Source organism: Xenopus tropicalis, chromosome 9 (assembly GCF_000004195.4).
Source record: "Xenopus tropicalis strain Nigerian chromosome 9, UCB_Xtro_10.0, whole genome shotgun sequence".
NCBI lineage: Eukaryota > Metazoa > Chordata > Amphibia > Anura > Pipidae > Xenopus > Xenopus tropicalis.
The window spans coordinates 49,101,569-49,335,031 of NC_030685.2; the positions used below are offsets into that span (position 1 = coordinate 49,101,569).

The 233,463-nt window shown below is 38.3% G+C and overlaps 4 protein-coding genes and 1 pseudogene across 5 annotated transcripts; 2 read left to right on the top strand and 3 right to left on the bottom strand.

Moving 5' to 3' along the window:
• Nucleotides 1–19,475: 19,475 nt before the first annotated feature.
• pikfyve (phosphoinositide kinase, FYVE finger containing) lies at nt 19,476–144,327 on the bottom strand (the record flags this gene model as incomplete). The annotated part of the gene is given in 42 exon segments (NM_001375305.1): nt 19,476–20,073; nt 25,221–25,295; nt 27,136–27,397; nt 27,970–28,098; nt 28,644–28,747; nt 30,023–30,199; nt 36,902–36,961; nt 42,882–43,046; nt 45,840–45,934; nt 47,915–47,998; nt 48,169–48,264; nt 48,672–48,792; nt 51,025–51,177; nt 59,348–59,405; nt 62,856–62,946; nt 72,520–72,674; nt 73,813–73,921; nt 77,154–77,267; nt 78,528–78,706; nt 78,989–79,160; nt 80,151–80,222; nt 82,920–83,020; nt 83,260–84,410; nt 87,600–87,726; nt 88,340–88,480; nt 91,866–91,973; nt 93,109–93,183; nt 93,924–94,101; nt 97,191–97,320; nt 98,412–98,474; nt 103,695–103,862; nt 108,896–109,043; nt 109,913–110,024; nt 110,526–110,683; nt 114,960–115,098; nt 119,701–119,790; nt 120,810–121,017; nt 121,838–122,009; nt 122,170–122,285; nt 128,211–128,381; nt 130,161–130,342; nt 144,193–144,327. Coding segments are annotated over 41 exon segments (6,315 nt in total). The 5' UTR covers nt 130,333–130,342; nt 144,193–144,327.
• A 30,244-nt stretch (nt 144,328–174,571) lies between these two features.
• idh1 (isocitrate dehydrogenase 1 (NADP+)) lies at nt 174,572–187,152 on the top strand. 2 transcript variants are annotated; one of them, XM_012970293.3, is made up of 9 exons: nt 174,577–174,688; nt 176,743–176,865; nt 181,578–181,869; nt 182,582–182,687; nt 183,790–183,967; nt 184,264–184,415; nt 185,077–185,217; nt 185,490–185,652; nt 185,748–187,152. In XM_012970293.3, exons 2-9 carry the CDS (start codon nt 176,744–176,746, stop codon nt 185,839–185,841), a joined length of 1,248 nt encoding a protein of 415 aa, XP_012825747.1. In that variant the 5' UTR covers nt 174,577–174,688; nt 176,743; the 3' UTR covers nt 185,842–187,152.
• An 8,868-nt stretch (nt 187,153–196,020) lies between these two features.
• LOC105948349 lies at nt 196,021–200,435 on the bottom strand (annotated as a pseudogene).
• A 1,037-nt stretch (nt 200,436–201,472) lies between these two features.
• Nucleotides 201,473–232,294, top strand: c2orf80 (Chromosome 2 Open Reading Frame 80). Its single transcript, XM_018097637.2, has 9 exons — nt 201,473–201,579; nt 205,557–205,637; nt 207,682–207,763; nt 209,172–209,254; nt 211,317–211,401; nt 213,969–214,046; nt 225,486–225,573; nt 229,504–229,637; nt 232,199–232,294. Exons 2-9 carry the CDS (start codon nt 205,597–205,599, stop codon nt 232,238–232,240), a joined length of 633 nt encoding a protein of 210 aa, XP_017953126.1. The 5' UTR covers nt 201,473–201,579; nt 205,557–205,596; the 3' UTR covers nt 232,241–232,294.
• Nucleotides 216,863–222,381, bottom strand: cryga.1 (crystallin gamma a gene 1). The gene is made up of 3 exons (XM_002937110.3): nt 222,341–222,381; nt 218,396–218,638; nt 216,863–217,217 (listed from the first exon to the last, which is right to left on the bottom strand). The coding sequence occupies exons 1-3, from the start codon at nt 222,347–222,349 to the stop codon at nt 216,942–216,944; spliced, it is 528 nt and encodes a 175-aa protein (XP_002937156.1). The 5' UTR covers nt 222,350–222,381; the 3' UTR covers nt 216,863–216,941.
• Nucleotides 232,295–233,463: the final 1,169 nt, after the last annotated feature.

Sequence of the window (233,463 nt, forward strand, 5' to 3'; positions counted from 1 at the left end):
TAGTATTAGTCCATTCTGCTTTGCATTGTTTCATACATCTTTTTTCACACCTCTTTTATGTGTATTCTATGTCTTCGGGGTTTTTTTTCCAGCAGCATTTAAGCAGTTGAGAGGAGCTCATGTTGAGGTGCTTTTGGCATATGCTTGAGGGGGCTCATTTTTAAAAACTATGTAAATTTGCACCTGGGTATACAGTATCTATTCTCTGGAAAAACTCAGTCAGTTGTTCCCATACAATTGAATTGGGGAAAACGCTCTAGAGAATTTACACCATAAAAAAATGATTTATGTGGGATATTAGCACAGAGGAGGTGACATAGATAATGGGATGTAATTGTGGCTGCTCTGTATTTATAATGGCAGTTAGCCAGCCTGTACCTGGTGAATTTTCTCTTCATGATAATTAATTTTGTGCTCTTGCTAAATCAGCAAATTTTCATAATTTCCTAGTGAGTGGAGAAATTCCTCCTGGTAAAAAGAAGCCAATGTGAAGTTTATTTGTCAAAATTTAGAATTAAGGGTCCTGCATAGTTTTGTGTCATTGGCGAACAAGGGTATACTGCTTAAAATGCCCTCCCTCACGTTACTAATGAACAAATGTAATAAAACAAGACCCAATACAAAACTATGTGGTATCCCACATCTCTATGCAGAGAATGAACTACATCAAGGTTTTGGCAAAAATCCAAATAGATTACAATACATCTACTGCAACCCAAACCCCACTGTCCATGTTCCTGCATACTTCTTTATAATAAGCAATTTCATGTCTGACATGACCTCTGCTTTATAAAGTCATGTTGATTTCTACTTATAATACCATGCTTACAGTATAAGATATTTTTTTAGAAAATTAGTTGGTGAATATTGAAAGCTCAAGACCAGTTACTGTATTATTATCAATACACTGCACTGATATGTTTATTGCTTTCAGACTGATGCTTATTTATGAAGCCATCTAAATTGACTTGTGATATAATAATTATGGAAACAGGCATCTTAGCCAATGACTCATTGTTAGAGCTAGGAAATAATCACCTGACACTAAACATCAAGAATGCAGCCACAAGAGACTCAGAGCTGACCTTTGCCAAGCTACACGTTGCTGTGTAGAAAGCCAGCTCTGCAAAGAACTCATTATCATTGAGATTATGTCACTGTGAGACAGCACTTGCCCTAAAGTCTGATTGTGCTATTCAAGTCACCTTTTTCTAATAAACTCTAAACTGCCACTATGCTGTCTTGTATATATATTTCATGCTATACATGTGAATTACTGAATTCCTATTTGAGATCGCATCTTCTTGTACAGTGTATGCTGGGAAGAAAATATTGACATGTATTGTTCTGAACAAATGCACACTTTTAGGAATATCAAAATCTATTACACAACTATTATGACATTATATAATTGTAATAGTTAGGTTACAAACAGGTCAGAATTGCATTTAATTTAATTGCAGGTAAACAACAAAAAACGATCTTTTGAATAGACAAAATATATCATATTTACAATATAACAAAAATGTGTATTCTAACACGCTACCCCCTAATAGCTAGTGTTGCCCCCTTTGGCTGAAATAACTGCAGTGAGATGCTCTTTGTAGCTATCTACCAGTCTCTGACATTAGTTTGAGATAAGTTTGCCCCACTCCTCAATGCATTCTTTCAGCTGTGAGATGTTTGAGGGGTTTCTTGCATGTACAGCCCGTTTCAAGTCACGCCACAGTATCTCAATTGGATTAAGTCCTTGGTGGATGTTTTGGGTCGTATTGTCATGTTGCAGGGTCCAGTTCCTCTTCAGCTTTAATTTTTTTACAGATGGTCTCACATGTTCTTCAAGCACCCTCTGATACACAGTAGAATTCATGTTGGATTCTATGATGGTGAGCTGGGTAGGTCCTGCTGCATCAAAGCATCCTCAAACCATGACACTTCCACCTCCATGCTTCACAGTTGGTATTAGGTTTTTGTGCTCTGTTTTGGTGTCCAAATGATTCAATTGTAGACTCATCTGTCCAAAGAACATTATTCCAGAGGAAGTCCTGGTGTTTGTCTATGCTCTATCTGGCAAACCTCAGTCTGGCCTTGATGTTTCTCTTAGAAAACAAAGGTTTCCTCTTTGCACACCTCCCATGCAAGTTAAAGTTGTGCAGTCTCTTTCACATGCACTTTCACTTCAACAGTAGCATGAGCCTGCTGTAGGTCCTGCGATGACTTTTTAGGGTTTTTGGAGACTTTTTTAGCATCTTGTGCTCTGCTCTGGGGGTGAACTTGCTTGAACAGCCAGACCTGGGCATGTTGGCAATTGTTTTAAAAGTCCAGACAGTGGAACGGCTGATTTCAAATTCTTTTGAGCTCTTTTTTTAATCCCTTACTGTCACAGACTGCAAGAGACAGAGCTTTCCCCTGTCCCCATATCCCAGGGGAGGGAGAGAGAGAGGGAGAGAGAGAGAGAGAGCTCACCCAAAAAAGGCAAGAAAGGCCCAGGTGTTGCTGCAAAAAATATCAGCATGTAAAACGGAGCACTCATGGGACGATGTTTCGGTCCTACACAGAGGACAGAGGTGATGTCTAGATAAAGGACCTCTGTGTAGGACCGAAGCATCGACTTACACCATTACATTTTTGCACATAATTGAAGCCCCATGAGAGCTCTGTGTTCTACATATAGGGATATGCAGTAAAAGATACTATGTTTGCCCAGGAGCAATAACCCATAACAAACAATAAGGTTTTTTAAAACAGGTGACTAGTTAATACTTCCTGCTGATTGGTTGCTATGGGTTACTGCTCCTGGGCAACTTATTTATTATGTGTAAAATGAAATTTGCAGAAAAAAACTGTGTAAAATGAATGGTGAATTTCTCCATCCGAAGAACAGATATTATGCCGTTATTTTACTGATGTAACAAAAATGTGTAAAAAAATATGTGTATATATGTGTAGTGAATTGTGTCGCCACTTACTCTGTTTCTTCCATTTGTAATGGTAAATGCATTACATTTCATATTACAGTGTGTTACAGAGGGACCCTAATAGTGATGTGCAGGCCAGTTCAGGTCAACCTCTGCGCAACATTTGCGCATTGTGGGTGGGTTCAGGTTTAGATCTTCCCCGTCTGCATTCTTATACTGCCAGCTTCCGGCACCTGCCCAGCCCCTTTTGTGACATCATCAACGGGTGGGTTGGGTCTATAAATAGGGGGGGGCTAACCACATTGGGTAGGGTTCAGCCTGGGAATAGGCAGGTTATGGCCGGGTGGGGGTTGAGCTTTAGTTGTGCCACATATTACTAGACCCCAATGGGATGATTTATTAATACACGAGGTTCCGGATCTGGTCTATCAATGTTAAAAACATATTACATTTTTTAAAGAATGTGAAAAAAGACCCTATCAGAGAGAAAGAACTGACATGGTTATTTTCATCTATGTAAAATATTTACCAAATGTGTAGCACGGTGGTAAAGTGTTTAACACTGCTGCCATGCAGCTCTGGGTCCGGATACAGTCCCGGCAAGGGCACATATGAATAAGGTTTGAAAGAGTAGCCTATAACCACAACTGTAGTGTGCAAAGTGCAATTTCAGACACAAATGGCTATGTTTTTATGCTCATTCAACAAATATTTTTTCAGTGCTAATTCCCTAGATAGATTCCCTAGGTATATAATAAGAACTGTAGTTTTAGCTCTGGAAAATGTTTAAACAACCACAGTAACAGCTAGTTCTTTTTTTTTCCTCCTATCACTGAACCCTTAACAAGAATTAGAATCAAATGGTTATGTCTCAAAGAAGAATTTGATGTAAGGCTAAGAAGAGAAAATGCCAAGTGCTACATTAGCTCAAGATTTTTGTAGATAGTGGTTGTGTACTTAAAAGTGTAAGATTTCTAGCAGGTGGTTAATTAACCAATATCACAACAGGCTAAGGGAAGCAAAAAAAAATCACGTTATAATGACTGCAAATGTAAAAGTCTCACAACACATTTACCAAATATTTATGTTCAAACAGCCTGAAATTACCCAATATTTTTTAAATGGGTAATCTGCCAATTACAGATCTCCGTTACACAGAAACAGATGGTGGCATATCTCTAATTAGTGATTCAGATAAGACTTAAGCTCAAACAGACTACCTTTATTGGTTCAAAAACAGAATCATAACAGCAGACAAGGAAAAGTATGAAGAACAGTTATGCTCATTTAGTATCTCATTGCCACTAGAGAACATAGAAAAATAACATGATAGAAGCAGATGAAAAATCTGGAATACAGACGGATGATCTGCATTGCCAACTGAAAAAGAATTATCAAAAAGAGAGGCACAGAGGTAAAAGTTACACAGATTCTGTTTATTCTGAAAGTCTCCATAAAATATTATGTCCAGTGCCAGCTGTAACACAGGTCTTTACTTGGAACTCTGCCTCATCTTTCTTCTTTTGTGCTTCAGCCTGAATAAAATTAAACTGTTTAAATAGAATCCTATTATTTGTATCATCATTTTTACTGCTACTTGCATTGTACCACCTACAATAATAACACAGATATCAGTGAGATTAAGGGGAAAGTAACCATGATTAGTTTTATATTGAAAAAAATCTTTAGAGTTGCAGACAGTTGGTGTTAAATGAAAACCATACTGGTACTGTGCAATAAGTAATTTAGGCCCACTAACTATCTTATATAATGTGATGCTAAAGTTGCTTGCATACCATTATTACAGGGAATTTAGCAATACTTATTAGTCACTATACAAATAAACTGTTTAATGGCGTAAGAACAGTAGTAATGTATTGCAGCAGGGGATTACATAAGTGCATTCTAAATAGCTAGTGGACAAAGGAGGTTACTGAATTAAAGCAAGTTCATTTTCTCTTGTTAATAGTACTATACTTTATTGAATCAAGGCTTATTCAATTGTGTTTGAAATACCAGCTTCCTACACAGAACAAGTTAATACACCAGCCTTTTCAATTTCATATAACAAAGCTCACTGACACGGAGAATACATGAAAGCAGCCAATTAAATTCTGCAAATGACATCAGCAGTTCAGTTGTGCTGCTGGCATATGACACTAGCCAAGATTTTTTTTTTTAAATACATGATGGCAAAACCACACTGTTAGCATTAAGCTAAATGAAACAACATAATGCCAGCAGCTGGTTCTGTTTGACCCCTTTCTAAACAACAGAAAATGAACAGACCCCGTCATTGGCAGTGCACAGGGTCTTACAGAAGAGCATGTACGCTGTACTGCTTCATTTAGATCCCAATCAATCTATTACTGAGCCAACATATTATGGTTTACTCACAATGTGGCAAACAGAATGCAAAGTGCAAATAAGGTGTGGAATTGGCTACTTTTGTTTTGCACCCTGCCTGCCACACTCTCTGAACTGCCCCTAAAGGAGTGTTGAGCAACACAAGGCTATAGCAGGCAGCAAAGAAAGGACCCTAACGTTTATCTGGCACACGATTCACAGCACAGCACAGCACAGCCAGACCTAGAAGGTAAAAACTAAGTAAGTTTTATCAGAAAGGTCTATGTAAATACAGCCATAAACACTCACAGAAAAGCTACAATGAGTTGTCTTCTTTTTTGTAACAATGTTCTTCGGTATCAGACTTCCTCTCCTTTAGTGCTCCTTCAGGTTTGGGGCACGAGTCTGCTAAGTTTGCTCCTCTCTCCCTCCCTTAGGAATGTGTGATCTGAGCTACCAATGGCTAGAGCTGCAGCAGGAAGCTATGAAGACAAAGCTAAATATATAGTGTTCTAGGTGGCACTAATGTGGCTTATCTATTGACAGTAAAATGATAAAATGTCTTTCCTTCTCCTTCAAAGATAAAAATCACTGGGGGCTGGGGGGTGCCAAATGTTAGGCACCCTCCCCCCCAGTAACTTTAATTGCTTACCTTTTACCCCGGCTGGTGCTCCTGTTATTTTGTATCTATAGATCAGCTTTGCAGAGATGCTTTTTATTGAAATATAGGTCAGCTTTACAAATAGAGCCAGTCCACAGCATGAGAGAATATTTTATAGTGAAGGGGGTTCTCTCTCATGTATCACATTTGCCCTGCCACAATAAAAGTAAATCCTTATGCCCACTACCTACCTCTAGAGTCTGTTTTATTTGCCAAAAACACTTGACTTGGCAGTGACCAAACTGGGGCATGATAAAGTCTACATGCAGTGTGTGCTGAGCCTTTAGGTTCATTTTCTATATGCTACTTTTCTTTGAGGATAAAGTCTCTTGTTTTTTTTTTTTTTTTTAAGACTTGCAAACTCAGGAGGGTACATTATCCGCTATATATATATGCCCCCCCATTTTCACTATTATTTTAAACAAAAATTATTGGCACACTTGACAGATCAGTATCACATAGTTACCTGCGCATACGCTTCTTACGCCAATGGAATAAAAAAAATATCAGAAACACTATTTAATATATAAGATAATTCACTATTTGTTAACACTTTTGAGTGCATATTTATAAAAGGAGTGTTCACAAGTTTTGTTAATTAAAAACTGTCACTTCAACACGATGATACATTGTATATCATTATGTGTATTTATAAAGAAGGTAATAATTCTATATGAATGGGTAACAAAGAGCAAACTTGGAAAAACAACAAAATAAATTAACAACCTTAATGCCACTGTCCTTTTTACATAGCATTTTATGCACTTTTCACCCTACTAATTTGCCATCTGAATCAATGTCTCCAATTGATTTTGATGGTTTCTCCAGGTCTGGAGCTGTGTAAAGTAATGGTGTAAATTTCAGTGTTAGCCTAGAAAAGGCTTTCTTAATATTAAGATTTGCCTTGTAATTGACTATTTCTGTGATCTCCCCTTTAGCCTTGGAAAACACAGTCAAGCTCATAATCTTCTGGAAGTGACGTCACGTGCATGTGCAACCGCTTCTGATGAAGCCACTGAATGCTTACTGGGCATGGGCACCTGAAATTTAGCAAGGAATATGCCAGATTCGGCAAATTGGACTGGATCAGTCCAAATGCAATGCATTATTCAGTTTACTGTTAAACAACATAAATATAAGAGAGACGTCTTGCTTTTGCCTAATGTACCATTTTGTAAATATTTGCTTCTTCTGCTTTGTTTGCACGCACCTTGGCCTACAGTTGCCAAGCCTTGAATGCCTGTTCTTGACCCATCTGTTCTGTATAAGGCAGGGATCCCCAACCTTTTTTACTTGTGAGTAGACATTCAGAAGTTTCATGAACCATGGGAACTGCTGAATTACTGTAGTTTGATGCTATTAACACAGAATATCATAACATCTGCAAACCTGTTTAACCCTTTAAGTGCCAGCCAAATTCGTCATTTCAGTTCCCCCCAGTGCCAGACGTTTTTTAAGCATTTTGTACTCATTCACTTTAACAATGTTTTTTGGTAGGAAAACCTCCATGAAACTAGGGAAATTATATATCGTTTTTTTCGTCACTAATTGGGCTTCGACATACGTACCAAATTTTACAACTTTTCTGGAGATATGATGTGTATTTTGGGTGAAATATGTAAAAAAAATAAAATTATGTATATATAACTATATATATATATATATATATATATATATTTTTTTTTTTTTTTTTTTTTTCCATAGAAAAGTTAATTTTACACACTTTTTTTGGTTGTTTGTAAAAGCCCTGATACTCCCAAGTCAAACAATACCAAATATGTGGTGGTACCCCACAGTTCCTGTCCAGAAGTAACCCCCCAAACTAAAGCAATACTTAGTACAATATCACACCAGAAGAGAGCGGAAAAGCGCTTGTAACAGTTGATGCAGCATAACTTGTATGTAAATCTAAAATATCCCCTCATGTTTGGTATCTTTAGAAACTACAGACCTTCAGGTTTCTAGGTGCAATGTAGTTTTCACTCAAAAGCCAAATACCTTTAGTCAGTGCATTGTGAAATTTGGAGCTTTTTTTGACATTTTTTTTTTTCTAAAACGTAAACTTGGACGCATGATCTCATAAAAATTTTCTAACAATGGCAAATTTGAAAGACAAACTTCTCCTGAATAAAATGATACCCCATATGTATGGGTGCACATAAAGACATGGGCACCAAACACTCCAAAGCAGGGGCAATGCATAAGGGCAATTACAGCTAAAAATGTGGGTGCTATGCTCTATGTGCACTACCTGCAGATATATTTCTGAAAAGTGCACATCTTCAGCTATTCAGAGACACCACTCTTCTCTTTCTACATGGTAAATTGTGGCCGCAGTCCCTTGCAGAAGTCAGCACTTTGGTCAGAAATCAAGGAAAAAACAGATACAAACCTAGATTTCTCCCCAAAATCTCCATGGCAACTACCAAAAACTTCCTAACCATCAATCTGCAAGTTCCCCTGAATAAAACGATACCCCATATGTATGGGTGCACATAAAGACGTGGCCACCAAATGCCCCAAAACAGGGGCAATGCATAATAATGGGGCTGCAATTTATGTGCACATCTCAAAGCTTTTCAGACAAAATTGCCCCTTACCGGTGAAAAAACCCATATAAACTATACATTGATTAAAAATATACAACTTCAGCTATTTAGAGACACCATTCTTGGTTTTCTACAGGCCTGAAAATCAAATGAAGTTAAAATGGAATAAAACCACTAAAAGCAATCAAAGAACAATAATTGCAATGAAATCGGTGGTCAGAGCCCTGGATCCACCAATGTCACTGCAAAAGCAACCTTCAGAGCATGGCTCGAGTCTGCTCAGTTTGCTCCTCTGCCCCCCTCTCTTCTGTTCTTCCCCCTCCCAAATCTGCTGTGTAATCTCAGCTGAAAGCTGTTCCATGCCTGTAAGCTGCTGCCTGCTAAAGCTAAAATGGCGCCTGCTAAAGCTAAAATGGTGCCTGCTAAAGCTAAAATGGCACCTGCTATCTTAAACAGAGGAAGATTTTATGGCTTTTTATTCAGGCATGGTAAAGCTTTCTGCAGCATAAATATAAAGTTCTAGCTTGCACTATTGTGACTGATCTATTGGCAATACGATGCCAAAATGCCTTCTCCTTTTAGGCATAACAATAGAGCAAAGTGATTTATAACTGTATTTGTCTCTGAAATGTATTTAATATGCAACAAGAACAGGACTCATGTGACAAAAATAATAAAATATAGAGAGGTAAGCAAGTTGAATGCAAAATAGTTTAGAAAGATTAACCCTTTTAGTGCCATAGGACGTAGATTCTACGTCCTGGGTAGCAAAGTACCTAAGTGCCACAGGACGTAGAATCTACGTCCTACAGCACTATCGGGTTTACAAGCCCTTAAAGCAGCGCAGCACTTGTAAACCCTTCACAACCCCCTAGGCAACGAGCAGAGACAGTCATACTCACCGATCCGGTGCAACGATGACAGCAGTGGGCACGTGGTGATGACGTGTCCACTGCTGTCCCTTTAAATGTTGCCGCCTACTGTCGGCTCCTCACTCCTGCTGCGCACTTTGGACCTGCTGGACCTCCCCTGCTGCCTTCCTGCTAGATTGGTCACCCCTGATCGCCTTTTTTTTAGCATTTTCATAATTGATTTTTTTTTTAATTTTATTGTAACTTTTTTTTTTTTAACTTTGTTTTTATTGGTTGTTTTACAGCAAGGTAAAGTACATATACAATATATAGAACAAAAGGAAAGAAAGAAGAAGAGGGGGGGTTAGATAGGGGGTTGAGGGTATGGGGTAGGGAGGGGGGTTGGGCTCTCGCTTAGCCGTTTTATTTGTGTAGTCCTTTCTTGTATTTTGGGCTTTAGGTTGGCTTCTGGGGTTTTTCCTTGATTTTATCTGTGTTTAAGTTTAGTTCGATGATTGGTTGTTTTGGTTATCGGTCCATGTGATCCAGGGTGCCCAAGTTTTTTCGTATGTGTCTATTTTGTGGTGGATGAGTGCAGTCAGTTTTTCCATTGTAGATGTCCACCAGATTTTTGTTATAATTTCAGAGAATGGTGGTGGTTTTGCTATTCCGCATCTGGTTGCTAGGCATATTTGGGAGCATAGTTTAAATTCGGTCCTGGTCAGATGGTGTGGTTTGTTAAGTAGAAGGGCTAGTTGGGGGTCCGGTTGGATTTCCTTCTGTAGTAGTTGGCTTATGAAGCTGAAGACTTCTTTCCAGAGTGTTGTAATTTGAGGGCATGTCCACCAGATGTGTAGCTCATCTCCTATTTCACCGCATCCTCTGTAGCAGGTGGGGTCTGACTTGTATATTTTATGCAGCTTCTGTGGCGTGAGGTACCAGTCATATAGTATTTTGTAGGCGTTTTCTTTGATTATGGTGTTGATGGAGGCTTTTTTGATATTCTCTAGGATTGACTGCCATTGGTCGTCGTCTATGGTCACCTTAAGTCGTTGTTCCCATCATATCATGTGTTTTGTTTTGTTCGGTGTTTTATGGGTATTGAGTTCATTGTAGAGCCATGTTATTTGTTGTTTGTGGTGTGGGTGGTAACTTAGCCGTTCAAAGGTTGTTTTTTGTCTGTTCGACCGTCCCAGTTTTGATTGGATGAAATGTTTGATTTGTGCGTATCGGAAAAATTCTCTGTTGGGGATTGCTTTTTTTTGTTTTAGGTCATCCCATGTCAGAAGATTGCCTAGTGGGGTGAGGCTGCCAATATCTGTGTATTGGTTTGTTGTCCACCATTGGAATGCTTGGGAATCTGTACCTGGAGGGAATTCAGGGTTGTTTACAATTGGGGTAAAGGGAGAGGGGTCTGAGCTGATCCAAGGTTTGTGCTTTACTAATAGTTTATCCCAGAGTCTCATTGTGTGTCTGAGTATTGGATTGGTCAAGGTAATTTGTGGTCTATGGTTTCGTGTGATCCAGAGTATGGATCTTGGTGATTGGGGGGCTAGTAATTGCGTTTCTAGGGCGACCCATCTGACAGCTGCGGGTGAACAATGCATTTTAACCATTTGGGCTAATTGTGCTGCTTTCCAATAATTAAGTAGATTTGGGAAATTCAGTCCCCCTTGTAGTGTTGGTCTCATAATAACTCTTTTGTTTATTCTATGGGGTTTGTTGTTCCAGAGAAAGGTAAGCATCCTTTTCTGTAATTTTTCTAGATCTGTTATATTAATTGGGATGGGGAGGGTGCGGAAAAGGTACAGTATTTTGGGGACAATCATCATTTTCAGGGTGTGCAATCTTCCTAGCCAGGAGATGTGTTGTTTTTCCCATGAGTTTATTAATGAGATCAATTTTTGGATCATTGGGGGGTAATTTTTGTTGTACAGCTCTTTATGCTTTGGGGTTAAGTTAATTCCTAAGTATTTCATAGTATCTTTCCTCCATTTAAATTCAAAGTTCATCTCCAAGATTTTTTGGTGATGATGTTGGAGAGATATTGCTATGGCTTCTGATTTTGAGTTGTTAACTCTGAATCCGGATAGTTTGGCGTAGTTAGTTATTTCATTAAATAAGTTTGGTAGGGATGTCTGCGGGTGTGTGAGGGTGAGGAGAGTGTCGTCTGCAAATAGTGCTATTTTGAATGTGTCTTTCCCAATGTTTATGCCTGTGATGTCTGGGTTCAGTCCGACTCTTTGTGCTAGGGGTTCGATACACAATGCAAACAGCAGGGGAGACATGGGGCATCCCTGTCTTGTCCCATTATAGATGCAGAATGGGTCTGAATAGTAGCCTGATGAGTGGCTGTTGGGTGGTTGTAAAGGGCCATGATTGCATTGCTAAAGTTGAGGTGACATCCTGTATTTTCTAGTACAGCTTTTAGGAATTGCCAATCCACCATGTCGAAGGCCTTTTCAGCGTCCAGTGATAGAAATATGCTAGGTATGGAGAGGTCTTCGACATGGTGGAGTAAATGTGTAATTCGTCTAATGTTGTCGGTAGCGTCTCTGCCTATGATGAATCCTACTTGATCTGGGTGTATGAGTTGTGGCATAATTTTGGCTAGTCTATCTGCTAAAATTTTGGCATAAATCTTGACATCGTTATTGATTAGTGATATAGGGCGGTAATTTTGGCAGTACAAGGGGTCTTTTGGTGGTTTAGGGATAACAGTTATGTTCGCTCGCAACATATCTGGGGGTATCTTACATTTGTTTTGGAGGAGGTTGTTGAATAAGGATTGCATATGTGGGAGTAGTTCTTTAATGAATTTCTTTTAATATAGCATAGAGAATCCTTCTGGACCCGGGGCTTTTTTTGGTTTTAAGTTTTTAATGACTGCTGTTATTTCGTCTCCTGTGATTTCTGTTTGTAGTTTTTGGGAGTCGGCTGGTGAGATTTTAGGTAGATTGCGGTTTCTAAAAATTCTTTCAGTTTTGGTGGTGTTGTTAGGGTTGGGGATGTTCTGTTTCTGCTGTATAAGTTCGCGTAGTATTGTGCGAATTGGTTTAATATATTTTTAGGTTTGTATGTTGTAGTGCCTGTGGGCGTTTTGATTGCTTGGATCATTTGGGGACGGTTTTTGTTTGTCAATAGTTTAGCTAGTAAGGTGTCTGCCTTGTTACCTTTTTCATAAAAGAGTCTATTGCTATTTCGTAGGGATTTTTCTGCTTTTTCTATTAAAATTTGTTTTAATTCTCCCTTTTTGTTTATTAGGGAGGTCAGGGTGTTTGGGTCGTGGTTGAGTTTATGTGATGTCTCTAGTGACAAGATTTCAGCAGATAGGTTCTTAATTTTACTAAGTTGTTGTTTGCGGATATGTGCGGCATGTTTAATCAATATGCCCCTAATAACTGGTTTGTGGGCAGCCCATACTATTTCTTCTGATACCTCCCCCTTCTGGTTTTCTAAGAAATACTGGGGGATGCTTTGAGTCACTTCCTGGGTCACTGGGTTAAAGTTTAGTAGCCATTCATTCAGTTTCCATTCTCCTCTAGGCCTAATGGTGTTTAGCGTGAAAGTGGACAACATTATTTCATGGTCCGACCAGGAGCATGGAATAATTTTAGTGTCGGTCAGGAGTTCTATTAAAGAACTAGATGTTAGGATAAGGTCAATCCTGCTGTATGAGTCGTGGGGGGTGGGAGTAGTATGTGTAGTCCTTACTATCCGGATTCAGAGCTCTCCAAGTGTCTATGAGACTTTGGGATTTGATCAGTGACCGCAGGCTTTTGGTCGCCGTTGGTATGGTGGATGATCTGTATTTGGATTTGTCTAAGCTTGGGATCAGCACAGAATTGAAATCTCCAGCCACAATGAGTTCACCGCTCCTATATTGTGTAATGAATTTGTCTACTTGGCGGAAAAATTCTGGTTGTTTTTCATTTGGGGCGTATATTGCCACTAGGGTTATTTCTGTATTTGGCAATGAGCCATTAATAAGCAGAATGCGTCCATCCGCGTCTGTCTGGTGTCTTGTGATTTGTAATGGGCAGTTTCTATGGACAAGAACACCTACTCCTTTGGTTTTTTTGTCTTTAGTTGAGGAGAAGAATTTTCTGTCTATATTTTTATGCCAGTATTTTGGTTCTTTTTGACGGATTAGGTGGGTTTCTGTAAGGATTAGAATTTGTGCTCCAGTTGCCAAGAGGTCGTGACACGCTAGGCGTCTTTTTACTGGAGTATTTAGGCCTTTACAATTTAGCGTGGCAATTTTGAGGGTTGTTGACGGTTCATTTTTGTTATTGGGGTTTGTTATCGGGTCAGGTGAGCTGTGGCTGGAGAATTGGGATGGCGAGAGTCCAGGGGAAGGGGTGTGGGATGGGGGTATTGGTGTGGTCATTGGTGGCTGATAGAGACAGAAAGGGTAATAGAGTAAATGGGGAGAAGAAAGAAAAGAAAAAGAACAATATAAGATTAACTTTGGTAATAACAGTTAAGTAATAACGAATAACAAATATGTTACTTGGTGACTCCCTCAGGTGTCAGTTCGTCTAGAGGTGAGTCAAGGGTGGTATGTGGAGTCACTACTGCGTGACCGATATTATACCACATTCAGGGGGGAGATGGTATCACGGAGACTTTCTGGACAAGTGGCATTGGAGCACCGTTGTTGTAATAACTGGGGAACTGGTCTCTCTGTTTGCCGTTGCTGATTCATGTGTCTTCTCTGCGGTTGTTTGGCGGTTTCAGGCGGCTTGTGCTTGGTTCCGCTGGTGTGTCAATTGGGAGACGGAGGCTGCGGAGGAATCTCTCTCGATCCTTTAGGTTCCGTATGGTGATCGTGCGGTTTTGGTGTGAGACTTGGAGTGAGAATGGGTATCCCCATCTATATGTGATCTTGTGCTGGCGTAGAAGTTCTGTAAGTGGCTTGAACTCTCTGCGGCGTGCCAGGGTGGATGGTGCGATGTCTGGATACAGTGCGATTTTGTGGCCTTCTACTTCCACCTCTCCTGTAGGCCTAACTGCTTCTAGAATTGCCGCTTTTACTCTGTAGAAGTGCATACGTACGATCACATCCCTCGGTCTTTCCTCCGGGCTAGGTTTGGGTCTTAAGGCTCTGTCCATTTCTAGCCTCTCTGGAGGTGTATCTGGTAGCAGTCCTTGGAACATATCCGTCAGTAGGGGCTCTAAGTCGGTGGCTGTTTCCGGGATGCCGCGTAGCCTGATGTTGTTTCTACGGGACCGGTTTTCAGCGTCTTCCTGAGCGTATTGGATCTGTTCCATTTGTGCATAGAGGGTCGTGATGTCTTTATCTACCTGGTGTGTGTAGTCGGTAATATCATCCAGGCGTTTCTCGAGGTCTCCGACTCTCGTACCCAGTGAGGTGATTTCTGTGGTTAGTTCTTTAGTTGTTTTAGTATGTTCCGCTTTTACCATTTTCTCGATATTGGAGAATAGCAGCTGGAGATCTTGTTTTGTAATAGGGTCGACTTCTTCGCCGTCTATTTGTTCCTCGGATTGGCCGCCATCTTGGTCTTTCTGGCTGTGCTGAAATATGTGGCGGAGGTCCGCCGAGGTGGATTTCTTTGGTTTTGGAGGCATTGTTGTTGCCTTAGTGTCCACTTATGGCGGTAGTGTTTGTTTCTCGCGGTAATATCGCGGCGTAGCGTATTCAAGGGTTAGTTTGTTCCCCGTTTATGTCTGAGCTTTTTCACTTCGCGGCCATCTTGGTTCGCGGTCAGCTCCGCCCCCCTCGTATTGTAACTTTTTTATTGCTATTGGGTGCTGAATTTGCAGTGACGTTGGTGTATCCAGGGCTCTGGCCACTGATTTCTTTGCAATAATTGTTCTTCTGTTGGTTTGGGTGGTTTTATTGGATTTTACTGAATTTATTGTGTTTTATCTTTGCATTGTTCTTTATTGTGTATTTAGTGCCCCAAAAAAGGTTGCTTTTGCAGTGACATTGGTGGATCCAGGGCTCTGACCACCGATTTCATTGCAATTATTGTTCTTCTGTTGGTTTAAGTGGTTTTATTGGATTTTACTGATTTTATTGTGTTTTATCTTTGCATTGTTCTTTATTGTGTGTTTAGTGCCCCAAAAAAGGATTTCTCTGAAAGGAGAGAAGTCTGACACAGAAGATCATGTATACAGAATAAAAGGAAAGAAATGTGGTGTTTCTTTTCACTGAGGACTCAGAGCAGCAGTTCTATAAGTATGGCTACATTTCCATAGACCTTTCTGATAAATCTTACTTAGTTTTTACCTTTCCTTCTCCTTTAAATGTCACAGTAAACACCCTGACCATACACACTAGAAACATCAGATGTATGGATATAATTGCAGGTGTCTGCAAACAAAGAAATTTTTTATGCTTATGGCCCTCCAACTTAGCTATACAAGCATGGGTCATAAGCCATTCCAGTTTAGACAAGGTGGATACTGGCATTTTAGAGTCAAGAAGTGGCAAATTGTAGGAGCCTACTTGGGCCTTAAAAACATGCATGTTTAATGAATTGCACACTACTCATCTTTAAGGTTAGAATGTACTAGTTTATTGTTATTACTGTTATAAATACTACAATGCTTTCAATGTCATTAACTTATTAAAGTCTTTTGCAAGTAGGAGTAATATAAAATAGAAATTGGACAACTGCTTGAAGTCAAACATATTTACACTGAAACTTTACAAACACTTAAAATGTTCCTATATAACATCCACAGGTAAATGTTTCCATGGCCCCCTAAAATTAACTTAAACACATTTTAGTTAAATGACATGGACCACTAACTCTATAGTGGAATGTCGGCAAGGTAGCCACATGGAATGAAAGATGCCGTTCATTTTAATCATGTTTCAGAGCTTTAGTGGCAATGATCCTTAGATACTGGCAAATTAAGGGGACTGGTAAAAGCAAAAAAATAATAAATACACTGACAAATCAATCATTTCTGTCCTGTCTAAGTAAAATTGTTTTTTATGACGCAGAATGGCTGATTTTATTGCAGTATGATTGCTGCAGGCATGTGTTACCACTTCTAAACAAAGCCCTGCCCAATCTGCAGCATATAAGTAAACTTTAGATCATACCTAGCGATGAGCTACCACCAAGTGAAAAAAAGCATATCTACAAAAAAATGCCAGTCATTGCAGAATAAGTGACCATTGTATGTAAATGCAGATAAGGCATTTCAATTCCTGATATTACTGGCCACTTAATTTTAACAGTAGCATGAGGCCCATGTAGTCTAGACATCTCTCCACTCAAACATTTTCATATGATCTATTACTTATACCTAACTATGCTTTCATTTATTTTAAAAGCAAAGATTTATTTATCGTAACAGTATAGTAAAAGTACTGTAACAAAGAAATTAAGGAGCTTCCACATATATAAATTGGTTATTGGAGACATGTTTTGCAATAACTATACTTACAGTCTACAGTTTTTTTGGGTTAGAAGCAAGAAGCTTATCTGTCTACAATAGCTATTTCATTCAGAACACTGCTATCTGTTTAGTAGGCCTGGGGCAAAAAGCTGAAAATGTAAGCAACACACTTTCATTGCAGCATATATGGATGGAAGCCTGGCTATCTGGGGACACACTTTATCACACACTGCTTTTGGATACTGTTATGGGTATGGAACATAAGCGTTTTCTCTATTAATAAATTAAATAAGCAGGTGTTGCTGTATTTTGACCAATAAACCTTTACATTGTAATGAGATCCATGGAAAATGAGAAAAATAAAAGCTAGAACCACTTGATACATGGAGTGTTTGTTTCTTTTTATGGTTTGAGTAATGCAAAATCCTAATAATCAGCTAATCGGATTCCTTTACAGGCAAGGACAAACAATCTAAAGGTCGTACCCAACAACTGACTAAGAAATTATGGAATTTTAGGTTGTGGTCAGAGCTCATGGATCACAGTGCAGATGGACAGATTTTTAGAGGCAACATTAATACATTAATGAGAATAAATGAAACATATGACATCGGATAACATCCTATACAAGTATGCATTTTTGATTAATTTATATATGGGATTAAAAAACAGCCAAATATAGTTTCTAGCAATTTGAATTAAAGAGGAGGTCACAATATATTTTTATAAATTTAAACAACCAAATTTTCACACATAAATACATTTATTGGATACAAGCATCTCCAAATAGAGTTTTACATTATATAAAATTCATATCACAAACAAACAACAGGAGTGCATCCTAATGCTACCTGGTGTCCAAGATCCTCCCTCCTCACATGGCATTAGGATACACAGCGTACTAGGTGCAGCTACTTTTTCATGGCTACTAAACTCCAGAAAATACCCTGCCATAAACAATACTGAGAATTGCCTCTGCTAAAACTAATGTAGAGACTATTATCAGTAAATGATCAGCATTGTCTATTTTAGCAGCTGTGACAACTAGCTGCTACTAGTAGCTCCGTGTGTCTTCTCTATTTGGAGATGCTTGTATCCAATAAATGTATGTATGTGTGAAAATGCTAGATTTGGTTATTTAACGGTTGTATTAAGGACCTTGGCAATGACTTGCACAGATGATAGATGGTTTTTTTCCATTATCATTAATGTTTTAGGTATGTTATAAATTATGCTCTTTTTATGCTTTGCTGTGCTTTTCTGAACCAAAACTAAACACAAATCATAACTATAACTTAAAAACTGTGAAGGGTGCAACAGCAATACAGAAACATAAAACAGAAACAAAGTGTGCAAAATGTACAAGAAAATGCAGTCCAACATACATGGCAGGATTTTCTATCTTATTAAGAATATCTAATGGAGTTGTTTTTACAATTTTTACAATACAATAGAGCATTTTTTTCAGATATAAAACTAATAACGTTAAAGGTCAGTTTTAATGCACCCTTAATCCAAAGGGCACCTGGCATCCTATTTGTCACATATTCAATATCTACTGGAAATTCTATAAAAATCATAGACATGCACATATTCTCTCTCACTCTTTTTTGTGTTTTAACTTTTTATACAGATCAGCATTTCAGTAAAGAGATGCACCTGGTGCCTCACAACCCCACCTCTTGGGTTTCACACAGTGAACCAACCAATAGCTCATCTTGTTCCCTTGTGAAGTGATTGATTCTGGGACTTGATGTCCCTTGTTAATTCCAGAGAAACAGTGCACCACCCACTTTGGAAGGCAAGAGAATCCATCACTTGGAACAAGGTAAGGAAGGGGTTTCATGACACCTTCAGCCTAAGGCAGGGTTTAGAAATATAGTCTGTATATAAATAGTCTGTAAGAGTAACATGGCTTTCATTTCAGTTTGTGTAAAATAATTACATTTATATCTGGAAATTCATATAGTGTTTATGCACCTTTTTTGAGCACAACTGAATGAGCTCATGTTAAAAAAAAAAGGGGGGTTCCATTACCTTGCAGAGATTGTAAGTTTTCCATTGGGTGGAAGTAAATGCAGACATATTGGTTTTCACTTTACTGTACCTACTCTTGAAATCAACAGCCATTGATAACTATACACTTTTACACAAAATGTTGAAATAATTGAGCGGAGTCACTGTTAATGACAGTAGCTGCACATAAGGAACCCAGCTATATCTGAGCTCACATACTACATGCAAGAGGCAACAAAATTTCCTTAAAACAAAAAAAGGAGGGGGCAGGGGTAGTACATCTACATTTAAAGCAGCTTGTGAAAAAATGCATTTGTCACTACTACATATTTACATTATGGAATTAAAGTTTATGTCCTAATGGTATACAATAAACTACACTTCCTACTGTAAGTAATGGAAACCTGCAAGATGCTGTGCTAATAAGAGTATAGGAATGCTATGCCCTCAACCTAAAAAAGGAAATAACTATAGTAACTACAGAATATTCAAAATTGTTACTTTCTGACAAATACCAGAGTATCAATTCACATGTACTGAGCAGATGTTAACTCATTGAATAAGGTATATTATTTATAATTTGGATAATACATGAGGTAACCAGGTATTTAAAGTGCTGCCTTGGCATTGTTTTTGAAGTGGTAAAAAGATTTTCTGTAATAATTAGGTATAGCACAATAGTTGTCTGTTTAGTGCACTAATAAATGAACAAATACTTGGTGTGCTTTTTTTAATTAAAAAGAAAAAAAAAAGAGTTCACTTATTATATCCACTTGTGCTCATAAAAGGTGGAAAAAGACCACAGAGAAACACATATTTCAATGCCCTTACTAGAGAATATTGCAAAATCTGCAAGTTTGAACACGCAAGATAAACTAAAATGTAAATAGGGAATTGGCTGCACAGCAGTCACACACAATTGCTTGTGTCTGGCATTTCATGAACATAAAAAACGTTAAGAGTTTCAGTGCACAGACATCTAAAATAGAGAAATAAGTATATTCAACTGAATACATTTATCTATGTTTTAAATATATACATTATATACAATCTCCATCTTACAGTACATCAATATTCTGGTTTAGATAATTATGGTATTTAGGTTAAGCAAGAGGAGGATTTGAACTTCATGTCTAAGGTCTTCCTCACTTGTCTTGCTGAGGAACGGGTGCTTGTTTGAATTGGTTTATTGTGCCTTAAGAACAGATTTCATTGTTAGGTTTTCTTATTGGTGCATCAGCAGTTTCCACCCAAGCCTGTCCAGTGATCTGGAACCATCAGGAAATACTTATCCATTGCTTCACAGAACCGAGTTCTATAGAGTTCTGGTGATACTACTGTTGGCATTTTTCCTGTTTAGAAATAAAAGAAACATTAAAGTACATTTTCATATTTTATATCCATAAATTAAATTATCCATAATATGTCAACTTCACATCTTTCCTAGTTCGTTAATAAATATATTCCTAAATATCTTTACTCTCTTTTGAATACTCTATTGTAGCATCATCTGTAGCAAAAAGAAAAAAAACTTACAGGAGCATATTATTAAAGACCAGTCTGGGGAATCTAGAAGGATTCCCAGCTGTACATGCAACTTCTTATTTCACAACATTTTCCTAGCAGGGAATATCCTCATAATAAGCATTAATGGAATGAAACATTTATCCAAGCAGCAACTTATTCCACCTTTATTGCAAAATTGCAATCTAAACAAATAAGCGGAAAGAAAATCAGAAACAGTTTAGTGAAAAAAAGAAATCATACAAGAACCTGGTTGCATTAGTGTGCACACACGCTAAACTAATACTTGGTTGGCGCACCTTTTGATTTTATTTCAGCATTTATTACATTTATTTATTACAGTCTTTTTGGGCAACAATCTACCAGTTTGGGACATCTGTACTTTGCAATTTTTGCCCTCTCCTCTTAAAAAAAAATTTTTCTGTGCACAGCTCACAGATCAGGTCACCCCACAGATTTTCAATAAGATTAAGGTTGGGCTCTGGCTGAGCCATTTCAGAACATTGAGTCCCTTTTGGCGAAGCCATTGTTTTGTTGATTTAGAGGTATGTTTGTCATCATACTGAAAGGCGAATTTCCTCTTTAACTTCAGCTTCCTAGTAGATGCTTAAAGGTTTTGTGACTGGTTCTTGCAGTTATTCATGATACCATCCACTAGCACTAGTTCCAACACATGATGCTGCCACCATCATGCTTCACTGTAGGTATGGTGTTCTTGTGATAATATGCTATTATTTTGTGCCAAACATACCTTTTAGAAATATGACCAAATAGTTCAAACTTGGTCTCATCACACCATAGTACAATTTTCCACATAGTTGTGGGAGACTGGATATACGTTTTTGCAAAGTTTAGCCAGGCTTGTATGTTTTTCTATGCAAGTAAAGTTCTTGCTTGCCTACCCCACAACCCAGACGTATGAAGACGACATGTAGGGAACAACCCTGACCAGTTTTCTACTTGTCTTCTTACCATCCTTGGAGGGACCTCCTGCTGATGACCATCTTCACCGTGCTCCATAGACTGTTTAATTATGTGGATACATTTTTGTCCCCCTGTCCTGATTGATAACTTTTTAAATAATAAAATCTCTTTCAAGTTTTAAAAGTCCTTTGTGGACCACGGCTTTTGGAATATGAGACAGAATAGTCATATACAGGAACAGCCAACTTTATTTGACCTCAATCAGAGTCACTTTACTTGTCAGGTATATACTAACTACTATTTGAGATGAGACTGAATGTGTTAATTGATTCTATATACAAACACATCCTTGGCTATTAAATGGTGTTCACAGCAATGCAACCAGGTTTTTGTATGATTTTTGTTTTTTCTTCTTTCATTATATTGTTTTAAAATTCTTTGTAAAGATGGCAATTTTGCAGTAAAGGGTGAATATGTACTGTCAGGATTTAGCTGGGTTTCTTTTTTTTTTTTTTATCAAAGAACACCTACCAATTTACAGGGGTAGTCTATTTTTCAGAATGTGTCAGACAGCTTTAAGCATTCGAACACATGAATTTTCAGTTGGTTTCAGTACTCGCCAGTGCTCAGTAGCATCAATGAGAACTAACGCCTCAATGTTTCCCCTACTGGCAGTGCTAACAGAGTCTGGGCTCTATTAGCCAGCACCTCCAGTGGGGAAAAGAACATTTTTCTATGATAGGTGCCCTTAAATTCAGATCTTTCAATAGCAGAATAGCACAGCTAGCAGTACTAAATGTAATAAAGCTGAAGTGAGATGTGGCACCTGAAAAGCATTATTATGGTTAACCACTCTAATCTGGAGAGGCAGTAAACTGTGTGGCACAATAAAATAAAAAGAAATATATTTGTAGCTAATTTGTTCAAAGGAACAAGGGTCTAGAAAATCACAAGTGGGAGTAAAATAGTGGATACATTTCCTACCTGGGCTACATGCTCCGTTATATATACAGTATAATACACAGAAAAGAATTAACAGGTCTTTGTTGGAAATTTATTTGAAGTTAATTCCAAACAAAAACACAGCATGCAACTAACACAACAGATAAAACTTGTGTAATCCTCATCCCAATTCACCTGAAACGCACAGCTATTATCTAAGCTAAAAAGCCTGTTTTATTAACAAGGACAAATATAATGTGACTTTTTAAATGACCTATGCATCATTATTTGTTTGTAGTTTATCATACAGTAATACGGTGAACGAGATAATAATAGCACTCCAAGATTATTCATATATAGCTTTTGAGATATATTTGAAATTAAAGCTTTAATAAAATCACTAACGTAATACATCAAACTGTTTACGTCAAAGCTTAACTGCTTGATATGGCATTTCTAAATATATCAGCATTTATTTATCTCCATATTCACTAGCATATAGCCAGTGTATCCTTAATAGACAATATTTAAAAGGCATATGCTTTAAGTAGAAATGGTTTCATACAAGCTTTTCATGTTTTGCGTTAAGATTTCCTCTTATAGCCAGCTGCTGCTGTGATAAGGACATTACAAGTAAACCAAAATTGCTGTCAATTGATGCTCTCTGCTAATTTGCCATTATAACTGCTTCAAAGCATACAGAAGGAATTCTTTTCATTCTATATTGTTTTTAAACAAGAGCATTTCCTAAATTACTGGCAGTTGTATCCTAGTTACCATTTATCACTGTAAAATTCATACAGATAGGTTAAAATTAGATGTGGAACCTTGATTATAACATTTTGCTACAGTTTCAAAACTAAATGTGTTTTCCTCTTAATTGCAATTCTTGGCAAATGTCACACTAAGCAAAATCCCAGAGGCGATTAAATGCAAAAGAAAGTCACCAAATATATAATGTAACATGCCAGATTTTGTATAAAACCCTATATTTTGTTATATACAGTGGTGTGAAAAACTATTTGCCCCCTTCCTGATATCTTATTCTTTTGCATGTTTGTCACACTTAAATGTTTCTGATCATCAAAAACCGTTAACTATTAGTCAAAGATAACATAATTGAACACAAAATGCAGTTTTTAAATGAAGGTTTACGTTATTAAGGGAGAAAAAAAAACTCCAAATCTACAAGGCCCTGTGTGAAAAAGTGATTGCCCCCCTTGTTAAAAAATAACTTAACTGTGGTTTATCATACCCGAGTTCAATTTCTGTAGTCACCCCCAGGCCTGATTACTGCCACACCTGTTTCAATCAAGAAATCACTTAAATAGGAGCTACCTGACACAGAGAAGTAGACCAAAAGCACCTCAAAAGCTAGACATCATGCCAAGATCCAAATAAATTGAGGAACAAATGAGAACAAAAGTAATTGAGATCTATCAGTCTGGTAAAGGTTATAAAGCCATTTCTAAAGCTTTGGGACTCCAGCGAACCACAGTGAGAGCCATTATCCACAAATGGCAAAAACATGGAACAGTGGTGAACCTTCCCAGGAGTGGCCGGCCGACCAAAATTACCCCAAGAGCGCAGAGACAACTCATCCGAGAGGCCACAAAAGACCCCAGGACAACATCTAAAGAACTGCAGGCCTCACTTGCCTCAATTAAGGTCAGTGTTCACGACTCCACCATAAGAAAGAGACTGGGCAAAAACGGCCTGCATGGCAGATTTCCAAGGCGCAAACCACTTTTAAGCAAAAAGAACATTAAGGCTCGTCTCAATTTTGCTAAAAAACATCTCAATGATTGCCAAGACTTTTGGGAAAATACCTTGTGGACCTACGAGACAAAAGTTGAACTTTTTGGAAGGTGCGTGTCCCGTTACATCTGGCGTAAAAGTAACACAGCATTTCAGAAAAAGAACATCATACCAACAGTAAAATATGGTGGTGGTAGTGTGATGGTCTGGGGTTGTTTTGCTGCTTCAGGACCTGGAAGGCTTGCTGTCTACCAAAAAATCCTGAAGGAGAATGTCCGGCCATCTGTTCGTCAACTCAAGCTGAAGCGATCTTGGGTGCTGCAGCAGGACAATGACCCAAAACACACCAGCAAATCCACCTCTGAATGGCTGAAGAAAAACAAAATGAAGACTTTGGAGTGGCCTAGTCAAAGTCCTGACTTGAATCCTATTAAGATGTTGTGGCATGACCTTAAAAAGGCGGTTCATGCTAGAAAACCCTCAAATAAAGCTGAATTACAACAATTCTGCAAAGATGAGTGGGCCAAAATTCCTCCAGAGCGCTGTAAAAGACTCGTTGCAAGTTATCGCAAACGCTTGATTGCAATTATTGCTGCTAAGGGTGGCCCAACCAGTTATTAGGTTCAGGGGGCAATTACTTTTTCACACAGGGCCATGTAGGTTTGGGTTTTTTTCTCCCTAAATAATAAAAACCCTCATTTAAAAACTGCATTTTGTGTAAAATAGTTAAATGTGTTTGATGATCAGAAACATTTTGTGTGACAAACATGCAAAAGAATAAGAAATCAGGAAGGGGGCATAGTTTTTCACACCACTGTATATGCATTCAATTCAACATTCCTATTGATCCTGGCTGATCCTTGCCAGTGACAGATTCCAAACTGATACAATAACAAATCATAACACTGTGAGCAGAACAAAACAGCCCCTCTTTGTGCACCTCTTTTCTCCACCATGTACAGCTTTCTATGTACGCCAGCAGAAATTGATCACCTTTTTAGTCCACCACTTATATACTTATACATCTCTTATATACTCTATATATATATAAGAATTTCCATCTAGCTTTAGCTTAAAACAACAACCTCCAAACAGGAATAAGCATTATTAGGTTAAGAAGAAAGGTGCTAAGTGCCTTCCCCTCTGATGTTTTAGTTATAGATCAGAAAAGCTACACAAGGCTGCAGGTTCCTATTTACAACTAAATGTATAAGCTAGTGTGCATGTTCAATATGGCATCATCACCAAATAAAAACAGAAAATACTATGTACTACTACTACTACTACACATGTACTATTTCCCTCAAAATTTCATTTATAAATAAAACAAGTCCAGTGGCATTGGGCTTACCCTGGCCGCCTAAAATCCCAGTCGACTTAACTACCATTTCAAGCTTTTTGTCCCATGTAAAGGTCCGTATGTAATCTGGAAAAAAAAAAAACAAAAACAATTAGAAAACCACCAGTTTTCCACCAGTGAAATGCTGAAAAGGCTCTTGGAAAATAATGACTGCTACTTCTCCCAGCACCACAAGCAACTTTGTTAGAATAAACAAGCATTAACTTCCTCCATAAATTAATAAAAATATGAATAATAAAAAGTTGTTTACAATATAATTTAAGTTTGTAGTAGGATAAACATTAGCTGGATTTAAAAGCAGATCCAGTACCGTTTCTCTATATTAAGGGATTATGCCAAAATAAGTTCTAGAAGAGCCCCAAATTTGAATGATGCATTGTTAAGGAGGCATTTGGGGTTTAGAGGGGGAAGGTCAATTCAATGGAAGGAGGGTACCTCCATCTGTGGGAAAAAAATGTGTCTCCAACATCAAGTAGCTACATAGGATTAAAAATAGATTTTGTAAAATACATCATATTTAGCACTTCAATTGCAATACTAAAAGTATTATATCTCACTAAATGCACCCTGCCATATACTCAATGTGGCAAGATAATAAAGATATTCAGTGGATATTGGAGCATATCTAGAATATTAACAATGATGCAGCAGATATAGAGGCTAACAATGTCACAGAGGCTGTTTTGCAGGCTTACTTGCTAAGGGATTATCTCATATACGAGTATACGTGGGAGCCATATTGATCGAGCCCTACTGAGGAAAGAATGAGAATGGATTCTTGTCATTTTTTGCAATATTAATCACATTCTGTCAAGATCCATTTTTAAAAATATTGCTTTCCCTGGTATATGGCTGCAACTGCAACAGTTTTAACAATACCTATGGGAACTTTTTAATATATGGTTATAATGCACCCTCTTGAGCAAAAGGTAGAGCTTACAAACAAAGAGTATCTAAGTTTATATAATACAATCTAAATGTATATTATAATGTATATAATGAAAAAATGAAGACCTGGCCATTGTACACTGTGTGTGCACATATTTGTATGTATATGTCTTGGAAGTGACTTGCTGTATTTGGCTCCCATCAGTCTATATGTCTCAGTCAGGGAGGAGTTAATGACTCATGGCAGGAGTCTCAAAAATCAGGCAGTCAACTGGGATTCCAGTCAGGTACACATTGTATGCTCTTAATATTCAAGTGGAAAGGAACACTATAAGCCTTGGTTTTCATCAGAGCAATAATAAAATCTGAATAATCTTGAATAATTAATTCACATTACTGTGATTACCAGTGTGTGTTCAACATATAAATATTTATAGTGCTTAGAGCGGACAGAGTGAGGGGTTTCTGTGATAGCAACATTAAAGCCTTTGGGGATTTTTTTTTTTTTAATTACTGCTTTTCAGAAAAATAGAGGACTGCATTTATTTATTACCCAAAGATCGGACATGCCTACTTCTTTATTGTTTTCTGTGTATTGAGCATAGTTGCAGTTGACAGATTTACATTTATTCAGATTTTAATGGACAGTTACGTCAAATACTTTGGTGTGCTTTCCCTTTTTCTAGACAATGTATTACAGCTAACTACTTGAAAATACACACCTGTGTGCACAAGGACACATTTTTAGCTGCATTTTAGTTTGACTTTAGTTCTTCTTTTAAATATCTATCTGGTATCAAGGGTCAGTGACTCTATTCAATTACACCAGTTGCATTATTTTCTGTTTACTTGAGTCATTGAATTCCCCTTGCTGGGTAGTTCAATCCTTTCCTTTATTTGTGTAGAATATCTGAATGATCAATAGTAAAATACTAAGAAACACTTGATTTCGCCACATCTAAGTGAAATTCTACTTTTTTTATGAAATAAAAATAAAAAAAAGTAATGTGGAACTCACCAATAATTCCAACTACAAGTTCATCTGTTGTGTCATCACGACCCACTAGTAGAGAATAATCTATTATAAGGTGGCTTGAGAGAAAGTGAGAGTCACTGTGTATGGAAGCTCTCAGGACAGATTTACAGTGTGACCTTATATACAATGGATTGTCCCGCACCATTTTCAATAAATTTTCATCCAACAAGACCACATCACAGCTCTCTTTTCCGGTGTCTGTTTTAACATTCCGATTTCTTAAAGATCCCTTTAGGTCAAATACCTAGAGGAGAATAACAGACAGCACACATGAACCTAGAAGCTGAACTAAGTTGTTAAATTATTGCTTGTTATGTAGTAGGCCTTTAATAAAAATAAATGTTCTAAAATACATAAAACCATATACACACTGAAGCTGGAAAAAGAAAGAGTTTTTGTTTTATCATTTATTTGTGCTTATAGCCTTTGAAAGTTCAAATTATTAAAAAAAAATTATATTAAAAAAAAAAAAGGTCATAATATGTTTATGGTGCCAAAAGTGAATCAAATTTATAGCTGTATCTTTAAAATAGTGTATTAAAAGTACTAATGTTTCAGCCCTGTGTATATATAAATCATTGACACAAAGTTCATTTAAATATCTAATAACACATCCTAGGGGGCAAATTGTCCACAGCTATAGTTTGAGAGACTTTTCTGTGGGTCTGCGGACCCCTTGCGCCCTTAGTGGGATATTCCATATATTTGTATTTTCCCTTCCATAACTGACCTACACAGCACATCGGTTTGATGACATCATCAGAACATTACATTTAATTTTACATTTTTAGTATTTGCAATACCATTTTTTTTTACCTGAGCCATTTTTCTGCCATAAAAAAGATTTTCCATGACCAGAAGATCCAACTTTTTCTCAGTGTTGTTTTGAGAATTCTTGTAACCAATTCGATACACTCCTAGAATCTTAGCTAAGGCTGTAGGTCTCTGAAACACATTTAAAAGAAAATACAGTTCAATACACAGAAAAAATGTTTTTAAAATGGCATGCTGCAAACACTTTATTTTAATACATTTCTATACTCTACAAATGTTATATATTTGCATTTCAGCATTTCAAAGAATTTAAAAAAAATATGATTTGTTATTTAGTTGAATGTAAACTGGTAAAAAGTCTGAATATATTTTTGCTAGAGACTTATGATAACTGAATCATACATGTTACGTATATACATATAATCTCCAGCTTAACAATAATTGTACACATCCTCTATAGAAAAAAACTCCTTGCTAGCTTAAAAAGCCTCCATAGGGCTCTGGCACACAGGGAGATTAGTCGCCCGCGAAAAATCTCCCTGTTTGCGGGCGACTAATCTCCCCGAAATGCCATCCCACCAGTGAAAATGTAAATCGCCGATGGGATGGCGTACGCGGTGGCTAATTTCCCCGTGCCAGAGCCCATATGCAACACCACCTGATTTATAAACATAATGTTTTGGATCAGAAGAGATAAAAATCACATATTCTCATACCTTCATTTGAACAGCATTTATAATGTACGTGAAGTAGTGTGGGGCAAAATCAAGGAAAGACTGCACTTCCAGACGAGGCATCTGTTTTAAAATAAACCGGTCATCTGTAGAAAAGATCAAATGTCAGTGACTAAACTCTACATAAACATGCTCTGTCACTAAATACTGATACTGTATGTTTCTGCATTTGAATAGAAAAAAAAACTGCTCTGAAGCTGTTTAGTAAATGAAAATGCATTCTCTCTACTTTTGAATAAAAATGCCCCCTTCTACTTATAAGAGCTTGACTTTACTGAGCAGAGATGGAAAATGTATTTTTACTTCATTTATTAAAAATGTACACAATGCATCAAACCAGTGGCTTGATACAGTGTGCCAAACAGGTTATTGCATGGGATTACACACAAGGGAGCGATGTCTAGCTAATCACTGAGGTGTACATGCCTCAGTATTAACTATGTTGGTGGTCATTCTGTCATGTTCTGTGTTTGTAAATCTTAATACCCAAAGCTCTCCCCTATAATATATCATATTAAAATATGATGTCTCTTATCCTTTTTCCTGCCAGTCAATTGGATACAAATGTTTGTGTTAATTGACACTGAAGGGATCCATTACAGTATGACTGCAAATGCGATTGCAATCCTGCAAATTTCCCCAATTTTCTCCATTTATATAAGGCACTTGTGTCAAAATGCATTATGTCCACTTTCGTATAGTTACACTTGGCACAGCTTAGTGCTTCCTGCCTTGCATTCCAAATTGAGCACAGTTGCATTTATTGATGTAAGGATCCCTGGAGCTACATTCGACTCCAGTCCCTCAGCACCCTGTGCCGATGGATGCAGTGCACTTTTTATAGAATAGAGAGCATGCATCACTTACAGGCCAAACACTAGAAATGATGTCAACCAGACTTATTAGGATTGATTGTGTTGGTTTTGCGACAAAGTGCTAAACAACAGTATTCATTTTGAAACACTGGCCACAATCACATCAGGTGCAATGTCTCCTTGTCAACACAACAATGCTGGAATTCTGGGAAAACTGCTGCATTCTGTGGGGAAAAAACTTTGCATACTTTGCTCACTGCAGTTGCAGGCGTAAATGATCCCTTTATTGTATTTCACTCTTTTTTACAGTTATTCTTGAGTTCATAAACTCAAATAAACCAATGACCTCTAGTAGCCAAATCAAAATGTTATTTTTGGGAGTTATTACTAGCCCAAGACCAACCCTTTACCAGTGAAGATCTGTGCCTTTGAAGATGACCCCCAGTAAATTATTTTTACAGATTCACAGCACAAGCTTTTGTTAATGTTTGGGGGAAAAAAACAAAAACATAATTTTCAGCAGTTGGTAAACAATTTGTGTCTCACCTTCTGTTGCATAGAAAGCTGCACCAGACTTTCCACCCCTAGCTTGCCATGGAACACAGTGTGCAAGGGAGCGTATAAAATCATCCTCACTGCTTCCCAAAATTACTTTGCGCATCCTGTGAAATTCTCCAGCATAATAAATCCGGCAGTAGAATTTTGCATTTGCATCTGAGAATTCTGTAGAAATGAATGAAACAACACCATCTAAGTGTCAAACTACCTGCTATGCTATTTTGAAGTTCTAATTCCTAAATCCCATTATAATAATCTGGACTAATGATAGCGAAGAAAACAGAGCACGAGTGTGTGTAAAGAGCTTGTTTGTTTGCGGCTTTGTTCATTATGCACTGGGACATGATAGATTGAACTTTAATCCAGGAAGGTCAACTACTTTTTGCACACCAAAAAAAAAAAAAAAAAAATTATATATATATATATATATATATATATATATATATATATATATGTAGCAGATTTGTAGAAAGCACTCACAGCATGGATAAAGTAAAAAGTTTTCTTTATGTTTATTTAGAACATCGCATCTACGCTTTTCGATCCTCGTGGGATCGTCATCAGGATGGGGAAGGGAAGTGAGGTGCAACCATAAATACAAAATTCGACCAATCAAAAAATCCCAACAAATTTACATACTCAATCACAATGTGTATGTGAGTCATATCAATTTAAATGCCTAATTAATAAGTGTGTCACATGAGTTTAGAATCTCTGGTGATAAAAGCAATTTCATTAAAAGTGTACATCATATTGCTAATGTGAATTAATCTTTTGTATCATAATACCAATAGCCTAAATAAACACAGAGGCTAGCTAAACCTAAGTATGATTGAAAGTGAAGCAAAAAATATCATACCCAAAAAGGAGACGTGATAAATATTCAAATATCATAAACTCAATGGAGCTAGCTTGCTGGCAGCATAGCCCACTCCAGAGAGTCAGATAAATAAAGTGAGTAAGTGCATAAATACAAATAAATATAGGGAGACTTAAAAAGATTAAAACCATAAGCCCTGTCCATAGCATACCAAACAACACAGAAGGATCTCAAATAGGAGGAATAAATCTCAATAGCAACAAACGGTATAACGATAATCAAAAATTAGTTATAAATAGTGTATTGCACTCCATCGAGAGTCATTCAGCTGAATTCATAAAAAACACGAAAGTGAGAACATTTCATTGAGGCCACGCGGGGCAATAGTGTCCAATCTCCGGATCCACCGGGCCTCCCTTTGTAGAAGTAGTTTGGACCGATCTCCACCCCGTGCCGGGAGAGGAATGTGGTCAATTAAAATAGCCCTCAACATGGGCAGTGAATGTTTTTGTTGTACAAAATGTCTCGCTAAAGGAGTGTCAGACTCGCCAGAGGCCAAAGCAGCACGGATCACGGACCTATGATTATTCATCCGTATCCGGAAGGATGTAACACATTTACCTATATAATATAGGCCACACGGGCACATGATACAATAAATTACATGGTCCGATATACAGGTCAATCTATATCGGATCAAATACTTTCTCCCGGTGTGGGGGTGAGCAAATTTGTTGCCCGTAATTAAACATCCACATGTTATACATCCACCACATTTGAAACATCCTGTTTTGCCGGGTTTCAGCCATGTTCCACTTGATTCAGACTTGAGATCAGTCACCATCAATATGTCCCTAAGTGAGCGACCCCGGCGATATGCACATATTGGAGGGGGCATCTGGGTAAAGGGTAAGCCAGAATCCAATTGTAGGATAGGCCAGTGTTTTTTAAGTGCATTGTTGACATCATGACTCACCGGCGTATAGTTAGTGACAAAAACCATCCGTTCAGACTGTGTTTTGTTTGGCCGAGCCTCAGATGAGCTCCCCCGTGTTCTCTTAATCGCCTTTTCCATTTCACTGTGAAGAAAGTCCGCTGTATATCCCCTTTCAATAAAACGATTACACATCTCCAAGGCTTGTTGTGAGGCAATTGCAAAATCAGTATTTATTCTAAACACTCTTAGAAACTGTGTGTAGGGGATTGATTTAATCACAGATGGTGGGTGAAAGCTATGAGCATGGAGCAAAGTATTGCGATCCGTTTCTTTACGATATAAGGTGGTACCAACACCCATAGGTGTTCGAAAAATCCTCACATCCAGGAAATCAATTATATCTTTAGCATAGTTTAAGGTAAATTTGACAGGAGTAGGAAGAGCATTAAGACTGGCCACGAACAATGTTGCTCCAATGTGGTCCCCATGCCACAAAATGAAAATATCATCGATATATCTACAATATAACAAGATCTGATCCATATAAACAGGATAGATAAACTCAGTTTCAAAAGAATTCATATATAAATTGGCATATGAGGGGGCCACATTTGAGCCCATCGCTGTGCCAGTCTTTTGCAAATAGAATGTCCGTTCGAACCTGAAGTAATTACACGTCAATGCTAACCGCAATAAAGAAATGTTCTCACTTTCGTGTTTTTTATGAATTCAGCTGAATGACTCTCGATGGAGTGCAATACACTATTTATAACTAATTTTTGATTATCGTTATACTGTTTGTTGCTATTGAGATTTATTCCTCCTATTTGAGATCCTTCGGTGTTGTTTGGTATGCTATGGACAGGGCTTATGGTTTTAATCTTTTTAAGTCTCCCTATATTTATTTGTATTTATGCACTTACTCACTTTATTTATCTGACTCTCTGGAGTGGGCTATGCTGCCAGCAAGCTAGCTCCATTGAGTTTATGATATTTGAATATTTATCACGTCTCCTTTTTGGGTATGATATTTTTTGCTTCACTTTCAATCATACTTAGGTTTAGCTAGCCTCTGTGTTTATTTAGGCTATTGGTATTATGATACAAAAGATTAATTCACATTAGCAATATTATGTACACTTTTAATGAAATTGCTTTTATCACCAGAGATTTTAAACTCATGTGACACACTTATTAATTAGGCATTTAAATTGATATGACTCACATACACATTGTGATTGAGTATGTAAATTTGTTGGGATTTTTTGATTGGTCGAATTTTGTATTTATGGTTGCACCTCACTTCCCTTCCCCATCCTGATGACGATCCCACGAGGATCGAAACGCGTAGATGCGATGTTCTAAATAAACATAAAGAAAACTTTTTACTTTATCCATGCTGTGAGTGCTTTCTACAAATCTGCTGTCTACCCTTTGGTCAGCACCCGGCGAATGCTTTTGGAGCGGTGAGTGCCGATTCAATGTGGACTATATATATATGTATGTATTATTAAAAAAAACAAAACAATAAACTGGATAAACAAATGTATAAACTTGGCCCCATAACTACTTGTCGGAGTTGCATCGTAGACTTTCCCACTATGAGAATACTTATTCCTCACAGACTTACAGCACAGCTCACTGCTATAAGGTCAGGGGCACACTGTGCGTTCTCTCTGCTGGCGAAGATGCACTCTATTCGTCCCCATGTCTGCAAATGCACTGACAGGCACGGTATTGCACACACCAGGAGAATTTTGGTGACCAAATTAATAATTTTGCATTTCAAAAGACGAGAGGGGGTATTGCATTTTATCTGCTAGGGAAAACACATCATGTGGCCCTAGCCTTAACCTGCCAGAAGGCATCACTAATATAAGCAATATCTGCAGAGGAAATGGAGCAGACCAATAATGCACCTGCTGTGCTCTCTAAGAGGACCTGTTTATAGCATAATGTAAATATTGCTGAAAATTAAAATACCTGTATAGGACAAAACTTCTGTTAATGGGTGAGTCTCATGATTCCCTTTAATAATATGAACTTGCATAACTGGGTCATGCAATTCCAAATATTGGATCATAAAACAAATTTACTAACTTAATTTCGGCCCCCTAAAAAAAACATTAAGGAATGCTGCTGTAGATCAAAGAAGAAATTATCTTTTGCCCTTTCTTTACATACTAACAATGAATGAAATGCATGAGTTGTTTTGTATTCCCAAATCATTCAACTGGACAATTAACCTTTAGTGCATTCACACATGTGTTAAGATATGCAAGGCTATTGTGATACTAATATCTACAGTTAGTATTACTGGTTGTATATATAGTTTATCTATGTGAGTGTATAGATTGGTTAGTATAGGTTGTGTGCTGGGTTTACTCGGATGGGTTGAACTTGATGGACAATGGTCTTTTTTCAACCCTATGTAACTATGTAACTTTGTAAGATAAACAGGGAAAAAACTGTAAACCAACGACTGTAGAAAAGCATGTGCTATCTCTCCTCAACCTGCATTAGGGGGGATTTTGTTGAAATGTTGCTTCAGCAAATGTTTGAGCAAATCTTAAGACTGTTGTAAAAGCTTTAAATGGGTTGTTCCCCTTGAAATTAACTTTTCCCGAATGGGAAAAATTCGGATTGGAAACGAAAATTTCTGAAGATCGCAAATATCACGAAAATGCTTACAAAAAAAATCGTATTAGTCACAATAATATCATATTGGTGATTCGAAAGTCACAAAATTTTCATACCGAACGATTGTAAACAGCGGCAAAATCGATCCGATTTTTTCCCGCAAAAAATACGGAAAAGTCGGGCAAGCGTCAAAAAAGTCGCGAAAGGTACGAAAAAGTCGCGGAAAATACGATTGGACCGATTGAATGAACGCTCAGAGCGTTCGTGGATAAGTAAATGTGCCCCTTAGTATGATGTAGACCTTATTTGATATTTTGAGGCAACTGCTATTTAGCTTTTAGATTAGCAGCTCTCAAGTTTGGAATTTCAGCAGCTATCTGGTTGCTAGGGTCTTGTTTACCTTAGCAATCAGGCAGTGGTGTGAATGAGAGACTGGAATATAAATAATAAATAAAAAGATAAGGAATAAAAAGTAACCATAAAAATAAAATTGTAGCCTTAAAAAAAAAAAAAAAAAAAATTGTAATTTTGCTAGCGGGGTCAGTAACCCCCCCCCCCATGTGAAAACTGGAAAGATGTAGACAACGAATGCAAATAATTTAAAAACTATGAAAAAAATAAATAATGAAGACAAACTGCAAAGTATCTATGAATAGTATATTCCTAGCAACTTTGCAATTTGTCTTCATTATTTAGTGCTTCAGATGTCAGCACTCACTGTCTCTCACTATATATATCTGTGTGTTAGCACTCAATGCCTAATGCTGTACATTATTTACCTAGGGTGTCAGCTGCCACTACCTCTCACTAAATTAATATGTATGTGATGTCTGTATCCACTTCCCCTCACTATGTAATATACTTAGGGTGCCATTAGCCATTGCCTCTCACTGTATAACATACTTGTGTTGCCAGTATCCTGTGCCCTTTGCATATGGTGTTTTTGTAATGCTGTTAACCACTACGTCCCACTATATTATGTGGTTAGAGTGTCATGACTGGTTGCTTCTCACAGTATAATTTACTAAGGCCCCCAGTGCCAGGCTTTGAGTAGCAATCTAAATATTCTGGTACACCAGAGGGTCTGGTGCTAGCTGCCAAGGACCTAGGATTTATTTTGGGCCTAGAGGGGCTCTGGGCTTCAGTGTAACTGAAATGCCAGGGCATATGTTAAATTTCAGTTTGTATATTGCTAGTGTCCACTGCTATCATCTATATCAGTGATCCCCAACCAGTGGCTCAGGAACAACATGTTGCTCTCCATCCCCTTTAATGTTGCTCCCAGTGACCTAAAAGTAGGTGCCCATTTTTAAATTTCTGGCTTTAAGGCAAGTTTTAGAAGCACAAAAACATAGTTTTACTTCCAGCAGAGCCTCCTGCAGGGCAGTGATTAACTTGGGGCCACCAAATAGTCAATAACAGCCCTTATTTGGCATCCCCAAAGACATTTTTTCATGCTTGTGTGGCTCACTTTATAATAGGCTTGGGGTGCTGGACTATTTATTCTCATCATGCCATGACCCCTTTTTCTAACAGTATAACGTCCGTCTGCCAATGAGTGCTATGTGTGTGTGTATGCTGGCCTGCTGATCCTGACCAATATGGCTAATGCCACAGATTCTTGGCCTGTGTATAAAAGCAAGCTGAAAATCAGCTCCTTCTCTTGGATCAGACTATTACTGTGACTGCACCCGGAGCCATTGTGTTGGCCTGGGTGCAGGCACACAGATTGTATTTCGACACTGAAATGCGCAAGTATGCATTTCAAAAACTGCTCCCAGGCTGACACAGTGGGTTCCGGTTGCACATGGGTAGGCTGAGGGGCTGATTCTCAGCCTGTGTTTATCTGCAGGCTGAAAATAAGCCTGGTGTGAAACTATTGATATCAGCTTGTTAAGGCTAATGCTAGACGTGGCGTTTGGCGTATATTTTCGGCCAGCCAAAAATCGCGCTATACGTCTCCTTCCTGTGCCTGCACCCGCATAAATGAAATACGCTAGGGTGCAGGCACATGTAGCCGATATCCACCAAAGATATGAAGTCTCACGTTTTTTGGCGGATATCGGCTACATGTGCCTGCACCCAAGCTTATTTCATTCATGCGGGTGCAGGCCCAGGAAGGAGGTGTATAGCATATATTTTCAGCTTTCTGAAAATATACACCAAACGCCTGTGCAGGCACAGGTAGGAGGCGTATGGTGCTATTCTTGGCAAGAAATTTTCGGCTTGCCGAAAATATACGCCAAACACCACGTCTGGCATTAGCCTTAAGGATCAGAAAAAAAAAAAACTGATAACACTGGAGGTCTTGTGCATGAAGAGCTAGTAAAACTTTTATAAACAGGATAATGTTTATACCTGGCAAATGCAAATAAATGTGAAAATAGTGATTTAGAATACTTTTAAGTGGAAATTTGATGTTTTCAAAAAATTCTCTAAAGATCAGAAACTGTTACAAAATCATACTCACGTAGCTCCACATGGGGATTGCCAAACGCCTTCTTCTGCTTATCTACTCCATCAACGTCATCTTAAGGAAGAATATAGGACAAAAGTTTAATAATGTGCAACGCTATTTTTACCCAACCCCCTTTTCTGCTTTTTTTGTCAGCAAATAGTTAGGAACGGCCCAGTTCTCTATTGGAGCATTTAACACTATAATGCTATTTACTGTCCTGTCATAAGCACCACCTGTGATAAGGTTTCACAATGTTGTGTGTATGTAAGTGCCCATGTATAATCTGCATAAGGCCACAATCTGTGATCACAGATAATATTTCAACTTGTTTTCTGCCTTAGTTGATGTGATACTGGCATTTAATGATTTTTATTAAAAAACAAAAAACCTGTTGCTGTGTTGTGTGAAAATAGAGTTCAACACAGTTCACCAAATGTGAACTCTTCAGCTCTTTATATACTTATCTAGGATTTTTATAGTAGTATTTCTTCAGGGCATAGATTGGGGCATTATGTTTTCTGATAAAAACACAGAGCAGAAATGGTTGTCATTTAAAATGATATTAAATCATTACTGTTCTCAATTTATTCCAATAATAAGAAAAAGTAGAAGTGTTAAGAATCACCCTATGTGGCTTAACTCTGAGGTAAAGAAGTTAAAGGAAAAGTAACGCTAAAATTTTTTAACTAAAAAATCTATTCTACCCTCCCCCAATAATTGCCCTATCCTGAAAACTATTTGTTATTTATAATACTTTAGAAGAAAATACCTGTAAAAAACTTGGCTTTCGGTCATTTCACAAAGCATATGGCCATGCAGGAGAAAGTATCGGGTGAAGTTTAACTATGCGGTGATCGATTGATCGAGTCTAGCCTGACTCCTTCCTATACAGAAGGAAGGCTAGACTCGATCAGTCGATCGCCACATAGTGAACGATTCCCCTGAAACTTTCCCTGTGTCGCCATATCGCGACCGGAAGCCAAGTTTTTTACAGGTATTTTCTTCTAAAGCATTATAAATAACAAATAGTTTTTAGGATAGGGCAATTATTGGGGGAGGGTAGAATAGATTTTTTAGTTAAAAATTTTTAGCGTTACTTTTCCTTTAATAGGGAAAAAAAGGAAAGCTTTTAAGAAATATAAGTCAGAGGAGACAGTAGCTGCATTTAATGAATATAAACACTATAACAAGCGTTGTAAAACAGCAATCCGGAAGGCAAAGATAGAAAATGAGGAGCGCATCGCGGCCGAGGCCAAGACTAACCCCAAAAAGTTTTTTAAGTATATTAATAGTAAAAAGATGCAGGTTGAGGGTGTGGCCCCATTGAGTTATAGTAATAATATGGTTACAGCGGATACAGAAAAGGCAGATGTGCTTAACCAGTTCTTTTCTTCTGTGTATACAATAGAGGGAGCCAGTGGGACCCAATAGCTGCACTGTTACCTCAGCTCCAACTACACAGTGGTTGGCACAGGATATGGTGCTTAAAGGGTTACACACGATAAATGCAAACAAGGCACCTGGGCCAGATGGAATACACCCTCGGGTACTGAGAGAGCTAGGGGCAGAATTACAGTGGCCCTTGTTTCTGATATTCTCAGACTCGCTTTCATCAGGTATGGTACCTAGGGATTGGAAGAAGGTGAATGTCATTCCTATATTTAAAAAGGGAGCAAGATCTCAGCCTGGCAATTATAGGCCTGTAAGTTTGACATCCGTGGTGGGCAAGTTATTTGAAAGCTTGTTAAGGAATCACATACAAAATTATGTACTGGAGAATGCCATTATGAGCAGTAATCAGCAAGGCTTTATGAAGGACAGGTCATGTCAGACCAATTTAATTGCTTTTTATGATGAGGTAAGTAAGAAGTTGGACAGTGGGGATACAGTTGATATAATCTATTTGGATTTTGCCAAAGCATTTGATACCGTTCCCCACAAACGACTGATTTCTAAGGTAAGGTCTATTGGTCTTAGTGAAGTCATTTGCACATGGATAGAAAACTGGCTACAGGATCGGGTACAGAGGGTGGTTGTTAATGGTACATTCTCTACTTGGAATAAGGTTCTCAGTGGGGTCCCTCAGGGTTCTGTACTGGGTCCAATTTTGTTTAATTTGTTCATAAATGACCTAGGGGAGGGTATTATGAGTAATGTATCAGTGTTTGCAGATGACACAAAACTCTGCAGACCAGTCAATTCTATCCAGGATGTGACATCCTTGCAGCAGGATCTTGACCAACTGGCAATCTGGGCAGCTAAGTGGCAGATGAGATTTAATGTGGATAAATGTAAGGTCATGCACCTGGGATGTAAAAATATGCAAGCCACTTATACCCTTAATGGGACTGCACTAGGCAAATCCATAATGGAGAAGGACCTTGGAGTCCTTGTAGATAATAAACTTGGCTGTAGCAAGCAATGCCAGACAGCAGCTGCATGGGCAAACAAGGTTTTGAGCTGTATTAAAAGGGGTATAGATTCACGGGAGGAGGGGGTTATTCTTCCCCTTTACAGAGTGCTGGTAAGGCCCCATCTAGAATATGCTGTTCAGTTTTGGTCTCCAGTGCTCAAATGGGACATTATTGAGTTAGAGAGGGTCCAAAAGAAGGGCAACTAAGTTGGTAAAGGGTATGGAAAGTCTCAGTTATGAAGAAAGACTGGCCAAGTTGGGTCTGTTTACACTGGAGAAGAGGCGCTTAAGAGGTGACATGATAACTATGTATAAATATTTAAGGGGATCATATAATAACCTTTCTAATGTTTTATTTACCAGTAGGTCCTTCCAACGGACACGTGGGCACCCACTCCGTTTAGAAGAAGGGAGGTTCCATTTAAATATTCAGAAAGGATTTTTTACTGTGAGAGCTGTGAAGTTGTGGAATTCCCTCCCTGAATCAGTTGTACTGGCTGATACATTATATAGCTTTAAGAAGGGGCTGGATGGATTCTTAGCAAGTGAGGGAATACAGGGTTATGGGAGATAGCTCTTAGTACAAGTTAATCCAGGGACTGGTCCGACTGCCATCTTGGATTCAGGAAGGAATTTTTTCCCCTCTGCGGCAAATTAGAGAGGCTTCAGATGGGGGTTTTTGCCTTCCTCTGGATCAACTAGTAGTTAGGCAGGTTAGATATAGGCATTATGGTTGAACGTGATGGACGTATGTCTTTTTTCAACCCAACTTACTATGTTACTATGTATTTAGCAAAACATGAACATGAGTTCACCCCTTATGTCCCTTAAGTCCTATACATAAGCAACTAGGAAGCTGTGAATTTTCTCCTCTGATGAACTGTGACTCTACTTCACCAAACATTTACACCCATAAGAGTATTGTTTTTGCAGATGCCAACTGGGAACTGTCTTAAGCCAATATTAACCAAAAACTGTTTCATGTGGGGGATTCAGTGCATTGTGTATAAAAGGTTAAAATATTCTGTGATTTAGATTTAGATGCAAGCTTGCAATTGGCCTTAGCTGCACCAGAAAGCTTGTTACAATGTCCAACAGCAAAACAGCACAAAGGCACACCAGTTCAAATGCATGAGGGTTATGATAAGTGTATATAATATTACATACAGGACCAATGAAATAGGAAACATTTCAGACATCACTTGACCCGATCTGGTGTGAAGAAATAAACCCGTAAAAAGTAGTTGTGCAGCTAAATATCCAATTGTACTGTACTGCGGCATGTGTGTTTTTTTTATGCTATGCATGGCATTTGTTCTTGTTCTGACCAAAAGGCCCTTACTCCACTGTAATTACTAGTATCATTAATCAAAACTTAGGCATGTGAGCAAGAAAAATCTATCAAAGCCAAATTGATTTTCTAAATCGAAAACAAGCAGATAGAACAAGTATATACTACTGCAATGTAACAAAGGAAAAAGAGCAATTCCTGCAATGAACTATATGTCAGTTGTTTTGCATGATATGAGTTATGGGCTATCTGGTAAAGAGCAAAAGGCTGCTTGAGCTTCAGTGCTGAAATTTTGTAGCACTTTATTTCAAGTAAAAGGGACATCAGTAAAATGAAACTTAAGCCTTATTAGGTGTATGGTATCATTGTCATATCATTTATATGCATACAGTGGCTTGCAAAAGTATTCGGCCCCCTTGAACTTTTCCACATTTTGTCACATTACAGCCACAAACATGAATCAATTTTATTGGAATTCCACGTGAAAGACCAATACAAAGTGGTGTACACGTGAGAAGTGGAACGAAAATCAAACATTTTCAAACATTTTTTACAAATAAATAACTGCAAAGTGGGGTGTAAGTAATTATTCAGCCCCCTGAGCCAATACTTTGTAGAACCACCTTTTGCTGCAATTACAGCTGCCAGTCTTTTAGGGTATGTCTCTACCAGCTTTGCACATCTAGAGACTGAAATCCTTGCCCATTCTTCTTTGCAAAACAGCTCCAGCTCAGTCAGATTAGATGGACAGCGTTTGTGAACAGCAGTTTTCAGATCTTGCCACAGATCACATGCATATGTTTTGTTTTAAACCACACATTGTTGCTCTGGCTTTATGTTTAGGGTCGTTGTCCTGCTGGAAGGTGAACCTCCACCCCAGTCTCAAGTCTTTTGCAGACTCCAAGAGGTTTTCTTCCAAGATTGCCCTGTATTTGGCTCCATCCATCTTCCCATCAACTCTGACCAGCTTCCCTGTCCCTGCTAAAGAGAAGCACCCCCAGAGCATGATGCTGCCACCACCATTTTTGACAGTGGGGATGGTGTGTTCAGAGTGATGTGCAGTGTTAGTTTTCCGCAACACATAGCGTTTTGCATTTTGGCCAAAAAGTTCCATTTTGGTCTCATCGGACCAGAGCACCTTCTTCCACATGTTTGCCGTGTCCCCCACATGGCTTGTGGCAAACTGCAAACGGGACTTCTTATGGTTTTCTTTTAACAATGGTTTTCTTCTTGCCACTCTTCCATAAAGACCAACTTTGTGCAGTGCACGACTAATAGTTGTCCTAAGGACAGATTCCCCCACCTGAGCTGTAGATCTCTGAAGCTCGTCCAGAGTCACCATGGGCCTCTTGGCTGCATTTCTGATCAGCGCTCTCCTTGTTCGGCCTGTGAGTTTAGGTGGACGGCCTTGTCTTGGTAGGTTTACAGTTGTGCCATACTCCTTCCATTTCTGAATGATCGCTTGAACAGTGCTCTGTGGGATGTTCAAGGCTTTGGAAATCTTTTTGTAGCCTAAGCCTGCTTTAAATTTCTCAATAACTTTATCCCTGACATGTCTGGTGTGTTCTTTGGACTTCATGCTGTTGTTGCTCCCAATATTCTCTGAGGCCGTCACAGAGCAGCTGTATTTGTACTGACATTAGATTACACACAGGTGCACTCTATTTAGTCATTAGCACTCATCAGGCAATGTCTATGGGCAACTGACTGCACTCAGACCAAAGGGGGCTGAATAATTACGCACACCCCACTTTGCAGTTATTTATTTGTAAAAAATGTTTGGAATCATGTATGATTTTCATTCCATTTCTCACGTGTACACCACTTTGTATTGGTCTTTCATGTGGAATTCCAATAAAATTGATTCATGTTTGTGGCTGTAATGTGACAAAATGTGGAAAAGTTCAAGGGGGCCGAATACTTTTGCAAGCCACTGTATATCATTGCAATAGAGAACTTTTATTGATTTGTACTGGGAGAGAGACTGTATTGCATGACTAAAATGTAACTTTTTTTATTTATTTAAAAATGTATGCCATTCTATAGTGATGTGCAGGTTGACTATTTTTTAACCAACACCCAGTCAAACTTCAGCAGCCCAATTAAGAAATGCAAGTACAAGTATACCTGGTCTGGCCAAGGTAACCAATTTAGTCGTTTTATCTGCAGTCATACAAGTAAGCACATAGTACAGCATGAAAAAACTCCTGATACAGGAGCAGCTCTTGATTATGAGATCTTTCTATTCTTGATTATTTCATAAGTGGAAGATGTTTTTGATACAATACCTTGTGGTTCTGTTGCTTGGCTTTCTGCACCCTCTTTGCCAGTCTGGCCTACTTGGTAATAAGCACTATCTGCGCCTCGCAATGTTTCTTTTCTCTGTGCAGACAAGTCTGGGCTTTTCCCTCCAGTACCACGGAAGAAGGATAGAACCCCTGAAGGCTTTTTGCCTAAAATGAATAAATTAAAACATACATGTAGGAATTGTTAAAGTGCTGTTCAAAATAGTTTACAACCATGCATGAGCAACATACACATTAGACAGTTTCTGTTCTAGTATTTTAATTGGACTAAGAGAGAGTTTAAAGAAAAGAAAAAAAAAGGTTTTCCAGCAGTTCAAATTCTACCACATTTATTGGTAAATGTTCATGACAGTAATAAAAGGGCTTTTAACAAACTGACATCTTTATCACATAAGATCGATGTGTCAAAATGTGTTTAACTGTTTTGATAAGAGTTAACAGCGAAATCCGTAAGCCCCAGTAAATTATGAGTAATGTTTTAAAATAAATTGCAAGTTAATGAATAGCTTCGACACTGGAAAAGAGACTCTTAAAGGGGGAGTAAATTATTGCTTCTTCACCTAAGAAGCATATTTACAACACACTTCAGTTAGAAAATCTTTACCATTCCTTTAAAATAAGCGATTTTCTGCAATTCAATTCACCGTTCATCTCCCCTCCCTCTGGAAGCTGATTGCAGAAATCCTTTTGACAGCTGTCCAGCTAGAGCAGAGAGAAATGACCAGCGCTGCTTTGCATTCCAAAGGGCAAAGAAGTAGAGTGGGTTTGTTTCTCACAGAGTTTAGCCTCAATGATAAACAAACATAAAAATCTGAAAATTGCTTATTTTAAAGAAACTATACTTTCTGATGGAAGTATATTGCAAATATGCTTCTTTTTTAAGTGAAGAAGAGGTAGATGCAATATATTTTTTTGCCTTTGAGGGTTTATAAATCACCCCACTAAGGCTAAGTGATACAATTGCACGGTGCCAGGTGTAAAAACTTAGGGGTTGTTGTAAATTATCAAGCAGGAAATGAAGTTCACTCGTCACAGAAGCTGATGCTATGGGGCTTATTATTAAATTTAGATACAAACTGCAATGACTGCAAGGTAAATCTGAAGTACTTGCATCATGACTTTATTATTCTATATATACAGTATATTGTAAGTTAATCGCTATGCTCAGGCAACTGACAGTACCACAGAGCATGTGTTGTGAATTAGCAGAAACGTTGGTGAGCTACAGGGGGCATACTTGGTGTTAGAGATTTTCACTGCTAAAGGGCTGTGGTTGCCTTAGGCTAGTAAGAACCCCAAACCATAAGGAGCGTAATTTCTTAGTCATTTTTAGTCACAAAGTGTTGCAACAAGTACTGGTCTTGTGATGCCCCCAAATTATGCTGTGTAGGCAGATTAATAATAGTGCTTGCACAAGCAGAAACTCTCACTATAAAGGGAACTATACGACCTCCTATATACTTCAGTTCAGAATGCAAAGGGTTCAAGCAAAATGCAAGCAAAAAGTCATCATATGGTTAGGAATTGATAATTTATTAGGATCAGCACATTTTACATACACAGGTGGAACATATTATTGCAAATGATTTTCTGTGAGTTTTACATGAGTGTACGACCTGATAGCCATTAACATTCTTATGAAAAAAAACGCTATAAAGCAGAAAATCAAAGTGTGGCCCCCTGAAGTAAAATAGATAGCCCCCTTTCACAGTGACTTAATTTTCTGTTATTTGAGCTTCAATGGTAAAATTAGTGCTACAGTAAATTTACACAGCCATTTTTTCATAAGCACTCACCAAGCTCATGTACCTCCCCTTTTCTTGCTTTGTTAGTTACTTTTGACATAATATTAGCATCTCACCTGTTATATATGGTATAAAAATTAAAGTACAGGTATGAGATTCATTATACAGAAACCAGTTATGCTGAAAGCTCAGAATTGCAAAATGGGCATTTTCCATATAGCTTATTCATTTTTAAAAATGATTTGCCTTAAATCCTACCTAACCCATTATCCAGAAAGCTCTGAATAATGGAGCGGCCATCTCCCAAAGCAAATAATTCTAATTTTTAATGATTAAATGATTTCTTTTTTCTCTATAGTAATAAAACAGTAGCTTGTACTTGATCCAAACTAAAATATAATGAATCGTGATTGGAGGCAAAGCAATCCAACTGGGTTTATTTAATGGTTGAACAATGTTTAGTAGGCCTTAAGGTATGAAGATCCAAATTAGGCAAAGATCACTTATCTGGAAAACCCTAGATCCCAAGCATTCTGGATAATAGGTCCAATACCATTATCTTGTACTTGATCCTAACCAAGCTGCATGAATTCATACTGGTAGAAAAACAAGCGGATTGTTTATTTCATGTTTAAAGATTTTAAGCTGACCTATAGTATGATTATCAAAATTATGGAAAATCCCTTATTGGAAAATCCCAGGTCCTGAACATTCTGGATAATAAACCTTATACTTGTATTTAAAACCCTGGATTCTTTGTTTACACACAGTTTGTATTCACTTGATGTGCAACACCTCTGCTAGTGCCACAATTGGTAATATCCTATAGAGGATTTTAGCTGTTCCACTACAAAACCCTTACAGCAAAATATTACCATATATTTCAATTTCTGAGAAAAAATAGTAAATGCAATTCAGTTATAAAAAGGCTCTCAAATGGAGGAGCCTGGGCAAGATGTGGCATTTCTGGAGATTTGTATTACTTCCAGCATGCACAAAACCTACTTTAAGTACTAAATAGCAGATATTTTTCCTAAGGCATATACAGTACTGAGTTAAAAGCAGATGTTGTACATGTAGAAAATTGTCTTCAATATCTTTTTATTTATTTATTTTATTTTCTTCAAGCCCATGCAAATCACCCATATTTAAACTGGCCTATGCACTCCCATTCTAAGGGCTGCAGGAGACTTACTCTGAGATTCTGGTTCCGTAGGACGGTTTGACTGGACAGAGGAAGCATCTGATGCTCTTGAAGGGCTGCTAGTTTTTGGTCTACTGTCAACCAAGCTGCAAACATAAAAAAACAAAGTTAATCTGCAAAATATATATCTTATAGCAGTTCTCGATAACAATGTATCTTATAAAGAAACATCTTATGTGAGAAACACTTTTTTATTTTTTAAGCTTTTTAATGAAAAATATTATTTTCTAGTAGAATGTAGCACTGGATAATCTCAAAGGAAAACTGCTATTTTTAGCAGTAAAGCCTGCCTTTTGCAGTATAAGGCACTAAACGCACAAAAACCAGGGGTACATATGTGCTGTTATATCAGCCAATAAATGTTATAAATATCTGTCTTTTACTTTCACATTTCTTCCTGTAGTAGTAAGAACCTGCATTATATCCAGTCAAGTGATCAGCCAGAAACCCAAATAACATTACAAAATGGTAGCTCAAGGTAAAACATATAAATGGACAATGTTTACTGACATTGATATAACATATAATTTTCGCTAGGCTACTTATTTAAGTGTAAAACCGATTCAAACAGTGAGCCAGAAAAAAGTCAATCAGATACCCTGAAGACAGACTGTCAAATCCAAAATATGTAGAATGCCACTGGAGTGCAGAAGGTCTAGCATGTTATCTGAGAACACCTTCTCTTATATCAGCTGATACGATTGTTCAGTTTGAGATTTGAATATACTGTCTGGAAGCGTGAGTGGCAAACATTAAAGGGATCATTTACTAAGTGCAGGTCAGGGTGCGCAGTGAAACAAAATGCGCACAAACTGTATTTTTTTTTGTTTTGCACTTTGTGCCATGCCCTGCACTTTTTTTTGATTTGCCACACATATCTGCACTCCAAAACACAAAAACACAGTACAATGACCTGTGTTTTTCTCATGAATACAGTGCAGCCTGAGTTCAGCAGGGTTGCATTTCTAAAGGGTGAGTGGGAGGATAAACATAGGCTGGCAGAAGCAGGCTACAATAGAGGCCTGTGCTTATCACATGGAAGAACAGGGCTCCTTTGCCCTGTTTTTCCTTTTGGTAGTAAATCTTGTTTTTTACTAAACCAAAACATGTCACTAAGTCAGGAATTAGAAAAAAAATTACCTGGTTTGGGGGGCACTGAGAGCAACATCCAAGGGGTTGGTGAGCAACATGTTGCTCAAGAGCCACTGTTTGGGGATCACTGGCCAAAGGCATCAGGAAATATATCAGGAAAGGTTTTAGGGTACAGAAGTGGAAAAATATCCCATAGAAGATTTGGGGAAAGTAGTGGTAGAAGAGTGGAGTAAATAAAGCTCTATAGTATAGCTGAATAGTTAGGACAAAGACGAGAGGCTAAGCTAACTAGTGCATATATGTAATGCAAAAGAGGTAGATAAGAGTCAAGTCACCCTAATTTTGGTTAGAACCTAACCCATCCTATGAATTGAACTCTCTCTCCGAAGTGCTCCAGCACGTCCCAAAGAGAGTCCTTCTCCGTAGAACTGAAAAATTTTGCCAAGGCAACAACATGCTATTTCATAAGCTTCATCTATTGTCTACTTACAAGCCAATAATAGCATCTTGTGAGCAAGCTTAGACAGTCATCTACCAGTAGGTTATAGTGGAGCCTAATTTGATAGGGATTTAGGTAAAAGTGGAGCCTCATCTATTAGGGATTGAGGTAAAGACCTCTATTTGTTCCACATAGGGCAGGATATCTGATACGGCCAAAGGCAAATCTATTCTTAAGATGGCTGAACAGATACGGGACCCCTTTTCTGGAACCCCTTAACCATAAAGTCCTGAATTACAGAAAGGTCGTCTTCTGCAGATAATAGATCCTATACCTGTATATGGTAGAGAACAGCATGAGAAAGTTTGTTGGGTGGCTGTTTCTAATGCCACACATCTGTCCACAAAGCGACCACAGGTTTGTGGAACTATTGTGGGTAGAGTTTAATTTGTCTACAGACAGACAGGCAGTTTACATCAACAGCTGATGACAGTTTGCTCTAAGAAAAGATAATGGAAATATCTGCTATACATACTTAACAGGCAGAGCACATTCTTCTGAACAGCTCTTTGATGCTGTTTTTGATAACTCATCCAAAGCATTTTTGTATTCTTTACAGCTAAATGAAAAAGAAAAAAAAAAGTAAAAAACAATGATATATTTCAAAATGTAAATCTAAGCTTGAGAAAAATCAAGTAATATTGTCACATTATTTGAAATGCATAAGAGGTAATGGTGTTCAGCCCTCTTCCTAATTTACAACAGGCTTAAAAAAAAACTTGTATATACCTGAGAGCAAATGCTATGATGGAACTGGGCTCTTTCTCACATACAGCAATAGGAACTCGTTCATGTTCATACATCAGGTAGTGTTTATCTGGATCACTGAGTTGTTAAATTTAAAAGAAGATAAAAGAAAAGAAAATTCAGAAATGATTTAAACAGAACAGACAGTTCACAGGTCTATAAAAATTGAGCCCCAATGTAACATACAGGTTACCTTCTTAGCGCCAAGATCAGTACTTTTATAGAGGAAACTGTTATTTACAAACAAAATGCAATGTTTTTGGACACATATCACCTCAAATGTACTGTTTTTTCTACAATTCTACAATGTTCCATTGCATGCAGTGGGTCAAGTGGGGTTTCTTAAGGCAACCGACAAAAATATTGCTGCAAATATAGAAATTTGGATTCCAATAATCATTTTCTTTGGTGTGACTGGTTTTATAACTACGTTCCATAAATAAAAAAAAAGAGGGCCATGTATGACCTGACACAGCAGTACTTACAAAGGGGGTAAAATTGGGTTGTAGCTGTTTCCTGGGAGAAGATTTGCAAATATTGTTTTCATGGTGGATTTCTCCTTAACCTGGCTGTCTGTAGATCCCAATAAGTGACCATCAAACACATCTAAATGAAAATAAGAAAACTGTAAACCAGGGTACAATTTACAATTGTAGATATATCCAAATCCACATTTTCTGGGTAAACATGCATTTTTATCTATCGAAGCTTGAGTGTCTCTTGATTTATCACCAATGGCTATTGTGACATCCATTTTTATGTAATAAGTGCAATTGCTATCTCGAGAGAATGTTAACTCCATGAAATAAAACTTCAGTTGGTACTAAGTGGTGCAAAGTGCAAAAAAAAACCAAAAAAACAAAACAGGTGAAAATCAGCAGCAACAGTTGTACCTGACAGTCAATGGTATGCTGGCAAATTATAACTTATTATGCAGTCCATCTCAGTATAGGGTGATCAGATCGCTTGAAAATTCAGGGACACACCTAGAAATTCCAGCCAGCGGGACTGAACCGATCTCAGCATGCCTCTAACGTATAAGTTATTCAAAAGGCACAAACATGATTGCCTGTGGATGCAAGGTTCATCCAAAGCTGTGTACTTAATGCAAGCCTATATAGCACACATATAGTACACGACTATTTTGAGCTGAGGGGAAGATTTTTTGTCACCACCAGACTAGCACCTGGGTTACTCTTCTCAGATCACTCAACCCTCATGCTGAAATAAAATGCCTGGGGACTAGGCAGATCATTTAATTGACAGCAATTTAAATCTCCTAGCTTGTCCCATACAGCTCCCTTCTTTTTATAAATAGGGTCCATTTGAAAGGTCTTTATGTAATACAGCCATAAGCACTCAAAGAAAAGCTGCACTGAGTCCTCTATCAAAAGAAGCATAATTTTTTGTCTACTTTTTTGTAAACATGTTCTTCAGTACCTGACTTCCTCTCTCAGAAAAATCCTTAATTCCTGGGACCAGAGTCTGCGCAGCTCTCCTCTCTCCCTTCTCCTGCTCCCCGCTCCCATAAGAATGAATAAACCACACTCCCCACTCCCTTAGAAATTTGTAATCTGAGCTACCAATGGCTAGAGCTACAGCACGAAGCTACCAAACTAAAATGGCAGCTGCAATCTTAAACAGAGGGAGCTTCTAGGGTTCTTTACTCAGGTATGGTAAAGTTTTCTGCAAAAATAAATATAGCATTCTAGGTAGCACTAATGTGGCGAATCTATTGGCAGTAAAATGTCAAAATGATTTTCCTCCTTTAAGGCAATAAATAAAAATAAAAATAGTAATTATACTGCAACAAAAAATTAAGATTCAAACAAATAAAATTATTATTGGTGTGACTTGCCCTTGCCATTAAGCACAATACCTACTCTTACATATATATGTAATATGTATATATATAAATATGTACAAACACTACACTCTGTACACACTTTAAGTTATGCTCATGTATTAACATTTTTTATTTAAATACAAAATCGTGGAAGATTAAAACTAATTAAGACAGAATATCATTTTTTATTTTTAGAAAAGGACCAACAGGCTTGCTGGGATGACGTAGTGCTAACGTAATGCTAACAAAAAATCTTTAGTGTTTAAAAGCAGTACTTATAGATACTATTCTTATCTGACATTTTTATTTCTTTCAAACATGACTATCCATATACATCCAGAGATGTTCTTTGCTAAAGAGGCTTTAAAATAATCAAAATGTGTACAGATCAATAGGACACATTGCTTGATAGCACTTAAAGACTGAATTCTTGACAGCAAGACATTAAAAAATGTCATGCATTAATTCAAAAGCAGCATACTGTGTTTAGAATGTGATTAATATGTTGTAGTAAAACTGCCCAGCAGAAAGTTTCTATAATTAAAACCATTGTGTTTTCACTGTAAGATGAAAGTAGCATCAGGTAATATTAAGAATTTTCTTTCCTAAAGGCACACTAAAACTATATTATGTTATATATATATATATATATATATATATATATATATATATATATATATATATATATATATATACACACACACAGTGGTACTGTTTATAGGTCACATTAGGTGGAAAAATGGAAATGCAAAAAGTACTGAAATTATTTATCTTTGTCTCATTTTTGTACAGCACAGGAACCTGACATTTTTCCAGGGGTGTGTAGACTTTTTATATCCACTGTATGATATATATATTATGCATATATTCTCCTTTGATGCAATTTACAGAAAACCCCAGTGCTTAGTGTTTAATGCATGCACTGTATGTGTGTATACATAGATAGATATCAGCCAAACTCTTAGATGAAGAAACAACTGAAAAATAGAAACCTTCACAGCTGCTGGTGGTGTCCATCTCGGTGGCACTTAGTGCTGTAAAGGTACCAGCAAACGACTGATCAGAAGCAAGATCAGGAGGGCTTGGTATCTGGAGATGGGAGGAGCCTGTGGAGCTCTGAGATAAGGTTGTCATAAAGCGATCTTCTGTCAAACACAAAAAACTGCATTACATTCAGTAAATGGATCTTTCTACTGATAACAGGTTTATTTCCCAAACTAAACAATTTGGACAATTACTATGAAACAAGGGAAAACACAAGTAGCTCTAATTTGAAACACACACATAAATGAACAGGTCATAAACCTCATACTTACGGCTGAATTATTTTCAAAATGCCTGGGTCAATATGAAAATACAAGAAAGCCTGTACTATTACTTATAACCCCCGTGGCACCTCCCAAATGCTGAAATACAAATGTCTCACCTATTTTTTATCATATGCTCTTTTACACATTATTTTGTTTGTATTATTATATACATTATTTTATTTTAGTCTGTAGGATAACCTATTTAAGATTAATATAACATGAAGGGATGAACTCAATGGCAGATTGTGTGTCCCACCAAATTAATTTCCTATACTTATAAACACTGAGTAGCTGTCATCAAACCATCTTCTTCAAGTAACAGTAGATATTCAGCATCAATTTTACCGAAGATCAGTCTGTCAAATATTATTATTATTATTTAATTCCACACAGGTGAAGCTAAACCTGAAGGAGCATAAAAGCTTTCCAGCTGGCATAAATAAAGATCCCTTTGTAAAGAATAAGTGAACAATTCAAGGATTTTTAAATGCATCACATAATTTAGTATACAAATAATCTAATGCAGTACTTAGGCACATGGGGGGGTTTAATATGGCGTGTAAAAATAAATTTTTTGGCTAAGTGTGGTATATTTACACAGCTTGAATTTTAAGACTAGAGATTTTTTTTTACCTATATAGAAATAATAATTGTACATTGCTTTGCTGCTCAAGTTTAGAAGGCAGGTAAGATTGAACACTAGCATTCTATTGTTGCCAGCTCCTGGTCAACTTGGTTTAAACCAATAGCTGGCAATTAACTTTTATTGCAGCACCTTATATGAGCCTAACCAACAAAAAGCCTGGGCCAATCAGATCACATCAATGGGGATACAGGCTGCCATGGAGAGGTCCACATCAATGAGTCAATATGGTCAATATGGAATTTTCAGTTGGGTAGGCCTGTTGGAAGGCCCATACAATTCGTCTGAACGGGCTGAATCAGCAGCTTACATCTGTCTACGTATGGTTACCTTTACAGCACTGTAGATTTACAGCACTGTGAATTTGGACAAGGTTTGGCCTTTTTCAGCAGGATTTGGTTAAATCCATGTGGCTGGCCGAACCATATCCTTAAAATCACATGACTTTCATGTCATCGTGCACAAAGCACCCGGTTCTCTTTTTCCATAGCTTTATTTACATATGCAATTTAGGATTCAGTTCGGTATTCACCCAAATCTTTCATAAAGTATTCAGGGTTCAGTTAAATCCCAAAACAGAGGATTTAAAAAAAGAGGCAAAAAAAATTTGTTTTCTTAATTCCCTTTTTACATTAACATTAAATCTAAAAGCTTCTTGAAATAGTATACCATAAATCATGTACAGGTGTAGGACCCATTATCCAGAATGCTTGGGATCAAGGGTATTCTGGATTCCATAATTTGGATCTCCATACCTTAAGTCTACTAAAAAATCAATAAAACATTAATTATACCCAACAGGACTGTTTTGTATCCAATAAGGTTTATTTATATCTTAGTTGGGATCAATTACAAGGTACTGTTTTATTACTACAGAGAAAAAGGAAATCATTTTTAAAATTCTGAATTATTTGATTAAAATGGTGTCTATGGGAGACTGGCTTTCCGGAGCTTTCTGGATAACTGGTTTCCAGATAAGGGATCCCCTACCTGTACTATAATCTATAACCTATGACATAGCATATACTTTACTAGTACAGTATAATTACAACAACAACAACAACAACTACAAACATTTGTAAAGCGCTTTTCTCCCGTAGGACCCAAAGCGCAATTACTATCATAACATGGAAATATGTAAACACCATATTATATTTCTACAAATATATGGCATTCATCACATTTAACAATGTGCACTTCTACTCTTTACTCCCATAAAATTAAATTTCACTGTTTCATTCATTTATAGTGATTTAGTTTATTGTGAGTTGTAAGCCAAAGCAGGGTCTGTTCTAGCACATATATACACTTCAAGTGTATCTAGCATTGAAACATTCTGGCATATCCATGAAGGGATCAAATGCATTTTTAAATCCTGAAAACTATTAAGTAGCAGCTATAATCATCCTGTTGTGACTGACACTTTATTTTGAGCTTTTATGTTACTATTGCATTTTTGTGTGTCTTACTTTTAAAGAGAAAATAAGAATGCTATTAAATGTGACAACCTTGTTACATGTCAGAAAATGTAACCAGGTTCTGGCTAAAGTATGTCAGGACTGCTATTGTGCAAAATGTCCTTTATGTTAGCGATCTGCAAGATTCTGCTGGGGCAGAAAATGATAGAAGTGATCTGACAAGGTAAGTATCTTTATATTGTTGGTACTTTGGCTTATCAATACTCCCAGCACGTTATACAGGACTGAACATAATGCCAAGAGTATGCTGAAACTAATATCAATAAGGGCAGACTTGAAACCATTCTATTTACTAAGGAAATTCAAGAATGTAATAAGATCTGTCTGCATAGGCCAGTAATATACTGCAATGCGCTCCAGGGTCCACGCCAATTAAACCGTTAACTGTTTCACTGCTTAAGCAAGTAGCCGTTTACTAAATAGATCACCCTGATATAAATCATAGACAATATTATATAGGAAATGTGTATTTAAATATGGAAAACTGTGGGAAAAAAAATCCAAGCAAGTAATGGCAATAATAAACAGAACATAGATTCTAAGAAAATAAATGATGATCAAGTAAGGAAACAGATGACATAAATATAAAGAAAAATGTGAGTAGAGAAGCTTCTTGGGAATATGTTGTTCCAAGGACAGTAAAACAATGAAAGGATATTTTCTATGCTGAGAATTAACCACTTAACTGTAACTGGGATTTCATACCCAGTTGCTAAGCTTGCTTCACTCCTGCTCACATTTATACATTAATGCACACACCTTCCTTAACTGCACATACTTAACAGTAATTTTGTGGTCACAACCCTAGCATGTTTATTAAGGTATAAAAATATTTGAAGTGACACTTTTCTGCTTGACTTTTGTGCCATGTAAGTACTGCTCTAGAAGGGGGTAATAATGTGACTTGAGAGGCAAATGACCCGTTATTACCAATAATTATAGTAGTAACAAAGCATTTATCTTTCAGCTCACCTTCTCAAAGGCTTACAGGTTATAAGCAGCCACAATAACAGATTTCTACATTTAAAGGTAGTGATTATTGGGATAATTGAGGGTGTTCTGTGTTATGTCACCTGCCAAGCTGGAAATTGCTTGAGAGACACACTACTCTAAATTCCTTAGTCTTCTGTTGCTCTGAGGGGAGAGGTTTATTCTCAAATTGACTTGGATAGCTGCTTTGTAAGTAGGTGCTCTTTAAAGAAAAAAGTTTGTTACAATCACTGGGGGTGCCAAATATTAGACACCCCCCCACCAGTGATTGTATTGACTTACCTTATATGCCGGACTGGTGCTCCTGTTAGCAGAAAACCACACAGGCCCGGGATTCATGGGACTGAGCGATCCTCTTCCTTCTCCTGTCTATCTTTGAAATCCTGGGGCCGAGTGAAAAAGCCGACTTTCTTGTTTAAAGGACTTGTACGGGCCAAACAAATTACTATGTCTAAATTCAAGGCTACCAAAAAAATCACCCTTTAGAGTGCCTTAAATACCTTAAATCGCATGTATGTAGGAGCTGTAAATCTGCATATCCGCAAACACTGCAAGATTACTTCTAAAGAAATTTCCCAGAGTGCCCTAGTCTTTCTCAAGACCAAGACAGTGATTCTGTGCAGTTGCGCTGTGCAGGAAACTGGAGCATGCGCATATTGTACCATCTTTCCCATTGCTGACCTCTTTAATGACAGCCCTTTAAACTACAGGCACCAATAAAATGCATAGTGATGCATGGCCATAGCAACGTGTGGTTTCAAACTAAAGTACATTCAATGTCATAGTGACATTACAGCATGCAAGAGAAATTATGTTGCCAGTCAGCGGGCAGGACTAGTGGCATCCGCCATATTAATGATGCACATAAAAAATGCCTGCAGATATTTCAGCGCTACAGAAATGAGCAGAATGAGCAAAGGAGGCACATTTCAGGGGAGTCATGGTAGCGATTAAGTAGAGAAAATGGGTAGGTTTCCTAAGTTGGATTTCAGCAAACCAAACTTTACATGTCCTTTAAGTTCAGCTTTTCACTCTACTGTACATGCACAAGTGGTGCAAAGGCAGAAGAAGGAAGAGGATTAGAACTCATTCTAATTTTTTTCCCTGTTCCTGTCTTTTAGCACTTTTACTAGAATAATAATACCTAGCAAAATTAAAAATCTGATGTCAATTTGACAGTCTGCCATATGCATGAAGATTTGGAACAAGAGTTCCAAAGTGCTTACCTTTCTGCCACATTAAAAGTTCAAATTAGAGATCTAATACAGTTGATTGCAACGCTGAGGTTGATTAACAATCTTTAAATAAGTCTTTTGATCAATGAGAAAACTCTAGCTAGGTCAGACAGTATTTGGGGAGAAAAACAGGAGCAGGATTATGAAACAGTCAGTTGGGTAGCCCTTAAAAGAAGTGGGTTATAGGGGATTATTAAGAAAGGTAAACTGTTTTCTTGATCGCTACAAGTAAACAGTTTCCTGCCTCTGGTGCCAGGGTCTGGCATGTGGTTAAACAGGTAGACAAAACATTGGGTAGAGCTGAACATGACCCAGCTGTCTTGGTACATATAGGTACTAATGATCTGTTCCATGTGCAACTTTAGTAAGCGAACGGGAACTAAATGTGTGACTAAAGTCAGCTTGAGCAATCATGAAAAAAACCCTGCGTGAGTTCCTTAACTCACGTGGGGATTCGGGGGCAAAAACCCTTGTTAAGGTGACGACACACTGTAAGATCCCCTCACTTGGTGAAGAACCGTTATTGGCAGCTGAAATTGTGTTGTGTATGGCTACTTTTAGTTGATGTATTTTTTACCATGGGGGCTTTCTCAAATAAAGAACCTAGAAGCTATTGATTTTTTTTTTTTATTTAATAAAGAGCTCTCTGGGAAAAATACCTCAACTAATAAAATTCTGCCCTTTGGTGCAAGAAACAAGAGTTTAAGTTTCTAGAATCAAAAAGTAAAAATGAATCAAACAGCTCCAGGCAGCATTTGAAAACTGCAGTGAATTTAAATGGCAGTCAGCACACTACATGTTAAATATAACCCAAAAATTTCTTTAAGTTTCTAGAACACTGGACTAATTTTTCCTTGGGGTACAATCTACAGTATATAACCACAATAGATTGCACCTTAAAGGACAATGAAAGGTAAATATAAATTAAAAGTAAGTCTAAAGGCATTCTTTTTAAGTACTTACTGCATATCTAAATTCCCAGATCCCTGCTTGCTTCTCTGAGATATGGTGCTGGCAGCCTACAGCAGTGTGAAGACTACAGTGACATCACTGAAATCTCTCTGCCCTTCCTATTCTCTGAGCATGTGTTGATCCTGTCTCCTGTTCTGAGCTACACATACCCACCAGCCAATCAGAAGCGGATCTGGCAGAGGGGGGGAGGGAATGAAACATGTGCAGTATGAAGCAAGGAGGGAAAAGAAGGGAGAATACCTTTTTAGAGATGGCTGCCTGTTCTAAAAAAATGTGAAGTAAGTGTGACTGAGTAAATATTTGATTAGGTGAGCCAAAAGTGTGGCGTTTTTACTAAACAATAGGAGGACTATTGGGCAGTATGCTTTTTAAATTTTGACTTGCATTCTGCTTTAATGGAAGGAGGTTTGCTGTGCTAGAAGAAACAAAGGCTAAAAGTCTAGAGGAATGTATAAAATAGGCCAGTATTGTCCAACTTCTGTGGTACAGAGGGCTGAAATTTTTCTGGCCTGCATGGTGGAGGGCCAATAATGGAAGCCAGTTTTTACCACTCCCATTTTTTAAACCGCACCCACTTCAAACCACACCCATGTTATCACAAGAGGTTTTAAGACCATACCCACATTAATGGTGGTAGCACAGCAATAACCCAAATGGTTGGTGTAGAGATAATATAAAGAATTATATTATGTCATATTAAAGGAGATGGAAAGGATAAGTCACTTGGGGGTGCCAAAATGTTAGGCACCCCCAAGTGACTTAGATCGCTTACCTTGTACCCTGGGCTGGTGCCCCTGTTAGGAGAAAAAAGCACCAGCCCAGGGTACCTGTAGGAACCGCTTCCTCCTTCCTCTCTATTCTCCCGGCGAAATCCGTCAGATGGCGCATGCGCAGTAGAGTAAAAAGCCGACTTTGTTTTTTAAGTTCGGCTTTTCACTGCGCATGCGCGCGCGCGGCGCTACAGGAAGGAGGGAGCAATCGGTGCTACCCCGGGCTGGTGCTGTTCTCTCCGTACAGGGGCACCAGCCCGGGTTAGAGGTGAGCGATCTAAATCACTTGGGGGTGCCTAACATTTTGGCACCCCCAAGTGACTTAGCCTTTCCTTCTCCTTTAAGACACAGCTTTAAATCCATATGCCTTCTCCTGTGGATAGCACAGCAACCCCCGGCATATCATTACAAAGTACTGCCTATGTGTGCCATACTCTGCCTGCCCTATGCAGCCTGTATGTATGGCACACATAGGCAGCATAGGGCAGGCAGAGTATGGCACACACAGGCAGCATAGGGCAGGCAGAGTATGGCACACACAGGCAGCATACAGTGACACAATGCTGGCACTGTTCCTACTGTCTGTCTGAGGTGTGAACATGAGAACAATGTGTGTGAGCCTGAGGTGTAAACAATGCAGGGATTAAAAGGTAACAATTCAGGGGATTACAGGTTTACAGCCTGAATCTGGGCCTAAATCTGATCCCACTGTTACACAGAATACTAACTATAGATATAACTGTAAAAAAAAAAAAAAAAAAAGATTTTGTGTACTCCTTTTCTCTTAAGATGTCTAAGGGACACAGGGACAATGAGGTATAGCATCTACTAGCAGGAGGCAGGACACTTGAAGAGGACCAAACCCCTTCTCCCTGTGGCTATACCCCCCCTCATTTCCTGTTCCTGACAGTTTTGTCAACAAGATAACAGAGAACTATAAGGGAACCATGTACAAAAGGCAGAAAGAAATCCAGAAACCCTGCTCCCGGTGTGAGTGTATAGATAGGTCTGTATATGTGAATTTATATGCAATGGAGTGGATGGACAGGTTTCCTTTAAAATACCTTTATTTAGCTGCCAAGGGTAGAAACCCTAGCGACAACAATTTTCTATTCTGCTGGATTTTGTTAGGTTTTTTTTTTTTATTATTACTTAACTTTCAGTCCATTTCCTATGCATCTCCCAGTTATGCCATTGTTTTTTGGGGGTTTTTTTGTTACAAAAACAAACCACATTGTTCTGTGGCTTTTCCTCTGCCACCACTGGGCATTACATTGCTTACCTTGGTAAAGCCAAAGCTAGGCAAACTGTTAATGACCCTTCTAGTCTCTAACAAAAAAGATTCCCCTAAGCCTCGGAGATCAACATATTATCACCCACAGCATTTACATCACTAAGATATTATACACCCTTAAACTTCCTCTACACATATGGAGCTCATTTACTAACCATCAACCAGAAGTCTGGCACAGAGACATAGTTTTTGTGAAGTGCCTCTGCAGCAATATTCTACAAAGGATTTCTTATTTCCAACATATAAATTGGAAATATAATGGAATTGTTACTTTCTTTCACATAGACCAAATTTTACAGTGTGAGCAAACTTTTTCATTGCATATCTATATACAAAGGGTAAAACCAGTACGGCTTGACTTTGTGATCAAAAACAGATTCTATTATCACGATCTTCCTTTATCGGTATCATGTCTGTGGTACATACCTCTCAGAGGCCTGTTCCAACTACAGAAAATGGAAAGTTCTTTTCATACAATGGGCCAAGCCGAAATTACATCAGAAAGAATAAATAGACAGTAAACCGTACCAATACATTAGAGGTATTTTGACTTTAAACAAACATTTTCAAGAACTGCCTTTCATACATTTCTATGTGCATTTAAAAGCTTTAATTTTACAAACCTCTCTCCCCATTTTGTGCAGGAGATGAGTTGCGTGGGGATGCATCCGAAGCACAACCCTGAAGATAAAAGAAAAAAAAAAAAGAACATTTCTATTACACTCTGCAAGACTATGGTGTATAAAGAGAAACGCGCCTATTACATTGTGTGACTGACCTAGGCATCTCTGAAAGTAGATTCAGAATAGAAAATAAATGCCATTTTAAAGATATGAAATATCTTTTCTGACGTGAGAATGATTGCCTTTGACACTGCTTGAGGCTCAGAACTTTCAGAAAAGATGCCCAGGTGTGAACAGATAATACTACCACATTGAAATTTCAAAGGCATAATGAGGCTGAAGGAATACACTTTGTGTTGGTTCTTAGCTGTGGGGGATCTACTTCAACCAATACTCAGTTGGGTGGTTAGATCACTTTGTATAAAACCTAAAGCCCTGGATACAACCAATTTAATACAATTACATTTTCAACAGGTATAAAGAGAAAAGATGTTTTTTTAAAGGAACATAATTCTGAAAATAATCTGCAGTGTTGAAAAGAAAAAAAAAAAAAAAGTTACACTAGTCAATTTGGTGTGCTTAAATGTAGGGCTAGAACACTATGGATAACATAAAGTATTCATTAACCAGTATGAGATAAACAACTCACTAAATATAACATTGTGCATGGCAGTCTGCATGGCCTAGATTATCAACAAATGGAATATATCTTCAACATCCAACTATAAAATAGACAGGCACATAGCTACCGATCCACTGTGCAGATGTTCACATAAAATATAAAAAAACATATAAAATGTTATGGTAAGAACACCCCCCCCCAATAAGAAAAACATTAAAAAAGAGAACACACTTAATAGTAGGCTATGATCATATGCCCTTTCAATCTGCACATCTATGCAGTAGCTTTTTGCTTGACAAGTTTTCTGTTTGATAACCAACATTATGGGGCATATAAAAGCAAAGTTTATTTTACTCCAAAAACCATGAAAGCTGTTGGTGATAAAACTATACATATATTTATATTATACAGGTATGGTTACCTCGAAAGCTACTATCCAGAAAGCTCTGAATTATTGGAAAACAATCTCTCATAGACAACATTTTAATCAGTTCAAATTTTTACAACAGATTTCCTCTGTAATAATAAATCAGTGCCTTGTACTTGATCTTAACTTCAATATAATTAATCCATATTGGAGGCAAAACAAACCTATTGAGTTTAATTATTGCTGAGTTTTTTTGGTAGATTTAAGGTATAGAGATCCATTTTGTAAAGATCAATACCCAGGTCCCGAAGTGTGCCACACCTGCCACAATGGAATTTGTACCAAACATATTATACATATATATCTTGGGTGTTAACATTTTAACAAGCTATCCAAATTTTTATACAAATGTACCATACTTGTACCATGTTATAAGCAGTTGTTTTGCTTGCTGCTTTAAAGCTCTTTAACGTCATATTAAATACACAATGTTTTACAATAAAGTTTTCTGTACAGGTATGAGATCCCTTATCTGAAAACCCATTCTCCAGAAAGTTGTGAATTACGGAAAGGCCATCTCCCATAGACTCCATTATAAGCAAATATTTCTAATTTTTTAAAATGATTTCCCTTTTTTTCTGAAATTATAAAACAGTACCTTGTACTTGATCCCAACTAAGATATAATTAATCCTTATTGGGGGCAAAACAACCCTACTGGGTTTATTCAATATTTGAATGATTTTTAACAGACTTAAGTTATGGAGATCCAAATTACAGAACGATTCCTTATCTGGAAAACCCCAGGTCCCGAGCATTCTGGATAACAGGTCCCATACCTGTACCACTTTTTACATAGCTTTATGGATATTCCATAATGTGTTTATAATTAGCTGTTTAGTTCCATTTTTGAATACCTATTTGAACCCTTTTCAGGTGACAACTATGTATTTTGTAATATGGCTTACTAAATAGGTAAGTGTTAGAGTTAATGAGATTATGCCCAAAAATTATGTTTTTATTATGATGTTTATGGGAATGGTATTGTCAAAATCATGGGTGCTTTCTATTTTTAAGAAAACCTGATTTTTTTGGACAAAATGTAATACAGCATATATTGTGTAAAAATATCCAATGCGACTGTATGAAAAAAAGGAAAACAATAAAAGACATTTAGCTAAAATCCTACACAGAAACAAAGCTAAAGCCTGTATGGCTGTTTTTAAAATGGTTTCAGTTGCAGAGAAAGGGTTATTAAATGTACTGCATAACCTCCATTACCAGAGTGATTTGAACATTCATAAATATTGAAGTTTTTAAGGAAAGCCGCTGGAGGGCGGGGTGCCTAATTTGCTAAGTTTTCCCCCTGCTGAAGCATGAAACACATCCATAAAAGGCTGATTTAGTAATTCAGTGCTGTGAGCAAAGCACAAATATTCAGAGAAATTAGCCATATCTTTTTATTCACAATTTTATCAGCATTCCAGGATCACTGCACAAAAAATTAAACAGAACCGCTTTTATGCAAGATCTTGCAAAGTGAACACAAAGCACGCGGTTGTTTAATGTGGCACTAGTTACAGAAACATGAATGTGAGCATACCGGCGCATGCCATGCTTGAGCTTAATTCAACTGCCACAAGTAAAACACAAGGGATAGGGATAAAAGAACCTGCAGCCTCCCAGCACCTTCCAGTGGCAGAAGGTTTTAGCTGATATGGCTTGTAGGTAACAGTTGGAGAGACAACTGTTTTCCAGTTTATTTCTTTCATTATTATTCCACTTCTTATGATATTTCAAAACAAGACCAGATGTGCTAGAGCTGCCAGTAGCAAATACACCTGCCACAGAGATTTTATACAAATAAACTGTTCAGCAACAGCACTGTGCTGCATCAGCAGGAACTGTACATTAGAACCAAGAAGTAACAGGAACATTTGCAGAAACACATGGATTTTTTTTCCTGTCATTTGAAATACCTAGAGACAAACAATGTCAGCTTTCTGATGAGCATGGATAACTAGATTTCATGCAGCTACCAAGTTAATCAGTTAATGTTTTCCCTTGAGTAGGTCTAACAAACCCAAAATCACAAAATCCAAGAGGAAACTTCGTCAGAAGCAAGTCTTACACTTAAAAGCTTGGAAACAGCCCAAACTAATAAAATTGTTGGACTGAGGATACACTGTTATTACAAGCTGAGGTTGGAACTAAACATTACCTTTATTTATTTCCTAGTACTTACACAGAAACAAACACATTCTAAGCAGCACTTTACAGAGATTGTGCATATATATGCACAAGTCCCCTACCCCAGTGAAGCTTACAATCTATCATATTTATACACAATGGGGTCGATTTTATTACAACCTCCATGCATGCTTTTGGGGGGTTGGAAGAAGCTGGAGCACCCAGAAGAAATACACACAGACACAGGGAGAACATACAAGCTCTTTGCATATAGTGCCAAGTTGGAAATCGAGCTCAGGACCCCAGAAGTGCTACCCACTGAGGCTTTACCTTATTTTCTTCCCCCTGTCTCATTCTTCCAGGACTAGCAGGCACTGAAGGGCGTTTACGGCCTTTTTCTTGCTGAAATAGATCTTGCAACCTGCAGATAAAAGTTTGATCTTAGAATAGATATAAAAAGTGATATCTGCAATGTATAAAATGCAATGGAACACATTAATTTAGACATATCTTGAAATGCAGGTCAGCAATATTTAATATCAAATTGTCTTTGCAATAAAGATTAGAAACTTCTTCAAAAAATGCTTCATTCTGAGGCTGAATATTTTTTTTAAAAGGCAATATACATCTGTAATCAACAAGTCCAAAACACAGATTATCTATTAACAATATATTTTGGCAGTTTATTTTAGGAACAGTATACTCCATTTTAAACGATTGTTTAATGACATTTGTTTTCAGAAATAGCTCTATTTTTTGTTATTTCTTCAAACAACAGAACAAGACCTACTCTGAAAGGTCTCCACCTAATTTGTTCTTATGAGATGATTAAAAAAAAATCTTTGGACTGGAAATTTGTTTTTGAAAGAACCAGGAAGTTGCATGTTACTTCAAAATTTCATTAATTTCAAAATTCTGTTTAGTTATAAAACACTTACAAATCATGTGTTTTAATACCAACTGCTTTGCCCTTAATGAATCTGTAAATTATGCAAATTATCCAGAAATTCTATTTTCCTATAGACATTTTAGCATATAATTCAAATTTTCAAAAATGAATTCATTTTTCTTTTTAATAAAACAATATCTTGTACTTGATTCTAACTAAAATATAATTAGCCCCTTACTTAAATGGGTAGTTCACTTTCAATGTGCAAAAAACCACTAAAAATGCTCTCCATAAAAAAAAAGCAAAAGGTTCACCTGTCTCTCTAGTCAGTTAGTGGCCTATTTTGAAGCTGACACACTGACAACTTCGTATATGCTTTGTATATACTTCACTACTCTCTTAATTCATTGGGTGCTTGTGCACTTTAACTGCATAAGTCAATAGTCATTCAGAATTCAGATTATCTTTTTACTTTCCATTTTCTTTAAACTTTTTTTTATATATACAAACCGGATTCCAAAAAAGTTGGGACAATAAACAAATTGTGAATAAAAACTGAATGCAATGATGTGGAGGTGCCAACTTCTAATATTTTATTCAGAATAGAACATAAATCACGGAATAAAAGTTTAAACTGAGAAAATGTACCATTTTAAGGGAACAAATCCCAAAAAAGTTGGGACAAGGCCATTTTCACCACTGTGTGGCATCTCCCCTTCTTCTTACAACACTCAACAGACGTCTGGGGACCGAGGAGACCAGTTTAGGAATAGGAATGCTCTCCCATTCTTGTCTAATACAGGCCTCTAACTGTTCAATCGTCTTGGGCCTTCTTTGTCGCACCTTCCTTTATGATGCGCCAAATGTTCTCTATAGGTGAAAGATCTGGACTGCAGACTGGCCATTTCAGTACCTGGATCCTTCTCCTACGCAGCCATGATGTTGTGATTGATGCAGAGTGTGGTCTGGCATTATCTTGTTGAAAAATGCAGGGTCTTCCCTGAAAGAGATGACGTCTGGATGGGAGCATATGTTGTTCTAGAACCTGAATATATATTTTTCTGCATTGATGCTGCCTTTCCAGACATGCAAGCTGCCCATGCCACACGAACTCATGCAACCCCATACCATCAGAGATGCAGGCTTCTGAACTGAGCGTTGATAACAACTTGGGTTGTCCTTGTCCTCTTTGGTCCGGATGACATGGCGTCCCAGATTTCCAAAAAGAACTTCGAATCGTGACTCGTCTGACCACAGAACAGTCTTCCATTTTGCCACACTCCATTTTAAATGATCCTTGGCCCAGTGAAAACGCCTGAGCTTGTGGATCTTGCTTAGAAATGGCTTCTTCTTTGCACTGTAGAGTTTCAGCTGGCAACGGCGGATGGCACGGTGGATTGTGTTCACTGACAATGGTTTCTGGAAGTATTCCTGAGCCCATTCTGTGATTTCCTTTACAGTAGCATTCCTGTTTGTGGTGCAGTGTCGTTTAAGGGCCCGGAGATCACGGGCATCTAGTATGGTTTTACGGCCTTGACCCTTACGCACAGAGATTGTTCCAGATTCCCTGAATCTTCGGATGATGTTATACACAGTTGATGATGATAGATGCAAAATCTTTCCAATTTTTCGCTGGGTAACACCTTTCTGATATTGCTCCACTATCTTTCTGTGCAACATTGTGGGAATTGGTGATCCTCAATCCATCTTGGCTTCTGAGAGACACTGCAACTCTAAGAAGCTCTTTTTATACCCAATCATGTTGCCAATTGACCTAATTAGTGTTATTTGGTCTTCCAGCTCTTCGTTATGCTCAAATTTACTTTTTCCAGCCTCTTATTGCTACTTGTCCCAACTTTTTTGGGATTTGTTTACACCATGAAATTCTGAATCAACATATTTTTCCCTTAAAATGGTACATTTTCTCAGTTTAAACTTTTGTTCCGTGATTTATGTTCTATTTTGAATAAAATATTAGAAGTTGGCACCTCCACATCATTGCGTTCAGTTTTTATTCACAATTTGTTTAGTGTCCCAACTTTTTTGGAATCCGGTTTGTACAAATATGCAACTTTCTAAATGCATGACCCCATGACAAGCCAGCAACCACCACACACCCTTCCCTAAAGTGACTGACTTTTCCCTGTGAATAACACCATTTACCTCCACCCCTATGCCAAAAAATTACAGTCCTGAAAGCTGTGTGTATGCAAACTGTGACTTTTCAAATTATGAATCTACATACATATAGGTCATGTTGATCTTTTTTCACTGTTAGGGCTGGTTTTGTAAGTAATTGTTACTTGAAGTCCCTAAACCTGACTGTTTTGCCAACCTGACTGTCCCTTTTCAGCCTGTCAGTTACAGCTTCCAATGCTAACGGCCTCCTGCTGCAGAAATATGGCTGCCCCCTCATAGAGGAACATGGGGGATCAGATAAGGAATGGAAAAGCATCAGCAAATACTTTTATGGTATAATGATAAAGCTCATGCAAAGACAATGTTATGATAGATGTAAAAAAGGTTTCATTTCTGGTGTCAGTATCTCTTTAAGCCAATGCAGTCAATCAGTGAAGCTATGGAAATAACTGCACATGCGCACCTGATCTTAACGCCGTTTCTGCCAGAACTATAGGTAACATCAAACAAGGAAGTACAGCGGTGACTGTAGCATTTTTGGGGGTCAGTGAACCCCTCCCCCCCAGCAGAGGGCCTATGATGAAGTGAAGGCTCAGCAAAGGGATCCATTCTGAGGTGAATATCTGCTAAACTCCACATTTCTGTAAACCACTTTTATGGCAAATATTTTTTTTTTTTTTGATGAACTGTTACATTTCTGACTGTATTACAAAGGTGAACAGCCCCTTTGAGTCAAAACAACCTACTGAATTTATTTAATGTTTAAAGGACAATGAAAGGTTAATATAAATTAAAAGTAAGTCTAAAGGCATTCTTATTAAGTACTTACTGCATATCTAAATTCCCAGATCCCTGCTTGCTTCTCTGAGATATGGTGCTGGCAGCCTACAGCAGTGTGAAGACTACAGTGACATCACTGAAATGTCTCTTCCCTTCCTGTAGGCTGCCAGCGGCAGCCTTCCTATTCTCTGAGCATGTGTGTAACTTGATCCTGTCTCAGTCTGATCCTGTCCAGTATGAAGCAAGGAGGGAAAGGAAGGGAGAATACCTTTTTAGAGATGGCTGCCTGTTCTAGAAAATGTGAAGTAAGTGTGACTGAGTAAATATTTGATTAGGTGAGCCAAAAGTGTGGCGTTTTTACTAAACAATAGGAGGACTATTGGGCAGTATGCTTTTTAAATTTTGACTTGCATTCTCCTCCAAATGTTTTTTGGTGGAGGCATGGAAATCCAAATTACAGAAACATTCCTTATCAGGAGCATTCTGGATAACAGGTCCAATACCTGTATTAACAAAGCCCCTTTCTTCCCCAGTTGTTTTATTTCAGTTCTCCAACACCCACAATTGTTTTGATGGACTTAAAAGATGAAATAAAGTATGGGTACTTAATTTCACTGTTCTGCGCTGGCCACTGCAAAAACATTATATTTCCTTTTTAAAATGACATGCTGATCTTAGGTTCAACATAAGCTATCTCCACTAAATGCATGTTTAGTGATGTATATTGCCCTTTTAAAATGACATGTAGCAAGTGTGTAGCATGCCCACTGAAAAGGTGATCTTCCATGGCTATCTGCATATTCTACTACAAAGCTAAAAAAATAAAACACAGAGGCTGGACACAACTTTCTAGGAATATAAACAGGTTAAATAAATTTTAACTTATTTATTATAAACAAGGCAAAGGTATTTGTCAGGCAGCTTCTAAATAAATGATGATGGATAAATGAAACACATGAGCTGTTATCAAATATGTATTTGTTTTGTCCTTGGCTCGTGTTTAAGGACAATGTGTTTTGTTACAGAAGGCCAAAAATATCTTGTCATAGGGCATACTGAAAATTGCCTTAGCTGAAAAATTCATCATATAATTGCTTAAAAATGAGTGTGAATGTATTTTCTTGCATTTTGTGGCCAAGACAAAATGCACAGATATCATTGTTGCACATCTTTTTTGCTGTAATAAGAGTGTATTACGCATCTCCCTATAAACAATTGTGGCTAAGAAAAAAAATTGAAAAGATTACGTGAAGGAGAAATCAGACAATGAGATGGCACCATTTGGGCACTGAAAGTTTATTTACTTTTCAATATGCTAACCAGCCCATCTGATATATATCAATACAGTCAGGCTAACAACAAAGTGTATGGTGCAATAGATTTGCAGAAGGATCTCTGCCTCTTATCAAGTATTGAAGATTTCTTGCACAGCATGTTAGAACACAAATAATGGGGTTGTTAGTAGCCACTTTTTAGCTGGAGGACTTTACTTTCTTCAAAGGTGTGATTAAATAAAATATTTAATTTATTTTGCAGTATAAATTCAAAATGATTAAAATTAAGAACCTTGGGGTTTGTTAATGTCCTACTGCCCTAAGGGTAGCAAAAGTGCAGGATACCAAATAATAATGAAGCTAATGTGTACAAAATCAAAGAAAAATACATTTTGCTGAGGTCTCACTGGTATTAATAATTTACTGTACAATTAACTTTTTGTAAGGTTAATTCTACACAGGGTTGTGAATCAGCCCTTTTACTGGCATCAGCCTCCTACCTTGCTTGCACCAGTTAACATCGTTAACAAAAATTTCAGTTGTGGGGCAGAAAGAGGCAGAATACAAAGGCTAATTATCTTAAAACCGTAAATAATAAAAATGACCAACTGAAAAGTGTTTTGGTACAGTTCCATCTATAATTTACAAAAAGTCTGTTCAAAGGAAAAACTTCCTCTTCAACTATTGACTATGATTATCTCATAAAGAAAGGTCTGTAAATCTGAAAACCTTTAAAGAGCAAGTAAAGTCGATTACCATTGCACAACTTAGCAAAACTTAGTTTACATCCTGTGCATTCTAACACTGCAATGTTCTAATTTAAGTCCCCTGTAAGGAAATATCTACTTTAAAATCAACCATGTACCTCCGCTTCTTTGTATGGCACTGCTCTCCCAGCCTCCTCCCAAGCATCGCTGTCCTGGACAGTGTCTGAAACGAAGCATGCGCAGTATGCGCTCCTGCACACAGCATGAAGGGTCACGGGTCATGATCACGGGGTCAGTGGGTGGATGCGATTCTGGAGCATGCGCATTTTGACACTCGTCGTGAAGCCAGAAGCAGGGGGAATTAAAGATGGCGGCGCGTACCAGCAGAGCGAGTGAGGATGCATAAAAGCGATTTTACAACAAACGGTACATATTTTGCTGGTTTTGATTTAGCGTCCTACTCTGTCTGGGGTCTGTATAAGTGCACAATAAAGGATTTTAATCTGCTTGCCTTGCTCTTTAAAATTTTAGAGAAAATGTATTTTAACCTTTTTACTGCCAACGACGTACAAGATACGTTGTGGCAGAAAAAGGCTTTAACTGCCAACGACGTGTCTCATACGTCATTGGCAGATAAAGGCTACTCTCTGCAGCGGCGGCATATGCTTCTAGCGATGACAGCCCCCTGGGCATCGTGTCTGCTGCTTTGCCCCACTTCCTGCTTTCCATAAATGCGCCGGCCCCCTGACTCCAGGACGCAGCAGGTGGACCAGAACTGCGATTAGTGCTTCAGGACAGGTAAGGGTGTTTTTATTTTTGCACTTACACACACACTTACATACACTTACAGCACATAATTTAGCAGTTTTTCTTTTTTTTTTTTTCACACTTATATACACTTATAGACACTCATATACACACTTACACACTGTCACACAACTTTAACATTTGTTCACACACATGTATACACAAACACTTTTTTTTTTTTTCATTTATTGTTCATTTCATTTACCACTTTGTTTTTAGTTTATTTTCCCTAACTGTTTATTTTGACAGCGTTACTATTGGATCAGATATTCTGTCATGTGACTTATTTTGTTGTTTCACTGATTTGCACAATTTTTGTGGTTTTATTGCATTTTTATCCCTGTGTAAGTGTTCCTAATCTGTTTTTAGCATAGCTTTGCCATGTGTAACTTTGGTGTACAAAAATAACTTTACCTATTTTGAATTCATCAGAATGTGTACTTTACAAAAAGATATGGTTTTCTGGGGGTCTCTGTATAGTTTGGGGGTCTTACAGCACATAATACACTGACAGGGGCTCTGTGTGCAAAAGCTGAGTTGGCAGGCGAGAAATCCATATTGCACTGGGTTCAGTAAATACCACAGACTTTGGTATATCTATGCATATGGGACATCAAACTGTTCAGTAGACCTTAGGTGTTCCTATTTGGGTGATTTGCCTTTATCTGATCTTTATCAAGAAATTGTGAGAGATAAATGCGGCAAATTGCAACATTTTTATGCGATTTTCTGAAATGTCATACAAATCTGCAAACTTAGGAAAGCTTTACGGCTTGGTACTTTAGAGCAAAAAGATCCGGGGGAATGTGTAATTTCTACTTTCTGGGGTGAGTGTACTTTTTTGTAGCATTATCCCACATAAACGATGTAAATGTGTTGATTTTGCAGGAGCTGAAATGATAGATCATATGGGGGTATGTTCACATTGGGGCCCCTACATGCCACATACTTAGGTAAACCTATACATATTAGGCATCAAACTGTTCAGTGGATCCCTGGCGTTCAAATTTTATGTTGTGTTTTATCTTGGTACCTAACACTATGTGGGAGATAAAATACTGCAAAGTGGAAGCTTTGAGGGGATTTTTGGAAATGTCATCAAAATTGCTAACTTTAGAAAAGCTGTGCAGCTTGGTACTTTTGAGTAGAAAGACACGGGTACCTATTTTAGATTCGGGGGAATGTGTACTTTCCAAAAATATATGACTTCTGGGGTGAGCGTGCTTTTTACTAGCTTTATCCCATATATAATTATGTAAATGTGTTGATTTTGCAGAAGCTGGAATGACAGAAATGATAGATCATATGGGGGTATGTTCACAATGGGGCCCCTACATGCCACATACTTAGGTAAACCTACACATATTGGGCATCAAACTGTTCAGTGGACCCCTGGCATTCATATTTAGGGTGTGTTATTTGGTTACTTTATGACCTGTAGGAGATAAGATACTATAGACTGGAAGCTTTGAAGTGATTTTTTAAAAATTTCAAAAATGTTGATAAAAACCAATAACTTAAAGTGATACTGACACTAAAAAATGACTCCTCAAAATATGAATGTACATAAAAAGTTGCCTATAGGTCATATTGAGAAGGGACAGTCAGGTTGGCAAAACAGTCAGGTTTAGGAACTTCAAGTAACATTATTTACAAAAGCAAATCTCTCAGCGAAAATCATCAGTTATATTTTCTAATGCTAATGGCCTCCTGCTGGACAAATATGGCACCCCCCTTATAGGGGAACATGGGGGATCAGACAGGTAATATAAAAGCATTGGGCAAATACTTTTATGGCAAAAATGAAGGTCATGCAAAGACAGTGTTATGATAGATGTAAAAAAAGGTTTAATTTCTGGTGTCAGTATCTCTTTAAGGAAAGCACTGCGACTTGATAGTTTGGAGTAGACAGACAGTTGTGCCAATTCTGGATTCCCTGGATTCCTATTCTTTCCAAAAATGTACAATTTTCTGGGATAAACCTTATGTTAGTGGAAGTTTTGGCCTTGAAATCTAAAGTATGCAGCTTTCTGAATCAGTGCTTTGGAAATTTAGTAGTGTACTGCTGGGAGTCTTTGACCTATACAAGTGAGAAATCTCCATAAAACCATATATATTTCATATTGGCATGTTCAGGAGACATGGGACTTTCCAAATCAGTTGTATATTCGTGCATAAAATAATTTCTGTTTCTAGTATGTATGTTTATATTATGGAATTTTTTTTTTTTTTTTCATTTTTAGAAATTTAGAAGCCTATATCTTGTTACAGAATTTCTATCCTATCAAATTCTACCATATTTTGAAAGCTTAGGTTGTTCTGAAAAAAATGATATATTGTTTTCCTGGGTAAACTAAAAGTTTACCCAGTTTACCTAAAGTGAAAAAATGTTAAAAAACTGTCTGGCAATACAAGTTCTGCTTTGACCAAAACAGCTGGCAGTGCAAGGGTTAAATATCTTTAAATTGTGTAGATCCTTCTAAAGTTAGCATTTATTTATATTTTATTACTGATCTTGCAGAATATTTTGCAAATAAGCATAAGATACTGTAGAACAATATAAAAAGAATTTTGATTCATTAAGGTAATAAGCATGCACAGCTTTAGAATATCACATACATATAAGCAATCAAGTAGAATTAATCAAGAGTTCGTGGATTTAGAGGACTCAGTATGTTTTGTTTCAGCCTGCTGTGATATTTGTGACTGCTGTCACTGTAATTTTGCAACCACATCATGCTGCACAGCATTACAGGATATCCTGGCATTTATGAATTAAAGATTAGAAGCATAAGGAGAGATGGATGGCTAGAAAAATAAAGTGGGGGAGTTATTAAAACTCAGCAGCAGAAAAGGAAAAAGAGAATGTGACAGCAAGAATGGGAGCTGCAAAAAATGATAACGGGCAAGAAGATTCAAAACTTTTTTATCCATGTCTGTATTAGCAGACCAACAGAGAAGTCATTATAGTGTTCTGATTGAATGCTACTAGTTATTGCTCAGCAACCTAGTATAATAAATCAAACCCAGAGACATTACACTGCACAGTTGCAGGTAATAATGTTTAATTACTCTTGGGTTTAACCTTACACCTGACAATGGGGACTGACTGACAGACTAAAAACTGTTTCACATGATTACTAAAACCTAACATATTTTTCAGATTTGTACTACTGTGAACAGAAACCTTAAAAGAATTGACCTTTCCCCTGCTTTAAAAGGATTTCCCCTGAGCATGAGTGAATGCTGGCGCTGTTTGTTCTCAACTGGACAGTTCATTCACACAATGGATTAGACGCAAGGGCAATTTAGCCTCTACGTCTACTGTTTCACACCCTACAGAGACCTCTCAGTAGATAAAAGCTCAAATGCATGCTTCATAATAGGATTAAAATAACCTGTTGTTCCATGCTTGAAGCATTTCACACAGAGACTGTTTCTTGGCAATCATTGACTCAAAGATGGACTGTAGCTGCTGTTCTGTGTCCATATTAGAGGAAAGCAATCTTGCCTGTAGCTTCTCAATCCAGTTTCGGAATTCTACCTCCTCCATCTGTGAGAGTAAAACAATACAAAAATTTGGTCTAAGAACCTGTGTTTTTTAATCTATAGCTGTACATAAATAAAGAATACAATTTAAAATGCCACCGTTCCTTTAAAATTGTACCTGATTTGTACAGGTAAATACTTATGCTAGCTAAAATAGACTTAGCATTTATATATTATGTGCAGTTGTTCAAATTAACCCAGCTGATCAGTCTAAATTGGTTATTTTGCATATTCATATGTACTTATGACATTTGGATTGGACAAAATGATCACTTATACTACACAACTACACATAGGTTACGACCTTTAATTTCCACTTTAATTTTAAATTATTGTAGCACTGTGTCTAGTACCGCACAGCTTTTGAATGAGGAGAATAAAAACAGGCAATAAACACAGACATCTGAAATAAAAAATGAAAGTAAAATGCACTTTAATTATATATTTGATCTATATTGCCACTTTAAATGAATCATGAAAGGCACTATGCAGTAATATTATAGACAGCAACAATGCATGAGCAGTGTAAAACATGTATGCATTTGACAGAATATCTAAGAATAGGAAGAAATAATGGAAAGTAGTTGACGTCAGCCAACACTTTACACTTAATTATAATGAAAATATGACATCAGGGAAAAGAGAAAGGAGACAAGCTTAAGTGTGGAAATATAATTGCATTATACACATACAGGGAAGCAGGTTACTATTGCTATTTAGCAATAAAATATGATTTTAGTGGCCATCAGAAATTTTTAAATTGCTACTTGCCTGAAGGTAAGAGTCAAGGTTATTGACCTTTTGCTAAATTGATTAAAATGCAGTTTATAGAGGATTTGCTGATTTGAATATGATTTGTTGGGCATTTTATAAACATTTTAAATGAATAAACAGATTTAATAAGCTTTGGAAAAGTATGAAAAAAAATATTGGCCTTATTTATGATGACACAGAATTTGAGGGACTTGGGCACTGGGAAATGTTCACAGAGAGTTTTTTTTTCTTGTGAAATGAAGTGGGAAAAATGCTGTGGTGAACCAAATCAGAGTGTAGAAAGAATCTGCCCTGTTTACATCTGTGGAATTTTCATAGGCCACCACTGCCACAAACACTCAGGCCAGTTAACAAAACAATACATTTACCTCTTTTTGTGCAAAAAGGTCTTCCATCTTTTCTTCTCTTGTCCTGCTAAATGTGTCTGTTTTTAGGGAGGTAAGCCGGTCATCTACGGCAAGATACACCTGGGTAACTCTGATGAGAAATAAGATTTACACAGTGAGAAAAGCTGCCATATCAGATTGAAACTTGAATGCAATGCTAACAAGAAGTCTACAACTGCCCTTTGGCTCTTACACATATACTTCCAACATAAACACACTTGCACATACAGAGCGATGCAATTCCCTGGTAATGTGCCATCCCTCACTTGTGTCTTTTGCGTAATAATTCCCTGTGGAAGGCCATGACATGAGCCAGATTCATTGGTTATATGCCCAAGCTACTATTCTCTAAGAAACCAATTCCATATGGAGAAAATAAGACCTTAAAACAAAACAGATTTTTGAATTCATTTTTAATCCCTAGTGAGAATACAGGAAATATGCACCATAATCTTTTTTTCTTTTACAAACTCCTGCTTGTTTGGCTTACACATTGCTTCAGACATTTTTCCATGTTATGTCATACAGTTTATACTAGGGACGCACCGAATCCAGGATTCGGTTTAGGATTCGGAATCTGATAAATTCAGGCCGAGAATTTTCCCATACACTTAAAAAATTTAATTGTTGTATCTACACCTGGAGCCACTGTGTCAGCCCGGGTTCAGACACACAAAGCAGAATTCATAACTAAACTACTAGTGTATGCAGTTTCATACAGAATTCCACTTAGTGTTAGTGTGCCTGCACTTGGGCCACTTAGAGTTGCCACCTGTCTAGTTTTGACCCGGACAGCCTGGTTTTCGGAAGGGCTGTTTGGGCCGACACCTCCTGCTCGGTTTTCCGGTCATAGCCCCAGCCAGTGACGTTGTGGCCCCACCACGCAACATCACAGCCCCACCTCTTCTCCGCCCCCATGAGGTCACTACCCTCCCCTGCCTGGCAACAAACACCAGTAGAGGTGGCAAGCCTAAGGCTACTGCAATTGCTTCTGGTGCAGGTACAACAATCAGGTTTTTGTAGTGTATGGGTGGATTCTCGGCCTGGAGTTATCAGTGCTTAAAAAGAGCGCTAAATGCTTTATATTTTAAAGAAGGGACAACATGTTGCTTAATAGCATTTACTGTATCATTCAGAAATCTGCTTTGTTCTGTTTCTGCCAGGCTGGTTTAATATGGATATGTTCCACAAAGATATTGTACAACTGGACCTTATGTAGACATCAGTGAGACAAGTTTTTATGTTTTAACAAAATTTTGCTCAAAAACCCTTGACTCTACTATTGCATCAATTTTTTTTGTTATTGGTGTTCAAATGGACATTGTGATAGTGAAGCTTTCTTTTCCCCAAAATAAAACATTAAGTTGTACTGCCCCTCACACATAGCCCTATAACATTTTTTTAATATATAACTTTAAAGTTGAGACATTGGGCAAGCCATTATCTCAGTACCAATGATACTTTTGCCACCTGACATGGGTATTGATAAGCTACAATCACTTTTTACAGCAAACCGGAGTAATAGCAGCCTCCCCTCCACCCAGCCACACACACACCAGCTGATTGTCCACCAATGGACAGGTAACAAGATAAGAGCTCTACATGACAGCTCCTGAACAATTGAGTTGTCTGTCTCTGCTGATACCTAAAAGGAACAGTAACATCAAAAAAATTAAGTTTTTTGAGTAATTAAAATATAATGTGGTGTTGCCCTTCACTGGCATAACTGGTCTTGCTTCAGAAACACTACTATAGTTTGTATAAAAAAAAGCTGCTATGTGGCTGCCCTCAAGGCTAAACAGCAGCTTATTTATAAAAAGCCTTTTACAGACCAGTTTTATCAGGGCAACAGAACATTATAATGTGATTACTGTAAAACACTTTTATTTGCTGGGTTACTTTACCTTTAAGAGCCCCAGACTCTCTGAACTGACTTATGGAAAACTGGGTACTGGGTGCGCTGCTGCAGTCTGCCAGAAAACCCCCCTCAGTCCTTCACCTCTCCTGATTTTATCATATACTGTATGAAGTACCTGATGTGATTCATGCAAAGTGTTGATTGGCAGACGCTTATTATCTGATACCATTAGGAGTGGTCAGAGGTGGAGAGGAACATTTTGCCTTTGCTGTGTTCCAGCAGGCGGCATCACTGAACAAAACACCCCTGCTTTACAGATGTAAATATACAAACCCTGTTCCCCCTCTCTGAGCTCCTGTAAAATTGTTTGCTTTCATACCTGAATTCAAGAAGTGTGTTTGCAAGTAGCTGATTCCATCAGTTTATTTTACAGCTCTTCATTATTTATTGAAAGAGCTAGACTTTGCTGTATGGTAGAAGAATGTTTGTGACTTTTTGTTTTGACAACATTGCATTATGGGATTCTTATACTGTCATTCCTTTTCAGATGGCTGCCTGACAAGCTCCTATATATATGGGAACTGTGGAAAGAAGGTGCAAATACTAGATCTCTGCTAGACAAAAGAGGGGCAGAAGACAAGTGGCCTGTCATGGCGCATGCCAACCCCGCTGTGTAACTCTGCATTTTCAATACTAGGAGCTCTGAGGAGTTTCTTTGCTGTGGTTGGGGAAAGGGGCAAGTAATGGTAAATGGAAAATGAAACTTCTGTTGTCTACAAAACTTTTGTTGTTCTTCATGAAATAAAGCATTGATTTTTACTCAGCTTATGTCATAGCAGCACTAAAAGCAGTAGCAATCCAAGGAAATATAGGACTAAGTCCTTTGGTCCTGGTATAAGTAAGCCTTGTGTGAAACCACCAATAGTTATGCAACTGCAACAGTCAGGGATTCTTAAGCCTACAATGGATGTTACCAGTAAACTTGCTGCAAAGATCAAAAACTAACTAAAAAAAGTAAATTATGCATTAGCAGTCTGGTCCCTGATAGCTACTTTGAAATGAGCTAATAAGTTATATACTTCATACTTGGGAGATATTTAGAGTGTTATTTAGCAAAACTACTATATTCTGGATTTCAATATATTATCAGTGCAGTGCCACCAATAAAAGATAAGAAAAGCTACCAAACTAAATCATAATAGGCATTTCTAGGAAACTGACACAGGTCCCAAATGAGTTGGCTTTTTCAAGTGTTAAAACAAATCCCCAAATTAGAGAACAACCTGTGAAAAATTAGAACTGCTGTGTAACAGGTGTTCAACAGCAAGGCCACACAAGTAACCATGTTATGGTATTCAAGAAAGTGGCCAAAATTCAAGACAGAGTGCTCATATGACATATCTACACACATACATACACAAGACATACACATTCACAATAATGGTAACAAGCTGGAAGAACTTACTTTTGGGAGAAATCCTTTAAGTCCTGAAGGATTGAAACTTTTGCTGGGCTATGATGCTTGATGTGAATCTTTGGAGTTGGTACACACACTTCAAGAAGTCTAATTGGGGAGTAACTACAAGAAAAAAAAATGTATTAAAAAAATAAATAAATAAGGAAATGCAAAGGTAATTTAGGTATACAGTGCAGTGTGCTACGTCCACCATGATTTTTGCCCATACTGCAGTGCTTTCCCCCCATAATTCCGGTGTAATTAATTGTGTCACCCTCCAAATTACGTCCACCGCAACTGTGTGCAACAGATACTATTTCCATTTAACATTTTCAGAGTCAGGACTGTGTCACTCCCAGGGCACGTTAAAACTGGCACTACCAGTCTACTGGTCAAAGGTCTCTTGCTTCTAAAATTTCAGGGTTGTGATCTGTGGGGGCCAGTAAAGTTTTTCCACACCCATCTCAGCAAACCAATTCTATATGGACCTCATTTTGTGTACAAAGGGGCATTAGAGACAGAAAAGGATCTTCTCCATACTGTTGCCACAAAGTAGGAACAATAAATTGCAACTGTTATTTTACACTGTAATATGATGGTCTGCTTGTAGCGGCTCTAGACCCACACCATAAAGAACAGCCTCACACCATATACTTTTTCACCAAACTTTTCAGTTGGCATTACACATCCAGCGTGATAGGCTTCTACTGGCATCCGGCAACCCAGATTTGTCAGATGGTGAAGCATGACTCAACATCTCCACAGTTCATTGACTGTGCCCTTTAAATAACCTCAACTGTTGCTCAGCATTCCACATTGCAAGTAAATGACATTATTTACGGTGATTCAGCTTAATTGGCAGGAAATGCGTTCCCTTCACATTTCAAGCTGAATTGCTGCAAATAATTTCATTTCCTTGCAACAATTCAATTAGCGAAGGGGATGGCATTTTCGGGATATCTGTTATCCATGGTAGTGCATTTATTTTGCAGACAGCACATTTTTCTGTGTGCCATTGCATCCAGAAGTAGTTTAAAACTTGGCAGTTAGTGTTCCAGCTGATGATTTTTCTGACATTTTTATGAACTTCATAGATCAATACTACAAATGTTGTTTTTCCTAGACACTTCACTTCACTTACAACTGTCTTTGACTAAAGGTGTTAACTTATGACAGAGCCATGTTGTAAGTGACCAAAGTTCTTTTTTAAGTCCCATTCTACTGTTTGTTACTGTGGATAACATAGCTGTGGGTTTAATTATAAACCTTAAAAACCCATTATTTTGTTTTCTTTTTGAATTCCACTAATTGTCACAAAATCCTTTTGGTCACATAGTCTACCTAACCAATATTCTCTATGCAAATGTGGACGCTGACTCTTACCTGAAGGAAGCAACCATCTGATTGTAGGAAAAATATTGGTGGTAGTTATGGTGAATGGAGTGTCCACAAGGTTCAGCATTAGCTCGTCGGGTGTACTGGTATCCATAGAAACGCAACTCTAAATATTTTGCAAATGACATGGACCAGGAGTCATTGGACAGAGGTACAACAGGAGTTGCCTAAAATGAAGAGGATTAGCCCAAAATAAGTTTGTTTAGACTGGAATTTCTAAAATTCGCTGCAAGTAAAACATATTACTCATGATAACCTGACTTAATCACGGGACATTGTGAAGGGAGGCAATTTACCACAATCAGGCCAGACTGCCACAAGAAATATGTTTTACTTGCAATAATTCTAATGTTAGTCTGTAGTTAAAACTGTCACCAAAAAAATAATGTACAAAAGGATATATATATCATAATGGCAAAAGGCTGCATATTCTAGAACTATAGCACTACCTGCTGACATATTCTGCACCAGGAGTATGTTAGGATAGTGTGTTGGTATCCAGGAACTGGAGAATCCAGTTCCTTAAGCACAATCTGTACACAGCCATTTCCATGTACAAAGCGGCGAATGTGATGCACCATTGGAGTGTCACAGAATACACTTGGGCATTGATACGAAGGCCTATGGAAACAGTAAACAGAATTATTTTTCAATCTACTCCTTATTAAAACCACAACACTCTACATTAACATTATGCTTTGTTTTAGGTTCATAGAAGCCTGCAAGCTTACCAAATGAGGCATAGTTCTATATTATCATGAACTCTACAGCAAATGGGTGCATACATTTAACATAGATTTATATACAAAGCAACCAGTAACTGCTACAAAAGGTAATGAGGGCCCTGATCAAAGGATCTTACGCTCTATAAGGAGAAGTTGTTGAAACACAAAATGTGGGAAACTACAGCTACAGCCTGAACAACCTTCCTGTTCATGCAAGCTATTCTTAGTATAGTCCATGGCAGGGTATTTTCTGGCATTTAGTAGCTGTCACAACTAGCTGCTACTAAGTAGCTCTGTGTGTCTTGACCCTAAAAGGTTAACTAGTCAAAATGCTTACCGTATGTTACAAAGCAGTGCTTGTTTGGCTGTTTGTTCTCTGGCTCTTAAAAAAATGCACCAGGAATCTGTTATATCAGCAGGCCTGCATCATTGTTTGAGTCAGAGCCAGGCATACTAAGAATATAAACAGCTAGCCACATAATGTGTACATTTACAAATAATTTCAAAACAACTGAACAATTTTAATTATGATATACTGGAAAGTTGTGTAGCATTACATTGTCTTTCACAGTTTTTGGTTGGTGATATTTTTCAAATATACTTCCCTCTACTCTCCTTTTTAATATGTTTATTTAATTATGTAATTACAAATATAAATCTAAAATTAAAATAAATAAATAATTTAAAACCAAAGACCTGATTGGTTGCTCTGGGCAACTGTACTAATGCAGGTTAGCACCTATTAGTAAGTAATAGGATTATATGGACTGCTCGGATTATATGTGTTGCTGCAATTTGCAACATCCTAATATCCTAAGTTTTTTTCAATGTAACTCACTTTACTAAAATGCAAATTCAAGTAGTAAAAAAATAAAAGAATGCTCACCTGAAACAGTATCTTTCTAGAAAAACCCCAAGAGTCAGGTCATTTTTCCCATAAAATTCCATTGTTACAATCCTTAAAGACAATAAAAACATGTTAAAAACTACAGATAAATATTTGATTTTGTATATACTGGAGAGTGCTCTCAAGTCACAAAATATAAACAAAATGCATATAATTTTCCATGGAAAATACCGTTAAGGGTTGTATCTGGATACTGCCATCACACATTTATTCAGCTTTTATTATGATAACTTATAGGGCCATATTTATAAAGGCAATGTAAAAAGCAGCAGAATGGTGAAGTCATTAAGCTCCAAAGACCTGGTCTGCTCTTGTATAGAAAACCTGTGTAGAAATGGAGTAATAAGCAAAACATAGTAAAGCACTTAGCAGCTTAGATAGGTTTAGTAATTTTTTCACCTACTTGCTGGGGAAAAGGGGAACTCACCACAGCTTTCAAAAAACTGTAGTTGTTTACAATTTTTGCTTTTTGTTTTGATATACAATGAAAAATACATTTCTATAATTACATCTAGTTTTTTACAAAAATTTAACAATGTTATTATTTTCATCCATATTAGAAACAATTGTGCATTGAGTGTTACATTTTGTAATATTTAAGGTTCATATTTCATACATTTATATTTAAAATTTCAGTGGCAGCTGGTCATCCTGAAGCCCATAGGCTAATGGCAAAGTGTTTTCTCTGCTGCAAGAGAAAATGACAGTGCTGCCCTCTACTGCCCCAAATGTGCAGTAACTAGTACAAAAAATGTCTGCACTTTAGGTGGATTGCTGCCTAAAAATGTAAAACAGAGTGATTTCTGGATGAAATACACATTGTGTGCCATTAGCTTTATTCTCCCTGCTGTCATTACATTCAGTCTGTGAGATATAAGACACAATCATTTCCAGGCTAAACTGTAATTAATAATTATGAGACTTACAGATAAAGAAAATTTGAAACCCCTCCCTTGACTTATCTTTAATTCTAAGAATATACCTAGAGTCATATTTATAGCGGTGGTTTAAAAAGTGGAACTACAAATTCCATGACCACATCTGACAGTGCTGTTCACTGTGTGCAACTTTGCTTCGACTAATTTTGTTAACTTCACCAACGCGGTATAAAATGGAATAAATTGTCAACCACGTAATATACATAGACAAAAATCAAAACTCAGCATTACATCAAATGTTACATCTTTATAAATACAGTTCATTTTACAAAGATTTTTGCATATTTCTGTTTGCATATTCTTATAAAGACAAACCATTTATTTTAATAAAAATATCAGACTATTTCAGAATATCAGTTCTTGCAATTTAATCTACCAAGTCCTCTTCTCCAAAAAAAGAATAGCTGAGGGAAAAAAAGGAACCATAAAGTGATATTACTTGATTTTTTTTATGTACAGAGGAAAATGTTACTTTTATTCACATAAATATTTTAACCCAACCATTATCTTTAAAACATTAATATCCGTAAACAGATTCTGCTTTTAACTTAATAGTTAAGGAACAAAAAGCACCAGACAATGAAACAATGCTTACCAGCATTCTTTTGTCTCCACTTTAGATAAGCAGCTAATAGTTAAAGCAGATAGCATCAATACACTTCAAGCCCATGCCCAACAGGGGTCGTTTTTCTGCCAGCATACTTCAATGCTTTTTCCTCCTTACATTGGTTTAAACCGGAACTGGCAGACATTGCAGCTACTGGTAGTTCTTGAAACACTCTGCTATATGTGTGGCATGCAGCAGTCTTTTCTGTGGGTTCCTAGTATTACTCCTGTGCTTCACAGACAGGCTGCACACTCCTGTATGGAAGGTCACCCTCTGCTCAGTCGGTGTCTTGTATTTATAATGGGAAAAACTGCACTACACTGTTGGCTTAGCCCTCCCAATATAAGGACTTATTTATCCCTTTCTCCTCGCTTAAACAGGGAGGTGAGTCCCTAACTCTCCTGCTCTACACTACAGCTCCAGGATGTAGTGTTTAAACCTGCTGACCTGATTTTACTTCATATTGATCTTTAGCTTTATTTTACTGCTGCTGTCTATCCATCTCTTCAACCCCTCTGTCCTAACTCAGCCAATTTAGTTGTCTAGAAACCACATCCCTCCACTTAACAGAAGACTTATGAAGCAGTTAGTGCGTAACTAGGAAAGGTTAAACTTTTTTTGCAGAGTCTCCAATTGTTTTTTGCCATAAGAACTTACTTTTTACTTTGACTATCTTTTGCATTAGGGATTTCCCCTCAGTGCCAAGGGTATTCTTTGACAGATACCAGATATCATGTGGTCCTAGTATTAGTTTAGTCAATCAGTTTTTATTTCCTAAACAACAGAATGCAGTAGCCCTGATGAGGGTCATTTCCCTGCCAACTGAAATATGCAGATAAAGAATCTGCCCCATGTTACATGAACAATAGTGTAATGTCACATATGGCTTTTTCTCTGCTGACATAAATGCCAATCTGCTGCCAACCAAACTGCATTTTAATCTAAAAGATTAAAAACTTACAGAATTTATATAAAAATGTGTATCTCTTTATTGTTCAGGAACAAGTTATTGTTGTGATAAAAGGTAGGGGCATTACCTCATTGACTAGGGTCCCCCACAGCAAAAACACTTTTTCAGCCCTCACCACTATAAGCATACACTTTAGAGTGGTCAGCGATGTGTGTGCACTCACGATTGTACATTGATTTTATTAACAGTTCTAAAGTTTGTCCCAAGAATTCATAATAGAAAAGATCTCTTACCATGGGCTAACACAATAACTAGGAGCATTGTTGGACTGGGCTGAAGAACTGCTAAATAACACACAAAGGCGTTGATGATTTATAATATTCAAGCAGTCAATCTGGAAATAAAGAAAATAAGCATGTAATAAAATGCATATATATTATATATATATATATATATATATATATATATATATATATATATATATATATATATATATTTATATATATTTATCATGGGCAACTTATCTCCCCATTTGCAAGTACCCTAATGGTTACTGAGAGTCAATTAAGAAAAACAGATTTGCTCAAAATTAATGCTTTTCTTAATTCACTAGTATATATGCTACTACTTTACCTTCGAGTTCCATGACATATCAGTTAGGCTTTTCTCTTCATCTGATTCACTTTTGTTTTCATTTTTAGAAGTAAGCCCATTGGTTACATCCTTCGTGTGAAAAAATGGGTCAGTATCTTTCTGTCGGATCCTTCCTCCTCTAGCCCGATAATCAGCTAGTATTCTGGCTAAATCCTGGCTATCGCCTAAGTGCTCAGAAATTCTCTTGCTAAGGAGTTCATGAGATGGAAAGATTTCAATAGCTTTACTATGTGCGGTTCCGTTAATCCCTTGAATGCTGGAAAGTTCACGTAATAACTGTTTCTTCCTCCTACTCTCCATTTCTTTCACCTCTTTGTTTAATAGTGGAGACATATAAACTTGATCAGGAAAATAATCTCTAGTGGGACATCTCATACCTTTTTCAGAAAGCAGAAAGGGCTCCTTGAATGTAATAATTGGGGAACTGCACAAAATAACATCTTTTAACTCCTGCCTAAAAGACAAAGAATGCACTTTAAGCCTGTCATCTGTGGAAGTGACCTCTTCAGTTATATATAACCCAGTATCATCTTGCAAAGGATCTCTGAAAGGTTTTATGTTGCTTGTTGTTTCTTGTAGAGATTCAGTTTCTTGTTGTGTCACCACTTCATCTTTTGTAATACCAGGTATGTGACATATCTGATTCATTATTTTAGTCTCAACTGACCCCCCAGAAGACTGCACAGATGACGACATCATCACAGAAGGATCCTGATGAGGAACAGAAGAATGTCCTCCAAGACTCTTTGTTTCTAAATCACTTGCCTCATCAAAGTCTATATCATCAGAAGACTTGGATTCTGAAGGCATATGTAATCTTTCTAATGATAGATCAGACTCCCAATGGATAATACTACATTCTTCTCCATTAAATAGATCTGTATGACCATTTTCTTCTCCTTGACCTTCAATCAGTGTATGGAAAGAGCTGCTTTTGGGCAGTGTTGGGGGCATAGCAAATTCATCCATAAGAAATGAAATCTCCAATTGAGAATGATATGCAGCATAAACCAAGAATATGATTATCTCTTTGACACGAGACAGTTCATACTCTGAGGCTCCACGAAGCTGAATGGTGCAGCCCAAATGTTGTGGACAGCCTTCAAAGAACATCAGTGTTTTTGCTTCATCTGTAAAATAAATTAATGAATGCATAACAAATATAAGAAAGTTGCATATATTTTCTTTCATTATGCAACACATAATGGGTTTTGCAGTCTTTTACTTAAAATAAAATGTTTTTTGTTACTACAAAAGAGATTTGTAAAATATGTTCCACCTTTCTTGTCTGTATTCCATGCATTTTCCTTATCAAGTAATAGTAATCCACTGCTAAAATAATTTTTGCCTAATAAAAGAAAACAAGCAACTTTCCAATATGAATTTATTAAAAATTATTAGGGATTTAAAAGTTATAGCAGTTAAAGCAGCATTTGCTGAAGTCCTGGTTGTTACTTTTTAAACAATGTTGCAGAGGCCAGTCTCCTACAGCAAGACAGGTCTGTCAGTTTGCCAGAGCCACCAGGGCAAAGACTAGAAAAGGGCAATCAGACACTGCTTTTAATAGCAATTATATATATAAATAACTCAAAAACATTACAAATATGTAATGAATATATAATGCAAAGTTGCTAAGAATGTTATTTTCTTTATTAGGCAAATATTATATATTTTGGGTTGACTTGTCCTTTAAATTTAAGATATCTTTGATCCGTATTCAGTCTTAGATTCATATTAGATGTTCGTTAAAAAGCCTAAGGGCAAGGGCACATGGGAAGTTTTTACGTTTTACTTTTACAAATGCCAGTTTGACCGCAAATATGCTAAAAAAAAAAAAAAACACGTGGCGGATGATGTGCATTTCTCACAGGTAAGTAAGGTGGACCAGCTTCATACAACTTGCAAGCTGCGCTGCTAATATCTAAGGCACTAGCCATCTCTTGAGAACTTTGCTGGCATTTATTGTAAATACGCAGGATATTTCAACTTAGTATATCTGATACTATGTGGATCCCGTGCTGATATATGGAATGGAGTTTTGCAGGCATATTGGCGTTTTGGCAGAAAAATGCATATGATGGCGTAGCATGGTGGATGTCAGCTTTTAAGTGCTGTGTTGGATTACAATGCTGCCTATTGCATCATTGCATATAGGGCTGCATTTTATATGTATTTACACTTTAATACGCATGTTTAAAAATACAACGTAAAATTGCCCCATGTCCCCTTGCTCCTAAGGTGGACATACACTGGCAGATTTTAAGGAGGAGGGAAGGTAAAAACTACGTAAGCTTTATCAGAATTTATCAGGATAAATGAGGTAAGTACCTTACTTCTATGTAGAATGTATATCTGTGTTCAGTCATACAAAGCTTGATGGTGATTTTACCATCGGATGGACCTCATCAGTTCACTGATGCCATCCTTGCTCTGATGGCTCATAGTCCAATTGTTATTCGATTGGTCGGCCCTACAGCCACCTTAGGTGAGCATATCCCACAAACTAACTGGCCTCCCTAACTCCCATCTCTCTTCACTACAGTCTGTATTTAATACTGCTGCCAGAATTCTCCTCCTCTCATCCAAAAGAGTTCAGGCCCTTCCACTGCTAAAGTCCTTAACATGGCTTCCCATTAAAGAATATCTTGCAAACGCCTTCTCTTAACATTCAAAGCCCTCTGCTCCTCACTATATCTCTTCTCTTGTGTCTCCATTCGTTCCTGGCCGACTCCTCCATTCCTCAACAGAGCAACCCCAACTACTGCTGCTGTTTCCCGCCTTAAACCTTTCTGCCTTGCTGCCCCTTGATTTCCTCTGGAGAGAATCTTCCCTCAGTCTTAAAGACTACCTTTTGGAGAACTCACACAGCACCTGATCTGGGAACTAGCACTTATATTGCAGTGCCATCCCCTGTAACCTACAACACTTATATTTGCCTGTCTGTGTCAGTAAGTTACCCTCCCATCTCGATTGTAAGCTCTACGAGGCAGGGACCTCCATCTTCTTGTCTCTTAACTTATTGCAACTGTTATATCTATTATTATTTTAATACCCCCCTGTTTGTATTAATCTATTTAACTGTACAGCGCTGCGTACATAAGTAATGCTATATAAATAAAGATATACATTCATATATACATACATATCGGGAGAAAAATCTGCTCTTTTGTTGACCTTAGTGGATCTTAGTGTATGGCCAACTTTAAAGGAGATGTCAGATAGGGTGCTTAATCACGGAGCTAAACATCTTCCTTCCCGCAGGCGTCGAAGTACCCAATAATACCTCCCCCTTCACTTTAACATGTAAAATACATTATATGCGGCGATCCTAGGTAAGCACTAAACAACGCCTCCTTCTGCATTTTCAGTGATTACCAGGGGTCGCCTCAAGCAATTGTTTTACATGCAGCAATTCAAATGGAGTGGCAATGAAGCATCTTGCATAAAATTGGCCTAAGACCCCGGCAACATGGGGCGGATTTTGCTTGGAGCTGCCTGTTTGCTTTTTCTGACTGACATTACCTTGTGAATTGATCTCTGAAGCGGATTTCTGCATGTAACTGCTTTGTTATTAAATCTGCTTGTGTGCCTGCACCCGGCGGATGCAATGGCTCTGGGTGCAGGCACAACAAGTTTTTCTAAGCATAGGGGCAGATTCTCAGCCTGTGTTTATCTGATGTTTATTCCTTTCACTTTGCATACGGGACAGATAATCTTTTCCCTGCCTGTGATTTCAAACTGAAATTAGGTGAAACATGAATTTCTTATAGCGCCTAAGGTGTTCATGATCAGACAAAAGTGTCTGGGATAAAAACTTTAGAACATACGAGCACAGAAATTAGTAATTGTGGCATGAGTAAAAGTTTGGATACCCCAAGTTTAAACCAGTGATAATAACTGCCTTTGCAAGGTTCCCAACTCTATTTACCTCATGAGGCCTTTCTAGCCATTAGGAGTTGTCACCTGTTGGCAGCTGCTGGTCTACGAGTTTTAGACCTTGTGTGGGGTCTGAATTATTATTGATCACGCAGGTTATAAAATTTTGGTCGGATAACAATAAAATCTGCACGTGTATTCCATGGATTCTTGCGGTAGTTGTTTACTAATTATCTAAATTGGTTTTGCAAGAATTGCCCAAACTTTTGCTTTCAGTTGTATATGGTGTAACACAGAATTTTAGCACAGACTATATATTTGCTAATTTATTATGCCTAGTCAGGTGTCTTTCTCTGAGTTTTTAAATAATATGTCATTCTATATAAAACTTAAAAAAACATCAAGGCCAAAATATGTATATATATGACATGAGGTTAACTTACTCTTAGGCAGTGGAAAGACTTGCATATAAAACTTTTGACAGGTACCAAGGCGTGGTTTGGTCAGAAGTTGATCCATGGACATCACTAAGTCCCCTTGTGTCATTCGACACACTTGATCTAAAACTTGCTAAAACAATGTAGACATGCCAAAATGAAAATAATATATAAAAATCACTCAATGCTATGCTACTATATAATGATAAAAGAGACTACGGGTATTAGACCTATTATTCAGAATGCTCAGGACCTAGGGTTTTCCAGATAAGGGATCTTTCTGTAATTTGGATCTCCATACCTTAAAAAGTTACAAAAAAATCATTTAAACATTAAGTAAACCCAATAGGATTGTTTTGCGTCCAATAAAATAATCATTATATATTAGATGGGATCAAGTACAAGCTTACTTTTTATCACAGAGAAAAACAAAATAAATTTTAAAAATTATAATTATTTGCTCATTATGGAGTCTATGGAAGATGGCCTTTCCATAATTAGGAACGCTCTGGATACTGGGTTCCTGGATAACAGATCCCATGCCTGTACTATTATGATGACAAAATTCTTTCTTTGTACATTACCAAAGTAAGGAGACAAAGTATTTTTTTTTTTTTATATTTATATATATTTTTTTTAATATACCCTTCTGCAATAACATTACACCTAGGTATTCCCATGTAAACTAGAAAAAGAAACAGAACTAACCCTCTTATGTTGTATACTACATAAAGTGTATTACTTACCGGTTTGACATTAATAACCAACGTTATCCCATGTTCAAGCAGCATGTCTTGAGCAATTCTAGATACGGTTTTCTCAACAAGGACAAGTGTGGGTCGTACATCAACTATCCTTTGAACATAATTCTTGAGAAATTCCCTCTCCTTATAGATTAAAACAAAAATAAAAGTTGTTTGTACTATTGTGAACGAATATTAATGTACATGAATGAATTGAATTACAACTGGATTTATTATTACGAGACAAAGAGGAAAAAAAAGTGGAGAATGGCACATGGGGTGCTTTGTTGTCAAAGAGAAATCACACTTGCTGGTGGGTGACAAAATGCCCGCAAATATCTTTCCACTGGACAGCATTCTAGTTATTGTATCCCTGTAAATTAACACTATGGCAGTAAGGCATAGCAACCAGTGATTACATTAGCTGCAGATAGAACAATAAAAGCAAATATTTAAATGTTTCAGATACTGTCCAGGACAAAATTTGCCCAGAGTTAGTACATATCATACTTATAGAGATACAAATTTTGTTTCAAAGTATGGGGAACAGCTTTCAAGAGCATACAGTATGTTGCAGAAAATATTTTTCCTGTCAAGGTCCCTAAGTACTCTTAATCAGGATATATTTTAAAAAAAAATTTCTCAGTTAAGTATGTCAAACCAGACAGATATAAAACCAATATTTTTAGTCATGAGCTCAGTTCCACGAAGCATACAATCATTTTTAATAGGACATTAACATTAAACAAAGCTGGAGTAAGGCTTGTATATGTCTACAAAAATAAATGTGTGTGATATATAAGTGACTCATTACGGACATGCTGACTTGCTGAATTATTCTCTACTCTGACTTCACTTAATAGTAACAAATGATTCATTAAATGGATGTTTCATTACTGTACACTTGTACTTAGTATTATCATATCACAGTGCCCTGTAGGAGTACTCACTCAAATCTAAATAATGTTAAGCAATAAAATACAAAACAAAGAATATTAAAAACTACAATGGGAAGTTTTAGAACAAACTTCATGTTGGTTTGAAAAACGCGAAGTCACTGAATGAAATCTGATCTGTTGTTGGCTCTGCCCACTTTTTTTAAGCTTGGACCACAGTTATATAGTAAAAAGCACTGTGCAATGTTTGGGGACCCTGGTTTTAATAGTGTCTGAATGGCAGCAAATTAAAATTTCCCCACTGAGAGTCAGCAAGACATCTGATTGGCGGTTGGTGGCTCCGCCCCCTTTTTCTAACCTGGAACTGCAGTTACCCAGTGACTAAATCTGCAAAGTTTAGGGACCCTAGGACTAATAGTTAAAGAATAGCAGCAGTTTTAATTTAAACCAATAAAATTCAATATGTAAATTGTGATTGGTGGATGGTGGGTGTGCCCACTTTTTCTAACCTTGAGTTTAAGTCACCCAGTGACAAACAATAGGCACCCTGGCTTAGAGTGAGAATGGCAGCATTTTAAATTTAAACCAATGAAATTCAATGGATAAAATCTGATTGCCTGTTAGTGGCCCAACCCACTTTTCTGATTTTTTTAACTGTAGTCTCCCAGTGACCAACTTTGCAAAGTTTGTGAGACTTTTTTAAACTTTAAAACTTCTTTAAACTTTTTAAAACTTTAAAACTTTTAAACTTCACCATTGAAAGTAAATAGGTGAAATGTGATTGGTTGTTGGTGGCTCCGCCCACTTTTTTTATAACTTCGAATAGCAAATACCCAGTGACTAACTTTGGAAAGTTTAACAACCCTGGAATTAACACTTAAATACTGGCATCAGTTTAAATATAAACCAATTAAATTTAATGGGTGGAAATGGACTGGCTGTTGGTGGCTCTGCCCACTCATTCTAACTGAATATGTAGTCAGGTTATTTGGGAACCCTGAAATAAATAGTGTGAGAAAGGCAGCATTTTAAATTTAAATAAACAAAAATTCAATAAAGGAGTCTGATTGGCTGTTGGTGGTTCCACCCACATTTTAAAAACTAAAAATGCAGTCCCCTAATGACTCTGGTGTTAATACTGTGAGAATGGCACCAGGTTGAATTTCCCCATTGAAAGTCAATAGGTAAAATCTGATTGGCTGTTGGTGGCTCAGCCCACTTTTTCTAACCTCTAAACCGCAGTTACCTGGTGCCTAACTCTGCAAAGTATGGGGACCCTGGTGTTATTACTGTGGTAAATTTTACAATAGGTAAAATCTCATTGGCTGTTCACAGCTCCGCCCACTTTTCGGCATCCAGCAATCATCATATTTTTATTCAGGCTGACCCCATGACTATGTGATTTTGGTAGTGTGGCCTCAAACCTGTAAGATTGGCAGCAGTTTTAATTTCCCCATAAAAGTCAATGGGTGAAATTTGATTGGCTGTTTTTGGCCCCTCCCACTTTCAGGTCATCCAACAAATGTCACTGTTTCATTCGGGGTGACCCCATGATTATGTTATTCAAGTTTGGGGGGTGTAGCCTCAAAGCTGTAATGTGGAAGCAGTTTGAAAATCTTCCCTGTCAAAGTCAATGGAAATATTGGGGTGTTTGGAGCAGCGCCACAAATAGATGGGGGGCGGGATTGCTTAGAAAAGCTCAAGTAACCTGCTCCGCAATAGGGCAAAGAAGTGTGGAGAGTTTGGGTGTTTTACCCCTAAAACTGTAGCAGGAGTAGCGTTTAGGAAATGGGGGGCGCTAAGAAGAAGTAGAAGAAAAAGCGGAAGAATAAGCTGAAGTTGAAGAACAGTAAGTTGGGTTTTTCAACCCAACATAATAATTAAAATTCAGATGCACAGGGGATCTCCCCACCCAACCGACAGCCAGCTAACCCAGATTTATGATATAAAAGCCACCTAACTGCCATGAGTTGCTAAAGCACCTGTTAAACATACACAGCCCAAATTGCTAATTGTTTTTTTTTTTTTTGCGCAGGTGTAGCTCTGCAACTGACACAAGCTTCACCGTATAAAAAAAAAAAATCAATAGGCTTTTACACTCTGCATCCACATTAAACCAAATAGCTATAACACACAAGGGCTGATTCATCAAAGTACGAGTTCGAATCCCGAAATGGGTAAAATTCGAATTAGATACGAAAAATTGTATTAGTCATGATAATAACATATTGGTGATCCGAAAGTCACAGACTGTTTGTATCCTAACGATCGTAAACTGTGGGAAAACCTTTTTGAATTTGATCCTTCTGTGGAAGCCTCCCACAGGACTAAATGGCACTCTGCAGCTCCAACCTGGCCCAAGGAAAGTCCCGATACCGAAGCTTGAATGAATCCGAAACTTTCGTACTTGGCACGATAAATAAAAATTTTTTGCAAAGTACGAAAAAGTCATGCACATTAACGGAAAAGTACGCACAGTACGAAAACTTTAAAAAAATATGTTTTTTTTGTATTCGGAAGCGATCGTACTTTGATAAATGAGCCCCACAGAGTTCATCACCTGCAAAAAACTATTGCAGAGATTTTGTTCTATAATTAGTATTATTTTTCCATTGCAAAAAAATTGAACTCACCTGAAGGACTATGGGATCAATGCATGTAAACTTGGTTTCCTCCCGATATAAATATTCGATGGAGCACTTCAGCAGCAGTATTTTGGGAGTTTTAATACTTGCATTCATCTGTGTCAAAATATTAGTTGTCAGCAGCACTGCATTTTACAACATCCAAGTAAAAATAAAAACAAGCCTGTAAACTAGCAGTTTTCATGATTTATGGGATGAAGCTCCCTTGATGCTTGAACACTAGGTCAGTGACCCCTTAGCACATAGCAAGGCTACAGAAATATTAAAACATTTTAAATCTATTTAAAGGGCAGTATAGCACTTATTCAACATGAGTTAAATCAATAGAGCTTGTGCTTGCACATACTTGATGCCTATTGTTTGAATTCTGAAAAATGTATGCGCTTTGTTTTTTCTTCAGCTAAACAGGGAAACTGAAGCTGCCCCATGTCTGTTCCTTGCGAGTTAAGTAATTAGACTACCAGGGCACAACAAATGGGAAGGGAGGGTCGTTTATTGGGAATCTAACCATCTATTTGCAGGGAGGGAACATGGAGTAGCTTTAGTTTCCCTGTTTAGCTCAAGAAAAAAACTATAGCATTTTCATTTATTAAAATAAAAGACAAATAGAATATTTTACACCAGCCCTATTCATTGAAATCATGTTGAACAACAGGTATACAGAACTTAAAAGAACTCCATATTTTTAAATCAATAAGGAATATGAAGAATATGGATCTGCATTGCACATCCCCAAGCATGTAGATACTACTATGATTTTGGTCAAAACCTTAATCTCCTGGACTGATATATAAATGTTTGTACTAGGAAAATTTTTCAGACAATTATAATATTTTCCGCTGCTGTTTTTTTTTGTTTTTGTTTTTTTTTTATGGTTGACCTAGTTTTATTTCAGAAATAAAAGGCTTCCCATGTTTAAGGTGATGAGACTTTAATTTTGTGTTAAAAAAAATGTGATTGACCCACAGTGAAAGGAGTAGTAGTAAGCAGGGCAATAACAGAAAGAAAAAAAAAAGTGTGTTTGTTTTTTTTTTACATCATTTTATCCAATTCCCTAGCACAAAAAAAAAAATTTAAACCAGCACCTGTGTGTCGAAAGGGAGTTTTGTTAAGGATATGTATAACCTCCTCAGACTTGCTTATACAGGTACTTCTTTGTATTTCCCACTATTGCATTATAGCAATTTCCAGTAAATGTTTTAAGCTACACCAATAAATTTATAAGAATTACCTTCTTGTGTGCAATATTCTTAGTGCAAACAAAGCCATTAACTACCATAGAGTCAAATTTCTTTCCTCCCGGGATCTGTTGTAAATAATTAAAAATTAACAGGATATAAATAGAAATATATTATTATATTAATATTATATTTAGACACAGTTTCAGAAAAGAACAGTACTTAACAGTATTTTTCATTTTATATAATAACACTATAATGTATATATATAGAAAAAATCTGTTTATTTAATCACTGCATCTACGCGTTTCGATCCCCACAGGATCGTCATCAGGATCCTGTGAGTGCTCTCTATAAATGTGCTTTTTATTTTTCTGGTCAGCACCCGGCGAGTGTTTTTGATGTGGTAAAAAAAAAACTGAATAAAAACTGCAAGCCTCAGAAGAATTGTGCATAATTTTTACACAAATTACATGTAGGTTAGTTAGTTAGTTGCTAATTAAAAGTGTGTTTACATTATTTACTTATGACACTATAAACATATTAATGTTAAGTGTGTGATTAAAAGTCAAAATAATGTGTACGCCATTATTATAACATACAATCACATCAAATATGTATATATGCATAGCACATCACAATCATCACAGATAAATAAGTATGACTAATAATTGTCATCTTTATCCAGTTCTCTATAATGTGTTCCCTCCACTTATTCAGGTGCAGATCAGATATTCGGAAGCAGATTGAGTGCAGATCTTATTTCTAAATAATAGTGAAGCAATGCTTTGTCTAAAGAAAACAATTTGACAAATGACAAAACACAATTAAGTTCAAAGACAAAACATATGAACAAATTCCGACATACTTTTTTGATGTGAACAAACTGCCGTATATCCATGTCATCATCATTTTTAACATCAGGACGTACGGTCTGTACCACTTGGCACACTAGTTGCACAATGATGTCTTTCCAGGAGAGAGAGAGGGACTCGTTGTACAGCAATTGCTGCAGCAGAGACATCATATGATTGTGGTTGGCAGACCTGTGGTTAGAAAAAGTGCTTAGGCTTTAATCTGAACAAAGAACCTTTACTGACAATCCAAAATTACTTAAGTACTTTTATCCAAAAATCTGCTAAAATAAAGGTTACTGGGAAGTGAGCTTGGGCACATCCATGATTAAATTTTTTAGTTTTTTTTTTACAATAGGCCAGTGTACCATTGCCTCGTTGTATATTTTAAACATAATTTTTTTTAAAGGTACTTTATATTGTTTTAAGCCGTTAAAACAAAGCAAAAACAAGTTTACACAAAATATGATAATTAGGCTCAAGTCGACATATCAGTCGGTGTATCAGTGGAAGCTATAGAAGTTAGTTGGATACAGTGAATAGACAGTAAATTTATAATGGGGTTTAAAGCATAAACCACCTCTGGAGGAAGTCAAAGTTAAATGGAGGGGCTCACCTTTTTTAGGCTTCATCAAGATGTATAGAGAAAGGGTCTATATAGCTCCATTGGCCCCAGACCCTAAGCATTTCCTGTTGCCTTGTTCCAGACATCTTGTTCAAGGCCCTGGATCCTCTATGGCAAGGGGAGTTGTGAGGTAAGTGTTGTAAATTGGAAGTGAAAGGCGTGCCTGAGTTGGAGGATGGAGTTTGGGCTGGTTGGCATTTTTGCAAGAAAGATGTTGTCTACTAGATCCCCTAGGTATTTTATGTTATGGCTAGGCCAATAGATAAAATCTTGTCAGTTTCTAAGGTGTGGTAGATATGAGCTATTATACGCCTGGGTACTTTAAAAGGCTACCATATAGTTTTTTAGCCAGAGGGAGTTTTTGTTGGCAGCTGTCCATGGAATCCTACCAAAGTTAAAAAAAATACTAATGGAGCCAATTGGTGCACCTACAGACAGGGCCTCCACCACAAATCATGGGACCCTGTACAAGAAAATAATCTGCCCCCCCTAATTTGGTTAAAAAACAAAATACACAGAACACAGTAACATCACTGAACTTTTGTACGCTGACTTACTGGAGGGACAGATGGGGGCTGGGGCAGCATGGCATTTGTGGAGTTGGGCAGAATGTGTGGTAGGGACAGCATGGCATATGTGGAGTTGGGGTATGGGCATCATGGCATATGTGGGGTATGGGTAAAATGGCACATTTGGAGATGGAGAGCATGTAGGGTAGGGACAGCATGGAATCTGTGGAGATGGAGAGTATGTGGGGATAGGGGCACCATGGCATATGTGGAGAGTATGTGGGGATAGGGGCAGCAAGGCATATGTTTAGTTAGATGGAAAATGGCACATGTGGGGTAGGGGAGAGATAACCTCCATCTGCCAATCCTATCCAGTCTCTACACAGAAAAACGACCAGGACAGAGAGCTGTGCATGTAAAAAAAAATGCAGAAACTGCAGCTCCTGCCACCCTCCCTCATTTCACCAGCAACAGCAGCTCAGTGGGAGCAAAGGGGGCCCTGGCTAATGCAAGTACAGCACTGCCCAGCCCCTCTTAAAAACCAAAACTGTCCGGGCCCAGGACAACTGTCCCCCCCAATGGTGGCCCTGCATACAGGTGTACAAGCACTGTAAAGTTGTACATTTTAAGGGATTTTAACCACTTTAACTATGGGCAGGTAATATAAATAACAGCATTTTCCTCCTCAAAATTGTTAAGAGGAACAAGGTGGGATCAAGTAAAATTAAAGAAACAGAATGGTTCTACACAGTCTAGTGTAAACCATATCACTGCACTGTGCTGTACTTCTTACTTTTTAAATCAGAACTCTTGTGCATGAGCTTGTTATGCGATTGTTATTTAGAAACTTGCCATAGTAAGTTCTTGCACAAGTGCTTCCACACGAATGCCACACAAGGCCATGGGAGCAATGCTGTTCAGAAGATCAGAAGCCAAACAGGAAGAACAAACGCTGAGCTGTGTAAAGAAAGTTCCCATAATGCCTCACTCCTGCACAGACATGGAGACCAACTGAACATGCTCAGTTAGTTAGTTATGAGTCAGCTTCCTGCTGATTGGCTCAGATCCACATTCCTAAGGGGGGGTGAGTTCCTAGCATTCTTGAGGGAGGGGGGGGGGAGCAGGAGAGAGCAGAAAGCTGAGAGCTGTGTCTGGCAGAGGAATTACAGATACAAGAAATCTTTTTTCAGAGAAGTCAGTGTTTCTGTGAGTGCTTATGGCTGTATTTACATAGACCTTTCTGATAAAGCTTACTTAGTTTTTACCTTTCTTTCTCCTTTAAGTAAAGCCAAAAGCTTGGCATTAAAAGTCTAAAAAATTAAATATCTCCAAGAAAAGCCCCCCAAGTAAGTCATTTTATTTTTTGGGTTTAGATCCCCTTTAATATGGCCCTCAAACATGTTGTATGAAAGCAATCAGTCCACTACAAGTAAAACACTTGCCCTAAAATATCATTACCGGTAATCCTGCTTAGTCTTATGTGAATATGGTTCTGGTAAAGAGTATATATCCAGAGTCCCTGACAAAAAACAAATCAGGACTGGAATTGTTTGCCAAAAATAAAACAGAAATAGTCACATGCAAAGAGCAAATGACAAATGCTGAGGTTCTGATGTGCTCCTCACCAAAGAGGAGCTGTTTAGGTAAAAAAAAAGTGCATGGTTAATGTACTTATGATGCTCACCCATAGTAATCAAGATAATAAAAGTGACTATCAAGATATTAAGCACCATGCTGAGACATTATGTAACATTATGTAAGTGTGTGTCCATTAAAATTCCACATTTAGCCTTAAGTGATACTGACATGAAAAACTACATAAAAAGTTACCTATAGGTCATGTTGATAATTTTTTTTGCTTTTGTAAGTAATTGTTACTTGGAGTTCCTAAACCTGACCGTTTTGCCAACCTGACTGTCCCTTCTCAACCTGTCAGTTATAGCTTCTAATGCTAACAGACACCTGCAGCCGGGCATTTGGCAGCCCCCTCATAGAGGAACATGGGGGATCAGATTGGTAATGTTAATGCATAAGGCAAATACTTTTATGGCAAAATTATAAATATTATGCAAAGACAATGTTATGATAGATGTAAAAAAAGTTTCATTTCTGGTGTCAGTATCTCTTTACAAACCAATAATCCTTACAGTAGCCTCTCCATTGCCTGTTTCTCTCCATTCTCTTCTCTCAGTTGATCCAGGTTGTTATGATGCCATCCCAAAGGAGTAAATAATAGATCCTTAGATTTTTCCTCCACTCGCCGATTGAACAAAGATTCTACAAAGAAAACACTAGTTTAGGTTGTAAGCACAGCTTTCAGCACAGAAAATTGGTTACTGATAAAGTACTTGTCCCTTTAATTTATGTAACAAATGCATCAGTTAATTTTATTTTCTTACCGCAATAATGGCCTAATTCAATTTTCATACTGTACATAGAAAGTGCCTTCTACCGCTGTCAAGCAGGACAAGCTAAATTCTAACAGTGACAGAGCCCACTACAACACTGTAACAACACTACATTAGACTGCTGAAATTCAGAGTGTTGGTATGCTATGAGCTTCTTATTCTAGCTGCCTAAAAAATACATACAAATATCTCATTATTTTCTGTGGGGAAATAGTTTACTAACAATCAGGGACACTGTGTGTGTCTTGTTATGGTAAGTCAATGAAAATAGTCTATAAAAATGTCTACCACAGTTCTACAAATAAAAGAAGTGTGTAAGACAAACTGTATATTTGTTGCAAAAATGTTGTACATTACGAATACTTTAAACCTAGCATAGACGGATGTAGTTAAATAGGTACAAGAGACTTGTATGACGTCAGCTCTTACAAGCTCAGGAGCACCTCACTTAAGCATACAGAAATGCCTTGAGAAAGAGATATATTATGATATTTCTGTATACTGTAGTTTTTATATCCTAATAGCACACTTAACTTAAGTAAGGTGCCCTTCTCTGAACTTTCAGTTTGTGCAAGCTCTGCCTCTAGTAATGACAACATTTTCGAAACTAAAAGAATTAGCAAAGAGCAGCAATGTGCTGCATATTAGAGGCTCTGCATGTTTTATATACACAGTACACTCACAGACTGTAATATACAGCACATTCCTGCTCTTTGCTAGTTCTTTAAGTTACTATACTACTATAATTTTATAAATGTAGAGGTTTTGACCAAAGGAGAACATAAAATTAAGCTACCAACTGCAAGAAAGTCCTATAGCACATGGTTAATATGTTACAAAGTTTACCATCTGCCTTGTTTATATAATGTCTACTCATTATCATTTTTCCAATTTTTGTGACAAAAGGAAAATGTTAAAAGGAATTATTCAAAATATACTATTAAAATACAAAATAATTACCTTTGATAAATGCATCGCTTATGGGAACAATCTGTTGCCCACCATCTTCTGACAGAAGAAACTCTGTTGGAAACAAGTGTAAGAAAGAAAAGAAGTGGTGACTAAATCCTTCCAGCCAAGTTACGCTCAGAGCACACCCTGACTGACTCATTGCTTAGAAAATTATAGCAGCCAAAAACAAAACACCCAGCAGCCCATAAGGATGTCAGTGACATGCTCAGCCTTCATTCCTTTGTAGTTTAAAATCTCTGGTATCTGTGTTTATAAGGCACCTAGAAGTGCCACTGCAATAAATGTATTTGTATGCATTGTACTTTTTTTTTTTTTTTAAGGTCACAATGTCATTCACTTGAAAAACAAACAAACAAACAAAAAAAGAGCTGTATCAGTCATCACTCTGACTGGCTGAAGAAAAATTTACAATCATTGACCAAGGTAACAGATTCTGTTAAGCCATTACAATCTTATTTAAAGCAAATATTGTGATGTTTTTCTTCCTTCTCTTCTCCTTTGCTTTGTGAATTCCTGATAGGCCGATTAGAGTAAAGATTTCTAATCCAGATAAAGCTGTTAACTTTTTTTAAAAAATTGTTAGACTTGGCCTAAAAACCCTTTCTTGTATTAGCAGTGCTAATTGAAAGGTAGACAAAATGTGGTATTCCCTTACAATTTGGCCATAGATCAGCCATACATTCAATAACTAAGTATAAACTACATTCCCTAGTAGCAAAATTAGGGTTTAATTATAACTGATGTCCCAGAAATGTGAAAGGTTATTCTGGTCTATTAGTCTATTAATGAATACATAACACAGAAATAATTGTCCTGTAAAACAACTATTCTGCCAGTGGAAAACAGAACCAGAGTCACAGCGACACAGTTCCAGAACTCATAATGGTGGCCAAATATTTGCTACCTGCCATTTTTTTACCACTTTGCATATCTCATGTACACAAATTTCCTATCCATGTGCCATTAGCTGAAGATACTTTCAGCATATTTATAAACTGCTGTATTACCTTGGTGACCTACATGCCTAGGTGGTCTAATGTCATGCAAGGTTGAGAACCTCCATATGTATTAATGAAAAATGTACGTCTGCTTTATTACCCTATAAATATTACATCCACCACAACTGGTGGTGGCTATGCACATAAGCATCCATTTTGGTAAATTGCACACAATTTTTAAATGCACAGTATTTTCCCTGCATTTGAGTTCAAATGACGTCACTTTTGGAGAGTAACATTTAAAACACTGCCGTTCAATATACTTCAAAAGTCACGTGGAGCTACTGATTTAACCCACCAAGGGAGGCCTGAAATTAAAGTCAGGTCAGACTGATTGCAATTCCAGGATACCATTGCATCACTGCATAATACATCAGGAAAGGCTGAAGAAGAGCATTGGTATTTGCCATAAATAACTTTCTGAATAGGGTCAATGTATCCACACACTCACAAACACAGTTCCAACCAAAGGTTTGGACACTCCTTGCCAAATTACATTTTAATTACAAATTACTTATATTCAGATACAAAACAAACAAATAGTACAGGAATCAGTTTGCTAAAAAAAACAACATATTTGCAAATATTAATGCACATTTGACCTAATTACACCCTATGAACACTAACCATGTCGGTCTGAGTTATGTTAATTCTTTCTTGTGAAGTTTATAATAAAAACACAAAAAAACTATTTACATCATTAGGCCTTAATAGCCATAAAACTTTGGGTTGCCAATTAACAACAATTGGTTCCTCTAAGTAAAACAGATAATATGAAAATGAAGATAACTTATGTTTGCAAAGCAGGGGAAGACTATAAAAAGACTGAAAAATGCTTCCAGCTCACAATTTCCACTCTATGTTATGTGATCAAGAAATCGCAGTTAAGGGGAACTGTGGAACTTAAGGCAAGATCTGAAAGGCCAAGTAAACTTTCAGGCAAAACTGCTTGTATGTTGGCCAAAAAGGCAAAGCAAACCTTTATATCACTGCAGATGGCCTACAAAAAGGTTTGGCTAACACAAAACTGGCATTACATTGCTCCATGGTGCAGTGGTGTTTGTACAAACATATTCTGCAAATTATCAGGAGTAAGTCTTAGTGAGGCCTATGCATGACTTCGGCTTTCCGAAGTTGTACAAAGTTATCTGCAGTAGGAAACTTGCGCAACTTCGGAAACCTGAATCAATGTGTAGACATTTCTACCGGCAACTCCTCATCACAAATGTCAATGTTTGAGGCAGGCAAAGCAGCATCTGGACAAGCCAGATGCCTTTTGGAAACAACTGCTGTGGACTGTTGTAAAAATCTGTTGTAAAAATTTGAACTTTTTGACCACAATTATTAAAAGCTTTTTCTGGAGAAAATAAGGAACATCATGCAAAACCTATGATTCATGATCGTGAATAGTGATTTACATGATATTTGCAATTTTGTTTAACTAAAAAAAAGAAAAAACTGTTTTCAAAATATCTACCTGCAAAAGTAGTGCTCCATAGATTCTTAGGTCTTTGCTCTCAGCCCAATCTAGCGGGCTTGGAACACCTTGGCTGCCTAAGGTCCTATCTATGTCATTCTGAAGTTCCCAGCAGAGTGGGGGAAGTGCAGGCATTTATCTCTACTGCACATGTGCCCTTCATTTGCATTTCCCTGACTGACACAATTTACTCAGATCAATGAATCTCAGAAATGGCAAGAAAAGGGGCATGCAGAATAATAAGCATTGCCTGCACCTCCCTGTGATGTAAGTCCCCTGGGTGGCAGAGCAAAGATTTTATGCCGCACTACCAGTGCAGGTAAATATATTAAAAATTATGATTTTTTTTTTTTTTTAATTAAACCAAATTGCAAATATCCTTTTTTAAAAAACTGTAACAAAGGTGAACAACCTCTTTAAAGTTTACAAAACAAAATGTATTAACATTTTCAAAAATGTTGTTTTTTTATCATACCGAGTGCTGAAGCAGTGATGTAATTAGGTGCCCAAATTATTGCTTTTAATTGTACAAGTAAACAGTCCTATTGCCTCATCTGCTGATGAAATAGGCATTAGAGTTCCCTGATACTTATTTAGCACATAAAAGCAAACAAAATATATATTTTCTTTTTGCAAGTCATAGCTGGTTATTATACTTTACTTTCAATCCAAGAACATTTTCTGACAAAAGAATCTGGGTAACTGTAAGAGGAGCAATTATTCAAAATCATTTATTTCCAGGACATATTTTCTGTTTCCTAAAATGTCAGTGCCACTCAAGGATGTTCTATCACTCCTTTACCTTGCAGCACCTGGCCCCTGAAACTTTCATTAAAATCTGTCTATACCAAGGTGTCCCCAAAAGCCAGTCCACAGTCAGAAAAAGAACAGCGAGACTTAAGGCAAAGGCACACGGCGTGTTTAAAAAAAAAAAAAAAAAAAAAAAAAAAAAAGACGGGTTTGAGCATAAATACCACACGTGGCTGATGATATGCTTTTCTCAGCAAAATGTAGCAAGGTAAGGTGGGCCAGTATCATTATATAACTTAATTATGAGACAAAAACTACGCCGGGAATATGTTTTGGCACTAGCAACCTCGCAAGAGTTTTGCTGCCATTTAGTAACTACACAGTGTATTTCAGCTTAGTGTATCTACTACTATGCAGATCCCATATTAACTATGGAATGGAGTTTTGTAGGCAAATTGGTGTTTCAGCAAAAAAACACATACAATGGCCTGGCTGATGTAAGCACCCTGTGGGATTACAATGCTGCTTATCCCATCATTGCCATTAGGGCTGTATTTTATGTATATATATATACTAGAATCTGTGTTTTAAAAACCACCCAGTGTACCATTAGAGCCCCACTACATACTGATAAGCAACACAAAAGCATCTCTTCTCAATCCACATAGGTAAAGAATGTTGCCTTATCAAGGAAAACTGTCAGGCTGAATCAATCTTCCTCTACACTTGTGATGAAGTGTCACACTCTCCCCCCCCCCCCCCCCCCAATTGGCTGTCTAGAAGATGCAATGCAACCATAGGCTCAGCCACAATGTGAAACTATGTCTAATGTCTACCTGTTTGCAGTTCACCAAACTTAGTACTCAACCGATTCCACAACATGCACAAATGCAATTGATGACTCTTCTTTGTAGAATAAGGTAATTTTTTTATTTGTAATCATGAAATCGCTGCATTTTCAAAAAGAGGTTTACTTTAATATGTACATAATACTAAACCTAAACCATATCACCAAATGTAACCGGACATTTCTACTTTTTAGGAAAGGCTTCCCACTACATGCCGAACCACTGTTTAAACATTTGCTTCCATACGGCTACAAGAGCATAGGTGACGTTAATGTTGGGTTAAGACCAGGGCTAGGTGCAGGCCAGTTAAGTCTTTCCACTCAGCAAGAGTGTGTACAGAGCTCACTTTGTGCACTTTAGCATTATTTACAGGGCTTTTCATATTGTTGCCATCACATAGGAATGTACCATCTTGTATTGTACAATGTGAAGTTAAGGTCTGCTTTTACAATAACCAGAAGGCCAGAGACAAAATTCTCCTCTAGCAAGATTCCTCCTCCAGCAAACGGAGAAGGTATTACACATTCTTGTCAACCTATAAGACTGCCAGATATGCCAGCATGACTTATCATTTCAAAGAATGTGTTTTCACTGCTCCGGAGTCCAATGGTGGAGACCTTTACAGGTGTAATACTACTTACGTATAACTCTGTATAAGCACTTTTATGCTACCCTGTTAAGGTCTTGAGATTTGCTGAAAACCCATTCTTGTACTATCCTGTTCTTACTGCAAGGCGGCCATACCACATATGTCATCTCATACATTCCATCCATTCAGCAGCCTTTAAGTAATATAATAGTAGTATATATAACAAGGAAACTGGTGTTAGGGGGGATTTCCTAACATTACATGGAGTCCACCAGTTTCCTCAAATGCACATAACCTGCGATTCACTTATCTATGTTATTTTTAGTTTTTCAGGGATATTCTGAATGCTGGTATGACTGACATATAGAAAATGGTTGCAGCAGCGAAAATGGAAATTTGCAATGTTTCTTCAATGTAATTAATGTTATCGAGCAGGTCTATAATATGCTCTTTTAAGAATGCTATGGTTACTGGAGTTTATATGTACAAAGAGAAAACATATTCCTTTAGGTTTAAAAAAGTCTGTGAAATTATGTAAATAATACATGGCTATTAAACTCCAATACAGATTATTTCTGGAAAAGCCTACTTGTGACTGCTTTGTAATACCTTTCTGGTCAGCAGGGTGTGGGGGTACATGGGGATACTTGGAATGCTTCTTGATGTGGAAGTTGACGTTGTCCATCTCCACATTGAGGCTGATGGAAGCAGCCGAGTCGCTATCCATAGCAGATTGGAAACTGCTGACCGATGTACGTTTGCTAGGACTTGTAGAGTCTTAGTAATGCAGAAAAGAAAAGGATCGATGGGAAAAGGGGGAGGGGTAGATATAGGATAATGAGGGAGGAGGAGAGAAACTATCTTTAGTAAATAAAATATAGCTCCCCAGGTTTAATAATTTGAAGCAACCAAGGAAGAATTTTGCTAATATTTACGTTATTTCCTCACTCTAAGAAAACAGTCCTTTTTTAACAAAATTTTTGTTAAATGAACAGCAGGGAACAATGGCACACAGATGCATGAAAGATTTAGGTTACCATTTGTCAGTGTATTTAAGCAATTTTGTTACCAACTGGAAAAAAAACAAAGTAACAAATGTCTGGATTACCTTTAGGTGGCTTACTTGGAAACAGCTCTAGGTGGTCTGCTAATTCTTGGTGCATTTGTAAAAGTGCGCATACACGCACCAATATTATCGTACAAAACCCTGTTTTGATGCGTGTGTGGTGGGTTGACAAGGTGACCGATATTGGCAAAAGCCTTCTATATCAGTTGTCTTGCTGATCGGCCAGGATGAAAAATTTCGATTGCCTGAGCATCGGCAGTAGGTTAATGCTCAATCATCAGATAGGGGTAGAATTCTAATGTTTCTACTGCTACCTGCATATCTGATAATTCAGCTCTTAATTTTAGTGGAGTGGTTGGTGATCTTTCCTGCAACCAATGGTTGCAGAAAAGATTGTTATTGTATGGCCACCTTAAATGACTGCGTGCAATGAATATTCTTCCACATAAATGAATTGGTACATTTAATTATGATCTGCTATATTAATTGCTTTGGGTTAATTAGACAATGATAAATCAGCCCAATAAGCTTAGGTCCACTAGATGCTCTAGACCTATCAGGTAGAAGCTGAAGAAATCAATAAAACACAATCTAATTTAAAAATTCAATTATCCAAAAGAAATACTCAGTAAACAAATAAACAAACAAGTTTACATTCACATATTGCACTAACAATATACATTCAAGATTAAAATATAGAGTATATATGTTTCCCTTAAGAGCTATGTAAGATTTTTTTGTAAATATCTTTGCTCATTTCTTCTATGAGCATTACCAAAAAGAATGTCGAAGCAACTATAGAAGCATCTAACCACATTTATTATAGAAAGAGCCAAATGTACGCCAAATTAATTTATTATCTTCATAGTTATATACATGGTATTCATAGTAAGCTATTTGAAACCTCCTTCTTCCTATATTGTTTGGCACAAGGAGAGATTAGTCGCATGCGGTTAAATCCTGGCTACCACAGGCAACTTATCGGCCCTGATTGCTTTGCCACTGGCAATGAAGTGAATGACCAGTAGCAAAACATATGCGGAAATTCATTTTCCGATGATGCCCAAAGTTTCCTGCGTAGGAAATATGCCTTTCTACTAGCAATTAACTTTATTGCCAGTGTGAAGTTATTTCAAGAAGATTAGTTGGCCGCGGTAGTTGAGATTTAACCGCAGGCTACTAACATAGTAACATAGTAAGTTACGTTTTTTGTCTATTGCAATGTTTGCACTATTACTGTAATGTAGAATTAAACAGTGCTGCATATACAAGTAGTGCTTTAAAAATAAGGATATACATACATACAAATATTAAGAGGAAAAGTATGACCGCAAAGTCACAAAACATAATAGCTAGTCTAGTCCAGCATGCGATAACACATCATGCTTTAATATAATCCTGCAAATATTCCTTTAAAACTAATGCAGTTAATAATAACACTTATTTATAAGATGTCACCATTTTCCGCAGTTTCTTGGAAAAAAAAAATTCTTATATTATATGCAATCACTGACTGGAAGGTCATTTTAATTCTTGCATGTTACAAAGCTCAACAATGAGCAATGCACATTGGGCATTTGATTTACATAATTATTTCTATTGGGAAATTAAGTCTTGTATAAATTTCAGAGAGCCATTTCCATGTAGAGTCTGGGGGAATTGGCTGAATTACAGCATCCAAGAGATATTATAAGAAACTTGGAAGTTATAGCACTTATGCCATATGTAGAGTATAATAACACAGAAAGTCTAGATCAGTGCTGTCCAACTGGCGACCCGGGGCCCCTCACCTGTCTGGCTGTTTTGATGGCTTACCTTTGTAAAAGCTTTAAATGGTATCAGTACTGAGATTAACTGGCCCCCTGGATTGTTCACACCTCAGATTGAAGCTGTAAACACCTGTATTGTTTAAACATGTAATACCCTGTGCTGTTCACACCTTTTAGTCCTTGCATTGTTCACACCTTAGGCTCAGACTGTAAGCACCCACACTGACCACCTGTTCCCACCTCAGACAGACTGCATAACGCCAGCATTGTGTCACTCTATGTACTGCCTGCCCAATGCTGCCTGTGTGTATGGCACTCTGCTTGCCCTATGTGGGAGGTGAACCTGGCAGTGGTTTGTTCTGGGAGTTTGTTAGCATTTGGAAATAATCATTATATGGTCCCTAAGGTGTATTATTATATGATAGGGGTTGCTGTGCTATCCACAGGGGAGGAGGAGGCGGCATATGGATTTTAGGGTATGTCTTAATATGACATAATATTATTCTTGAATAATGAATGAAGGGTGATATCCCTGCAGTGAGAACCAACCATTTGGTGTTTTGTTGCGCTACCACCATTAATTTGGGGATGGTCTTAAATGTTTGTAATACCATGGGTGTGGTTTGAAGTGGGTGTGGTTTAAAAGGGGGAGTGGTCAAAACTGACTTCGATTATCGGCCCTCCACCATGTAGGCCAGAAAAATTCCAGCCTTGGTACCACAGAAGTTGGACAATACTGGTCTAGATGATTTTTTCTTTCTCCGAGAAACCCTTTCAAAATAAATCATGCACATTTTGATTAAAACACCAAAAGCTTTTGTTGGCCTTCATTTATCTGTAAAACATCATATTCTTAATTAGTCTCAATTGCTTGCCATTGTATCAAATGGGACTCAATATTACTATAAGCAGAATATGGTTGCTGTGGTCCCCCCATTTGCTATCATAAAAATCAAACACTCCCATAACAACTTTACCAAGACTCGGGAGTTTGACCCCCTGAGCTAGACCCTTCTTGACATTTCCAAACAAAGCACTAAAATATCACTATAACCAGTACCCCTACATTTTGGCACAACTAGCCTTGTTTTTAATTACTTCTTTAAAGAGAAGTGTGTGTTTGATTAGATTTGTGCAAAACATTTACCTTGGAACCCATGCCCCAAATAAAATATTTTAAAAACTTTTTTTAAGCAAATTTGGAAGTGTTTTAGTTTGGCCCATAACTTTGGCTGTTTTATGGACTCCCAATGGAAACTAACACAAAATAAAAATTGTCATGCCAATGAACATATCAATCGCTTACAGGATTATTGCTGAAATCACACCGAGCCCTGAACCACCCCTACCGTTATGCAATAAAAATGCAATGTAAACTGCCTAAAACCATCAGCACACTTTTCAGCCCACAAAACAGGCACAGAAGTAGTTTTGGGCATATTTGCACCATTTGAAATAAGTTGGACAAAATGCCTTGTTTGCCTTTAATTTAAGATGACCAGACAAATATCAGCTTTCCAAGAATAAGTAAAAAAGAAAGAAAGAAAAAGCCTACAGGTTGATTGTCAGCTAAATATGGAAATATGGAATAAATTAATTTACTACCAGCTATGAAAAAATTATACAATAAAAATGGATAAAAGACACTTTAAGGGGGCCATTTATAAAACCATGACTTTTTCAGGAAAAAAAAGGTTGCAACTTTTGAGATTTATTATTTTTTTCCCCGCTACAATTTGTAATCCAAAAACTTTCCACCCAAAACCTCTCGAGGTCATGTAGAAATCAATTGCAGATGTCCCTTTCCTGGAAAATTTTTCTTTTTTTTTTTCCTTTTTTTTTTCCAGATTCTTGACACTGGTTTTTGTGTGACAATTTGAATAAGTTGTGGTTATCATGTGCCAACCCGAAAAAGCTTTTCAAAACTTTTATGTGACTATTTACCGCACATGCTTTTTCACTTTGGATTTTTTGATAAATGTCTGACATTCGTGGAGTTTATTTGAGTTTTAATTTTAATAAATTCAATAGATTAGCCAGATTAGTGCAAGCTATAAAGCTATATTCATTCTGCAGAAAGCTTTACCATACCTGAGTAAACAGCCCTAGAAGCTCCCTCTATTTGTTAAAGATAGCAGCTGCCATTTTAGCTTGGTCTCAGTGGCTTCCGTGCTGCAGCTCTAGCTGCTGGTAGCTCAGATTACACTTGGGAGGTGGTTCAAATTCTGATGGGAGAGGGAGCAAACTCTGGGAGGGGGAGAGAGGAGCAAACTAAGCAGACTCATGCCTCTGCCCTAAAAAGGAACATGTACACAAAAGAAGAAACAAAATCTTACCCTGCCTGTTTGTGCCATACTTTGCCCGCCTTATGCTGCCTGTGGGAGGCAAACCTGGATGTTTGTTAGCATTTGGAAATAGTAATTATATGCTCCCTAAGGTGTGTAATTATGTGCTGGGGGTCGTGGTGCTATCCACAAGGGGGCATATGGCTTTAAGCGTATGTCTTAATATGACATAATAAACTTTTTACATATGAATGAAGGGTGATATCCCTGCAGTGGGCACCTAGAATTTGGGTTTCTGCTGTGCTACCACCATTAATGTGAGTATGGTCTTAAAAGCTCTTGTCATAACATGGGTGTAATTTGAAGTGGGTGTGGTTTAAAAAAGGGGAGCAGTCAAAACTGGCTTCTATTATCGGCCCTCTACCATGTAGGCCAGAAAAATTTCAGCGCTCAGTGCCACAGAAGTTGGACAGCACTGGTAAAAGGCATAAAGTTGATGGCAAACTGGGCATGTGCCAGCCATCACTTAAAATAACCACTCACCTGAATGAGAAATGCACAATACCACTGTTGCTGGTGATTTACAGTAAAATGATCTAGCAAGCTCCAATATCCCTAAAAGCAGGCTGCACTTAAAGCAAATGCAGTTAATAGGATTATTTAAGAACTGGCTTGAAAGAAATATCTTACTGGTTAGGTTATCTTCCCCTTCATCAGCAATTTGTTCTGTATCACTGTCATCAAACTTGATGTCCTTAAACCAAGAAGGTTCTGAATGACCTTCCACTGAATTAACTGAATCACTGTCAGGTGAAGGTGTCTCAGAGAATTCTGTACTCTGAAATGGAAACAGAAAGAAATATAAATTAAAAACTTAAATATTGACTTTACGTGTGTACTTAATGTTTTGAATTTACAGGAGAAGGAAAGGTACAATCACCGGGGGGTGCCAAAATGTTAGGCACCCCCAAGCAATTGTAATCGCTTACCTTATACTACGGTTTGGTGCTCCTGTTAGAAAAAAACCCACACCAGCCCGGGGTAGCTGTGAGACACTAGTCCTCTTTCTTCTGTCATGCACAGTGAAAAAGTGAAAGTGAGTGAAAAGCCGCTTTAACCAGAAAGTCAGCAATTTCACCCTACTGCACATGCGCCGGTCCTGGGATTTGGAAGAATGAAGACAGATGGAAGAGGACTGCTGTCTCGCAGCTACCCCGGGCTGGTGGAGTTTTCACCTAATAGGAGCACCAGCCTTGGGTATTCGGTAAGAGATTACAATCACGGGAAGTGCCTAACATTTTGGCACCCTCCCAGTGATTTAACCTTTCCTTCTCCTTTAACTCAGATGTAATTAGTTTCATGTTTAAACCTCATTAAGGTTTTGAGGACTTTGTTCAATTTCTGCCCCCACCGCATGCTAAACCTTAATTCTGTATGCGGACAATGTAACTCCCTGCTATAAATAATAAAAATGTTAAAAGATTGCCTAGGCAATGCTTTACCATGTAAAACATAAAAGGCTCAGACTTAGCAGCAATACATATCCCTGAACTTTTCTCTACCTTAAATTTAAGCATCCACCATAAATACATAGGAACCCAGAGTCTATTAATTCTAGTGAAAATCTAGAATATAAATGAGCACACACACAAAAAACAAATAATTAAAAAAGCAGCATAAAACCCATGTTAATGAAATATATGAAACCTGAAGAGGTCTGTAAAGCGCATATTCATCCCGGAAAAGCTGATCATGGTGGGTTACACAGTCAAGCCACCGACCATCTACAAGGGCTTGACCAATGGCTATAGCTTGTGCTCTGGAAAAAAATCATTAAAAAAAATTAGCTAGCATACATGTGAGACAATTGCCACTTCTATTAAATACACATGTAGAAGTTAAATAAGTTATGTTATAAATAGATAGCAAAGTAGTTAAAAAAAGGATATGTCACTTCTGGAATTCTGAATTATAGAATGTTTTGGTAGTAAATTAGTAAATGAAATACTTTGGCGTGTTTTAATAAATATCGCTCAATAAAGATAGTTTAAAATTCTTATTAACTAAACTGTATGCCCATACTTATGGCTTTAAAGTGGGACAGGTTTTTACTCAAAGCTAAAAATAGAAAATCACTTGTACTTGCACTGTCTTTAGTAATGACAGGAACCATGCACGCATGCATTTAATGTAAATGCCTTAAATGCATGGAGTGTGGTTCCTGTCATTATTCAAAAAGGTTTCACTCATACCTAGAAAACATGATATATGCACTGATATAAATAAATATACAGGGAAAGTCAATCTTATTGATCCCTACCTTGTTGTAATATGCCCATTTCTGATCAGCCAATTGACAAGATCTTTACCGACAATGCAGTTGGGATGTGTCCTCAGCCAGTAACGGTGGTCCTGAAATTCCATACCACTGTTGTTGTGACAGATTTTTTTCCAAAGCTCCTTCAGCTGTACAGAGTCCTGTTGCAATTTGGTTACATTTTCAGTATCAACTTAAAATATTATTTTTTGTAACTATACTGACATCTAATAATGTTTTGTATTAATTTCACAATATTGCATCTACATGACTATATATTAATAGTATATATTACTATTGTCCTTGATTTATACAGTCATGGCCAAAATTGTTGGCACCCCAGAAATTTTTACAGAAAATCAAGTATTTCTCACAGAAAAGTATTGCAGTAACACATGTTTTGCTATACATGTTTATTCCCTTGTGCATATTGGAACAGAACAAAAAAAGGGCGGCCTTTTCCCAACAGCAATTTTAAGATCTCTCCACAGATGTTCAATGGGATTTAGTTCTGGTCTCATTGCTGGCCACTTCAGAACTCTCCAGCACTTTGTTGCCATCCATTTCTGGGTGCTTTTTTACGTATGTTTGAGGTCATCGTTGTGACGGGTTTATCTTAAACAATGGCGGAATTGATTTAATTTCTCTCTGATGAGATTAGGGACTGATACCAAAGGCTCCAACACGTCTGCCCTGGCCTGATTGGAAACAATAGGCAGATAATCCAGTTACCCTGGCACCTATATGTCTCCCCACCCCTGCATAGAAACAATAGGGGCTTGCTGGGAGAATGGGCCCACAGGGACATAAAAAGAGCCCCAAAGAGAGCTTGGAAGTCAGTCTCCAGAAAGAGAGAGGAAAGGATTCCTGCACTTCGGATCAACCGCTTCAGTTACTCTTCGGCCATTATTTTCTTCAGACTGTGGAGTTACTTCTGTGGGACTTTGGAACTGCCTTTTTGCTATTTTACTTCTTAGAAGGATTTGTCGCTGTGTGATGTCATTGGACTTTACAAAAATAAAGTGCTGGAATGCTACACGGTTTCTCTCCAGTGTTTGAGCCTACACTTGTTAGGTCATTTTCATGACAATCGTCCTGCTGGAAGACCCAAGATCTCGGATGCAAACCTAGCTTTCTGACACTGGGCTCTACAGTGCGACCAAAAATCCTTTGGTAATCCTCAGATTTCATGATGCCTTGCACACATTCAAGGCACCCAGTGCCAGAGGCAGCAGAACAACCCCAAAACATCATTGAACCTCCACCATATTTCACTCTAGGTACTGTGTTCTTTTCTTTGTAGGCCTCATTCCGTTTTCGGTAAACAGTAGAATGATGTGCTTTCCCAAAAAGCTCTATCTTGGTCTCATCTGTCCACCAGTTGTTTTCCCAGAAGAATTGTGGCTTACTCAAGTACATTTTGGCAAACTAGTCTTGCTTTTTTATGTCTCTTTGTCAGCAGTGGGGTCCTCCTGGGTCTCCTGCCATAGCGTTTCATTTCATTTAAATGTCGACGGATAGTTTGCGTTGACACTGATGCTCCCTGAGCCTGCAGGACAGCTTGAATTTCTTTGGAACTTGTTTGGGGCTGCTTATCCACCATCCGGACTATCCTGCGCTGCAACCTTTCATCAATTTTTCTCTTCCGCCCACGCCCACGCTACAGTGCCATGGGCTGCAAACTTCTTGATAATGTTCTCTTCTGCTCTTTCTGTTGTCCATGTTTAGGGGCACACTTACTTATCCACGAAAGCTCAGAGCGTTCGTTCGATCCGTCCAATCGTATTTTCCATGACTTTTTCGTACCTTGCGCGACTTCTTTTCGTATTTTTAGCGCGAAAAAAACGGATTGGTTTTGCGTTTGGTACGAAAATTTTGTGACTTTCTGATCGCCAATACGATATTATCGTGACTAATACGAGTTTTTCCTAAGCATTTTTGGGATATTTGCAAGCTTCAGAAATTTTCGTTTCCAATCAGAATTTTTCCCATTCAGGATTCGAACTCGTGTTTTGATAAATCTGCCCCTTAGTGTAGCACACACAGACACACAATGCAAAGACTAAGTGAACTTCTCTCCTTTTTATTTGCTTTCAGGTGTGATTTTTATCACACCTGCAATACTTTTCTGTGAGAAATACTTGATTTTATGGAAATAATTTCTGGGGTGCCAACAATTTTGGCCATGACTGTATAGTGGTGACACAGGCTGCATCGCTTTACAGAGATTACATTCACATCATTCCTTGCCCCAGTAGAGCTTTACAGTCTCAGGTCCCTATAACATTCAGGAGCCAATTAACCTGCCTGAAGTTTTTTTGGAGTGTGGGAACAAACCAGAGTACCCGGAGGAAATCACGCAAGCACAGGGAGAACTCCTTGCAGATGTTTCCCTGGCCGGAACTGAACGAAGGACCCCAGCATTGCAAGGCAGCAGTACTAAACATTAAACCACTTTGTGCACAGGACCTTAAAGGAACAGTAACACCAAAAAATGAAAGTGTTTTAAAGTAATTAAAATATAATGTACAGTTGCCCTGTGATGGTAAAACTGGTAAGTTTGCAAAAGAAACGCTACTATAGTTTATATAAATGAGCTGCTATGTCAACACGGGGGCAGCCATTGAAGCTGGGAAAAAGGAGAAAAGGCACATAGCAGATAACAGATTAGCTTGGTAGAATATAATGGGGTTTTATCTGTTATCTGCTAAGTAACCTGTGCCTTTTCTCCTGTAAATGGCTGCCCCCATGGTTACACAGAAGCTTTATTACATAAACTATAGTAGTCTTTCTAAGGAAAACACACCAGTTGCACCAGTGCAGGGCAGCATTACATTATATAGTAATTACTTTTATACACTTTCATTTTTTGGTGTTACTGTCCCTTTAATCAGAGACATTACTGCTTTCCATAATTTTAGCCTACTAATGGCCCAGCTAATACAGTAGCATTTGCTCCCTTCTCTTTCGGACTGTGCAAAGGGTAAAAGTTGGTTGATATCCTGGCAAAAAAAAAAAATGCACAATATATAAACAAATACTGGAAAATTTAAGAGCATATCAACCCTAAAGTTTAATTATGCAATGATTATATGCTTCATGTTGCACAGATACATTAAACACATGCTCAGATACAGTACAAAGTTAACAATATACTTCCATAGGGTTTGTGTTTCTTATGTCAAAAGGCACATTCATGCCCTCATCAATGATTAAAGCTGAAACTATACGATTTTTATTCAGACTTGTAGAAAAAAGGATGAGACGATTGATACCCTTGATTGCAACTTTCATTATTAACTTACAGTTTATATTACTAAACAAAAGCTAGATTTATTGCAGTTAGATGTAACAGCATTTTCTTTAGAGAAGGATTTTGTCTTCACCAGACTGAACAATGTTCCTTTGACATTACCTTTACTACTTCACTGTGTTTTTTTTTTGCAAATGCAGCTGCTTAAAATATTATTTTATGCATTTTATGTTGTTACTACTAATTGTACACTTTATTGGGGTTATCCAATAAAAGACACTGAAGGGGTAATTCATCAATGTTCGAATTTGAATTTAAAAAAAAACAAAAAACTGTTACTTACTGCAAAAAACCCTAAAACTCAAATTTAAAAATTCTGCAGGTAAAGGCTTGTGAGTTCATGTAGAAGTCTATGGGAGTTGTCCTAGGCAAAGTCAAGCCATAGTCTCAATTCAAGATTTTAGAATTTTTCTCAAATTTGTAAACTTGCAAATTCGAGGTATTCAAGTTTTTTCAAACAAGTTTTTCTTATTAATAAATAAGCAAGCATTCCAAATGTGAGTTTATTAGGATTAGAAAAACAATCTCTAATTCACAAACTCAAAAATGGATAAATAAGCCCATAAATTTTCCGAGATGCAAAAACTCAAAGCAACCAATCCGCAGACTATCTGGCTATTGCTGGTAATCGGTTTAAAAGCCAGTATCATATTAATTGGGTTACTGCACTTGAGCAAACTTTGTGAATGTGTATTGCAGTTTTAAATAAAATACATCAATCTTCATTTTTTTGCTATTAAACTTATTAAACTAGAAAGTACAGGTATCTGACCTCTTATCCGGAAACCCATTATCCAGAAAGTTCTGAATTACGGAAAGGCCATCTCCCATAGGCACCATTATAAGCAAATAATTTACATGATTTCCTTTTCTCTGTAATAATAAATCAGGACCTTGTACTTGATCCTAACTAAGATATAATAAACAATTCTACTGAGTTTAAATACAGTTTAAATAATTGTTTTAGCAGACTTAAGGTAGGAGATCTGAATTACAGAAAGACCCCTTATCCAGAAAACCCCAGGTCACTAGCATTCTGGATAATGGGTTCCATACCTGTAGTAAATTTTTATATAGTCCCTACCAATATTATTTCTGTACATTGTGCAGATAATAAAATTTACCAGAAGAATCTTTCTTTCTTCTTCATTAGTGTCATTTTTCAGATATGTTCGGGAGGATTGGGGACTAACAGAGGATTCATATGGAGGCACCATAGGAGAACCAGAGCGATCCAAGGATAGGTTAGTAATGCTGGCAGACCTAAATAAAAGGGGGAAAAAAAGCATAACAGAAAAGTATGCTAGAGTATTTAAAAATGCCTTTCTAAACGGACACTATCACTAAAATATAAAGAGGGGTTTTTGAAGCGTTGGAAAAAAATATTAACTTATTTTCTAAAAAGTTACCTTAATTACATTATGCCTAGCATAAGCCTATCTACTTTTTTTAAGGCATGTCATTCTAGATGATTTTCACCTAAAACTAAAAGTAGTCTTCCAAAAACTAAGTAGTCTTCCACACCTTAATTTTCTTAATGAAAACAAAGCTGCCTGATGATTCGTATGCACAAGATATGAAAATTCTTCAAATAGTTTACACATATGCAACAATAATACATAAGAGAATTAAAAGAAATATTACTGTATAAAATGATAATACACTAGTTTGTGTTATAAAGACATCTTTCTATAAGTAAATAAAAGGTAATGAGAAATTAAAAACCAGTTTACCAAACTTTCTTCCTCTCAGAAAATGAACTTAATTGGGCCAAATTCTCAGTCAAACTGTACTTTAAAGGAGAAGGAAAGGTAAAAACTAAGTAAGCTTTATCAGAAAGGTCTATGTAAATACAGCCATAAGCACTCACAGAAAAGCTGCATTGAGTCCTCTACCAAAAGAAACACAGCATTTCTTGTCTCCTTTTTTGTTCTTAGGATATCTGACTTCCTCTCTCAGAAAGATCCTTCATTCCCAGAGTCTGCTTAGCTCTCTCCTCTCCTGCCCCCACCCTCCTTTATGAATGTGTGATCTGAGCTACCAAATGCTAGCTGCAAGAGGGAAGCTAATTGAAATGGCAGAGAAACAGAGAAAGCTTCTAGAGCTGTTTACTCAGGTATGGTTTGGAAGCGCATGAAAAATAAAAAATAAAAATACAAAATAGTGCAATATGTTTCAAAAGTTAATGAAACTGAAATGAAAGAATTATGCCTATAACTCCAAATAATAACAAAGTGCACATAAAATCTACAAATTGCAGTGTGGTGTAGTTGCACACTCACCAGATGGTAGTAAAGATATGCAGAGGTAAATGAAATCTACTGTTGATGGAGGTAGGTTCAAGATCTCCATTCAATTTGGGAAAGCAAAAGATAAAAACAGAATACATGCGGATCACAACCACATGGATTGTCACTACTCCCTCCTCCTTTCCCCATTGGTTTATACTTAATGTGCACCTATGCTCTTTGGGTCAGCTGTTTCTCATCTTAATTACCATTTTATGCATGTGATTTGCTAGTATAAGATGATGTTTTTAGATCACATTTTTATTTCTCCTGATGAAGCGCCTCGGACACGTGAAACGCGTAGAGCTGTTTGCGATACAATTTATTCTTATCCAGATACTGTAAGTAGCCTGTACTGCAGCAGGACTATTTTTAATAAAGGGTATTACACTATATTCTGTTTTTATCTTTTGCTTTCCCAAATTGAATGGAGATCTTGAACCTACCTCTATCAACAGTGGGTTTCATTTACCTCTGCATATCTTAACTACCATCTGGTGAGTGTGCAACTACACCACACTGCGATTTGTAGATTTTATGTGCACTTTGTTATTATTTGGAGTTATAGGCATAATTCTTTCATTTCAGTTTTATTAAGTTTTGAAAAATATTGCACTATTTTGTATTTTTATTTTTTATTTTTCATGCGCTTCCAACACATTGGGTCTGCACATGTTTTAATACCCATCCAAGAGGGTTATTTTCTTTGGAGGAAGCAGCAGGAGATTTGAGCACTACGTTTATTGTCTACATTGAAGACTGAAAGTAATTAAGCATGAGGACACCTATAGCGCTGAGTATCACTCACAAACTTTTTTCTTACTCAGGTATGGTAACTTTCTGCAGAATAAATATAACATTTAATTATAAAGCAGAAACATATTCCGCAGTGCTGTACAATAAGTGGGTTTCATACATTGGGCATACAGAGTAACACATAAAGCAATCAATAACCGATACAAGAGGTGAAGAGAGCCCTGCCCAAAAAAGCTTACAATCTACAACCACCTTGTGGTTGAGACACAGGACATGGGAATGGGCAAGATCAGAGTTAAACAACGTGAGAGGTGTGATACAGGTTATTGCTTTTAGCAGCCTACTGAGGTTATGCTAAACTAAATTAGGGTAAACTTCTCTAATTAAATGTGCTTTTAGAGATCTTTTAAAGGCAGAGAGATAGGGAGAAAGTCTGACAGATTGTGGGAGCGAATTCCAGAGAAGGGGGGCAGCCCTTGCAAAGTCTTGAATGTGAGTGTGTGAGGAGGGAATGAGAGAGGCGTTGAGAAGTAGGTCAGCAGAGGAGCATAACAAGCAGGTTGGTTGGTATCTAAAGATAAGTTCAGAGATGTAGGGTGGGGCAGAGTTATGGACTGCTTTGAATGCAAGAGTCATTAATTTGAATTTCATCCTGGATGTTAGGGAAGCCAGTGCAGAGATTGGCAAAGTGGCATAGCAGAGGAGGATATTGTTCTAGGTGGCACTAATGTGGAGAATTTATTGGCAGTAAAATGCCAAAATGACTTTCCTTCTCCTTTAAGTAGTTCCTGCTTAAGTTAACATATCAGTAAGCGATCTCAAGCAACAATTACGATCTTTTCCATGACCATTGGTTGCAAGAAAGACTGTTTGTCCATTCTACTAACGTTATGAGCTGCAGGTAGCTATGTCAGATATGCAGGTAAAACCAAAGGAATTCTTTACCCCTATCAGATAATTCAGCATTTAAGCTATACTGTTGGGGCACCTTCAAAGGCACCCAATAAAAATGTTCAGACCTGCCTGATCAATAAGACAACCCATTTCCTAGGTTTTTACCAATATTGTTTGCCCCGTCTCCCCAATACAGGCACCAATTACTGTATGACCGGTGCATGTGTGGCCACCTTAATTGTTAGTGATTTACTATACAAACCGCTGGTCCAACCTTCCACTTTCTGTTGCCAGATGTACTAATCTGATAAATATTAATCTACTTATTCAAGGATATATTTGTCTTCGAAAACATCAATACTAATCCCCAGTACAGGTATTGGACCCCTTTTCTGGAAACCCGTTATCCAGAAAGCTCCGAATTACGGAAAGCCCGTCTCCCATAGACTCCATTATAATCAAATAATTCAGAATTGTAAAACTGATTTCCTTTTTCTATGTAGAAATAAAACGGTACCTTGGAATTGATCCCAACTAAGATATAAATAATCCTTATTGGATGCAAAACAATCCTATTGGGTTTAATTAATGTTTTATTGATTTTTTTAGTAGACTTAAGGTGTTGAGATCCAAATTATGGAAAGACCCCTTATCCAGAATACCCTTGGTCCCGAGCATTCTGGATAATGGGTCCTATACCTGTATTTGGAAGGTTCCCTAACAGTTTAATGATACCAATACCTGGCACATCATTAATCACCCCTTACATGTTAAAAGGTTGTTATTTCTAGTTACTGACACTTGACCTGGCTGACACTGTAGATTTTCTCCCCCACCTGACCTTACCTATATCTGGACTAAATCACTTGTTTATCTCTCTACAGTTCTCTCCCATTGATTCAGGATTCCATCCTCCTCCTCCTCTATCTCTTGTTTAATAATTACAGAGATAAATGAAATCATTTTTAAAAATAGGTTGATTTGCTTGAAATGGAGAATGACTTCAGAAGCCTCTCCAATTTGTCACAGAGGGGGAAGAAATTTCTTCCTGACTCCAATTGGACCAGTGCCTGGATCAACTTATACTATGAACTATCTTCCATAACCCTGTATTTCCTCACTTGCTAAAAAGCCATCTAACCCATTCTTAAAGCTAATCAGCCAGTACAACTGATTCAGGGAGAAAATTCCACAACTTCACAGCTCACATTAAAAAAAACCCTTTCTGAATATTTAGATGGAACCTCCTTTCTTCTAATTGGAATAGGTCCCCTTGTGTCTGCTGGAAGGACCTACTGGTAAATAAGCCATAAGTGCCTCTTCTCCAGTGTAAACAACCCTAAATTGGACCATCTTTCCCCATAACTGAGACTTTCCATACCTCTCCTCAGCTTAGTTGCCCTTCTCTGGACCCACTCTAACTCAATAATATCCTGTTTGACCACTGGAGGCCAAAACTGAACTGCATATTCTAGATTGAGCCTTACCAGTGCTCTGTAAAGTGGACAAATAGCCTCCTCCTCCCACAAAGCTATGCCCCTTTTAATACAACTCAAACCCTTGTTTGTCCTTGCAGCTGCTGCCTGGCACTATTTGCTACAGCCAAGTTTATTATCTACAAGGACTCAAAGGTCCTTCTCCATTATGGATTTGCCTAGTGCAGTCCCATTAATGGTATGTGGCTTGCATATTTTTACATTCCAGGTGCATGACCTTACAATTATCTAAATTAAATCTCATCTGCCACTTAGCCACTCAGATTGCTAGTTTGTCAAGATTCTGCTGCAAAGTTTTGTCACATGTTCATACTCATAAAGCCATAAATAACCACTATCTTGAAAAGTTTCAAAAAACATTACACCTAAATTATTATATGATACGTGACCTTGCAAACATATGGAAATGACCAACACAGAAAAAGTCTCACCTATTCCTGGCAGGGGATTTACCAACGTCCTCTTGTACAGAAGCTAGACGTGTTGTTAGTGTATTTTTTGGATTCTCTTGATGAACCAAGCTACAAAGTTTACAAACATCAATAAACTATAAGATACAGACATAATAATATATTACATTAGAAATGAATAAAAATACTCATATTGCACTTTAGGACTTCCCTGATTTGCATACTCTTATACTATGATATACTATGAGAACAAATTTCCCCATGTGTCAGTGACAGATGGCTAAGATGCTGTTCCCATTGCCTAGCATTCTGATACTTGGTGATTTCCATCCAGGCATGTAAGGCAAAAAGGGTCCACTAAAACCCTAGGAAAAGGAGTGCTGATTAGAATACTACATACTCCTAATATCTAGGAAAAAGAAAGAGACACAAATGAGTTTCTCTTGCTGTAGTTGTGTAAAAGAGTATCCAATCCCCTTAAAGACAGGAGTGGGACTCTGGAAAAGTTGTTTTTCAAATTTTCTTTGTTGCCATTCAGTTAATTTCTAGCATACTTAACTTCTGGACAGGATACAGGCTCTGTAATAAGGAATCCCCCAGGTACATCTTGGAAAAAATACCCTAAACAACTTTATTTTTTAATCTTTTATAAGTTTTAACACAAAAAGACAATTTTACTACCTAAGAAAAAAAGTATACACAAAGTATTGAGTAGAAATTATTAGTTATGTTCTGTAAATAAACTAAAAAAACTTTTTGACCAAGATGCTCTGCTAGCATGAACTTTAGGGCTCTGGCACACGGGGAGAATAGTCGCCCGCGGCAAAACCTGTTCGCGGGCGACTAATCTCCCCGAGTTGCCTTCCCCCTGCCATCCCACCGGCGAACATGTAAGTCGCCGGCGGGATGGCAGACGCGGCGGGGCGATTTCAGGAAATCGCAGAAAAAGACTTGCGAGATTAGTCGCCCGCGAACAGGGAGTTTTGCCGCGGGCGACTAATCTCCCCGTGTGCCAGAGCCCTTATATTCATGCAACCCTTCCTGCCCAAGATAAATTTGGTTGTTCTCTACGCTTGATCTTTAGATAGATAACAAATAATAAATATTAAAATAAATCCACAAAAAGGTACCTCTGCCAAGCTAAATCCTCCTCTAAGAAGATATTACGGCTAGATTTTCTCCCTCCAACGGGTGTGCGAGGCTCTCCAGGATCCAGTAGAGAGATAGAACAGGAGGAATCAGATAGTGCAGTCAGATCTTCTCCAATGGTGTTGCTATCAGAGGAGTGTGCATAGTTTACTGCAATCTTACAGCAGTATGTACAAGCACGGAGATCACCTAAAAATGGTGAAATCGGTTAAAAAATTAAAAGGGCTTATACAGAGCATGTTCCAACGTATTTAAAACAAACTTAAAATAAGTATAATTTTAGTACCCACCCACTGAAATAAGAAACTTCCTAAATATAATCAATTAAAATTCTGTACACTTTCTTAAATAATCACATTTATCTTCACTCTACCTCTTTTAGCATCTCTTTCTCTTCATTCTATCTCCATGCAGGAGTTAGGGGTCAGATTTTTATTGACAGACCCAATATATCTTTTAGGAAGAGCTTCTTTTCCTAGCTTTGAGTATATAAAAGGTAACCATGCTGCTTTTAACCATTTTTTATACTGTCACGTGACTGCACTTACTGAACAATCATTTTTAGTGATATGGCTAACATGCTTTGGCCTCTCCAATATGTAATGCAATTGGCTTGCTATGACAACATTTTGTTAAAAAGCAAAGAAAATATACTACTCCCATGACTCTCATACACCCTTGGTGTGGAAACTGTTCCCCAGCCCAAACTTACATCACCTATGTGCGACTTTTATGCTATAAAAGGTATAGCATGATCACATAAATAAAAAAGTGCCATAGACGCAAACCTTTTCATAGACCAGTTGCCTTCCACTGTTAAAACAGATTATGGTAAAGTGAACAAGGCATACCAGATTTAGTCAAACTTGCCTTGCAGACTCCAGATATATAAGTTACTATTTACTATTTTTATAAAAAAAAAAAGTAGTAGTAGTATTGACAAGTTGATCTGAAATAAAAAAAAAGATGAATGCTATTATGTATGATATGAATCCCTACCCCAACTAACCTGTATACCCCATAAACTTTCCTGGAATCTCCTGGTTGCAACATCGACTGCAGAAAATTTGCCCACAAAGTCGACAGTGGTGTCTCCTTCGAAAGGTTGTAAATTTCTCACTACAATCGTAACATTCTTTACACTGGCTATCAGGCATCCAGTACTGCTTCAAATCACTGTCCTGAAAAACACATTAAGACCTTTAGATGTACAACAGACACATTATTATAATTATATAATTTAATTCTGTTGCTGTGTTAGTATCTTAGTAAGATACTAATATTAGTGCTAAAATAAAAACATTGTTCCTAAGGACCACTGTTCATTTTTTACAAAAATACCTGACTCTTCCCTTCCATTATTTCTTTCAGCCTCTTTAGTACAGTAGTCAAACTGCGAAGTTGTACAGCTGTGCGAGGGTCATGGCCGAGAGGTGGTTCTGCCTTTCTGTGCGTATCTAAAAATACAATATAATCCTGTATTAAATAACACATTTTTATCAAATAAAAAACATAAAATGCCTAAAAAGTTTTTGTGTCTCATTTTGGAATCAGTCTCTGACAATTCTTTATATTTTTCCATTTCCAAAGAAAAGTCTTAGAGAGATGCTGTCGACTTGAGTGTACTTTCCACAAGGTACATTAGTGGTTACATTTACTTATATCATATAGTTATGGTGAGTCCTATTTCTTAAGCTACTGATCATTAATCACAGTAAAAAAAACTAATGAAAAAATAGCAATACCATCTTATTATTTATTGATGAAATTATCCAGCAGTGTAAAGAGTTAGTTGAAAGGCATTGATAGGTTCATAGGAACATATAGTGTATTCATCGCCTGAAATTTTAATCTGGTGGGATAACTCCCAAACACATATTAGTAGTCTGTCATTTGCTTTAATAAAACCCACTTGCTGCCACCTTAAAATAAGCACACAACCTCTTGTGGCTGAATCAAGGCCACAATTTGGGATATTACATATGGACTGTGAGTTTGCAACTAGGAACACTAAAATAATAGGTGACAAATTATCCCAGAGTCTCTGGAGCACCTGGAGAATTCTGATGCCGATAGCAAAACATAACTCCAGGGAGGAAAGGCCTATGTCCCCCAGTGTAGGAGAAGCGAAAAAGATTTAATGGTAGGTATAATAATCTGTCTCTTTCCTAGATTGGGGGACACCGGCACCATGGGGACATCCAAAAGCTTCCCATGAAGGTGGGTTCCAGTGTACATTTGCTTAGACAATAGCAGACTAAAGTACCTTCCTCCCAAAAGATACATCAAAGCCTGCATGTGCACCCTGGAAAACCTAGTAAAGTTGTGCATTGAGGACCACTTGGCTGCTCTGCCAATGCCTGATGCCTTACCGCCCAAGAGGTGCTAAGGGAGCGAGTTGAGTGACCACGTTCCTAGAATGGTGGAGGCTGAGCCTTAATTGCATATGCCCTAATGATAGTGGAACGGATCCACTTGACAAGGATCTCTTAGCAGCCTTCTGACCTCTCTTTGGACCGTCAGGCACAATGAAGAGTGCGTCTGACTTGTGTAGTTCCTTGGCCACAGCAATGTTCTACTTGAAGAGCCCTGACAACATCAAGGTTTGAAACTCATTTCTACTAATAGGAGTGGGTGCCCTTGTGTCAGTTGGAAAGACCAACTGGTAAATAAAGCTTTAGAGAGATTATTATATGACCCCTTTAGCTATTTATACATAGTTATCATGTCACCTCTTAAGCGCCTCTTCTCCAGTGTAAACAACCCTTGCTACTCCTGTCTGGCATTGCTTGCTACATAAAGGTTTAGTCTACAAGGACTCCAAGGTCCTTCTCCATAATGGATTTGCCTAGTGAAGTCCCATTAAGGGTATAAGTGGCTTGCATATTTTTACATCCCAGGTGCATGACCTTACATTTATCCACATTAAATCTCATCTGCCACTTAGCCACTCAGATTGCATATATCACATCTACTGCACCCCCCACTGCCCAGGTTCTTACTAACCTCATCATAAAAAGCAATTAAATTTGTCTGACATGACCTGTGATAGTTTGAGTGTATGGGTACATGTAAATAAGCGTCCTTTATGTCCACTACCGAGATGAATTTGTTTGGTTCCATAGACATGAGGACAGACTGGATGGACTACATCTTGAAATGATGCTTGCAGGCAAATCAGTTTAAGGCCTTGAGATCTAGTACTAGCCAGAGGGAGCCGTCCTTCTTCGGGATGATGAACAGGTTGGAGTAAAACCTCTTATCTCTCTCAGAGCAAGGAACCGGTACTACGACTCCTGAAGAGGAGAGTTTGTGAACAATGGATAGGAGGGCCATCTTCCTTGATTCCTGAACTGGGAATACCTCCCAAAAGAGTTGCATGCAGCCACCAAAAAACTGACTTTTGAGGGTGGGCACACCCTTAGGCTGAGGTGGACTTGTCCTGAGAGGGCTTGTTAATGGACTTGGCGGAGGACCATTGAGAGCCCTGTTTTGGGTTGTACTTGAGATGGTTGTTTGTTGAGGACTTTTCCGTCCATTGCTTTGACCTCTGTCGAAAGGGACAGAAAAAATGGGTGGCGGTTAAAATTTTGCTTAGGTTTGTTGTTAGGCAGCAGAGTCTATTTACGCTCCAAAGAGTCGTTTGCTGACAAAGGATAAATTGACCAGAGACCTTTTCAATGCTAGGTCAGCCGATAAGGTCTTAAAGTGGACCTGTCACCCAGACATAAAAAGTTGTACAATAAAAGCCCTTTTCAAATTAAACATGTAACTCAAAGTAATTTTATTACTACCACATCTATGCCTTAGGCATAGGGGTGGGGCAGACAGTTACTTTCACTTTCAATTCAGAACTTCTTAGATGTCACTGCACTCCTTATATTCCCCCTCCCTCCTCCCAATCTAATTGTTTAACCAGTGCATGGATATGGGTATTAGGTCCCACCATACTGGCACAGAAACAAGATATTAGCAGGGTGCACAGCTTGCCTTAATAAAAGTGTCCACAAAATGGAGCCTGTCTGTTTTCTGCAATTGTGAATTCCAGTGCTGAAGGAAGTAAGTTTAAAATAATTTATATAGTGTAAGTGACGTTTGTTTGCTATTGTGTTTGTCAAGCAAAATAATTTGTAATTATTTCTTAGGGTGACAGGTCCCCTTTAAGCCAAATAAATTGACGTGCTGCAATGGATTGGGCAGAAGCCTTGGCCACCAGCTTGGCTGCGTCCAGAGCTGCATTGCAAAGATAGGCGTTAGTGTCCACTATCTGGGAAAGTAGAAAATCCTTTGATTTATCATCTGATCCTAGCAGCTGTGCCACTTGCTTTGGAAACCCATGCAATGCGAAGAAAAGGTATAAACGCAGCACCGGAGGCAGTGAAAATAGCCTTACAGAAACCCTCCAGTCTTTTTTCCACTGGGTCCGCCTGGGGGGAATGAGAGCCGTTCTACCACTCTATCTAGAGTCTCGGGAATGTGAGCTAAATTCTGTTATCCTGCTAGGGATAGGGAGAGAACTCGTGCCAATTCAGTATCCATGCTTACATAGTTGTTGCTGAGCTGGTAGGTAAGGTAGCAGGGAGCATACCAGTGGCAGTGGAAGGTTATGCAGGTTTGCACTCCGTCTGTTGGAGAGGTGCCCTGCTAAGCCTTCAAGAGTATGGAGAAGGCTGAAGTCCCTTCAGGATGGTTAGCACAACAGATTATAGAGCATGTGTGAGAGGCCCCTTCAGGATAAAGAGAGTGGGTTTGAAGCCCCCTTCTGCAGTCCCCTTTAGGATGGAGAGCACGCCCGGAAGCGGCGCAGAGGCGATGGGAGCTGCGAGGATCCGGAATGGACGACTGGAGAAAAGGAAAGGAAAACAGTGTAGTGGAACAGCAAAAAGGTAAGCATGATGGAGATCAACAGGAGCCTGGCCCGTAGAAGCAGTCGGGGGTCCGGAAAAAACTCACCTGAAGCCCCATAAAGCAAGAAGCTAGAGGGGGAGTACCCAGGGCAGACCTCCCAAGAGCAGGAGCCTGGGACCCTCCAGAGGGGGGAGCTTCAGCCTACATCTGAAGGGGGGGTTGGATTGAATCCACTGGCCCTGTAGGTGACATGGTAGGCCCCGTAGTTAACACTCGTAGTCCTGGCCACTGCTCCCCATATCCCCAGAAGCCCTCCTTCTCCTGAGGACACTAAAAAGAAACTGAGGTCTAAGGAAGGCAGGCAGGGGCTGTAGAAGTCACTTTTAACCTTTTAGTGTCCTTTCTCTGGCTGGCAGGATCTACATTTCCATGGTGCCTGTGTCACACAATCTAGGGAAGAGAAAGTACTTTATGCCATTTGGCATTTTTCATTAAATATAGTCCCTAATCATAGAGGGGGCGATGTGACTGCTAAATTACTTTAAAAGAATGAAAATCATTTTTTTGTTTAGACACTAGACAACCAAATGAAATAAATTTGCAATTTCATGTATCAGTACAGTGACACACAAAACTGAAATTAATTTTAAGTGCTATGCACACTTTGTTATAATGATTAACATCCTTATCTAATGTGTATATGAATATATCCTTCATTTAATATGTTCAAATGGCCACTGCATTTTAAAGCTATGTTTAACTGAAGGTTTATTACTGGTAATTTGATTAGCTAAGGTTTATTTAAACAGCATGTCTTGAATATCCCATTAGCCTGTGATTAAGTGCCCCCTAGTGTCAAAAAACACGTAAGCGATTTTATTGCCCTTTGTAAGGATGTCAATACTTTAAAATAAATGTTTTAAGCAGCATATTTTCTGTGGTGCAGTTTGTGCCAGCCTGTCATTTGTTGGAAGTTTAAATGGCTACTTCTTGAGCTGAAGTTGTAGGGAATGTCACCTGGACCAACCTACTGATGTGACTAGTTTAGCTTCCCCTATTCAGCTAGTTTATATTGTCTTGCAGACTAGGAGTAGGCAGAAAAGGCACCAGCCTTGTGAGCAACATGGGGTGCTACCAGAGGGAGTGCGGGAAAGCTGTGGCTATCTGTAGTGGGTGAGGGCGTGGCATGGGTGGGGGCCCGTGAAGTTAGCTTTCCAGTGGGCCCAGTCAGATACTGCAAGGGTACTAGGCCAAGTAGTATTGCCTTGGTTTGCAACTACTACTTGGCCCATCTCTGAGCTGAATGGAAGCAAATCTTACCAACAATGTTTAAGTATATATTGGTTACCTTCACAGCAGAGTATAGTCTGATAAAACAGGAAGGGGATGATCAACTTTCTAATAATCCCTTTGATTCGGAACAAAATGTTGGACATGCAGGTGTCCACATACTTTTGGCTAAATAGCATTGTTAGACCCTGTTAACGCTTCCAGGTTGTTTTAAAATATTACTGTTCTTTTCTGCAACACTATTTAGACAATGACAGGAGCAGCTATCAGCAAAAGCATAAAGTCTGTCAGTTTCAAGAAGGATTTTTTTTCCTCTTTATGGGAGAATTTGATGGTAACCTGTTTGAATTCTGATTGTTTTCCTCTGGGTTCTTTTATAGAGCCTTTTGAAAGGGTTAACCTTGAAAAATGTGTCTTTTCTCATTTTTGCAAATTAAACTCTGTATCCATTGCTGATACCCAGCAATGCAGGGCAGACGAGAGTTTTTTGTAGTGATGAAAACACCTATTGCTACTCTCTTCTCTACATGTAGAGTATAAGCCGATCCGAATATAAGCCGAGGTACCTAATTTTACCTAAGAAAACTGGAAAAACTTATTGACTCAAGTATAAGCCTAGGGCGGGAAATGCAGCAGCTACTGCTAAGTTTTAATAATCAAAATAAATACCAATAAAATTACATTAATTGAGCCATCAGTTGGGTATATGTTCTTCAATATTTATTTCAAAGAAAAACAGTAAACTAGCTCTGTAAGCAGAGAAGAGGTCAACAAAAACAATATGAGTACTACCCCATGCTCATTGCACATCGGCAAACTGGCAGCAGACCTGGTCCCGGAGGAGATGTAAGGGGAAATAAGTATTGCTAGTGGGAACCTAGGCCAGGGCACTGGAGGGTCTGGTTGCAGGTGGCCTAATTTGCACACAAAGGACAGAGGGTGCTAGTCTAGAGGGACCGATGGCACCCGACTCGAGTATAAGCCGAGGGTGACTTTTTCAGCACATTTTGGGTGCTGAAAAACTAGGCTTATACTCGAGTATATACAGTAATAGAAAAATAATAGATGAAAAAAAGCTAATTTGGAGGCAATCTTCATTTCCATTATTAACTTCTCAAACATTATTATGGTTTGTTGCAAAGATAATAACAGATCATAGATAGATAGATGATGATAGATAGATGATAGATAGATAGAATTTAGTATGTAGTTGAACAGAGATTGTTATAAAATATTTTTAAGACCTGAGGTGGCTGAGCCTCTTCTCTCTGCTAATGACTGCTTCTTGTACTGCACTGGAGACCTGATAGAATGGGAACTGGAGAAATGATGTGGACTGGGCCAGGCACTTCTCAAAGCTGGGTCATTAGTTCCACGATCTGATTTATCAAATGTGGTTGCAGCTCTGACTTCATCTGTGGGGGTAGTATATATTGTAAATACACATACAGTGATAAATACAAAGGCAGATAGGCAAATCACAACAGCATATAGATGCAAATATAATCTTTCAGTGTTTTAGCTTAAATTTGAAACATTCTAATGTAGCAAGTAGAAAATAGTGAAAGTGCACCCTAGGTGACCCAAACCCCCTGTACATAGTTACATAGTTACATAGTTACATAGGGTTGAAAGAAGACCAGTGTCCATCAAGTTCAACCCATCCAAGTAAACCCAGCACACTTAACCCACACCTACCAATCTATACACTCACATACATACACTATATATACAACCACTAGTACTAACTGTAGATATTAGTATCACAATAGCCTTGGATATTCTGATTGATCAAGAACTCATCCAGGCCCCTCTTAAAGGCATTAACAGAATCTGCCATTACCACATCACTAGGAAGGGCATTCCATAACCTCACTGCCCTCACCGTGAAAAACCACCTACGCTGCTTCAAATGGAAGCTCCTTTCCTCTAATCTAAAGGGGTGACCTCTGGTGCGCTGATTGTTTTTATGGGAAAAAAAGAGCATCCCCCAACTGCCTATAATCCCCTCTAATGTACTTGTACAGAGTAATCATGTCCCCTCGCAAGCGCCTCTTTTCCAGAGAAAACAACCCCAACCTTGACAGTCTCACCTCATAGTTAAAATCTTCCATCCCCTTAACCAGTTTAGTTGCACGTCTCTGCACTCTCTCCAGCTCATTAATATCCTTCTTAAGGACTGGAGCCCAAAACTGCACTGCATACTCAAGGTGAGGCCTTACCAGGGACCTATAAAGGGGCAAAATTATGTTCTCATCCCTTGAGTCAATGCCCTTTTTTATACAAGACAGCACTTTATTTGCTTTAGTAGCCACAGAATGACACTGCCTGGCATTAGACAACTTGTTATCAACAAAAACCCCTAGATCCTTCTCCATTAAGGAAACCCCCAACACACTACCATTCAGTAGATAGTTTGTGTTTATATTATTTCTACCAAAGTGCATAACTTTGCACTTATCAACATTGAACCTCATTTTCCAGTTTGCTGCCCAGTTATCTAATTTTGTCAAATCGCTCTGCAAAGCAGCAGCATCCTGCATGGAACTTATAGTTTTGCACAATTTAGTGTCATCAGCAAAAATAGAAACAGTACTGTCTATGCCCACCTCCAGGTCATTAATAAACAAGTTAAAAAGCAAAGGCCCAAGGACTGACCCCTGCGGTACTCCACTAACCACACTGGTCCAATTAGAAAATGTTCCATTTACAACCACTCTTTGTAATCTATCCTTCAGCCAGTTCTCTATCCAATTACAAATATTATGTTCTAGGCCAATATTCCTTAATTTGATCATTAACCTTCTGTGAGGTACTGTATCAAACCCTTTAGCAAAGTCCAAGTAGATGACATCAACTGCCATTCCAGCATCGAGGTTCCTGCTCACCTCCTCATAAAAGGCGACTAAATTAGTCTGGCAAGATCTGTTACGCATAAAACCATGCTGGCACAAACTAATAGTATTCATGGCAATAGATAGCAGATTCCTTGTTCCTCTTACACTGTAGTAGCAAGATGTTTTTGTTACTGCATTACCTTTTTAGTCTGTAAAATGCACATCATAGTAAAATTTGGAGATTAAAATCCTGAATTTTCCAGTATGTTATAAGCAATGTATTAAAGGAAATTTAATATGCATAGCGTGTGTATATGTGCCCTTGTAGTGTCAACACTTTAAGACACTAAAACATACCTTTACTAAAACGAAAAAGGCTTACAAAGGAGCTATAAGCGGATTTAAATGGAGGATCATCTTGATCTGGCGTAAGAGGTTTAAAGTGTGTAAGGTGTGATGGACTGCTTGGAGATCTTGGCAATTCGCTGGCACTGTCCAGTGTTGGTGATGATTTATCATCTGTGGCCATCTCATGAGAGCTGGGAAAACAATGAAAGACAACTTAATGAAGCTGACACAGATCCTATATTGTTCCCAGCAAAATGGTTTATATATAAAAATATATATATAAATATATTAAAATATATTTGGCTTACTGTAACTTTGTAAATTATCAGTGCTCACTTCTTGCTGTGTATTTCATTATCCAGCTCATATATGTGAAAATCATACTAACAGCTGATAATGAAATACACAACACTGATAATTCACAAAGTTACAGTAAGCCTATATTACAACCACATTGGTGCACATGCAGGTAGCTTATAGTATTATGGGTAGTGGCAGACAGGGAGATTAGTCGCCCGCAACAAATCTTCGTTACCGCAGGCGACTAATCTCCCCGCAATGCCAACCCACAGGCAAGAATGTAAAATTGCCGGTGGGATGGTATACGTGTTGCTATGATTTCCCGAAGTTGCATCTAAAGGCATCTTCAGTCGACTTCGGGAAATCGTAGCAACGTGACGCCGATTTACATTCTTGCCAGTGGGATAGCATTGCGGCAACATCAGCTATCTGCCACTCCCCTAAAACTCTGATCAGTAATTGCAATTAGAAATTTGCAAGTGCAGCTATAGGAAACGTACAGATATATTTTTCTGTTGGTAAAGATTATGATTTCCAGGCTTAACAAAGCTTCCTTCAGAAAGATAGGAAAATAAAAGGGCATTCCACAGCCTCAATGCCCTCACCGTGAGAAAACACCTACATTACTTCAAATTAAATAAATTTTATCATCTTACCATGATTTTTATTTCCAAGTCACTCTTCATTGCAGTATTCACCAACATTGAGTAATCCCCGCCCCTCTAGGTCACTGGACAGGAAAGTGTTAAACCAGGGGTGTCAAACTCAATTGCACAGGGGGCCAAAATTCAAACCACACTTTAGGTTGCGGGCCGAACAGGATAAACATTTATTGAACACACTAAAATTCAGTTGTCTTTGCTCTTATATCATTTTATCAGAGCTGGACACCTGGCATCTTTTTTTGGTAACAAGTTTGTTTATGTACCTGTGCCAGCAGCCATATTATTGCCCCATGTACCTGTGCCAGCCGCCATATTATTGCCCCATGTACCTGTGCCAGCAGCCATATTATTGCCCCATGTACCTGTGCCAGCAGCCATATTGCCCCATGTAACTGTGCCAGCAGCCATATTGCCCCATGTACCTGTGCAAGCAGCCATCATATTGGCCCATGTACCTGTGCAAGCAGCCATCATTTTGCCCCCCATCTGTCCCTGTGGCAGCAGCAGCCAACACTGTATATTACCCAATTTGGCCCCAGTGTGTACCTATGCCAGCAGGCAGCAGCAGCAGCCAAAAAAATCAAGCAAGCGCCAGAACTCCTGGTTTCTCCCGCCAGCTCTCTCTGGAATGCGTGCGCCAACCCCTACTGCGCATGTGTCACAGCGGGCCGGATAAGCCGCCAGCTTGACACAAATGTGTTAAACTGACATATAAGTCCCCCCCCCCACAGCTCCTTAGTCTTAGTAACCAAGCAACTGAAGGGAGGGAAGTTGGTGAATGCTGCCATGAAGAGTGACTTGAAAATAGAAATCACGGTAAGATAATAAAATTTCTCTATATCCCAAGTCACCATGGCAGCAAATCAGCAACATTGGGAATTCCCCAAGCTAAAAGAAGGGCGGGACACCAGAGGTTGCTTAAATCAATTTATTACAGAACATTCAGTAAATGACTGCCTGAAGAATCAACACATCCATCTTGTAGTGCCGGATAAAGATAGACACAGAAGACCACCTTGCTGCCTTACAGATCACTTCCGGTGGAGCCCTGGTTTCTGCCCCCCAAGATGTAGCCATTGCTCTGGTGGAATGCGCCTTAAGATCCCTTGGGATCTCCTTGCCAACCAGCTGGAATGCCAAGATGATACAGGAGACAATCCATCGACTGACAGTAACTTTAGATGGGGCACACCCCTTTCTTGGGCCCCTTGAAATTATAAACAACTTCGTCGGTCTTGCGCCAAGAATCTGTTTGTTCCAAATAATGCGATTGCTCGGACCAAATCTTAAGTGTGCCAAAGTCTCTCCTGCTCAGACTTGGGATCTGAACAGAATGAAGGTAGAACCATTTCCAGCTCTGAATGGAATTGAGACACCACCTTTGGTAAAATCCGAACACTGGCCTTGAACACCACCTTGTCCTCAAATACCACAGTCAGTGGTTCCCTGGCTTAGAGAGAGAGAGCATATCTCCCCAACTCGATAGACTGACGTGATGGCCACCAAAAACAATATCTTCAATGTTGCATGCCAATCAGAAGCTTTCTCCAGCAGTTCCAATGGTTCAAATGGGGCCGACATTAAAGTCTTTGAGACTAAAGGTAGATCTCAGGAAGGAATTCTGGGTTTAAAATATGGACGAACTCTCTTTAAGGCATTGAATAATCTCTTGATTAACAGGTCTTCCAACCAGGCCTTCTTCGTCAATGCTGATAAGGCAATGACCTCGCAATGTACCGATTCTGAAAACAGAAATTGAACCACTAGGCTCGAATAAGGACTTTTTTGTATTGAACCGAGGTAGAGGTCTTCCTTGATTTCAACAGCAAGGACAATAGTTCTTTTTGACAACATCTTCTCAACAACCCCTGCCTTTCAACTTCCAGGCCATCAAGGACAGATGACCCACATTCTTGCAGTAAATTGGGCCCTGAGACAGCAGATTCTGCCATGGTGGAAGCTTCATTGGTGTCCCTACTGCCAACTGCCGGAGCAGAGGGTACCAATGGGGAACTACGGTTTATTTTCCTCAAAATTCTCCATATCATGCGAAAGGGAGGAAAAACATAGGTGAACGTCCTGCTCCAGTCTTGAAGCAAAGCATCCACGCCCACTGCGGACAGCCAAGGATTTCTTGAGAAGAATTTTTGACACTTGTGATTCTGAGATGTTGCCATCAGATCTATTTCTGGAGTTCCAAACCTCCATACAATCATCTGGAACACTGCTGGATTCAGACTCTATCCTTTCGGATCTAATCTATTGCGACTTAGGAAGTCGGCCTGGAGGTTCTGCACTCCTGCCACATTTAAGGCGGTCAACCCTGCCAAATTCTGCTCTGCCCAAGACATTATTGGAGACCCCTCCTTCATCAGACTTGGACTCTTGGTCCCTCCTCTTGGCCACTGCTGTAGCATTGTCTGATCTGACTTTTACTCAGCCGTGGGATACCCTTCAGGCAAAAGCGATCAACGATTGACCTATTGCCCTTAGTTCCAGGATATTGGAGGAAACCACGCAACATTCCTACTGACCTTGAGCGGTGCGATTGTCCAGAACTGCACCCCAGCCTGTCTGAGGCATCCGTTGTGATGATTTACCAATCTGGTTCTGCAAGGGGAAGCCCCCGCGAAAGATTGTCTGGGACGAGCCACCAGTCTAAATTCTGCTTCACCTCCTCTGGCAACTGGAGACGCTGATTCAACCTCAGGGGGTTGAGAACCCCCGTCCAGAATAGAAAGTTTTGCAGAGCCCTCATATGCCATCTTGCCCACTTCACCATCTGTATGGCAGAGGACATGAGAGCCAGTACTGACATACACATTCTTACCGACACTTCGGACTGACTCCTCAGGAACCGCACCTGTTCCTTTATCTTCTGGACCTTCTCCAGAGGAAGGCAGACCAAATTGGCTAACAACCTGTTGCTTTCACTTGCTCTAGTGTGCGCACATCACCAGGCCCGGTCTGGAAAATGTTGATTCTGGAAAATGCCAGAGAGGCTGCTGTAAGGTGGCATAGACAGATTCTATTTAAAGGGCTGGTGAGGTGCTATTTGGGCCTCTGTTTACTTGAAATGCCAGGGCCTATTTTGAATCCCAGTTCAAGCCTGCCCATTAACTTTCATTTAGTGTTTAATCGTGAAAGTTTAAAATAAGAAGATAAATATAAGAGAAGCAAAGGTTTCTATAATCTATCAACCCATTAAAAGACAAGTGAATTGAAATTATACTGCCCACATCGGGACTCATGGGAGATGCTAAGTTATTTAAAATAACTACACCCAAACATAAAAATAAGATTACCACTGTCCAGGTCATTATCATTTTAAAGTGGGCTTTTCCCAAGTCCCGTGCTCTTTAAAGCTCCATTGCTTTGTTAAGAAGTGTAATGGTCTCGATGAGAATGCTCCTTTAATTTAAGCTTTATTTATGGGATCCAAACTGACATAACATCTACGCGCTACATGCCTTGCTTTCTAATGGCTAAACCAATCTTTGGGTTTGAAGCAACAGGATGGAAAGAATAATAAGTATTCCACTCATTTATTCTTTGGTCATACTACACATTGTAAGTCAATATTGAACCCTTTATATACTGAGAGGTTTGTGTATGCTTCCTAGAAGGGTGGCTATCTTTCTATTCCACATCTCTCTGTTTAACCCTTCCCTTCCTTTTTTCATCGTCTTCATTCGTCTTCCTTACTTTATGCACTAGCTTCCAGAGCATTGTCTGGTAACATATGCAGTTTTTATCCTGTGTTATCTGCAAGTGTCCATTTTAAACAAATATATATATATATTTTTTTTTTTAATTATTTCTTTTTTTTCCTCTGTAAAAACAAGATTTTGTACTTGGTGAGGTTAGCATGAATCAATACTGGTAGCCAAACAATCCTAGTTTTTTTTTTTTTTTTAAATAAAAAAAAAAAAGAATATGAAAAAAGCCTGGTCCAAAGCATTTTAGATAATAAATCCTATGCCTGTATTTGAAAAAAATACTATCAAAACAAAGAGCATATTGTACAGTTGAACAGTAAGTGAAGTTCTTCTGCATAAATATTAGGGACAGATACTAAAATGAGTAAAAAAAAAAAAAAAAAGCAATGATCCTTCCATTTCAATTAAACATCACAATACATTAAAGGAGAAGGAAAGGCAAAGTCACTTGGGCGTGCCAAAATGTTAGGCACTCCCAAGTGACTTTAATCGCCTACCCTTTACCCCAGGCTGGTGCCCCTGTTAGGAGAGAACAGCACCAGTCCGGGGTACCTGTAGCGCTTCCTTCCTGCTTCACTTGATCTTCATCTAAGTCACAACAATAGACAATCACAGTCTGCTTAAACTAATACCACACAAATAATTAAATGTTTCCATGTTTTTATTGAACACACCATGTAAACATTCACAGTGCAGGTGGAAAAAGTATGTGAACCCCTAGACTAGGGTCAGCCAACAGGAGTCCAATCAATGAGATGAGATTAGAGGTGTTGGTTACAGCTGCCCTGCCATATAAAAACACATACCAGTTTTGGGTTTGCATTTCCCAAGAAGAATTGCCTGATGTGGATGATGCCTCGCACCAGAGAGCTCTCAGAAGACCTACGATTAAGAATTGTTGACTTGCATAAAGCTGGAAAGGGTTATAAAAGTATCTCCAAAAGCCTTGCTGTTCATCAGTCCACGATAAGACAAATTGTCTATAAATGGAGAAAGTTCAGCACTGCTGCTACACTCCCTAGGAGTGGCCGTCCTGTAAAGATGACTGCAAGAGCACAGAGCAGAATGCTCAATGAGGTGAAGAAGAATCCTAGAGTGTCAGCTAAAGACAAAAGTGTCTGGCATCTGCTAACATCCCTGTTAGAGAATTTATGATATGTAAAACACTAAACAATAATGTCTATGAATGGATTTCATGGGAGGATACCACAGAGGAAGCCACTGCTGTCCAAAAAAAACACTGCAAAAAGTTTGCAAAAGAGCACCTGGATGTTCCACAGCAGTACAGGCAAAATATTCTGTGGACAGATGAAACCAAAGTTGACTTGTTTGGAAGAAACACACAACACTATGGGGCTGATTTACTAAGACACTATTTCGAATCCGAATTGGAAAAATTCCGATTGGAAACGAACATTTTGCGACTTTTTCGTATTTTTTGCGATTTTTTCGGCGTCTTTACGATTTTTGCGTAAAAACGCGAGTTTTTCGTAGCCATTACGAAAGTTGCGCAAAGTCGCGATTTTTTCGTAGCGTTAACACTTGCGCGCAAAGTCGCGCCTTTTTCGTAGCGTTAAAACTTAAAAGACGCGACGTTTCGCGCAAGTTTTAACGCTACGAAAAAATCGCGACTTTGCGCAACTTTCGCAAAATTACCGATCATTACGAAAAAAACGCAATCGGACGCATTCGGCCCGTTCGTGGGTTAGTAAATGTGCCCCTAGGTGTGGAGAAAAAGAGGCAAAGCACACCAACATCAAAACCTCATCCCAACTGTGAAGTATAGTGGTGGGGGCATCATGGTTTGGAGCTGCTTTGCTGCGTCAGGGCCTGGACAGATTGCTATCATCAAAGGAAAAATGAATTCCCAAGTTTATCAAGACATTTTGCAGAAGACCTTAAGGCCATCTGTCCACCAGCTGAAGATCAGCAGAAGATGGGTGTTGCAACAGGACAACGACCCAAACCATAGAAGTAAATCAACAACAGAGTGGCTTAAACAGAAGAAAATATGCCTTCTGGAGTGGCCCTGTCCTGACCTCAACCCAATTGAGATGCTGTGGCATGACCTCAAGATTTACATCAGACATCCCAACAATATTGCTGAACTGAAACAGTTCTGTAAAGAGGAATAGTCAAGAATTACTCCTGACCATTGTGCACGTCTGATCTGCAACTACAGGAAACGTTTGGTTGACGTTATTGCTGCCAAAGGAGGTTCAACCAGTTATTAAATCCAAGGGTTCACATACTTTTTCCACCTGCACTGTGAATGTTTACATGGTGTGTTCAATAAAAACATGGAAACATTTAATTATTTGTGTGGTATTAGTTTAAGCAGACTGTGATTTTCTATTGTTGAGACTTAGATGAAGATCAGATAACATTTTATGACCAATTTGTGCAGAAATCCATATAATTCCAAAGGGTTCACATACTCTTTCTTGCAACTGTAACTAAAAGGGTCTTTAGATAAAAGTAAAAACAGATCACTTCAAGATGATTTTAATTTATTGTAAAAAAAAAAAAAATACATAATTGACTGCATAAGTTTTTGCCCCTTTAAAATTAAATCACGCATAAATCATCACTGGAGCAATTAATTATTTTTCATAGTCACAAAATGAGTCAAACAGAGATCACTTGTATGTCGTCAAGGGTTTTCAAGTGATTGTATGTCGTCAAGGGGTTTTAAGTGTTTGTAGTATAAATATACATGCATCTGGAACATCCAACTTCTAATGGGTCAGTATTGTAACATAACCTACCATATGAAGACAAAGCAATTCTGTGAAAAGGTGATAATGCAAGAAGCAGAATAGTGAGAGAGTCAGTATTGTAACATAACATAAGAAAACTCAAAGCAACTCTGTGAAAAGGTGATAATGCAAGAAGAGGAATAGTGAGAGGCCACCTAAAGTTTGCCAAAAAGAAGATTGGAGACTTGGAAGTCAACAAATAGAAGGTTCTATGATCCTTTTTAGCTATTAAACACCATGTTTGACATAAACCAAATACTGCACATTATCATAAACACACCATCCCTACTTTGAAGCATGGTGGTGGCAACATCATGCTGTGGGGATACTTCTCACTCATAATCTCCATTATACCGGACATAGATTGAACACTTTTGCCAGGAGAAATTGGGGAAAATCTCAGTGTCCACAGATGCAAAGCTAAGAGACACCTATGTATCTAAAGTCAAGGCTGTAATTCCTGCAAAAGATGCATCTACTAAAAGTGACTTAAAGCAGTTGTATACTGATGCAATCACTTATTTTGTTTGACCGAAACAAGAAACATGTTAAATCTACTGTAATGTTATGCTACATAACAATAAAACATGAAAACTTCCAAAGAGTTTTAATTAATGTTTTATTGAATTTTATTAGACTTAAGGTATAAAGATCCAAATTACATAAAGACCCCTTATTCGAAATGCCCTTGGTCCCAGCATTCTGGATAACGGGTCCTATACCTTTACAATGTAAAAAGTAATAGCCCCCTTTCATCATCATCATGTATTTACTGTATATAGTGCCAGCAAATTATGCAGTGCTTCACAATAACTTTTATGACGATAAAAGGAGCAATTACTTTTTAGAGTGTACAGTACAGTATATAAAATTGTATAGAGATGGGATCTGTTATCCAGAAAGCTCTGAATTATAGGAAGGCCACCTCTCATAGGCTCCATTATAATCAAATAATTTAAATTTTTTAAATCAATTACCTTTGTAATTAATAACACAGTACCTTGTACTCGATCTCAACTAAGATTATTAAATCCGTATTGGAAGCGAAACAATCTTATTGAGTGGAATTAATAATAAAATTATTTTAACCCTTGGGGACAATTCATACTCTAAAAGAAGAGAGCTTTTGTGCTTCATATATGCTAATATACACTAAGAATTAATTGACATTGTTAGTACAAGGATTTGCTAAACTGTAGAGAGCAACAATACATAACTATGGGAAGTTGGGGGTTTAGCTGACAGGCTGTGTGCTTCCTGTTTACAACAAAAGCATGACATTTACAAACTGTTTTCATTTTACCATAGCTGGAAATCTTACTATAATTATTTCACTTTGTTATGCAATGTCTGCAAACCTTATAAAAGTAGTTTAGTTATAAGTTTGGTAAATACCTTGAGGTATTTGTCTGTCATAGTAGTTTTTGCTACAGGGCTGATTATTTCTTGCACTGGTTTCATAGCTGCCATGCACCATTAAGCTGATTTTTTATTTTACTAATCGGCCCTATATTACAACATTTATATTTTATACATACAGTACATTGTATGTCAGTCCCTAAGCTCAGTAACTGACAGCAGCACGGAGGACATGCAGTAACTCAGCAGAAAAAATATGGGGACCTACTGGGGAATCTTTGGAATCACAGATCTTCACTGCTAAAGGCGTGTGGTTGCCTGGGTTGGTACAGAAGTCGAAAACACGATGTACTATATTTCGGCCATACCTTTTTAGTTAAAGGAGAAGGAAAGGCTAATAAAGAGTTAATCTCAAACTGCAGGCATACATTCAGTTCTCTCAATAGTGCCCTTAAGTCTCCCCATATTTCTCCCGTTCAGATGAACAAAAGCCAGACAGGAAGAAAAAACGCTGAGCTGTGTAAAGAAAGTTCCTATAATGCCTCACTCCTGCACAGACACCCAGACCAGTGTACATGCTCAGTTGACTATGCTGACTATGAGTCAGCTTCCTGCTGATTGGCTCAGATCCACATTCCTAAGGGGGGGGGGGTGAGTTCTTAGCATTCTTGAGGGAGGGAGGAGCAGCAGAGAGGAGACTGCAGAAAGCTGCGTGTCTGGCACATGAATTACAGACACAAGAAATCTTTTTAATGCAGCATTTCTGTGAGTGCTGTGAGTGGCTGTATTTACATAGACCTTTCTGATAAAGCTTACTTAGTTTTTACCTTTCTTTCTCCTTTAAGCTTTAGTTCTTTAACCCATATATCCATAAAACATTTACTGTTCCTGTAGATCTCTTCATTTTGAAAAAAAAAACACAGAATAATTAAAAGAGAAGTTAGCAGTTATGGGTTGAGAGTTGGGCAATGTTAGTACCTTATACAGCCAAATTATATCTTTTGCAAACCGCTTGATGAAAGGAATAAATGATACCGGCTTATTTCAGTATTTTATATTATATATATATACAAATATATATTTATATTTAATATTAAGCTGAAGGAGTTTATGTAAATTAAGGAAAAGACAATTATTATTATCAGTATTATTAAAAAGAGCCAAAGGAAAGTTACTATTTATTAAATATGCAAAAAGATAATAATTAGACATTTAATATAATACTGTTTTAAGCTGAATTCCTTTTAAAGAAACTTTTGCTGGCACAGGTAAGGGACATATTACCCAAAATGCTCAGGACCTGGGGTTTTCCAGATAAGGGGCCTTTCTGTATTTTGGATCTCCATGCTTTAAGTCTACTAAAAAATCTCATTTTAACACTAAATAAACCCAATAAGACTGTTTGGCCTCTAAAAGGATTAATTATATTTTAGTCAGGATGATGTAGTCTTGCAAAGTTTTCCTCCTGCAGGCACCTTTGGAAAACAAAGCGATGCAAAGGGCTTTCTACCGGTGACTCCTATTGTTGCTGGTGGAAAGCATTTTCGGAGCGGTGACTAAACCGCTCCATTGGTTCTTACCCTAAGGGTAAAGACACACGGAGCTAAAGTATTAAAAATAGAAAAAAAAAAAAAGTAGTAAAAATAGAAATTGCTGATCAATTACTGATAACTGTTTCTATGTGGGTTTTAGTAGAGGCAATTCTCAGTATTCTTTATAGCAGGGTATTTACTGGAATGTATTAACCATGACAAGTTGCTGCTACTAAGAAGCTCCATTTGTTTTCACCCTAAGGGCCGTGGAAGAAGGGGAGATTAGTCTCCCCGAAATGCCATCCCACTAGCTAGAATGTAAATCGACGGTGGGATGGCATACGCGGCGCCGAAATCACAGAAGTTTCCTCTCAAGGCAATTTCGTCTATTTCGGCACATCGCCGCACCACGTTTCCCATAATTTACTGATAATGGTCCCTGTATGTGTTTTAGCATAGGCAATTCTCAGTTTTGTCTATGCATTTAGTAGCTGTAAACATTTAAAGATAAGGGTGAACATTTTGCTTGTGACTTTCTACTTACACATATGGGATCTCCTATCAGGAGATCCAATATACAGCTATCTCCAAATTACATAAAGGCCATCTCCCATAGAGTCCATTCTAAGCAATAAAACAATACCCTGTACTTGGATCCTAAGTAAGTTGCATAGATTCATAGAACAATCGCACTGGGTTCATTTTTAGTTTTTCTTAGTAGATTTAAGGTACAGGTATGGGACCCATTATCCAGAATGCTCGGGACCAAGGGTATTCCGGATAAGGGGTCTTTCCGTAATTTGGATCTCAGTACCTTAAGTCTACTAAAAAATCAATAAAACATTAATTAAACCCAATAGGATTGTTTTGCATCCAATAAGGATTAATTATATCTTAGTTGGGATCAATTAAAAGGTTCTGTTTTATTTCTACATAGAAAAAGGTAATCAGTTTTAAAATTCTGCATTATTTGATTAAAATGTAGTCTATGGGAGATGGGCTTTCTGTAATTCAGAACTTTCTGGATAAGGGGTCCGATACCTGTAGTAGCTTCCTTCATTCTTATGTTCTTATAAACAGTTACTGGCATATAATGCCTGTAAATGTGCAAAGTATTTCAGAAATACAGCAGAAAGCTGCTAATTTGCCAGTGGCTAATTTTATTATAGTCAGCTGGTCAATAATTTCTGAAGAGGGATACTTGCAAACTCATTCAGCTAATGACATTATAATGCACCACTGTAATTTCCCAACATAACAAAATAAAAAAAAATTCACTACATCAGGCAAACATGGAGGCAAACATTTTGGGGCTATCCCTTCCTTCTTTTCAATGCACTGCATTTACCAACATGACTGTCCAAAAACCATTATAAAAAGATTCTGGTAAAACTTATATGTAGTTTACAAAACAGATTGGTCAAAACTGCTTTAGGGAAATGGGGCACATGCAATTTATTTATTAAATTACTGCAACCAATCTATGCAAATATACACAGCAATATAACATGCATTAGTAACAGTAATTTTACCACCTTTTTTTTTTTTTTGTTTGTTTTTTATGTCTCCCCATATTTCACCTGTTCAGATGATCAGAAGCCAAACAGGAAGAAAAAACGCTGAGCTGTGTAAAGAAAGTTCCCATAATCCCTCGCTCCTGCACCAAGAGCAAGACCCATGTGCATGCTCAGTTAGTTAGACTATGAGGAAGCGTCCTGCTGATTGGCTCAGATCCACATTCCTAAGGGGGGGATTGAGTTCTTAGCATTCTTGAGGGAGGAGGGGGAGAGGGGAAAGAGCTGCGTGTCTCTAGCAGAGGAAAACAGACACAACAAATCTTTTGACAGAACTCGGTGCAGTGTTTCTGTGAGTGCTTATGGCTGTATTTACATAGACCTTTCTGATAAAGCTTACTCAGTTTTTACCCTTCCTTCCCTTTCAAGTTAAAGAATTGTTTACTATGTAAACAGAATAGCATATTTGTAAAAAGCCTAATTTGGCATCAGAGCCAGGCACTTGCCATTAAACTCAGTGACAGTAGGAATGGGAGGTTTGTGCACTTCTCCACCAGAGGAACCACAACCCAGGTGTGACATTTGGGCTTTAGGCTCAAGTGTAACATTCATTCTCATCTGCAGGGGTTAAGATACATGACCCTGCTATGTAGATGGTGCTGTCTTAGCCTCTGGCCAAAGGGTAGGCAGCTAAAAAGCCAGCGGTGCATTGTCTCTCCATTGTACCAGTCCCAAAGGTTCCTGATTTTCACATTGATTAGACAGTAAATTGCACTGCACTTTAATTCTTTCCCTCACCTGCTTCTTTGCCCCGGCCCTCTGGCTGGGCAAGACAACTTTAATAGAGAGCTTAAGGCTGGGGCATATGCTGAGCATACAGCTGACCAATTAGGGCTCCACCAAACTGTTCTTAAGGGGATGATGTGTGGTCATCAGGCTCCTTGCCCCCTAGTTCCTGCTGCAGTCCTGGGTGGGGAAGCTTTCTAGCCAGGAATGATCAGTGTTTTCCTTTTAAGGTTTGCTTATTGTTTCCACAGCCTTGTGCACTCTTTTAAACCTGGGATGAAAAAAGCATGCACTTTGGGCTGTCATGAGGAAAAATAACAATAACAAATAGCTAAAATTCCTATAGGGGCTTGCAAAAAAAAAAAAAAAAAAAAAACACTTTTATAAACATGTCTATACTTTACTATACTAAGTATTTGTCATTAAGGTCATGGAAATACAGGTATAGGATATTTAAACCAGAATGCTTAAAACCTCAGGTTTTTTGGACAAGGGATCTTTTTGTAATTTTTTTGTTATTTGGATCTCCACACCTTAAGTCTATTAAAAATAATTTAAACTTTAAACAGGATTAAAAACAATTGTTTTGCCACCAATATGGATTGGTGCAGCTTAGTTAGAATCAGGTACAAGGTAGTCTTTTGTTATTGCAGAGGAAAAGGAAATATATACTTTTTTTAAATTAAATTAATTGCTATACTGGAATCTATAAAAGATGCCTACCCATGATTCAGAGCTTTTTGGGTAACAGGTTTCCAGATAAGATATTTTGTACCTGTACCAGTTATAATGCACTTTAACCATCGCAAAAGACATGCTGCTGGACTCTTCACTTTATACAAGTGATCACTGGCCAGAGAAGCCCTCACAGTGTAATATGGGACATGCAGTTACACATAAAAGTGCTGCAAAACTCTTTGCTTGAGCTGAAAAAGCTTTAAATAAAATAGCCATGCATTAACAATAGTCAGTAACTTTAAAATAAACAGGGTCCAAGGGTAAAAGTGGATCATTTTATTTGCATTTATTTCACTTTCAAAAACAAAGTTTTACATTTAAAACCTTGTGTGTGTATAAACAAGTGTGTATATACGTACACACGTCACACTGTTTATCACATGCTTAAAGTCACAAGGGTTTAAGTTCCAGCAGAGCCTTGAAAGGAAATATCTGCTATGTACATTCATTTCTAATGCAATGTACAATGAACTGTAAACAGCAACAGTTTTACAAGGCTCTCTAAAACACGATGACAATAATTTCCCTATTTAAGTGAATACAACATCCTGATGCCAGAGTACACTGAAAGAAGAAGCATAAAGTGAGGCATCAGCAGTTTTCTCACAGAAAGTAAATGCTTATTATCAGTCTATCGTAGCAAATTTTAAAATGCCCTTCAAGCATTACCTTTTATGTGCTGTAAGATCTCATTCCACGCAGCTGAGCAAATTGTTATTCTACTGTGAGAGCTTTAATTTAAAAGATGTGAAACAGCACTGCTCCTCTCCTCTGCCTGCTGGATGTATATCCACAGCACAGCCACAACTTGCTTCCTGTTTCCTCTAAACTCTGAACCAGACCACTTCAATCGAACGCTGATAGGTGACAAGAGCAATCAACCAATGATGCAATCGAACCCACTCTATACTGTGTTCTGATTAGGTAGAAACGGATCACGTTTCCATCATTAATTTAAGCCACGTTTCGTGTCAAATGTAAATTAGAATGAGACTTTTACAAGGTTTAGAAAAAGGTGACAAGAAATGTATTGCTATAATTATCTTTTATAATTAATCTTTTATAATATATAGCTATTGTTTTGAAATTATTACAATACAAAATCCCAAATCTTCCCACTGTGCAAGAATTTTGCTGTTGAAACTCTCTCTTCTAACACTTTGATTATGGAATGATCACTTAAACATTTGCAGTTAAAGCCTTTCAGCACAAGTGTGTAAAGACTATAGGCACATTTATGCCTGCAAGTGCAGTGAGCAAAGTGCGTTTTCTAGTGCTATCGGCATGTTATTTCCCACAATTCAGTTTTTTTCCCCCAGAATTCTGGTATCATAGTTGCAAGGGAGGAATGCTCCGCCACACACCGTCAGGGCTGAAACAGCAGATAAGGAGGTAGAAACAATAGGATTTCTACCTCCGTCTGCCGATTCAGCCCTGACGGCAGATTTTGGTCAGGCGCCTTCTATGGCGCCCAATCAAAATTTTCTAACCTGGCCGATCGGCGAGTCGACCGATATCAGCAGCTTCCTGCGATATCGGTTGACTCGTTGACATGCCATACACGCACCGAATATCGTACGAAACGAGGTTTCATATGATAGTATCGGTGCGTGTATGGCCAGCTTAAGGGGGGAACTGGCAGCACTGAGGGCAACTGCAAACATGGGGGAGACCAGGAGGCTCACTGAGCAACCACTGGCAGGGGCCGGTGTAGTGAGGTGTGGAGAAGGGACAGTGGAGGTTGTTGAGGGAGACAAATTTGTGACAGTTAAGAGGGGCAGTAGGGGACGGAAGGGTAAGGGGGCTGGTTCACAGCTTGTACAAACCAACAGATTTGCCGCTTTAGGTGAAGATGCTGGGGAAGACAGCTCTGAGCTAGCATGTATGGAGCGGGCTGACTCTCAGAGCACCCTGGGAGCTGGCACCTCTAATAGTGCTAGGAAGGGAAGGCAGGCTATAGTTGCAGGGGATTCAATTATTAGAAAGGTGGATAGGGTAATTTGTCGCAAAGACCCTACATGCCGAACTGTGTGTTGCTTGCCTGGTGCTAGGGTTCGGCATGTGGTGGAACAAGTGGACAAATTGTTAGGAAGGGGCTGGGGAAGACCCGATGGTCTTGGTACACATAGGTACCAATGACAAAGTTAAAGGAGGGGGGTCCTCAAGAACGATTTTAAAAAGCTAGGTGAGAAGTTGAGGGCGAGGACTTCCAAGGTAATTTTCTGAGATATTACCTGTGCCACTGGGCTGATTTCTCAATTGGCTACAGGCTCTTTGCCAGGGATGGGCTGCACCTCAATGATGATGGGGCAGCTGCTTTGGGGAGAAGATAGCTAGAGGGTTGGAGGAGATTTTAAACTAGGAGTGGGGGGGAAGGATGCAGTGGTTAATTCTGTGGATAGACAGGATAGATGAGTTAGTGGGCATAGTAAGGGAAAATGGGGGAGGAGACTTGCTTCTGGATACTGATAATGGCAGGGAGGCCCATAAGTTGGTTACACGTCATTCTCACGCGGGTACCAGTATTAAATGTATGTTTACCAATGCAAGGAGTCTGACTGGTAAAATGGGAGAGCTGGAGGTACTGGCGTTTGAGCGGAAATATGACGTGATTGGCGTTGCATGACTGGACAGTTAATATTGGGGGTTATACATTGTTTCGGAGGGACAGGGGCAATAGAAAAGGAGGAGGAGTGTGTCTCTTCATTAAGCAGGAATTTCCCAAAGCATTTGATACCGGTGCTCACAAACGACTGCTTTCTAAACTAAGGTCTATTGGTCTTAGTGAAGTCATTTGCACATGGATAGAAAACTGGCTACAGGATCGGGTACAGAGTGTGGTTGTTAATGGTACATTCTCTACTTGGAATAAGGTTCTCAGTGGGGTCCCTCAGGGTTCTGTACTGGGTCCACTTTTGTTTAATTTGTTCATAAATGACTTAGGGGAGGGTATTATAAGTAATGTATCTGTGTTTGCAGATGACACAAAACTCTGCAGACCAGTCAATTCTATCCAGGATGTGGCATCCTTGCAGCAGGAACTTGGCCAACTGGCAATCTGGGCGGCTAAGTGGCAGATGAGATTTAATGTAGATAAATGTAAGGTCATGCACCTGGGATATAAAAATATGCAAGCCACTTATACCCTTAATGGGACTGCACTAGGCAAATCCATAATGGAGAAGGACCTTGGAATCCTTGTAGATAATAAACTTGGCTGTAGCAAGCAATGCCAGGCAGCAGCTGCAAGGGCAAACAAGGTTTTGAGCTGTATTAAAAGGGGTATAGATTCACGAGAGGAGAGGGTTATTCTTCCCCTTTACAGAGCACTGGTAAGGCCCCATCTAGAATATGCTGTCCAGTTCTGGTCTCCAGGGCTCAAACGGGACATGATTGAGTTAGAGAGGGTCCAGAGAAGGGCAACTAAGCTGGTAAAGGGTATGGAAAGTCTCAGTTATGAAGAAAGACTGGCCAAGTTGGGTCTGTTTACACTGGAGAAGAAGCGCTTAAGAGGTGACATGATAACTATGTATAAATATATAAGGGGATCATATAATAATCTTTCTAATATTTTATTTACCAGTAGGTCCTTCCAACGGACACGAGGGCACCCACTCCGTTTAGAAGAAGGGAGGTTCCGTTTAAATATTTGGAAAGGATTTTTTACTGTGAGAGCTGTGAAGTTGTGGAATTCCCTCCCCGGAACTGGCTGGCTGGCTGGCTGCTGGCTGATACATTATATAGCTTTAAGAGGGGGCTGGATGGATTCTTAGCAAGTGAGGGAATACAGGGTTATGGGAGATAGCTCTTAGTACAAGTTGATCCAGGGACTGGTCCGATTGCCATCTTGGAGTCAGGAAGAAATTTTTTCCCCTCTGCGGCAAATTAGAGAGGCTTCAGATGGGGTTTTTTGCCTTCCTCTGGATCAACTAGTACACTAGTTAGGCAGGTTAGATATAGGCATTATGGTTGAACGTGATGGGCGTATGTCTTTTTTCAACCCAACTTACTATGTTACTATGTTACTATGTAAAAGCAAATATTAAAGAGGAAGTGATGAGGGTAACAGAGGGAGCTGAATCCTTACGGGTTGAGCTTCTCACAGATAGTAAAGAATCTACCAAATTAATTGTAGGGGTATGCTATAGACCCCCTAATGTAAGTGAGGAGGCTCAGCTCCTGTTGCAAATAGAAAAGGCTGCTAGTTTGGGGCAATTGATAATAATGGGGGATTTTAATTATCCTGATATTGACTGGAGCCATAGTACTGCTGGGACAATAAATGGGAACAAGTTTATAGACAGCGCTGAAGTACATCAGGAAAGCGCTGAGGGACTGTGGAGCTAGCCAGGGGCCTATTTCCCTCCAGTACACGAGGAGTTAACTGCTCAGGTTACTGGGCGGGAAAAAAGAATCACTGCTCACCTCCCCCTCCCCTTTGCCTGCCAGCTCACACAGCAGCGTCTCACCTCCTCCTCTGCAGCATGGAGCAGCATCTCCCTCCCCTCCCTGTTTAAGCGCTTCTAGCTAGTGATCTATAGGCCCGTAATTTCTCCTAATTCACTTGTTTATGTTTCCTTTCAGGTTCTGATTCTTCAAAAAAAAAAAAATTCTCTTCTTTTATAAAAATATCTGATATGTTTATATATATATATATATTGTGGTATGTCACAGCAAAGGGCGGGTGATAGTCCTTGGCCATTTAATTTCGGGTGTTGTTTGTGGTTTCCACATGCCCACTGTGTTCGCAGTGGCCGGCATTTGTTATAATAACAAAAAGTTTGTTGTGAAGTTGTGAAAGTTTTGAAATACATAGCAAGGACTATTTCTGATGTTGGATTCTTTAATAAAGCTGTGGCCGAACCCCACCCACAAAAAATTGGTATCAGTGTGTTTTCTCTTGTGTCATGTGTTTATATTGGGGGAAGAAGGTTGGCATACCTCCCAACATTTGAAAAACAAAAAGAGGGACAAAGAGATGTGGCGCGTGCAGCGCGGCAATTTTTTTTACCACGCCCACTTTTGTGACCACACCCCAATTAACACACCCCATTTTTTTCTAAAAATACTCCTTTTATATAGTTGAAATGGCGGGATCAGATGCAAATGTGCTATACCCTCATACTGTACTACCTAAAGAAAACAAAATAGCAACTCCTACATATAGATCTGTCTGATCTCCCTCCGTTAGCCTGAACTGTCCCATTTTCCAGATTCAAAGCTTTAACCAGGTGGCCATTTTCTATTTGCTACTTCATCACTGACATTTGCACACCCAGACACGCCTGATGACCTTTCTCAGAAGTTTTTTTCTAGTGTAACTTTATTAGCAAACCTCATCATTGATGTATATTCTCTTACCTTGTAAACTGCATTAAATCTTACCTCTGTTTGTAATCTATTTTACTCTTATCTTGCTATATCATATATGGATCATATATGTATGTATAAAATTAATTAAATATAATTAATCAATTATATACATATATAATGATAAACATATAATCCCACTCACGCAGGTAAACCCACTCACATGCACACCCAGTCACGCATATAATCCCACTCATATATGTAATACCACTCACATGCACACACTGTCACGCATATAATCCCACTCATACATGTAATCCGACTCACATGCGCATACCGTCACGCATATAATCCCACTCATACATGTAATCCCACTCGCTTGTACACTCCGTCACACATATAATCCCACTCATACATGTAATCCCACTCACATCCACACCCAGTCACGCATATCATCCCACTCATATATGTAATACCACTCACATGCACACACTGTCACGCATATAATCCCACTCATACATGTAATCCGACTCACATGCGCACACCGTCACGCATATAATCCCACTCATACATGTAATCCCACTCACATGCACACCCAGTCACGCATATAATCTCACTCATACATGTAATCCCACTTACATGTGCACACCATCACGCATATAATCCCACTCATACAGGTAATCCCACTCACATACACACCCCGTCATGCATATAATCCCACTCATACATGTAATCCCACTCGTTTGCACACCCTGTCACGCATATAATCCCACTTATACATGTAATCCCACTCGTTTGCACACCCAGTCATGCATATAATCCCACTCATACATGTAATCCCACTCGTTTGCACACCCCGTCACACATATAATCCCACTCATACAGGAAATCCCACTCACATACACACCCAGTCACGCATATAATCCCACTCATACATGTAATCCCACTCGTTTGCACACCCCGTCACACATATAATCCCACTCATACAGGAAATCCCACTCACATACACACCCAGTCACGCATATAATCCCACTCATGCAGGTAATCCCACTCACATGCACACCCAGTCACGCATATAACCCCACTCATACAGGTAATCCCACTCACATACACACCCAGTCATGCATATAATCCCACTCACACAGGTAATCCAAGTCTGATATTTTATATCAGACTAATTTTACTACACACTCACCTTACCTTGGTAACAGCCTTCTTCCCCTGATACATTATTAGTTTATAATACCCACAATCTCTAGAATTTCTGTATGTGTAAAATAGGATATCTATCTATATTCCTGGATGTGAAAGAATTTTGCTGGGGGCACCTATGTTTGTGCTGCCCTGGGCCTGGGCCTTTGCGGCCTCGCCACAAATCCGGGCCTGCTTCCCTGTGCTTCAAACAAGCTTTTCACTTTTTCTGAATACATTGAGTCTAAACAAGCACAGACCGGCCAACCATTTTATCTGGAGCTCAGACTGTTAGCAGAGGAGGAGCAATATGAGGTGGGTGAGGCTTTCACACTTTTCCAGCATACTGGCCGTGTGGGACTGATAAGAGAGCTTCAATTTCACTGTCTATTCACAGTAAGTTAGATGTCAAATATATCTTTATGGATAGTTTCACCAAACTATTTTATATGAGAAATAGAGAAGGAGGTTCTTATTATACATGACACTTTCTAGTTTTCTTGGCCTACGTGTGCAAACAACATCTCCAGTTGCAATTGCTGTGTGTGTAACTAACCAAATCACATTTATGGCCTATAACATTATAGTGTGTAAGCCTACATTACCATTGATGTTGCCCATAGCAACCAATCAGACCTTTACATGTTTTCTCTTGTAGGGGACCGTTCAAATTTAATTGCCGATTTGTTGCCAGGGCCCCTTAGTGTATATGCCCCTTAGTGTCCCTTAGTGTCCCTTAGTGAATATTAGTACATAGCCTTCCAAAACCCAAAAATAACCTTCTGCCTATAACTAAACTCTGTTTTCATTTTTTTAAGTAATACTTTAGTTCCTTATTTTACAGTACTTTTATTTTATTTGGGTTTTGTATAGGATATTGTGGAAAATAAATTACCATGACGTCTAATCATGATGGTCCTTCGACATCAAGAACTGCTGCAGAAAGGGTATGAGACATTTATATTACATTTGTTAAAATTATAACTTATATAATTAATAATATATATAATTATATTATATAATTAATAATATAATACATTACTATATTTACAGTATAAAGAACTCATATTCAAGATGAGGATGAGGCCAGTGGTGCAAAAGGCAGGGGAGAGTTTCCCATACACTCCGCAACAAAAAAAGAAAAGAAGTCTATCAAACCCTGACTTGGTTTCGCAGACCATGAGTGATCTACCATCAGCCGACGACCAGCTTGGAAACACTAATTGGTGTTTCTGTGGGAACTGTGTTCCACCACCACAGAGTCTATATGTTGCAAGGAGGAGGCTGCAATCGAAATAAAAATCCCTGAAGGAGGGCACTGTGTTACAGGATGCCAACATTTTGACACACATTTCACTAACAAAGAGCAGGCAGATTTAAATTTAAAGATGCTGTATTCGAATATGAAAAAAAACCCAAAGAATCAGAATACTTGAGGTATATTCTTAATAAATTCTTGTATAAATATATCTATAATATCTAATCTTATCTAATCTAATTTTTTTTTTTCTCACAGAGGTCTCAAAAAGGCAAGCTATCGGTGCTTCACAGCATGGGTTTACAGCTATCTTGGGAGTGGAATACGTCAACCAATACCAGCATGTGCTGTGAGAGCCATAAGGTCTGACTTCCCTGACCCAAAGGGAAAATATATTGTTTTTTTAAGTGTGTGTGATTATGCAGCAGGAGACATGATTTTTGAATAAATTTGTTGTTCGTTTTTTTTTTTTTCAGTCGATGCAATGTTTGCTGGGTAGTTTGAACTTCGTGACTCCCATCGATGTACCAGTTCGCCATTTACAATTCTGGCCAACATGATATCAAATATATGACTGTCAGTCACTTTTTTGTAAATGGGTTTAGCCACCCAATCCTTCTTTTGTTTGGGGTAAACTATTTTGAATCTCTTCTGCCCAAGCTCAAGACTACTTTTTGTGGCATCTTGAATTGTTGCTTGCGGTCTGCCAATATTCTAGTTGTGAGATAAAATAGCCAGCATTGTGCGTGCATGCATTGAATCCATGCCGAAATATATTCTTTTGGGCCTAAATTTTAAAACTTTACTATGAAAATTTTCCAGCTCCCCAGTATGGCAAAATTTTTCAACGTGTGAAATATCTTTGATGAGTTTTGGATCTGTAATTATTTGTGTCAAGACAGTATGAGCAAGATGACTAGTGGTGATCCAATTTTTATCCTCGCTTTGTGGAGCAGGCAATCTTTTGTGATCACATTTAGTGTAATTTTTTTTTTTACTCGCAGCAGACAGTTTTTTGGCTATACTTTTGCAGAGATGCCACACATCAAACTGATGATTGATAAATTTGTATTTAGTTGTCATCAAGTTACGTATGGCAGGATGACGATCTGTGGCTATTATTCTGACGTCAATCCCCTTGTTCTTTAATTTCATTCAGGCACATTTCAAAAGCAGCAGCTTCTATTTGCCCGGATGTTTTTCCTGGGACTACCTAGTCAATAGTGAATTTAACAATTTTCTTACTTAAAATGTCCATCATGGTATACGTGCAGAATTTAGCACTGTAGCCCGGACTATCGAATTGTCCATCACCAACTAGGACTACAGCTTTGTCAGACATCTCACTTATCAATTTTTCCCTTTCTTGTTTCCAGGCCAACTCTATAGCAGGAAAGACATGTATAAGAGATGTATATATTTTAGTATCAGGCATGGATATATTTGGAAGAACTGTTGCCTTACTTGGTGTAGAAAATGCAACTGGATAAAGATGATCTTTAATAATCCTCCATTCTTCGGCCTCTATTGAGTCGTCGCCCGTCTGAATAGCAATTTCTTTGTTGAATATTGCATTTTCAGCTCCACAAGCAACATCTTTTGTAAAATATTTCTTGGGCTGTAACAACAGCAGTCACTTGACAACTTATAAACAGTATGGGGATAGCGTTTGGTCTAAGGATTTGTCTATCTCCTTTCATAGTAAAGCAGTCTTGACTGAAATGCTGTGAACACATTCTGTAACTTGCAGTTTTAAGTCCGTTAAAAATTGTTTCTGCAAATGAGTCAACTTGTTGTCCATATTGGCCAGTCTGACTAAGCCAGTTTTTTATTAGGTTTATATTGTTGGGAAAACTATGCAGAGTCACATCTGGATGTGCTTTTTTTTGTCCTGTCTTGTGTGGACAACCTCTAACAATACAATTTGGCATGCTGTAAAAAGGACATAGAGAAAATATTTAGTTTTAATTAATAGTATTTTATATTTAAACAATGAGCACAATCAGAGCAATAATCACAGCTGTATCAGTGAAACAGGCTAATAGAGTGGGCTAGTAAAACAATACAGTCAGACGGGCATGTACATTGGCAGTACTACAGCTAGTATGCATCTAGAGAAGAGTATTCTACATAATCAGAGCAATACTCACAGCTGTATCACTGAAACAGACAAATACAGTGGGCTACTAAAACAATAGGGTCAGATGGGCATGTACATTGGCAGTACTACAACTAGTATGCATCTAGAGAAGAGTATTCTACATAATCAGAGCAATACTCACAGCTGTATCACTGAAACAGACAAATACAGTGGGCAAGTAAATCAATAGGGTCAGACGGGCATGTACATTGGCAGTACTGCTGCTAGTATGCATCAAGAGAAGAGTGTTCTACATAATCAGAGTAATACCCACAGCTGTATCACTAAAACCAGCTAATACAGTGTGCTAGTAAAATAATACGGTCAGACAGCATATACATTGGCAATACTGCAGCTAGTATGCATCTAGAAAAGAGTATTCTACATAATCAGAGAAGTACTCAAAGCCGTATCACTGAAACAGGCTAATATAGTGGGCTAGTAAAACAATACGGTCAGACGGGCATGTACATTGGCAGTACTGCAGCTAGTATGCATCTAGAGAAGAGTGTTCTACATAATCAGAGCAATACTCACAGCTATATCACTAAAACAGGCAAATACAGTGGGCTAGTAAAACAATAAGGTCAGACGGGCATGTACATTGGCAGTACTGCTGCTAGTATGCATCTAGAGAAGAGTATTCTACATAATCAGAGTAATACCCACAGCTGTATCACTAAAACAGGCAAATACAGTGGGCTAGTAAAACAATAGGGTCAGACGGGCATGTACATTGGCAGTACTGTAGCTAGTATGCATCTAGAGAAGAGTATTCTACATAATCAGAGCAATACTCACAGCTGTATCACTAAAACCAGCTAATACAGTGGGCTAGTAAAATAATTCGGTCAGACAGCATATACATTGGCAATACTGCTGCTAGTATGCATCTAGAGAAGAGTATTCTACATAATCAGAGAAATACTCAAAGCTGTATCACTAAAACAGGCTAATATAGTGGGCTAGTAAAATAATATGGTCAGACAGCATATACATTGGCAGTACTGCTGCTAGTATGCATCTAGAGAAGAGTATTCTACATAATCAGAGAAATACTCAAAGCTGTATCACTAAAACAGGCTAATATAGTGGGCTAGTAAAATAATACGGTCAGACGGGCATGTACATTGGCAGTACTGCAGCTAGTATGCATCTAGAGAAGAGTGTTTTAGATAATCAGAGCAATACTCACAGCTGTATCACTAAAACAGGCAAATACAGTGGACTAGTAAAACAATAAGGTCAGACGGGCATGTACATTGGCAGTACTGCTGCTAGTATGCATCTAGAGAAGAGTGTTCTACATAATCAGAGCAATAATCACAGCTATATCACTAAAACAGGCAAATACAGTGGGCTAGTAAAACAATGAGGTCAGACGGGCATGTACATTGGCAGTACTGCTGCTAGTATGCATCTAGAGAAGAGTGATCTACATAATCAGAGCAATACTCACAGCTGTATCACTAAAACAGGCAAATACAGTGGGCTAGTAAAACAATAGGGTCAGACGGGCATGTACATTGGCAGTACTGCAGCTAGTATGCATCTAGAGAAGAGTATTCTACATAATCAGAGTAATACTCACAGCTGTATCACTAAAACAGGCAAATACAGTGGGCTAGTAAAACAATAGGGTCAGATGGGCATGTACATTGGCAATACTGCTGCTAGTATGCATCTAGAGAAGAGTACTCTATATAATCAGAGCAATAATCACAGCTGTATCACTGAAACAGGCTAATAGGCTAATAAAAAATACAGTAAGACGGCATATATTTAGAGAGAGAGAGAATAACCATATATATATACATTTTATATATATATAGCATTTTTTGCCATAAATATATTTCTGTTTTTTTTGTTATTACTTAAATTAAATCCAAAGGTAATTGGTTTAAGGAACCAGGTTAACACACTGTTAAAATTAAAACTGTTAATCAAACATGAAATTGCATTGTTATGCTTTCATGTTGTAGGTTTTGATTGCTGGGAAACTGTTTGTGGATCCAGACCTCAAAAGAGTATATACAGTACATACTAATCAAAATCATATACCTAACAGCAAACAAAAATATAGTTTTATGCTGTTCGTAAATTTTTTATTTTTACTGCCAACAAAAGTTTTTTTTAGTAAAGTAAACAAAAAAAAACAAAAAATAAATGGCTCTGATTTGACGCTCATTGCATTCACTTTTTTAAGACAAAATGATTCCCCTCAAAACATCCTAGATTTGTAAGAATTGTGGTATAAGGTTGATTCTCATGCCCAGGCTCTTACTGCCATAGCCCTTTTCAAAACCTTCCCTTTGGTGTAGCCTGCGTCCACCTATTCTTTCAGTTATTTTTCAATAGTCTGGATTTTTCAACAAGTCGTAAACTTTTAATAAACACACTGCACCCTAGGGCTGCATGGATCTGTTAAGCCCTAAAAAAATAGAACAACTTCTCTAAAAGATGTTATCTACACTACTGATTCAAATATGAATTAAACAATAATAAGGAAAAAAATCAGACACAGCTTATCAAATCACAAGCATCCTATAACAATACTACTTACATCTGCTTTTTCAAAGTACAATATGCGCTGGTTCAAATGCTGGTTCTTAAAATGCTCCCATCCATTGAACTGTGCGGGCACTGTCACGGGAGCAGAGACATTCATTTCAAATTTCGCAATGCGCAATTCGGATTGGCTGCAAGGGGGGAGTGGGCGCGGCTTCCAGGGTCAGGGATGACGCGCCCGACATTGTGTGTTCGACCGCGTCATGGAAGGGCCGGTAGTCACTGCGCATGAGTGTAATAATGAAAAATGAAACAGCGCTTGCGCATTTGCCAGAACGCCAGAGCTTTCCAAGGGGAGTGGGACTGGGGGACTGTCTGTAGGCAGCAGGTATGCTGGGAGTGAGAGCGATGAAACAGAAGACTGCTTAATAATTCAGCACTTAGGGATACAGCTATATGAAGGTACTGTTCTGCCCTTTACTATATTAAATTTTCATCTTAGGGGTTGACATGTCCTTTAAGTCTACTAAAAAATTAATAAAACATTAAATAAACCCAATAGGACTGTTCTGCCCCCAATAAGGGGTAATTATATCTTAGTTGGGATCAATTACAAGGTACTGCTTTATTTCTACAGAGAAAAAGGAAATCAGTTTTAAAATTCTGAATTATTAGATTAAAATGGAGTCTACGGGAGACAGGCTTTCTGTAATTTGGAGCTTTCTGGATAACGGGTTTCCGGATAAGGGATCCTATACCTGTACTACATAAGAGCCATGAATATCTTGTAAATGATATCCTTAGAAATGGAGATTAGTGATGCGATTGGTTATATTCACTGCTTGGTGATGTCATTTCTGTCACATGACTCACTGAAACTTGTGTATTATAATAAATAATGTACCCCCTCAGAGCTCCATTACCTATTTAAAATGAATTTGCCCTTGTGCTTTTGGTCATAGAACTCCTCTGTGACTTAAAATATCCCTATATTTTACAATGGGGGAATACTTCTCACTACAGTATATTAATAAAATAACTTTTTGTATGTTACAGAATTCCCCATTCCTTGAAACTGTGCTATTGGTTTTCATTATTTCTTTTTTTACAGTACAGGTATAGGACCCGTTATCTAGAATGCTCGGGACCAAGGGTATTCTGGATAAGGGGTCTTTCCGTAATTTGGATCTCCATACCTAAAGTCTAAAAAATCAACATAACATTAATTAAACCCAGTAGGCTTGTTTTGCATCCAATAAGGATTATTTACAGTATATCTTAGTTGGGATCAATTACTAGGTACTGTTTTATTTCTACAGAGAAAAGGGAAATCAGTTTTAAAATTCTGATTTTTTTGATTAATATGGCGTCTATGGGAGACAGACTTTCTGTAATTCGGAGCTTTCTGGATAATGGGTTTCCGGATAAGGGATCACATACCTGTATTTGAATTATTTGCCTGCTTCTTTCCAGCTTTTAAATGGAGGTCACTTACCACGGCGGCCAAAACAACTGTTGCTCTAGAACCCCCCCTTATCCCCTCAATATGTACCAGCACCATATGTATTCAATAACAACACAGAGACATGGTTATCGCTAAATCTGCTGGAATCACAGGATTTATTAATATCATAGCCATAAATAATAAAATATTGGGCATTCCCTAATGCCAGCTGTGGCTCCCAAACATGGCTCAGCTAAAGGGCAGGGATTGGGTAGTGCGCCCACGAGAAACCTACCTTATCCCTCTCCCTGCCCTTTAGTGTGCAAAAATGGCTCTAGCCCCGCCCTAGGGGTGAACCGATACCTTCTGGCTAGGCCTGCACGATGGGAGGAGCCAAAATGATGCCGGGACCAGCAGCTGGGTTCATGGGATGCACAGAGACCTAAACAGGCGATGATCCAGAGAAAGGCAAAAACCCTTAGCGCTCGGCCAATCTGCACTGAAGGGAAAAATTCCTTTCTGACTCCAAATAGCAATCGGTATTATACCCTGGATCATGGCTATGCACACATCATGCACACACCAGGCACTCAAATGCACCCATACACTTAGACCTACACATCATGCACACACCAGGCACACAAATGCACCCATACACTCAGACCTACACATCATGCACACACCAGGCACACAAATGCACCCATACACTCAGACCTACACATCATGCACACACCAGGCACACAAATGCTCCCATACACTCAGACCTACACATCATGCACACACCAGGCACACAAATGTACCCATACATTCAGACCTACACATCATGCACACACCAGGCACACAAATGCACCCATACACTCAGACCTACACATCATGCACACACCATAGTTACATAGTTACATACATACATACATACAAACATACATACACACACACACACACATACATACATACATACACACATACATACAAACACACACACACATACATACATACATACACATACACACATACATACATACATACATACACACACACATACATACATACACACAGACAGACACACACATACATACAAAAACACACACACATACACACACACATATACATACACACACACATACATACACATACACACAAATGCACACAGACACAGAAGGGATAAAAAACAGGAGGGTCATGGAGGTGGAGTGTCTCGGAAAAGGGAGATAAAATCCAGAAGGACTCGTCTGGTGGAACGCTGAAAATAAAAGAAGAAACTGGTAAATGTTTAAAATGAGAATAAATGACAGATATGTAATTTGTTGTTTTAGATATCAAAGACTTATTCTGGGCCTACAGCATATCAGCCATCTGGAATGTCACTGTGAAAATGCCCAGCCTAGTTTGTATTAGAAGGGATAATGATAATAAAACATACCCCTCTGTATGATTTTGTTAATTATTATGGCTGAAAACACAATATATGACTGAGATATTAAAGATGGTTTATGGGAATATGACATTATATGGCCAATGGCAGGTACTGTATAAGGGGTTGTGGCTGCACATTCGTCATTTAATCTTTAGTCATAACTATGAAATCCTAAGTGGATTATGTGGTATGATAAAGAAAATGACATAAGAAAATGACATTAAAGGAGACATATTGGATAAATGGGAAAAAAAGGTAATTTTGTAGGCAATTATGAATAATATCCGGTGCTGGTTACACTTTGTGCTAAAAATTAATCCTATCTGTAACAATGGCCCCTTTATTGGAGCTCCCTATAGATCCTCTCACTTCTCTGTCCGAGTTTGAAATGAAGAGTGGGCGTGTCCTAACGGTCCCTGCCAGAAGCACAGTAGGAGGGGGAGAGCCAATCACAGCCCTGCACTCACACAAGCACAGACAGGCTTTAGTTCCCTATCAGGTCAGCCTAGCTGCTGATTGGTTCCTATCCCACAGTGCAGGGTACGGAGGGCCGCCGGCTCCCCAGCTCATCCAGAGAATTCAGCCAGCAGGAAGTGGAACAGATGGGAGGGGCTAGTGGGGTTTTTGTGGAATTTCTCAATAAATCATTCAGAAACACAACTTTTTTAAGCACAATCCTTCTATATCTAGAGGAGTATAATTCCCTGGTACATTCATAATTTTTATATGATATGTCTCCTTTAAATAGATTACCCGAATCCTCTGAAATTTCTTCTTTATGGCTTTTGTAAGCCTCCTCCTGGTGCTCAGCCTGGGCACCACCACCACCACAGGGGGTTCCTCTCGTTGTTCTTCCGAGCTGATCCTGCGCAAAAATAAATTAAAATATGAGCCAATGTTGTATTCTGTTTCAAAAGTTTTTAGACCAGAAACATTAATACAGACAGCATAATATAACATTAGCCATTTACTATAACATTACTAGTATATCTGCAACAATACTGTGCCCTGTGCCAAATGTGGGTAACAGAGCTGAGTTTGCTGTAGGTTACAAGTTCTGCTGTAGGGATGGGCAACCCTGGCTGTGGCCTAGAAACACTGGAACCTTGTGATTGAGCCAGTGGCTCTGGAACTGTCTAATGCTCAGAACATGCAGGGACTCTCTTGGATCACTTTAAAAAAAGGAAAGCTCATTGTACCTGTATGGCTAGGGACTGGTCTTCTGAGAGTCAGAGACCACAGGGGCTGATACTAGGGATTGCTAACAGCAGTTGAATCTAGTATGGGCAAGGTACAAACACAAGTTGTGCTTCTTTGGCTACTTGCTCCATCTCTAATGTATCTGAAAGACTATGGTTACAAGGCTATGGGCCACTATAGACTTTTGAACACACATTTATTGCAATGTAGGTGTTTAGCAAAATGCTGGAGTGACAGCTGACGCTCTTTTCATTGTATTCCTATGTGTCAGAAATTGAATAGGAAATGTATCACATGTATAATACTTACTTAGCAGCTTCCTCCAGCTCCTTCTGCCTTGCCACAATCTTATTATGCAAGCCTTCGAGTCTAGATCCCACAACCTGTGAGCAAGGGGGTGAGAAAGAAGATACTTTTATATATGCATTTAACAATGGTGTTAGTAGTTACTGCATTACATTGCAAATTAGAGAATAGGAAAGAGACATAGGAGAGAGTTCTTGACAGTCATTGGCTCTGATAATATAAAGGTACTATCTTAATATTCCAGCACAACATAGGATAGCAGCACAACATAGGATTTAATATTCATCCAAAATTTGGAATTAGGAGTTGGTTGCTATGGTTTACAGCACTATTTGTATCTACAATATTCCCCTGTTTCTGTTACCTGCACAAATCTACACTATGCTTCTTTTAAAACACACACAAAATTGCCCAGTATTCCCTATAGCCTGACTAGCATTAACTGTGTCCTTCAGAATTCAGCAACAAAACACCCATAAAAATCTCCTGAAATAGTAAAAGTGGGCAGGAAACTTACTCGCCGGGCTTGCTGCGTCTCTTCATATTGGTCCAAAATATGCTCCACGTCATGCTCCTGCTGTGAGAGACAAGACTCTGCATTAAACTACTGCTGATTTGTAACAGCGGCACAGTATTGGTACTTATAGGGCATAAAAGAAATAGCATTGATAATATTATAAAGGGCTGTTGCTGGGGATATGGTGAGTAATAAACTCACAAATTATAATAATAGGGTTACAGTTGATACAATAAATAACCTCACTAATAATAATAACAAATATAATATTAATGATACTTACTTCCGATAAAGCCAGGACTTTATGGATGCCATAAAGCGTGATCTCCAGCTCCTCAAGTTGTTTCTGTAACATAAAGGAAGGTACCAATTTGAGAAAGGGATCTATATACCATAGCTGTTCCCCTTGAAATTCAAACTTTATTGCGGTAGTGCAACGTTTTGGGGCAAAGTGACCCCTTTCTCAAAGGGGTCACTTTGCCCCGAAACGTTGCACTACCTAAATAAAGTTTGAATTAAAGGGCCTGTCCCTATTACAGCTCTGAGTGCCATTGCATTTGTGGTTACTTTGGATTTTTGGAGGGTGCCGATCCCCCCAGCAGTGTGCACCGGGCGCATAATTTGAGTTGGAGAGCTAAGGGTGTGCGAGGAAGGTCTCTGGTTTGCTTTAATGTCATTTTCCCCATTTCATCATTTACAGTCACACAAAATATTTGCAATTGAATTTCCTTCTCTGTTTATCTAAACTTGGACTCCTTACCCTATAGGCATCCATTACAATGAAGCAGGCCATGTCCCTCAGATGTCCAATATCATAATCAACATAATATTGATTGATGAAATGATCCCTAAAAAGCAAAATTCCAAGAGATCATTAGTGACACTTCCTACCTACTATTTCACTGTATTTATACTGTACGTGCACTTATTCATTTTAACAGATACAATATGGGGCAAAGACAAAATGTGCCACAATGCATTGTAGGGTGCAGAGTAAAATGTCATTTGTGTCTGTTTAGGTGCTGCCTATTCTTTGTAACCAGGTTGGAATGATCCAAAAAAAATTAGTACAGGTATGGGATCCCTTATCCGGAAACCTGTTATCCAGAAAGGTCTGATATACGGAATGCCCGTCTCCCATAGACTCAATTTTAATCAAATAATTCAGAATTTTTAAGCTGATTTCCTTTTTCTCTGTAGTAATAAAACAGTACCTTGTACTTGATCCCAACTAAGATATAATTACCCCTTATTGGGGGCAGAACAGCCCTATTGGGTTTATTTAATGGTTAAATGATTCCCTTTTCTCTGGAATAATAAAACAGTACCTTGTATTTGTTCCCAACTAAGATATAATTACCTCTTATTGGGGGCATAACAGCCTTATTGGGTTTATTTAATGGTTAAATGATTCCCTTTTCTCTGTAATAATAAAACAGTACCTGTACTTGATCCCAACTAAGATATAATTACCCCTTATTGGGGGCAGAACAGACCTATTGGGTTTATTTCATGTTTAAATGATTCCCTTTTCTCTGTAATAATAAAACAGTGCCTGTACTTGATCCCAACTAGGATATAATTAATCCTTACTGGGGGCAGAACAGCCCTATTGGGATTATTTAATGGTTAAATGATTACAATCTAATCTGGGAAAGATAATTGATAAGATCATTTTCATGTTACTTACCAGTCGTCGACGTCCGGAAATCTTCGAATGTATTGATGTTCTGCAGGGAGTTAACAGAGGGAACCAGTCACATATAAGAAACCAGCACAGAGGCCTTTCCCAAGGACAGTGGCCATGTTTCCACTTTTCCCAATAAATTTTGGGTTAAATGAAACCATAGGCTGCTCTATCATATACTGGTGTCATGTACTGCAGAGTACTATTCAGTTAAAGGAGAATTAATCGCCATATTATTGGAGGAGTGTGATTTGCTAGATACTACCAGTGACTGTAATCGATAAATAGTGTATAACCTCTCCTTTAATATAGTTCTCCCATCAGCGGTAATAGCATTGTTCTGGTCCCCCTCCCCAAAGTAAAAGACTTCACCCCCATCCCATGGTCCCTTGGTAATTACACTACCGTGCCCCTTATAGTATACACCAAGTCATCTCACTGTTTTCCAGAGAATTAGCAGCCCTGAAACTGAACAGGGCTTACTAAAAAGTGGGATGGCTCAACACAGATAAAGGAAAGCATAATGAAATGTGGCTTCAAGTTTAGCAGAAGAAAAGTTCTGAATGTTTACAAGGGAATGTTGAGCATGACACCTTTATATTTCAGGGGTCAAAACGTAAAGTTACTGAAGTTAAGCACAATACTTACCATAGTAGCCAAAAATGGCCTCATCGAAGCTCTGCTGATGAATATAGTCCTCCAGGACTGCGAAAAGCACCTGTAGGTAAAAGAACGTTAGGCACTCAATTCTCAATGGATCTATATGCTGCTAGGGAAGAGGCTAAGTATATGCTGCTAGGGAAGAGGCTAAGTATGTGCTGCCAGGGAAGAGGACAGGGTATATAGTAAGAAGTAACAAAAATAGTCTCAAAGAAAAGGTTTTTCTGTGGCACTTAAAAGTTGGAAGTTTTTTTGGGCAGGGCCCTATTTACCATTTGTATTCAATATTAGGATACACCCAAAATGATGCAAGATGTCAAATTGTGTATAATGAGACCAAGCACTCAAGGAGAACGAATGAGAGAGAAAGAGCACTTTAGATGAGGGCAGAGTTCCATTTTCCCTTTACTTAAAATGAGAGAATAAAGTGATTCCTTACCTTTACCTCTGGCATTCTGCTGCCTCAAAGTACAGCCACCTAAAGGCAAGTGATACAAAGGGGCATTATATCAGTATTAAATAGTATTCTGGGCAGACTTGCTACATATAAAATGGTTAAAGATCAGTAACATTACCTCTAAAAAAGGTGTGCCAGAAGGTGCCGTTGGAACCAGAAGTGCCAGATGTTAAACTCTTCTGGTTCGTATAGTGAGGGGTTCCTCACACTTGAGGACCGGCACAAGGCCGGGGCACCCAAGGGAGACCCTCAGTAGAAAGTGGCTTTCCCCAAGCTCAGACCAGAATAGAATTGATCGAACTAAAGGGGAAACCAAAAAATCGCTCAGGAATAACAATTAAAGTCGCAGGTCACACAAACCGCAGGTACAGTAGCTCAGCAGTATAGCAATCTGGATAGAGAGACCATAGAATATAATATAAGAGCAAATAAACTTCAGACAGAATTAATTTAGTAAACTAGAAAGGGAAGTTTGAGAACAAACTTCATGTTGGGTTGAAAAACGTGACATCTGTTGTTGGCTCCGCCCACTTTTTCTAACCTTGGACCACAGTTATATAGTAAAAACCACTGTGCAAAGTTTGGAGACCCTGGTTTTAATAGTGTCTGAATGGCAGCAATTTAAATTTCCCCACTGAAAGTCAACAAGTGACATCTGATTGGAGGTTAGTGGGTCCACCCCCTTTTTCTAACCTGAAACTGCAGTTACTCAGTGACTAACTCTGCAAAGTTTAGGGACCCTAGGATTAATAGTTAAAGAACGGCAGCAGTTTAAATTTAAACCAATAAAAGTCAATAGGTAAATTGTGATTGGTGGTTGGTGGCCCCGCCCCACTTTTTCTATCCTTGAGTCAAAGTCACCCAGTGACAAACAGTGGGCACCCTGGCATAAATAGTGTGAGAATGAGAGCATTTTAAATTTAAACCAATAAAATTCAATGGATGAAATCTGATTGGCTGTTAGTGGCCCAACCCACTTTTCCTATTTTTGAACTGCAAAGTTTGGGGACCTTAGTATTAATATGTAAAGAATGGCAGCAGTTAAAGAAATGTGATTGGCTTTTGGTGGCCCCGCCCACTTTTTCTAACCTTGAGTACGAGTAAACTTGAGTACAAGTTTGGGAACCCAGGCATCAAACCAATAAAATTCAATAGGTGAAATCTGATTGGCTGTTGGTGGCTCCGCCCACTTTTTAAAAACTAAAACTGCAGTCCCTAGTCACCAACTGTGAAAAGTTTGGGGACCCTGGAGTTAATACTGTGAGAATGGCAGCAGTTTGAATTTCCCCATTAAAAGTCAATAGGTAAAATCTGATTGGCTGTTGGTGGCTCCGCCCACTTAAAAACACATTAAACTTGAATACATAATCACCCAGTGATTTCTCAAAAGCAGCTATGAGAAAGTGGTGTGATACCACGAAACGCGTCAAGCGTATGGTCTTTTTTTCTGTATGAGCACAACATTCAGAGACTGAATGAATAAATAAATAAATAATGATTTTTTAATAACAGTGGTGGTTTGCTCTGTACAAAGGTTTTTGTTAGCAGTTTCAATTTCCCCATAAAAGTCAATGGGTAAAATTTGATTGGCAGTTGTGGGCCCCTCCCACTTTGGGGTCATCCAACAAATGTTGCTGTTTCATTGGGGGTGACCTCATATATATATATAATATAGTATATATAATATATATATAATATAATATAGTATAATTATGTTATACTAGTTTGGGGGGAGTAGCTTAAAAGCTGTAAGAGTGGCAGCAGTTTGGGGGAAGGAATCTATGCTAAATTAGTATTATGGGGCCAAATAATTACTGATGCCCCGCCTTCAGGCTTGCCCTGCCCCCCAGCCAACCACTTTGGATTCCCTAAGGAAACTACCCCCCCAGTTTACAAACCACTGCTTTGGATTTAACCCCAACTCCAAAACATAGAAGTAGTAAAGCACGCAGTGTTTCCATAGTAAACAATGTGACAGTGACAGTTGGAGAGAGGCATAAAGGGGAAATCATTTCTGCTCCTGGATTTATGAACATAGGTGCTAAATTGGATATTCATGGAATAATAATTGAATATTCTAACACTGTGTATTTACCAAGACTAAATAGTGCAACTCTGCTGGATATAATAGCCTTAGGAGTACTGCCATTGCTTTGCCTTATTACCACTTAATACATCAAAACAGGGCATCCATTTGCGGGTACAAGGTGCTAAAATCATCATTTACAGAAAAAATAAATACTGCCCAGTACAGCACATGGCAACCCAAATGATTATATTAATAATAATACTTTATGGGGGAGTGTGTTTTGCTGCTATCCCCCCCAACTGTCAATATTGGTTGTGCCCCTCAGCCAGAGCCAGCATTAAGGTCATCTCCAGAGCCCATTTTAGACAAATTCTGTCCAAATGAACTAAAATCCAACCCCCACTAGTCTCAGGGGCACAGCACTATCAAAATTTCCACTCTTTTTGGAATAAAATAAAGTTTTTTTGGCAAATAATTTCTCATAAGGGAAGATCACTTACCTCTCACTACAATGCCAACCAACTGAATAACTGTCAAAGCGCAGATGTCACATGGTGTAAGGCAGGAGCCACTCTTAAAGGGGAAATGTACCCTGTTAATGAGTGAGGTTTATATGCCATTAGTTTGCCCTTATATGTGCAGTACCTACACAGATCATTTGTGTACACAGAACATTGCTTTACTGTTCTGTTGGAATGATCCATTAATTCATCTACCATGGGGTATCTACCTGCTGCTGCTAAATCAGATGTAACCGGGGCTCCTTAGCAGGTAGGGTGTCCCTTCCTTGGCCTGAATAGTGGGCAGAGATGGGGGTTATACCCACCCTCAGGGGTAGGAAGGGGTTTGGCCACAGCTGGTGAAATGTTATATACAAGTTATATATGGGGGGGCAGTTTCCTACTAGTAAGAGTGCTGGTGGGTGTAGGAACAGCGCAGCTCATTCATTATTCTGGCAATGGCCAGGCTGCTTCATTGTTGGTCATTAAACTACTCAGTAAATATAAACTATTGCATCTTGGGAAACAGGAAGTGTTTCTGCATCCAGAGAGATGTGTCAGTAACATAATATGTCATTTATTTTATAGAACTCCCATAACACTTATGTCAGAGAACCTCCTATACACACTGCCACAAATCTTTACCCACTAATTATATTGACTATATTATACTGTATATATATATATATATATATACATTTGTGGCTGTTTGTCAGTTTTGCTATATGAATAAAAACAAATTCCCCATGTGGATCTACCTTTGTTAGTTGTATTACTGTATATTGCCATATTGTAGCCCAGTGCTGTCCAACTTATTAAATGTAGTGGGCTAATATATATATATATATATATATATATACAGTGGTGTGAAAAACTATTTGCCCCCTTCCTGATTTCTTATTCTTTTGCATGTTTGTCACACTGAAATGTTTCTGCTCATCAAAAACAGTTAACTATTAGTCAAAGATAACATAATTGAACACAAAATGCAGTTTTTAAATGAAGGTTTACGTTATTAAGGGAGAAAAAAAACTCCAAATCTACATGGCCCTGTGTGAAAAAGTGATTGCCCCCCTTGTTAAAAAATAACTTAACTGTGGTTTATCAATTCAATGTTCAATTTCTGTAGTCACCCCCAGGCCTGATTACTGCCACACCTGTTTCAATCAAGAAATCACTTAAATAGGAGCTACCTGACACAGAGAAGTAGACCAAAAGCACCTCAAAAGCTAGACATCATGCCAAGATCCAAAGAAATTCAGGAACAAATGAGAACAAAAGTAATTGAGATCTATCAGTCTGGTAAAGGTTATAAAGCCATTTCTAAAGCTTTGGGACTCCGGCGAACCACAGTGAGAGCCATTATCCACAAATGGCAAAAACATGGAACAGTGGTGAACCTTCCCAGGAGTGGCCGGCCGACCAAAATTACCCCAAGAGCGCAGAGACAACTCATCCGAGAGGCCACAAAAGACCCCAGGACAACATCTAAAGAACTGCAGGCCTCACTTGCCTCAATTAAGGTCAGTGTTCACGACTCCACCATAACAAAGAGACTGGGCAAAAACGGCCTGCATGGCAGATTTCCAAGGCGCAAACCACTTTTAAGCAAAAAGAACATTATGGCTCGTCTCAATTTTGCTAAAAAACATCTCAATGATTGCCAAGACTTTTGGGAAAATACCTTGTGGACCGACGAGACAAAAGTTGAACTTTTTGGAAGGTGCGTGTCCCGTTACATCTGGTGTAAAAGTAACACAGCATTTCAGAAAAAGAACATCATACCAACAGTAAAATATGGCGGTGGTAGTGTGATGGTCTGGGGTTGTTTTGCTGCTTCAGGACCTGGAAGGCTTGCTGTGATAGATGGAACCATGAATTCTACTGTCTACCAAAAAATTCTGAAGGAGAATGTCCGGCCATGTGTTCGTCAACTCAAGCTGAAGCGATCTTGGGTGCTGCAGCAGGACAATGACCCAAAACACACCAGCAAATCCACCTCTGAATGGCTGAAGAAAAACAAAATGAAGACTTTGGAGTGGCCTAGTCAAAGTCCTGACCTGAATCCTATTGAGATGTTGTGGCATGACCTTAAAAAGGCGGTTCCTGCTAGAAAACCCTCAAATAAAGCTGAATTACAACAATTCTGCAAAGATGAGTGGGCCAAACTTCCTCCAGAGCGCTGTAAAAGACTCGTTGCAAGTTATCGCAAACGCTTGATTGCAGTTATTGCTGCTAAGGGTGGCCCAACCAGGTATTAGGTTCAGGGGGCAATTACTTTTTCACACAGGGCCATGTAGGTTTGGATTTTTTTTCTCCCTAAATAATAAAAACCCTCATTTAAAAACTGCATTTTGTGTTTACTTGTGTTATCTTTGACTAATAGTTAAATGTGTTTGATGATCAGAAACATTTTGTGTGACAAACATGCAAAAGAATAAGAAATCAGGAAGGGGGCAAATAGTTTTTCACACCACTGTATATATATAATATGTCACACAGCAATGGGTGGGCCGTATTCAGTTAAAATGATCATTTCATATGGTGAAGTCTATGAAGCCCCTGAGCATACTGGGGGGCAATAAGAATCATTTGGTCACATCTGACCCGTTGGCCACCAGTTGCACAGCCCTGACATAGACAGAACATATATTCTGTTAACCCTTCCACCTCAGAACAATACTGCTATAGACAATGGTGCATATGAAAGCACTATTAAGTGCCAAATATAGGTTGTGGGGCACAAACACACTGATGTATAATTCAGCAAGAATTCTCTGACAGACTGCTACAACAACTAGCACTCAGGGACAGACTGCTCAAGAGATGGAAAAGACAGTTTTTCATTATTTTCCCAAAGCGCCAATGCCAGTCCCTTGGCTCCAGCACTGCTGTGCAAACACAGCCTTCTTCTTACTTTAAGGGCACCTACCATAGTAAAACTGGTCCTCCCACTGGAGGTGTGGGCTAATAGTGCCTGCACTCTGGCTGGGGAAAACAATAACAGTTTTGCATGAAAATGCCCCTGGCTGTGTGTTAGGGCACATATAATGTGTGCGTGTGGATCAGGGGGCTCATCTAATGAACTTGCATCACAAGTTATAGACTATGTAGAGGTCTTGATGAAAGCATAAATAATTTTAATTATAATATATAATGCATACAGTATATAGGTATGGGACACTAAAAGGTTTTTTTTGTGAGTAACTTATGGCTAAAGGTGGCCATACACAGGCAGGTTTTAGCTGCCAATTCTTTCAATCTGTGTTGAGAGCCTGTATACAGTACGTGGCACTCTGGCGGATTATCTTTACAAAAATCATCCCGATATCATTCGGACAGGTTTAAATATCTCATTGGAGTGATGACCGCATCAGCTCATTGATGTGGTCTTTGCTCCAATGGCCCAGGGTCGGACTGGGCCGCCAGGACACCGGGAAAAATCCCGGTGGGCCCCGGTCCTAGTGGGCCCGGACCCGCCCCTTGCCGGCGCTCCCCCTGCCCAAATGTTCCTCCCCTGATGCGTTAAATTTATGCACGTTTGGAGAGGATGTTGGGTGGGGGACCCTGCAGGGGGTTAGGGAGTCCCCTGCAGGGGGGGTTAGGGGACGCGGCCGGCGGGGGCACCAGCTGGGCCTCTGGGGCGGGAGCCCGGGGTGGGACTTCAACCCCCAGTCCAACCCTGCAATGGCCTGTATTCTTGTTTTGACCCAATGTTGCTCACATCAAAATGGGCATATCGGTGAAAGATCTGCTCATTCGTTCAGTGTATGGCCATGTTTAGCAATATAGATATACCTTTATATTTGTGCCTTGCTACGTGTATAGGCATTTTGGCTGAACATGATGGACGCATGTCTTTTTTCAACTTAACTTACTATGTTACTATGTGTGTAGATCATACATAGTCACCTGAGTTTGATTTTAGCTTTGACATTATCTGCAAGGAGTTGTATGTTCTCCCTGTGGCTTTTTTCCAAGTACAAGTATGGGATCCCTTATCCGGAAACCCGTTATCCAGAAAGCTCCGAATTACAGAAAGCCTGTCTCCCATAGACTCCATTTTAATCAAATAATGCAGAATTTTAAAACTGATTTCATTTTTCTCTGTAATAATAAAACAGTGCCTTGTAATTGATCCCAACTAAGATATAATTAATCCTTATTGGATGCAAAACAATCCTATTGGGTTTAATTAATGTTTTATTGATTTTTTAGTAGACTTAAGGTATAGAGATCCAAATTACGGAAAGACCCCTTATGCGGAATATCATTGGTCCCGAGCATTCTGGATAATGAGTCCTATACCTGTACTCTGATTTCTTCCCAGATACAGACAGATTAGGGAATTTAGAATGCAGTTTAGGATTGAGAGGAGTATTATTAGTTGCCTCCATGTGACCCCATTACTTCTTTTCAGCACCCCAATGTATTCTAACCTTTCTTTGTCCAACAACCACAATAAGTATTAAGATAGTTTTATGACATATGTACATTTTATCTTAAAGGGCACTTATTATAGGAAAATTGTTCAACCCCACCACCACCATCAGTTGGAGAAAAAAATACTATTTTGGCCCCTAGAGAGTGTTATTCCACCCGCACCAGAAGCAGCCATGTTTGGTCACATGTATGTATGTGACATCTTGTGCATTTTTATAATGAAAGAGCTGGGACTCTCCTCGATATTTATATTTTTGGAGTCCCAAAATGGTCCATTTCACCTGGGGCTCCTTCCTGCTGTGGGCATGGATTCTCTGTGAAATTCCACATTTCGCCATTGGTGAATTTTTTTGTAATAAATAATATATGGTGCTGGTTTCACTTTTGGCTAAAAATGAATCCTATCTGCAAAAATGGCCCCTTTATTGGTGCTTCCTATAGATCCTATCAGTTCTCAGTCCGTGTTTGAAATGAAGAGTGGGCATGTCCTAATGGCCCCTGCCAGAAGCACAGTATGAAGGAGAGAGCCAATCACAACCCTGCACTCACACAAGCACAGACACGCTTCAGTTCCCTATCAGGTCAGCCTAGCTGCTGATTGGTTCCTATCGTACAGTACAGTGCACTGAGTGCCGCCACCCCCCTGCACATCCAGAGAATTCAGCCAGCAGGAAGTGGAACAGGAGGGCGGGTCTAGTGGGGTTTTGGTGGAATTTCTCAATAAATCAGTCCAAAACACAACTTTTTTTTTGTCTATTCAAGGCTTTATTTAGGTAATATCATTACAGAAAGGCACATCATAGAAAGGCACATGTTATACAGAGATTAAACATTCTATACGTACATTTCCCATTAGTACCGGTAAATCTTGTTTTACATCGTCATAAACAAACCTTACAATTTTTATACATTTCAACAGTAACTTATAGATTCGGTAGTTGGTGTTCAAAACACAACTTTTTTACGCACAATCCTTCTATATCTAGAGGAGTATAATTCACTGGTATATTCTACATTTTTATAGGATATGTCTCCTTTAATAAGTTTTGTGTGATTTTATTAACTTGAAAAAAAATTTTGGGGGTGTCCCCTTCATCTGACAAAGGGGCACATCCCCAAAATGTAAATTGATCCTTTTTGACACATTAAACCCGAGGAACTAGTTCCCCACTACAGGTGCCTTTGAGTGCCAATACAGGTATGGGATCTGTTATCCAGAAACCCGTTATACAGAAAGTTCCGAATGGAAAGGCCGTCTCCCATAGACTCCATTATAAGCAAATAATTCTAATTTCTAAAAATGATTCCCTTTTCTCTGTCATAATAAAACAGTACCTGCACTTGATCCCAACTAAGATATAATTACCCCTTATTGGGGGCAGAACAGCCCTATTGGGTTTATTTATTGGTTAAATTATTCCCTTTTCTAGTTATAATAAAACAGTACCTGTACTTGATCCCAACTAAGATATAATTACCCCTTATTGGGGGCAGAACAGCCCTATTGGGTTTATTTAATGGTTAAATAATCTTTAAGTAGACTTAAAGGACTTAAACCATGTCTTTAGATTGGGCACATTTTCCCCCTCCAAACTGCATCATTTTCTCTCCCTGATCTCCCTCCGTTAGCCTGAACTGTCCCATTTTCCAAATTCAAAGATCTGCTTTAACCAGGTGGCCATTTTCTATCTGATACATCATCACTACATTTGCATATCCAGACACGCCTGATGACCTTTCTCAGAAGTTTTTTTCTAGTGTAACTTTATTAGCAAACCTCATCATTGATGTACATTCTCTTACCTTGTAAACTGCATTAAATCTTACCTCTGTTTGTAATCTATTTTACTCTTATCTTGCTATATCATATATGGATGTATAAAATATAATTAATCAATTATATACATATATAATTATAAACATATAATCCCACTCCCATGCACACCCTGTCACACATATAATCCCACTCATACATGTAATCCCACTCATATCCACACCCAGTCACGCATATAATCCCACTCATACATGTAATCCCACTCACATGCACACCCTGTCACGCATATAATCCCATTTATACATGTAATCCCACTCGTTTGCACACCCCGTCACGCATATAATCCCACGCATATAATCCCACTAATTACATGCGTGTATTAGTGGGATTATATGCGTGACGGGGTGTGCAAATGAGTGGGATTACATGTATAAATGGGATTATATGCGTGACAGGGTGTGCATGTGAGTGGGATTACATGTATGAGTGGGATTATATGCGTGATGGGGTGTGGATATGAGTGGGATTACATGGAACTTTTTGGCCAAAATGCAAAACGCTATGTGTGGCGGAAAACTAACACTGCACATCACTCTGAACACACCATCCCCACTGTCAAAAATGGTGGTGGCAGCATCATGCTCTGGGGGTGCTTCTCTTCAGCAGGGACAGGGAAGCTGGTCAGAGTTGATGGGAAGATGGATGGAGCCAAATACAGGGCAATCTTGGAAGAAAACCTCTTGGAGTCTGCAAAAGACTTGAGACTGTGGCAGAGGTTCACCTTCCAGCAGGACAACGACCCTAAACATAAAGCCAGGGCAACAATGGAATGGTTTAAAACAAAACATATCCGTGTGTTAGAATGGCCCAGTCAAAGTCCAGATCTAAATCCAATTGAGAATCTGTGGCAAGATCTGAAAACTGCTGTTCACAAACGCTGTCCATCTAATCTGACTGAGCTGGAGCTGTTTTGCAAAGAAGAATGGGCAAGGATTTCAGTCTCTAGATGTGCAAAGCTGGTAGAGACATACCCTAAAAGCCTGGCAGCTGTAATTGCAGCAAAAGGTGGTTCTACAAAGTATTGACTCAGGGGGCTGAATAATTACGCACACCCCACTTTGCAGTTATTTATTTGTAAAAAATGTTTGGAATCATGTATGATTTCCGTTCCACTTCTCACGTGTACACCACTTTGTATTGGTCTTTCACGTGGAATTCCAATAAAATTGATTCATGTGGCTGTAATGTGACAAAATGTGGAAAAGTTCAAGGGGGCCAAATGCTTTTGCAAGCCACTGTAGTTGTGCTCGGCACCACTCAGTGCTTCTTGCTTTCTGCTCTGAATTGGTACTGCTCAGTCTACTGAAGCAGGAAAACACTGGAGGTACCCTCACTTCCAACCACACTGAACACCAGAAATAATGGCAGCGAACACCAAAAATGACACCAGACAGAGTTTAAGTTACGTCCATTTTGGCAAATAGGACACAACTGCACTAGAGGCAAGTTCAAGAGAAACACCCTATTTATTTTTTGGTTGGTTTGTATGGGTTACTAGCAAAGTAGCAATCTTTAGACCATTTGTTAGATTCCAACATGTTTCTATTGGGGTTGGTGTGGGGATGTCATCCTATACAGAAGGCTTCTTCTATATAAGAAACGAAGTACTTGGACCCTGACCTTGCAGCAGTCCTATGATCACTGCAGAAGCTGGTAGAATTAGACTCAAAACATTGTAATTTCTAGAAGTGCTCATGGCAACCTGAATTGTGGCACTGTTACTGTGTGTACGTGTATATGAGACGTTTATTAACAAGCACAGATATAAAGATAATTGCTGAGCTACCGAAGCTAAAACAGTAAAATCAAAATTTCGACAACTAGATGCAGACTCTGCAATCTATTCGCAAAAACGGTTCAGGGTTAAAACCCTCGTTGCTTTTAACACAACTGCACACGTACTACCTTCCCCAGCAAAGGGACTAAACGAGACAGTCAACTTTACCCTACTTTATCCCCACTAATTGTGAGTGGAGCACGCCCAGCCTTGAAGCCCTGCCCACATTTATTTAAACCCAGCCCGACGTCATTCGGGCAGAAGAAAATATCCCTTGTGCACCTTGGTGCCATATTACGCGTTGAGCTTTCATTGGCCAGATGTACCATTGGAGACGATTCCCATTGGTCAGGGCTGGATCAGCTGGGAACGGGGCGCGGTGAGAGGCTGGCGCTGGGAAGTGTCTGTAGCTAAAGCTCTTGCTGCCCCTCGGAAGACCTTAGAGTGATTTTGCAGATTCTGCTTGTTGTTTGCCTCTTAAAAACGCCAGGTAATGACACTATTCATTTGATATTGGTTTTTATATTTGCTTCAGTTTAACAATTAATTCTCGGTTCTCCATTTTTACTTAACTGTGTTTAGTATGTTGCCGGAACCATTTACATACTGACTGTTTTTGTTACTATATTATTGCTATAATCCTATGTAAGTTAACACGACAATAATAATTTCCTACGCATTATACGCAATTACTCAATTTTTTTCTCTTCATTGTGTTTTTGTATATGAGAACCGGTACATTTCTTACTAAGAAAAAGAATGGGCATTCATTTAGCCTTTAAGTATATCTCTGGGCTGCAAAAACTAGAAAATATAAATACTATGCATGTGCTGGTCATGAGTAAAAAGTAAGCCATTGTATTCACTGTGAGTGCCTATGTCTGGGTTAGGAAAACCTCAACTGTACATTACTTAACCTACAAAACCTTAACCCATACCTCGCCCTAAGCCACAAAATGTTGCCATTGTAGGACCCGCAACCAACCCGTACTGTGTCTTTCTGCTCTGTATGCTACTTCTGCATGCACCTTAAGTTTCAAGACCTCAAGAGCAGAGAAAATTTGACCCACACCCAAACCTGCAGTGGTCACCCAAATTCCAACCGTCGCCCTCCTGATCTAAGGGCAAACCCGCGGGTTGTGGGTCAACCTGTACATCACTATCCCTGCCCTTTAATCTCTCCAAATATAAAATGTTACAGAGCAATGTTCCTAAACCTTTAGTGGGAGTGATCACATTTCTTGTAATTTTTGGGTCCCTTTAACTCTATCCATCATAATAAATATAAATATATATATATATATATATATATATATATATATATATATATAATAGAAGGCACTAAGTTTGCCCAGGAGCAGTAGCCCATAGCAACCAATCAGATGTTTGTTTTTAAAACAGGTGACCAGTAGATGCTACCTGCTGATTGGTTGCTATTGGTTACTTCTCCTGGGCTAATTTAGTGGCTTTTATTACATAACCCTATATGAACCTTAGTGCAGTCAACAAAGCAAACTTTAAAACCAATGAAAATGTTAAATGAATGTACGTTGTGGGTTGCTATCCCCCCAGAAATGGACACGGGCCAGGGTACTTCTGTATTAGCACCACATGAAAGAAATTATTATGTCTTTCCACTATAAAATGTGGCAGTAAGTTGCAGATCTACAGTGCAATCAGAGATTCAAGATAAACTTCACAGCAAATATATAAATGCACCAGATTGTTCTGCTTTTGTGTCGGTAGGGTTACCACCTTTTTTCAAACAAGAAAACTGCCCAGTCATAGCTCTTGCGTAACTTTAAAAAAAAAAAAGTATTTGAACATTGGTATTTGCTAGGAAAGCGTATTGCCCCTTTTGGATAGTTGTATTACAGATTGGGTTAAAAAGAAACCCTAACAAAGGTAAATGTACATAGTGTTTCCAATTATAGAAAGGTGTCCATGTGCCACTATGATCCCTGGTTTTTCTTGCCCTGTACAATACACATTCTAATGTGTGTTGATCCCTGACACCGCATCCTGTATACTTTTTTTATTTCTTGAGCTAAACAAGGAAATTGAAGCTACTCTATTAGTTTTTTTTTAGCATAGGTGTCTGTAAACGTTAGTACTTTCCTGTACATGATCACTGACTGAACTGATAAATTTCAATCCTGTCTGTTGGTTGATTGGCCAGTTAGCAGATATGGGTTTAACATATCTCCTTGTGAGACTTTGACTTTAAGGGTAGGTGCAGGCTGACAATTTGCCTGTAGGCTTAAACATTCTTCTAGTTGTGCTTGCACCCGGAAGCATTGAATCCACTGTGCAGGCACATGCTGCCAATATCTGCCAACAAACGCAAGACTTGGCATTTGTTGGCCCATATTGGCTGCATGTGCCTACACCCAGACATATTCGGTGCCATACCCGGGATTGTCCATATCCATTCTGTGTGACCTAGCCCTAAATGTTAACAGAAACAAAATAATTGCAAAAATATATTGTATTACAAAACAGAAATATCTTCGTTAATGCAGACTTATTTTATCTCTTTTGTAGGATGTCCAAGAAAATTAATGGTGGTTCTGTGGTAGAAATGCAAGGAGATGAGATGACAAGAGTTATATGGGACCTGATTAAAGAGAAGCTAATTTTGCCCTACGTAGAGTTGGATTTACACTGGTAAGACATGGTGTTAGATATATAAATGACATGCAAATCATTTTCTATATGAATTAAAATGATAGGTTATCAATCTAAACACTGAAACATTTCCAAGGCAGCTAATCCAGGTGCACATTTTCTGGGGCTTTCTTGGGGGGAAAAAAAAAACGACACTGTGAGGGTAGAAAACCACATTCAGTTTTTGTGGTATTGATCAATGATGTTCGGGTTAACCCGCAACCTGCAGGATGTGTGAGTTTACCCATGATTCAGTGAGTTGAAATTTTGGCAACTATTTCAGGTTGGGTGTGGGTCAGATTGGGCAAACACACTTTTCCTCTGCTCTCGAAGTTTTGCTGCCTTGGAACCCAAGGCATGTGAACAGAGGGGAAAGATGTGGGTGGAGGTTAGGTGCGGGTCCTAAAATGGCAACATTTTGTGGGTTAGTGTCTGGTGCGGGTTTAGGTTTTGTGGGTCAGGTGCGGGGCAATGTCACCCTGCACTTGACGGAACTGAGCACACGCAAGGGGGGGACAGTGGCGATGTGGCCGGCCTGGTGTCCTAGGGTGCCCGGTTGGCTTGGCCCATCTCTGCCCGGGGGTACCATTTATGGGCTATTTGGTTGCCCAGTAAACTGACAGCCTAGAGGAGGTTCTGTTGGCTGTACACCTGAAAAAAGGGATGGTGAGCAACAAGCTACTTGTTGGGAATTGTTGCAGTCAGATTGTTATCAGAAAACTGTGCCCACACTGGATGAGTCTAGGGTCCACATCTAAGGGGGCAATTGCCATGTTCATTTTGCTATTTGTTTTAATATTAAATGCTCAATAATTGGGGTTGCTTGCCTGCATCCATTTGTTTGCTTTGTTCTTGATTAGCCTTATAACCTAAGTAAGTGTACCTGCGAACTCAGCACTATTGGTTGTAACTAGCCAGTAAGCAATTGTGTAATGTTTAAATATTTGCTTTGGCGATAGCTGCTGCTTGACCTTTGTTTTTCTTCTTGACTTGTTTTTTTAATAAATGTAACTTTGAACTGAGCAAGGAACTAGCTTACTGAGGATCAGCTTGTCCGCACGTCACACCCTTTATCATTCTGCACCACTTCTAAATCACCAGACTGGACTTTAAAGGGGACATTATATAAAAAATTAAGAATGTACCAGTGAATTATACTCCTCTAGATACAGAAGGATTGTGCTTAAAAAAAGTTGTGTTTCGGGCTGATTTATTATTAAAGGCGACATATCCTATAAAAATTATGAATGTACCAGTAATTATACTCCTCTAGATATAGAAGGATTGTGCTTTAAAAAGTTGTGTTTCTGACTGATTTATTGAAAAATTCACCCAAAACCCCACTAGCCCCGCCCATCTGTTCCACTTCCTGCTGGCTGAATTCTCTGGATGAGCTGGGGAGCCGGCGGCCCTCAGTACACTGCACTGTAGGATAGGAACCAATCAGCAGCTAGGCTGACCTGATAGGGAACTAAAGCCTGTCTTTGCTTGTGTGAGTGCAGGGCTGTGATTGGCTCTCCCCCTCCTACTGTGCTTCTGGCAGGGACCATTAGGACACGCCCACTCCATTTCAAACTCAGACAGAGAAGTGATACGATCTATAGGGAGCTCCAATAAAGGGGCCATTGTTACAGATAGGATTAATGTTTAGCACAAAGTGAAACCAGCACCATATATTATTCATTTATCCAATATGTCTCCTTTAAATTCCACCAAAACCCCACTAGTTCGGCCCATCGGGGAGCCGGCGGCTCTCAGTACATGGCACTGTAGGATAGGAACCAATCAGCAGCTAGGCTGACCTGATAGGGAAATGAACCCTGTCTTTGCTTGTGTGAGTGCAAGGATGTGATTGGCTATCCCCCTCCTGCTCTGCTTCTGGCAGGGACACGCCAACCCTTCATTTGAAACTCAGTGACCTGATAGGATCTATTGAGCTCCAATAAAGGGGTCATTTTTACAGACTGTATTCAGTTTTAGACCATTCACTGTAAGCATTCACTGAACCCTGCATTTCGGTATTTGGCCAAATTCCCAAATTCTTGGGTATGAATTGGGCCATATACCAAACTGAATCCGCGGTGTGGGGAAAAATAGTGAGGAAAAGAGCCCACCAAACTTGCTATGCACGCAAGGCAAATTTTCTCAATAGGGTTTGAATTCAGTTAACCCAGGCTCTCCGATTCAGCCAAATCCTTCTCTCAATTGACTGTTACCATTTTTATTCATTAAGTAAAATTCTTAAAACATTTATTAGCCTCAACTGTGTGGTTGAGCACCATTTTATTCAGGGGGCATTACTCTTAAAGAGACCCTCTCTGAATAACAGCTGGCCTACAGCACATAGCAATGACATCCTGCGCATCACTACAAGCAAGGCATCTACATTATTGGAGTGGTATTTTGGCTTTCCAGTTCTTACCAGCAACTATCTGGTGCTAATGCAAGTTTTCAACCTTCTACTAAACTGCAAGTCACCCACTTATGCATCTATACATTTTAATTTTTAATTTGCGTCTTGTTGCATCTGACACTTCTGGGTGGATTGCTTAGATCAAGGTTCTGTTTAAAGGAGAATCGCTGGGGGTGCCAAATGTTGGTCACCCCCCCCCCCCTCCCGAGTGGTTGTAATGGTTTACCTGATACCCCGGGGTGTTGCTTCTGTTAGCAGAAATCTGCAGCCACCCAGGGTACATGCAAGTGAGCGTTCCTTTTCCTGCTTCTTCCTTAGTGCTTGGTGCACATGCTCCATAGAGAAAAGATGAACTTCAGGTAAAAAGCTGTCTTTTTTTAATCTGCTACATATATGTTGGCCCCAGGATTTTGAAGAAGGAAAGAAGAACACTTGTTTGCAGGTACCTCAGGCTGGTGCAGTTTTCTGCAAACAGGAGCACCAGCCCGGGGAATCGGGTATTTAATTGCAATGATTTGGCAGTGCTTAACATTTGGCATCCCCCCTCCCAGTGATTCAACCTTTCCTTCTCTTTTTAAACCAGACAAAAGTACATTCTCTTGGCATTGTAGAAACTATATAATTAGTGTTAGGTTGTAAAATTTAAGATGCACTAAATTTACTCTGTGTGCATTAGAACAAACAGTGAACATTCTGCATGTAATAAATGTCCTGTGTATCTCTGTAGGGTATCTAAATCTATTGTGTAACATCATGAAGTAATTAAAATTGCAAAAACGATTAGTTCTTAGGGAAAAGGTACACAGGGAGATTAGTCGCGCCGCAACAAATCTCTGTCGCGGCGCGACTAATCTCCCTGCAGTGCCATCCCACTGGCTACAATGTAAACCGCCGGTGGGATGGCATATGTGTCGCTGCGATGTCCGATGTCCCGCAGTCGCCCAAAGTTGTCTTCAGAGGAAACTTCAGGAGACTGTGGGACATTGCAGCAATGCGTATGCCATCCCACCGCCAATTTATATACTAGCCAGTGGGATGGCATTAATCTCCCTGTGTACTCGTGCCCTTAATGCTCTTCTCAGCCTTAACTAAGTTTCAATGTTGTTAATTTCTTGATCATTCAGTATCACCCATGTACTGATTCTCTGTGTTGCTCTGTGATTATACACAAATCACCTGAGAATTTAGTTTTAAAAATCTATGCCCTAAATATATTTTAAATTATTTTAAAGGCTACAGACACACACAGGGCTGTTACATACACAGTAAGAGAAACTGATAATTTGTTTTCCTGAGCCTGCTCCTGTGTCTACATAGTTAAAGGCAATTAATTGGTAAGACACAAGGTGCAGATTTCATCTTGTAAGCATGGGAACATGCATATTTGCTCCAAAATCCACTTTGTGTGTCTGCACACCAGGTCCGGAATGGGATTCAAAATAGGCCCTGGCTTTTTAAGTACACACAGGCCCAAACAGCCCTCCACAGGCCCAATAAATAGCATCTGTCTATGGGACTTTACAGCAGCCCCTTTGGCATTTGCCAGAATCCACAGATTACTAATCTGGGCCTGCTGCACATGTGCCAGTGCAGTAAATGTTAATGCAGACAAAGGAGAAGATTGACTGACTGTTTCTCTACAGGCTGGGAAATAGCCCCATATAAGCTAATAGGAGGTCATCAGCCACCAATATGAAACAATATGCCTCAACTCCTTCCTACGTGTAGCATGATGTGATCATGCCTACTGATGCCTACATGATCACATTAAAAATGTGACTTCACTTGTAGCCTTATCAAACTTTCAATTTTTCGGCATTTGAGTTTATGAAATGTTTTAGTAATTCCTAACCCAGACTGATACATATTTCAATGTAAAAAGCATTTGACAGCTTTGCCCAGATAAAATCTGTTATTATTCTGCTACAGATTCTATTATACAACAAGGTGAAAAGCCGGTCCAGACTAAGCTACAAAATATGCCCTGGCATGTCAAGTATACCAAGGCCCAAACAGCCCCCCACAGGCCCAATAAATAGTGACTGTTAATGGGATCCTTCAGAAGCCTCTCTGGCATTAGCCAGAATGCCAGTCTGGGCTTAGTGAAAAGTCTTAAACTATATCACATGGAGGAAAAATTTTCCCATGTGTTCCCTACGTGTTTTCCCATGTATTCCTTTAAACTTAACTAATCAGTATGAATAAAAAATATTTGCCATTGACACCCTGTAGCTACAGGTAAACTTTGTTAAAAAAAATAATATATATTTGTTACACTGATATGTCTATTCTTCCACAGCTATGATTTGGGCATAGAAAACCGTGATGCCACTGATGATCAAGTCACAGTGGATGCTGCAGAAGCTATTAAAAAGTACAACGTTGGCATCAAATGTGCCACTATTACACCTGATGAGAAGAGGGTAGAAGAATTCAATTTGAAACAAATGTGGAAATCTCCAAATGGAACTATCAGAAATATTCTTGGAGGCACAGTGTTTAGAGAGGCCATCATCTGCAAAAACATCCCAAGACTTGTTTCAGGATGGGTCAAACCTATTATCATTGGTCGTCATGCATATGGTGACCAGGTAAAATAATTATGCCATTCTGTATGAGAGCCAGTTCATTAATTAACAGGGCTGATCACAACGCATGCATCATGTAGTGTCATGTGAAATGCAACAGATGTTTTCTATTATTGTGGTGTTTTGTTTGTTTTCCCTTCCAAAAATAGCTGCTTAAGGAATGACTGCATAGTTAAATTGACTGACCATAATGATGATACCCTTGTAATGCTTTGCAAATTTTCTGCATAATATTCTATATTTCAAACCCAGGAAAAATTAAAAACCTGTGCAGACATACAGTTTTTCAGAATTTCCATTATACTGGCCAAAATTATATTATTTTAATATTGAAGAATGGTGTGAGCAGCTTAGCATTGCTTGCTGTGCTGCTATTGCAAATGTCAAAATCACAAACTATGAGAAATCAATTTAGAAGCAGGTATCTGAGCTTTATCACAAACCTACTATAAAACTGTCCTTATATATTCAACTGTGCTCTTTGAAGGGACAGTAACATCAAAAAGAATTGGTTTATGCAAAGTATGTTAAATTAATGGAATCGATTTGCACACCTATAGGCATTTCGAAAATGAAAGGATAGTAGTAATTAACATACTTTTAGCGTTAATATCAGTAATTGCTCATGTACCCCACATGTTTAGGAATACATTTGCTGCAAGATTTTCTAACTAGTTCTTAAATGCATGTTAACCGCCTTGTGTTCCTCTCCTAGTATAGAGCAACTGACTTTGTGGTGCCTGGGCCAGGTAAAGTGGAAATATCATTCACACCTAAGGATGGAGGGGAGGCCATCAAGTATGTTATCCATAATTTTGAAGGTACTTGTTTAGTTCTATTTATGTTATAATGTAAATAATTTTCTAAATATATTCCTTGTATTATGACAAAATACAGGGCCAGGACATCACTAGATGCACACATATAATGTGTACTGCTATCAGTTGTCATAATTTCATAATTGTGGTGCTACTTTTTTTCCCAGGGACTGCATTTATTCTCTAAAATGAGCACTGGCCCAGATAAAATAACTTTGATTGTATTTACTTGGGGATACAACATATATTACCCACTGCCCAGGTGGAAGTATGCCCAGTATTAGTAAAGGAGCCCTAAAGTTTCTTAAGGGGTCATATAACGATACTGTTACAAGGTGCTTTCTCTAATAGTGGAGAAAACACCAATATGCTGCAATCCACCCTGTGGTCTGTTTGCACTGACAGCAATGGCATCCACCTGTCAATGAACTCAGAGGGCCAATTGTGTTTTGTTTATTTGAGATCAAGCGACCCTTAGGCAATATTTTTTAAAAAAAAAAAACCACAACACTCATGGTCCATCATAGCAAAAAAAAACAAAAGGGACAAAAGATTAAACGAGAGGAAAATGTAAATACAACACACAAACAATTATTATAAATTTAAACTGAAGCTGGTAAGTTAGCCGCTGTATAGACATATTCTGTGGCAGCTACTCCCTATTCTACCAGTTCTTTCCAAATTTTAACTAGGGAAGCCATGGGGTCTTTCTCTTAATAGTGGTTGCCTTTGTTGCAGAGAAGAAGAAAAAAGGGGGTACATTTCTTGTAAATATTCCAGCATTCTAGCTTTCAGGTGAAAATCAAATGGCAAGCCTATCAACTGAATTTAAACGGAGACACCTCCCTATTTTTACGAGGGTCATTTTATCATGCTTTGTTTTGTAGAACAGTGACTCAGGTCCTGGGGATATAAAATTAGAAATAGATTCCCACATTCAAGAACAAATATTGCCATTAGCTGTTAAAGCAGTAAAAATAAACATGATTCCAAAAGTTTGCTACTTTATACAATACATATTGTTTTGAGGTAAAGTAGGCACTTTGCATTATGCTGACAGTATCCTTTATTAATGTTTTCTATTTTTGCTTCTATTCTCTTACAGACTGTGGAGGGGTTGCGCTCGGAATGTACAACACAGATCAATCCATTAGAGACTTTGCACACAGTTCTTTCCAGATGGCTTTGTCTAAAAGCTGGCCCCTGTATATGAGTACCAAAAACACCATTCTCAAGAAATATGATGGGCGATTCAAAGATATATTCCAGGAAATATATGAGAAGTAAATGAAGTTTTCCTTGCCAATAAAATATTAGTTTTTTTACAATTATTTTCAATATATATATTCTAATTATTTGATGTGAATCTTCATCATAATTGGGAGCTGTAATGCTAACATTGAAAATGTGATATGTTAGAGCAATATATAAAGGATTTATTACTATCTATAGATCTTTCACGGGATCTGTGCCATGGCAACAGATGGCAGTTCTGTGTATCCGAATTACTCTGTTCATGTGATGTTTGTAGAAGACTTGTTTGAGGTGATATTCCTTATGTTAAGTGTTCTGTTTGCAGGGATTACAAGTCCCAGTTTGAAGAAAAAAAAATCTGGTACGAACACAGGCTTATTGATGACATGGTAGCACAAGCAATGAAATCTGAAGGAGGCTTCATCTGGGCTTGCAAAAACTATGACGGGGATGTGCAATCCGATTCTGTTGCTCAAGGTTAGAAACAAATGTCCACCTTTAAAACTGCAATACACGCCTATGTTGAAAACGTATTCTCTATATTCCAGATCTAGACCATGTAGTTTTTGTACCTAAGGCAATGTGCCTATAATATTTGGCACAATGCCCTATAAAGCCCAAACTGCAAGTTCCCCTTTTTCTTCCTTTTTTGTTGTGCTTAGCACACAGAGGGAGCCCATGCTTTTAGGTTGAGAGCTGAGCGCAGACTCACTCTTTAAAGAAAGACCTGTGTCACACTGGGATGCACATAACTAGGTTAGGAACAGGTAGCTAATTAAAGGTACTCTTTTTTTATATTTATGGGTATAAATATTAAATGTATTTAAAAATAATGCATCCGAACAAGTTAATCCTAATTTATTTATAGGCTGTGTGGATGATAGTTCCATAGACCCATACCCTATTAGAATGCTAATAATTTACTAACATGTAAGCTGTACAGATGCTCAAAGGAAGCATATTCTACCCTTTTTCTGAAAAAAAGGAGAGATGAAAAAAGTTATGGTTGATATAATTTAACTGAACAGAAAATTCACAAAATTTGGCTTGTCCTCCTAACTTTGAATTTCTGTCTTGTTTTATATTTGATGATGCAGTGCATGTCAGTTTATTCACAACCTTATATATCTTTTGTAAGGATATGGCTCTCTTGGCATGATGACAAGTGTGTTGATATGTCCTGATGGGAAGACAGTGGAGGCAGAAGCAGCCCATGGGACAGTAACCCGGCATTATAGAATGCATCAAAAAGGACAAGAAACATCAACCAACCCCATTGGTGAGTGATGTAAATCTCCTCTTTTGTTGGTTTATTTACACTTGTTCTCCAAATATGTTCTTCTACGAGAGTTGTTGGCTGGCAGTCTGCTATCTTGAGAGTGTGTTGTATCATGTTGTTGCTCCAATGGAGAAAATATTGTGTGGGGAATTATTTTGCTCCTAAATAGGTAAATAAAATGCAAAGTTATATAATATATATAATATTTTATACCCAAATATGTAACAGTCAGTGTATGGTATATATTATCTGTTTTCTATTTCTATTGGCAGCTTCTATCTTTGCCTGGACAAGAGGCCTGGATCATAGAGCAAAACTGGATAATAACCAAGAACTTAAGAACTTTGCAACAACCTTAGAGGAAGTCTGTGTTGAAACCATTGAGGCTGGATTTATGACTAAGGACCTTGCTGCTTGTATTAAAGGTTTACCAAAGTAGGTTTTTTTTCTAATATAATATACAAATAAATATACAATATACACTAACATGCATGTATATATTAATATGTTTCTTTTTTTTTTGTTCTCAGTGTGCAGCGAGCTGACTACTTGAGCACCTTTGAATTTATGGACAAACTAGCTGAAAATCTGCAGCTGAAACTTGCTGCTCACCCTAAGCTGTAACAGAGATCTTACTGGGAGAACTTAGCTGTCATACACTGCACTTGGTTTACAACTTCTCAAAACGAAGTTAAATGTCCGTCCCTAGTTAGTGCATAGGTGAACAAACTTGAACTTTACATTTATTTGCAGTAATTTAATTGTAACAGAAGGTTCTAATTTACATATTATGTTTTGTTGGTAATTCAGAACCATAAATAAATGAACTTCTCATTATACTTAAGGGGACCACTGCACCCTCAACTTAATATATCAGCATAAATCAGGGAAAACAGTCTTATTCCTAAAATATTTTATACTGTGCCTTCAAGTAAGAAAATGCTTTGCTACATGTGGATTAACATAAATGGTTATCTGGTGCATAGCTCATATGTGATTAAGACCTGGAAAAAAATTGTACAGGTAAATACAAACCATTACACTTGTGAAGATTTGGATTCATTTATTTTGTACAGCGTACAAAAAACACTGATCAGAATGTGCTAGTATAAATGTTTTCATTACTGGCAAATGTTGTATTCATTTACTTGAAACTGCAAGGCAGTTCACTACAACAGAGATAAGACTGAATGTTGGTTCCACTAGTGTATTGCTCTGGGGGATCCCCTGCATATCGCACATGAAACTGGCTCTGTATGTAGCCAGAGTTCTTTACAAAATGTTAGTGTAATTCAATGCAATTTGTTGACCAGGCAATGAGGAGTGTACTAAGGAGGGGGAAAATGCTTCTAATCACCCTAATTTACTTGTATGGTAATCCCCTGCAAGTGTCATATGTCCATCTCAGGCGAATGTTGCATATTACCGCTGACTGTCGTGTTTCTGAGCAACAACTTCCTTGGGCAGGCAATTGCTATTCAAGTAAATGGAGATGTGATTTTTAAGGGCTCTGTCCCCCCCCGCCTCCACCATGAGCACTCCCAAGTCATGGGCATAACATGCTTGATATTGTCTGCCATTTAATATCCAATACTTTTTCTTTTGTTAATTAATGCAGGCCTGTTGTTTTACTAGTTAAGTAACTTTTTTGGCTCAGGAATTGTTTTTTTACAGACCACATTTAAGGTTTCCTGATAACTAATCGTTTGTACATATTTCTCATGTTTAGCTTTATTGAAATTACATATCATTTATCTGTACAGAATTATTCTAGGTTACAAAAAGGTATCAGCCTGATTGTCTGTTAGTGGAGGTCTATTTTTTTACTCATGTTAATTGAAAAGTAGGCCTTTAACATAATGAACACTATTACCTATTGACTCATTTTGCATACAAAACACATTTGTTCTCTGTTTTAATAAATTTTATGCAGTATTTCTGTGTGGCCTGATATTTAGAATAACTATTGCATAGTTTGAATCAATAAATGCGTGTAATTATATCCGGCCCGCTGTGACAATTGCGCAATAGGGGTTGGCGCACGCATTCCAGAGAGAGCTGGCGGGAGAAACCTGGAGTTCTGGCGCTTGCTTGATTTTTTGGCTGCTGCTGCTGCCATAGGTACAAACTGGGGCTAAATTGGGTAATATACAGTGTTGGCTGCTGCTGCCACAGGGGCAGATGGGGGGCAATATGATGGCTGCTTGCACAGGTACATGGGGCAATATGATGGCTGCTGGCACAGTTACATGGGGTAATAATATGGCTGCTGGCACAGGTACATGGGGCAATAATATAGCTGCTGGCACAGGTACATGGGGCAATAATATACCTGCTGGCACAGGTACATGGGGCAATAATATGGCTGCTGGCACAGGTACATGGGGCAATAATATGGCTGCTGGCTCAGGTACATAAACAAAATTGTTACCAAAAAAAGAAGACAGGTGTCCAGCTCTGATAAAATGATATAAGATCAAAGACAACTGAATTTTAGTGTGTTCAATAAATGTTTATCCTGTTCGGCCCGCGACCTAAAGTGTGTTTTGAATTTTGGCCCCCTGTGCAATTGAGTTTGACACCCCTGTTTAAACCATACTGTACCAATGTGTTAAGTTTTTTTTAACCCTGAAAACTCTCTAGAGCACGATCACCCCCGCGTTTCAGTTGCGTTATATGGTCGACTGCAATATATTTAAACATTGGTAACCTATGCCCCAACTTAAGGAAAGGTTTAGCAACTGGTTTGGAAGTTTTTCCATCCCTAAATGCAGTGCTAATGGCTGAGCAATGTCCATCCATCCTAATCCTAAGAGCTAAGTCCGTTTTGCCCATATATGAGAGACCACATTGGCACGTAACTAAATAAATCACATGAGTTGTAGAGTAGGTAATACAATGTTTAATAGAGAACCTTTTGCCTGTATGAGAATAACATACAGCCAGATAGTGAAAGAGAAATAAAGTTGACACAGTAACAGAAACACACAAAAAAATAACATATGTTGCCAGTAGGTATTGGCAAGAATAATCAAAAGTAGCTAAAGGAAACCCTCAAGGTGACACAGCACAGTCCACACGACTAGAGGTTAGCATAACATAAGTTCATGTAGAACGAGGAATAGGACACAAGTTTGTCCAGTCCATTGGGACTAATAGTATTCAGAGTAGTTAAGGACAACCACGGCTCCCCCATTGTCAGTTGGTCTGATTATGATACTAGGATTTTGAGACAAACACTTAATTACTCCCCTTTCTGTTCTTGTAAAGTTAGGCTGTATGGGTGCTGGATGAGAATGTTTATGGGTCTCATCTATTAGGAGTCTCATGGATACTTCAGTCGACTTGGGGGTATTGGGATGTTCATATTAGCTTGGGGCCTTAAAGGGTACCTTCAAATGAAGTACGAAAGTATTCTTTTAATTTTATATTGCATTGGAATCAATGTATATCAATCATTACATCGAGTGTTTGTGTCCTGAATGTGGGGAAAAAAGATAAACCCTTCAAAAGCAGGCATAATTTAGAATCATTTAGTGTATGAGAGCTCAAATTGAACACTACCTGTTCCATAATTTGAGATTTTTTGTGGAATGGGTGCTTATGGCCGCTTCTTCTGTTGTGGGGGTGCTCACTATGGGGGACTGGGTGTTGGATCCTAAAAAAACAGTTTGGGTGAAGCCAGGAGCTTGTACAGTTGCTTGATAAAGAGGGGTTCGAAATGACCTCCCCCTATGAAACCCCCACTCTCTAACAGGTGTCCCTGAGTCAAAAGATGTGGTGGTGTATGGCGAAGAATCTATTCGATCAGTATAGGGTTGCTGTGTTTTCCACTGTTTTTCAGGGGGATTTGTTCCACTGTCATTTTGAAAAAGGCTGTGGAGACAGCCGAAATGTTAGTTCCACATTTAAATACATTTTTTTTTCCTATATGTCCTGTGAGTGCAGTATGTCTATTTTATATATATATATATATATATATATATATATATATATATATATATATATATATATATATATATATATATATATATATATATATATTACAGAAAAAGGCTGAGGCATAACCTTATAGGGATAACAACCTGGGTGCAAATCAGAAAGACAATATCAATATATATATAAAAAGCTGATGCACACCAGGAAAATTTCATCAAAAAAAGATACTTATTTTATTTAGATCAACGTTTTGGTCCTCACCTGGGACCTTTATCAAGATACAAAATTAGTAAAGAAACAGTGTTTATAAAGACTCATCCACCAATTAACCACCACCAAACCACACCCCTCTCTGGAGCGGCTGTGTAAACCCTTAAAAAAGATCACAGTTCCAGCAGATATCAAACCAATCACAATTCCAGGTAATCTGTAAAATAAAGTGCATAATGCTTAATATTATAAAAAGTGCAACATAAGATATACAACATAGTGCATGTAGATATGTAAAACTTGAATTCCAAATGGATAGTGCAACGTAAGTTAAAGTGCAATCCATTGTGGTGCATACAGATAAAAGGACTTAAATACCAAATACATACTAATAAAAGCATCGCAAAAATATTACTTTAAAATACCTAGAGTAAAATGGCACTTCCAATAAGAGAACGGGAAATTGAAGCGTACTAGGTAGAACCCAAACATTACCTAGTACCTAATAAGAGGCAAAGGAACAATACTGATTAAGGCCCCGGGGGGGAAACAGTATCCAGAGTTTTGAGCCAAAACATCTCCTTCTGAAGCAGCATACAATCCCAATCATCCAACCCCCATCTGTGCCCCATCATTAAGAAATGCTTAGGTAAGGGTAAATCAGATTTGCTGGTTTCAAAGGCTTTCTTAATAGTAGACCTGTGATTTCCCATTCGCTCTCATAAAGTGTTTTGCCCACATAAGTTAAACCACAGGGGCAAGTAATTATATAAATCACGTGGGTTGATGTACAGGAAATATGGTGCCTTATGTTCATCTCTTTGCCAGAGTGGGGATGTCTAAATGATTTACCTGGTGCCATGTATCTACATGTTTTTGATGAAATTTTCCTGGTGTGCATCAGCATTTTTTATATTTATATATATATATATATTATTTTTTTTTTAATTGGGAATTTCAACCAAATTCACCTTTTCCCTTTCAGAGGAATTTCTAACTTATAGCACATGCATTGTTAGGTTTTTTTGAACATTTTGTCACTTTCCCTTTAGTGGCATTTCCAAGGGGGCTTTTAGCTTACCTAGAAAACTATTTTTGATTTGCACAGCCAAATAAAAGTGTCTCAAATAGTGGGTGATCTTTCTCATCCCTCTCACAGCTTCTGAAAGAAAATGTACGAAAAAAATACAACAAAGTAGTAGGTCACAGGACAAAAAGCATAAAATATCTTGGCCAACAGGTTCCAGATAACCGCAAAGGTCAGTTATTAATGTCAAGCATAGTAATGGCCTTAGGCAACAATGCATCATTCTTATACTGTATTTGACACTGTATACAAACTAGGTCACAGGACAAAAGCAGGATATGTATCTTGGTCAACAGGTTCCAGATAACCGTGAATACAAGTTATTGATGTTGGGCATGGTAATGGCCTCAAGCAACACTGCATCATTTTTATTTTTTATACTGTATAAATAATACTTTCCCAAATATAATACATGATATAATATAATAACACTTGTAAGATCTGATTTTTGCTTTGCTTCTTAGACCTGAGCTTGCATTGCTCAGAAGATTGGCTCAGATAACCTTTTACCTACATAATAATATGCCTGGCAGACTTCCATGTCTGGAACGTTTCTGCAAATGTTCTGCTCAACAGGATATCATGTCTGATGGTCAGGATGTGGTCCAATGGCTTTAGGTACAGAGGGTGGGGAAGTGAAAATGGTCAAGATATAGTCCTGTTTCTCCACTGATTTTAGAAGGTTAACATCACTCTGTCTTTGCTTTTATCTTTTGTGGCCTCTTCTTGTTAATAAAAGGAGAAGGAGAGGCATTAGTTTCTAACATTTTAAAATGTTAGAAAATATCCTTAGCAATATTTCAACTTTTCTGTACACCATCCTACAACAAAAGTTAAAAACAAACCAAAAAAAAAAAAGAAATAAAAACAGTACTTAAAGGAGAATGCAAGTCAAAATGTAAAAAGCATACTGCCCAATAGTCCTCCTATTGTTTAATAAAAACGCCACACTTTTGGCTCACCTAATCAAATATTTACTCAGTCACACATACTTCACATGCAGCCATCTCTAAAAAGGTATTCTCCCTTCCTTTCCCTCCTTGCTTCATACTGCACATGTGTTTCATTCCCTCCCCCCCCCTCCCCTCTGCCAGATCCCCTTCTGATTGGCTGGTGGGCATGTGTAGCTCAGAACAGGAGAAAGGATCAAGTTACACACATGCTCAGAGAATAGGAAGGCTGCCGCTGGCAGCCTACAGGAAGGGGAGAGAGATTTCAGTGATGTCACTGTAGTCTTCACACTGCGGTAGGCTGCCAGCACCATATCTCAGAGAAGCAAGCAGGGATCTGGGAATTTAGATATGCAGTAAGTACTTAAAAATAATGCCTTTAGACTTACTTTTAATTTGTATTAACCTTTCATTGTCCTTTAAGTACTTGGTTTGGTTCTTTGTCGTTAACTGGGTTTTGTTTTCTCTTGCTAAAAGTTCTTGAACAAACATCCTCTTTTAAGCAAGACTTTGAACATTGTTTAAAGGAACTAAGAAGCACATTCATCAAAGTACGAATTGGTCCAAATGGGAAACATTCATATTTTTTCTAACTTTTAGAAGTTATGATTAGAAGATACGATTTTTTTGTTAATTTCTGCAACTTTTTCATGCTTTGTGTCAATTTGTTCGACAAAATCGTATTTGTTGCAACTAGTACGAAGGTTTAGTTTTTCATTCAAGCTTCCTTTGGACAGGTTGGAGCTGCAGAGTGCCATTGATTCATACGGGAGGCTTCCAAAATCATGCACTGAAGGATCAAAGTCAGAAAGTTTTTTGCGCTGTTTACGATCATTCGGATACGAAAATGTTGTACCTTTCGGATCATACCACAATATTTTCGTACGACCACAATACGATTTTTTGCGCAATTATGTGATTGGTGTTGCTGCAACATGGTTGAATGAATCACATGACTGGGCAGTTAATATAGGATTAGGAGCTTATACTTTGTTATGTAGGGACAGAGGCAATAGAAAAGGAGGATGGGTGGGTCTGTTTGTTTAGCAGGATTTAAAAGCTAATATAAAGGAGGAAGTGACGATGAAAAATTAGGTTAGTAGGAAAGCTACTGAGGCATTTTATTGCATATAGATTAGTCACAATAGCTAGAACGCTATATTTATTCAGCATGATTCTTTACCATACCTTAGTAAAAAGGTCCTAAAAACTCTGTTTGTTTAAGATAGCAGCTGCCATTTTAGCTTGGTCTGACGTCATTCTAGGCAGCAGGGTGCAGGCAAGGAACAGATCTCAGCTCAGATTACAGCAGAGATAGGAGGAGGAGGAGAAGGGAGGGGGAGAGAGGCGCAAACTGAGCAGGCTCCAGCTATGCCTTGAAGGATTTTACTGAAAGTAGGAAGACTGACACTGAGAGCAAGAAGATCATGTATACAAAATAGAAGTAAAGAAATGGGGAATTTTCATTATGTTAATAATGATTGGATCAATAGTACTGCCAGGACATTTAAAGGGAATAAGTTTATAAACTTGTTGCATGACAACTTTATGTCAACTTTAAGGCTGTTGAGGAGCCCACCAGGAACCATGCCATTCTGGATCTCGTGATCTCTAACAAGCCAAAATATATAGCAAATGTGCAAGTGGTTGAACCCCTGGGTAATAGTGACCATAATGTTATTTCATTTGATGTTTGGTGCAAAAAAACAAATATACCCTGGGGCAGCAAAGACCCTAAATTTCATAAAAGCAAATTTCAATTACTTAGGAGAAGGAAAGTCATTTTTGCATTTTACTGCCAAAAGAGTCACCAAATTAGTGCCGCCTAGAATGCTATATTTATTCTGCAGAAAGCATTACCATACCTGAGTAAAGAGCCCTAGAAGCCCTCTGCATGCACTGGCCCAGGGATTTCAAACACAGAAGAAATAAGGAAGAGGAAACGCTCGCTCACAGGTACCCCAGGCTGGTGCGGTTCTCTCCTAACAGGAACACCAGCCCGGGATAAAGGTAAGTGATTAAAGTCACTTGAGGGTGCCTAACATTTTGGCACCCCCAAGTGACTTAGCCTTTCCTTCTTCTTTAATAGGGAAAAAGGAAAGCATTTAAGAAGTACAAGTCAGAGGGGACAGGAGCTGCATTTAAAGGAGAAGGAAAGGTGCACTCCCTGGGGGGGGGGGGGTGCCAAAATGTTAGGTACCCCCAGTGATTTTAATCACTTACTTTATACCCCAGGCTGGTGCTCCTTTTAGGAGAAAACCTCACAAGCCCTGGGTAGCTGTGAGAGAGTGATTCTTTTCTTTTTTTTGCATGCCCAGTAGAGAGAAATGCCACATTTTCACAAAAAGTTGGCTTTTCCATTCTACTGTGCATGCGCTGGTCCGGGATTCCAAAGATAGACGATAAAAGGAAGAGGATCACTTTTTGGCAGCTATCCTTGGCTGGTGCAGTTTTCTCCAAACAGGTGTACCAACGGAGTATAAGATAATGTCTACCATTTTGGCACCCCCCAGTGGTTTTACATTATAACAAGTATTGTAAATCAGCAATCTGGTGGAGATAAAAATGAGGTGCACATTGTGGCGGAAGCAAAAACTAACCCCAATTTTAAAAACAAAATATTAATAGTAAAAAGATGCAGGCTGAGAGCGTTGCTCCATTGAATTATAGTAACAATATAGTTATAAGATACAGAATAGGCAAATGTACTAAACTAGTTCTTTTCTTCAGTGTATACAATAAAGGAGCCAGAGTACCACCCACCCAATAGCTTCACTGTTGGCTCAGCTCAAACTAGTCAGTGGTTGACGCAGGCCAAGGTACATAAATGTTTACTCAGAATTAATGAACAAGGCACCAGAGCCAGATAGAATATACCCTCGGGTACTGAGAGAGCTTAGGTCAGTTTAAGCCAGGCCTGTTTCTGATATTCTCAGACTCTCTTTCATCTGGTATGGTACCTATGGATTGGAGGAAAGGTGAAAGTTTTTTGAAGGTTCATTAAGGGAAAAAATTATGTTCTTGAGAATGGCATTATGAGCAGTAATCAGCATGGCTTTATGAAGGACAGGTTATGTCAGACAAATTTGATTGGTTTTCATGATGTGGTTAGTAAGAAGCTGTACAGTGGGAGATGCAGTAGATGTGATCTATTTGGATTTTGCCAAAGCATTTGATACTGTGCCCCACAAATAACTGCTTTCTAAACTAAGGTCTGTTAATCTTAGTGAAGTTATTTGCACATGGATAAGAAACTGGTACAGGATCGGGTACAATGGGTGGTTGTTAATGGTACATTCTCTCCTTGAAGTAAGGTTCTTAGTGGGGTCCCTCAGGGTTCTGAACAGGGTCCAGTTTTATATAACTTGTTCATTAAGGATGGAAATAGTTGCAGGTGATAAAAAAATGCAGCCCAATCAATTCTATCCAGGATGGGCAACTAAGCTGGTAAAGGGAAAGAAGGTCTCAGTTATGAAAAAAGACTAGCCAAGTTGGGTTGCTTACGCTTGAAAAGAGGTGCTTAAAGAGTGATATGATAACTATATATTCAGTATATATATATATATAGAGAGAAATAAATTATTTGAAAGCTGCATTCCCTTAAAGGAGAAGGAAAGGCTCAGAAGATCTGAAGCCAAACAGAAAAAAAAAACGCTGAGCTGGGTAAAGAGGATTCCCATATTGCCTCGCTCCTGCATTGACTTGGTGACAAGGACTGTTGGTGGCGCATGCACACATGTCCATCTTCAGCAGCACTAGCAGGCGTGCCATGGCGTGCCATGGCGACGCGCTATATCAATAGCACGTACAGCGGCGAGCTGGGCCATTTGAAGTGGAAGCAGCAGGAAGGACAGGCGAGTGCTGGTGGGGGCAGCGGGCAGCGCAAACTGTTCGGACGGGGGGCGTGCTTGTGGCTCTGCACACTGGTGGGTGGGTGCCAGCGGGGAGCAGGGGGGGCAGTTGGTGGCGGCTCTGCAGCAGGACAGGCGAGTTCTGGTGGGGGGAGTGGGCAGCGCAAACGGTTCGGACGAGGGGGGTGCTGGTGGCTCTGCACACTGATGGGTGGGTGCCGGCAGGTGCGGGGAGTGGGGGGGGCAGTTGATTGTGAACTGGTCAAAGTCGCAGGATGTTGGGGATGCATGCGCAGTAGAGACGGTGAGGGAAAGGGTATGGGCATCCGTTTTTAAAGATGGCGGCGCTGTTCACTGAAACAAGTCTGTAGTTTGTAGTAAGTGTATCTCTGTTAATCTTTCATTAGGCAAGCCAGAAATATAGCGTTTTTACACAGCAATAGTAGTACTATTTAAAAGTGTGCTTAATAGATTTTGACTTTCCTTGTCCTTTAAAAATGGGTGCCTAGAACCTAAAAATGTGATGCATACAATGAAAGTGGTCCGCACTCCAAATATCCGTGTTTCTCAAAGTACTTTATTTCATAAATTTCACCAACGTTTTGGTTCTTGCTTGTGGCCTTTTTCAAGGTTCTTTTTCAAGTGTCCCTGCATAAAAACGCCACATCCCCACCCAAGCACCCAACCGGTGCCACGTCTGGGTATGATGTCTGGTCTTATGCAGGGACACGTCTGGGTTCGTTCACCTAACAACCCGGAGCTTTACTCACTTATCCTGCCTATCTGGTATCAGTACACTTATACTGAAAGCTGTTGCCTTGTTTCTTTTCAGCCTAATAAGCTTGCTACTATGTTCTCCTTCACAAACTTCTTGGGACTTGCTGTTCACAGGAGGCTGAGGCATCCATTTGGGGTTGCACTCCTCAAAGTTTGGGAGTTCCAAAAGTTTTTTTTATAGTAAATAAAGCATCCTCAGAATTGCTGGCAGATTGGAATTCAAGAACACTATTATTTTCCACCACTGAATCAAGAATAGACTCACTAATCATTAGGGATGCACCGAATCCACTTTTTTTGATTCTGCCGAACCCCCGAATCCACCCTGAAGGATTCTGCCGAATCCCGAACCGAATCCTATTGAGTATATATTAAAACATTTACTAAAGCTACAGAAAACATTGGAAACATATGTAGAGCAGGGCTAGGGTATTGCAGAAAGCAAGCCTTTGCCTACAGCTTGTTTAATTATTGTAATATATGGTAAAAACTTTTTAGTTGCCAAAAAAATAAAAATGTATGTGACTAACTGTAACTGAAATTGATTGTCATTTTTTAATTGTGCTATACTTTAAAAAATAAAATAAAAAAGAGAGATGTTTGATGTGTTACTGCTATTGATTGAGGAGTTGTAGAAGAAGAGTTGTAGAATTGAAAAAGTCCAGAATTCACATGCCATACTGAGTTTAAGACTAGACTGTTGAAGACTGTTCTAATAAAGGCATCAAGCATAATGAAATACTAGTAATACTATACTAGTAGTAGTTACTTAGTACAAGAAAAGCTTTGCCATTATGTGCACATCTACATCATCTTCATTTATACATTAAAAGCAGTAAAACTGTCAAAAGGGTTAGTTGCATTGCATTGTTGCATAGCTTGAATATGTGGAATTCCTCCTGGTAGTGGCAAGTTAGCAACTTTAACTAATGATAACTAACTTAAACTTAGTGACACTCATCAGAAAGAGACAGACAACATGCAGCAGTCACTTTTGCACAGTCACATAGTAGTGGTCTATGTCATGAAATTAAACCTAAAAATAATCATGTTCACCATCACTAATACTAATTAACAATTCACCAGTGTAACAATTCACATATATACAAGTACAGCAACCAATAAATAAATAAATATAAATTAGATCATAAAGCATTAAAGTTTAGGTTTAGCAACACCTTTGAGGCACTGATTAAGTTAAAAGAAAGTAAAAAAATCAAATGCATACTTGCATAGATTATACCGTACTATATTGTACTGACCTATCTATACACTCACATACATAAGCCATATATACAAACATTAATACTAACTGTAGATATTAGTATCACAATAGCCTTGGATACTATGCTTGTTCAAAAACTCATCCAAGCGCCTCTTATAGGCATTAACAGAATCTGCCATTACCACATCACTAGGAAGGGCATTCCCCAACCTCACTGCCCTCACCATGAAAAACCCCCTACTGTACGTTGCTGCAACTGAAAGTTAATGGTGATGGGGGCGCAGCGGGAAAGATCTGTATATGTATTAATTTGGCACCAAGGCAATTCCACATAAAGTAAATAATTCAAATAGCATTAGCAAATAGCACATCTCCTGCCCCCTTACTGAGTAAATCTACCAGCTATCATCTATCACTGCAGCCCAGCATAAAAGAGGGAATAACACTGGTAGGAATAGGATTTACACTAGTAGTGACAATGGGAATGTACAAGCTGAAGGTACAAGGTTACATTTGCTTTGTATCTATAGGTCTGCAGAAGTTGCCATGTAACCTCCAGTATAAGACCCCTCTGTTCAGCTATACCAGCAAATTGGAAACCTGACTTCATTTACTTTAACCTTCTCATCTGTGCAGTTGGCACTTTAACTGTGTTTGGTATAGACTGTAAAACCTCCAAGTGATTGATTGAATTTGAAATGCAGTGCGCATGTCATAATTGTCAAAAGTGGATTCAGCTGTGCGTCCGTGGCTGCCCATGGTGTCAGGGCCGCCATCAGAAATCACGGGGGGCCCTCACAACAAAATTTTCTGGGCCCCCCTCCCCCAGGGCCCCTCCCATCAGTACAGGACAGAGGACACACAGACATAAAAAGTATTAGGGCCCCCCTACCACTGTGCCCCCTAACACTATGCTGGCCACGGCCCCCTGTAGACAGTACCCCCATACACAGTGCCCCCAATTGCCCCATAGACAGTGCCCCCAATGGCCCCATACACATTGCCCCCATAGACAGTCCCCCCCACACACCGTGCCCCAATTGCCCTTAGACAGTGCCCCCAATAGAAAGTGCCCCCATACACAGGGCCCCAATTGCCCCATACACAGTGCCCACATAGACAGTACCCCCCAAAGACCTTGCCCCCCATAGAAAGTTCCCCCATACACAGTGCCCCAATTGCCCCATAGACAGTGCCCCCAATGGCCCCATACACATTGCCCCCATAGACAGTCCCCCCCACACACCGTGCCCCAATTGCCCTTAGACAGTGCCCCCATACACAGGGCCCCAATTGCCCCATACACAGTGCCCCCATAGACAGTACCCCCCAAAGACCTTGCCCCCCATAGAAAGTGCCCCCATACACAGTGCCCCAATTGCCCCCATAAACAGTGCCCCCAATTGCCCCATAGACAGTACCCCCCACACACAGTACCCCCAATTGCCCCCATAGAAAGTACCCCCAACAGACCAAGTCATCGTCGGCTGCTCCTTCTCTCTTATGCTGCAGCAACAGGCACTTCTATAAGCTTGCGCCTTGTCACTGATGTGTGACATCATACGCATGGGCGCAACCTTATAAAAGGGCCTGTCGCTCCCGCATAAGAGAGAAGGAGCCGCCGACGATGACTTGGTCTGTTGGGGGTACTTTCTATGGGGGGGGGGCACTCTCTATGGGGCAATTGGGTGGGCACGGCACAATCTATTGGGGGTGGGGGTACTCTATATGGGGCAATTGGGGTCACTTCCGGGTTCGGATTCGGCTCAGAACAAGGATTCGTCCGAAACCGAATACCTTGAAAAAAGGCTGGATTCGGCCCGAATCCCGAACCGAATCCGGGATTTGGTGCATCCCTACTAACCATATCAAGTATAAAAGAATCTTGATCATTTGCCAAAAGGCTGTTCAAAAATCTAGGCTTTTTAAATGGTTGCGTAACTGGCAAGTCTGTAAAGCTTTCCAGGACAAGTGTACCTTGCTTATGGTCAATATCTTTTTTTTTTATATACAGGAGAAACTTAAAGAAGGTATTATCCTTTAGTACAGGTTTACAGGTCACATTATCCAACACCATTTTACTTTAATATTTAATGCATCTAAGGCAAGTTCTAGATTTTGATTTTTTGCCTTTGTCTTATATATTTTATATATATGTTGATTCTTGTATTGCTCTGAAACAAGTCCATGCTTTCTGGAGATTCAAAACTACTGAGTGAATGAATATAAGTCTGAAAAATTGCCATGTCTTCTGATTTATTTATAACATAAATTTCGCTTCTGTAATGCACTCCATCTTTAATAGTGTAGTCAGTCCGCAGACATTAATCCAGTGGCTTCAGAAGTGTTCAGAAAATAAGCTTCCCATCGAATGTGCGATTGGCTGCATGCCATGTAATTAGGAACTCTGCTTGAAACTTCCCCAGGTTTCTTGAAAATAACCAACTCATCTATATTTGTCATCGTTTCTTCTTTTCCCATCTTTAAACATTTCCCCTGCTATTTTAAACTTGTTTTTCTTTTGACAGTCCTAGTCTCTTTTTGGAGCTCTCCCCAATCATTGCAGTTGTACCACTCCTTTTTACTTGACTTAGTTTTAGATAAAGGATGTGCTGACTACTTACTTGAATTGCAGTTTTTCTTTGGGAAGAGGGACTTTTGTATGTTCACCATGCAATATTTGCATATTGTATGAAGGTTCCTGGTTTAAATCACAACTGTTCTGAGAAGCTGTTCTCTTATCTCCATACTGGTATTTCAGAACCTGTTTCCCTTCAATTTCACTATCACATTTGATTTCAGCCTCTTCTCGCTTAATAAGCTGTGTTAAACCAAATGTTTTCCAAATCTCAAGAATGTCTCCTGATGCCAGTTGTGGAACAAGGGCAGGTTTTGCGTTAGTCTGCATGTCATCATCTTGCTGGATGTATCAGAAATGTGTTCAAAATTCTGATGTTTATGCTCTAATGGTTTAGCTTTTACTTTACCTTTAACTGTTTAGCAATAAATGGTGCTTCATCTTTTTTACTTTTGTGTGTCTTTTCTCATCTGGCATGTTTTACCTTTCTTTTCCTTTCTTAATTAAGACCTTGTTTAAAAGATCTTATTTAACGTATAGATTTTGTTTTCTCAGTATGTGTTTTGCTTAGTGAAAAAACTACGATTATAGCAGCAGAGTTTTTAGTTTAGTTTAGTACCTTTAGTTTGGTCAGAATTTTGTAAACATCCTGTAACCAGGATGAAGCAATATCTAATACCATTGGTCTCCATTCATTTTCAGTCGCCTGCTATACTAAATGGCATGCATTGGTGTGGTCCCATGGGTTTCCCAAGTTTTCCTAATTCTCATTAATCTTGTTTTTTGGGAGATGGTCAGTTGGGGAAGGTGTTTTAGTCTGCTAAAAAACCATTTAAACATTAAATAAACCCAATAGGATGGTTTTGCCATAAATAAGGATTAATTATATCTTAGTTAGGATCAAGCACATGGTATTGTATAATTATTACAGAGAAAAAGGAAATATTTTTTAAAATTTTAATTAATTGTTTAATAATCCCTACAATATGTGCTTGCAGATTAAATCTGCAAGTCTCTGACTGGGTGCAAGGGGAACATTTTGGCATGCTGTAAAAGCTAGAGGTTTGCTGTTGTTAGTTTTTTATCACTAATCTTTCCTATTAAAACCCACTTCTATTATTTTCAATTCTGTCATCCAAGTGCCTGGTTGCTAGTTTCTCAATAACCTCACATCAAAACAGTTAAACATTTTAGATCAGGTAAGTGTGGTTGTATGCTTGAAATTATCTTTTGCTTTTACTGCTTCAGAATATAATATATAAGTCATGGACAGTCAGTCTGTGGAAAATCAATTATTGCTGAACTACAATTCCTAGCATCCCCTGTAATTTGGCATCTTATATCAGATGCTAGATTGTGGAACTCTGGACCAGTCATAAATGTTGCTTTGTTATTGTTCATTGGAGTTGATTTACAATAATTGCTTCCTGATTAACATTTTACCTAAAACAATGGCTTATGTAGATATAAATAACTATAAAGGTGTCCTTTTAATTGTACTTAGACAGCACTGCAGTGTCAAGTTGCTTTTGAATTCTGAAACCTAATATAATGATGAATAAAGCAGGTAACTTGATCCCAGGATCCTAGCAGTAACACAGCTGAAATGTTATTGTTCAGTAAGCCTTGTGGTCTCATAGCAACATCAGTAGAAAAACAGCCTTACACTACTGCAAACCTATTTTTGCTTCTCTTGAGCTAAGAAGCAAGAACCAGAATAGAATCACCAGAACAACTTATTGCAGGTAAGAAGCATTATTAGTGTCACTGGCCATTACTGTGTCTGCTATAACTTAAATTCTGATATATATTTCTTTATCCACTTTCCAGTGTTTGAACAGCATTTGATGTTTAAATTGTATTTTGTTGGGTATAAATCAGCCTTCAGATCCTTCCCACACTTACAGTTTAATATGTGACATAGTCTTGTAACGGTTATATCTAATAAACACCAGCACCTTGAATATAGATGTGTTGCCCTGAATAATAGCAAAATTACTTTGATCAGTAAAACCTCTCCAGAGCTAATGCTATTACATATATCATTTTTTAATAACATTTACTTATATGGTATACTGTATAAATAATATGAGATCTGATTCTGAGGCTGAAGTCTATCATGGAGCATAAGAATATTACCTCTCTGATAGGAGCCTCCAGGCTATATATAAATGACTTAAACATGAACAGGCAATGATATATATCTAATTATATGAAAAGTCATTTACCTAGACCCCAGAAAAAAGTATTGAAGTCACCATAAACATTAAGATTTGCTCATTTGCCAAGGTTTTCCCAGATATGCCTTGGTGGGCGATATCATGCTAATGCAATCATTTAGACCCTTCTTTGCAGGGCCTGGTTGTGCACTGACCTGCCCTATGTCAGGCAGTAAGAACTGGGCTGCCTTGCTCTGTATTCAGGGGAAGGCAGCGCTGTATTCACAGGTGACCATAGGTCTCTGCACTCTATTTCCAAGTGCATAGGCAAAGTGCAAACTAACTGTGCACTGTGCTCTGTGCAAGGTCCTCCATAAAAATTGTAAAAATGTTCATTAAATGCTAGAGAAGGGATTTTTAAAAATATTTATCATATTAAGTCTGAAAGTGGGCTTCACAACCCAAGATATAGATAGATAGATAGATAGATAGATAGATAGATACATTTAGATATAATTATGCTCTCATGTTACGACTGTCTGTTGTATGAGAATATTTTACATTTTTTTAAAACGGGATACTAGAGACCCATCCAAAACAGCATGGGGTCCTATCTCAGAGATTAGGAATCACCGAATAGGCTAAAGCTGGCCATACACGTGGCGATCTCACGATGTTTCGTACGACCGTCGGTCGCACGAAACATCGTCAGATCCGCCACACACCATTCAGGGCTGAATCGGCAGGTAAGGAGGTAGAAACAATAGGATTTCTACCTCCTTCTGCCGATTCAGCTCTGAAGGGAGAATTTTGGTTAGGCGCCTTCTATGGCGCCCGATCAAAATTTTCTAACCTGGCCGATCGGCGAGTCGACCGATATCAGCAGCTTCCTGCGATATCTGTCGGCTCGCTGACATGCCATACACGCACCGATTATCGTACGAAACGAGGTTTCGTACGATAATATCGGTGCGTGTATGGCCACCTTAAGATCCATAGATGTATGTTAAAGTAACACCCAAAAATGCATGTTATATGTAGTTTTGCATGCATTTTAAATATATATTGTGTTTATTTACCTTGCACTATTAAAGATTGCATGGTTTATATAAAAAAGCTATTACTATGCAAAGGGAATTCAAATTTCTGGAGGGCTCTAGGGCCCTAAGGGCAAGTGTACACAAGCATATTGTCCCTTTTCCTCCACCATTTTTTACCCAGGTGGAGGAAAATGGATTCACTGTTGTGTGCTCATTCCAGTAGCTCCATTCACAGACATGCTGTCGGCCTGTGTGAAGCTACATGGAGTGAATATTTGCACAGAAACATAAAAGTATGCATTTTTGTATCCATTTAATGTAGCTCCACACAGGCTGACACCATGCCTTTTAATGGAACTGTTGGAAGGAGTGCACAGCAGTTTTGCTTTTTCTCTGCCTTGGTAAAAAAACACAGGTGGAGAAAAGCAGATGATATGCTTTGTGTGCCCCTGGCCAGGACCTGATTTATATAGCAGATAACTTTTATCAAATATAATCATTTGAGCACTTTCATGGTGATAAACAATTGTCAGACATGATTTGTAGCTCTTTGTACTCCTATAGGATAAAATCCTTTGTTATTAAATTTAAACTGTTAATGGCCTATTAATTTGCAGGTACTGGACAAATAGATGCAAAGGGTTATTCATGAGCGCAAGAGCATTAAGGGGTGCACAAGTGTGCCCTTTAGTTTTCATTTTCTAAGCACACTGCTGTTTCATGCAAAGAGCAGCATCAAGAGGATCACTCAGTTCTGTCTTTAAAGGGCAGCATTGCCCAATGCGTGGGGCATCACAAATAAGGCCTAAAACCTGAAGCTGATTCTGGGCCTGTGTTTAATCAACCCCTTACGCTCATATCAGCCTTCACATCTGCCTGCACAAGGTACAGATTTCAGTAGTGAATTTGGAAATATATTGATAATGCATGAATATCCTAGGTATCTTTGAACTAAAATGAACCAATCTAGAAGTCAGTTCAATTTTGTGCACAGCCATAAAGGTTTACACCCCAACTTAAACGTTTTACTGTTAGGCCTAGGCTTAAATTAACAAGACCTGCAGTGTGTTATTTTACAATGTCAAGGTAGGAAATGAGAAAGATGAAGGTGCAGTTGGCAAATATAGTCTTGAAAGCAGGAGAGCAACTATATTACAGTCCCAAGTGATGGAAAAGTCAATTGTAATTTTAAAAAAAAGCCTAGAACTGACTGATATCTGATATAGTATGCTTTTTCCTGGAGCTGATTATTGGCTGAGTCTTTGCCATTTTGACTATTTTTTTAACCATTCGAATGGTAGTTTTCCATTTTCTTCCACGTCTTTCAGGTTTTGGTTGCCATTTTGAAAGCTTGTGAGATCATTTTAGCAGAACAGTCAATCATTTGCTGCACTTCTTTATATGTTTCCCCCTCTCCAATCAACTTTTTAATCAAAGTACATTATTCTTTTGAACAATGTCTGGAACGACCCTTTTTACTTATTACTATATCCAGCATGCACATGATATGCTGTCTTCCTTCCTTAAATAAGGGCCATAATTAACATCTGTCACAGAATGAATGACCTCACTAATTGAACTCCACACTGCTATTATTTTAAACAATAATCTATTATTATGAACAAAAATCTGTGTTATTGGATCAATTAATGATTAAATTACACAGAATCAGCAGCATGCACATCATGACTGTTGAGTCTGTTGATTATCTATTACTCTACTACACATACTAGTAAATTATTTGCCATGTAGAAATGGTAAAAACAGTGATTGATCAGGCTAGTGATGTCAGACTGCTATTATTCTGAACACAACTGTATATTGCTTACTTGATATGCTGGTTTAATTAAAGATGATTAAAGCTATAATTTCGATGAAGCTATAACCAATTTAAGCCTTTTGTAAATGAAGACGTGCTCTGTATCTTCGTTGTTGTACTATTTTATTTTATTGAATTCACACTGTACAAATGTAACAAAAGTTGTGGATAATGTGCTTCATCAAAAAACAATAAATAATAAAAAAAAAAAAAAGATGATTAAAGCACATTGTTTACTTTTGTAAATAATTTGTAATTTTTTTTGTGCAACCAAAAAAAAAGATATTAGCAATAAAACACGCATAAGGCTCTGTGCAGAATATGAAGATATGCTTGCAAGAGGCCATAGTTTGACCATGACTAACAGCATACAACTGCATTGAATGGTGTAAGAGTGAAGGTGTTGTAAGCTTCTGGCTGACACTATACTATGGGATCAGGCAAAGGATCCTGTCCATGTAAAGTTTTTAAGAGGCACTACGCAAGTACACTGTATCTATAACACATTATTAACGTAAGTGGAGAGTTATGTACTCTTATTGATGTGTGATGTGTGCTTGATTTTTCAATGAAACCAGCGTTTGCAATTTTAAAGGAGCTTTAAAATGCTGTTATGGTAATAGAACTTATCCACTGAACAAGTAAGGTAAAAAAAAATTGCCTATACAAGGTTTATTTAACATTCACTTTTCTTCTGGTTGCAGGTCTTTTAACTGGTGTTTTATATCTCCAACTGCTGGTCATATGGAAAGAAAGCGCCTGAAAAAGGATGTTGAAAAGCTCTTGTAAGTATAAAAATGTTTTTTACATTTTTTTTCAGCACCGAGACTTCTCTGCAGTGGCATACGATGATGATTATCTCTTTATATGTAGACATACTGAAGTCTGATCTTGTGGAATGCTTTACTGTTTTTCTCCACCTGCATTTTGTAGTGAGGTGGCCTGTGTGGTTTGTGTGCCCTTGCCCTTAAACTGACGATACACTGCCAGATTAGTTTTTTTGGTGCCTAATGAGAGGATATCGGCTAGAATTAGCCACCCACATGCTGGGACAAATTGAGCAGATACAATTTTTGGGCAGATATACCAAGTTGACAGCTTTTATTGGCTCATGCATGGCCACCTTTGAGGTAGCAGTAGCCCCAGGGTTCCCCTATTTTATTTGGCATGCTTGCATGTGCCTAATCCAAATAGACTGCCCCAGAGCAAGGAGAAGCTTTGGAAATATATTTAATTAGTCAATTTGCACAATTCTAGTATATATAGTGGTGATATAGAGCTGATACAGACTGGCTGCTTTGGTAAATATGGAAAAAGACATTGATGTAGTATAGAAGCATAAAGCTACTATTTTGATACCCATGTTTTCACTATGGGTGTCTTTTTTTAACAACTAATGTTCATTTCTGAGCTTGCCTGATATCATCTTTTACACCTTTGGGGTTAAATTAAGTTAATGCTCGTTACAAGGCAAGAATATAACATCTAGTCTGAGATCAAACTGATAAAAGATGTTCAGATGTCACCTAATTTTCATCAGTTTAGCAGGCTGTCAGAAAACAAGCTTGTGCCAATCATTCCTGGTTCATAATACCTTTTGGGGCCTATTTAAGTACGATCAGCTCCGAATACAAAAAAAAACGTATTTGTTTCTACGTTTTCATACCTTGTGTATTTTCGCCCATTTTTTCATTGTTTTGGCGACTTTTTCGTACTGTGCTTCAAAAATTACGCGACAAAATCGTATTGTCGCAACGAGTACGAAAGTTTTGGATTTATTTAAGCTTCGGTATCGTGACTTTCCTTTGGCCAGGTTGAATCTGCAGAGTTCCATTGAGTCCTATGGGAGGCTTGCAAAATCATGCACTGAAGGATCAAAGTCAGAAAGGTTTTCCCACCGTTTACAATCGTTTGGATACAAAAATTTCATGACTTTCGGCTCGCCAATACGATATTATCATGACTAATACGATTTTTTTGTAAGCATTTTCGTAATATTTGTGATCATCAGAAATTATCGTATTTAATCCGAATTTTTCACATTTCGCGATTCGAACTCGTAGGCTCTCTAGTGTTTCTGATTTTATGAGTTTATATTATTGAGACAATAGTATAATGCAGTGGTTTTGCTTGATGTCATGGAGCCATGTTTTTATTGTGTATATAGCCCTTGGTGATAGGTTGCTTGACACACAACTGATAAAGGGAATGTGCTGAAATTTTGGTCATAACCAGTAACATGCAATTAAGAACCATTCTAATTTGGTGTATTAATCCCAAGCTCCAATTTTTCACTGGTTATGCCTCTAAGGCTAATGCCAGACCAGGCTCTTTCTTGGCTCAGATCCCCTCCCTTCTGTGTTGGCACCCTTAGCCACTGTGCAGGCCCAGGTCAAAGAGACTTTTTTGCTCTTGTGATTATTTTTGAAATTGCTGAATGTGTTTTCTCCAGTTTTCTGCACCTATTATTATTATTTTTGATGAGGTGTGCACTCTGACATTTTGCAATACAGGCCCAGGATTTTGGAACCAAAACACACAAGCATGCATTTCAGTGACAAAATCCGCTCATTGTGTCTGCACCTAGGCCAGTGCAGTGGTCCAGGTGTGGACACGCAAATGAGTAGTGCCTGCAGATCGGCTGATTCTCAGCCTGTGCTTATACATGCCTAGAATCATCCCTACTGTATATGGCACTAGTCTAATAACATGCACAGTAAAAAAATATGTGATTAATTTATTCATTTGAAATGTGTTTGTTTTCTTATAAAAAAAATTACGTTAGTTTTCTTCTATTTTTATTTTTCTATATTTTTACTCCTTCTAAAGGGCGGATTATGTCAGCACAACTCTCCGTGAACAGGATTTTGATCCTAAAGGAAAAAAGGAAACCACGTTCCTAGATGACATGGTAGCTACATTCAGTCGTAAACAAAAAAAACTTCATACATCATTGAACATCAATAAGTATGGATTATATTATATTATGATAAATGAAGATTGCCTGAACTTGTCAGCAATTAGCTTTTATGGCAGGGGTGGGCCAAGCTGACCAGACGCCCTAGACAAGCCATCCGGCCACCTTTCCTAATCTCACCCCCCTACTCCCACGTGCATGCAAACAAACACATGCGTGCGTGATGACTTTGTGGGGGAGGGAGCGCATCATGTCAAGCAGTGACGGGGGGGGGGGGCAGGAGAGAGGGGGTACCTGGTAAGCATCCCCCTATCCTGTTGTGCCCTAGGCAAGTGCCTCTTTTGCCGACCCCTAGTTCCAGCCCTGTTTACTGCAGTTTTAAAAAATGAAGAAAAATCAAAATAGGTTAGGGAGGCGTTCACTTTTGGGTAAGAAAACCCTGTCCTGCCTACAAACCTATAGCAGCCATTCAAATGTTTGCTCTCATTATTCTGATTGCACTATACTACTGATACATATGCCTGTTACTATGGATGAAGGCAGCTGTGGAAACTCTGGAGCTAATGCCACCTCCAAACAAGACAATAGCTTAACAGTTGCCATAGCAGCCTGCACCACTTTCTGTAGTACAGTTGCACCAAAACAATAGGACACACAAGTCACTTTCACTTGCACATTGCACATGATGGCAAGTGCACAGTGAAAAATTGTCAGCACAATTGTGTGATATATGCATTGAAGTACAACTGCCTCAGTTTTGACACACTGGCCACAATAGCATCAGGTGCACTTCCCACTGTGGATAAAAAACATTGCTATTGAGTCGGACTTTGCACTGCGGTACAATAATTAAATTACCCCAATGCATTTATTTAGCTGTCAACTTTTATTATTTAAATTATAGCACATAATTAGTAAGTGTCATCATTTATATAGCACCAGAAATTTACAATTTACAATTTACAAATTTACAAATTACAATAATTTAACAAATAAGTGTTACAGAATGTAAGAGGGCTGGCTCACAAGAGTTTACAGGGTCCATAATAAAATGCAGTATCTGTCAGTACAATTACAACACTTGAGGGGTCAGTTATGATCGTAAGTGCAGTAGGCAAAGTGAAAACAATTGCCATGTTTTTTTTTTTAACATAATGCAGTGTTTTTCCCCAGAATTCCAACATCTTGCTTGCTGGGGGAGTTGCGCCTGACACAATTGTGCATAATGCATCAACATATACTTATGTTATACTATATATAATTTGGGCACAATTGCCATAACAGTTTTCCAGGTCCATTAGCAATGAATTCAGATGTTCAAACTATTAATAAAATGTTTGGTTAAGAAATATGTGTGTCTAAAATTTACGATACTACAGTTTTTCTTGTTCCTTTCCTTAAGGCACATTATGATTTGGCAATTGGTGTAGCGTTGCAGTGGCTAAATGGGTCTAAAGATGCAAATACACTTAAAAAAGGAAAAATGTAAGTATACAGGTGTTTCTCTATTAATTGAGGCTCAAGCTCTTAAAGTTACTGAGAAGAGTTTTAAAAAATTCTTCTAACTACAAATGCACCAAATCCAGGATTAGGTTTTGGATAAGGTGGAATACTAGCACCTTTTGCAGGAATTGAATTCAGCTGAATACAATGTTTTCAGATCAATCACAACTCTTAAGGCTGATGCCACACCAGGCGTAGGGCTGATTTTTTCGGCAAGCGGAAAAACGCTTGCCGAAAAATTAGCCCTACGCCTGCTACTTGTGCCTGCACCCGAATGAATGGAATACGCTCGGGTGCAGGCACATGTAGCCGATATACGCACGAAAACGCGTGAGAATGCAAAGTCTCGCGTTTTCTTGCGTATATCGGCTACATGTGCCTGCACCCGAGCATATCTCATTCATTCGGGTGCAGGCACAAGTAGCAGGCGTAGGGCTGAATTTTCGGCAAGCATTTTTCCGCTTTTCCGCTTGCCGAAAAAATCGCATTATCTTGCGTTTTTATGCGTATATCGGCTAGATGTGACTGCACCCGAGCGTATCTCATTCATCCACATAAACATACAGAGCTTATGCAGATAGTGGGGTTGTTGCTATCAAACTTCTAGTGCTGTACAGCAGTAGCACTAAAATGTGCATCATGGTAAACTCAAAAGAATGCAACTTGGGGGCTCATAGGCCCCCAGGTACATGGGGCAGTGCACGTGTGTAGGCACTTGTTTTTGTTTACGTGCATTGCCTTACCTTAGCTAAGCTGATTGGCAGGTGGTCTGATCATCGGTCATAGGCAGGCAGGTTTTTTTCTTGCCCAGCAACAGGCTATTGCAGCTGGACTGCTGCCTATAAAAAGGGATGCACTGGGGCAGCGATGCGCAGAAGTTTGCCTGGACGAGAGAGTCAGGATGTTCCCCACCCACCCACCCAAAAAAAAAAAGAAGATATATTTATATGTGTATTGTCGCAGCTGTGTGGCAGTAAGTCCTGGGCTTTTTGGCAGGGGCAAAAGGTACACTTTATTCAAGGCAGCCTGCTGGTGTTGGAGCAGAGGCTGGCTGGGGTAATCATTTTACTGATTTTGGGAAGTTATGATCTCTTCTATTTTAAAAGTATAGAGATGTTTTATACGGTTTTAAAATAAAACAGCTGCGGCCTTTCTCCACCAACTCTCTAGTGTCTTGTGTTTTCATTTATTGAGTTATTTATGTATTTATGTTAAGTGTATACATTGCCTGCTACTAGCCCCATGTGTAAATATCATCATTTGAACATGGCTGCGTAGCAATGCAATTTCGAAGTGGTGTGTAAAAATTCTGTCTTCATAAACTATTTTGATGAATTCTATCTCTTCTTTATTATACCCCTGTGAACATATATTTGCCTTTAGGTATAAAAAACCTTGGGGGCAGATGTATCAAAATGTAAGATTAGAGCTCACCACAGAAAAACTGACCCGCTTTGTATTTATTTCTTTCAGGGTCGGACTTGGGTTTGCAGGGCCCACCGGGGCTCCTGCCCCAGGGGCCCTGCAGGTGTCCCTGCCGGCTGCGTCCCCTAACTTCCCACCCGCAGGGGCCCCCTAACCCCCCACAGGGTCCCCCACCTGACATCCTCCCCTGCACCGGCAAGGGTTGGGTCTTGGCCGCCGAGGCCCACTAGGTCCGGGGCTCACTGGGATTTTTCCCAATGTCCCGTTGGCCCAAAAAAATCACATAGAAATTATTAGAAAGTGGGTGAATTTTTCACATTTTGGCAAATCTGCCCCTAGGTCTAGGTGAAAATACTTACAATACTTGGTTAGAGAATGAATGTTTTTAGCATGTATTAATTTAAGGATACTTTGACTCACTATACTTTCAGTGCAACAGTAGTAAAGGGAATTAAGTTGCTATGAAAAAAAAATATGCCAGAACAGTGTATTTTATAAAGATCATTTTAACTTTTTCTCCAGTTTTCTCACAGACATAATGGCAATATTCAATATAATGTATGTGACATTGGTTTAGAAGATAACTTATTGATCTACATACATTTTTATCAATTTATAGAACATTTCCAGAGCATCAGTATAAATATCCCAACAGAATGGAAAGAGAAGCTATGATTTTATCTTCTTTCGCAGGAGTATTAATGGTAAGTTAACTCTGGCAAACATTTATCTTTCTGTGATATTTTTATGTACTGGAGTTCTGTGACCATTTTACACATGGCACAAACTATTTCCAGGAGGTGTTCATTCAAATGAAGGCAGCAATGGTAGCTAGAACATGGTCAGCTATCATTTGTAAGTCAAAGGGCTGTACCTTCTTGCTACGTTTTATTCATTGGGATAAATATTGCATTATCCAAACTCATCCATTTTATTTTTTATAACAACATGAGTGCGTAAAATTACTGTAAAACCAAGAATACAATGAAAGGTGCCACGTTGCTCTCACAGCTACCCTAATGTGATTAAACAGGCAGTTATAGTTGCTGCTGCCTCCAGCTCTCAACAGTCTGGAAAAACAAACAATAATCACTCACTCCTGAAAAATGTATTTTCACTATAATATACAGCCCCACTTTATAATATACATAATACACTACTTAAATCCACTAGCTAATTGAATGTTGTTGGCAACCACACTTGTGCAACTTTGCATCTATGTTTGTAAATCAACCCACTAAATCTTTTACTGTCGGTTGGTCTGCTTTTTTCAAAAATCATTGTATCTTTGAAAAATTAAAATACTGATTTCTGTTAAATATCCGTACAGTCATTAAAGAAGAGCTAAACCCTAAAAATGAATATGGTTAGAAATGCCATATTTTATATACTGGGCGTATTGAACCAGCCCAAAGGTTGAGCATTTCTATAGTAGCAATGTCCCAGTACTTCAAAGTTGTTACAGGGCGTCACCATACTGGAATCTGTTCGAAGTATCTGTGACACTCACATGTTCAGTGTGTGCTGAGCAGCTGATAGGAGTTAAAGCAAAATAAAAAAAAAAATTGCGCAAAAAATGCGTTTAGCAAATTTTCTGCCAGTATTGCAAATTTTATGGCGAAACGGAACAGTTCGCTCATCACTACTCATAAGGGTTGATTCACTAAAGTGCGATAACACTTATCGCATGCTTTTTTGCTTTAAAATAGATTCGCTAAAGTATGTGTGCATGTGTTAAGTCGCATATCGCGTGCGTTAATTAGCATGCAACCACATGCGTTAATTTTACTGCATTGCGTTTATTAGCGTGCATGATTCACAAACACTTAGACGCGCTAAATATCGCATTAGTCTATGCAAAAAATAACACCTACTTGGGGCAGTTGGTAATTATAGAAAAGTACAGTTCATGAGCTTTTGGCAACACAATATGGACTTTGCAGTGTGATTTATTCAAGTATGTGTTGGCCCTAGAGTGATGCAGCCTCCAGTTTGCAGGGAAATGGGCATTTAAAAAAAAAGTAGTTTTACTAACGTAATGGTGTGTATGGCTAATATGGCGTGCGCGCGAAAAGTAGCGCACGTGCGTTAATTAGCACCCGCGACAAGTAACGCGCTGCATTATTTAGTGGGTGTTGCGTCTTCGCAACTTAAATAACGCAAACAGCATGGCGTCTAAATTAACGCAAATATCCTTTTAGTGAATCGTGCATTAAGACGCAAAAAATAAGATGCGATAAAATTTTTAACGCATGCTATAAATAGCGCTCGTTTTAACGCACCTTAGTGAATCAGCCCTATAATCTGTATTAATAACTAATCAGTCTTATAGTGTGACATTTCTATTCTTCATATGCAGTATAATGTGTTGGTCCCTAAGATCAGATATCTGACAGCAGCACAGAGCATGTGCAGGGAATCAAGCAGAAAATGAGATGGGGAGCTAGTGGGGGATCCTTGGAGGCACAGATCTTCCCTGTTTAAAGGAAAACTATACCCCCAGAATAAATACTTAACAAACAGATAGTTTATATCATGTTAACTGAAATAAAGAATTAAAGAATCTCGCCAAACTGGAATATATATATATATATCAGTAAATATTGCCCTTTTACATCTATTCCCTTGATCCGCCATTTAATGATGGTCTGTGGGTTCCCCCAGAGATCACATGACCAGAAATAATGCAGCTCTAACTGTAACAGGAAGAAGTATGGAAGCAAAAGACACAATTCTGTACATTAATTGGCTAATGTGGCCAAGCATGTATGCCTTGGCTTGTTTGTGAGCACTGTGAATCCTATGATCCCAGGAGGCGGTCCTTAATTCTTAAAAATTCTTAAAATTTTCTATTTAGGATTACCCAATAGCACATACTATTCAAAAAGTATATTTTTATGACAATGATTTATTTACTTGAATCAGGATTTAACATATGTACTTGTTTATGCAATATATTTTTCTAGAGACCCACATTGTTTAGGGGTATAGTTCCCCTTTAAAGGGCTGTGGTTGTCTTGGGCTGGTACAGAAAGCAAAAACATAATGTGCAACATGTCTAGCCTACTTCTTTAGCTAAGCTTAAATTCTCCTTTAAGATTATTTAATGTTAGGATTAATTATTTATCACTTTCAAAAGAAATAGGTAAGTATTTCTCACTATTTACTTTATAGAGAATATGCTAACAAAATTAGAAACCCTTTCTTTGCCAAGTAAAAAAAGTCTGATACTGTATATTACTTACAATTTTCTTGGGCATCTCTACAACAGCATAGCTTGCCAGTGGAAGGTGTTTTTGAGTTATATGGGAAAAAATCTTCAAAAGGACTGCTACAGAGCACAACTAAGGTAAGGGAAGTTATTTTTGTAATAAGATAAACTCCAGCTCAAGGTTCAAAGCACAGCACTGGTTGGCTTAAGGCAGCATAGAACTCCTGTGTGTCATGTGCCAAATTTCTGACCTGCATGTCTGAATGATACATGGGGACCATGTTGGACACTAGTGTGTAGCACCATGTGCAGCACTGCTGAATGTGGCAACACTGCATTTATCTGAAAAATGCAGGCCCTTGTGTTTCATCCATTGAAGCCGACTAAAGAAGTACAGGATAGAGCCCCTTTCTATGATAAAGGCAAATAAGTTGGTTAATGAAGCTGCTGATGAAGCAGCCCACTATTGTACAAAAAGGTGGACCTTTCTGATGATTACAATTTAGTTTCTAGTAAGTAATTCTGTTATGACCCCAAAATGCTTTTTGCGTAGGTTCTTGGAACAATTGACCAGCTGATAAAGATTTTTATTAGTATATAAATTTCATTGTTACTTAAATGTAATCTATCCCAAACAATAAATCACTACATGCACATGTTAGAGTCACTATTTTAAAAAGATAGTTAGGTCAAATGCATAATTGGCCATTTGCCTAGAAACCTAGGGGGCAGATTTATTAAAATGTGAGTTTAGAGCTTAATACATAAAACTCACCCACATTCTATTCATTCCTATGGGATTTTCAGAAGTGTATTTATCAAATGGTGAGCTCTAACGTTCACCCATTGATAAATACACTTCAAAAAATTCCATAGGAATGAATAAAACATGGGTGAGTTTTATGTATTAAGATCTATTTATCACATTTTGATAAATCTGCCCCTAGGAGTCAGGAAGGAATTTTTTTTCTCCTCTGAGACAAATTAGAGAGGCTTCAGATGGGGTTTTTTTACCTTCTCTGGATCAACTAGCAGTTAGGCAGGTTATATATAGGCATTATTGTTGAACATGATGGACATACGTCTTTTTTTCAACCTAACTTACTATGTTACTATGTTACATTTAGATAGTTGTCCATAATTGTACCCAACTCGCAAAACCACAGAAGCAGCCTGTAAGAATAGAGAAATGTGGCTGGGTGGATGTGAGTGACTAGATTTTTTACTACAATATATTTGTTAAAATGTTTAAAAATATATACTTAAACTAAATGAGTACAAATTAGTTTTTATGATAGCACCCCTTAACAACACATACTTCAAATACAAGGGCCATTTTTACAGAAACATGGCTAAGCAATGGGTTCTTGAGCACCTCCCATTGTAGTGAACTTGGTGTACATGGAAGAAGTGGAAAGGAGGGCCTTACTTACAGTCAATAGAACTGCACCAAGTCACTGGTTCAGGTGTGTAGATGACAATAACATCAAGTTCACAAGGAAGGATTTCCATGAGAACAAACTTGCCTTTTTGGACTGTTTGATATCCATCCAAGGGGGCGGGTAACTTCAAGTTTCAAGTTTCAAGTTTATTGTCATATACAAATAACAATGAAGCATCATTACTGTAATGAAATTTTTTTGACCCGTGTTCCTCCCAACTTTACATAGACAAACAAAACAAAAAAAAAAAACAAAAAACAAAAAAATACAAATATTAATATTAAATAACTTGTAATTAAGTAACTTGAAAACAGAAGTATACCTACACATAAGGATCAGTATCTGTTGTTCGATCCCCACCATCTGCTGGAACACAAACTGGGTGGGAAAGTTTAACAACTGATCCAAGGACAAGGAGCACAAACATCTTAGAGAAACACTCAAAGCTTGTGGCTACCCAGACTGGGCCTTTGTCAAAACAATAACAACAAAGCCCAATGGTGTTCTAACATCTGTACCCCAGCGGTTACAGAGCACTTCACACATCCATTCATGGAACTCTTACAAGTAACTCTCACAGCATTCACACCTCTGTGAGTTTCAAGTGTCACTTCTCTGAAGAGATACAATGTGCCATTGTGATTGGATTAGTAGAAGAGGCTTCCATTAACAGACAGTTAAACTAAAGAAGCTGCTTGAATGATCAGTGAAACATATTCAGTGATTACTCAGCAAATCCAGTTGCACTCAATTTACCTGTAGTTATACTAAATATGCTTCTCTCCGTCTGTATCTAACTCTTTTTTTCTATCTGTTTTAAAATGGCTGTGTGCCAAGATTTAGTCAGGTTGGTTACAATCTTGTTGAATTGCAGTTGGTTTTTCTATAGTAAAAATTTTAAACATGCATGTTGCAGCTCATCCTTGCATTTGTTCGGTTTTGTTTAAGTGGGCCACGTGAATGACCACATCAGAAAGTATTGAACTAATTGGCCTGTGGGCTGATTTTTCAGATGATTAACAGATCAGTTATATGGCCATTTTGGATCATGTAACAGTCTTTTCACTGTCTAGTTTGGGGACATAGCATAGCTCTTGGAGCTGATTTGTAATTTCATCATGGCATGAAAAGTGGCAGATAGCATGAAACTTTGCTCTTGGCAGAGAGTGACAACAAACAACTGAATAATTGGCATATTTGTTTCCCAGGCAAAATTAAGCAGATTCATTTAATGCCAGATTTAAAGGAATACTGTCAATAGATCTTCTCTAGAAGAATCCTGCATTGTAATCCATTTTTCAAAAACGCAAACAGATTTCACATTGGTCTAGCTATATTCTTCGTTCCCCAGGGTGCTACAGCTGATAAACTTCAGTCACGCTTTAGCAGTGTAATTTAGAATTAGAAAGTACACAATAAAATCTTGACAGAACCCCTTTAAACAATATTTGAATAAAAATAATATGCCACTGTTTTAATAAATAAATAGAGATTGATTCAAAAATAGTTATGAAATAGTTACGAAAAAAGTTTTCTTTAACAGTGAGATTTTATTTTAAAGCCATTGCATTCATGTTTACAGCTTTTTGACTTAATAAGATTCTCTGACACGTCTGAAGGAGCCAATTCTTGCATTCATGGCTCCCCAGTCACTGTATCGCCTGTACTCTCCTGGTCTCAGGTAGTACTGACGCCCCCTGTAATTGGGCTGTTCATAGAATATCCAGTGGCCATCATAAATATTGCAAGAATAAATGTCATGGTAATTAAAACGCTCATGGACAGATGGGCAGTCATCGGTGAACTCCATGCTGTCTCCTCTAAAATCTTCTCTCTCATAGATTTTTATTCTGTATGATCCTCGTTGCTGGATGATAAAAAAAAAATAAAATCAGTTTTTATAATTAAAGTTGCTTTAAACGGTTGAACATTATTCTGTACTATTAAACTGCTAAGCTCTAACACCATCGGAATCCTTAATCCCCAATGCAAATTGCAAGTGAGAATTAGGGATTCTGAGAAAAGTTTTGCATAAATGCTCATTATTATTTTACAGCTTGGATAGATATATGAAGTACTAATAAGCATTTACATTAAAATTAAGTTAGACATAAATATTTTAAAACAATTTGCTATTGGTATTTATTTTATTTTTTACTTGTGCTTCAACTGTCTGCCTTTTTATTCTGCCTCTCTCTAGCCTGAGGTTAAACATTTCAGGTGGTTGCGAGCATTAGAAATTATAATTATAATTATAATAATTTATTTTTTATTATTCATCTTTCATGCTGTCATTCTGTCAATGACTTGGTTGCTAGGGTCACTGGGACCAAACCAAGTAACAAGTTTGGACTGCAAACTGAAGAGGTGGTGAAAAAATAGTTAACTCAAACTCACAAAGAGTAAAATATAGACTAACAATAATCGTTGAATATCAGAGCAACAATTATCTTAGAATATCAGTCTATATCAAGCACATTTTTCAATTAAATGGCAACTCTCCTCTTTAAATTTTCAGCACATTTCTAAAAGCTAAGCAGAATTTATAAGGGTGCTCTATAAACTCTATTAGTGATTGTTCATTTCCACACCAGGAAATCAGGTATCAATAGGTTTTATTAATTATTAATAAGCTGCTTTTTATGCCTTTTAGGATACCTGATTTGTTTAGATGTAGCTCTTTCAATTCGCAACACATGATTATTTGGATATTACTATACACAAAAGCAAAAATCAAATTATCTATCTAATAGTCAATAAATTTAATGTATACTGCTGATATTTTGTGGTGCAGCTTAAGCCAGCCTTAAAACTGAAAGCCACAAGCTGATTCACGTTTTTTGAAAAAAGAAGATAAAAAACATAATAATATTATCTGGTAATTTTTCCATAAAATACACTTTTCTTTGTATTTTTTTTTTTTTTTTTTAAGTGGCAGCCTTTCTTTAAAAAAGGAGCAAACCTGCTTTAAATAGTCAAATATAAAACATAAAATGGTAAGGGTTTCCTGCAAACAAACTTATCTTCAGAGCAGAAAGGCTATACCTGAGGAATTATACGGCAAGATCTGATGGAGTCATTGAAGCCACACCACTGCTGAAAGTCCGGGTATTCTCCTCTCTTCAGAAAATACTGATGTCCTGAATAATTGGGCTGTTCATAGAGCATCCAGTTTCCATTTTCTACCCTGATAGAGTTACATCGGTTGAAAAAGGAGAGCAAGTCTAAACTGTCAGAACTGCACTCATAGGAGCGCCCCTGAAAGTTTCTATCTTCGTAGAAGATAATCTGAGTGTCAGAAATAAAAAGTAATTAAAATTCAAGCTATACACTTGAAATGTGTGATTCATTCTGCATAAAACAACATTTCTAAAACCCCACTTTGACTTCTTAATGTAGTCATTAACTCACTTGTAGAATTTTTTTATAATTAAACAATTGTTTAATTTAAAAAGAAAGCCTCATATACACATATATTAAAGGCCAATACAAACCCAAATCAGAATCAGTCTTCCTACCATATCAGTTTGCATGTGCATGTTATTTTTTCTTTTTTTTTGCTTCCGAAATTTCTTTTTTTTAAAAAATACTTGGGGTTACTTAACTTCCCTAATCCACCTACTCTCCAAGTGCTCTGTCACCAAATCCACAAATGTCCACTTGCTCATGACAAACAGGCTGCACAAATGCTGTATTGCCCAAGCTAAACATTTGAGTTGTGTTGGAAAGCGAAATTTGGATTGTAGTTAATGATAGTCAAAATGCCTGCCAGAGACCTGATTTCCAAAGCTTTTGGAAATGCCTGCATGCCTGGGAAACATGGGGAAATTAAGATAGACTAGCATAAACTTTCCATCCATAGTAAGTTTTATATAACTCAGACAGGGCTAAATGGCTAAATATGAAATATATCTTCACCTAAGTATAATGGATGCTTATATCTTTTTCACAACTCCACCAATACTGTTTGTCAGTAATACATTGAAAATTGCTAATCCATGCTGAAATCAGACAGCTAGAGCAGGTGAAATCTGTCAGTGACTTACAGCATGTGTTGTTTGCAGCTAGAAAAAAAATGTTTGGTTTAGGAATGTTCACATGAATTGTTAAATATATAAACAGCTATAAGGAAAAGACAAAGCCTGTTTGTAAAACACCCACTTATGGGTTTTTATAATAACAAGAACTCCTTTTTAAAGGAATAATGCACAAAATACATTTTAGTCTTGACATAACTGAAGTTGGTGTAATGACATAATTAAGTTTTCTGGTATAGGGGCTGGTATAGGAAATAAAAGAAGAATCCAAGGTTTTTTTTTTTACATAAGTGCAATAAATAAGTAGCATAAACCCAATTAATTTTGTAATGGCAAAAAACTTCCAGTGTGCACAAGTATGCATTCTTATTAAAGTCAAACCCTACCAAATTGCTTTAATATTAATATAAAGTTTTCTGTCATTCACATATACTGTATCTGTGGAAATTCCCATACACAGGAATAATATTATATATTTCTTAATGCCTATACAGTTGCTTTGTGGCTAAGAGCATATCTCTGCTGTTTATTATGAGCCATTTTAGGCCCAGAGAACCCCTTACTATGTAGACTTACATACAATAAATCTAATTTCAAAAGCATCTAAAAATGTAATCCTTATTGAAAATAGCAGCTTTATCTAAAATGTAAATTGTGAACTTGATGGAACTTTATAAATACAGGTATGAGACCTGTTATCCAGAATGCTCGGGACCTGGGGTTTTCCGGATTAGGGATCTTTCTGTAATTTGGATCTCCATAACTTAAAGAATAAGTAAACCTTTTTTTTCTATTAATAAAATTACTCTAAACAGCTTCCCAGAATTGCCTACCTTTGTCCCTCTGTTTTTTCTGACCTGGTTCCTCAGTTACAAGCTGATTGATTCCTCTCCTTTCTTGTTCAGAGTGAAGCCCCGCCCCCACTTCCTGTTCAGGTCTCTCATCAAGAAAAAAACCCTGCAAATGCACAGACAGGCTCCTGCTGCCTCCAGGCATGTGCAGAAGGCTCTCCACTTCGACTACAGGTAGTCGATGTAATGAGAGACCTGAACAGGAAGTAGGGGCGGAGCTTCACTCTAAGGAGAGGAATCGAGCAGCTTGTAACTGAGGAACCAGGTCAGAAAGAACAGAGGGACAAAGGTAGGCAATTCTGGGAAGCTGTTTAGAGTAATGTTAATAGAAAAAAAAAAGGTTTACTTATTCTTTAAGTGGGCTAAAAATAATGTAACTATTGAATAAACCCATTAGGCTTGTTTTGCCTCCAATAAGGATTATTTATATCTTAGTTGGGATCATGTACAAGGTACTGTTTTATTATTACAGAGAAAAAGGAAATCATTTTTAAAAATTAGAATTATTTTCTTATTATGCAGTCTATGGGAGATGGTCTTTCTGTAATTTGGACTTTCTGGATAACGGATTTCCAGATAAGGGATCCCATACCTGTATTTGGTTATCGCACTCCAAATAGTCTAACTCTTAACAAAACAGAAACTACTACAAATATATTAATTTTGATAGAGCTTTTTCTAAGGAAATAACAAAATAGGTATAACAAATTACTTTTTCTGAAATGATCTAGTCTTGCCCTGTAAAATATTTTAATTTTGTGATTAGGTGGAGCCTACTGCTCTTCAGAATTTGTTGTGGTAATGAAATGTGTGGTTTAAGAGGACCACATCTATGGGGCACATTTACTAACCCACGAACGGGCCGAATGCGTCCGATTGCGTTTTTTTCGCAATGATCGGTATTTTGCGATTTTTTCGGAAAAATGTCATGACTTTTTCGTTACTAATACGATTTGTGTGAAAAAACGCGAGTTTTTCGTAGCCATTCCGAAAGTTGCGCAAAATCTGGCGATTTTTCGTAGTGTTAAAACTTGCGCAAAAAGTTGAGTTTTTTTCGTAGCGTTAAAACTTAAAAGGTGCGACGTTTCGCGCAAGTTTTAACGCTACGAAAAAATCGCCAGATTGTGCGCAACTTTCGGAATGGCTACGAAAAACTCGCGTTTTTACGCAAAAATCGTATTGGTAACGAAAAATTCGTAAAGAATCCGAAAAAATCGCAAAACATACGAAAAAATCGCAAAATACCGATCATTACGAAAAAAACGCAATCGGACTCATTTCGACCCGTTCGTGGGTAAGTAAATCAGCCCCTAAGTGTAAAAGCACAAAGGGGTATTTTTAAGCATTGCATTTTTTGATAGGCTGAAAACTAAGAATTTGGTTCAAAATACAGTTGAATCTCTGTAGTTTAGCAGGATTCAGATTTAGCCAAATCCTTAGTGCCCAACAAAAATGCATGTAATTAACACTGAACAGCTACAGGCTGCGACATTCAGATGAATCCAAAAATTATGGGTTCAGTGAATCCCTTCTGAATTGAACAGACTATTTCTTTTTAATAGAATTCTTTATTTTGCATAGTGAACAATCAGCCTGTGTGCAGTGTAAGCCATTGATTTGGCCTGTTAAATTAAAGACAAAATTGCATGAAATAAGGTATCTTAAATGTCTTAAATAATAAATAATGTAGGGAAACGTAGTAGCACAGCATGGTTTTAACCAGATAACATGCATATTTAAAAGAAAAAAATAATATAGATGTCTTTAAGTGGAGTAGTAATAGTAATAATAATTTATACATATGAGAGGGACTAAATACCACCAAAAACAAGCATTTTTATGTGTAGTTTATGTGCGGAGTATTATGCAGTCTGCCATTGCTTATTCTAATGCCATCTGCGTGGAATTAAGGTGGTACATTATACATATTCATAATTCTGCAGTAACAATATCTTTTAAATGTGACAAATTATTTTCACATTCTCAAACTTGGTACTAAATAATGTAACTTTGATACACCTATGATGTACATCTTTATGCCTGCAGTATATTACCCCCTGATTATTAAACACAAACTCGTAATTAATTCTGTGACACATTACCTTTCCCATCTTAGCTGTTCAGCTTTTAGCAGATCTTTTTGTGAACAATGTTTAGGATCTTTGGGATCTCTTATATACTGTTCTTTGAGACCAAGGGGGGGGGGGGCAGAAAAAGTAGCTGACTTAGCAATAGAGGCATAAACAATTCAGTGACACAGACTGTCACACATTATTGGAGAATTTTCTTTCTACTTTTCACGCTAGGCAGGCAAAATCCGCTTGGTAGCATTATCAAAACAATAGGAGAATGTCAAGCATCGTATATAATGTCAGCAGATTTGGTTTGTACATGTGAATAGCAATTTGTTTGCAATGAAAGCATGTTTTCTGCTTAAAGGAAAACTATACCCCCAAACAATGTAGGTCTCAACAAAAATATATTGCATAAACAAGCTCATATGTAAAACCCTGCTTCATGTAAATAAACCATTTTCATAAAAATATACTATTTAGTAGTATGTGCTATTAGGTAATCGTAATAGAAATAATAGGATTTTCTAATAGAAAAATTGCCATTTTAAGAATTAAGGGCCTCTTCCTAGGACCATAGGATTCATGGTGCACACAAACAAGCCAAGGCACACAAACATGCTAGGCCACTGATATACAGTATATATATATATTCCAGTTTGGCTAGATTCTTTAATAGGTCACTTAACATAATATAAACTAGGTTTTCTTTCTGGGAGTATAGTTTTCCTTTAAACTATTAATGCCTTGCACTATAAATTAACATACATGTAGCTAATCTTAAAGTAGCCCAATGACCCGTAGGGAAACGTAGGGAAGCAGGGGCATGACGTAGACGTAGGGCTGACGTAGCCACTCCCATTTTTTATGTGATTGGTTGCTTTGTATTGGGTATAAATAGTTGGAACCGTTCCCGCTCTTCATCCATTTTAGGCAGCATAGTAAAACGCCCACCCTCCCTCCCTATAGAGGTGGAGGTAACGAGTGGTGTTGGCGGGGTGATTGAGTTGGGGGAAAACAATGGTTGGGTTAGGAAGGGAGTTTGAGAATTGTTTGGGGCATGCCTGGAACCTCAGGGGTAAGTAAGTGGAGCAGGAGGTGAGTTTTGTTGGGTGGGGGTTCCGGGCCGGAAGGGCAGCTGGCAGCGCCAGTTGCGCTGCGCAGTTATTTTGGCTTGTTATGGTGTATGTTTATTCAAAGTTGGTTGTTTGTTATACAAACATTTGTTTTGTGTTCATGAGATATTTTGTATATCATTTTGTTCTTTATGATATGTTTTAAATTAAAACTTTGATTGTTGTTAATAAAATGTTCTGCGGCTATTTTTATCCCAAGAATTGGTGTCCGTGTGTTTATTGGGATTGGTAAGTAAAAGAGGAAAAGGGGTTAAGGTTGGGAGAAAGGCGGGTCAGGATCCGACGTTGCTCACGTCAAGGCCTGCATACAACAGTAATTTAAAATAAAGGACTAAATTCTGCAAGTCCAAATTTTTTTAATAATCAGATTTTTTAAAAATAATCTTCTGAAATTTGTTTTGTATTCATCTAATTACTAGAACATTTTGTACATTTTTACATCCTTTTATTAAGTGTCCTGTAATATTAATAGCCATAGGCTTGCATATTAATATATACAGTACATACAGGGTGTTCAAGCTTGTTTTGGTATAGGCCCCCTTTGTGTCCCAATATATATTCAAGCTCCCCTTTATGTATCTGTAACTAGTGATGAGCGAATCTCTCCTGTTTCACTTCGCCATAAAATTTGTGAAATGGCGAAAAAATTGTGAAATGCATTTGTTGCGCAATTTTTTTTGTCGCCCGCATCTTTTTTTTGCCGTCCGTGTCTATTTTCTGTCGCTCGTGTCTATTTTTTTGTCGCCCACACTTTTTTGATGCGCGACAAAAAAAAATTCAGCGCGACAAAATTTTCCGCTGCGAATTTTCACAGAAGTTTTGCGAAACAATTCACCAATGGCGAAATGTGGAAATTCGTTGTGAATCCATGCCTGGTGAAAAAATTCGCTCATCCCTATTTGTAACTCAAATTTTACAGACACCTGATATGAGATGTATATGATACATACTTTAATTGACCGTCAGTCTGGATTTGTTTAAACATGTAGGGCAGCAAGCACACCCCAGATTTCACAGTTAGTACTCAGGTTGTGCCCCCAAACATACATATATATATGTTACTGTTTGTTTTATAATAATGTTTGGAGCTTATTAACTTATGTTTATTAACTTATTTGTTTTAGACCTACTTGCATTTTCTGTATTATTATATGTTTGTTACTGATGGAATCTTGGATAGTATGCACATAATGCCTTTCCTTAACTAACAGGGAAGATGCCAGTTCAGTTATTTATATACATATTCTTTTAAGCTAGCTGTTATTAAATGTGTGCCTGGTGCTGTGCGGCTAAATTATATTAATAGAAAAATGAATATGCTAATTTTCAACAGTATCAGAACCACTACTTTTATAGTGAAGGAGGAATTTATAATGCAATGGATTGGGCTATTCTTTTACCAAAATGATAGTCTTTTTGCACACCTTAATGTAAATCATGACATGAATACATAAATATGATCTATAGATTTTATAAAGTGGAGCCACCTGTGAGTATATAGGGATGTTTTGAGAAATTTAATTTTGGAATTATATTGTCAATTCTGCACCCACAACTTTTTTGAAACTCTAAGGGAGAGATTTATCAAGACGATTTTTGGCGATTTTTTCACGCTTGCGCAACTTTTTCGTACGCCCGCGCACCTTTTTTATACACTTGCGCGAAAAATTCGGAAAGGTTCTGCCACTGTTTACAATCGATATTATCGTGACTAATACGATTTTTTCGTAAGCATTTTCGTGATATTTGCGATCTTCAGAAATTATCGTATCCAATCCGAATTTTTCCCATTCGGGATTCGAACTCGTGTTTTAATGAAAGACTGACCCTTCTTCTTTTATATAGATATTGCCTTTTTATACTAGTATTTAAATAATTGTTTGCAGTCATACAGTTGAGAAACCTATGGCATCTGTTTAGTGTGTTGATACTGCTTCTTAAACATTTTGTCATTTTTAATTATCTTATAGTTTAATCAGCCATTTATTAACATTTATTGTGGTGCGGGTCTATTATAATCATATACTATTTGATTTTAGAATCTCTGGACACAGCCCTTTAATCTTTCCTTACATCCATTTGCCATGCTAACTGCTCCGAAAGCTGCAGAACATGCTTGGAAGCATCGTAAGTACACCAAGATAAAGAGTACAACGAATATAAAGAATTCAAATGAATGATTTTGCTAATTTACAACACTGCAAGAAAACTGTTTATATGTCTCAAATTGCTCAAAAAGATCTATAATGATCATTTACATTGTAATATAACAACTAGTTCAAACTTTTGGTCTAAATGAAACCTGCCTCACTGCTAGCTTATTTAGAGGTAGGCAAAAAACCCTTCTAAGGCCTCTCCCGTTTGCCTCAGTGGGGAAAGAATTCCTTCCTGACCCCAAGATGGCAATCGGAACAGTCCCTTCCAGCACAAATGCTTCAGGGACTGTACCATTTAAAATTTTATTCTTGAATCAACTATTGTATTTTTTTAGTGCATTGGCCTGAGTCTGAACTTTCAGAAAGAGCCAGTGCTACACATTAGAACTGCTTTCAGGTAACCTATTGTTTTTCCTACTCCATGTAACTGGAGGAGTCCCAAGCCAGACTTGGATTTCTCACTATTGAGTGCTATTCTGATATCTACTGGGAGCTGATTTCTTGCTACCTTCCCATTGTTCTGCTGATTGGCTGCTGGGAGGGGGTGATATCACTCCAACTTGCAGCTCAGCAGTAAAGTGTGACTGAAGTTTATCAGAGCACAGCTCACATAATTTGGGAACCCTGGGAAATGAAGAATATGGCTAGCCCCATGTGAAATCTGTTTGCATTTTTGAAAAATGGATTTCAATGCAGGATTCTGCTTGGGAAGCTCTATTAACTGATTCATATTATCACTGTAAAAACCTTTTTCAAATAGCATGATCAAGCCTTCTTTCTTTAAATCTCCATAGATGCCTTTGTGTCTACTAAAAGGTAGTGACAAGTGAATCTGTCCCGTTTCGCTTCGTTGAAAAATTAGCTAAAGTGCTGAAAAATTTCTGAAACACGAAAAATCAGCAAAATGGGACTGCTGTGTGACTTTTTTGATGCTTGTGACTTTTTTGATCCACTTTTTAACATGAGTGCAACTTATTTGGCACAGCACAACTTATTTGACGTGACTGCAACTTTTATGACACAACCGCAACTTATTTGTTGCTGTGAATTTTTACATCAGTTTCACGAAACATTTTTTGCCAATGCCAAAAGCGTAATTTCTCACCAAAGGGCCTACTAGTAAATAAAGCATCAGAGAGTTCAATGTATGGCCCCCCTATATAGTTAGCAGATGAGGTCTTAGCACTGCCCCTTCTTTGCCCCTTCTAATACAGCTCAAAACTCCTTGCAGCTGCTCACTGGCATTGCTTGCTACAGCCAAGTTTTTACCCCTAGCTCTTTTTCTATCATGGATTCATCTAACACAGTCCCATTTACTTGCATATTTTAGCATCCCATCTGCTGACCTTAGTTTAGAAAGTAGTAATTTATGCAGCACAGAATTTTAAGCTTTTACAGCATCCAAGCAGCTCACATATACTTCAACCTCCAAGTTCTTACTTGCCTCATCATAAAAAGCGATAAAGATTTGTTTGACATGATCTGTCCTTCATAAAGCCACACTGGCTATCACCTATAATTCTTCCATTCTCCAGAACATAATCCTTAGTGTGATCTCTCAACAAACAAAAGTGGGTTTGAGAACATTTAAAAAATGGCCTGGCTAACCTATACTAATGTCTTTAAGTACTTGAGGGTGTATTGCATCAGGTCCTGTTGCCTTCTTCACATTAAGTTTGAGTAAATATTTAAATGTCATGCTCTTTGTCAGGCATTGACTTGATAGTGCTAAGCCACCTGTGTCCTTACCTAATGGCTTTGTTGTATTCACTAAGGAAAAATGGTGTAATGTATGACCTAATTCTTTCCATTTTTAATAGAGCCACACTCTCAACCTGCATGTTTTACTGTTACTATCCTTACAAAAACTTAAGGAAAAAGTGTTTGCCTACAAAACAAAGATTTTTTTTTAATCAAAAAAACTCAACAGATTTGTGCTTAAAAATGTAAAAAATACTCTAAGGTAGAGCAATCGCATTCTACTTGTCATTTTCAACTACCCATTTTCAGAAAAACTTGAATAACCAAGTTTTGTGAATTTTCCGCCAAAGCGAAACGGGACAGATTTGCTCATCACTACTTTGCTGCAATGCACTCCTCAATTTCTATCTTTGCCTTCCGGATTGCTGTTTTACAACACTTGTTATAGTTTCTGCCCTCTCTGACTTAAATTTCTTTAACGCTTTCCTTTTTTTCCCTATTTACCTTTGCCTCCAAACTAAGCCACATAGGGTGATTCTTAAAGGAGAAAGAAAGGTAAAAACTAAGTAAGCTTTATCAGAAAGGTCTATGTAAATACAGCCATAAGCACTTACAGTAATGCTGCACTGACTTCTCTGAAAAAAGGTATCTGTGTCTGTAATTCATGTGCCAGAGACACGCAGCTCTCTGCTGTCTCCTCTCTCCCCTCCATCAAGAATGCTAAGAACTCACTCCCCCCCTTAGGAATGTGGATCTGAGACAATCAGCAGGAAGCTGACTCATAGTCTAACTAACTGAGCATGTACACTTGGTCTGGGTGTCTGTGCAGGAGCAAGGCATTATGGGAACTTTCTTTAGACAGCTCAGCGTTTTTTCTGCCTGTTTGGCTTCTGATCTTCTGAACAGGAGAAATATAGGGGAGACTTAAGGGCACTGTTTAGACAACTGCAGGTATGCCTGCAGCTTGAGATTAACCCTTTACTTGCCTTTCCTTCTCCTTTAATATACTTCTTAATGGAATTGAGAACAGCAATGATTTAATATAATGACAAACATTTCTGTTTTGTGTTTTTAGCAGAAAACATAATGGCCAAATCTATGCTCTGAAGCACTGTACTTAAGGAGTTAAGGGTCTTTGTTGCCCCTGTGTATATTTGTTTTTTTAACCAAACATCAAAACAACATACAAAAAATAATTAAAAACAGTTTAAAATAGAAAGGAAAATCATAGAAGTCCTATACTGTACCAGAGTCCTTCAAGTTCTGGAGGCAAGGGGAAACCAATGGGATGAACTTCAAATCAAAATGGGTCCTCCAAAGTAAATCCAAAGTGTAGTCAGAAGAGCTGACTATTTATTCCAGTTTGCAGGGGCATCAGGTAACTGGACACTACCCCCGTCCTCAGGAATGCAAGGGGTGTCACCATTAACAGGACACAGTGTGCGTTTTATGACCTCCTGAGTATATGGACTGGATCAATAATATAATTGGTTAACCCTTACAGGCCTGCATCATGACACTTCCTCCTTAATATTTGCTTTTAATTCCTGCTTAACGAACAGACACACCCCTCGTCCAAAATGTTAGGCACCCCCAAGTGACTTTAATTGCTTACCTTTTACCCTGGGCCGGTGCCCCTGTTAGGAGAGAACCGCACCAGCCCGGGGTACCTGCGAGCATTTCCTCTTCCTTTAATATTCTAATAAAGGAATGATCTTAAAGGCCTTATTAACAGTACTGAAATTAGGAGGATTGTTTTCTAATTACACAATAATGTACAAATAAAGAAAGATAGTCTAGCAGCTAGAGATATAGCTAGAGGAATTGCAATTATGGTTGCATAATTCAAGTATTAAGAATAGCAAGGATGCTGTTATTGTTGCGCTTCTTACAAATTCTTGTAAATTAATATCTATGCAAGTGCATGTATTTTCAAAAACAGGCATCTTTAATTACAAAGTTATGATCATAAAATTGGCAAGCCACCATAATACGTCAAGATAAACCCCATATGGTGGTCCATAAGTATTTCTTCATAGACAGGCACTGTCAATAATTTGTTTTTTGAAGTTAACATGTATACACTGTTTATAAACTAATTTTACTGTGTAATTGCTAGTTTTACCTCCTTCTGAGTACAGCCAAAATATTTATTAAGTGGGGTGTTACATGATATTTTTATTTTATTTTTACATGGTAGGTGCAAAATTGCAAAAGTCCAGTCATCAAAATGCTGGCTGTTCCACAAGGCTTCATAACTTAGACACTCATGAAAAAGAGAAAATAGAAACCCATGATGAAGAGGTGCACTTGACTGAGGACCCCCTGGAAACAGTAAGTGTGTAGAAATAAATCATTTTGCTTCTGGAATAGAAATGATTGCATCATCCTTAACGTGTCAGTTTAAACAGATATCCGCAGTCTATGTAACTGTTATTGATTTGTATATATTCTGTTTTAAATTGTGACTTCTTTTCTGTTACTTATTTAAACTATGCTAATTGTAGGCAGCATGTTAATGTATACCAATATAAACTTCTGTGCTTCTAAAAAATGTGTTTATTTCAATACGTTAAAAATACTAACATCCCTATGTGGATAAACTATCCACAGTTTTTAACAGATTGAAACAAACAATTTTTTAAATGATATTCTTTGCGTAGCAAAGAAGTTTATATTTACTATATGTATTACCCTCTTTTGGTCACTAGGGGGTATCTGATATCTACTCTATATACATTGCTTACTTAAAACAAAAACTCAGTTTCTATTTTTTCTAAGCAATGACTAAATATATTGTTATATAACTAGTTAAATGATTAAAGTTATATATGTAGATATGCATGCCTATATGAAGATTACTTAATCTCTTTAAAAACAAATTTAAACATGCAATTTATAGCTTGAAAAGTGATTGTAGTGAGACATGAGACTGACAATGTATCCTCTAAGATATGCACACCCCCGATTTTGAGAATACTCTGCAATACCTAGCACTCTTCTTTTTTTAAACCTAAGGTAACATAGTAACTTGACTAGAATAAGCACAAAAAAAACAGTGCCTTTGTATACACACACCAGGAGCCTCTCAGTGTATACAAAGGCTTGTGCTTATTCTACATTGCCTGATGAAGCAGGAAATGCCTGCGAAACGCGTTGCAATATTGTTGTGAATAAACTATTACTGAAAATTACCACTTTTGTTGGTGTCTGCCTGGAGGAGGTAAGCTTACTACTACTTCTTCTGAATTACCCATTGGGTTTTTAAGTGTTTTTAGCTAATTTTATCCTTTTGGCGCCTCTGTTTTGTCTTATCACTATGGCACAGATAATAGCTCTGAGATAATTACCTTAAAGTCATTGCCCTCAGTTTGTCACCTAGCTTTTTAAAATCATTTTGATTTCCCCCTCCTCTAACTTTGTTATTGGTACCTATATGTATATATAAGTTTTTCCCCAGCCCTCTGAATAATGTTTACTCATTCTACAACATGCAAAAGCCTAGCACCAGGCATATAGTTTGGCATATAGTTTGGCATATGCGAGGTCCTTGCGACAGATTAGCCTATCCACATTCCTAATAATAGAATCCCATATTACTGTAACCTGCCTTACCTTCCTATCACTCCTCTCCCACCTGTATTTGAGGTGCTGCCCCCCCCCCCCCCCACCCAGAGTGCCCTTAGAGCCAGCCTGTTCCATACATGCTAGTTCAGAGTTGTCCTCCCAACACATTGTGGTTCCCATGGAGATTTAGTATTTATTCTAAACCATCAACCTTACTGCACGCACAAACAGATAGTGAAGGTTCTACCATATCTAGAAAATATACTGGCCTTTGTGCCTTTCTTTACAGTTAATAACATTGGAATAACATTGGAATCAGGTATCATTGCTACCAACCAGGTGGAAACTATAGCCATATTTGGCAAACGGTCTTAAGTTCAGGAAGTTTTGTTGTTGCCTCTTCAGAGTGCCTGAAATCTCCAACACATTCCAAATTCAGATTGTATCAGGTTAACAGATTTGTGGAATTTGTAAATGAATTAATAAAACTGATGCACAGTAGAGTACAAAGGCATAACTTTCACAAAACTGGAGTAAAGCATTGCATGCTGAAATTTATGCAGCCCAGGGAGTCATAAACGTGTGTTTCAAAGGGGCAGTATACCGTCTTGTTTAATATGAGTTCAATTAATATCTTGTGCATGAACATTTTTTGCTAATTATTGAAAAAAAATGGTTTTGTTATTTCTTAAGCTAAACAGGGCAAACAGGGAAAATTAATTAGATTTCCATTGAACAAAGAATCCCCTTGCAGTCACAGTCACAACATAGGATGAAGGGATGGGTTTGTATACTGGTATCTAGTGCACCTTGATAATGATTTAATATTTTACATAACAACCACTTTAGAGGAAAATATTAGGTTTCAAAACATTTCCAGGTTTAAGGTTACACTATGGAAACACACTTTTTCTGATTTACTCTTTACCCACCAGCAGGGAGGAGGTTAAGACACTTAACTTTGTTACAGTGTATTCATTTCACATTTGAAAATGTATTTCTTTGTGTCTTCTATCCAACATATTGGGGAATCTCATGGTCAGGTGTATCTTATAGTCTGGAATGTATTTTTTACTTATTTCTGAGCGAAGTATAAATATTTATAACAAACAAAGTTAAGTTATATTTTAAACATTTTGGATATAATTAACATATGTTTAAAAATGCCTTCCATGATGTAACAACCGCTACACCACTAACATACCACTATTCAGATCTATAATCACTGCAGCTATATAAAATCATTCAGTGTTTCTAAGAAACATTTGGGTTCATAGACCCCAAATAATTAAAAAAAATATAGTAAATGTTGTTGTTTTTTTTTATAGGAGGAAAAATTAGAAGATTCTTCATCTGAATTTACATCATAGAGACTATTTACTGTAAACAATAAACCATTTTACCTCCTTAAAAATAGAACACAATAGATGCAAAGACTGCCTTTTTGTTTGCTGTGTACTTTACTTGCAACTGTCAATGTGTCTACGATTTAAGAGAAATCTTAGATGTGTATTGCAGATTTATTTTTATGCAAATATATTGTTAGTTCAGATGTTTTTGTGTTATAATGAAAATGTTCAGCATTAATATAAATAATATTGTGACAATGTAATTGTTATAGAATTGTAAAGAGTATTGCTCTTTATTATTGTATGATTTAGATGGGTAGTTGGCACACAGCGGTACTATTATTATTTGGAAAGCAACAATATATTCCATACCACTCTAACATAAAAGGGTATATACAATTAACATACAACAATTACATGCAAAGAAGCAAAAACTGATATCCATTACAAGAGGTATTATGGATACTAGACAAACTAGGGCTTATTTATCTAAGGGTGATTTGCTAATCTGCCAAAATATGCCACCTTTATGCAAAAATGCACTCAGTTTATAAATGGTCTACTGCACACACCCATTATAAATATATTTATAGGATTGTAACCCTTTCTTGGCACACTTTGCAGAAATTTTGTTACACTCTACTTTGGGCTGTATTTAAAGGAGAAGGAAAGTCATTTTGGCTTTTTCCTGCCAATAGATTCACCACATTAGTGCCACCTAGAACACTATATTTATTCTGCAGAAAGCATTGCCATACCTGAGTAAAGAGCCCTAGAAAATTCGGTCACACAAAAGATTGTTCCAATCGGCCACTAACGTTCAGGACTGAAATGACAGATATGAAGGTACTGAAGGCAGATTTTGCTCAGGCGCCTTCTATGGTGCCCGATCAAAATCTTTTAACCAGCGAGTCGATCGATATCAGCATCCTCCTGCGATATCGGTCGCCTCGCTGACTTGCCATACACACACCAAATATCGTACGAAACAAGGTTTTGTACGATATTATTGGTGTATGTATGGCCAACTTTACTCTGTTTGCTTAAGACAGCAGCTGCCATTTTAAATAGCAACAACATCAAGGTGACCACTGCTTGTTTTTTCTGTATGTATTTTGTGGTTACAGCCTCATTGCACCCCCTGCCTAATGGTTTAAAATTTACTGGTGAGCACAACTTTTCCCATTTTGCTACAGTTTATAAATGGGCTTGATATCCTCTAGTGTGGTGTAATGTGAGGGATC

What these genes read in the sequence shown, in the direction of transcription:
- idh1 (XM_012970293.3), top strand. Translation starts at nt 176,744, where the DNA reads ATGTCCAAGAAAATTAATGGTGGTTCTGTGGTAGAAATGCAAGGAGAT. An exon ending in GTAGAGTTGGATTTACACTG is followed by an intron (nt 176,866 to 181,577) that starts GTAAGACATGGT and finishes ATTCTTCCACAG; the next exon opens with CTATGATTTGGGCATAGAAA. An exon ending in TGTATTAAAGGTTTACCAAA is followed by an intron (nt 185,653 to 185,747) that starts GTAGGTTTTTTT and finishes TTTTGTTCTCAG; the next exon opens with TGTGCAGCGAGCTGACTACT.
- c2orf80 (XM_018097637.2), top strand. Translation starts at nt 205,597, where the DNA reads ATGGAAAGAAAGCGCCTGAAAAAGGATGTTGAAAAGCTCTT. An exon ending in TGCTACAGAGCACAACTAAG is followed by an intron (nt 214,047 to 225,485) that starts GTAAGGGAAGTT and finishes ATTTGATTTTAG; the next exon opens with AATCTCTGGACACAGCCCTT. An exon ending in CTGAGGACCCCCTGGAAACA is followed by an intron (nt 229,638 to 232,198) that starts GTAAGTGTGTAG and finishes TTTTTTTTATAG; the next exon opens with GAGGAAAAATTAGAAGATTC.
- cryga.1 (XM_002937110.3), bottom strand. An exon ending in CTTGCCGTATAATTCCTCAG is followed by an intron (nt 217,218 to 218,395) that starts GTATAGCCTTTC and finishes TTTATCATCCAG; the next exon opens with CAACGAGGATCATACAGAAT.